Source organism: Ranitomeya variabilis, chromosome 1 (assembly GCF_051348905.1).
Source record: "Ranitomeya variabilis isolate aRanVar5 chromosome 1, aRanVar5.hap1, whole genome shotgun sequence".
NCBI lineage: Eukaryota > Metazoa > Chordata > Amphibia > Anura > Dendrobatidae > Ranitomeya > Ranitomeya variabilis.
The window spans coordinates 454,784,639-455,032,256 of NC_135232.1; the positions used below are offsets into that span (position 1 = coordinate 454,784,639).

General features: G+C 44.0%; 2 protein-coding genes across 3 annotated transcripts; one reads left to right on the forward strand and one right to left on the reverse strand.

Annotated features, from left to right (window-relative positions):
• Positions 1-70,607: 70,607 nt before the first annotated feature.
• On the reverse strand, positions 70,608-208,833 carry WDR64 (WD repeat domain 64). 2 transcript variants are annotated; one of them, XM_077250003.1, is made up of 30 exons: positions 208,684-208,833; positions 183,328-183,496; positions 179,906-180,036; positions 178,675-178,780; positions 174,624-174,733; positions 166,883-166,912; positions 166,612-166,722; positions 162,972-163,186; positions 162,445-162,579; positions 161,122-161,201; positions 140,757-140,896; positions 137,750-137,876; positions 132,645-132,793; positions 131,097-131,220; positions 129,941-130,113; positions 128,950-129,120; positions 128,704-128,733; positions 126,551-126,672; positions 123,992-124,111; positions 114,004-114,040; positions 110,512-110,542; positions 110,040-110,155; positions 109,011-109,116; positions 97,429-97,490; positions 95,321-95,430; positions 94,034-94,213; positions 87,757-87,832; positions 78,543-78,629; positions 73,902-74,003; positions 70,608-70,773 (listed from the first exon to the last, which is right to left on the reverse strand). In XM_077250003.1, the coding sequence occupies exons 2-30, from the start codon at positions 183,467-183,469 to the stop codon at positions 70,693-70,695; spliced, it is 3,204 nt and encodes a 1,067-aa protein (XP_077106118.1). In that variant the 5' UTR covers positions 183,470-183,496; positions 208,684-208,833; the 3' UTR covers positions 70,608-70,692. The 2 variants fall into 2 exon arrangements, with proteins under 2 accessions (XP_077106118.1, XP_077106111.1); XM_077249996.1 differs by having other exon boundaries at positions 110,040-110,152; positions 123,992-124,117.
• Positions 208,834-214,209: 5,376 nt separating this feature from the next.
• On the forward strand, positions 214,210-238,537 carry OPN3 (opsin 3). The gene is made up of 3 exons (XM_077281027.1): positions 214,210-214,525; positions 228,541-228,860; positions 238,271-238,537. Exons 1-3 carry the CDS (start codon positions 214,210-214,212, stop codon positions 238,535-238,537), a joined length of 903 nt encoding a protein of 300 aa, XP_077137142.1.
• The last annotated feature ends 9,081 nt before the right edge of the window (positions 238,538-247,618 follow it).

The window sequence follows — 247,618 nt, forward strand, 5'->3', positions numbered from 1 at the left end:
TTAAAAAACACTTAATGAGAGCCAGAAGGTTGAAGCTCAGCTTTATTCAGTTGAGGGCAACACCAGGCAGGGGCAGACACCGTTAGTAGGCCGGAACCACCATTTTGTTTAAAAACAGCAGTTAATCAGAGCCGGAAGGTAGAAGCTCAGCTTTATTCAGTTGAGGGCAACACCAGGAAGGGGCAGAAGCCGTTAGTAGGCCCTAACCACCATTTTGTTTTTTAAAAAACACTTAATGAGAGCCAGAAGGTTGAAGCTCAGCTTTAATCAGTTGAGGGCAACACCAGGCAGGGGCAGACACCGTTAGTAGGCCGGAACCACCATTTTGTTTTTTAAAAAACACTTATTGAGAGCCAGAAGGTTGAAGCTCAGCTTTATTCAGTTGAGGGCAACACCAGGCAGGGGCAGACACCGTTAGTAGGCCGGAACCAGCAATGTGTTTAAAAACAGCAGTTAATCAGAGCCGGAAGGTAGAAGCTCAGCTTTATTCAGTTGAGGGCAACGCCAGGGAGGGACAGAAGCCGTTAGTAGGCCCTAACCACCATTTTGTTTTTTAAAAAACACTTAATGAGAGCCAGAAGGTTGAAGCTCAGCTTTATTCAGTTGAGGGCAACACCAGGCAGGGGCAGACACCGTTAGTAGGCCGGAACCACCATTTTGTTTTTTAAAAAACACTTAATGAGAGCCAGAAGGTTGAAGCTCAGCTTTATTCAGTTGAGGGCAACACCAGGCAGGGGCAGACACCGTTAGTAGGCCGGAACCAGCAATGTGTTTAAAAACAGCAGTTAATCAGAGCCGGAAGGTAGAAGCTCAGCTTTATTCAGTTGAGGGCAACACCAGGGAGGGACAGAAGCCGTTAGTAGGCCCTAACCACCATTTTGATTTTTAAAAAACACTTAATGAGAGCCAGAAGGTTGAAGCTCAGCTTTATTCAGTTGAGGGCAACACCAGGCAGGGGCAGACACCGTTAGTAGGCCGGAACCAGCAATGTGTTTAAAAACAGCAGTTAATCAGAGCCGGAAGGTAGAAGCTCAGCTTTATTCAGTTGAGGGCAACACCAGGGAGGGACAGAAGCCGTTAGTAGGCCCTAACCACCATTTTGTTTTTTAAAAAACACTTAATGAGAGCCAGAAGGTTGAAGCTCAGCTTTATTCAGTTGAGGGCAACACCAGGCAGGGGCAGACACCGTTAGTAGGCCGGAACCACCATTTTGTTTTTTAAAAAACACTTAATGAGAGCCAGAAGGTTGAAGCTCAGCTTTATTCAGTTGAGGGCAACACCAGGCAGGGGCAGACACCGTTAGTAGGCCGGAACCACCATTTTGTTTTTTAAAAAACACTTAATGAGAGCCAGAAGGTTGAAGCTCAGCTTTATTCAGTTGAGCGCAACACCATGGAGGGACAGAAGCCGTTAGTAGGCCCTAACCACCATTTTGATTTTTAAAAAACACTTAATGAGAGCCAGAAGGTTGAAGCTCAGCTTTATTCAGTTGAGGGCAACACCAGGCAGGGGCAGACACCGTTAGTAGGCCGGAACCAGCAATGTGTTTAAAAACAGCAGTTAATCAGAGCCGGAAGGTAGAAGCTCAGCTTTATTCAGTTGAGGGCAACACCAGGGAGGGACAGAAGCCGTTAGTAGGCCCTAACCACCATTTTGTTTTTTAAAAAACACTTAATGAGAGCCAGAAGGTTGAAGCTCAGCTTTATTCAGTTGAGGGCAACACCAGGCAGGGGCAGACACCGTTAGTAGGCCGGAACCAGCAATGTGTTTAAAAACAGCAGTTAACCAGAGCCGGAAGGTAGAAGCTCAGCTTTATTCAGTTGAGGGCAACACCAGGGAGGGACAGAAGCCATTAGTAGGCCCTAACCACCATTTTGTTTTTTAAAAAACACTTAATGAGAGCCAGAAGGTTGAAGCTCAGCTTTATTCAGTTGAGGGCAACACCAGGCAGGGGCAGACACCGTTAGTAGGCCGGAACCACCATTTTGTTTTTTAAAAAACACTTAATGAGAGCCAGAAGGTTGAAGCTCAGCTTTATTCAGTTGAGGGCAACACCAGGCAGGGGCAGACACCGTTAGTAGGCCGGAACCACCATTTTGTTTTTTAAAAAACACTTAATGAGAGCCAGAAGGTTGAAGCTCAGCTTTATTCAGTTGAGGGCAACACCAGGCAGGGGCAGACACCGTTAGTAGGCCGGAACCACCATTTTGTTTTTTAAAAAACACTTAATGAGAGCCAGAAGGTTGAAGCTCAGCTTTATTCAGTTGAGGGCAACACCAGGCAGGGGCAGACACCGTTAGTAGGCCGGAACCAGCAATGTGTTTAAAAACAGCAGTTAATCAGAGCCGGAAGGTAGAAGCTCAGCTTTATTCAGTTGAGGGCAACACCAGGGAGGGGCAGAAGCCGTTAGTAGGCCCTAACCACCATTTTGTTTTTTAAAAAACACTTAATGAGAGCCAGAAGGTTGAAGCTCAGCTTTATTCAGTTGAGGGCAACACCAGGCAGGGGCAGACACCGTTAGTAGGCCGGAACCAGCAATGTGTTTAAAAACAGCAGTTAATCAGAGCCGGAAGGTAGAAGCTCAGCTTTATTCAGTTGAGGGCAACACCAGGGAGGGGCAGAAGCCGTTAGTAGGCCCTAACCACCATTTTGTTTTTTAAAAAACACTTAATGAGAGCCAGAAGGTTGAAGCTCAGCTTTATTCAGTTGAGGGCAACACCAGGCAGGGGCAGACACCGTTAGTAGGCCGGAACCAGCAGGAACCAGCAATGTGTTTAAAAACAGCAGTTAATCAGAGCCGGAAGGTAGAAGCTCAGCTTTATTCAGTTGAGGGCAACACCAGGGAGGGACAGAAGCCGTTAGTAGGCCCTAACCACCATTTTGTTTTTTAAAAAACACTTAATGAGAGCCAGAAGGTTGAAGCTCAGCTTTATTCAGTTGAGGGCAACACCAGGCAGGGGCAGACACCGTTAGTAGGCCGGAACCACCATTTTGTTTTTTAAAAAACACTTAATGAGAGCCAGAAGGTTGAAGCTCAGCTTTATTCAGTTGAGGGCAACACCAGGCAGGGGCAGACACCGTTAGCAGGCCGGAACCAGCAGGAACCAGCAATGTGTTTAAAAACAGCAGTTAATCAGAGCCGGAAGGTAGAAGCTCAGCTTTATTCAGTTGAGGGCAACACCAGGGAGGGACAGAAGCCGTTAGTAGGCCCTAACCACCATTTTGTTTTTTAAAAAACACTTAATGAGAGCCAGAAGGTTGAAGCTCAGCTTTATTCAGTTGAGGGCAACACCAGGCAGGGGCAGACACCGTTAGTAGGCCGGAACCACCATTTTGTTTTTTAAAAAACACTTAATGAGAGCCAGAAGGTTGAAGCTCAGCTTTATTCAGTTGAGGGCAACACCAGGCAGGGGCAGACACCGTTAGTAGGCCGGAACCACCATTTTGTTTTTTAAAAAACACTTAATGAGAGCCAGAAGGTTGAAGCTCAGCTTTATTCAGTTGAGGGCAACACCAGGCAGGGGCAGACACCGTTAGTAGGCCGGAACCACCATTTTGTTTTTTAAAAAACACTTAATGAGAGCCAGAAGGTTGAAGCTCAGCTTTATTCAGTTGAGGGCAACACCAGGCAGGGGCAGACACCGTTAGTAGGCCGGAACCACCATTTTGTTTTTTAAAAAACACTTAATGAGAGCCAGAAGGTTGAAGCTCAGCTTTATTCAGTTGAGGGCAACACCAGGCAGGGGCAGACACCGTTAGTAGGCCGGAACCACCATTTTGTTTTTTAAAAAACACTTAATGAGAGCCAGAAGGTTGAAGCTCAGCTTTATTCAGTTGAGGGCAACACCAGGCAGGGGCAGACACCGTTAGTAGGCCGGAACCAGCAATGTGTTTAAAAACAGCAGTTAATCAGAGCCGGAAGGTAGAAGCTCAGCTTTATTCAGTTGAGGGCAACACCAGGGAGGGGCAGAAGCCGTTAGTAGGCCCTAACCACCATTTTGTTTTTTAAAAAACACTTAATGAGAGCCAGAAGGTTGAAGCTCAGCTTTATTCAGTTGAGGGCAACACCAGGCAGGGGCAGACACCGTTAGTAGGCCGGAACCAGCAATGTGTTTAAAAACAGCAGTTAATCAGAGCCGGAAGGTAGAAGCTCAGCTTTATTCAGTTGAGGGCAACACCAGGGAGGGGCAGAAGCCGTTAGTAGGCCCTAACCACCATTTTGTTTTTTAAAAAACACTTAATGAGAGCCAGAAGGTTGAAGCTCAGCTTTATTCAGTTGAGGGCAACACCAGGCAGGGGCAGACACCGTTAGTAGGCCAGAACCAGCAGGAACCAGCAATGTGTTTAAAAACAGCAGTTAATCAGAGCCGGAAGGTAGAAGCTCAGCTTTATTCAGTTGAGGGCAACACCAGGGAGGGACAGAAGCCGTTAGTAGGCCCTAACCACCATTTTGTTTTTTAAAAAACACTTAATGAGAGCCAGAAGGTTGAAGCTCAGCTTTATTCAGTTGAGGGCAACACCAGGCAGGGGCAGACACCGTTAGTAGGCCGGAACCACCATTTTGTTTTTTAAAAAACACTTAATGAGAGCCAGAAGGTTGAAGCTCAGCTTTATTCAGTTGAGGGCAACACCAGGCAGGGGCAGACACCGTTAGTAGGCCGGAACCACCATTTTGTTTTTTAAAAAACACTTAATGAGAGCCAGAAGGTTGAAGCTCAGCTTTATTCAGTTGAGGGCAACACCAGGCAGGGGCAGACACCGTTAGTAGGCCGGAACCACCATTTTGTTTAAAAACAGCAGTTAATCAGAGCCGGAAGGTAGAAGCTCAGCTTTATTCAGTTGAGGGCAACACCAGGGAGGGGCAGAAGCCGTTAGTAGGCCCTAACCACCATTTTGTTTTTTAAAAAACACTTAATGAGAGCCAGAAGGTTGAAGCTCAGCTTTATTCAGTTGAGGGCAACACCAGGCAGGGGCAGACACCGTTAGTAGGCCGGAACCACCATTTTGTTTTTTAAAAAACACTTAATGAGAGCCAGAAGGTTGAAGCTCAGCTTTATTCAGTTGAGGGCAACACCAGGCAGGGGCAGACACCGTTAGTAGGCCGGAACCACCATTTTGTTTAAAAACAGCAGTTAATCAGAGCCGGAAGGTAGAAGCTCAGCTTTATTCAGTTGAGGGCAACACCAGGGAGGGGCAGAAGCCGTTAGTAGGCCCTAACCACCATTTTGTTTTTTAAAAAACACTTAATGAGAGCCAGAAGGTTGAAGCTCAGCTTTATTCAGTTGAGGGCAACACCAGGCAGGGGCAGACACCGTTAGTAGGCCGGAACCACCATTTTGTTTTTTAAAAAACACTTAATGAGAGCCAGAAGGTAGAAGCTCAGCTTTATTCAGTTGAGGACAACTTGAATTAGGGACTGCATACAGACTTACCAGGCTGTCCCCTGTGTGGACCATGCATCCAATACATTAACCCATTGAGCCACAAAGGACACGTAACCTTCCGTGGCCATGCCTACAGGTCCATGTGTCTGTTGTCAGGTGTACCTTTGTCAGTGTAGGCCTATTGGAAGGAGGGACCGCAGACAGGCTTCAAAGGCCTAACACAATAAAATGGGCTGGCTGTAGGCACTTTAAAATTGGTTCCAGGGGTACACGGGCAGCAGTGGTCTGGTCAGTGGAGGCCTAGTGGAAGGAGGGACCGCAGACAGGCTTCGAAGGCCTAACACAATAAAATGGGCTGGCTGTAGGCACTTTAAAATTGGTTCCAGGGGTACACGGGCAGCAGTGGTCTGGTCAGTGGAGGCCTAGTGGAAGGAGGGACCGCAGACAGGCTTCGAAGGCCTAACACAATAAAATGGGCTGGCTGTAGGCACTTTAAAATTGGTTCCAGGGGTACACGGGCAGCAGTGGTCTGGTCAGTGGAGGCCTAGTGGAAGGAGGGACCGCAGACAGGCTATCAAAGGCCTAAAATAACAAACAATAGGCTCATGGCAGTTTTACAGCGGTTACATGGATACACGGGCAGGCAGCTGGTGATGAGTGGAGGAGTATTTAAAGTAGGGACCGCAGACAGGCTATCAAAGGCCTAAAATAACAAACAATAGGCTCATGGCAGTTTTACAGCGGTTACATGGATACACAGGCAGCTTGGTGGTGAGTGGAGGAGTATTTAAAGTAGGGACCGCAGACAGGCTATCAAAGGCCTAAAATAACAAACAATAGGCTCATGGCAGTTTTACAGCGGTTACATGGATACACAGGCAGGCAGCTGGTGATGAGTGGAGGAGTATTTAAAGTAGGGACCGCAGACAGGCTATCAAAGGCCTAAAATAACAAACAATAGGCTCATGGCAGTTTTACAGCGGTTACATGGATACACAGGCAGCTTGGTGGTGAGTGGAGGAGTATTTAAAGTAGGGACCGCAGACAGGCTATCAAAGGCCTAAAATAACAAACAATAGGCTCATGGCAGTTTTACAGCGGTTACATGGATACACAGGCAGCTTGGTGGTGAGTGGAGGAGTATTTAAAGTAGGGACCGCAGACAGGCTATCAAAGGCCTAAAATAACAAACAATAGGCTCATGGCAGTTTTACAGCGGTTACATGGATACACAGGCAGCTTGGTGGTGAGTGGAGGAGTATTTAAAGTAGGGACCGCAGACAGGCTATCAAAGGCCTAAAATAACAAACAATAGGCTCATGGCAGTTTTACAGCGGTTACATGGATACACGGGCAGGCAGCTGGTGATGAGTGGAGGAGTATTTAAAGTAGGGACCGCAGACAGGCTATCAAAGGCCTAAAATAACAAACAATAGGCTCATGGCAGTTTTACAGCGGTTACATGGATACACAGGCAGCTTGGTGGTGAGTGGAGGAGTATTTAAAGTAGGGACCGCAGACAGGCTATCAAAGGCCTAAAATAACAAACAATAGGCTCATGGCAGTTTTACAGCGGTTACATGGATACACAGGCAGCTTGGTGGTGAGTGGAGGAGTATTTAAAGTAGGGACCGCAGACAGGCTATCAAAGGCCTAAAATAACAAACAATAGGCTCATGGCAGTTTTACAGCGGTTACATGGATACACAGGCAGCTTGGTGGTGAGTGGAGGAGTATTTAAAGTAGGGACCGCAGACAGGCTATCAAAGGCCTAAAATAACAAACAATAGGCTCATGGCAGTTTTACAGCGGTTACATGGATACACGGGCAGGCAGCTGGTGATGAGTGGAGGAGTATTTAAAGTAGGGACCGCAGACAGGCTATCAAAGGCCTAAAATAACAAACAATAGGCTCATGGCAGTTTTACAGCGGTTACATGGATACACAGGCAGCTTGGTGGTGAGTGGAGGAGTATTTAAAGTAGGGACCGCAGACAGGCTATCAAAGGCCTAAAATAACAAACAATAGGCTCATGGCAGTTTTACAGCGGTTACATGGATACACAGGCAGCTTGGTGGTGAGTGGAGGAGTATTTAAAGTAGGGACCGCAGACAGGCTATCAAAGGCCTAAAATAACAAACAATAGGCTCATGGCAGTTTTACAGCGGTTACATGGATACACGGGCAGGCAGCTGGTGATGAGTGGAGGAGTATTTAAAGTAGGGACCGCAGACAGGCTATCAAAGGCCTAAAATAACAAACAATAGGCTCATGGCAGCTTTACAGCGGTTACATGGATACACAGGCAGCTTGGTGGTGAGTGGAGGAGTAGTGCAAGGAGTGTCTGTCCCAGTACTCCCAAAATATAAATAGATGTTAATGTCTCGCAAAACAACCAAAACAAAAAAAAAGGTGGCATACTTAGGTACAGGGGTGGGCTCATCTACTGAGTTTCTGACATAGTAATTTGGCAGTAACTATTTAATGGTGCCAATATAGGACACAGACACAGACTACTTTAAGTTGCATCATAGATGTCTACAAATTTGTATTGTCAGTGCCAGACATTGAATGATGTCAGCGAATAGACTAAAGATTGGTGGAGCTGTGCGACATAATTTTGCACGTGGTAGAGCACATTTTGAGCTGGGGTAGGGGGGAACTCTCTTGAGGCCGGCGGGACCGCCCCAGGGCCCCTCATGTTACAACGGTGTGTCTGACGTTGGGAGCGCACCGCCACCGCCAGAGACACTACATTGTACTATGAGGGACCCAGTAGCAATGCCGTCAACCAAAAGCGAGCACACCCACCTCTTCAGACAAACAGCAGTCTCACGGGTGCTTGCGCCAAGTCGCGATACCATGGCCCCGTGTGGGGAGTTTTGCCATTTAGGGAGGTGTAAACATGTCGTATGCTGTACAATCAGCTGCAGCAAATTAGACATTAGAAAAGTAATTCACAGGCAAGAGCTTTTCATAGGAAAGCTAGGTGTCGGCCGGGCAAGGTGGGGCAAAAGATTTCGAAATCCAGTTGTGGTTCATTTTAATGAATGTTAGATCGTCAACATTTTGGGTAGCCAGACGAGTCCTTTTTTCGGTTAATATTGAACCTGCAGCACTGAATACTCTTTCTGATAGGACACTTGCTGCCGGGCAAGCAAGCTCCTGCAATGCATATTCTGCCAATTCTGGCCAGGTGTCTAATTTGGAGGCCCAGTAATCAAATGGGAATGACGGTTGAGGGAGAACATCGATAAGGGATGAAAAATAGTTAGTAACCATACTGGACAAATGTTGTCTCCTGTCACTTTCAATTGATGCAGCAGTACCTGTCCTGTCTGCGGTCATAGCAAAATCACTCCACAACCTGGTCAGAAAACCCCTCTGTCCAACGCCACTTCTGATGTGTGCACCCCTAACACTCCTAGTCTGCTGCCCCCTGGTGCTCGTCTGAGAACGATCACGTGCGCTGTGTGCTGGGAATGCCTGAAGCAAACGGTCAACAAGAGTTGATTGTTTGGTTGCTAATATTAGTTCCAAGTTCTCATGTGGCATAATATTTTGCAATTTGCCTTTATAGCGTGGATCAAGGAGGCAGGCCAACCAGTAATCGTCATCGTTCATCATTTTCGTAATGCGTGTGTCCCTTTTTAGGATACGTAAGGCATAATCCGCCATGTGGGCCAAAGTTCCAGTTGTCAAATCTCCGGTTGTGATTGGTTGAGGGGCAGTTGCAGGCAAATCTACGTCACTTGTGTCCCTCAAAAAACCAGAACCTGGCCGTGACACGCAACCAATTTCCTGTGCCCCCGGGAAAGGTTCGGCATTAAAAATATACTCATCCCCATCATCCTCCTCGTCCTCCACCTCCTCTTCGCCCGCTACCTCGTCCTGTACACTGCCCTGACCAGACAATGGCTGACTGTCATCAAGGCTTTCCTCTTCCTCTGGTGCAGACGCCTGCTCCTTTATGTGCGTCAAACTTTGCATCAGCAGACGCATTAGGGGGATGCTCATGCTTATTACGGCGTTGTCTGCACTAACCAGCCGTGTGCATTCCTCAAAACACTGAAGGACTTGACACATGTCTTGTATCTTAGACCACTGCACACCTGACAACTCCATGTCTGCCATCCTACTGCCTGCCCGTGTATCCTCCCACAAATAAATAACAGCACGCCTCTGTTCGCACAGTCTCTGAAGCATGTGCAGTGTTGAGTTCCACCTTGTTGCAACGTCTATGATGAGGCGATGCTGGGGAAGGTTCAAAGACCGCTGATAGGTCTGCATACGGCTGGCGTGTACAGGCGAACGTCGGATATGTGAGCAAAGTGCACGCACTTTGAGGAGCAGGTCGGAGAACCCAGGATAAGTTTTCAATAAGCACTGCACCACCAGGTTTAAGGTGTGAGCCAGGCAAGGAATGTGTTTCAGTTGGGAAAGGGAGATGGCAGCCATGAAATTCCTTCCGTTATCACTCACTACCTTGCCTGCCTCAAGATCTACTGTGCCCAGCCACGACTGCGTTTCTTGTTGCAAGAACTCGGACAGAACTTCCGCGGTGTGTCTGTTGTCGCCCAAACACTTCATAGCCAATACAGCCTGCTGACGCTTGGCAGTAGCTGGCCCATAATGGGACAACTGGTGTGCAACAGTGTCATCTGCCGATGGAGTGGTTGGCAGACTGCGTTCTGTGGAAGAGCTGTAGCTTCTGCAGGAGGACGAGGAGGAGGAGGAGGAGGGGGTGCGAACGCCTACAGCCAACTGTTTCCTAGACCGTGGGCTAGGCACAACTGTCCCTAAATTGATGTCGCCTGTGGACCCTGCATCCACCACATTCACCCAGTGTGCCGTGATGGACACATAACGTCCCTGGCCATGCCTACTGGTCCATGCATCTGTAGTCAGGTGCACCTTTGTACTCACAGATTGCCTGAGTGCATGGACGATGCGCTGTTTAACATGCTGGTGCAGGGCTGGGATGGCTTTTCTGGAAAAAAAGTGTCGACTGGGTAGCTCGTATCGTGGTTCAGCGTACTCCATCAGGGCTTTGAAAGCTTCGCTTTCAACTAACCGGTAGGGCATCATCTCTAACGAGATTAGTCTAGCTATGTGGGCGTTAAAACCCTGTGTACGCGGATGCGAGGATAAGTACTTCCTTTTTCTAACCAGAGTCTCATGTAGGGTGAGCTGGACTGGAGAGCTGGAGATCGTGGAACTTTCGGGTGTGCCGGTGTACATGGCAGACTGAGAGACGGTTGGAGACGGTATTGTTTCCGCCGGTGCCCTAGATGCAATATTTCCTCCTACAAAACTGGTGGTTCCCTGACCCTGACTGCTTTTGGCTGGCAAAGAAACCTGCACAGATACTGCCGGTGGTGCGGAAAATGGTGGCCTTACAGTGACGGAAGGGATGTTGCGTTGCTGACTAGCTTCATTGGCCGAGGGTGCTACAACCTTAAGGGACGTTTGGTAGTTAGTCCAGGCTTGAAAATGCATGGTGGTTAAGTGTCTATGCATGCAACTAGTATTTAGACTTTTCAGATTCTGACCTCTGCTTAAGCTAGTTGAACATTTTTGACAGATGACTTTGCGCTGATCAGTTGGATGTTGTTTAAAAAAATGCCAGACTGCACTCTTCCTAGACTCGGATCCCTTTTCAGGGATTGCAGACTGAGCTTTAACCGGATGGCCACGCTGTCCTCCAACAGGTTTTGGCTTTGACACGCGTTTTGGGCCAGATACGGGCCCGGCAGATGGAACCTGTTGCGATGTTGATGCCTGCTGCGGCCCCTCCTCCACCTCCGCTTCTGAACTACTGCCGCCTGCACCCTGTTCCCCCAATGGCTGCCAATCGGGGTCAATAACTGGGTCATCTATTACCTCCTCTTCGAGCTCGTGTGCAACTTCGTCTGTGTCACTGTGTCGGTCGGTGGTATAGGGTTCGTGGCGGGGCAACATAGTCTCATCAGGGTCTGATTGTGGATCTGTACCCTGAGAGGGCAATGTGGTGGTCTGAGTCAAAGGAGCAGCATAGTACTCTGGCTGTGGCTGTGCATCAGTGCACTCCATGTCAGAATATACTTGTAATGGGCATGGCCTGTTAAATGTTTCACTTTCTAAGCCAGGGACGGTATGTGTAAAGAGCTCCATGGAGTGACCCGTTGTGTCGCCTGCTGCATCCTTCTCTCTTGTTGTAGTTTTTGCTGAGGAGGACAAGGAAGCGACTTGTCCCTGACCGTGAACATCCACAAGCGACGCGCTGCTTTTACATTTACCAGTTTCGGAAGAGGAGGCAAAAGAGCTAGAGGCTGAGTCTGCAATGTAAGCCAAAACTTGCTGTTGCTGCTCCGCCTTTAAAAGCGGTTTTCCTACTCCCAGAAAAGAGAGCGTTCGAGGCCTTGTGTAGCCTGATGACGAAACTGGCTCCACAGCTCCAGACTTAGGTGGAATATTTGTATCCCCACGACCACCTGATGCTCCACTACCACTACCATCATTACCAGCTGACAATGAACGCCCACGACGACCTCTTGCACCAGACTTCCTCATTGTTTTAAAATCTTAACCAAAGTAACTTTATTTGTTGCTGTCAAACAACTTACACGGTGAGCTATAACTTCAGTATCATTTCAATATCCCTTAACAGGTTGGTGAGACCACAAGGAAAATCAGGCACAATGTTACACACTCTGTTTTCTGTGGCACAAAATCACAGAGATGACACACACGCAGGACTGTCACTCAAGCACTAATGTCAATATTAATCTCCCACCTAATTTATTTTTTTTTTTTTCTCAGGGAGACTTTAGAAACCAAATAATATTAAAAAAAAAACAAAAAAAAAACAACAAAAAAAAGGCTTTCTATGGCCCACAATTAGAGAGAGAGAGGTGGCACACCCAGGAGTCAAGACTGGCGCACAAGCTGAAAGGGCAATATTACTCTCCCACTGTTTTTTTAAGTTTTTTTTTTATTATTTTCAGGGAGACTTTAGAAACCCAATAATATTTAAAAAAAAAAAAAAAAAAAGGCTTTCTATGGCCCACAATTAGAGAGAGAGGTGGCACACCCAGGAGTCAAGACTGGCACACAAGCTGAAAGGGCAATATTACTCTCCCACTGTTTTTTTATGTATTTTTTGTTTTTTAAGGGAGACTTTAGAAACCAAATAATATTAAAAAAACAACAAAAAAAAAAAGGCTTTCTATGCCCCACAATTAGAGAGAGAGAGGTGGCACACCCAGGAGTCAAGACTGGCGCACAAGCTGAAAGGGCAATATTACTCTCCCACTGTTTTTTTAAGTTTTTTTTTTTTTATTTTCAGGGAGACTTTAGAAACCCAATAATATTTAAAAAAAAAAAAAAAAAAGGCTTTCTATGGCCCACTGAATGAGAGAGAGAGGTGGCACACCCAGGAGTCAAGACTGGGACACAAGCTGAAAGGGCAATATTACTCTCCCACTGTTTTTTTATGTTTTGTTTTTTTTCAGGGAGACTTTAGAAACCAAATAATATTAAAAAAACCAAAAAAATAAATAGCCTTTCTATGGCCCACTGAATGAGAGAGAGAGGTGGCACACCCAGGAGTCAAGACTGGCACACAAGCTGAAAGGGCAATATTACTCTCCCACTGTTTTTTTATGTATTTTTTGTTTTTTAAGGGAGACTTTAGAAACCCAATAATATTTAAAAAAAAAAAAAAAAAAAAGGCTTTCTATGGCCCACTGAATGAGAGAGAGAGGTGGCACACCCAGGAGTCAAGACTGGCGCACAAGCTGAAAGGGCAATATTACTCTCCCACTGTTTTTTTAAGTTTTTTATTTTTTATTTTCAGGGAGACTTTAGAAACCAAATAATATTAAAAAAACCAAAAAAATAAATAGCCTTTCTATGGCCCACTGAATGAGAGAGAGAGGTGGCACACCCAGGAGTCAAGACTGGCACACAAGCTGAAAGGGCAATATTACTCTCCCACTGTTTTTTTATGTATTTTTTGTTTTTTAAGGGAGACTTTAGAAACCAAATAATATTTAAAAAAAAAAAAAAAAAAAAAGGCTTTCTATGCCCCACAATTAGAGAGAGAGAGGTGGCACACCCAGGAGTCAAGACTGGCGCACAAGCTGAAAGGGCAATATTACTCTCCCACTGTTTTTTTAAGTTTTTTTTTTTTTTTTTCAGGGAGACTTTAGAAACCAAATAATATTAAAAAAACCAAAAAAATAAATAGCCTTTCTATGGCCCACTGAATGAGAGAGAGAGGTGGCACACCCAGGAGTCAAGACTGGCACACAAGCTGAAAGGGCAATATTACTCTCCCACTGTTTTTTTATGTTTTTTTTTTTTCAGGGAGACTTTAGAAACCAAATAATATTAAAAAAACCAAAAAAATAAATAGCCTTTCTATGGCCCACTGAATGAGAGAGAGAGGTGGCACACCCAGGAGTCAAGACTGGCACACAAGCTGAAAGGGCAATATTACTCTCCCACTGTTTTTTTATGTTTTTTTTTTTTTCAGGGAGACTTTAGAAACCAAATAATATTAAAAAAACCAAAAAAATAAATAGCCTTTCTATGGCCCACTGAATGAGAGAGAGAGGTGGCACACCCAGGAGTCAAGACTGGCACACAAGCTGAAAGGGCAATATTACTCTCCCACTGTTTTTTTAAGTTTTTTTTTTTTTATTTTCAGGGAGACTTTAGAAACCAAATAATATTAAAAAAACCAAAAAAATAAATAGCCTTTCTATGGCCCACTGAATGAGAGAGAGAGGTGGCACACCCAGGAGTCAAGACTGGCACACAAGCTGAAAGGGCAATATTACTCTCCCACTGTTTTTTTATGTATTTTTTGTTTTTTAAGGGAGACTTTAGAAACCCAATAATATTAAACAAAAAAAAAAAAAAGGCTTTCTATGGCCCACAATTAGAGAGAGAGGTGGCACACCCAGGAGTCAAGACTGGCGCACAAGCTGAAAGGGCAATATTACTCTCCCACTGTTTTTTTAAGTTTTTTTTTTTTTTTTTTTCAGGGAGACTTTAGAAACCAAATAATATTAAAAAAAACAAAAAAATAAATAGCCTTTCTATGGCCCACTGAATGAGAGAGAGAGGTGGCACACCCAGGAGTCAAGACTGGCACACAAGCTGAAAGGGCAATATTACTCTCCCACTGTTTTTTTAAGTTTTTTTTTTTTATTTTCAGGGAGACTTTAGAAACCAAATAATATTAAAAAAACCAAAAAAATAAATAGCCTTTCTATGGCCCACTGAATGAGAGAGAGAGGTGACACACCCAGGAGTCAAGACTGGCACACAAGCTGAAAGGGCAATATTACTCTCCCACTGTTTTTTTATGTATTTTTTGTTTTTTAAGGGAGACTTTAGAAACCCAATAATATTTAAAAAAAAAAAAAAAAAAAAGGCTTTCTATGGCCCACAATTAGAGAGAGAGGTGGCACACCCAGGAGTCAAGACTGGCACACAAGCTGAAAGGGCAATATTACTCTCCCACTGTTTTTTTATGTATTTTTTGTTTTTTAAGGGAGACTTTAGAAACCAAATAATATTAAAAAAAAAAAAAAAAAAAGGCTTTCTATGCCCCACAATTAGAGAGAGAGAGGTGGCACACCCAGGAGTCAAGACTGGCGCACAAGCTGAAAGGGCAATATTACTCTCCCACTGTTTTTTTAAGTTTTTTTTTTTTTTTTTTTCAGGGAGACTTTAGAAACCAAATAATATTAAAAAAACCAAAAAAATAAATAGCCTTTCTATGGCCCACTGAATGAGAGAGAGAGGTGGCACACCCAGGAGTCAAGACTGGCACACAAGCTGAAAGGGCAATATTACTCTCCCACTGTTTTTTTATGTTTGTTTTTTTTTCAGGGAGACTTTAGAAACCAAATAATATTAAAAAAAACAAAAAAATAAATAGCCTTTCTATGGCCCACTGAATGAGAGAGAGAGGTGGCACACCCAGGAGTCAAGACTGGCACACAAGCTGAAAGGGCAATATTACTCTCCCACTGTTTTTTTATGTTTTTTTTTTTTTCAGGGAGACTTTAGAAACCAAATAATATTAAAAAAACCAAAAAAATAAATAGCCTTTCTATGGCCCACTGAATGAGAGAGAGAGGTGGCACACCCAGGAGTCAAGACTGGCACACAAGCTGAAAGGGCAATATTACTCTCCCACTGTTTTTTTAAGTTTTTTTTTTTTTATTTTCAGGGAGACTTTAGAAACCAAATAATATTAAAAAAACCCAAAAAATAAATAGCCTTTCTATGGCCCACTGAATGAGAGAGAGAGGTGGCACACCCAGGAGTCAAGACTGGCACACAAGCTGAAAGGGCAATATTACTCTCCCACTGTTTTTTTATGTATTTTTTGTTTTTTAAGGGAGACTTTAGAAACCCAATAATATTTAAAAAAAAAAAAAAAAAAAAGGCTTTCTATGGCCCACTGAATGAGAGAGAGAGGTGGCACACCCAGGAGTCAAGACTGGCGCACAAGCTGAAAGGGCAATATTACTCTCCCACTGTTTTTTTAAGTTTTTTTTTTATTATTTTCAGGGAGACTTTAGAAACCAAATAATATTAAAAAAACCAAAAAAATAAATAGCCTTTCTATGGCCCACTGAATGAGAGAGAGAGGTGGCACACCCAGGAGTCAAGACTGGCACACAAGCTGAAAGGGCAATATTACTCTCCCACTGTTTTTTTATGTATTTTTTGTTTTTTAAGGGAGACTTTAGAAACCCAATAATATTTAAAAAAAAAAAAAAAAAAAAGGCTTTCTATGGCCCACTGAATGAGAGAGAGAGGTGGCACACCCAGGAGTCAAGACTGGCACACAAGCTGAAAGGGCAATATTACTCTCCCACTGTTTTTTTATGTATTTTTTGTTTTTTAAGGGAGACTTTAGAAACCCAATAATATTTAAAAAAAAAAAAAAAAAAAAAAGGCTTTCTATGGCCCACAATTAGAGAGAGAGGTGGCACACCCAGGAGTCAAGACTGGCACACAAGCTGAAAGGGCAATATTACTCTCCCACTGTTTTTTTATTTATTTATTTTTTTTCAGGGAGACTTTAGAAACCAAATAATAAGAAAATAAATAAATAGGCTTTCTATAGCCCACTGAATAAGAGATAGCACACACAGCAGTGGCACACAAGCCCTGACTGAGGCCAATATTTTTCTACCACTGATTGATGTAGTGTTTTTGTGTTGAGGTAGAATTTAGAACACAAATCACGGAAAAAATAAATAGGCTTTCTATGGCCCACTCAGTGAGAGATGGCACACACAGGGATGGCACTGTAGCAGAAATGCCAATCTTAATCTCCCACAAAAAAAAAAAAAAAAAAAACAGGGACTGTCCTACAATTACTATCTCCCTGCAGTAATCTAAGCCAGGTATGGCAGGCAGCAATAGGAGTGGACTGATGCACAAATTAAATAAAAAGTGTGGACAAACAAAAAAGATAGCTGTGCAGAAAGGAACAAGAGGATATGTGCTTTGAAAAAAGCAGTTGGTTTCCACAGTGGCGTACACACAGCAATACAGCTATCACGGAGCCTTCTAGGGCAGCCCAATGAGCTACAGCGCTGAGGAGAAAAAAAAAAAAATAGCTTCCACTGTTCCTGCACACCGAAGGTGGTGTTGGACAGTGGAAATCGCTACAGCACAAGCGGTTTGGTGGTTAGTGGACCCTGCCTAACGCTCTCCCTGCTTCTGACGAAGCGGCAGCAACCTCTCCCTAAGCTCAGATCAGCAGCAGTAAGATGGCGGTCGGCGGGAACGCCCCTTTATAGCCCCTGTGACGCCGCAGACAGCAAGCCAATCACTGCAATGCCCTTCTCTAAGATGGTGGGGACCAGGATCTATGTCATCACGCTGCCCACACTCTGCGTTCACCTTCATTGGCTGAGAAATGGCGCTTTTCGCGTCATTGAAACGCGACTTTGGCGCGAAAGTCGCGTACCGCATGGCCGACAAGCACAGGGGTCGGATCGGGTTTCATGAGACGCCGACTTAGCCAAAAGTCGGCGACTTTTGAAAATGATCGACCCGTTTCGCTCAACCCTACCGCCTAATAATCGACGTTGCAACAAGGTGGAACTCCATACTGTACATGATTCAGAGGCTGTGCGAACAGAGGCGTGCTGTAATTAATTTGTGGGAGGATACACGGGCAGGCACTTGGATGGCAGACATGGAGTTGTCTGGTGTGCAGTGGTCGATGCCATCATAAGCATTAACGTCCCACTTATGCGTCTGCTGATGCAAAGTTTGACGCACATTAAGGAGCAGGCATCTGCAGCCGAGGAGGAGGGAAGCCTTGACGACAGTCAGCCATTGTCTGCTCAGGGAACTGTCCAGGACGAATTGGCGGACGAAGAGGTTGAGGAGGAGGATGATGGGGATGAATATGTATGGGAGGAGGATGATTCTCAGGTGGCAATAGAAACTGGTGGCATTGCAAGGTCTGGTACAGGTTTATTGCGGGACACTTGTGATGTTGATTTGCAAGAAAGTGGTCCTCAACCCAGCAGAAACAGTTAATTGACACCTGGAACATTGGCCCACATGGCTGAGTATGCCTTGCGTATCCTAAAAAGGGACCCCCGCATTGTTAAAATGATGACCTGCCTCATGGATACAAGATATAAAGGAAAATTGCAAAATATCATGCCACATGAGAACCTAGGTCAAATATTTGCTACCAAACAAACAACTCTTGTAGACCGTTTGGTTCAGGCATTCCCAGCACACAGCGGCGGTGATGGTTCTCACACGAGCTGCAGGGGGCAACATGGCAGAGGTGCTAGAGGTGCAGAAATCCGAAGTGGCGTTGGACAGAGGGGTTTTATGACAAGGTTGTGGAATGATTTCGCAATGACCGCTGACACGACAGGGACAGCTGCATCGATTCAAAGTGACAGGAGACAGCATTTGTCCAGTATGGTTACAAACTACTTTTCCGCCCTTATCGATGTTCTCCCTCACAGGTCATTCCCCTTTGATTACTGGGCATCTATACTAGACACCTGGCCTGAATTGCCAGAATATGGATTACAGGACCTCGATTGCCCTGCTGTCAGTGTGCTTTCAGAAAGAGTGTTCAGTGCTGCTGGTTCAATACTGACCGAAAAAAGGACACGTCTGGCTACCAAAAATGTTGATTAGCTAACCTTCATTTAAATTAACCAATCATGGATTTCACATTCTTTTGCCCCACCTTCCCCTGCTGACACGTAGCTTGCCTGAAAGATGACTTGCTTTTGGGGGGAGACACTGAACCCCAACTCTGGCCCTGTGGTATAACACAACACTATGAATGTGGCAGAAAGTGGCTGCCTGATATACGACGCACTAGCAGTACAACTGAATATACACTGTGTGAGAATTTGAATCTCCATTTTTTGGGGGGAGACACTGAACCCTAACTCTGGCCCTGTGGTATAACACAACACTATGAACGTGGCAGAAAGTGGCTGCCTGATATACGACGCACTAGCAGTACAACTGAATATACACAGTGTGAGAATTTGAATCTCCATTTTTTGGGGGGAGACACTGAACCCTAACTCTGGCCCTGTGGTATAACACAACACTATGAACATGGCAGAAACTGGCTGCCTGATATACGACGCACTAGCAGTACAGCTGAATATAAACTGTGTGAGAAATACTATCTCACTTTTGGGGGGAGACACTGAACCACAACTCTGGCACAGTGGTATAACACAACACTATGAACGTGGCAGAAAGTGGCTGCCTGATATACGACACACTAGCAGTACTGCAGAATATAAACTGTGTGAGAAATACTATCTCACTTTTGGGGGGAGACACTGAACACCAGCTCTGGCCCAGTGGTATAACACAACACTATGAACGTGGCAGAAAGTGGCTGCCTGATATAAGACACACTAGCAGTACTGCAGAATATAAACTGTGTGAAAAATACTATCTCACTTTTGGGGGGAGACACTGAACCCCAACTCTGACCCTGTGGTATAACACAACACTATGAACGTGGCAGAAAGTGGCTGCCTGATATACGACGCACTAGCAGTACAACTGAATATACACTGTGTGAGAATTTGAATCTCTATTTTTTGGGGGAGACACTGAACCCTAACTCTGGCCCTGTGGTATAACACAACACTATGAACGTGGCAGAAAGTGGCTGCCTGATATACGACGCACTAGCAGTACAACTAAATATACACTGTGTGAGAATTTGAATCTCCATTTTTTGGGGGGAGACACTGAACCCTAACTCTGACCCTGTGGTATAACACAAACTATGAACGTGGCAGAAAGTGGCTGCCTGATATACGACGCACTAGCAGTACAGCTGAATATAAACTGTGTGAGAAATACTGTCTCACTTTTGGGGGGAGACACTGAACCACAACTCTGGCACAGTGGTATAACACAACACTATAAACGTGGCAGAAAGTGGCTGCCTGATACATGACACACTAGCAGTACTGCAGAATATAAACTGTGTGAGAAATACTATCTCACTTTTGGGGGGAGACACTGAACCACAGCTCTGGCCCAGTGGTATAACACAACACTATGAACGTGGCAGAAAGTGGCTGCCTGATATACGACACACTAGCAGTACTGCAGAATATAAACTGTGTGAGAAATACTATCTCACTTTTGGGGGGAGACACTGAACCACAACTGGGGCACAGTGGTATAACACAACACTATGAACGTGGCAGAAAGTGGCTGCCTGATATACGACACACTAGCAGTACTGCAGAATATAAACTGTGTGAGAAATACTATCTCACTTTTGGGGGGAGACACTAAACCACAACTCTGGCACAGTGGTATAACACAACACTATGAACGTGGCAGAAAGTGGCTGCCTGATATATGACACACTAGCAGTACAGCAGAATATAAACTGTGTGAGAATTACTATCTCGCTTTTGGGGGGAGAAACTGAACCACAACTCTGGCACAGTGGTATAACACAACACTATGAACGTGGCAGAAAGTGGCTGCCTGATATACGACACACTAGCAGTACAGCAGAATATAAACTGTGTGAGAATTACTATCTCACTTTTGGGGGGAGAAACTGAACCACAACTCTGGCCCAGTGGTATAACACAACACTATGAACGTGGCAGAAAGTGGCTGCCTGATATATGACACACTAGCAGTACAGCAGAATATAAACTGTGTGAGAATTACTATCTCACTTTTGGGGGGAGACACTGAACCACAACTCTGTCCCAGTGGTATAACACAACACTATGAACGTGGCAGAAAGTGGCTGTAATTATTTAAAAAAAAAAAAAATTACTGCTATAACACGCTCCCTAGTCCCTACAATGATCTCAGGACAAGTATGGCAACAATAAAAAGGACTTCAGAACAAAAAAGTGTGGACAAATAAACAAGACAGGTAACTGTGCAGAAAGGAGCAACAGGATTTTTGCTTTGAAAAAAGCAGTTGGTTTGCACAGCACCGTGCACACAGCTATGCAGCTGCTGCACTAAAATACGACCTCCACTGTCCCTGCACAAAGAGGTGGTGTGGGACAGTGAAAATTGCTCCAGCACAAGCGGTTTGGGGGTTTATATTTCCTCCCTAACTCTGTCCCTGCTTCTGACTAACTGCAGCAAACTCTCCCTATGCTCAGATCGGCAGAAGTAAGATGGCAGTCGGCGTGCACGCCCCTTTATAGCCCCTGTGACGCCGCAGACAGCAAGCCAATCACTGCCATGCCCTTGTCTAAGATGGTGGGGACAGAGACCTATGTCATCACGCTGCCCACACTCTGCATCCTCCTTCATTGGATGAAAAACAGCGGTAACAGCGTCATACGAAACACGACTTTGGCGCTCTGATCGTGTACCGCATGGCCGATCCCACACTAGGATCGGTTCGGGTTTCATGAAACCCGACTTTGCCTAAAAGTCAGCGATTTCTGAAAATGACCGATCCGTTTCGCTCAACCCTAGTTGTGAGGACTATCCCGTGGTGCTCAGCAGGGAGGTACTACAACACACAGGCGCTAGAAGGTAGGCACTGATTTCCACCTGCAAAGGAAACTCTGGATGTGCCTTCGGACCGGCCGGTCTCAGCCAGCCCTGTTAGCAGTACTCTGGATTGTGGATCCTGAAGCCTAACTTTTACACCACTGCCAGAGTAATCGTCAATGAGTGTTGTCAAAAACACTTGACCCAATATCATCTTAATATCAACCACATCCAAGCACGAATCAACCAACCATCTATCCCTCAGTCTGTGCCAGCTGTCCTTGGACCCAGTTCATAATACAATGTATGTTAAGAAGTTAAAATATGAATATCATGTTGAAAATAAAATCTGCAAAAAAGTGTAATATCTCAATAAATACATTAATAAAATATACATATGTAAATTGGCTTTAAGGAAAGATATCACCATTTTAACAAATTGTCACTAATTAAAAATAATATTTATGGGGTTTCTTCTAGTGAAAAAAAATGAAAGGGCTTACTAATGCTTACTCTCACCTATATCCAGAAAGTACTATTGTGATGCTTATTTGGTTCACACCAGTCTCTATTTCCTGGGTCACAACTGCAGCCAGTGATTAGCTGAGAAGGCATTTCCAGCCATTTCTGGTGTGCCAAGATGGGACCCTGAACTATGCAGTAGATTAGCAGGTAAGCATCAGAACCAAAGCTGCAGCAGGATCAGTGTGGTTGAATCTAAGCTCTTAAAAAGTACATATATATTTCTTGAAAGCTACTTATGATTGCTGACTTTCATATTTGGACTTTGGAAAACATCTGTGTTTCCCATACCTTCCTTCTTGGCCCAACATATCTTGATATAAATATTAATTTTGTGATATGCATCTGTGTGTTGTCAACCAGTGGTTGTCATGTCACTTGCAATTATTGTCTACCTGGCATCTTCGCAATAATGTTACAATCTTGGATACTTATTAAGATAGCTGTCTACAATTGGTAAGGTAAAAGAGGAGCAGAAAATCTTTATAAGTTCTTCGGTAATTGCTAACGCCCCCGCATGGTTCCCTTGCTCTCTCCATGTGGGGACACCAACGCATTTACCGCCTCAGCAGCAACAGCATCCTCGCGCTCCTCCTTCTCTTTCCATGCACACCTCAATGTCTTCCGGCGGTGTGTTTAGAGTGCGTGCACTCTCCCCTGCCCTTAAAGGGTCAGCAAGCACACCTGCAAAGATGCCCACAGCCAATAGCTGGTAGGCATCTTGTATATAAGGCACCCTCCCCAATAGGGAGGTGCCTAAGCAACCCCTATAGTTAGTTTACATAATAATACTTAATTATAATTAATACTTAATTAATTATAATTAATACTACAAGCTGTGGACTATATAAGGGAGGTCTTCCAGGTTCTATACCTTTTGGACGTGTCCCTGCCTAGCTGATCCCATATAACTTCACTAAGACCTCCAGGTCTGAGTAACACTAAGATTTGTGGGTAAAAGTCCCTTTTACTAAATGCCCCAACTGGCCTGCTAGAGGAGAACTGTCGTCACTGTTACTTGAAATTGAAGAATCATACTACCTTCTGTGAGTCTGCTCTTCTTGCACACACCCAAACCACTGACACTGCTGAGAGTTTCTTCCTTCTCTGCAGCTAAACTTGAGCTCACTAGATAACCAGGAACTAGCTCTAGCGCCCACTTACTCCTCCCCAAACCATGGGCTGGCCTTCAAGGGAAGGTGCCACCAGATTTTTGTAGTTTGTTTTTTTGTGAAATTAAGCTTAAAATAGTAATTAAAGTGTATTAATGCAATGTTTGCACTGTTTGCAAACATTTCGATATGAATGAAATGGCACTGCCATTTTGTGGGTGACTGCCCTGTGATCTGCTATCACCAGCAGTTACTGTCTCTCCCATCAGTCTCTTTCACCCAGATTACATGATTCTCTCACCCCCCTCCACAAGTTCACTGCAGACCCGCAGATCCTTATCTTATTTTATGAAGGGATTTATCACAGCTCATGCAGAGCAGCTGACAGCTCCTGCTACAATAATGCTTATGGTACTCTGTTCCTCCTTGATGTCTTTGCAGTCTCTGCTATTCTGCTGGTGCTTTTCTAATGCATTTCACTCCCCTCAGCCTTCAATCGAGGATCTGTTCTGCTGGAAGCAGTACTGCTTATGTTAGCAGATCCGAGGGCTCCCTGAATGTGGCAGCAGAACACTCCCACTACTGTGAATTGTGCAGCCCACAGAGAGGTGTCCATTTCACAGCAGTGACAGTTCTATTATAATAGATAGGGTTGATGTCCCTCTCTTATCTCCTATGACCATGGGGTGCCATATTAACACTGATAGTGTTGTGCTGCTACTGTGAATGCAAAATGTCAGCCTCCATTGCCTTCTTTAAACTCTTATAACACACAAAATATCTTTCAAATGCAATCAAAACTTGGCTATAACAGCATGTTATGCTAAATTACATTGATTTATTAATGATCTACAAACACGGTACCTTCCCTTTAAAGTTAACTCTGTCAACAATGAATACAGGAAAACTGCAGCCTACCTGATGATAACATACACAATAGTGTACAGGTCACAAAAGAAAATACATAAGTCTTCAGAGAGAGTGTTCGTCGTTTACTCCACCTTTACAGAAGCATCTTTCAGCCCACAGCTATCAAATGCATATTGCTGACTTTAGTCATCAACCTAACAAGAAATATCAAGTAAGAACTTCAAAATTTAGCAACTTTGACTTTCAATGTAAGAACACACCCACAAGGTATCTGTATCTTTGAAGTGTTTGTTTGCAATCAGTATACCAAAACTCTATTGGTTTGCTTCACTGATTGCCTTTGTTTAATCACACATAGGTTTTCCTTTGTCTAAATGTAATGAAATGAATGGCCACGAGAACAATATTTCCAGAACTTTAATTCCAGGTCAAGGCTAAAAATATAATTTTTGTCTAACAGTTTTGGCTAAATGAAAGGAACATATAATAAATATAGAACATCTGCAACTGATCTGATGTCCTGGACATTCATTATTTTTATGTACAGTATTTTGGCGTCTGGTGGAAATGACTGCTTGATCAGCACCATATACTTTAATATCACATCTTGGCAATGAGCTGCTTTAAGCTTTGTGACAGGCTGCAATGGGAACCATTTTCATTTTATTAACCATAATTATTCCAGCACTTTAAACATGTTAGTAGACAAAAAAAAATGCATCAAATACTTTATAGGACCATAGTGTACCTGCTAAGCATGGATTACATTTTGTAATTTTGCATTCTGTAGTCTACAACTCAGGGGCTGATATACCTGTGCAGCTCTGGAAATGCACAAGAGATAAAAAGACCAACTTACATCTCCAAAGCAGCAAAGATCTTCTTTCACAGACAGATTAAAGGACCTATATACTGTTTTTGCACAGGGGCCTTCTTAAGTCTATGTCCACCACTGCTTCACATAACATATATAGACATACTATATAATTCTAGTTATAAATAAGATATTACTTAGTAAATTTACTGTAATAGAAACTATGAACATTACTATGTAGGTTTGATTAGTCTTTCCTTTTATTTTGGATAACAGTGGCTGTCCTCACATTTAACGCATTGCTAACATGAAAAATGAAGCTATTGGGCACCATTCCTGTTAGTATATGTTAAGGTTCCCCAGGTGAGTTGGATCCTCTAAGCCTTTTGGTCCAGGTGGGCACAAGGACCCTGGATGTCGATACAGCAAGCAGGAATGGACAGTAAGGACTGTAAAGGTTCACCAGAAATCTCAGGATCATCAGGGTGAAAATATGCTGAACCCAGAAGGGATGATTGTTGGCGCAAACATAAAACACGAACAGCACAGATGGTGGAGCACACCTAACACTGGACAGGCAGTATCAATTTCAAGACACAGGTGTGTGTTTCAGTGGGCCTTAAACAGGTCTAGGGTAAATTAATAATAAACATTAGAATTATACTTACCTGTCCAGTGACGCATCCTCCCGTCCCACTGTCTCCTGGTCGCATCTGCTTTCGGGGCCACTCATTACCTTCTGCGGGTATTCTCTGCACTCGGCAGTCTTCGGCTTTTTCCGGCAGTGTTTGTGCGGTGACGTCACCGCATGAACACTTCCGGAAAAAGCCGAAGAATGCCGAGTCCAGTGAATACTGCCAGCAGTTAATGAGCAGCCCCGGAAGCAGATGCGGTCGGGAGACAGCGGGACGGGAGGACGTGTCGCTAGACAGGTAAGTATAATTCTAATGTTTATTATTAATTTGTTGCTTTTTTTACAGCTCCCCCTCACCATCCCATATATGTAAAGTCCGAGATCGGGGTTCGGACGCAAGTTCGTGTCATCTCCAGCCCCGAACTCGAACTTTACAAAAAACTCGGATGAACCCGCCAATCCCGAACATCGGGGGGTTCGCCCATCACTAGTCTAGGGAGGTTATGTCATTGATCCACACCAGGCAACTTTCAAAACCCGACATGGAACACAACAGAGGACAGCAGACCCATGGTAAGGAAGTGGTGACTGGGATACCTGGGATCATATACAGTGGGGGAAATAAGTATTTGATCCCTTGCTAATTTTGTAAGTTAGCCCACTGACAAAGACATGAACAGTCTATAATTTTAAGGGTAGGTTAATTTTAACATTGAGAGATAGAATATAAAAACTAAAATCCAGAAAATCACATTATATAAATTATATAAATTTATGTGCATTTTGCATTGAGAAATAAGTATTTGATCCCCTACCAACCATTAACCCCTTTCTGACATCCAAAGTACTATCTCGTCGAGGTGACCTAGGCCTGTCTGACCATCGAGGGATAGTACGTCATACGCGATCAGCCGCGCTCACAGGGGGAGCTCGGCCGATCGCGGCTGAGTATCAGCTGATTATCACAGCTGACACCCGGCACTATGTGCCAGGAGCGGTCACGTACCGCTGCAATCAAACATGATTGCAGCGTTCCGTTGGCATAGGGAAGCATCGTGCAGAGAGGGGGCTCCCTGCGTGCTTCCCTGAGACCCTCAGAACAATACGATGTGATCACATTGTTCCAAAGGTCTCCTCCCTGCAGACCCCCGGATCCAAGATGGCCACAGGGTCCTTCCGGGTCCTTCCGGGTCCTTCCAGGAGGTGGCTTGTCAGTTCCTGTGTGAGATCAGGTGCTGAGAAGTCTCCTACACTGCCTGTCAGATCACTGATCTGACACAGCGCTCTGCAAAGTGTCAGATCAGCGATCTGACACTATACAGTGATGTCCCACCCTGTGACAAAGCAAAAATGTTTAAAAAAAAATGAACATGTGTAAAGATTTTTTTTTTTTAAATTCCTAAATAAAGAAAAAAATATATATATATATTTTTCCCAAAAATACATTTATGTAAATAAAAAAATAAACAATACAAGTACACATATTTAGTATCGCCGTGTCTGTAGCGACCCAACCTGTAAAACTGTCCTCTTGAAAAAAATAAAAACAAGGCAAAAAAATGCTTTATCATCATACTGCCAAACAAAAAGTGGAATAACACGCGACCAAAAGATGAATATAAATAAACATGGTACCGCTGAAAACGACATCTTTTCCTGCAAAAAACAAGCTGCCATACAGCATCATCAGCAAAAGAATAAAAAAGTTATAGCTCGCAGAATAAAGCGATGCAAAAATAATTATTTTTTATATAAAATAGTTTTTATTGTATAAAAGCAGCAAAACATAAAAAAATATATAAATGAGGTATTGCTGTAATCGTACTAACCCGAAGATTAAAACTGCCTTATCAATTTTACCAAACGCTGAACGGTATAAAAGCCCTCCCCCAAACGAAATTCATGATTTGCTGGTTTTTGTTCATTCTGCCTCCCAAAAATCGTAATAAAAAGCGATCAAAAAATGTCATGTGCCCGAAAATGGTACCAATAAAAACATCAACTCGTCCTGCAAAAAATAAGACCCACATGACTCTGTGGGCCAAAATATGGAAAAATTATAGTTCTCAAAATGTGGTGATGCAAAAACTGTTTTTTGCAATAAAAAGCGTATTTTAGCGTGTGACAGCTGCCAGACATAAAAACTCGCTATAAATAGTAAATCAAACCCCCTTTACCACTTTCTTAGTTAGGGAAGAATAATAAAATTAAAAAAATGTATTTATTTCCATTTCCCATTAGGGTTATGGTTAAGGCTAAAGTTAGGGTTGGGGCTAAAGTTGGGGTTAGGGTTGGGGCTAAAGTTAGGGGTTGGGATGGGGCTAAAGTTAGGGTTGGGGCTAAAGTTAGGGTTAGGGTTGGGGCTAGGGTTAGGGTTGGGACTAAAGTTAGGTTTAGGGTTGGGGCTAAAGTTAGGGTTGGGGCTAAAGTTAGGGTTAGAATTAGGGCTAAAGTTAGGATTAGGGTTAGGGTTGGAATTGGGGTTAGGGGTGTGTTAGGGTTAGGTTTGTGGTTAGGGTTATGGTTAGGATTAGGGTTAGGGGTGTGTTGGGGATAGGGTTGGAGTTACAATTTGGTTGGAGGTTTCCACTGTTTAGGCACATCAGGGGCTGTCCAAATGCAACATAGTGTCTGATCTCAATTCCAGATGAGCTCTGCCATGCGCCCAAACAGTGGTTTACCCCCACATATGGGGTAACAGCTTACGCAGGACAACTTTTATAATAACTTTTGGGGTCCTGTTACCCTTTGAAAAATAAAAATTGGGGGTGAAAAGATAATTTTTGTGGAAAAAATTAGATATTTTTTATTTTATAGCTGTACATTATAAACTTCTGTGAAGCCCTTGGGGGTTCAAAGTTCTCACCACACATCTAGATAACTTCCCTGGGGGGTCTAGTTTCCAAAATGGGGTGACTGTGGGGGGTTTCCACTTTTCAGGCACATCCAAACACGACTTGGCGTCCGATCTCAATTCCAGCCAATTTTGCTTTGAAAATGTCAAACAGTGCTCCTTCCCTTCCGTGCTCTGCCATGCGCAAAAACTGTGGTTTACCCCCACATGTTCAGGTCCAATTTCTCCTGTTGCCCCTGGGAAAATAAAAAAAATTGGATCTGAAGTATTTTTTTGTGAAAAAAGTTAAATTTTCATTTTTTAAAACATTCAAAAACTTCCTGTGAAGCACCTGAAGGGTTAATAAACTTCATAAATGTGGTTTTGAGCACCTGGAGGGCTGCATTTTTTAGAATGGTGTCACTCTTGGGCATTTTCTATCATATAGACCCCTCAAAGTGACTTCAAATGTGATGTGGTCCCTAAAAAACAATGGTGTTGTAAAAATGAGAAATCGCTGGTCAACTTTTAACCCTTATATCTTTTTTAACAAAAAAATTTGGTTCCAAAATTGTGCTGATGTAAAGTAAACATGTGGGAAATGTAACTTATTAATTATTTTATGTGACATATCTCTGTGATTTAAAGGCATGAAAATTCAAAGTTAGAAAATTGCGAAATTTTCTACATTTTTCGCCAGATTTCCCTTTTTCACAAATAAACGCACGTCATATCAAAATTTTTTTACCACTTTCATGAAGTACAATATGTAACGAGAAAACAGTGTCAGAATCACCAGAATCCATCTAAGCGTTCCAGAGTTATTACCTTATAAATGGACAGTGGTCAGAATTGTAAAAATTGGCCCGGTCATTGACATGCAAACCACCATTGGAGATAAAGGGATTAAGAGTTCTGGCTCCTACAGACCAGTTAGACGCTCCTAATCAACTCGTTACCTGTATTAAAAACAACTACCTTACATAGTTACCTTTATAAAAGACTCTTGCCCACAGACTCAATTAATCCCTCAGACTCTAACTAGTGTACTCATTGCTCGGGTATTCCCGAGCACGCTCGGGTGACCTCTGAGTATTTGTTAGTGTTCTGAGATTTAGTTTTCACCACCTCAGCTGAATTATTTACAGCTACCCAGCTTGAGTACATGTGGGGGTTGCCTGGTTGTTAGGGAATTCCCACATGTAACCAAACTGTCTGACAGCCGCAAATCATCGCTCATCACTAACTCTAACCTCTACAACATAAGCAAGACCAAAGAGCTTCATAAGGATGTCAGGGACAAGATCATAGACCTGAACAAAACTGGAAAGGGCTGCAAAACCATAAGTAAGACGCTATGTGAGAAGGAGACAACGGTTGGTGCAATAGTAAGAAAATGGAAGAAATACAAAATGACTGTCAATCGACATCAATCTAAATCATCATGCAAAATCTCACCTCGTCGGGTATCCTTGATCATGAGGAATGTGAGAGATCAGCCTAAAACTACACAGGGGTATTTTGTTAATGATTTCAATGCAGCTGGGACCAAGTCACCAAGAAAACCATTGGTAGCACATTACGCCATAAAGGTTTAAAATCCTGTAGTACCCGCAAGGTCCCCCCTGCTCAAAAAGGCACATCTGCAGGCCCGTCTGAAGTTTGTCAATGAACACCTGGATGATTCTGTGAGTGATTGGGAGAAGGTGCTGTGGTCAGATAAGACAAAAATTGAGGTCTTTGGCATTAACTCAACTCGCTGTGTTTGGAGGAAGAGAAATGCTGCCTTTGACCCATGGAGGTGGAAACATTATGTTTTGGGGGTGTTTCTCTGCTAAGGGCACAGGACTACTTCACCGCATCAATGGGAGACTGGATGGAGCCATGTACCATAAAATCCTGAGTGACAACCTCCTTCTCTCTGCCAGGACATTAAAAAAAGGTCATGGCTGAGTCTTCCTGCAAGACAATGACCCAAAACATGCAGCTAAGGCAACAAAGGAGTGGCTCTAAAAGAAGGACATTAGGTCATGGAATTGCCTAGCCAGTCTCCAGACCTTAATCCCATAGAAAACTTATGGAGCACGTCGGACCTCCAAGTTGCCAAGCGACAGCCTCAAAATCTTAATGATTTTGAGATGATCTGCAAAGAGGAGTGGACCAAAATTCATCTTGACGTGCGCAAACCTCATCATCAACTACAAAAAAGTCTGACTGCTGTCCTTGCCAACAAGGGTTTTACCATCCCGTATTAAGTTTTGTTTGCCAGAGGGATGGAATACTTATTTCTCCCTGCAAAATACAAATAAATTTATATAATTTATACAGTGTGATTTTCTGGATTTTATTTTTGATATTCTATCTGTCAATGTTAAAATTAATCTACCGTTAAAATTATAGACTGTTCATGTCTTTGTCAGTGGACAAACTTACAAAATCAGCAAGGGATCAAATACTATACTATTTTATCCTCACCCAGCCATTGTAGATTGTGAGCCCTCACGGGCATGGTCCTCTCGCCACCTGTACCAGTCGCAGAGCCGTATTTAGAGTTTCTGCTGCCCTAGGCACTTTTAGTGCTGCCTCCCCCTTTGGTGAGTATGACACTATCGGCCGTGACTTTGGCAAAAATCGCTGATGTGAAAGTAGCCTTTTGCAGCAGATCCGGCAGTTTTTCTGCATCTGCCGCGTAAAGGATCACTTACGGCAACACTGCGTTCGGCCTCATTCATTCCTTGTGGGACTTGCAGACATGGGCGGCACTTGAGGTTTTGCCGTGATTCGGCAAATGCGGTACTTGCAGAAATAGAAAAAAAACACTGCTGGCAGTGTTTTTTTGTCTCACCGCAAGTGCAAAATTGCAAGTGCCGCACATGTCGGCAAGTAGCCATCACTACCTGTCCCTGCACCTTGCTAGCTCATCCCTAACCATCCCTCTGACCTAAAACTACACTATAAAGCATTAGAAAAACAATTTATTACCTGACATATTCCTACTATAATGAGGGCTCCAGGCTACGGCGTAGACAGGGACGGGCAGTCTCTGGGTCTCCTTTCTCTCTCAGTGCACACCCTCAGTCCCTGCCTCACTGCCTGTGCACAGACATCCCTTCACCAGACCCGGTAATCGCCACTCGCAGTAGCATACCGGCAGAGGTGTATGTAGGGTTTCTGGCACCAGGGGCAAGAATTCATTTTGGCACCCCCCCACCAAGGACATATGCGATTTGCACACTTAGTCATGTGCCCACAAGTTCGTCTCCCTAATGCTCTCAATGTTCAGTGAAAAACTGAGAAAAGCAGGAAGAGAAGGTCGTTGTCACAGGACCATAAGTATGAAAGTCACATATTAGTGACTTAGTGAGGTGTCCATGTGACGACTACTGGAACCTACAGAGCTGAATCCTGGCATCGCAGGCTTCTGAATTCTCACAACTCATGTACTGCACATTTTTAGGATTCTCCCTTGCCGGTGGACAGTCATGTCAGCACAAGCATGTGATTTGTACCTCTGGCTACATTCCAACTAGACGTGCCCTGCCTCACTCAGTTCATTATCATAGAGTGAGGCCACACGTCTAGTCAGCACGTGACCGCATGTATGTAAATCGCCAGCACAAGAGAATTCTGACAGCGTGCAGTGCGCACTGTGAGAACTCAGAAGTCTGCAGTCACATAGAATGACTGCAGACACATTGCAAACCTGGACATCCCCTTTAATGCTCCTAATATAAATAAAAACATGAGAGTTAGTCAGTATCACAAATAACATTTACATCCAGGTACCTTATAGATGACGTCGTCTCTGAAGTCATTCTCCTTCTTTTCTTCATCTTGTCCAGACCCAATGATGAGTTTTCTCATCCACAGCCGTCTCTGCAGACTTCCATCTTCTCCGCTCTATTCCAGAAAATCTCCACATGATGCCCTTAAAGATACAAGTGTCATTATTATGCTCCTGAATAAAAAATTGCCCCTCACTATATTGTCTGCACAAAATATGACCCCCGCACTGTTCCTCTTATGGTTCATGCTCTTTACACTGACCTCTCCTTTTTATACCGGCCCCCTCTTCACACTGTCCTCTCACGCTGTGTCCCCCCTGTATGGCCCAGTATTTATACTCTACTCTTTCATCACACTCAACCTCCTTGGTATACTGTCCCCTCCTGACTGTGCCCTTACACTGTCCCCCCATGCTACACCCCGACTACCCAGTTTCTATTCTGTGCCCACTCACTTTTCTCCCCCATACTGTCTCATCACACTATTCCCCTCCCTCCTCATACTGTCTCCTCTCACATCCCTCCTGTTCACCATACTGTCTCCTCATATATTTACCCCCTCACTTTCTATACTGCCTGCTCACCTGACTCTACATATTGTGTCTGCACTAGTGTTGAGCGATACCGTCCGATACTTGAAAGTATCGGTATCGGAAAGTATCGGCCGATACCGGCAAAGTATCGGATCCAATCCGATACCGATACCCGATACCAATACAAGTCAATGGGACTCAAGTATCGGACGGTATCCCTGATGGTTCCCAGGGTCTGAAGGAGAGGAAACTCTCCTTCAGGCCCTGGCATCCATATTAATGTGTAAAAGAAAGAATTAAAATAAAAAATATTGCTATACTCACCTCTCCGACGCAGCCTGGAACCTCACCGAGGGAACCGGCAGCGTTGTTTGCTTAAAATTCGCGGGTTTACTTCCTTACGTGAAGTCCCGGCTTGTGATTGGTCGCGTGCCGCCCATGTGGCCGCGACGCGACCAATCACAGCAAGCCGTGACGTAATTTCAGGTCCTTCAGGATTTTAAAATTACGTTCCGGCTTTGTGATTGGTCGCGTCGCGGTCACATGGGCGACGCAACCAATCACAAGCCGTGATGTCACGGGAGGCTGGACACGCGCGCATTTTAAAATGCGCGCTTGTCCTGCCTCCCGTGATGTCACGGCTTGTGATTGGTCGCGTCGCCCATGTGGCCGCGACGCGACCAATCACAGCAAGCCGTGACGTAATTTTAGGCCCTTCAGGATTTTAAAATTACGTTCTGGCTTGTGATTGGTCGCGTCGCGGCCACATGGGCGGCACGCGACCAATCACAAGCCGGGACTTCACGTAAGGAAGTAAACCCGCGAATTTTAAGCAAACAACGCTGCCGGTTCCCTCGGTGCGGTGAGGTCCAGGCTGCGTCGGAGAGGTGAGTATAGCAATAATTTTTATTTTAATTCTTTATTTTACACATTAATGTTGTTTCGATACCGATACCCGATACAACAAAAATATCGGATCTCGGTATCGGAATTCCGATACAGCAAATATCGGCCGATACCCGATACTTGCGGTATCGGAATGCTCAACACTAGTCTGCACACATCCCATCACTTTCACTCCCCATACTCTATCTACATACATTTTTCACATCTCTACTCATACTGTGTCCACATACACATTCCCCCGTTCGCTCCTGATACTGTCTGCACCCATCCCCCATACACTTTCCTCATACATGCCCCCCATTCCCCAGTACTGTTTCCTCTTACACACAAACAGGAAGTCGATATCACCAACCATTTCCATTTTATTTAGGTCTATCCATATACTGTAAATGGCCCACCCAATATATATATATATATCTATAATATAACGCTGGGAGCGTCACTCTGTCTGAAGCCTTTATAGACTGCGCAAGCGCAAGCGCCGGTGCAGTCTGGACACCACAGAGTGACGCTCCCAGGAGATCGCGGTATGCGTAAGCACTGAACGCACACCGCGATCTCCAACGGAGAAGCAGGGACGAGCCAGGAGGGTGAGTATGTTATATTCACCTGTCCCCCGTTCCACCGATGTGCGCTGCTCTGTCCTCCACATCCTCTGCCTGTGACGTTCAGGTCAGAGGGCGCGATGACACCAGTACTCGGCGCCCAGCACAGCCACACACAGCCGCCCGCACTCAGCACAGCCACGCACAGCCACCTGCACTCAGCATAGCCATGCACAGCCGCCTGCACTCAGCACAGCCATGCACAGCTGCCCGCACTCAGCACAGCCACGCACAGCCGCCTGCACTCAGCACAGCCACGCACAGCCGCCCGCACTCAGCACAGCCACGCACAGCCGCCCGCACTCAGCATAGCCACGCACAGCCGCCCGCACTCAGCACAGCCACGGACAGCCACCCGCACTCAGCACAGCCGCCCACACTCAGCACAGCCATGCACAGCCACCCGCCCTCAGCACAGCCGCCCGCACTCAGCACAGCCGCCCGCACTCAGCACAGCCGCCCGCACTCAGCACAGCCACGCACAGCCGCCCGCACTCAGCACAGCCTCCCGCACTCAGCACAGCCGCCCGCACTCAGCACAGCCACGCACAGCCGCCCACACTCAGCACAGCCTCACGCACTCAGCACAGCCACGCACAGCCGCCCGCACTCAGCACAGCCATCCGCACTCACCACAGCCATGCACAGCCGCCCGCACTCAGCACAGCCACGCACAGCCGCCCGCACTCAGCACAGCCACACACAGCTGCCCGCACTCAGCACAGCCACACACAGCTGCCCGCACTCAGCACAGCCGCCCGCACTCACCACAGCCACGCACAGCCGCCCACACTCAGCACAGCCACACACAGCCGCCCACACTCAGCACAGCCACGCACAGCCGCCCGCATTCAGCACTGCCACGCACAGCCGCCCACACTCAGCACAGCCATACACAGCCGCCCGCACTCAGCGCTGCCACGCACAGCCGCCCGCACTCACCACAGCCACGCACAGTCGCCCGCATTCAGCACAGCCACGCACAGCCGACCGCACTGACCACAGCCACGCACAGCCGCCCGCACTCAGCACAGCCACGCACAGCCGCCCTCACTCAGCACAGCCACGCACAGCCGCCCGCACTCAGCACAGCCACGCACAGCCGCCCGCACTCAGCACAGCCACCCGCACTCAGCACATCCACGCACAGCCGCCCGCACTCAGCACCACCACGCACAGCCGCCCGCACTCAGCACAGCCGCCCGCACTCAGCACAGCCGCCCGCACTCTGTCTGAAGCCTTTATAGACTGCGCAAGCGCAAGCGCCGGCGCAGTCTGGACACCACAGAGTGACGCTCCCAGGAGATCGCGGTATGCGTAAGCACTGAACGCACACCGCGATCTCCAACGGAGAAGCAGGGACGAGCCAGGAGGGTGAGTATGCTATATTCACCTGTCCCCCGTTCCACCGATGCGCGCTGCTCTGTCCTCCACATCCTCTGCCTGTGACGTTCAGGTCAGAGGGCGCGATGACACCAGCACTCGGCGCCCAGCACAGCCACACACAGCCGTCCGCACTCAGCACAGCCACGCACAGCCGCCCGCACTCAGCACAGCCACGCACAGCCACCCACACTCAGCATAGCCATGCACAGCCGCCTGCACTCAGCACAGCCACGCACAGCTGCCCGCACTCAGCACAGCCACGCACAGCCGCCTGCACTCAGCACAGCCGCCCGCACTCAGCACAGCCACGCACAGCCGCCCGCACTCAGCACAGCCACGCACAGCCGCCCGCACTCAGCACAGCCACGCACAGCCACCCGCACTCAGCACAGCCGCCCGCACTCAGCACAGCCGCCCGCACTCAGCACAGCCACGCACAGCCGCCCGCACTCAGCACAGCCTCCCACACTCAGCACAGCCGCCCGCACTCAGCACAGCCACGCACAGCCGCCTGCACTCAGCACAGCCTCACGCACTCAGCACAGCCACGCACAGCCGCCCGCACTCAGCACAGCCACCCGCACTCACCACAGCCATGCACAGCCGCCCGCACTCAGCACAGCCACGCACAGCCGCCCGCACTCAGCACAGCCACGCACAGCCGCCCGCACTCAGCACAGCCGCCCGCACTCACCACAGCCACGCACAGCCGCCAACACTCAGCACAGCCACGCACAGCCGCCCACACTCAGCACAGCCATGCACAGCCGCCCGCATTCAGCACTGCCACGCACAGCCGCCCACACTCAGCACAGCCATGCACAGCCGCCCGCACTCAGCGCTGCCACGCACAGCCGCCCGCACTCACCACAGCCACGCACAGCCGCCCGCATTCAGCACAGCCACGCACAGCCGACCGCACTCACCACAGCCACGCACAGCCGCCCGCACTCACCACAGCCACGCACAGCCGCCCGCACTCAGCACAGCCACGCACAGCTGCCCGCACTCAGCACAGCCGCCCGCACTCAGCACAGCCACGCACAGCCGCCCTCACTCAGCACAGCCATGCACAGCCGCCCGCACTCAGCACAGCCACGCACAGCCGCCCGCACTCAGCACAGCCACCCGCACTCAGCACATCCACGCACAGCCGCCCGCACTCAGCACCACCACGCACAGCCGCCCGCACTCAGCACAGCCGCCCGCACTCAGCACAGCCGCCCGCACTCAGCACAGTCGCACTCGGGCACTAGAGCTGGAGAGAGAAAGATGGGAGCAACATATGGCAGAATGGAAACAGGAACAGGCAGAATGGGTGCAGCACATTACAACAGAATGGGGGCACAGGATGGGAGCAGCACATGATAGAATGGGGGCACAGGATGGGAGCAGCACATGACAGAATGGGGGCGCAGGATGGGAGCAGCACATGACAAAATGATTGCGCACAATGGGAGCAGCACATGACAAAATGGGGGCGCACACATGACAGGATGGGGGTGCAGGATGGGAGCACATGACACGATGGGGCGCAGGATGGGAGCACATGACAGGATGGGAGCAGCACATGACAGAATGGGGGCACAGGATGGGAGCAGTACATGACAGAATGGGGGCGCACACATGACAGGATGGGGGTGTAGGATGGAGCAGCATATGACAGGATGGGGGCGCAGAATGGGAGCACATGACAGGATGGGGACGCAGGATGGAGCAGCACATGACAGGATGGGAGTGCAGGATGGAGCAGCACATGACAGGATGGGGGCGCAGGATGGAGCAGCACATGACAGGATGGGAGAGCAAGATGGGAGCAGCACATACCAGGATGGAGACCATATACCAATATAAATGCTCGCCACCTGGGCGTAGAACGGGTTCAATAGCTAGTATATATATATGTATATATATATATATATATATATATATATATATATATATATATATATATATAGAATGTGTAGGTGCACATTCACACTGTGGCCGTTAAAAAAGAAAAACTAAAATAAAAACAATAAATGGATATCCTGCAGAAAAAAATAGCATCAGTTCAGAGGGCTAACTTGTGGTCTTTAACACAGAGATACATAGGTCTGGTAAAAGCTGTAGATACAAAATATATGACATTTTTAATCAAGACATTTGTATATTGTTGCTTCACTTTTTTTTATTTACAATACATGGGGACACGAAAAAGTGATTGCTAAGTAATAGCAATTGATATTTTTTTTAAATTATCACTTGGTAGAGTAAGAGCATTTTAACAAGAGAAAGAGGGTAAGACGAAGGGTATTCAATAAACAAATTGGTGGTTTCATAGAGACAGCGCAAAGAAACAGTGTTTTAATGTCCAGCATAACCTGCCAAATTATTTAGATAGCTAGAACTCCAGTATATCCATATGTTCAAATAATGGATCATGGATGAACACGTTCATAATATGAACAATAGCTGAACAGGCTAACCAAATAAAAAAATAATTAAAAGGATAAAAATTAAATTTTTGTATAAGTAGCATAAGCATTTAAATGATCATAAATGCCACCAAGGACATCACCTGCAAAGAGTTTGTATGTTCTAGCCGTGTTTGCGTGGGTTTCCTCTGGGTTCTACTACTTACACCTACACTCCAAAGACATACTGATAGGGAAATTAGATTGTGAGCCACAATGGGGACAGTGATGATAATGTATGTAAAGCGCTGTGGAATTAATGGCGCTATATAAGTGAGTAAAATAAATGAACAAATTTATTAATTAATAAAATTAATTGTATATATTAAAGTCTACTAATTCTACAAGTCATGTCATTACTTTACTTAGGTTTATTCATTTTTATGTATAGAATATCATTGCAAAAAAGCCATCACTATACATCATTTTTTTTATTTTTGGTCTTCCATTTTAACAAAAGTCATAACAAATATCAATCTTGGTAGTTTAAACAAAGGTAAATGCTATAAAATAACACTTTTATGTAAGTAATTATATTAATGTTCCTATATAATTACAGACTGACCTAGCTTGACTTACATTATATTTCACTTGGATACAACTGAGACTATCACTTTCTTGAAACATACAATGAAGCCATGCAAGGAAAGCAAAAAGAAATGTAAAACAAAAGTATGACATGTTTATAAAAATCACATTTATCAAAAAACACATTTCGAGAATCCAGGGTATCTGCTCTGTAGATTTCACTATTTCAATGACTTCAAATGGGCCACTGAGCCTGATATCTCTTGGGATAACACTACACAGCCAAGCCTCAAACATTCTTGTTATAAAATATGAATGTACTTTCAATCCGGTGTAACTTATCTCATAAATTAGAATTGGATTTCCAAAGTTCCTAATGGCAAAGACAAGGCCAAAATGTTCTTAGAAATGTTTAAAGATATGAGACATTTCACATTTCCCATAGGTAAAGTTAATCAGTGAGGCCAGAATGTTATAGTAGCTTAAGAACCAGGTGCCAAAGCAAACAAGGACTTTTCAAAACCAATCTAGACGACAGGGCTGCAAGGACAATTTAGTGAAATCATAGCCATATTACTTCCAAAGTAGACTAGCAATATTGTACTGTATATCGTACACATAAGGCATTACATTAAGATACTAAAAATGACCCAAACAATAACATACAGAATTGCAGAATGACATTGTCTAAAAATTATACCAAAAAGTGTGATGTGCAATAACCGTTACACTAAATATCTTGTTAAGTCTTTAGTGTCCTACATGACCTTTATGAATCTACAACCTTACATGAGATGTAGAACTTGGCTTAGTCCCATGAAAACATCTGCTCCCTTTGCAGGTACATTGAGAAGACTTTTCTCTCTGTTGGATTCAATGTCTAACCTGTGTGCCCTTTCCTGATGGTTCTCCCAAATTATACAACTAGTAAATCAACGTATGGACTGACAACAGCAGGCCCTCTTCCCCTTAGCCTTTCCCGGGCAGTCAGCATAGTGGACTGCTGTGAGGACTACTTCAATCATGTCATCAAACGAGAATGTACAGGGAAAGTTCCTGAAGGAGACATCTGTATAATTCCCACAATGGAGTCATTTTATAACATTGACAGATGCATCTGTCACATTGCACTTTCAAGAAACCTGATATATAATGGCTTGATATGCGAAAGCTGATTTTCTGTGTCCATAGCAAAGTTATATTCATAAGCATCTTTTAATCAACACCGAATATGTTTTGAAATAATCTGAAATATGTATATAAAACATTCATTTGTTTTTCAGTAATATTTTTTATACCTTTAAAAGTGGATCTGTCACCTGAATGTGCTCTTTTATGTAAGGACAGCTTATCACAGGCACAGATGCATTACACTATTAGTCTAAACAAAAAAAACAAAAAAGGATTTTACTGTTTGTCTAGTAAAAAACATCCAATGGCTTAACAGTTTGTGTTTAACCTTCATTTTTCATCCTCTCTCAAGTGACTAGGGTTCAGACTGTAAAGGGAGTTAGAGGACAATATTCCGCGCTGCCGACAGATTGGAGACGTATATCCCAGTGTGGTACAGTAAGGTGATGGTTTATTTCAACGCTTTTCGAAGTATATAACTTATTCTTCAGGAAAAACCACATGTATCTAGGGTTGAAAGTGGTTCTGCCAAACTCTTAGAAAAATAAGGACTCATGCCACCTGGACCCTACTTTTATCTTCTAAACTATCCATGACTGATATATCCTGTGTTTATTGCAATAGGTTATTGTTGAACCTGAAAGGGGTGGAGATGCTATTAAATGATTTGGTAATGACAAGGCATCACATGATCAGCTCTATAAGGCTTTCCTTTCCACCAGTGGGGGGGGTCAAATGCACATAGATGGTGCAGAAAAAAGGAGAAGCTGTGAAGCAGACAGAAACAATTGCACAAAGACTAGCTAGCAAGTGGGTTGAGTTACCCAAGGCTTAGGCCAGTTTCACACTTGCATTTGGCTGGTTTGAGTATGGCTGGGTATGTCCTCCCTTAACCCCTTTCTGCCAGCTGACGGAATAGTACGTCAGCTGGCAGATCCCCTGCTTTAACGTGGGCTCCGGCGGTGAACCCACCTCAAAGCCGCGACATGTCAGCTGTTTTGCACGCGCCCATTAACTAGTTAAATGCCGCCGTCAAGCGCTGACAGCGGCATTTAACTAGCGCTCCTGGCCGCGCGGCCGGGAGTGCTCGCACCGCTGACCCTCGTCACATGATCGGGGGTCAGCGTTGCATTGCCATAACAACCAGAGGACTCCTTGAGACCTCTATGGTTGTTGATGGCCGATTGCTTTGAGCGCCACCCTGTGGTCGGCGTTCAAAGTACACCTGGATTTCTACTACATAGAGGTGATCTGTACTTCACCTCTATGTAGCAGAGCCGATTGAGTTGTGCTTGCTTCAAGCCTCCTATGGAGGCTATTGAAGCATGCCAAAAAATTTTAAAAAAGTGTTTAAAAATATAAAAAAAATAAAAAATATATAAAAGTTCAAATCACCCCCCTTTCGCCCCAATCAAAATAAAACAATTAAAATAAAATCAAACATACACATATTTGGTATCGCCGCATTCAGAATCGCCCGATCTATCAATAAAAACTAAGGATTAACCTGACCGCTAAATGGCGTAGCGAGAAAAAAATCAAAATGCCAAAATTACATTTTTTTGGTCGCCGCGACATTGCATTAAAATGCAATAACGGGCGATCAAAAGAACGTATCAACACCAAAATGGTATCATTAAAAACGCCAGATAGGCACGCAAAAAATAAGCCCTCACCTGACCCCAGATCACAAAAATTGGAGACGCTACGGGTATCGGAAAATCGCGCAATTTTTTTTTTAAGCAAACTTTGGAATTTTTTTCCACCACTTAGATAAAAAATAAGCTAGACATGTTTGGTGTCTATGAACTCGCAATGACCTGGAGAATCATAATGGCAGGTTAGTTTTAGCATTTGGTGAACCTAGCAAAAAAGCCAAACAAAAAACAAGTGTGAGATTGCACTTTTTTTGCAATTTCATCACACTTGGAATTTTTTTCCCGTTTTCTGTTACATGGCATGGTAAAACCAATGATGTCTTTCAAAAGTACATCTCGTCCCGCAAAAAATAAGCCCTCACATGGCCATATTGACGGAAAAATAAAAAAGTTATGGCTCTGGGAAGGAGGGGAACGAAAAACAAGAACGAAAAAACGGAAAAAGCTCCGGGGGTGAAGGGGTTAAGCTCCGCCTACGCTCTGCCTACTTCCGCATGCATCCTGTGTACCTATCTTTAACATTGGGTATGCAGGGACAAGCATTGTATGGGGATGCATCCGCATGTGGCACTTTGACGTGCCCACCAACCGCACGGGAGGGTGGATTACAGCGATCGAGGGGGGCTCATGGTATCAGACAAACCATTAGTGAAGGTGCAGGAGCCAAGGAACAAATGGAGGTGGACGTGAGGGAGGAAGAGGTGATGGGCGAGCAACAGTCATGAGAGGAAGAGGATAAAGATCCCCTCTCTGTTGTCCGTGATTGGCGGGAGGGGACGGAGGAAGCTAGCTTGAGTATTAACCTGCTACCAACACGCCTCGGGCTTGGACCTCATGAAAGAGCCCGCCACATGAGCGCCTTCTTGCTGCACTCTCTGCAACATGATGCAAGTATTCTTAGGATTATAAATAGTGCTGACTACTGGCATGCCACTCTGATAGATCCATGTTGCAAGAGTAAATTTTGACAGATGCTTCCCCTTGGAAATCTTGGTTTTCCCCAAGACAACAGTGAGGCACATAGTGTTCCTCGCAGTTATAGACTTCCAACCTCAGAAACGTAGAGACTTTAACTCAAAAACATTAGCAGCAGCAGCAGTGAAAGTAGCAGAAGCAGCCATTTTTATACCAGACTGTGCAGCAGCAGAACACAGTACAAGTCTGACATGTTGTGAATGACTGGAGAGCATGGTGCAGGAGAACCTCGAGCTCAATATCAATGTGATCAGGGGGAATTTGGACCTTTTGCATTTTGGTCTTCAAAAATGGAAGAGCGGCCCAAGCTTGCCTGTCACGCCTTGGAGGTTTTGTCATGCCAATCAGCCAGCGTCCTCTCAGAACGTGTTTTTAGTGCTGCTGGTGTTGTCCTTATGGATAATCGCATCCGGCTGTCCCCTGAAAGTGTAGACCACCTAACTTTCATCAAAACGAACAAGTCATTGATCTCCAAAGACTTTTGCACCCCAGTCACAAGACGCAGACTGGACAGACTATAAGATAGTGTAGTTTTTAGTGTGCTGCATTGATCTTGCATTATTGCAGTCTCTTTGTCGTGGCTTCTGTGCCTGCTGTTGCTACTGCTGCTGATGTTACAAACATTTGTTTTTAAATGTGGAGACTCCAAGTTGGGTCTCCATTTAGTGGGTAGCCTGCATCAGACCTGCACTTACTTTCAGTCAGCCAGTTGTGTTACTATCCTAAAATTTTTCTAACATTAGTGGTCTACCAAGCCGATATTTGTGCCACCTGAGTTTGGTTGAACAAAAAAGCAGTTTGAGCTGTTGCATGAGGTATCAGGGCTACCAGCTCAGCAGGCTTACACTGGTACCTCACTCCCCTTGTTTTAATTTGAAAATTGAAATTCAAAGCTGTAAATGCTGGGTCAGACCCTGATATCTCATGCATGGCCACCATGACTGACTGCTGCTGTGCCATTATCAAATTTCTACTGTGGGTCAATTAATGTCACTTTTCCTGGTGTCTGACCCTAGTTTTTGGAAATGTTTGGACTCCAAGTTGGGTCTCCTTCATGTGTGTCGCCAGAATTTGGCAGGGCTCTCAGAGCACCAGGCCTACACCTGTTGTGAATTCTGCTCTTGGGTTCCCTCCGGTGGTTGTTGGTAGTAATGCAGTTGTCCCTGGGTTGCAATCCTGGGCAGGTGTCCCTGCTGATTGCAGCTCTGACTGGGATATTTAGGTGTGCAGGATTCATTAGCCCTTGCCAGTTGTCCATTGTTCTTGGAGGTTTTGCATCTCTGTCTGGTTCCTCCTGCCCTGCTGCCAAATCAGCAAAGATAAGTGTCTGGTTTTGTTTCTTCAGCACACATGCTGTGTGCTTTACAATTCAGTACTATTCAATGTTTTTTCTTGTCCAGCTTAGACTGTGTTTGGATATTTCAGTCAAGTTGGATTCTCAGGAGATGCAGATATACATTCGTTGTCTTTAGTTAGATGGTGGAATTTTTGTATCATCTGCTGTGGATATTTTTAGGGTTTTAATACTGACCGCTTAGTATTCTGTCCTATCCTTTTCTATTTAGCTAGCGTGGCCTCTTTTGCTAAATCCTGATTTCTGCCTGCGTGTGTCTTTCCTCTAATACTCACAGTCAATATTTGTGGGGGGGCTGCCTATCCTTTGGGGTTCTGCTCTGAGGCAAGATAGAATTCCCATTTTCATCTATAGGGGTATTTAGTCATCCGGCTGTGTCGAGGTGTCTGGGATGTGTTACGTACACCCCACGGCTACTTCTAGTTGCGGTGACAGTTGAGGGTTTGCGGTCAGTACAGGTTCCACCTACTCCTGAGAAAGTCTCATGCGGCTCCAAGGTCACCGGATCATAACATACACCTGTCACTAATCCACCTGTTACTGATCAATCTTTAGGCTAGAAATGGTGGTCCAAGCCCTGTCCCAGGCCCTGTCCCATTTATCCATGCTATGCAATTATACTATTTGCACTCTGGGTCAACTGATGCCACTGTCCCTGGTGTCTGTCTTTATTTTGAGCTGTATTGGCAGCTTTTTGGCCCAACTTAAGGTGTTCTCTATGCGTTTGTTTTTGCCTCCTATTGAATTCAATGGGGTTTAGGTATGTTCGACGAGGAAAGGAGAGGAATAACGTACGTCTGAGGGTGATAAGTATGTTTCATGAACGATGAGTGCATATGAAGAGGCCTTTGAGAGATGAACGTATCTCCTTCAGAGTGCTCTATGTCTATATTAAAAAGGAAAATATGTTAGTCACAAAATTAGAATTTTTAAGAAACAGTTGTATAAAAAATTTTATTTAGACACTTCGGTTTTAGGGTTTGTACATGGTGGATCAAGGAGGCTTCTAGTTACTTTAATTGGGTTACCCTGTCCCTGCCATGTCAAGGGACAATCTCTCACACCGAGAGGACTTATATTGATAAATTCTGTAAAATTCACCAGGAAAAATGCAGTTGATATTCTGGCCAAAATACGAAAGCACTTTTTATCTTTTCAGGGTGCAGTTGGGCCCAGATGGCTCTGTCAGGATGCATTAGTTAGCACTGGTTAACCTATCATTAATAGGCTGTGAGCCAGATGCTCTGCATTTTCTGTGTGATCATTGCCACATACAGACTTTATTTTTTGTGCACTGGTGTTCCAAACGGCCAATCCCCTGATTGTAGGCTGGCAGTCTTATCGGTATTACTGCACCTGTGTAGCCGCCATCTTTAAATGGGTCCACTGCGCCCTGTTAGTGCATTTCTTTTGAGGCCTGGGCAGGTAAGGTCTCTGCCTTCTTCCTGGTGTTTATTACAGATTTTTGGAGGATTCTCACGTCCTCTTTTTGTGGTTTTGATGTTAGAGTAGGACTCACAAACGTGAGGATCCAAGACGTAGATTGTGAGCTTCCGTATTTTGGCCAGAATGTCAACTAATACCTCACATATATTGCTATGTGTTTTTTGCACTTTTTATCTTTTCAGGGAGCAGTTGGGCCCAGATGGCCCTGTAAACTGTGCCCTCTGTTCACACAGGATGCATTAGTTAGCACTGGTTAGCCCACTATATGACGTAATTAATAGGCTGTGAGCCAGATGCTCTGTATTTTTTGTGCACTGGTGTTCCAAACGGCCAATCCTCTGATTGTAGGCTGGCTGTCTTATCGGTATTACTGCACCTGTGTGGCCGCCATCTTTAAATGGGTCCACTGTGCCCTAGTGCATTTGTTTTGAGGCCTGGGCAGGTAAGCGTCTCTGCCTTTTTCCTGGTGTTTTTTACAGATTTTTGGAGGATTCTCACGTCCTCTTTTTGTAATTTCACTTCTGCCCTATGCCTGGTTTTGTGATTCCTTCCTTGTTGTAAAATCTTATCTGGAGATCCTTTTACTGAAAATTTTTGGGACATTTTATCTAGTTGTTGGTTTTGGTTTGTTTCACTTGAGAGCATTCTATTAACTCTTTGAAACTGGGAGGTGGGTGTCGCTTTTTTGGTGGCAACAGGTGGGCAGCTGGAAAAATGCGGTAGATTATTATGGTCTGTAACTTTGAAAAACAGATCAATGGGAGAATACCTTTCTAATCTTTCCTAACTGTTATGTCCAGGAAGTTATTTTCACTGTTGTAATAATGTACCTTGAATTTGGGGTCAGGCCAAAAACCATTGATGTAACAGTCAAAAGGTAAAGGAGTCCAATAGGCCCATCTAAATGCAGGAGATGTCGTCTATATAGTGACGCCATAACTTGGAGTGTGTACTAAAGAGTGGATGCGAATAAACAAACTGATCCTCAAAAGCATCCATGTATCAATTTGCATAAGGGGGATATTGGACCCAGTTGCCATGCCCTGAATCTGTAAATAGAAAGAATCCTGAAGAAGAAAAAAATTTCCTTAAGTGCAAAGGTTAGTAGGTCAATGCAAAAGCTAATGACATCATCAGACTTACCAGAGTGATTTGGAAGATTGTGAACTGTGGTAATGCCCTTTTGGTGTAATGGAGGTAGAAAGACTTGAGACATCACAAGTGACTAAGATGGCTTCCTTTGGTAATATGTCAAGATCTCTGATTTGAGAAAGAAAAGCACCTGTGTCGAGTAAGAATGAGGTGGCTTGTTTTGTCAGTGGTATGAGAACCTTTCATAAAGGTATTATAAGTGGTGGTCAGATACCGTGTGTGGAGAAGGGCTATCAGGGGGTTCATCTAGGCATTTCTGGATCTTCAGTAGAACATTGAAGACTGGAATAATGGGATTCTCTTTTTGTAAAAATGTAGCGCTTCTGATTTTTCAGGTGACATGGTCTTCAATGGAATGGATGTAGAGTGAGTATAACTGTGTTTCTTATTTTTAACCCCTTCCTGACGTCGGACGGGATAGTACGTCCGACGTCAGGTCCCCTGCTTTGATGCAGGGCTCCGCGGTGAGCCCGCATCAAAGCCGGGACATGTGAGCTGTTTTGAACAGCTGACATGTGCCCGCAATAGCGGCGGGTGAAATCGCGATTCACCCGCCGCTATTAACTAGTTAAATGCCGCTGTCAAACGCAGACAGCGGCATTTAACTGCCGGGTGGCCGGAAATGACGTCATCGCTGACCCCCGTCACATGATTGGGGGTCGGCGATGCTTCAGTATTGTAACCATAGAGGTCCTTGAGACCTCTATGGTTACTGATCGCCGGTAGCTGTGAGCGCCACCCTGTGGTCGGCGCTCACAGCACACCTGATTTTCTGCTGCATAGCAGCAATCTGATGAGGCGATCGAGTTGTGCCTGCTTCTAGCCTCCCATGGAGGCTATTGAAGCATGGCAAAAGTAAAAAAAAAAGTTTAAAAAAATGTGAAAAAAATTAAAAAACATAAAAGTTTAAATCCCCCCCCTTTCGCCCCAATCAAAATAAATCAATAAAAAAAATCAAACCTACACATATTTGGTATCGCCGCGTTCAGAATCGCCCGATCTATCAACAAAAAAGAGCATTAACCTGATCGCTAAACGGCTTAATGAGAAAAAATCCAAAACGCCAGAATTACGCTTTTTTGGTCGCCGTGACATTGCATTAAAATGCAATAACGGGCGATCAAAAGAACGTATCTGCACCAAAATGGTATCATTAAAAACGCCAGCTCGGCACGCAAAAAATAAGCCCTGAAACGACCCCAGATCATGAAAAATGGAGACGCTACGAGTATCGGAAAATGGCGCAATTTTTTTTTATTTTTTTTTTTTTTAGCAAAGTTTGGAATTTTTTTTCACCACTTAGGTAAAAAATAACCTAGTCATGTTAGGTGTCTATGAACTCGTAATGACCTGGAGAATCATAATGGCAGGTCAGTTTTAGCATATAGTGAACCTAGCAAAAAAGCCAAGCAAAAAAACAAGTGTGGGATTGCACTTTTTTTGCAATTTCACCGCACTTGGAATTTTTTTCCCGTTTTCTAGTACACGACATGGTAAAACCAATGGTGTCATTCAAAAGTACAGCAGGGGGCGCATCACCGCGAATGAAGGTAAATACAGGTCATTGACCTACATTACCTTCATTCGCGGTGATGCGCCCCCTGCTGGATGTCCTCATATGACCTCGAGCCTGGGAACTTTTCTGAATATTTTCCCACGTTCTAGGGACATGTCAATTATGACACCTATCCATTATTATTCCAATTGTATGAAAGGGTTAAAAAAACACACACACATTATTAAAAAGTATTTTAATGAAATAAACACACAGGTTGTTTTAATATTTTATTGCTCTCTCAATCCACCTGAAGACCCTCGCTCTGTAACAAAGGAAAAATAATAAACCAACAATATACATACCTTCCGATGATCTGTCACGTCCCACGAGGTAAATCCATCTGAAGGGGTTAAAATATTTTACAGGCAGGAGCTCTGCTAATGCAGCTGTGCTCGTGCCTGTAAAACCCCGGGGAATGAAAGTAATGTAGGTCAATGACCTGTATTTACCTTCATTTGCGGTGATGCGCCCCCTGCTGGATGTCCCTAAAACATGGGAAAATATTCAGAAAAGTTCCCAGGCTCGAGGTCATATGAGGACATCCAGCAGGGGGCGCATCACCGCGACTGAAGGTAATGTAGGTCAATGACCTGTATTTACCTTCATTCTCCGGGGTTTACAGGCACGAGCACAGCTGCATTATAGCAGAGCTCCTGCCTGTAAAATATTTTAACCCCTTCAGATGGATTTACCTTGTGGGACTTGACAGTTCATCGGAGGGTATGTATAGTGTTTGTTTATTATTTTGCCAAGCGAGGGTCTTCAGGTGGATTGAGAGAGCAATAAAATATTAAAACAACCTGTGTGTTTATTTCATTAAAATACTTTTTAATCATGTGTGTGTGTTTTTTTTAACCCTTTCATACAATTGGATTAATAATGGATAGGTGTCATAATTGACACCTCTCCATTATTAATCTGGCTTAATGTCACCTTACAATAGCAAGGGGGCATTAACCCTTCATCACCCCATATCCCACCGCTACACGGGAGTGGGAAGAGAGTGGCCAAGTGCCAGAATAGGTGCATCTTCCAGATGTGCCTTTTCTGGGGTGGCTGGAGGCAGATGTTTGTAGCCAGGGGGGGCCAATAACCATGGACCCTCTCTAGGCTATTAATATCTGCTCTCAGTCACTGGCTTTACCACTCTGGCAGAGAAAATTGCATGGGAGCCCACGCCAATTTTTTCCGCGATTTAACCCTTAAATTTAATAGCTACAGCGCCAAAATTTTGCACATACACACTACTAACATTAGTAGTGTGGAATATGCAAAAAAAAGGGGGATATGACATGGTTTACTGTATGTAAACCATGTCTCATATCATGTCGGGTTTAGGCAGGAGAAATGAAAAGCCGGCAATTGAATTACCGGCTTTTCACATATATCGCGCTGAAGTAAATATAAATATATACGTATATATGTGTCTCAATGACATATATACATATAAAAAACGAAACCCGACTTTGGAGCTAAGATCGCCGACGGCCGACCCGATCCCACAGTGAGATCGGGTCGGGTTTCACGAAACCCGACTTTCCCAAAAGTCGTCGACTTTTGAAATTGGCCGATCTGTTTCGCTCAACCCTAGTGTGGAATATGAAAAATAAAGGGGGATATGACATGGTTTACTGTATGGAAACCATGTCTCATATCATGTAGGGTTATGATATTAACATAATAGCTAGCACCTCTGCCTTTATCACCCACTCCTGGTTTTCGATTACAAAAAATGATATTAAAGACAGACCAAATACTGCCAGTTTTAGGACAACCTTGGTTTGGAGAGGAAATACACAGGAGACACGGTCAACACAACCAAAAATAAAGTTTATTAATTAGAAATATTATTATCATTGTAGAAAATTACTGGTACAGATATAATTACAACAGGACATTTACACAACATTGTCCTGCCATGACACACATCCAATATCTGAATCAAAAAAGGCAGCAAATTGGTCCTGCATGTGACCAACGGCTGCAGTTGACCGCAGCGGGTGATGCTGGAAATCGGGCAGTGGGTGTGCAACTGGTTCATCCAGTTCAATGTTGGGTCGCTCCTTAGTCATTATGTAATTGTGGAGAACCACACAGGCTTTGACCACCTCGTCGACTGTTTCCACTTTTAGATTTATGGCTGATGCAAGAATGCGCCATTTAGCGACCAGAATGCCAAAGGTACACTCTACAGTTCTTCGGGCCCTGGTCAGTCTGTAGTTAAAGATCCTTCTAGTGTGGTTCAAGTCCCGACTGGAATAGGGCTTCAGTAGGTTTTCACACATCTGGAAGGCCTCATCCCCAACCATAACGAATGGCATCGGTGGACCTTGAGTGTTGGGGAGAGGTTGTGGCGGAGGAAAATTGAAATTTTGGCCATACACACGCCGGCCCATATCTGAGTTCTTGAAAGTCTGGGAATCGTTGCCACGGCCAAAAGCTCCAATGTCCACAGCGATGAAGTGACATTCCGCATCAGCTATTGCCATGAGCACAACAGAAAAATATTTTTTATAGTTGAAGTACTCCGATCCTGTTCTGGCAGGTTTGATAATGCGGATGTGCTTTCCATCCACCGCTCCTAAACAGTGGGGGAAATCACACACACTCCAGAATTTTTCAGCTATTTCAAGCCACATGTCCGCGGTGGGTACGGGTATAAACTCATCCCGGAGTACATTCCACAAAGCCCGGCAGGTGTCCGCAACTATTCCGGAAAGGGTGGATATTCCAAGCCGGTATTGGAAGTGGAGGGATGATAAACTCTCTCCGGTTGCCAGAAATCTGTAAGAAAAACAGAAACAAAAAACATTACAATCTATTCTATTTATGGTGTGTTTACGCTAAAGAAAGATAGGTAAATAGCCAAAACATACATGTGTGAAAAAAAAAAATTTGGACTGTCATTGGGTTTAGATTTGTGACGTACCTTAATGTAACCAGCAGACGTTCCTCCGGTGGAATCGCTCTACGGAGCTGGGTGTCCTGTCTCCGTATGGTTCCTTGGACATGAGCAAGCAAATCCCGGAACGAGTCTTGCGACATCCTTGTATATTTGTGGAATTTCTCCGGGTTGTCATTAAGCTCGGCATAGAGCGTGTGATAGGCTCCACGGCTCTCACGTAGTTCGATAATGGGGTGCCTCCAAAAACGCCTACGTTGTCTCCTTCTCCATCTTTGGCAATTTCTGTCTTGCTCCCAAGCGAAAGCACAGGCAAGAAACATTTTGAAGCTGAAATCCAGGTTGAAATAAAAGCTCTCCATGCGAAGATCCATCATGACACAGGATACAGTAGCAAACTGTTAAAATTTCAGTAGCCCTAGGGTCTATATATAGAGATCACAACATATACGCCCTCTTTAGTCCCATTGGCGGTGTCTGGTTATCTTGATTTTTCTCTTGTGAAATTTCTCTTCATGAGAAAAAAAACGCAAACGCAGGAAAAAACGCATGTAAACGAGGCAAAATGCCGCATTTTTTTACCGCATGCGAAAACGCATGCGTCTAAAAAACACGGCATTTTGCCGCGTTTACATGCGTTTTTTCACCACCTGCATTTGCGTTTGAAACGCTGCATTTTTAAACGCAAATGTGAAACTAGCCATAGTCATAAAGAATTCATATGCATATAAAGTGTATAAATATGTAAGTCCAGTAGTGCAAAGAATAAAAATCTAACACACAATAGTTACATACAAGTTGGGATTAAATAATCTCATAGAAGTGCAAGAAATTTTAAAAAAGTGCATCATAGTGCATATGGGCAAGTAAGCCAAAAAATAATTTAAAAAAATGTTTAAATGAAGATTCACAGTAAGTTTGTCAACCAACATCTAAGCATTGTCTCAAAAAGTGGAAAATAGGTGCAAAAGGAAATAATTACATTATTCTGCAAGTGGGCAAATAGACAGAAACATGTTTTTTCCTTCTATTAAAATAATAGTATACAGTAGATTGGCAACCAACATTAAAAAATAATTCCTCCAAGAATTGCCATATAGTGACTATATGATAGATGGGTGACCACACAATGAAAATAGAGTCCGCAGAAAGATCATTGTTCTTCTGAAGTTGATTTCCTCAGCCTAGTAAATACCTCCACAAATATCTAAAAAAAATCACTCAAATAGGTAATCCAGCTCAGACAGTCCCATAAAAACTTTAACATTTTATTGAAATTTTTTATTTAAGATTAGTAATCAATTAGCGTAAAAATCACAACCCCCATATGGGAAGAATAGTGTGGGCAGATGCGTTTCAATCCTTGCGGTTCTTAGTCCTTGCATGTTGTTATGTACAAAGTATACCTTTATATACCACATCCTATCCCAGTCATGTGATTGTTTCAACACAATCACATATAACATTCCTCAGAATCCTCACCTGTTAAGAGGTATCAATTATCTTAACCCCTTAACGACCGCCGATACGCCTTTTAACGGCGGCCGCTAAGGGTACTTAATCCACAGCGCCGTTAATTAACGGCGCTGTGGAAAAAGTGAATAGCGCCCCCCAGAGTCGGATTTTCTCTGGGGTCTCGGTTGCCGAGGGTAGCCGAGACCCCAGAGAACATGATTCGGGGGGTTTTTACCGACCCCCGAGTTGCGATCGCCGGTAATTAACCGTTTACCGGCGGTCGCAACAAAAAAAAACAAAACGTGATTTGCCGTTTAATTTCTCTGTCCTCCGATGTGATCGCACATCAGAGGACAGAGAAATGTGGTCCCCGATGGCCCCCAATAGCCCCCCAATACTCACCTACCTCCCCCGGTGCTCCTCGTGTCTCCCCATGGGCGCCGCCATCTTTTTTCCGGGAAAAAATGGCGGGCGCACGCGCAGTGCGCCCGCCGCCCGGCACCCGGATGTTCTTTGGGGTCTCGGCTGCCGGGGGTAGCCGAGACCCCAAAGAACATGATCGGGGTCGGTTTGCACCGACCCCTGCTTTGCGATCGCCGGTAATTAACAGTTTACCGGCGACCGCAAAAAAAAAAAAAAAAGCGATCAGTTATTTCTCTGTCCTCTGATGTGATCGCACATCAGAGGACAGAGAAATAGGGGGATTCGGGGACCCTATCATACTCACCCGGGGTCCCTGGGTCCTCTTCTGTCTTCTCCTGCCAGCCGGCTTTTTCATCATGGCGGGCGCATGCGCAGTGCGCCCGCCATCTGCTGCCATCTGCCGGCCGGCAGGAGAAGACAAGTTGGGGCTAAAATTAGGGTTAGGGTTAGGGTTAGGGTTAGAGTTAGGGTTAGAGTTAGGGTTAGGGTTAGAGTTAGGGTTAGGGTTAGGGTTAGGGTTAGGGTTAGGGTTAGAGTTAGGGTTAGGGTTAGAGTTAGGGTTAGAGTTAGGGTTAGGGTTAGGGTTGGGGCTAAATTTAGGGTTAGGGTTAGGGCTAGGGTTAGAGTTAGGCTACTTTCACACTAGCGTTTTTTGGCTTCCGTCGCAATGCGTCGTTGGAGAAAAAACGCATCCTGCAAAAGTGCTTGCAGGATGCGTTTTTTCTCCATTGGCTTGCATTAGCAACGCATTGCGACGGATTGCCACATGTCGCATCCGTCGTGCGACGGATGCGTCGTGCTTCGGCGGACCGTCGACACAAAAAAACTGCATGTAACTTTTTTGTGCGACGTGTCCGCCATTTCCGACCGCGCATGCGTGGCTGGAACTCCGCCCCCGCCTCCCCGCACCTCACAATGGGGCAGCGGATGCGTTGAAAAAACAGCATCCGCTGCACCCGTTGTGCGGCGCTTACAACGCTAGCGTCGGTACGTCGGCCCGACACACTGCGATGGGCCGAGTACGACGCTAGTGTGAAAGTAGCCTTAGGCTTCTTTCACACTTGCGTCGGTACGGGGCGGTCGCAATGCGTCGGCCCGATGTACCGACGCACGTTGTGAAAATTGTGCACAACGTGGGCAGCGGATGCAGTTTTTCAACGCATCCGCTGCCCAGTCTATGTCCTGGGGAGGAGGGGGCAGAGTTACGGCCACGCATCCGCGGAAATGGCGGACGCGACGTACAAAAAAAAGGTTACATTGAACTTTTTTTGTGACGACGGGGGCTAAAGTTATGGTTAGGGTTGGGGCTAAAGTTAGGGTTGGGGCTAAAGTTAGGGTTAGAGTTGGGATTAGGGTTAGCGTTTGGATTAGGGTTGGGATTAGTGTTACGTTTGGGATTAGGGTTGGGATTAGGGTTAGGGTTGGGATTAGGGTTAGGGGTGTGTTGGATTTAGGGTTTTGATTAGGGTTATGGTTAGGGTTGAGATTAGGGCTGTTTTGGGGTTAGGGTTGTGATTATCGTTAGGGTTGTGATTAGGATTATGGATCGGGTTGAGATTAGGGTTAGGGCTGTGTTGGGGTTAGGGTTGGAGTTAGAATTGGGGGTTTTCCACTGTTTAGGTACATCAGGGGGTCTCCAAACACGACAGCCAATTTTGCGCTAAAAAAGTCAAATGGTACTCCCTCCCTTCTGAGCTCTGCCGTGCGCCCAAACAGTGGTTTACCCCCACATATGGGGCATCAGCGTACTCGGGATAAATTGGACAACAACTTTTGGGGTCCAATTTCTCCTGTTACCCTTGTGAAAATAAAAACTTGGGGGCTAAAAATCTTTTTTGTTGGAAAAAAATATATTTTTTTATTTTCACTACTCTGCATTATAAATTTCTGTGAAGCACTTGAGCTTTCAAAGTTCTCACCACATATCTAGATAAGTTCCTTACGGGGTCTAGTTTCCAAAATTTGGTCACTTGTGGGGGTTTCTACTGTTTAGGTACATTAGGGGTCTGCAAACGCAACATAACGCCCGCAGACAATTCTATCAAAGTCTGCATTCCAAAATGGCGCTCCTTCCCTTCCGAGCTCTGCCGTGCGCCCAAACAGTGGTTTACCCCCACATATGGGGTACCAGCATACTCAGGACAAATTGGACAACAACTTTTGGGGTCCAATTTCTCTTGTTACCCTTGTGAAAATAAAAATTTGGGGGCTAAAAAAATCTTTTTTGTGGGAAAAAAAATATTTTTTATTTTCACTACTCTGCATTATAAACTTCTGTGAAGCACTTGGGCATTCAAAGTTCTCACCACATATCTAGATAAGTTCCTTGGGGGGTCTATTTTCCAAAATGGGGTCACTTGTTGGGGGTTTCTACTGTTTAGGTACATTAGGGGTCTGCAAACGCAACATAACGCCCGCAGACAATTCTATCAAAGTCTGCATTCCAAAATGGCGCTCCTTCCCTTCCGAGCTCTGCCGTGCGCCCAAACAGTGGTTTACCCCCACATATGGGGTACCAGCATACTCAGGACAAATTGGACAACAACTTTTGGGGTCCAATTTCTCTTATTACCCTTGTGAAAATAAAAATTTGGGGGCTAAAAAAATCTTTTTTGTGGGAAAAAAATATTTTTTATTTTCACTACTCTGCATTATAAACTTCTGTGAAGCACTTGGGCATTCAAAGTTCTCACCACATATCTAGATAAGTTCCTTGGGGGGTCTATTTTCCAAAATGGGGTCACTTGTTGGGGGTTTCTACTGTTTAGGTACATTAGGGGTCTGCAAACGCAACATAACGCCCGCAGACAATTCTATCAAAGTCTGCATTCCAAAATGGCACTCCTTCCCTTCCGAGCTCTGCCGTGCGCCCAAACAGTGGTTTACCCCCACATATGGGGTACCAGCATACTCAGGACAAATTGGACAACAACTTTTGGGGTCCAATTTCTCTTGTTACCCTTGTGAAAATAAAAACTTGGGGGCTAAAAAATCTTTATTGTTAAAAAATATATATTTTTTATTTTCATGACTCTGCATTATAAACTTCTGTGATGCACTTGGGCATTCAAAGTTCTCACTACACATCTAGATAAGTTCCATGGGGGGTCTAGTTTCCAAAATGGGGTCACTTTTGGGGGGTTTCTGCTGTTTAGGCACATCAGGGGCTCTCCAAACGCGACATGGCGTCCGATCTCAATTCCAGTCAATTTTGCATTGAAAAGTCAAATGGCGCTCCTTTGCTTCCGAGCTCAGCCATGCGCCCAAACAGTGGTTTACCCCCACATATAGGGTGTCGGCGTACTCAAGACAAATTGTACAACAGCTTCTGGGGTCCATTTTCTCCTGTTACCCTTGGTAAAATAAAAATTTGGAGGCAAAAAGATCATTTTTGTAGAAAAAATGCGATTTTTTTATTTTCACGGCTCTACGTTATAAACTTCTGTGAAGCACCTGGGGGTTTAAAGTGCTCACCACACATCTAGATAAGTTCCTTAAGGGGTCTAGTTTCCAAAATGGTGTCATATGTGGGGGGTCTCTACTGTTTAGGCACATCAGCGGCTCTCCAAACGTGACATGGCGTCCGATCTCAATTCCAGCCAATTCTACATTGAAAAAGTAAAACGACACTCCTTCTCTTCCAAGCTCTGCGGTGCGCCCAAACAGTGGTTTACCCCCATATATGGGGTATCGACGTACTCAGGAGAAATTGCACAACAACTTTTGTGGTCTAATTTCTCCTGTTACCCTTGTGAAAATAAAAATTTGGGGGCAAAAAGATCATTTTTGTAGAAAAAATGAGATTTTTTATTTTCACGGCTCTACGTTATAAACTTCTGTGAAGCACTTGGGGGTTCAAAGTGCTCACCACACATCTAGATAAGTTCCTTAAGGGGTCTAGTTTCCAAAATGGTATCACTTGTGGGGGGTTTCCACTGTTTAGGCACATCAGGGACTCTCCAAACGCAACATGGCATCCGATCTCAATTCCAGCCAATTCTGCATTGAAAAAGTCAAACGGTGCTCCTTCACTTCCAAGCTCTGCGGTGCGCCCAAACAGTGGTTTACCTCCACATATGGGGTATCGACGTACTCAGGAGAAATTGCACAACAACTTTTGTGGTCTAATTTCTCCTGTTACCCTTGTGAAAATAAGAATTTGTGGGCGAAAAAATCATTTTTGTGAAAACAAATGCGATTTTTTATTTTCACGGCTCTACGTTATAAACTTCTGTGAAGCACTTGGGGGTTCAAAGTGCTCACCACACATCTAGATAAGTTCCTTGGGGGGTCTAGTTTCCAAAATGGTGTCACTTGTGGGGGGTTTCCACTGTTTAGGCACATTAGGGGCTCTCCAAACGCGACATGGCGTCCGATCTCAATTCCAGCCAATTCTGCATTGAAACAGTCAAACGGTGCTCCTTCACTTCCAAGCTCTGCGGTGCGCCCAAACAGTGGTTTACCTCCACATATGGGGTATCTGCGTACTCAGGAAAAATTGCAAAACAAAATTTGTGGTTAAATTTCTGTTTTTACACTTGTGAAAATTAACAAAAATGGTTCTGAAGTAAAATGTTTGCAAAAAAAAGTAAAATGTTCATTTTTTTCTTCCACATTGTTTTAGTTCCTGTGAAGTACGTAAAGGGTTAATAAACTTCTTGAATGTGGTTTTGAGCAGCTTGAGGGGTGCAGTTTTTAGAATGGTGTCACACTTGGTTATTTTCTATCATATAGACCCCTCAAAATCACTTCAAAGGTGATGTGGTCCCTAAAAAAAACATGGTGTTGTAAAAATGAGAAATTGCTGGTCAACTTTTAACCCTTATAACTCCCTAACAAAAAAAAAATTGTTTCCAAAATTGTGCTGATGTAAAGTAGACATGTGAGAAATGTTATTTATTAACTATTTTTTGTGACATATCTCTCTGATTTAAGGGCATAAAAATACAAAGTTTGAAAATTGCAAAATTTTAAAAATTTTCGCCATATTTCCATTTTTTTCATAAATAATCGCAAGTAATATCGAAGAAATGTTACCACTAACTTGAAGTACAACATGTCACGAAAAAACAATCTCAGAATCAGCGGGATCCGATAAAGCGTTCCAGAGTTATAACCTCATAAAGTGACACTGGTCAGAATTGTAAAAATTGGCTCGGTCATTAAGTACCAAATTGGCTCTGTCACTAAGGGGTTAAAAACATCAAAGATAACAAAAACAATAATAACAAAAAATTAAATTGGTACAAGACAGGGGTAAAATGGGAGCTTTAACAGAAAAATTGTCGGAAGATTTGATAGTCCAGTTTCCCGTAATACCCATATTACATTCCCTTCCAAAATCCATAAGGCTAAATTCCCTCCTCCCTTACGCCCTATGGCGGCAGGAATTGGTAATTTAGGTGAGAAACTCAGTTCATGGCTGATTTATATCTACAACCCCTGGTTAAAAAGATCCCCAGCTATTTGAGGGATACAAAACATGTTATATCCTCTTTTTATGGATGTATTTGACCAGAACACAGTTTATGGCTTTCTTGCGATGCAGTTGGACTATATCCTAGTATACAGTACAGACCAAAAGTTTGGACACACCTCATTTAAAGATTTTTCTGTATTTTTATGACTATGGAAATTGTACATTCACACTGAAGGCATCAAAACTATGAATTAACACATGTGGAATTATATACTTTCCAAAAAAATGTGAAACAACTGAAAATATGTCTTATATTCTAGGTTCTTCAAAGTAGCCACCTTTTGCTTTGATGACTGCTTTGCACACTCTTGGCATTCTCTTGATGAGCTTCAAGAGGTAGGCACCAGGAATGGTCTTCCAACAATCTTGAAGGAGTTTCCAGAGATGCTTAGCACTTGTTGGCCCTTTTGCCTTCACTCTGCGGTCCAGCTCACCCCAAACCTTCTCGATTGGGTTCAGGTCTGGTGACTGTGGAGACCAGGTCATCTGGCGTAGCACCCCATCACTCTCCTTCTTGGTCAAATAGCCCTTACACAGCCCGGAGGTGTGTTTGGGGTCATTGTCCTGTTGAAAAATAAATGATGGTCCAACTAAACGCAAACCGGATGGAATAGCATGCCGCTGCAAGATGCCGTGGTAGCCATGCTGGTTCAGTATGCCTTCAATTTTGAATAAATCCCCAACAGTGTCACCAGCAAAGCACCCCCACACCATCACACCTCCTCCTCCATGCTTCATGGTGGGAACCAGGCATGTAGAGTCCATCCGTTCACCTTTTCTGCGCTGCACAAAGACATGCTGGTTGGAACCAAAGATCTCAAATTTGGACTCATCAGACCAAAGCACAGATTTCCACTGGTCTAATGTCCATCCCGTGTGTTCTTTAGCCCAAACAAGTCTCTTCTGCGTGTTGCCTGTCCTTAGCAGTGGTTTCCTAGCAGCTATTTTACCATGAAGGCCTGCTGCTCAAAGTATCCTCTTAACAGTTGTTGCAGAGATGTGTCTACTGCTAGAACTCTGTGTGGCATTGACCTGGTCTCTAATTTGAGCTGCTGTTAACCTGCGATTTCTGAGGCTGGTGACTTGGATAGACTTATCCTCAGAAGCAGAGGTGACTCTTGGTCTTCCTTTCCTGGGGCTGTCCTCAAGTGAGCCAGTTTCTTTGTAGCGCTTGATGGTTTTTGCCATTGCACTTGGGGACACTTTAAAACTTTTCCCAATTTTTTGGACTGACTGACTTTCATTTCTTAAAGTAATGATGGCCACTCGTTTTTCTTTACTTAGCGGCTTTTTTCTTGCCATAATACAAATTCTAACAGCGTATTCAGTAGGACTATCAGCTGTGTATCCACCAGACTTCTGCACAACACAACTGATGGTCCAAACCCCATTTATAAGGCAATAAATCCCACTTCTTAAACCTGACAGGGCACACCTGTGAAGTGAAAAGCATTTCCGGTGACTACCTCTTGAAGCTCATCAAAAGAATGCCAAGAGTGTGCAAAGCAGTCATCCAAGCAAAAGGTGGCTAATTTGAAGAACCTAGAATATAAGACATAATTTCAATTGTTTCACACTTTTTTGTTAAGTATATAATTCCACATGTGTTAATTCACAGTTTTGATGCCTTCAGTGTGAATGTACAATTTTCATAGTCATGAAAATACAGAAAAATCTTTAAATGAGAAGGTGTGTCCAAACTTTTGGTCTGTACTGTACAACATAGGTTAGCCCTGACTATGCTAACAATTTATTTGAAAATACATAGTGAATATACACCAGAAATCAAAGAATTTATAACATTGGTGACATAATTTTTATTAGTTCACAACGACTTTTCGTTCAATTTACACTTATTCATACAAAGACAGTAACTATCCATAGCATTGTATGGCTGTGTGGGAGGAGCGGTATATTTTTTCAGCTGTGTCCAAACTCCTGTCCTATATCAGGTGGTATGGTCGTTATCTTGATGTCCTCCTCCTGATATGGGATGGGACTGATGGGGCAGCCGATGAGTTTGTTTTATTTATGAATCATAATTAGTTGAATTTAAAATTTACCCATACTGAGCAAAAAAATAAAATTGACTTTTTAGACATTTCCCTTGAGTTTTCACCAAAAGGATTAATTATCACCCCATTCAGAAAGGATACAGCGACAAATTCTACTCTCTATGCAACATCCTGCCACTCTAATAAAACAATTCAAAATATTCCTTTAGGAGAACGAACACGTGTTAGAAGGGATATCTCCTCAGATGTTACATTTAAGAAGGAACAATGCCAGGTTAATGAAAGATTAAAAAGATGTGGCTACTCTCAATGGATGTTGGATAGAGCGAATAATTTGATCGCTGGTAAGAATAGACAAGATATGATTAAAGAGAAAGAATCAAAAAAATTACGACAGGACTCCAATCAAATTACGGAGATTAAAAATATTATAAAAAAAATATTCCTATATTATATCAGAATGACATGTAGAACAATATATTAATTCATCCCGTAAGATTCTCCGCTAAAAGAGCACCATCTTTAGGAGATGTTTTGTCTCCAAGTCTATATAGTAACAACAATATAGCAAAACAGAAAACTTGGCTGCATTCAGTTGTTTTTTATAAATGTGGACACAGCACATGCACATGTTGCGATCATGTAGAGAGCGCCAGGGGATTTAATTCTATGGTAACTAACACATTTTGTAAAATAAAGTCATTTATAACTTGTAATAGCACATATGTAGTATATCTTGCTTATTGTGTCAAATTCAATATGTGGAACGTACAACTAACCAACTAAAAGTTAGGATTGGACGCCATCTATCCGATGTAGTCGGTAATAAGATGGTAAAGTGCTCGACGGCTTCAAAGCATTTTTCTCTGCGTCATAATGGGAATTCCACAATGTGTAGCGATATTGGAATAAAAAGAGTTTTCAAACCTTTTAGAGGAGGAGACCATCACAGAAAACTTTTAAATAGGGAATCGTAGTGGATTTATATGTTGCAAAGAAGAGTTCCTTCAGGAGTGAATATAAAGCACGATCTCATAGCTTTATATTATTGCACTATTCACTATGATATAATCTATAGTAGCCTGTCTGATTTATGATCAATATGTCTATTGTGTCCTTTTTCATTTTTTGTTATTATATTTTTTGTTATCTTTGATGTTTTAAGATTATCGATACCTCTTAACAGGTGAGGAATGTTATATGTGATTGTGTTGAAACAATCACATGACTGGGATAGGATGTGGTATATAAGGGTGTACTTTGTACAAAATGGCATGCAAGGACTAAGAATCGCAAGGTTCGAAGCGCGTCTGCCCACGCTATTCTTCCCATGTGGGGGTTGTGATATTTATGCTAATTGGACTACTAATCTTAAAAGAATTTTTTCAATAAAATGTAAAAGTTTTTATGGGACTGTCTGAGCTTGATTACCTATTTGATTGATTGCAGTTTCCATGCTCAGAGTCCTGAAAGACTTGATGGGTGAGCTAACTTTTTTATATTTTTTTTATACTACAAATGCCTAAAGGTGAATAAAAATGGATAAATACAATTAATTTAAAACAAGAATAAACAAAGAACAATCACAAAGAAAAACTATTAAAAAACAATAATATTCTCACAGAAATGGGCGTGAAACTCAGGATTTCATTTAGGCCATTCGGACGAATTCATCTGACTTTCATGATTCATCTTACTTCTAACTGGGATAAAACCCTATTTCAATCTCCACCACGTCTGTTGATATGTACATAATCAATACCAAATGCCTTGAGTAGATTTGCATCACAGTTACGACATTGTTTAAAATGACTCACCAAAGGCTTAAAGGCCCCGTCTCACATAGCGAGATCGCTAGCGAGATCGCTGCTGAGTCACAAGTTTTGTGACGCAACAGCGACCTCCATAGCGATCTCGCTATGTGTGACACGTACCAGCGATCAGGCCCCTGCTGCGAGATCGCTGGTCGTGTCGGAATGGCCTGGACCTTTTTTTGGTCGTTGAGGCCCCGCTGACATTGTTGAATCGGTGTGTGTGACACCGATCCAGCGATGTCTTCACTGGTAACCAGGGTAAACATCGGGTTACTAAGCGCAGGGCCGCGCTTAGTAACCCGATGTTTACCCTGGTTACCAGCGTAAATGTAAAAAAAAAAAAAACAGTACATACTCGCCTTCTGATGTCCGTCAGGTCCCTCGCCGTCTGCTTCCTGCTCTCACTGACTGCCGGCCGTACAGTGAGAAGTGAGAGCACAGCAGTGACGTCACCGCTGCGCTCTGCTCTCAGTGTACGGCGGCTCAGTCAGTCAGAGCAGGAAGCAGACGGCAAGGGACCTGGACACCGAAAGGCGAGTATGTACTGTTTGTTTTTTTTGGTAACCAGGGTAAACATCGGGTTACTAAGCGCGGCCCTGCGCTTAGTAACCCGATGTTTACCCTGGTTACCCGGGTGCTGCAGGGGGACTTCGGCATCGTTGAAGACAGTTTCAACGATGCCGAACTCGTTCCCCTGATCGTTGGTCGCTGGGGAGAGCGGTCTGTGTGACAGCTCCCCAGCGACCACACAGTGACTTACCAACGATCACGGCCAGGTCATATCGCTGGTCGTGATCGTTGGTAAATCGCTAAGAGACGGGGCCTTTAGTTGTAAGGGATCTTCTGCTTCCTTGGCATTGTTCATGTCCCTCTTGTGCTACCTGATCCGTACTTTAAGCTGCCGTGATATTAATCAATCCAACATAGACTAAATTACAGGGACAAGTTGCATAGTACACCACCCCAGCGGTATTGCACATAATATGTTGGGCGATACAAAATTTACGTGTGCCATCACTAGATGAAAACTCAGTGGCACATATCATATTCATGCATGCAATGCAATCTCTACAGGCATAGAAGCCCATTTTGGAACTTTAGACCCAAAAATATTAACCCCACTTGCCACCGCCACAGGGCAAATGGGAAGAGCCAGGCAAAGCGCCCCTTTGCTGGGATGGCTGCGGGCTGCTATTTTTAGGATGGGGGCAATATTCATGGCCCCTTAACAGCTAAAGCATGGCTGGTTGTCAAAAATAAGGGGAACCCTATGACATTTTTTTAATTATTTATTTAAATAATTAAAAAAAAAAAAACAGTTTGGGGACCCCTCTATTTGGGATAACCAGCCATGAAAAAAATGACAGCTGAGGGTTGCAGCCTGTAGCTGTCAGTTTTGCCATGCTGGTTATCAAAAATAGAACAGGCCCCACGTCATTTTTTTGCATTTAATTATTTATAGTGCAGGCGCCAGTTGATGAATCACCCATCAGTGGTGCCTTGTCTCGCTGTTATTAGTGGCAGTAGGTGTAGGCTGATGAGAGTAGTACTCTCATTATTCAATGCCTCTGTGATGCAGTGCCCCAGAGTCCTGGTCGTTGCAGTACTGGAGCTCCGCCGCTAAGGGGGGCTATGGTACGTCTGATGGCACTGGAGGAGTTCATCTGATCAGGTATCACAGACACCAATACACTTCACAGTCTGGCCTCCAGGGGGAGCTAAGGGTTCTATTCATTAGGCCACTCCTCACAATCTGGTAAAACTGGGGGTTAGGCAGGAAGTTAGATGAGAAAGCTGACTGGGTTGGAACCAGGCAACACCTTGTGGCAGAGGGTGTTGTAGGGGAAGATTCAGAGGGGTCCCTGTCAGGGGTGGGATCCTGACAGAGGCCTAGAAAACAGAAAGAACGTTACGCGACCGCGCCTGCACGATATAGCGACGGTACCCTAAGAAAGGACAAGAAGCGAGGTTTATTGTGCTGAGTGAGAAACGAGATCAACGCAACAAGGAGAATATCAGTAGGAGTCGTGCTGTAAGACGAGGCAACATCCTACTGAGGCGCATAACCGGTGGCCGGAACGCCGAGGAAGTATAGAGCTCCAAGCCAAACTTCAAACCTACGGCAGGACAGTCAGTTATAGGCGGGCTGTCTCACCCAATTGACCTAGGAAGACACAGGGGGGTAACAACAGGAGTGGGGCGACGCTAGAGTCCCGGAAGAGCTCCGAGCCTCCCCGTCATACGGGTGCGTCCTAACCATAAGATCTGGGGGACGTGGAAGAACATCAGAATCGAGTTGTGAGGGAACACGAGAAACAGACACAACAGTTGTGGGGTACTATCCCGTAAGCACAGCAGGGAAGGACCACAACACACAAGCGCTAGAAGGTAGGCACAGATTTTCACCTGCAAAGGGAATTCTGGAGGTGCGATCGGACCGGCCGGACTTGTGCAGCCTGGTTAACCGTATTCCGGACTGAGGACCCTGAAGCCTTCAGTAAAGAGGTAAAGAGACTGCAACCTGGTGTCCTCGTTATTTGCTGCGACCGGCACTTCACTGCACCGCACTACCACCACCATCCACATCTATTATTTGGGCGCCCCTCAGCAGGGTCACGGACCGGGTCTAGCCACCGTGACAACCCCAGAGCAGAGACTCAGAGGCCCGGTACCGGGTACCCCTCGGCCCTGCGGCAGTGGGGGTGCTGCAGTGACAGGAGGTAAATTTTTACAGCCAGTTACATCTGGTGGCGCTCTGACCAGTGATAATAATCTTACCGCCGATCAGAGCCGCTGGCTTTTCTCGTGCTGTCATGCAGATGACAACATGAGAAACACCCAATGTTCAGGTTCGGGTTCCGTGCCCAAACAGAAGGTGTCCGATACGAACCTCAAACTTTGCTGTTTGGGTTCGCCCATTACTACCTCTCTGTCAACTTTACTAAGGTTAGAGGAGCAGTGTAGTTTATTCAATTCTATGGATCTTCATAAATCTGACATGCCCCTATCAAGAAGGGCAATAGATGTTTCATCAGGATGAGTATTTTTCGGTGGCATGAATGTCCTACTTAGTCTTAGGCCCAAATTTTGGAGATTAATAAGTGTCACAGTTATCGGGGGTTCTGTCGTCCTACCTTCATGTGTGGAGAACAATGCTTTACGTCTCAGATTACGGTAAAATCTCTGAATGTCAATATCTAGTTGAAAGAAGTCAAATTTATGTTGCACAAAATGCATCTCTGTAGAAGAGCCAATTGTAAGGGACTGAGGTTCTTCAATGAGATGTTATCAGCTAGTGAGTCTGGGGGGGGTATCTGGGATCTTTTCATCCAGGATCGCCCGGTTCCTGTGGCACTAACCCCCGGGTCTCGGTTTCCTCTTCGTGGTGATCTGTATCACTGACCTAAAAAAAGGCCTCATCCCCTGGAATGGGCTCGACCTCCATACTCGATGTCCGAAAAGGAATAATCTGTTGAGCTTTGATACTGGCGAAAGGGTCGTCATTAAAAGGATTCTCACCATTTGTAGACTTTATTCTTTAGGCAGTCTTCAGTATACCATGTGAATTTTTGACATTTCTTCTTCTCTAGTTCTTGATGTTGTGTCCGTAATGAGTCTTGCGTCTTTTCCTTATGTTAAATTCCATTCAAAGCGGCATCCCATAATAGTCCATAAAGCTTCTCCTTTTTGCCAACCATAAGATGACCTCGCGCCATCTAGCCAGCCAGACTCACATCCCAAAAAGCTCCATGGCAAGTCACGTGACACTCATATGCATACAGAGGGTGGTCACATGCACATTTAAGCACCATTACAGCACCATGCCCTGCCCGATCTGTTTTCCTTAGTCACAGAAGATGCCATCCTGTGGGCAGTCATAAGCTCAGTTTCGGCAGTCACAGGTAAGTCTCTGTTATTGTAGTATGTTGGTGTAACTCTCCCTGACATATACTAGAGACCTTTGCACATTTGTGCCCATCATATGATTGCATGCCTATAACGGGCATTTATTAGCTGTCTTCTCCACATTGCCCCTCACAAACCACAACAGATATGTACTAATCTGAGCTATAGCATGGTGACACAGTGGTTAGCACTTAGGCTGACGTCACAGTAGCAGTATTTGGTCAGTATTTTACATCAGTATTTGTAAGCCAAAACCAGGAGTGGGTGATAAATGCAGAAATGGTGCATATGTTTCTATTATACTTTTCCTCTAATTGTTCCACTCCTGGTTTTGGCTTACAAATGCTGATGTAAAATACTGACCAAATACTGCTAGTGTGACAGCAGCCTTACATCTACAAGGAGTTTGTATGTTCTCCCAGAGTTTGCGTGGATTTCCTCCAGGTACTCTGGTTTACTCCCATATTACAAAGACATACTTATTATGTTCACCATACTGAATAAATAATTTGACAATTTAATAGCTCAGGTGATTCCAGATTCCGCAATACCAATTATGTGTACATTTTTTGTTTATATTTGTTTTAATGCAAACTACTGACACATGTACTATTGCTTGAGGCCAGAGAAACTACATTTCCCTCACTGCACACTGGATGAACCTAATGGAGGCTGGGACCAAGTCGCACCCTGGAACGGCACACGTGCTACCGACACCGAGGATTGAGGGCCCTATTTCTATCAGGGATTTCTCCACTTCCTACATCAGTTTCTGCATCCCCTCCTCCTCATCATCCATCTCCGAATCATCCATATCAGTCACAAGCTGGAAGCACTGCCTCGGTGAACAGGCTCTGCTGAAACCAATTTGTTTAGGTGACAAACAGCACACAGCCGCAGAGTTAATGAAAGATGTAACAGACCAGACAGATCTATGGCTATCACCACTGAACCTACAACCAGTCATGGTTGCGTGTGATACCATGCCTGGCCCACGTACTTAACTTAGTGGTTCAGCGGTTTCTGAAAACCTACCCAGGTTTGCTTGAGCTATTTGTGAAAGTACGCTACTTGTGTGCCCATTTCCATAAGTCAGCTACATCTGCTGCAGGTCTGTCAATGCTGCAGGAATGTTTGCATGTGCTAGCTCACGATTGGTGTGTGATGTAACCACGGGCTGGAATTCCACTTTAAGAATGTTGGTAAGGCTTTGTGAGCACCAGAGGGCAGTAGTTGAATACCAGCTACAACATGCTCGTCAGTATTCCGGTCAGCCTTCACACATAACATCCGACAAGTGAGCATGGATGTCTGACGTCTGTGAGGTTCTCCAAAACTTTGAGAAATCAACTAAGATGGTGAGCGGCGATGTCACCATAATCAGCATAATCATCCCACTTCTGTGTCTACTCAAACACATGCTGCTCACAATTAAAGAAGAAGCTTTGCATGTGGACCAAGTGGAGATGGAGGAACAAAGAACACAGGGTGATACTACCCAGCCCAGCCTCATATCATCTTCTCAATGGGGAATGTGGTATAATGAGGAGGAGGAACAGGAGATGGTTGCCTGCCCTACAGAGGGTACAACTCACACCAGCTTCATCTGGTCTGCTCAGCATGGATGGGCTGAAGAGAAGGAGATGGAAAGTCATCCTCCTGGTGAGGACAGGGAATTCTTGCCTGTTGGCAGTCTCTCACACATGGCTGAATTTATGTTACGCTGCCTTTCCCATGACCCTCACATTATACGCATTTTGGCCAACATTGATTGCTGGTTGTTCATCCTGCTCAACCCTTGCTACAAGGAGAACTTTCCATCTCTGCTTCCTGCAGCGGAGAAGGCTAATAAAAAGGTGCAATACCAGAAGGCCCTAGTCGAACAATTAATAAAAAAGTTCCCACCTCACAATGCTGGCAGCAGAGGTCATGGATTTTTGGGCAACCAAGGAGGAAAGATGAGGGAGACACACATCAGGTGGCTCTCACTCAAAATCTTTAGTTCATCAGGTGGTCCTCTCTCAAAATGAACAAGGCATTGATTGGCCCAGAATTCTCAACTGCATTATGCGGCCATCACTACAAATTTTTAGAGGGCATTTATGTGTCATTCTTTACAAAACTTTTAGAGGGTCATCATGCGGCACTTATCATTTTTGTCTTCCAGAGTGTATTGCAGTACCTCCAAATTTTTGGGCCGCTCTTGCACTTAGTGCATTGGCTATGAGTCCAGGAGTCCAACTACGTAAGAGTTTTAACAGAATGTGTATGAGACTTTCAGAGTCCCTCCTTCATAAATTAAACAGGATATGTCGGACCATGTCACACACCACATGCCCAGATAAGGTAGTAAAATGTTAAAACTACATTTACTGGTGACTACCAATGGTGTAGTTTTATTTCCCTATCTGTTATGTTATCTACAGTAGTTATACATGAAGGGGGAAATATGATGAGAGATGGCCCAGCTATTGAGTGGTGGAGGAGGTGTTTTTTTTTCTCTTTTTAATTTTGCCTTATATACAAGTCATTATACAGGAAAGAATGTTTTTTTGTCATAAGCACTCCTGTTAGGGTCTTACGGAAAAACGCTCAAGTTTTCCATTGACTTCCATTATACGCATCTGAGCCCATCTGACCTGCTCCCGAGCATTTTAGTGCTCGATCATCACTAATTATAACCTATTTGTTACCAGACAGTAGCTTGTTGTTTTGTTTTTTAGCTGCTATGAAATTGCACCAAGATCTGCCAAGCCTTTACAATGCTATCCACAGGGCCTATGACAGTCCAGACAAGTGTTAATGCCCATGTCTGCCATGTTTGTACTGCTATGAAGCCTCTAGTTTTACAATACACCGAATACAGAGCTAACCTCTCAATAGAGCAATGGAGCAGTATCATAAAAGCTTTATTGAAAAGAGGTGGGTTTTACAGAGGAAGCCACAAATTTACATCACATGGGGCAAAAAAAAAAACATTCTAATGATTATGTATCAGCTCCTGTACATCGGCAAACAACATGCGGTAAGTAAAGAGCCAAGATAAACAGTGGTTGGCTGCAGCAGTCTCACTTTGTCCCCCCTGGAAGAGGAAAGAAGGAGACCAGTGATGAACCTGGACAGCACTTAAAAAAAACCGTGAAGGGGATTAGTAAGTAAGCGCATTTTTTTTAATACTCCCTTAAAGGGATCTTGAGACTTCTGAAGATATAATCTAGCCATGGTTGAAAATTTTTTTTGTTTCTTTGTATCTTTCCTAATGGCATTTTGGTTTTTTTTGTACAGCATAATTTTACAAAGTCTGTTCTTGACAATAGCAAGCAATATTGTTGCTGCCCTCAAGTGAAAAACAACTATATGTGTTCTGGCTGTCTGTCATACATATATTTGTTATTAGTTTGTGTCCTTGGTTCTTCAACCTATGGGGTTTGTTCCCAAGTAAAACTACTGCTACTTATTTAGCACTCAAGGACTAGAGAACGTTGAATATTATGTATAAGTTCCATAAGGAATAGTTGGTATCAGGAGCAGACACAGACAGAAGGAGGCCTCTGTGAAAGGACAATATATGGACCCTTTGCAGTCCCCATAATGCACAATTCCACCTACTTTATTGGTGAAAATTCTGTGTTCATTTTCTGATACTACATTACACAAAAAAAGCTTGTCCTCACTTCTTCCTGATGTTTAGTAGCAGTCATATTCTTATAGGAAATCTTAGTTGCTGAGCAAATCTTTTCCAGTTTTGAACAGAATAAGCTCTTGGTGCACAAGTGGATTTTAAACAATATGAAAAGTACCTAATCAGCCTTAGCTGTTTTGTGTGAGACGAAAGGTAAATATAATATCCAATATAATAATGTTTCAGAAATTCAATACAATTATCATTGCAAAGGTTTAAAAGAATAATGCCAATTTAGTTATTGTTACCCTGCTCTAGTTTTCATTATTAATTTCAGGGATTTAAAATGTATTTCCTATATAAATCGGTCTCCATATAGAGCATACCTACCTCCACTCCACTCCTGAAAGAAGCTAATCATTGTTGCTTCCATAATCGGTGCCATAAATTGTCCCAGAAAGTTAGAATAAGCAGCATTGGCAGACTGTCCAGCCACCAAGCGGATCTTGTTGGATACAATCTCACATCCCTACAAATCTGGGGTATTAGATACCTCCCCTATGCTGAGCCACTCCCAGACAATCGAGAAGAGTAAAAAATGATGATGAGCATCTTTCCAAAGCCACAAAACCGATTGAGCTAAATTCATCTTTATTACAGAAGAAATACTATAGAAATATGTATGTGTGATTCTCATTTTGTTCTGTAACACAAAGAGTTCTGAATGATTCTATAAAAATCAATAAGAATAGAAATATTTGGCATTGCATATTACCAAGCATTGCTGTACCACATACTAGTATTGAAATACACATTGAGTTGTAATTTGTAAATATAGTAGTGGTGCTTGGAATTAATGTCTGCCACTGCTGTAATACTGCTAATCAACCACTAGATGGTGCTACCTGCATTTACTATACATTTAAAACAGAAAAATCTATCATTTTTCTGAATATTAAAATTTCAGAGTCCTTTTAACATGTTTCTATCTACTGGCTAACATGGTACAAAGATATATTTTTCATTTATCAAATAGTTTTTCTAAGACAAAGATATCCTAAGGATATATAAATGACATGCTGGTAACTAAAACTTCATCTGATCTGATCCCTCATTTTTAGCGAAGCGCTAATGATGTTAGAAAGCAAAACTTGAAAACTTTAAATGAAATAAAACTATACGGAAACAAAAAGAAATAACATAAAAAGTAAATAATAAAAAATAACATTACCATGAAAGTAAATCCCCTGAATAAGAATCTGGTGTCAGATCTGCTTTAACTTAATCTAATCAGAATTGGGTCAAATAAATAGCTGTAGCCTGAGGAACATTTTTTATAGCTATGTTTATATTGTCTTTTATGATGTTCAAAAAAACATAATCCCAAATGTTGCTGTTGGAGAATGCGTTTTATTAATTGTCTTGAGTTTGAGGAAAACGCGTTCTTGAGTTCTCCGTGGCATTGATACCGTCACATGAACGCGGAAATGTAACCTAAGACAGGAAATATGATTACAAATGTGTAATATGATTCGGACCCTACATTCTATATATGCTGAATAAAGACATTTCAATTACAATTTTTTGGAAAAGGACATGTCACTAGGTTAAAAGTAGCCAGAAGAAGAGATGAAGCTGTTCTATTTTGATCTTATGACCGGTCCTCTTTAAAAGGGGATATCTGGGACTTTAAAAAAAGGCATGTAGATCCTAACAGAGGCAACTACCTGCCTGCTGTACCCAGCGCCGGTCATTGACCTCTCCTGCGGGAGATTAAGCTGCTCCTTGTCAACAGAGCAGCAGTTTCTCGTTTCTCTTCTTGTTGACAGGGCGGGAGGACTGGCATCATGCGGATTGATAGCCAGCTTCCCCAAATTAGTCAGCAGAGAGCCGGCTCACAATCAGCATGACACCAGTAGTCCCATCCTGTCAGCAGGAAAAGAAGCCATTGCTCTGTTGACCAGAAATAAGCGTAAGTCTGTGACCTCCCATTGCTAGAAGAGTAACTTTTTTACATTGTCCCAGAGTGGGACATCACTATGTAGTGTCAGATCGCTGATCTGACACTTTGCAGAGCACTGTGTCAGATCTGCGATCTGACAGGCAGTGCAGGAGGGTTGCCGGCACCTGCTGACAAGCCACCTCCCTGCAGGACACGGAAGGACCTCCGCGGCCATCTTGGATCCGGGGCCTGCAGGGAGGAGAACGGCAGAGACCCTCGGAACAACGCAATCACATCACGTTGTTCTGAGGGTCTCAAGGAAGCATGCAGGGAGCCCTCTCCCTGAATGATGCTTCATTATGCCGCCGGAACACTGCGATCTTGTTTGATCGCAGTGTTCCAGGGGTTAATGTGCCGGGAGCGGTCCGTTACCGCTTCTGGCACATAGTGCTGGATGTCAGCTGTGATATTCAGCTGACACCCGGCCGCGATTGGCCGCGCTCTCCCTGTGAGCGCGGCTGATCTCACATGACATACTATCCCGTCCATGGGAATTAAGTCCCAGGTCACATGGACGGGATAGTACGTCCGATGGCAGAAAGGGGTTAATATATCAGGTTTCTCAAACTATACATTTGGTTGCAAGATACTCTTAAGGTCCTGTATATTAAATAGCAATATACAGTTGTGCTCAAAAGTTTACATACTCCGGCAGAATTTTTACTTTCTTGGTCTTTTTTCAGAGAATATGAATTATAACACAAAATATTTTTCTCCACTCATGGTTAATGGTTGGGTGAATCCATTTATTGTCAAACTATTGTGTTTTCTCTTTTTAAATCATAATGACAACCCAAAACATCTAAATGACCTTGATCAAAAGTGTACATAACCTGGTGATTTTGGCCTGATAACATGCACAGAAGATGACACAAATGGGTTTAAATGGCTACTAAAGGTAACATCCTCACCTGTGACCTGTTTGTAATCAGTGTGTGTGCATAAAATCTGAGTGAGTTTCTGGGATCCAGACAGACTCTTGCATCTTTCATACACCACTGACATTTCTGGATTGTGAGTCATGGGGAAAGCAAAAGAATTGTCAACGGATCTACGGGAAAAGGTAGTTGAACTGTATAAAACAGGAAAGGGATACAAAAATATATCAAAGGAATTGATAACGCTAGTCAGCAGCATTCAAACTGTGATTAACAAATGGAAAATTAGGGTCTCTGTAAAAAGAAAACCATGGCCAGGTAGACCAACACAAATTTTGTCCACAACTGCCAGGAAAATTGTTCAGAATGGAAAGAAAAAAACATAAATAACATTAGCTGAAATACTGGACTCTGAAAACTAGTGGTGTGGCTGTTTCAAGAAGCACAATAAGGAGACACTTGAAGAAAAATGGGCTGCACTGTCGAGTCGCCAGAAGAAAGCCATTACTGTGCAAATGCCACAAAGTATCTCACCTACAATACGCAAAACAGCACAGAGACAAGCCTCAAAACTTCTGTAACAAGGTAATTTGGAGTGATGAGATCAAAATTGAACTTCTTGGCCACAACCATAGACGTTACATTTGGAGAGAGGTAAACAAGCCCTATGATGAAAGGAACACCATTCCTACTGTAAAGCATGGAGGTGGACCGCTGATGTTTTGGGATGTGTGAGCTACAATGGCACAGGAAACTTGGCCAAAGTTGAAGGAAAGATGAATGCAGCACGTTATCAGCAAATACTGGAGGCAAATTTGTACTCATCAGCCCAGAAGCTGTGCAAGGGACATACATGGACGTTCCAACATGACAACAATCCAAAACACAAGGCCAAGTTGACCTGTCATTGGCTACAACAGAACAAAGTGAAGGTTCTGAAGTGGCCATCTACAGTAAGTCTCCTGACCTCAAGCATGCAGTTCATGATAGACAGACCAGGAATTTACAGGACCTTGGTACTTTTTGCCATGAGCAGCTTTACCATCTGAGAAAATAAAGAACCTCATCCACAACTACCACAATATACTTCAAGCTGTCATTGATGTTAGAGAGGGCAATACACGGTATTAAGCAATTGGGTACATAAACTTTTGATCAGGGTCATTTTGATGTTTTCGGTTGTCATTATGATTAAAAAAGAGAAAACACAATAAATGGCTTCACCCCACCACTAACCATGAGTGGAGAAAAAGTTTTGGTGTTATCATTCATATTCTCTGAAAAAAGCCAAGAAAGTAAAAATTCTGCCGGGGTATGTAAACTTTTGAGCACAACTGTATGAAGATGATTGGCACTAATTTACTTTCCTTTTAATGTACCAATGATCATGGGTGTCTTACTATCGGTCATTCATTTCCCCTTCCTGTCATGCACTTTACATTATACTCAGCCCGACATCCCATTTACACAGGTGGATGTGCGGCTGACAAATACTATTTTTATGCCAGCATTAAAGATGCCATTACTGACAAACTAGTATTTGTTGTTTGATCGCTGGGCCTGTTTACACGTTGCAAGGATTGGAAACAGACATTCATACGAACAATTCATCATCATCCCATGTAAAAAATCCTTTAGTAGTTTCCACAAATATATCTAGAATCCACACTTTGGAAATAAGCATGGGTCATCATAAGAGAAAGGGCTTTTTAGAGGAAATAGGTCTGTAGTAGTGCACTTACTTTTTTGTCTTTCGTTACTTCTTCAGTAATCCTTGGGTCCTCGTCTGTCTCGTGGTGTTGTTCCTCATATGTAGGTAACAATGGAAACTTGACACTATGAATCTGAAAATAACATATAATTTGGTTAAAAAAAATTGCACTTCTGCTGGTTAATATAAAAATATGTGCATTTATTGGTTTGTAAGTATCAGGACATCAATCGGTATACTCTATATGTATTTTATAAGGGACTCTCTGAAGCAGACATCTGTTTGTTAGATACAGCAACAGTTTATACTTTGAATACTTTTCTACCTTCATCTTTTAAAATAAAAGTTCTTGCTGTTTGTCCAAGTCTAATCCAAACTGCCTCTTCAACATCAACTTTTTTTACATGATAATTTTCCTTATTTAAAGGGTAAAAAAGTGTACAGGTTTGCACTTGTTCTATTCTCTCTGCTCCACTGAGTATTCCGTTTTTTGTATTTTCTATATCCCCCATACAGTTCCAAAAACATGAAACTTTTTAGTGCTAATTTTTATGGTCTTTATCAAGGGGCCGTGGCTCACAGGATTCTTGGGGGCTGTGGCTCACAGGATTCTTGGGGGCTGTGGCTCACAGGATTCTTGGGGGCTGTGGCTCACAGGATTCTCTGGGGCCATGGCTCACAGGATTCTCTGGGGGCCGTGGCTCACAGGATTCTCTGGGGCTGTGGCTCACAGGATTCTCGGGGGCCGTGGCTCACAGGATTCTGAGACCATGGCTCACAGGATTCTCTGGGAGACCATGGCTCACAGGATTCTCTGGGGCTGAGGCTCACAGGATTCTCAGGGGCTGTGGCTCACAGGATTCTCAGGGGCCATGGCTCCCAGGACTCTCTGGGGGCTGTTGCTCCCAGGATTCTCTGGGGCTGTGGCTCACAGGATTCTTGGGGGCTGTGGCTCACAGGATTCTCTGGGGCCATGGCTCACAGGATTCTCTGGGGGCCGTGGCTCACAGGATTCTCTGGGGGCATTGGCTCACAGGATTCTCTGGGGGCCGTGGCTCACAGGATTCTCTGGGGCTGTGGCTCACAGGATTCTTGGGGGCCGTGGCTCACAGGATTCTCTGAGACCATGGCTCACAGGATTCTCTGGGAGACCATGGCTCACAGGATTCTCTGGGGCTGAGGCTCACAGGATTCTCAGGGGCTGTGGCTCACAGGATTCTCTAGGGCCATGGCTCCCAGGATTCTCTGGGGCTGTGGCTCACAGGATTCTCGGGGCCGTGGCTCCCAGGATTCTTTGGGGCTGTGGCTCACAGGATTCTCTGGGGCCATGGCTCACAGGATTCTCTGGGGGGTGTGGCTCCCAGGATTCTCTGGGGCTGTGGCTCACAGGATTCTCGGGGGCTGTGGCTCACAGGATTCTCTGGGGGCATTGGCTCACAGAATTCTCTGGGGGCCGTGGCTCACAGGATTCTCTGGGGCTGTGGCTCACAGGATTCTCGGGGGCTGTGGCTCACAGGATTCTCTGGGGCCGTGGCTCACAGGATTCTCTGGGGCTGTGGCTCACAGGATTCTCAGGGACCATGGCTCACAGGATTCTCTGGGGCTGTGGCTCACAGGATTCTCTGGGGGCCGTGGCTCACAGGATTCTCTGGGGCTGTGGCTCACAGGATTCCTGGGGGGCTGTGGCTCACAGGATTCTCTGGGGCCATGGCTCACAGGATTCTCTGGAGGCTGTGGCTCACAGGATTCTCTGGGGCTGTGGCTCACAGGATTCTCGGAGGCTGTGGCTCACAGGATTCTCTGGGGGCATTGGCTCACAGAATTCTCTGGGGGCCGTGGCTCACAGGATTCTCTGGGGCTGTGGCTCACAGGATTCTTGGGGGCTGTGGCTCACAGGATTCTCGGGGGCCATGGCTCACAGGATTCTCTGGGGCCGTGGCTCACAGGATTCTCAGGGGCCGTGGCTCACAGGATTCTCTGGGGCTGGGGCTCACAGGATTCTCTGGGGGCCGTGGCTCACAGGATTCTCTGGGGCTGTGGCTCACCGGATTCTCGGGGGCCGTGGCTCACAGGATTCTCTGGGACCATGGCTCACAGGATTCTCTGGGGGTCATGGCTCACAGGATTCTCTGGGGGGAGTGTCTTTCAGCTGCTCTGTATTATTACCCTAAAGACCATGAAATTGAACACCAGATAAAAAGGCCCATATCTCTGAAACATGGAATATGGAATATTTTTTAAAAAAGCGCTTTACTTATGGGGAGCAGCGGGAATGCATTAAAGGGAATCTTTCAGCAGGTTTTTGCAACCTCACCTGAAAGCGGTCTGATTTAGGCAAAGTGAAGCTGAATCCAACAATGTATGACTTAGATTACTAGGTGCAGCTGTTCTGACATAATTTAAGTTTTTAGATTTAGCAATGAAGCAGAGCTGAGCAACCTAACCCCGCCCACACCAAGCTCTCCATGTACAAAATCCATAGGCCGCGAGGTGCCTGTCACAGGAGGGGGGGTGTCAGGCCAAGAGGTACCACCTACTAATCAAAGCAATGATAAGCGAACCTGCTGGGATAATGTGTTATCTGAGTATCTTGGGTGGGCTCAGATAATATATTCGAGTCCCTGCGGCTCCTTGTTTTGCAGCGGTAGACCGCCGCAAGACATGTGGGACTACCAAATAAACAGGCAATTCCTGCATGTGTTGAGGCTGTCTACCGCCGCAAAACATGCTGCCGCAGAGGCTCCAATAGTACGTTATCTGAGCACGTGTTCGCTCATCACAAGTGCTAAACAATCATTGTAAGCAAGCAAAACCTCAGAGCTTGATAAGAGAGGCATCCCTGAAATCTGTATTTTAACCCCTACAGCATGCTGTCCTCAGCTTATATAGCAAAAACCTTCCAATTCCTATGGTACTTTAACTTACTGTATTCTATACCTCTGGAATAATTATATAATGCTCTGACAATGCGGTATGCTGTGTGGTTCATTACACATTTTTCAAGAAAATGAGTCTAAAAATAATAGAAAATTACTCTCTGGCTCCTATCTGTATATTAAACCGAATACTAAACAGCTGTGTTATATGATTTCCTGATGTGAATCAATCGAAATTCTAACACCATTTACATTCAGGTGATTTTTGTGGCAATGTATAAATGAAATGCCGTTCAAGCATATGAACATGCAAGGAATGCTCATACAATGAACATGAAAAGGGGTTATCCCAGAAATCACATTTATCCATCTTTCCACAGGATACTCAAATGTATAATTGCTAGAGATCCCACTGCTGGGACCCCCCACTAGTCAGGAGAATGGGGGTCCAAAATTCCCCTGTGCAAATAGAGAGATTGTGAGTATGTGTGACCACTGCTCCATTCACTGATCTTTAGGATATGTGCACGCATTGAGTAAATGGATGTAGATATTTCTCTACCATTTCTGCACCTCTTGGCAGGAAAAACGCAGTAGCAAAAACACACAATGGTAAAAAAATTATGCTGTTAAAGAGGTGACGCATTCTTGCTACATCAATGCAGGGGGCTTTGGGCCTTCACTTCTCAGAATCAATGGGAACTTCAGCTACCAGACTGGCAGATCATACATTTATAAACTATCATGTTGATAAGTAATAAATGTTATTGATATCATATATGAAGAATAAATAAAAAATGTGGTTAGTTTTTATTAACATCCTTTTTTATGAAGATTTTCTTTCCATAGAAAACGTTTTCAACTTCTTCTATGTGAACGTTACCTGTATCTTACAGCAAAAGAGTAGTGGATAGAGATTAGTAAATAAATTTGAGGTAAATCAAATTTCACCAAAAATCCCAAATTTCTTGCATTTCAATTAGCTCAAATCAAGCAAAATGGCTGCTCGTAATCATTTTTCTTGATTCTAGTTAGGACTGAAAAGAGCTTAAAAAAGGAGCTTGATAGTCACCTCGCCCCTTACCTATCCTGGCAATGCAGCTCTCCACCTGTTCCTCCACTGGCATGCTTCCTACCTCCAAAGAAAAAAAGGGGGTTGGTACTGAGTAAGCCAGTTGAAAAAAGATTGCTATGAGTGAGGAAAACAAGATATCTGGTGCCCTAAATGTCTTTGGAGAAAATTCCTCAGATTCCTCAGATATGTTTTTTGTGCATATATTTGGGTTTGTTATTCCATGCCTGAGGAAGGGACCTAAGAAATCTCAAAAGCTTGCTTTGTAACATCATTTATTTCACTTTTGTTAGCCATTAAAAGGTATCATAATCTTATAGTTATCTCGTTTTTCCCACTGAGAGCATTCTTTTTTCTACCTCCAACACATGTATTGAAATCATGTGAGGCCTGGTAGTCAGGCCTTAAGGTGCCAAAAAGTGAACAAGACAGTGAAGATGAAAAAGATGATTGGACGTGGAGAGAGAAAATTAGCAAGTGGAGATCCTGATGGGAATTTACGGCACTCGGACAACTCCCTGCCACCTCCACTTATTATGCTCTGGGTCCTGAGAGTCCTCAGAGCAAAATGAATGGCATTTACCAGTACTTAATTTGATGTGAATCTAACAAATCGTATTTTGGCAAATTTGGTCTTCTATAGCAGTAGCTTTAATGCTTGTATGTTAGAGCTTTTCATTTTTACCAAAACTACATAAGAAACATATTTTCTTCTTTAGCTTGCCTTGTAGATGGGAATTGTTTTGAATAATGCACTAGATTCTTTTTCTCTTGATGCATGCATTTCCTTATCCATTGGTCTTCGTTTACACTGTTTACGAAAAAAAAAGTTTATTTTTAGTTCATCCTACATTCTATAGAATACTATCCTATAGAAACATCTCCAGTCTATTGTTTGCTTTGGTTATGTGCAGGAATGGACAACAACTGAAATTTAACATTAGCATTTAAAAGCACACAGGCCAATACAGTCACCCCACTACACATACATAGACACACACTTCCCTTCATGGAGGTCTCTATTACAAGTGTGACACTGTCTGACCCTTAAGAAAATAAAGATGTAATGCAAGACCATTAGTAGCAATAATACTGCTATATAAAATTAAGCTAAATAATACGACCCTGCAATGACCTTATTATACCACAAATGATGACGGAATATTGCCACCAGACTGATCGTTAACAAAACACCTCTGTACCAAAACGAATATCACCATCATACTTCATTGCCTTCAGCAAAGCATTTGGTAAAGTATCTTATACTATCCTTATTGAAAAAGTTACAAAGTATGGGATTAACAAGGCTATGGTTAGATTAATTCATAACTTGCTTAGTGATCGTACTCAAAGAGTGGTAATAAATGGTTGCACATCCAATTGGAAAAGTCTTTCAAGTGGGGTACCACAAGGCTCTGTCCTGGCCCCAGTGTCATTCCACATTTTAATAAATTATCTAGATAAGGGAACTAAAGGTAAACTAATCAAATTTGCAGATGGTGTGCAGCTAGGAGGGATAGCTGTTACTAGAGAAGATAGAGAAAGGATTCAGAAGGATCTAGATAAGCTTGAACAATGGGCAGCCACTAATAGAATGGTATTTAACAGGGAGAAATGCAAGATTCTACATCTGGGCAAGAAAAATGAAAATTACATCTATAGAATGGGAGGAATAGAACTAAGCAACAGCACGTGTGAAAAAGTCTTGGGTACACTAATAGATCTCAGACTGCACATGACTCAACAGTGTGATTCAGAAGCAAATAAGGCAAACACAGTTCTATGATGTATTAAGAGAAGCATTGCCTAGATCACGTGAAGTAATTATCCTACTGTACTCATCCTTGGTCAGGCCTTATCTGGAATACTGTGTCCAGTTCTGGGCACTACATATTAAAAAAGACATTGAAAAACTGGAGCAAGTTCAGAGAAGAGTGACCAGAATGGTGAGTGGACTGCAAAGTATGTCCTACGAGGAACTGCTAAGGGATCTGGGAATGTTTAGCTTTCAAAAAAAGAAGGCTATGAGGAGACTTAATAGCTGTCTACAAATATCTGAAGAGATGTCACAGTGTAGAGGCATCATCATTCTCATTTGCACATGGAAACACGAGAAGCAATGGAATGAAACTGAAAGGGCGAAGATATAGATTAGATATTAGAAAAAACTTTTTGACAGTGAGAGTGGTCAATTAGTGGAACAGGCTTTCCCGAGAGGTAATGAGTTCTCCTTCAATGAATGTCTTCAAGCAGAGGCTGGACAGACATCTGAGATGGTTTAGTGAATCCAACATAAAGCAGGGGGTTGGACACGATGACCCTTGAGGTCTCTTCCAACTCTAACATTCTATGATTTTATCAAATATGCAATATAACAAACAAATAATAATGTCCCTCTGTGCCTCCTAATAATAATAATTAAAATCTTCTTATTACTTATACTGCCTGTCCTCTTTTATGACCCCAGTGTCCCTCCCTCTATTAATTACCCAACTCAAGTTTTTCTCTTTTTGATAATAACCCCCAGTGTGTCCCTTTTGATGACTCCACAGTGTGTTTGCTTATGATAATAGCCCTCTTGGTGAATCTCTTTCCAATAATGCTCCCTCTCTGTGCCTCCCCTCCTTTTAATAAGACCTCCCCCAGGGAGTTTCCTTTTCGTAATGACTTTCTGTGTTCGACCCTGCCTATTAAAAATGATCATGTGTGCCTCCACTCCTTTTGATCATGGCTTCCCCAGTGTGCCTTCTTTTGATAATGACCCTCTGTGTGCCTCCCTCACCTTTGGATAAGCACCCATATGTAGCTCCCCACCATTTAATAATAACTAGTTATTGGTAAACCCCTGGATGTTCAGCCAACAGTTAGAAAAGGCCAGGCAAAGCTGTAATAGATGTGCCTTTTCGGAAGCGGCTGCTGGCTGCTATTGTTTGGCTGGGGGGCACCAATATCCTTGGTCCCTTACCTGCCTGAGAATACCAGCCCCAGCTGTCTGCTTTAGCTTGGCTGGTTGTCAAAAATGGGGTGAACCCCATGCTGTTTTTTTATTATTTATTTAAATAATTTAAAAAAATGGCATTGGGACCCCTCTATTCTTGATAACAAGCCTTGCTAAAGCTGGCAGATGAGGGTTGCAGCCCGCTACTGTGAGTTTTGCCTGGCTTGTTATCAAAAATACAGGGGAACCCATGCTGTTCTTTGTATTATTTATAGCACAGGGACTGGCTAATGATTACTCCCATCAGCCGACGCCTGCTCTCACTGTTATTAGCGGTAGCAGACATAAGTTGATGGGAGTAGTAGTGCCAGCAGCCGACGCCTGTGACTGTAGGTAAACATTTTACCTTCGATCACAGCTGTGGGCTCATGCTGTTATCTGACAGTGTGGGAGCCCCAGTGCTCTGTCCTGTGGTATTTTTTCTCAGCCATTTTCCGTATGCGAGTGAAATTGCAGCATGCTATGATTGTCACCGACACTTGGCCGAGTCTCGGCTCACTCTCACCCATATAAGTTTATGGGTGCAAGTGAGACAACGCACATCACATGGATATCATCCTAGTGATGTGTGTTATACGCTGACCCCGGCGATGGAGGAGATGGAGAAATTCATTTCTCCGCCTCCTCCACAGCTGTGCTTTGATCTTCTTTGTGCGAGAGGCTCGGAGCATAGATGCATGACACTCGACTCCCGCTCGCAGCAGAGCAGGAGCCAAGGGTCATTTGCATATCGCATCCGATGCTCTCGCATCGAGTGCCATACGTTAGAGTGACTCCAGCCTAACACAAACTTCCTGATGGTACGGATCCCAAACTTTACTGTTCGGATTTACCCATCTCTAATTATGATCCATCCAGTGTGTCTCTTTTGATAATGCACCCCTATGTGACTCCCTGCCTTTTGATAAATACCCCCCTATTGATAACAACTTTGCACATGTGGTTTCTTGTGATAATGACCTCTAGTAATCCACTTTTATAAATTATAAAGCCCCTCTGTGATTTCTTACAGAATAAAAATCAACTCAAACTAACCTAACCCTGCTCTCACCAAGTAGTCACATGCTCCTCCATTGCAGTCTATGGGCCAGCACAGGAGGTGCAATGTTATGCCATCGTGCCACCTGACGTCCTCTGTGTGTGGCGCCGGCCTCTTTCAAGCTACAGGCTGGAATTTTTCTTCGGCCTGCTTAACTAAGCAGGGTAGCAGTGAGTCAATGGCTCTCAGCTCCACCAAATTTTTTAACAGTTTCAACATACTGAGGACACCAATACTGATAAAAATGTAACTGGCCTATCTGGCATTTACGAGTCAGACCGTCCCATCTAGCATTTGCCAGAATTAGCAGATGGCATATCTGGCCTCATCCATGTGACTGTAAAAGTAGATCTTTGAATTTATGTTAACAGCTGCTCAAACAAGAGGACTACCACCATAATCATGTGCAGAAGGTAGAATAAAAAGTCTACAATCAGAAAATTTAAACCATTTAGAGAAAGTATGTGGATCGCCCCCATTGGGCCGTGGGGTACTTGGTACCGGGTCCTGCGGTTCAAAGGGGGATGTCACGGTGGCTGACCTGGTCTGTGGCCCTGGGACGTCCATGTAAAACGGAAAGGTCTTTAAAGGGATAAAGTTTATGATCGTGACGCCACCTGTGGTATTCGGTCAGGGTGACCTATGCTGCTTTAAGGGGTCCGCTGGGGTGATGTTATGGCAGCTAGATGGTATACCTTCCCACAGGTGAAGTATGTCCCCAGGGCTTCCCAGTGTGTAGATGGTGGATGGTGAGAGGCGCAGAGAAGAATGAGGACACAAGGTTGCAGTCTCTTTACCTTTACTGAAGACTTCAGCATCCACAGTCCAAGGCACCAGATCACAGGGCAGGCAGAGTCCGGCCGGTTTGGAGGCAAGTCCAGAGTCCCCTTGTCCAGGTGGAAATCAATAGCCTTCCTTTGCGCTGCAGTGGTGTAGTCCCTTACTGCCTATGGCTTCACATAAGGGTCTCACAGATGTGGTGTTTCTCTCTCTGTCCCCCGTATTCGGATAGGACAATACCCATATGACTGGTGGCTTGAGGCTGTTTATTGGGACCCTAACACGCCCCGGCCTCTGAGGGGTGCCACCGTGCCTCCTGGGTGTAGGTGCAGACAGGTAAGCTGCAAGTAGCTGTCCTGACGGTCTCTGAAGTAAAGCATAAAGGTCCTTACTCCCTCGGTGTTTTGGCTACGGGGATTCTGCGCCTCAGAAGGAGGCAGCCTGTGCAGGGCTGGTCCCCTTCTGGTATCCTCTCCTTTGCTTTGCTTTCCTTGCACGCTCACTGCAATACAGTTCTGCCTTCTGAATGTCTCTTACCAGGAGCTGCAGCACTTCAGGCTACACGGCTCCTCTGCTTCCTTTCCCTCTGTCTTTCTAACAGGAACTGACCCTTTCCCTCCAGATCAGGATGTTCTTATAGGGGAGTTCACCTAAAACAGGCTTAGAGCTCCCCCTTCTGGTCTGGAGTGTGAACATGTTGCATGTATTGTGTTACCTGAATGCAGTTACCCTTAATTGCCTCCAAACGTAGCATCACTCTCCCCGAGAGGAAAGCAATACCACTGCGACGACCAGGACCCTGGGGCGCCGCATATGCATCTTGCCTGGTTTTATTTATTAAAAAAATAAACAGTAGGTAATACATTTCATCTAAAGAAATTTTCAACTTTTTACTATCCTTTTTGTTGGAATTTGTTGTCCCTTGGCAACTAATCTGATCACATGGTGTCTAACTGCTCAAACCTTCTACAATTAGGCATAACATGAATTCTCAGACAAGTTGCAGGATCAAAAACACTTGTACAACTTTTCTTTGACTTTCTGCTGCATGACTGTAATTTTGCTGTTACATTGTCAAATCATAGATAAGTCACACTTAAGTTGCAGTGGCATTGCAATTAAGACTTTGGTAACTTAGTTGCATCTGACTTGCAACAGAAAATCCAACATATTTGTAAATATATGCTATTCTGAGCCACACTATAGGAAATCTTTTGTTGCAATGTCACAATGCGACACTGTGATGTCAGGATCACATGACACTTGTCCCAGTGTAGCCCCAGCCTTAGCGGTAATCATTTGATGAAACTAGAAGCATGTGATCATATAATGAGCAGTACTACTGCAGGGAAAATGAAGCATTACACATGTGTTTATTAAAATCAATGGGCTATCTATGTAATGCACATAGTTTTAAGTACTCCACAGCCACTACTCGTGGCCACTTTTTGGTTATTTGATTCTTGACAATCCAGAATAAAAAGTTGACCACTACTGGGGCAACCCCTTCTTAGTTACTGTATTCCCGAGTGTAAAATAAAAATAACAGATACTTATCTCCCACACTGGCACCCAGGGCTGTGACAAAGTATTTTGTTGCCCTAGGTAGATGAAGACAATGGTGCCACCCCAAAGCAAACGATTGGCTCAGAGACTAATATAACATGACCCCTAATGAACATCCCCTCTTCCCCTCAGATAGGCTAGCTAGCAAACACTGATGACCTCTTCCCCTAGAATTGTTACCTTTTCACAAAACGTTTTTATCAAAAAAACAAAACTGTTGCACTTTAGGAATGTGACTTAACAGATGGTGCAATTTTAAAGTTAAATTAAGAAAGAGTCATTTTTTGCTGACCATTTACACAATACAGAAGAAAAATAGCGATATTCATCCCTGACGTCCTATATTTTAAATGTAGAACCCAAGGATAGTTATGGAAGCTAACAAAGAGTGACTATAATCAAGGCCATTTGGTTTCAATTAACATGTCCAGCATTTGGCAAATACCCTAATGGAAAATAACCAGACCCTTTTTATAAATAAAGGGATATGTCTGATGGTTTTTGTGTCCATCATACAACAATTACAGCTTGCACAAAACTGATGGTGGTTCTAGTGATGTATTCCGGTTTTGGTGACATACTCATGTAGTGCTAGTTGTTCTGGTGCTGTATTCATGTAGCGATGATGATTCTGGTGATACATTCATCACCAGAACCATCATCCGTACATGAATACGAAGCCAAAATCATCATCAGTACATAATTAGAGCACCAGGGCCATCAATAGTACATGAATTTAGTACCAGAAACCAGGGCTATAGATGTGGAGTCGGTGTCCATTTTGGACCGACTCCGACTATTAAAATATATAATAAATTGGGTTCAGTTGTTCAGTGCAGAATGTCCTGTAAATGTTTTCAGAATAATATAGGAAAGTTATAAAATATCCTATAAATGTCTGTTCTATTCCTGATCTAAAGATCTAGGCTTTTAGTTGAGATGCATCTGTGCTGCACTTTATGTACATGTTCAGTAGTGAGGCAGTTTTGGGGCGGGCCTGTGTGTGGGGGGGTCTATTTTGATGCTCTGGCCTCATCTTAATACTTGTGGGCCTTCAGTGACTTGCCTTCTATTTTAAATACTAAGCTTGTGCAGTTAATATTGTGGTCTTTAAAAAAATGTAACTCCAAAATGGTGATGCGGCAGCGTGATAACATCTATCGCTTGCTGATAGATGTTACTGCACATGCGCCACCGCCCTTTTGCTGGTACAAATTTTTTCTTTTGCTCCAACAAAATGGCATTGGTGGTGGTGTAGCGCCCCCACTGCCACAGGGCCGAGGGGTACCCGGTACCGAGCCTCTGAGTCTCTGCTCTGGGGTTGTCACGGTGGCTAGACCCGGTCCGTGACCCTGCTGAGGGGCATACAATAATAGATGTGGATGGTGGTGGAGGTGCGGTGCAGTAAATAATGAAGACACCAGGTTGCAGTCTCTTTACCTCTTTACTGAAGGCTTCTGAGTCCTCAATCCGGAATACGGTTAACAGGGCTGCACAAGTCCGGCCGGTCCGATGGCACCTCCAGAGTTCCCTTTGCAGGTGGAAATCTGTGCCTACCTTCCTGCGCTTGTGTTGTGGTCCTCCCCTGCTGTGCTTACGGGATAGTACCCCACAACTGTTGTGTCTGTTTCTCGTGTTCCCTCACAACTCGATTCTGATGTTCTCCCTCTACGTCCCCCTGATCTTACGGTTAGGACGCACCCGTGTGACGGGAGGCTCGGAGCTCTTCCGGGACTCTTGTGTCGCCCCACTCCTGTTGTTACCCCCCTGTGTCTTCCTGGGTCTGGGTGAGACAGCCCACCTGTAACTGACTGTCCTGCCGTGGGTTTGAAGTTTGGCTTGGAGCACTATACTTCCTCGGCGTTCCGGCCACCGGTTATGCGCCTCAGTGGTATGTTGCCTCGTCTTACAGCACGACTCCTACTGGTATTCTCCTTGTTGCGTTGATCTCGTTTCTCACTCAGCACAATAAATCTCGCTTCTTATCCTTTCTTGGGGTACCCCCGCTATATCGTGCAGGCGCGGTCCCGTAACGTTCTCTCTGTTTGCTAGGCCTCTGTCAGGATCCCACCCCTGACAGGGACCCCTCTGAATCTTCCGCTACAACACCCTCTGCCACAAGGTGTTGCCTGGTTCCAACCCAGTCAGCTTTCTGTCTAACTTCCTGCCTAACCCCCAGTTTTACCAGACTGTGAGGAGTGGCCTAATAAATAGAACCCTTAGCTCCCCCTGGAGGCCAGACTGTGAAATGTATTGGTGTCTGTGATACCTGGTCAGATGAACTCCTTCAGTGCCATCAGACGTACCATAGCCCCCCTTAGCGGCGGAGCCACAGTACTGCAATGACCAGGACTCTGGGGTGCTGCAGTGGCGTATGAGCAGTAGCATCTACAGTATCTGCAAGCAATTCTCTTAATCCACGCAAGCCCTGCCCACTGACTGATAGCATCGCTTGCCAACAGATGCTACTGCGCAGGCGCCGCTGGTGCCATTTTGTTGGAGCAAAGACAATTGATCTCCAGCAAAATGGCGCCGGCAGTGGCGCATGTGCAGTATAATCTATCGTGAAGCTAAGGTCTAGTGACCTGTCATTTAAGCCCAGAAGGATAACGATGAGGTCAGAGCACCAAAAAAAGACCCGCCCACAGGCCCGCCCCAAAGCACCAGAATCTCATTAAAGGGAACCTGTCACCATGAAAAACATTGTTAACCTGCAGATATGGGGTTAAACTGCACATTAACAGTGTTATAATGCTGTCCGGCGCCAGCACATAGCAGAATGCAGCTGGGAGAAAATGAACTTCTTTCTCCCTGTCAGCATTCAGTATTCAACCGTAGGGACAGGGCGGTGCCAGTTCAGTCACTATCTGAGTATACAGAGCAGCCACTGTAACAACACCGCTGGTCTTGACTGACAGCTAAGCCAGTATCAGTCAGGGCCAGGTGCGCAGTTACAGCCGCCGCTCTGTATACCCAGAGAGTGAATGAACGAGCACTGACACAACCTCCTTTTCCCTTTAACTGAAAACTACAAACAAAGACTAAACAACAACCACAAGACTGATTTCTTCAACCTAGTTATCATTTTAATCAGTGTAACAGCGCCAACCTGACAATGCCGGTACTTTACATAGCAAAATTCTGATGGCAGGTTCACTTTAAGTTCAGTGAAGTCAAAATAGCAGAAAGTTTACAAAACAAAGCAGCGTAGAATAACACACCAAACCGCAATAAAAATACACGTTAAAAAAACGCACACAAAACACAATGAAAAAAACAAAAGTTACCCAATTTAAATAATATATGCAAAAATTCTGCAACAGGAAAAACTCACCAAAAGCTCATTGTGGGAACCTAGCTTAATTGTCCAAAAAATACAGGATATGGTTTGCACCAAATTTGCTATCAGTGTTTGACAGATTTATTAACTCAAACAACATTTATACAGTACTAAAGGATACAAAAAGGTACAGTTATATAGTACGTTCATCAAGTAATTTAAGTCAATCTTTTCACATAGTCAATATACTCCATATTTTAGGTTTTTACACCTACCTTGGGATGAGAAAGAGCTTCAAAATATTTCAAGTCCTTGTTCAGTACTGGATCAAATTTTCTTGTTGACTTGAATCTAAAAAATTTTTTTAAACAAATTGGTATATCTTTGAGATTTCTATTAAAAGACTGCCAGGCCACAAAATAATTAACCCCTTCTCGACATGCGCTGCACATATACTGCTCTGCGGGAGCTGCGTTTCTGCAAACAGCAGTACAGGTACGGCGCACCAACTACGTGGCCTCACGCTGAGCGCCCTGACGATCTGTTGCAGGTGTCAGCTCTGTGTGAGAGCTGACACCCCGCAGCAACATCCACTATCAATGCTAGCACCAATTGTGGGCATTTAACCCCTCCGATATCGCTGTCAGTGACAGCGGCATAGAGGAGCATTGCGCATGGAATCAGATCGCGATCATGTTGTCCTGATGGTCTCCACGGAGACCCCCTGTCGCAAGTTGGCCTGTCAGATGCTGATCTGTTACTCTGCAGTGCACATATGGCATATTTCTACATTCAGCACAAATTGTGTGACAAATTTTGGTGCCATTTTTACCGTTTTCCCAGGATGAAAATGTAAAATTTGGGGCTAACAAACAAATTTGGTGGTAAAAATGTAAATTATTCTTTCTTCACTGCCCAATGGTATAAAAGTCTGTGACACACCTGTGGTGTCAATATGATCACTGCACCCCATACATGAATTCGTTGAGAGATTTAGTTTGTAAAATGGGGTCATTTATGGGTGTACTACTGTCCTGGCACCTCAGGGGCTCTGCCAATGTGACATGGCAACCTCAAACCAGTGCAGCAAAACTTGCACTGTAATTTGGCGCTACTTCCCTTCTGAGCTTCGCACTGAGCCTCAAAAGTCGTTTTTGATCACATATGGGGTATCAGTGAACTTAGGAGAAATTGCAAAACAATTTTTAGGGTCGATGTTCATCTGTTACCCTTATGAAAATACAAAATGTAAAGCTAAAAAAAGATTTTTGCAAGAAAAATGTGATATTTCTATTTTCACTGCCTAACGTTACACACCTATGCTGTCAATATGATCACTGCACCCATACATGAATTCATTGAGAGATTTAGTTTGTAAAATGGGGTCATTTATGGGTGTACTACTGTCCTGGCACCTCAGGGGCTCTGCCAATGTGACATGGCACCCTCAAACCAGTGCAGCAAAATCTGCACTGTAATATGGCACTACTTCCCTTCTGAGCTTCGCACTGTGCCCCAAAAGTAATTTTCGACCACACATGGGGCATCAGTGAACTCAGGAGAAATTGCAAAACAATTTTTAGGGTCCACTTTCTCCTGTTACCCTTGTGAAAACACAAAATTTAGAGCTAAGAAAGATTTTTGCAAGAAAAATGTGATATTTTTATTTTCACGGCTTAACGTTATAAACTTCTGTGAAGCACCTGGGGGTTCAATATGCTCAATACACATCTAGATAAATTCCCAATGGGGTCTAGGTTCCACAATGGTTTACCACATACGGTACTGTCTGGATTCAGCATAGGGTTTAACCCCTTCGCCCTGAAGCCTGTTTTCATCTTCTTGACCAAGCCAATTTTTACAATTTTGACCACTGTCACTTTATGAGGTCATAACTCTGGAACTCTTCAATGGATCCTGGTGATTCTGAGAAAGTTTTCTTGTCATATATTGTACTTTATGATAGTGATAACATTTTTTTGATATAACTTGCATTTATTTGTGGAAAAACGGAAATTTGGCGAAAATTTTGAAAATTTAGCAATTTTCAAACTTTGAGATTTTATGCCCTTAAATCAGAGAGTCATATCGCACAAAATAGTTAATAAATAACACATGTCTACTTTACATCAGCACAATTTTGGAAACAATTTTTTTTGTTAGGAAGTTATAAGGGTTAAAAGTTGACCAGCGATTTCTCATATTTACAACAAAATGTGCAAAACCATTTTTTTAGGGACCACCTTACATTTGAAGTGACTTCGAAGTGGCCTATATGACAGAAAATACCCAAAAATGACAACATTCTAAAAACTGCACCCCTCAATGTACTTAAAACAACATTCAAGAAGTTTATTAACCCTTCTAGTGATTCATTCAGGAATTATTGGAATGTGGAAGTAAAAAATAAACATTTGCTTTTCTTTCACTAAAATTTTCCTTTAGACCTAATTTTTTTACTTTCACAAGGGTAACAGGAGAAAATGGACAATACATTTTGCTGTGCAATTTCTCCTGAGGGTTTCAATACCCCATATTTGGGGGAAATCTACTGTTTGGGCACACCGCAGGGCTCGGAAGGGAAGGAGCGCCATTTCACTTTTTGAATGTAAAATTTGCTGGCATAATTAGCGGCCGCCATGTCATGTTAGGAGAGTCCCTGACGTGCCTAAACAGTGAAAATCCCCAACAAGTGACACCATTTTGGAAACTAGACCCCCTTAGGGAACTTATCTAGATGTGTATCGAGCACCTTGAACCCACAGGTGCTTCACAGACGTTTATAACTTTAAGCCGTGAAAATAAAAAATAAAAAAATAAAATCACATTTTTCCTACATAAATCTTTTTTAGCTCCAAATTTTGCATTTTCATAAGGGTAACATGAGAAATTGCTCCATACAATTTGTTGTGCAATTTCTCCTGAGTGCGCAGATACTGAATATGTGGAGGAAATCAACTGTTTGGGTGCACGGCAGGGCTTGGAAGAAAAGGAGCTTCATTTGACTTTTTGAATGTAAAATATGCTGGAATAATTAGCAATGGAGACCATCGGGACATCACGATGCGATGGTCAGATAATTTTGTGACCATTGCAGATTTGATCATCTATACCTACAAGTTTATATTAGTGGAAAATCTGAATGTGTGATTCTCCAGCTGTGATCTGACTGTGAGATTGCACTGCGGAATAGATATTGATTCATTAGTGATAAAATCATCTATATATCACTAATGCCAGTGAGCTTATATGCGATTTAATCGGTCCAAGTTCGCTAAAATAGTAATCTGCTATATTTCAGGACATATTAAAACAGTGGACCCAAAGGTGGACCATAAGTTCTATTAAAACAAAGAAATTGATAGAGTGACCTATTGACGTGTTCTATATTAGTATAGGATAGTGAAATTATAGCTTTGGGTGAAGGGATGCTTCTGGGTGAAAATCACCTTGAATTGTAATACTGAAATTCCCTCTACAGCTAGAGCCAATAAGGGTAGTGCAATAAATTATAAAAATTGGACCTATGTGCACTCCCACTTTTCTCACTAAATCACTTTTGTGGTATACTCATACACACATTTGTTTTGTAATTTTAAATGTGTTTCCTTTGTCAAATAAAATAATTAAAAGTTATGTTTTACTTTAGGATCTGTAATAGGGATCTCTAGTTGCCTTAGCGAAATTGTGTGTTAGTTTCCAAAATGGTGTCACTTGTGGGAGGTTTCCACTATTTAGGCACATCAGGGAGTCTCCAAACGCGACATGGCAACCGCTAATGATTCCAGCAAATTTTACATTCAAAAAGTCAAATGGCGCTCCTTCCAAGCCCCGCCGTGCACCCAAACAGTTGGTTTTCTAAACATATTGGGTATCTGTGCACTCAGTAGAAATTGTACATCAAATTGTATGGTACATTTTCTCATGTTACCCTTGCAAAAGTAAAAAAAAAAATAGGTCTAAAGGAACATTTTTGTGAAAGGAAATTAAATGTTTATTTTTTCCTTCCACATTCCAAAAATTCCTGTGAAGCACCTGAAGGGTTAATAAACTTCTTGAATGTGGTTGAGCACCTTGAGGGGTGCAGTTTTTAGAACAGTGTCACTTTTGGGTATTTTCTATCATATAGGCCCCTCAAAGTCACTTCAAATGTGATGTGGCCCTAAAAAAATGGTTTTGCAAATTTTGTTATAAAAATGAGAAATTGCTGACCAAAGTTTAACCCTTATAACTTCCTAACAAAAAAACTATGTTTCAAAAATTGTGCTGATGTAAAGTAGACATGTGGGAAATGTTATTTATTAACTACTTTGTGTGATATGTCTCTCTGATTTAAGGGCATAAGAATTAAGCTTGAAAAGTGGGAAATTTTCTAAATTTTTGCCAAATTTTCACTTTTTTCACAAGTAAACGTAAGTCATGTCATAGAAATTTTACCACTATCATGAAGTACAGTATGTTAGGGGAAAACATTCTCAGAATTAGTGGGATCCGTTGAAGCGTTCCAGAGTTATAACCTGACAGTGACAGTGGTCAGAATTGTAAAAATCGGCCTGATTAGGAAGGTGAAAACAGGCTTCGGGGCAAAGGGGCTAAATAATTTTTTATTTCCCTTAGAACTAAACCTACCTATAAACTAATTTAGACCTGGGTTAGATGGACATATTTTTTTAAAAAAACAACAGTTACTTCCACAAACTGTGGACATGCCTGGTTCGATTTGCAGCTCACTGTGCTCATGTGCACTACGGACAGGTGTGGAGGTTGCCTTTGCATTGACTGAGCTGCAGTACTAACCAGAATAGTTCTGTAATATTTCCCATGCAGACCAACTGACCGTGAGGAAAATTGGCCATGCGCACTAGGACACTGGCTATAATGAATCCATGTGCTTTCCAAGTGTGGCCATTGCACCCATGAACTCATTATATGATTATATGCTCAATTAGGAGTCCTCTTACTCAGTCAGAGGGGCAAAACCCAAGAGAAATACATAAAAAGTAAATACCCCGCAGTAAATAAACAGTAATAGTGCATGAAAATAACATACTTACTTAGTACTTAGTTAACATAATTTTGATAAAAAAAAATGAAAAAGCCATCCCACCACGTCCCGGTGACCCTATTAGGGACAGTCCTAACCTCTAATATTAAAAAACATACCATTTGTCACGAGACACACATGTGGATAAGGGCCGAGAATCCCTGAGCCCCGATAATGGACACCGAGGCCTGGGAATCTTCATGAATTTAATGTCCAGCTCACAGAAAAGGGAAGCCACTCCTTTATTTGCACAAAATACAAAATCACTCATGAACTGGAATATAAGTTGGTGCGCATGCAGCACGTAAGCTCATGTTCACACTGGCCAATAAACAGACAAAACCCAAGATAAAAACATAGAAAGCAGATACTCTGCAGTAAATAAACAGCAATACTGCATGAAAATATTGAGTGCTTAGTCAACATAATTTTGATCTAAAAAATAAAAAAGCCATCCTACCACATCACGGTGACCCTATTCTGGACTGTCCTAACCTCTAATATTAAAACCTTACCATTTGTCACGTGACGTACATGTGGATAAGGGCCGAGAATGACTGAGCCCCGATAATGGACACCGAGGCATGGGAACTTCATGAATGTAATGTCCAGCTCAAAGAAAAGGGAGGCCGCTTTACCTGTTTATTTATTTACTGCAGGTTATTTGTTTTTTATGTTTTTATCTTGAGTTTTGTCTGTTTGGTGGCCAGTGGAAACGTGCTCATATGTGCTGCATGCACACCAACTTATATTCCAGTTCATCTCTTCAGGTGTTTTCATTTCAGATCCAGAGGCTCCACATAGATTCCACCAGATTTGGGACCCATGGTTAAATGTTCAAACTGCCATTGCATCATTGACTGCTTGAGTACTGCAGTATAAAGGGTATGGTCATGGGGGGCATGTGGTATCAGGTCGCATCTGATCGCCTAATAGTTACTTATTGTGTATTGTAACTTATGACATGTGCAATGTGTTCTAAAACAATTTTGTTTGAATCCATTTTGACTATTGTGGATATTGATTACCTGACACTTACATAATTGTATGCCTTTTTATTGCTAATAGTAAAACCAGAAAATAATTACTTAAAAAAAAAGAATGCTGGGAATTTGATTCTATTGTGTATGACTAGTATGCTTGAAAAATAGAAATAGCAATTAAGTTCATAAATTCATGGCAGGGGATTACATATATTTTAGAACTTAGTACTGCTGAACTAAAGAGTAAAAAAACATAATGTTCGCTAAAACCAAAAAAAAAAAAAACTCTCCTGGCCCCAAGATGTAATAATATTAAATCAACAGTTGACAGAGTTGTGTGCATTTTTAAACATACACACCCATAGCCATGAAAACCTATGATCTGGGGTCAGGTATGGCAAACTCTTAGTGAATGTTAGTTACAACATTTCAAGTATCATTTGTACAATACCATATGATCATATACCGTAGTTAATTATAAATGCAAGAAATTTTTTTTTTTCATATTACTTGCAAACAATGTACCTTTCATTGACAAAGACAAGTGGCAATTCATAGTTTTTCTTCTTAATTATTTCCGATTCACTCTGAGCAGGCATCTCATGTATATCGAATGGTAGAATAAATTCCTTGGGATCAGTTAACACATAAGCTCTTCTCTGCCCAAAGTATCCAATGTAATGCCCATTTGAAGCATGCCACAGTCTGCAGATAAAACATTTAGAGGTTTTGTAAGATATAGGTGTACAACTTAATAGTTAAAGGGGTTGTCCAGTATTATGATTAAAGTCTTCAGCCACTTTACGCGCCTGCAGAATTCTATAGGCAGCATGCTGTTATGATTCTCTAGTGTTCACATCAAAAGTAAGGGTTCACATGACTGAAAGTATACTATTTTCATATATGGGGTCACATGCCAACTAGATGTGCTCAGCCTTGCTCGGTCTTGCTCAATACAAGTGATTAGCGAGGCTGAGCATGTCTAGTCGGAATGTGGCCAGAAGTATGCAAATTGGGCAGCATGATGGCTCAGTGGTTAGCACTGTTGCTTTCCAGCGCTGAGGTCTTGGGTTCATAGTCCACCAAGGACAACATCTGTAAGGAGTTTGTATGTTCTCCCTGTGTTTGCGTGGGTTTCCTCCAGGTTCTCCAGTTTCCTCCCTCACTCCAAAGACATACTTATAGGAAATTCAGATTGTAAGCTCATATGGGGACAGTGAGGATGATGTCTGTAAAGCACTGCAGAAAATGTTGATGCTATAAGGTTCTGTTCACATGTTGTGTTTTTTTTCTGCAGGTAAAACCTGTTCTCTTAGCAGTAAAGAAGCTGGGATTAAAACTCAGGTCTTTCTGAGTTTTTGCTGCGTTTTTTTCTTACTTTTTATTGCTTACCCATTGCTTTCTATGGGTGAAAAATGCTGCAAAAATGCTGAAAGAATTGACATTCTGTAATTTGCAAAAGTGCAGCAGATTTCCAAATCAGTCAGGAAAAAAAAACAATGTGTATGCATGAGATTTCTGAAACCTGATAGCGTTTGCTGGTACTGTAAAATGCACATTAAAATTAACATAAAAATAATAAGAAAAAATGCAACGTGTGAACATAGCCAAAAAGTAAGCATTATAATAAATTGCATACTTGTATAGTCAAGTTATCACCAGCTCTTGCGGCCGCCACGTCTGACAGCATGCAATGTGCACACAATAAGAAGTCAAAAGTCTGCACTCACAAGGATTGACTGCAGATTTTTATCAAAAGATGAGACTACTCCTTTACGGAAAATGGTTCAGCTTTAAAATAAACTCAGCTACCTAATAGATCCATCATCAGATGCAGATATCACAATACTCGTGCTGTCCTCATAATATATGCTGGTTATTTTCAGCGTATGGGCCTTCCAGCAAAGCTGCTGCTTTAATGTCTGTAGGAAAAATATAATTTAGGTAGAAATCGCATATATAAACTGTCTAGCTTTAACTGCGCAATTCTTATACATAAAGTGTAAAATGAGAAAAAAAAAGCAGCTAGAATGGCTCATCACAATCTGATTGTGAGTTGCACTGAGCCATGCATTAGGCTAGGGTCACATTGCGTTAATGTGACCGCGTTAAACGGACTACGTTACACCGCGGCATAACGCGGGTTAACGTAGTCCGTTAACGCCGCCATTGCCCCTAATAGTGAACGCGTCGCTAGCGCCCGCCCACATTGGGCGTGCGCTAGCGATGTGCCGTCATTTGAGTGACGGACCTCGGACGCTGCTTGCAGCGTCCGCGGCGCGCCCGAGGTCCGTTCCTCGCTAGTGCAGATCGGGGATCTGCGCTAGCAGGGACGCCGAATGCGGACCCTTGAGAAGCATTGCGTTAGCGCAATCCTCTAGCGCTATGCGCTTAACGGATGGCCCTAACGCAATGTGACCCTAGCCTTACCATTTAGATAAAAAAAATTGTGGAATCTTATTTTCTGATTGGTTGTTTTCATTTGTAATAAAGAACGATTGGGAATCACTTCACAATGCATCAGATTTTCTACCAAAGAGTATTTTCAGCTATCATTGACAGTAATCTTTAGACAGTGCCATCTATGCGATGTGTACAGAAAGCTTTTTGTCCTACGCTTTTGGCACTGTATGACTAAAGCAATGAAGACTAAAGCTATCAAAGCCCTCATGTAGTCATTGTTCTTGAAGATGCAATCTGACTTGGAGGTCACTGTAGTGGTACCTCTAAATACGGTGGGGGTGCTACCATTTCTGGGAATTCTGGACAAAATATGTACATTGGGATGTAGATGATGATGAAATAACAACTATGGTCCAGCAGTGAATGCACCAAATCCCATACAATGTTCCCACTCACTCCGAGGAGTTTTATTCTATACTGCTTGTGAACAGATAGTCATGGGAGTCCATCTCTAGGTGATCAATGGGCAAATTATCATTATAATGTCAAAACTATTGCAAATTGTCTGAAAGCCCTTCAACACTATAGACATGTGCAAAATCGAAGTGTTAAATAAAATATTAGCACCCCAATATTAGCTTCTTCAGTATCCCCCATATAAAACACAAGGCCCTAAAACATCATAATCTCCACTATATCCACAGAAGTGCATTTAGCATAAGATAGGCATTTTTTAGCATTAAACTGGTGGCAGTGGGGTACCATGCGGCCTCTATGGGACCTGCGAGTCTGGGGGCTAGTGCCAGCACCCACCTCATATCGCACTTTCATCTGTATCGGCATCCAGGATGCCGATATAGTTTAAGGCAATGATGGAGGAGTGAGCATCAGGTGATTCTCCTACCTCCATCATTCTCCATTTTCATCTGACGGCTAAATGCAGCGAGAGCCTTGACGTCACTACAAGGTGCCTGCTGTGCCGAGACATGCTAAGCAGACCAGAGCAGCAAGGGACCAGGGAGAGGTGAGTACTTCATTTATTTTTTACATTAATGGGTGCCTGCGGGACCCATTATATTATGTTATCAATGTGGAAGGCCATGTGGAGCCATTATATTATATTGAGGGCTATGGTGGGGCCTTATATACTGTTTGCAAGGCTATGTGGGGGCTAATATACTGTTTGTAGTGCTATGTGAGGGCTGTTATACTGTTTGCAGGGCTATATGGGAGCCATTATACTGTTTGCAAGGCTATGGGGGGCCATTATACCCTTTTGCATTGTACTCTTTTTGCAGTGCTATGTAGGGGGTGTTATACTGTTTGCAGGGCTATGAGGGGGCCAATATACTGTTTACAGGGCTATGTGGGGGATGTTACACTATTTAGAGGGCTATGTGAGGGCCATTAAACTGTTTGTTGGCCGTTTCCTTATATGATTTACTTGAACATTCATTTGCAGGCAGACGTTCCCAATCAGAATGTATGCAAATTACAATACACGATTGCTGTCTTACCTCAGATCGTAGTTGATGGTAATCTTCACAGTTGATGAACCTCCATATTATAATGTAACCCTCTATTTATAAATGGAATACGCACAATGAGAAACATAATATAAATTACATTCTAAAAAATATTAAACATTGTATCTTATTGAAAAGGACAATAACTCCAGATTTATGTTATAGTGAATTGCTTATCTAACAAATCTATACATTTTCCACTATCATAACTGGACTATAATGAATATAGGTAATGAACCTGATACAATCAAAATTATTGAACCCCCATTGTATATGAGTTTTATTAGCAAAATTTACAAGCTTACTGTAATTTTCAAAAACCAATTAACCCCTTTAACCCCGAAGGTGGTTTGCAGGTTAATGACCAGGCCAATTTTTATCATGAAGTGCTGTAAAATTTCCTGGTAAACGGCTGCGCTGACTTTGGTCTTGATAAAACACAGTGGACCTACACCAGCAGATGACATGGCTCCCAAAACCATCATTGATTGTGGATTGGATTGGAAATCAAGGTCCTAGAGTCTGGAGGAAGAGTGTATGCAGCGCCCCAGAGTCCTGGTCGTTGCAGTACTGTGGCTCCGCCGCTAAGGGGGGCTATGGTACGTCTGATGGCACTGAAGGAGTTCATCTGACCAGGTATCACATACACCAATACATTTCACAGTCTGGCCTCCAGGGGGAGCTAAGGGTTCTATTCATTAGGCCACTCCTCACAATCTGGTAAAACTGGGGGTTAGGCAGGAAGTTAGAAGAGAAAGCTGACTGGGTTGGAACCAGGCAACACCTTGTGGCAGAGGGTGTTGTGGGGGAAGATTCGGTAGGGTCCCTGTCAGGTTTGGGACCCTGACAGAGGCCTGGCAACGAGAAAGAACGTCACGGGACCGTGCCCTAAGAAAGGATCAGAAGCGAGATATATTGTGCTGAGTGAGAAACGAGATCAAAGCAAGAAGGAGAATCCCAGTAGGAGTCGTGCTGTAAGACCGAGGCAACATCCTACTGAGGCGCACAGCCGGCGGCCGGAACGCCGAGGAAGTATTTATATATCCAGCTCCAAGCAATACTTCAAACCAACGGCAGGACAGTCAGTCACAGGCGGGCTGTCTCACCTAAATCACCTATGCAGACATAGGGGGCAACCTGTGGAGAGGGGCGACTCTAGGGTCCCGGAAGAGCTCCGAGCCTACCCGTCATACGGGTGCGTCCCAACCATAACACCGGGAGGGGCGGAGGATTAGCAGAACATCATCTAATCGAGTTGTTGTGAGGGAACACGAGAAACAGACACAACAGTTGTGGGGACTATCCGGTAAGCACAGCAGGGGAGGACCACAACACATAGCGCTAGCAGGAAGGCACAGATTTCCACCTGCAAAGAGAACTCTGGAGGTGCCATTGGACCGGCCGGACTTGCGCAGCCTGGTGAACCGTATTCCGGACTGAGGACCCAGAGACCTTCAGTAAAGAGGTAAAGAGACTGCAACCTGGTGTCCTCGTTATTTACTGCACCGCACCACCACCACTATCCACATCTATTACTGTACGCCCCTCAGCAGGGTCACGGACCAGGTCTAGCCACCGTGACAACCCCAGGACAGAGACTCAGAGGCCCGGTACCGGGTACCCCTCGGCCCTGCGGCAGTGGGGGCGCTACATGTAGAGACAGACAATCCAAGCTGCTTGAGGTCCAGTGTGAAGTTTGCACAATCAGAAATGGTTTGGGGGAGCCATGTCATCTGCTGGTGTAGGTCCACTGTGTATTATCAAGACCAAAGTCTTGTTTCTCATTACGCAGTTTTCCGGTCGGATTAATTGTTTTTATATTTTGATAGGCATTTCTAAGCACAGTGATTTGAGCTGTTATATATTTTTTTAATTTTAGAATATTTTTAAAAACATTTTTTTTCTACTTGCTTCAATCGTCCCCTTAGGAGACCTGAAGCTGGGATCTTCTGATCGCTTGTTCTATACATAGCAGGGCTAAAGTCCTGCTATGTGTAGTAGAGTTGCTCATCTAATATATAATTGCCTAGAATACTACTTCCTGCAATTTGTGCCAACTTCCGTGGCTTTGTCCGGAGCTAATGTCCGGAGCTAATGTCCGGAGCTATTGTCCGGAGCTATTGTCCGGAGCTAATGTCCGGAGCTAATGTCCGGAGATAAGTGACGTCACCAGTGTCCTACACCCAGGCAGAGCACAGTGGCCCCAGGCAGAGCACAGGGGCCCCAGGCAGAACATGGGGCCCCAGGCAGAGCACAGAGGCCCCAGGCAGCGCACAGGGGCCCCAGGCAGCATATGGGGCCCCAGGCAGAGCACAGGGGCCCCAGGCAGCATATGGGGCCCCAGGCAGAGCACAGTGGCCCCAGGCAGAGCACACACCAAATCGGAGGCCGAGGGGCCCCGCCAACCAAATCGGAGGCCGAGGAGCCCCGCCCACCAAATCGAAGGCCGAGCAGCCCCGCCCACCAAAGCGGAGGCCGAGGGGCCCGGCCCCGCCCACCAAAGCGGAGGCCGAGGGGCCCCGACCACCACATCGGAGGCCGAGTGGCCCCGCCCACCAAATCGGAGGCCGAGGGTCCCCGCCCACCAAATCGGAGGCCGAGGGTCCCCGCCCACCAAATCGGAGGCCGAGGGGCCCCGCCCACCAAAGCGGAGGCCGAGGGGCCCGGCCCCGCCCACCAAAGCGGAGGCCGAGGGGCCCCGACCACCACATCGGAGGCCGAGGGGCCCCGCCCACCAAATCGGAGGCCGAGGGTCCCCACCCACCAAATCGGAGGCCGAGGGTCCCCGCCCACCAAATCGGAGGCCGAGGGTCCCCGCCCACCAAATCGGAGGCCGAGGGTCCCCGCCCACCAAATCGGAGGCCGAGGGTCCCCGCCCACCAAATCGGAGGCCGAGGGTCCCCGCCCACCAAATCGGAGGCCGGGGGTCCCCGCCCACCAAATCGGAGGCCGGGGGTCCCCGCCCTCCAAATCAGAGGCCGAGGGGCCCCGCCCACCACATCGGAGGCCGAGGGTCCCCGCCCACCAAATCGGAGGCCGAGGGTCCCCGCCCACCAAATCGGAGGCCGAGGGTCCCCGCCCACCAAAGCGGAGGCCGAGGGGCCCGGCCCCGCCCACCAAAGCGGAGGCCGAGGGGCCCCGACCACCACATCGGAGGCCGAGGGGCCCCGCCCACCAAATCGGAGGCCGAGGGTCCCCACCCACCAAATCGGAGGCCGAGGGTCCCCGCCCACCAAATCGGAGGCCGAGGGTCCCCGCCCACCAAAGCGGAGGCCGAGGGGCCCGGCCCCGCCCACCAAAGCGGAGGCCGAGGGGCCCCGACCACCACATCGGAGGCCGAGGGGCCCCGCCCACCAAATCGGAGGCCGAGGGTCCCCACCCACCAAATCGGAGGCCGAGGGTCCCCGCCCACCAAATCGGAGGCCGAGGGTCCCCGCCCACCAAATCGGAGGCCGAGGGTCCCCGCCCACCAAATCGGAGGCCGAGGGTCCCCGCCCACCAAATCGGAGGCCGAGGGTCCCCGCCCACCAAATCGGAGGCCGGGGGTCCCCGCCCACCAAATCGGAGGCCGGGGGTCCCCGCCCTCCAAATCAGAGGCCGAGGGGCCCCGCCCACCACATCGGAGGCCGAGGGTCCCCGCCCACCAAATCGGAGGCCGAGGGTCCCCGCCCACCAAATCGGAGGCCGAGGGTCCCCGCCCACCAAAGCGGAGGCCGAGGGGCCCGGCCCCGCCCACCAAAGCGGAGGCCGAGGGGCCCCGACCACCACATCGGAGGCCGAGGGGCCCCGCCCACCAAATCGGAGGCCGAGGGGCCCCGCCCACCAAATCGGAGGCCGAGGGTCCCCACCCACCAAATCGGAGGCCGAGGGTCCCCGCCCACCAAATCGGAGGCCGAGGGTCCCCGCCCACCAAATCGGAGGCCGAGGGGCCCCGCCCACCAAATCGGAGGCCGACGGGCCCCACCCACCAAAGCGGAGGCCGAGGGTCCCCGCCCACCAAATCGGAGGCCGAGGGTCCCCGCCCACCAAATTGGAGGCCGAGGGGCCCCACCAACCAAATCGAAGGCCGAGGAGCCCCGCCCACCAAATCGGAGGCCGAGGGTCCCCGCCCACCAAATCGGAGGCCGAGGGTCCCCGCCCACCAAATCGGAGGCCGAGGGTCCCCGCCCACCAAATCGGAGGCCGAGGGTCCCCGCCCACCAAATCGGAGGCTGAGGGTCCCCGCCCACCAAATCGGAGGCCGAGGGTCCCCGCCCACCAAATCGGAGGCCGGTCCCCGCCCACCAAATCGGAGGCCGAGGGTCCCCACCCACCAAATCGGAGGACGAGAGGCCCCACCAACCAAATCGGAGGCCGAGGAGCCCCGCCCACCAAAAGTAAGTGCGGCCCCAAAAGTAAGTGCGCCCCCGGGTGCAAAAGTAAGTGCGCCCCGGGTGCAAAAGTAAGTGCGCCCCCGGGTGCAAAAGTAAGTGCGCCCCCGGGTGCAAAAGTAAGTGCGCCCCCGGGTGCAAAAGTAAGTGCGCCCCCGGGTGCAAAAGTAAGTGCGCCCCCGGGTGCAAAAGTAAGTGCGCCCCCGGGTGCAAACGTAAGTGCGCCTCCGGGTGCAAAAGTAAGTGCGCCCCCCGGTGCAAAAGTAAGCACGCCCCCGGCCCCGGGTGCAAAAGTAAGCGCGCCCCCCAGTCCCGTGTGTGAAAAGTGCTGCTGTAAAGCTGGTAGCGCTGTTCAAGCACCATGTATTTCCTTCAGGAAATGCCCATCTAATATATAATTGCCTAGAATACTACTTCCTGCAATTTGTGCCAACTTCCGTGGCTTTGTCCGGAGCTAATGTCCGGAGATAATGTCCGGAGCTAATGTCCGGAGATAATGTCCGGAGCTAATGTCCGGAGCTAATGTCCGGAGATAAGTGACGTCACCAGTGTCCTACACCCAGGCAGAGCACAGGGGCCCCAGGCAGCATATGGGGCCCCAGGCAGAGCACAGTGGCCCCAGGCAGAGCACAGGGGCCCCAGGCAGCATATGGGGCCACAGGCAGAGCACAGTAGTCCCAGGCAGAGCACAGGGGCCCCAGGAAGCCTATGGGGCCCCAGGCAGAGCACAGGGGCCCCAGGCAGCATATGGGGCCCCAGGCAGAGCACAGGGGCCCCAGGCAGCATATGGGGCCCCAGGCAGAGCAGTGGCCCCAGGCAGAGCACAGGGGCCCCAGGCAGAACATGGGGCCCCAGGCAGAGCACAGGGGCCCCAGGCAGCATATGGGGCCCCAGGCAGAGCACAGGGGCCCCAGGCAGAGCACAGGGGCCCCAGGCAGCATATGGGGCCCCAGGCAGAGCACAGGGGCCCCAGGCAGCATATGGGGCCCCAGGCAGAGCACAGTGGCCCCAGGCAAAGCACAGGGGCCCCAGGCAGAACATGGGGCCCCAGGCAGAGCACAGGGGCCCCAGGCAGAGCACAGGGGCCCCAGGCAGCATATGGGGCCCCAGGCAGAGCACAGGGGCCCCAGGCAGCATATGGGGCCCCAGGCAGAGCACAGTGGCCCCAGGCAGCATATGGGGCCCCAGGCAGAGCACAGTGGCCCCAGGCAGAGCACAGGGGCCCCAGGCAGCATATGGGGCCCCAGGCAGAGCACAGGGGCCCCAGGCAGCATATGGGGCCCCAGGCAGAGCACAGTGGCCCCAGGCAGCATATGGGGCCCCAGGCAGAGCACAGTGGCCCCAGGCAGAGCACAGGGGCCCCAGGCAGCATATGGGGCCCCAGGCAGAGCACAGTGGTCCCAGGCAGAGCACAGGGGCCCCAGGCAGCTTATGGGGCCCCAGGCAGAGCACAGTGGCCCCAGGCAGAACATGGGGCCCCAGGCAGAGCACAGTGGCCCCAGGCAGAGCACAGGGGCCCCAGGCAGAACATGGGGCCCCAGGCAGAGCACAGGGGCCCCAGGCAGAGCACAGGGGCCCCAGGCAGCATATGGGGCCCCAGGCAGAGCACAGGGGCCCCAGGCAGCATATGGGGCCCCAGGCAGAGCACAGTGGTCCCAGGCAGAGCACAGGGGCCCCAGGCAGCCTATGGGGCCCCAGGCAGAGCACAGTTGCCCCAGGCAGAACATAGGGCCCCAGGCAGAGCACAGGGGCCCCAGGCAGAGCACAGGGGCCCCAGGCAGCATATGGGGCCCCAGGCAGAGCACAGTGGTCCCAGGTAGAGCACAGGGGCCCCAGGCAGCCTATGGGGCCCCAGGCAGAGCACAGGGGCCCCAGGCAGCATATGGGGCCCCAGGCAGAGCACAGGGGCCCCAGGCAGCATATGGGGCCCCAGGCAGAGCACAGTGGCCCCAGGCAGAGCACAGGGGCCCCAGGCAGAACATGGGGCCCCAGGCAGAGCACAGGGGCCCCAGGCAGAGCACAGGGGCCCCAGGCAGCATATGGGGCCCCAGGCAGAGCACAGGGGCCCCAGGCAGCATATGGGGCCCCAGGCAGAGCACAGCGATATTTTGGACCACTGTGCGGTGTTTCAGACCCCCTGTGTGATGTCTGGGGCCCTGTTCTTAAGTATATTAAAGATTAAAGTAACGTATATTAAAGTATATTATAGATCAAATTTGACACGTTTATGAGCACCATTGAGTGATATACTCAAGAATGACATAATTTTTCAACATTTTATGGTTTCAAACTGTAAACACTCAGAGTTTTTTTTACTTCAACCAGAAAACCTTAACGGTTCATAAAAAACTTGACTGTTCAGGATATGATAAAAGTCATAGTATTCTGAATCTTTAACTTATAAAGATACCTTTACATGGGGTGATTATTGGTTCCAGAGAGGCTTTCGGCCGATAATCGTACACATGGCTGGTGACAGGACAATACAATATAAACGTTCAAAGGTAAACACTGATAACATTAAAATCTAATATATAATTGCCTAGAATACTACTTCCGGCAATTTGTGCCAACTTCCTTGGCTTTGTCCGGAGATAATGTCCGGAGATAAGTGACGTCACCAGCGTCCTACACCCGCTCAGGGTGGACAAAGATATATGCCTTCGTGGTGCGCGACACTTTTCTGATTGGTTGCCGCCTGCCGCGAGCGACCAATCAGAAATGTGCCGTACTGTCAAGAATTGTCAAGAGCTGGTGAGTGCAGCCATTTTTTGTTCTTTCTTACTATTATTTATTAATTGTATTATTCTTACATTTGAATAAATAAAGTATATATGGATTCTAGACTCCCGATTCTTTAGAATCGGGCTGCCATCTAGTTTGCTATAAGCACCTGACACGGGCCAGCATTCATAGTAGATCTGCAATTACAAGGGGGGTCTTCTGCAGACCCCCAGTTGTAATGCCAACCCATCGACGCACAGCAATCTTGTGTAAGTGGTGGCAATGGGCGGTGCTTGTGATGCGCTTCCTGTCAGTGCAAGTTAAATGACGCTGTTATTAATTGACAGCTTCATTTACCTTGCTAACAGCCATGGGTGGATAGCGATTCCACTCATCGCTGTCAGCGCCGGAGCCCGCAACAAATGCCAGGACACAACCTATGACGTACCTATATATCATAGGTCATGAAGAGGTTAAAGTGGATTCCTATGGTGGATAGATGCTTCAGAATCTATTCTGACAGTGCACCGTGATGGGAGCATACCTCCCGAGCGTATGCACCCAACAGTGTCCACAAGCGCATTTTAGACCTAGCCTTAGTTCAGGCAGGCACCGAAGCAGTTTCAGCTGTTCGTCAGAGTGTCGGACCCCCACCAACCTTGTAATGAGATGCATTGTTAATTGTTAAGTCTTGTAAAACATTGTTAACAATCTATGTCTCTGAAGCACAAGTACTATGTATTGGGCACTAAAATTACATATTTGGAATTTTTACTCTGCAAAAATCAATTTCTGATGAATACCAGTGGTGTCAAAATAGTCACTAAGTCCCTAGATTATGCAAATAGTGCACACAAACTACCCCAGTACACTTTGCTCCCTAAAAGACAAATGACGATCTCTCTTCTAAGCCCTGCCATACACTCAAACCAAAGAGTATGACCACATATAGGTTGTTACTGCATTCGGAAAATATTGCTTTATAAATGGCTGGGAACTTGGGACTATTTTCCCCTATTATTCTTTGTGAAAATTAAATATTTGGTTCTAAAACAACCTTTTCATATTAAAAAAAAACATATTTTCCAATTTTCACATCCCAATGTTATAAAATTCTGTGAAGTACCTGTGAGTTCAATATGCTCATCACACCCCTAGATAAATTCCCTGGGGGGAATACTTTCCAAAATGGGGTCACCTGTGGAGGATTTCCACTGTTTAGACACATCAGGGGCTCTTCAAACTCAACAACGAGTCTACTATCTATTTCAGCCGATTGTGCGTTCCAAAAGTTAATTGGTGCTCCTTCCCTTCCAAGGTCTGCTGTGCACCCAAACAGTAGTTTTCCACCACATATGGGGTATCAATGTACTCAGAAGATATTGGAAAACAAATTGGAAGGTCCATTTTTTCTTGTTACCCTTTTGAAAATCAAAGATTTGGTGCTAAAGCAACATTTTTGTGTTAAAAATTAAAAGTTTAATTTTTTCCTTCCACATTGGTTTAATCCTGTGAAGCATCTACAGGGTTAATAAACGTCTTGACTGTGGTTTTGAGTGGTGTCACTTTTGGGTATTTTCTGTCACATAAACCACTCAAAGACACTTCAAATGTTATGTGGTCCCTAAAAAATTATTTTGTAAATTTTGCTGGAAAAATGAAAAACTGCTGATAAACTTTTAATCCTTCTAAACAAAAAAATTATGTTTCAAAAGTGATGCTGATGTAAAGAAGACATGTGGGGAATGTTATTTACTATCGTACTATCTATTTTGTGTGGTATAACTATCTGATTTAAAGGCATAACATTTTTCAAAGCTAATTTTCAAATTTGTCACATTTGATATTTTCATAAACAGATGCAAATTATCGACCAAAATTTACAAATGACATGAAGTACAATGTGTCACAAGAAAAAGTCACAGAATCACTTCGCATTCCAGAGTTATTACCACATAAAGTGTCAATGACACTGGTCATAATTGTAAAATGTGGCCCAATCAGGAAGGTGAAAATAGGCTTTGGGGTAAATGGATTAAATAAAAAAATGCAAGTTTGGCATTGCTGTAATTGAAATTTTAGGGTAAATTATTTTGCCAAGTCATATTTGCCAGACAATGAACACTATAAAAACAAACTCCTCCAAAAATAATGGTAGAATTCTGTTTATTTCACCATTTTAGCCGATTTGGAATATGTTTCCCATTTGTCAGTAAATGTTAAATTAAATGATGCTATTCAAAAGTACAACTCAAACCTTGAATAAACAAGCCCTCATATGGCTATGTTGATGGAGAAATAAAAAGGTTATGGCTCTTAGTAGAAGGTAAGAAAAAAATAAAGAGTAATCAGAAATAATTGCCCAGAAAAAGTGTTGTGAATCAGTTAATAGAAAGTATCTGTACATGCCAAGATTCAAAGTGCCATAAAGTGCATGGCGTGTGTGGAAACATGTGATATAAGGGACCAGATTTCTGAGGAAAATGTAGTGTAGTATAGCTCAGCAGTGTTTGATTAGAAGCACCTACAATGTTTCTCTAAGAATCGGGAAGTAGGTTCATTGTGTGACAGACTTCTGAGGGAGTGTCAGTCTGCTGGCTGGAGCAGAGGCGAATGTATTCGCTGGTGAATGCACAGGCTGTGTGCACCAGACTGGATGTGTCTTGGAGCTGAAGAAAGCACCAGACTGGATGTGTCTTGGAGCTGAAGAGAACACCAGACTGGAAGTGTCTTGGAGCTGAAGAGAGCACCAGACTGGATGTGTCTTGGAGCTGAAGAGAGCACCAGACAGGATGTGTCTTGGAGCTGAAGAGAGCACCAGACTGGATGTGTCTTGGAGCTGAAGAGAGCACCAGACTGGATGTGTCTTGGAGCTGAAGAGAGACAGGCTTGAATCCCCCTCTGAGAACGTGTGCAGACAACCACAAGTATCAGTGGTTGCTATGGACAATAGCTGTTTTGTTTGACCAAGCTGAGGTTAGGTCAGCTGTGTATGAGTAGCCAGGGTCTGTTCTGTTTAGTTAGCACCTGAACAAGACTAGAGATTTATGTTTATGATTTTTGATTTGGTGCTGTGCAAACTGTGGAAAGGAATAAAAACTGCACAAGTTTCAACCAAAAATGCATTGCCTGTGTTAACATGACCTAAGGCCTAATGCCACCAGAGTGAACCCCTACAGTAGGAAGGGAGAAGAAAGCACACTTTGATTAGTGAAGTTGTAAGAGGGTGGTGCTGTTATGGACAGTAAGGAACAGGCTGTCACTTTAAGAGACTGCACCCCCTTGTCTGGTGTGAGATGGAATGTTCTGCTTTTCCCCTGCTTTACGCTGTGAAGATGAACTGCCCTAGCTTTAGGGGAGGAGTTGAGCCTGGACTGCGTGTGTGAGCAGAAGCTTCTAGAGACAGAGAACTGTGTGCTGTTTGCTACAAGTAAGATCCCAGGCTGGGACAGAGTTTACTTCTGAAATTTGCAAGACTTTTCCAGGTCGCAGCAAAGGTGGCTGTTCTGTGCTAGTTTGTGAAGCCACGAAGATACTGAGAAAGGGACTTGCAGTTTCCAGGAGCACCCCTAGGATCCAGAATCAAGGAGAAGACCACGCTTCACAGAGCTGACAGAAAGCCATGCACACCACCGTATAGACTGCTGGGGGCCCCCTTGGGACTGGACCTGAGTCCCCAACATCACCGTGAGTCTGTTCCTGTATGGTGCACCTGTTAGGGCCTAGTGTAGGCTTCAGTAGTCAGAACACGGGAGCCGTGTGGCCTGCATAGTAAAGGCCAGGGAGGTTATACACAGAGTAGCATCGTTATTGGTTGTATTGTTTAAAGTTGCTTGTGAGACAAATTCTGAGTCTGTAATTGTTGGAGCACCGTGCTATTTTACGGACAAGATTACTCATTTATATTGTCTTTTGCTATTGTTAACCCCTGTTTACATCTTCCTCATTCCCTTCATTCCTTGTCTCCCAATAAATCTACCCTTTGTTGTTTGCACCTCATCTTGTGTACAGTAGTCTTCCCGCACAGTGGTGGTCCCCCGGCCATCGCTTCAAAGTGATATTATGGAGTTGTCTAAATAGATGTGTTTTTTTGGGTAACCTAAATATACTTTTTACAAATTAGAATCTATGTGTTCTTTTTTTTTTACCCAGAGGAGCATTGTGGCTTTAAGTCTCCTCATCTCGGCATGCTTAGCATGTTGATCTCCGCAAGGAGAAACGATACTTCTTTTTTAATTCAGTCGTGTAACTAATGGGCCACATATATGTTGATTATAAATATGTCTAGGATTGCCTCAAACCTAGTCAGGGTCCTTATATAAATGCTATCATGCTACGGTTTTATACTGTTATCATTCCATAACAAGTTGCATAATGAAAGCTCAGTTCTGGGATTGAACTATGAAGTCTAGTTACAGACATACATGTAACATTTTTGGAATATATATTGCAACTTATAAAACCATAATATGCACTTACCCTTGTTACCAGCTATGATAATATTACTGGCTTTATTTGTACAGAGTACTGTCAGGGAAATAGGAGACTGCTTTGTATAAGGTAGCTCTTTGCGTATCAATTCTCCCTGCAAGAATAACTACTGTATGTTAGTCAACTTAAACATGCCAAAAAATGTTAGATAGATAGATAGATAGATTGCAACCTATCCATCTAAACTTTGTAAGCGTAGGTAGCACTTGTAAAATTGAAAGAAGTTTTAATCAGCCGATGCGTGCAATGCCAACATTTCAGCTCTATAGCTCTATAGAGCATTGACAAAGGCTATGTTTACTCGAAACTTTACCATCGCACACAGCGGCTCATTAAAATGTCTTTCAATTTTAAATACCCGAACTACTAAAGTACACTTACAAACTTTGGATACAACAACTAGTAAGCAAGAATACTAATATTAACTCAACATTGCCCTGAAGAAGAGAGCAAGATAGCTCTTGAAACGCGTAGGCTTCAATAAACCACCCTAAATCTACCTCGTGTGCGCGGTCTTCAGTTCGCCTAAGAATATTAACTCATTGGCAGCATTTATTCTGAATCATAAAATGATGATAATTGCAATCATAATATTTTATTCAAGCCTCTCCATCTTCCTAAAAATATTTTTAGAGATTGTCTAGAAATTGCCGACCATGCCTGCCATCTAGGCAAGTTATAACGGCGGCACTAATGGGCTGACAGAGGGAACAAACTTCCTTGATGTTGCATTTGTTATTGACCACAACATATAAAGGGTAAACCATTTGCAATCGCAGATAGCTCCAAACGTAGCAGATGTTACAGAGCAGGAGCAGGAGCCAAGCAAGGGTTGTGCATATAGGCTGGTTCATGTAATGTCTTCCAACCCAGGCCATGCATAGACCGTACAGGGATGTAAGAGTTCATGTTTGGTTGATTAGTGTAAACCAAGATTTCCACAAAATATTTATCAGGTATGTGTATATCAGGTAGTGAGATGAAATGTAAGACAACTTGAGAATAAAATACTATTACCTTAGCATTCCACAAACAGAGGTGTCCATTCTCATGACCTGAGACTATGAGCGAAGTCTCAAACTTGTCATTCAGTGAGTGAGAATCTTTGCCATGTGGTTGCTCAACATGTTCTGCTAATAAGTGATTGCAATTTAGTGGATACAATATTTATTGCAAAGCGGTTAGATACAACTCAACACATGCAAATATTGTAAAAATTGTATACATTAATTATATATATTAATTTAAAGAACGCTTTGCCTGTAAATGATCAAAGAAACTTTAGTCCATTAACAGTAACGAGTCAAGAGACAAGATTCCAATTTTTCCTTTGCAAGTAATTTGCCTTGAGCACCATAGTACAGAAGAAATATAAAACAGAATTAAGAAAAAGAACGTTTAAATAGAAATGAAAAAGTCAGAAATGATTGTATTTTATAAACCCAAACTTATAACCAGCAACTATTAATGTAAGAAAATGTTTAGTGACCTGATGGTATTTCTGAGTTCCTCTCATCCTTCTACAAGAAAATAAGAAGTATGGGTTATAGTTTAGCACTAAAGTAAGAACCACGGAAAGCAACCAAAGCAACAAACAGTGCAATATATTTCCACCATACAATAATGCTGTAAAATAAGGAAACATAAGTTAGTGTCTATAGTAAAGGAGTATTTTAACTCCTTCACGCCATTTTCCATTTTATTGTTTTTGCTTTTTCAATCTTCCAAAAACAATAACTTTTTTTTTATTTTTCTGTCAATATAGCTGTATGAAGGCTTGTTTTTTGCAGGAAAAGTTTTACTTTTGAAATACATCGTTCATTCTACCACATAGTGTACTGCAAAACAGTAAAAAATGTTCAAGTGTGTTGAAATGGCAAAAAAGTGTTTTTTTATTTACCATGTTCACTATATGGTAAATCTGACCTGGCAATATTATTCTCCAGGTCAGTACAAGTACGCAGATACTAAACATGTATAGTTTTTTTTATTTAAGTGGTGAAACAAAATCTGAAAATTTGTATGAAAAAAAAATTTTGCTTTTGCCCCCATATTCTGATTCTCATATTTCGGGATATGAGGCTGTGTGAGGGCTAGTTGTTTGCGCCCTGAGCCGAAATTTTTAATGACAACATTAGGGGTAGATACAATATTTTGATCACCTCTTATTTCATTTTGTTGCAATGTTGTGAGGGCCAAATAAACGTAATTCTGGCATTTTGATTTTTTTTTTTTTTCATTACGCCGTTTACAGATTGGATTAATATATTTTATATTTTGATATACCGGACATTTCTGAAAGCAGTGAGGCCAAATAAGTGTATTTTTAACAGTTTTTTTTTTAAATGGGGCAATAAGGGGGTGATTTGAACTTCTATGTTTGGGATTTTTTTGAAAACTTTTTTTTTCAAAGTTTATACTGTATTTAATAGCTCTGTCGGGGACATAAAGCTGCGATCGTCAACACTGCAATGTATAGAGAAAATCATGATCTTTTATGAACTCCAACCACAAACTGACTTTCACAGGAGGATCGTAATGACAGACACCAGGGTCTTCAGCAAACTCTCGGCTGTAATGGCAACCCATCTGGGCACCCCGATCACATCATGGGAGCGCCAATGGGAGCATGGACTGACGCATGCCCCTGTTGGCGCGTATTAAATTCCTCTATTAGAGATTGACAGTAAATCAATCATTATGTGTAGTAATGTTGCTGGCTCAGGCATGCCTCAAAGTCAGAGAACCGGCTTATGAGATACAGGTACGTCATATGTTGGTAAGGCAAAAGTTATTAGAGACGTTTTTTATTTGATCTGTCAGTGCAAAAGTCCTTAGGTTACAATAGATTATTTCACCATAAATCATTTAGTATTTAGCCAAAATAATAATTAATACCATACTTACCAAGCAACTAATTATTATATATACATGTGGTACATGAGCAAAAATATTCGGACACATTATACCTACAGAAGCTTTTAAGGTGAACCTGTCACTAGAGTCATGCTGCCCAAACCACAGACAGTAAGAATCAGAGCCAGGCTGTGCAATTGCAGCCAGATATATCTGTCTCTGAAGTGCTGTAGTGTTTTTCAGAAATTAGATTGCCAGGGAAATGGAAGGAATCTGCGCTTGCTGATGTCCTGAGGAAGGAGTCGGTGTGACTCTGAAACGCATTGACAATAATCCATCAGACTATATCCAAGTATGGATGTCATTCTTCCAGTTGGCGCAGATTGCTTCCATTTCCTTGGCAATCTAATTTCTGATATTTCAATGGAAGCTGCAGCATCTGGTTTCTCAGTGGTTGTGTCACACACAACCTTGGAAGGTGAGTGTATCTTATTCATACTTGTTCTTGGTTGTATTAGGATAAGACCATATTGTGATGTGTTTTAGAAAAAAACATAGTTTGAAAAAAACAAATGGGAGCTATAGGGAGATACCTGACTAGTCCGGCGCATCCCCCAGTTGGCCTTTCACTGCCCTGCTCAAGTTGATTGACAGACCTCTCACATGTACAGTATGTATGTAGGGAGAGATCTAGCAATCAGTTGGCGTGGGGCAGAGAAAAGCTAGATGGGGGGTCGCACAAGACTTCAAACAATCAGATAAAGATATACCTGGCTGCAGTTGCACAAACAAACTGTGATAAATCTAAAGACAAGTTCCTTTTACGACATCCCATTCTATATCCATCATTAATAAGGAATTGTTCCCCCTTTTTTAGTTACCATTCCGGGAAGGCTTTCTACAACATTTTGGAGTGTATCTGTGGAAGTTTTATCCATTCATCCAGAGCATTTGTGAGGTCAGACACTGAAGTTGGTTAAGACAATCTCCATTCTACTTCATGTCCAAGTATTCAATGTGTTAGAACTTAGCACTATGTATGGCCCATTTAAGTTTTTCCTCCCCAGCCGTACCCAACCATGCCTTTATGGACTTTGCTTTGTGCACTAGCGCCCTGTTATGCTGGAACTGAAAAAGCCCTTCCTCTCTCTTCTCACAAAGCTAGAATCATACAATTGCCTATATGTCTTGGTATACTAAAGAACTAAGATTTCCCTCCATAAGAACTAAGGTTAACCTCTTAAAAAAACAGTTGTGTGTCATGCCAAAAGTATAGGATTCTGAGACCATTAATGTGTGGGGTTGGTTTTAACCCAAAGGAGTGGGCTTACTGACAATTACTGACAATTTTGCCTAAGATCATGGTTATTAATAAAGAATGGCATTTAAACAGCCTTCAAGAGCAATTTCGTTAAATGATCCAGAAGCAATTTGGTGATGAATAATGTTTTTTCTAGCATGTTAGTGCACCATGTCACCAGGCAAAAGAAATAAATAACTAAGTGGCTCAGTGGACAAAATATTAACATTTTAGGTCCACGGCCAGGAAACTCCCCAGATCTCAATCCTATTGAAAATCTGTAGTCAATTCTCAAAAAGCAATTGTACAAACAATAACACAGACATTGTGTATATTCCACACATTGATAAGACAAGAATTTGTTGTTATCAACCATGATATGGCCTAGAAGCTGATATCCAGCATCATAGAGAGAATTACAGAAATCTTCCCAAATAAGTGCCAACACCGTAAATATTCCGTCATTACATAAACTTGATGTATTTGTCAAAAGTGTAAAAACTTAACACAAAAGCTTATAATTGTATTTTAGTAACCATAGAAATATCTAAAAGATCTAAAAACACAAAGCAGCAAACTTCATGAAAGTTGTGACCACAACTGTAGCCACGAGGAACAGTGATTTCCAACCTTTGGCTCTCCCGCTATTACACAACTACATCTATATGTAGCCTGTATCTGCCAATGCATGCTGGAAGTTGTAGTTTTGCAAAAACAGAAGAGTCACAGGTTTAAGATCTTTACTTCAAGGATTCAAAGCCAAAAATGAAAGCTAAAGATTTTTCTAATTACAGTTTAATGATATATTGTTAAATCCTTACTTACTTTCCATTTTGGAACATCTGGGATTTGAATATTTATACTGTAGATGAAACAAAGAAATTGAGAATAGACATCATTTATACATATGATTGATAACATTTCTGATAACCACTGTAATTAGAAACTATCAAATATATAAGCAGTATGTACTGAACATTTGATCTTGCCAATTAAGACGCCTCAAGCTATCATCCAATCACACAGTATTTATAGAGACAACTACAATCATATAAATAACCAAAATTAGAGACCATAAGAATAGTTCGGTACACTTCCTAAATAAGTAAGTTTACCCAAACAAAGGGAAGTACAAGACCTAAGGAAAAGCTAGAATATTTTATTCACAAATAGATAAAATCAAAAATCTTAAGTATAAATAAGGGAATTAAACAAGGCGGAGTGAGCTCCAAACAGCCCACACCATAATTGATAATATTAACAACCACATGCAGAGTAATAAAAATCAATGTGCCTCAAAGAGATCAAAGTATTTTGTGGTTTTAGTATATATTAAATACAGGTGCAACAGCAGGTTCTGGATTATTAGAATAACTAAATTTCGGAGATACCAGTATGGTAAATGTAAAGTCTGAAGAAATATATCCTATAGGGGCTAAAAGTGACTAGTACTAAAGTGCAAGTGCATAGCTTATAAGCATGTCTAAGTACATCAAAGTCTGAAGGAGTATTCTTGATTTTATCTATTTGTGAATAAAATATTCTAGTTTTACCTTAGGTCTTGTACTTCCCCTTTTTTGGGTAAACTTACAATCATATAAAATTGTAGGTGAAGGTTCTAAGTAATGGCTATTACTAGTTATGAGTGAGTGTGCTTGTTACTCAAGATTTCCGAGCATGCTCGGGTGTTCTCCGAGTATCTTGGGCGTGCTCGTAGATTATGTTTGTGTCTCCGCGAGTGCATGATTTGCGGCTGCTAGACAGCCTGAATACATGTGGGGGTTGCCTGTTTGTTGGGGAATCCAAACATGTATTCAGGGTATCTAGCAGCCACAAATCATGCAGCTGCGGCGACTCAAACATAATCTCCTAGCACGTCCAAAATACTCGGTGAACACCCAAGCATGGTCAGAAATCTCGAGTAACGAGCACACTCACTCATCACTAGCTATTACCCTTATATTTTCTTACATTATCTTTAAAAAAAATGCTTCTTTAATATTTTTTTAAAACCCACTAAAGCTAAGTGCATCAACATACAGAAGTTCTCATAATTAGCCCAGATAAAGCTTGGTGTGCACATGTACCCTAACCCCATATGGGGGAGCATTATACCCCTATGGCGGAGCATTGTATTATGGTGCTGCATTATACCCTATGGGGTACATTATACCCCTATGGGGGAGAATTATATTATGGAGGATCATTATACCCCTATCGGGGAGCATTATATTATGGGGGTGAATTATATTACGAGGTGCATTATACCCCTATGGGGTGCATTATACCCCTATGGGGAGCATTATATTATGGGGCTGCATTATACCCCTATGGGGGAGCATTATATTATGGGGATGCATGATACCCCTATGGGGGAGAATTACCCCTATGGGGGAGCATTATATTATGAGGTTGCATTATACCCTTATTGGGCTGCATTATACCCTATGGGGGAGCATTACTTTATGTAGATGCATTATACCCCTATGGGGCTGCATTATATCGCTATGAGGCTGCGCTATACTATGGGGCTGCATTATACCACTATGGTGGTGCATTATACTATGGGGTACATTATTCTGCTATGGAGCTGCATTACACTATGGGGGTGCATTATACCACTATGGGGCTGCATTATACCACTATTGGACTGCATTAAACCCCTATAGGGGTGTATTATACCACTATGGGGGTGCATTATATTATGGTGTGCATTATAGTACTATGGGGTGCATTATACCACTACGGGGCTACATTATACTATCGGGATGCATTATACCGCTATGGGGCTGCATTGTACTGCTATGTGTCTGCATGTGTCGTGACTGTCACACAGCCGCGACACATGCAGCTGTGGAGCCGAACAGCTGATCAGCTGGCGCAATCCAGGAAGCCGGTTTCCCTCTGCAGCTTATTCGGTAAGCGCCATAGCTTGCCGAATAAGCCCTGACCCTGATCAAATTCGCTCATTTCTATTTGTAATATGTGATATGGTCATGGTGTGGTGGTATTTTTTCCTTGCATGTGATATTATTGGTCATTTTAAAAATTGAAAAATAAATAATAATATACCTAAAATTGTATTGGATATTTTAACTAGTGTTTAATAAATTACAGTAGAGTAGATCCCAGCCAAAAGAGTCTACCTTGTCGTGGTGGAGGATGAAAAATCTTTTGACCAAAACGAAAACTGTTGGCTATGTATGTGATCTGGTAATGGGAACTGTTAATGTGTGATTGGTGAGGACATGGTGCAGAAGTGGAGTTTTTCCAAGAGAGGATGGTGGGACTGTGAACGGTTCGAGTGGAGGAGGCGGGGCTAGGGTGGAGCCTGGGCGGAGTTTCAAGGGGGCCCCGAAAATGTGCCAGTATGGGGCACCGAAATTCCTAGTGGCTGCCCTAGCTGCTTATGATGAGGGGAATCTGGCCATGGGAACCCTGGCGCCTCTGGCTCCAAGCAACAGGCCAGATTGCCCTCATTATCACCGCCCTGCAAACAGGGGAGTACATAGAAATCACAGGGCTCCATAGCAAAAGATCTAATTGGGCCACCACACCTCTAAATATACATATACAGTATATATATATATATATATATATATATATATATATATACACAGTGTACATATATGTATATATACACTGCTGAAAAAATAAAGGGAACACTTAAACAACAGAATATAGCTCCAAGTAACTCAAACTTCTGTGAAGTCAAACTGACAATCAATTTCACATGCTGTTGTGCAAGTGGAATAGACAACAGATGGAAATTATTGGCAATTATCAAGGCACACTCAATAAAGGAGTGTTTCTGCAGGTGGGGACCACAGACCACAGAACACATCTCAGTACCAATGCTTTCTGGCCGATGTTTTGGTCACTTTTGAATGTTGGTTGTGCTTTCACACTCGAGGTAGCATGAGACAGACTCTACAACCCACACAAGTGGCTCAGGTAGTGCAGCTCATCCAGGATGGCACATCAATGCGAGCTGTGGCAAGGAGGTTTGCTGTGTCTGTCAGCGTAGTGTTCAGAGGCTGGAGGCCCTACCAGGAGACAGGCCAGTACACGAGGAGATGTGGAGGGGGCCATAGGAGGGCAACAACCCAGCAGCAGGACCGCTACCTCAGCCTTTGTGCAAGGAGGAACAGGAGGAGCACTGCCAGAGCCCTGCAAAATGACCTCCAGCAGGCCACAAATGTGCATGTGTCTGCACAAACAGTTAGAAACCGACTCCATGAGGATGATCTGAGCGCCCGACGTCCACAGATGGGGGTTGTGCTCACCTCCCAACATCGTGCAGGATGCTTGGCATTTGCCACAGAACACCAGGATTGGCAAATTCACCACTGGTGCCCTGTGCTCTTCACAGATAAAAGCAGGTTCACACTGAGCACATGTGACAGAGTCTGGAGACGCCATGGAGAGCGATCTGCTGCCTGCAACATCCTTCAGCATGACCGGTTTGGCAATGGGTCAGTAATAGTGTGGTGGCATTTCTTTGGAGGGCCGCACAGCCCACCATGTGCTCGCCAGAGGTAGCCTGACTGCCATTGGGTACCGAGATGAGATCCTTAGACCCCTTGTGAGACCAGATGCTGGTGCGGTTGTCCCTGGGTTCCTCCTAATGCAGGACAATGCCAGACCTCATGTGGCTGGAGTGTGTCAGCAGTTCCTGCAAGATGAAGTCATTGAAGCTATGGACTGGCCCACCTATTCCCAAGACCTGAATCCGATTGAACACATCTGGGACATCATGTCTCCCACCTTTCACAGACTGTCCAGGAGTTGGCGGATGCTCTAAGGAAGGTGGGGTTTTCAATAAACCCGAAGAAGTGTGCCTTGGGGAAAGAAGAAGCCAGGTACCTGGGGTATGTACTGTGTCGAGGCGAGATAAAACCGCAGATCAGTAAAGTGGAGGCAATTCAAACATGGCCAAGACTGTTATCCAAGAAGCAAGCCTTCCTGGGATCGTGGGATACTACAGGAGGTTCATCACGAACTTCACCATGATAGTCATGCCCCTGACTGACCTCCTTAAGGGGACAGAATTGGTGATGGTCAAATGGTCTGAAAAGGCAGAGACGGCCTTTAAAAAAAAGGGGCTCTGTGTGAGCAAACAGTCCTGGTGGCCCCAGACTTTAGCAAAGAGTTTATTCTCCAAACAGACCCCTCAGATGTTGGGGTAGGAGCAGTCCTTTCCCAGGAGATACACGGGGGAGCACCCTGTTCTCTACCTGAGTAGGAAGCTATCCTCATGTGAGAGAAATTACTCTGTCGTAGAGGAGTGTTTGGCCATAAAGTGGGCAATGGACACATTACAGCACTATCTGGTAGAACGTAAGTTTAGGTTGTTATCCGACCATGCCCCACCCAGATGGTTGAGGGAAACAAATGGGAAAAATGCTAGGGTCACCCATTGGTTTTTAGCCCTACAAGATTTTAACTTCCATGTAGGGCATAGAGCAGGGAGGCTACATGGTAATGCTGATGCCCTCTTGAGAATCCCTTGTCTTGTAGGGGAAAGTGCCAAGCCCTATGGCTTTAGGCAGAGGGGGAGGTATGAAGTGTGACTAATGGTCGCATAGTCGATGTGAAGTATGTGCCACAGAGATGGCTTGTCTCTGTGATGTAACCTGGAGTATTTTCTCTAGTGCATGAAAGCATTAAGGGGTTCATTTGTTGCACCAGGGTCTGCGTTGCGAGTAGCTAAGAGAGATGGGCGGGTCTGGCTACCCACATCCCTCACCTCTGAGTGTGGTTATAGCCTATATAATGGAGACTGTTGTTTGGCACATGGTCTGTGTGCTGGGAGTGAAAAGGTCTCCTTTGTGTGTGGCTCCAGACTGAGCCTGAGTACTGGACATTACTCCAGCCTGTGTGCCCAAAGACCTGGCGGAGCAGATTCCTGCTAAGGACATTTGTACTTTGTTTTGACAGATCTAAAGGCTGCTTACTTTCTGTTTTTGCGTCTGGGTTTATGAAGCAATAAAACCACATGAACTTTTAAAGGAACAAGCCTCCTGTTTTCCTCTCACGGTACACAAGTGAGTACAACCCCTACAGTATGCATCATGGCGAATACGCTAAACAGAGGCCGTTTGGTCTTAAAGGGTTATTCCCCCGAAAAGTCAAGTTATCCCCGATCCCTATGATAGGGGATAACTTATTGACTTTTGGATGACTGACCATTGGGACCCCCAGCAATCCTGAGAACAGGGCTCTGCACCTCAGCCATGAATGAATTGGAGGGGTGCATGCTTGACTTCTACTCTTCACTGTCTATGGAACTAATGGAAATAGCTGAGTGCAGCGCGCAGCAGCTGTATAGATAATGAAGAGAGCAGAGGCCAAGCATACATTCAGGACGAGACTGCAGACCCCTGTTTCCAGAATCTCTGGGGAGCTCAGCAGTCGGATCCCCAGTTATCAGCAAGCTATCCACGATCGTGGGGATAACTTGATTATTTGGTGAATAAACCTTTATAGAACCAGGTTGATTCTCTTATTCTTTATAATTACAGAATCATACATGAATTGAAAACAAATATGTTCATACACATTCATATACATACACATATACATACACACACATAGATACACACACATATATTACATAAAGACACATACATACACCCACGTGCATAAATAAACACACACATAAGCATATACCCTATTTTGCGGAATATAAGATGCACTGGATTACAAGACACACCCCAAATTTTGAGCAGGAAAATAGGAAAAAAAACCTTTTATAATAAAATGGTGGTACTTCTTATAATCCATGCGTCTTATTGCTTACCGGGGGTGGTAGCTGTGGTGAAGCGGGGTCCCAGGGTCGCCGCTGGGAGTGGCAAGAATGGAGCGTTGCTGCAGGCCACAGGCTGGGATGAGGGGGTGTTCGGATGTGCGGTGTGGCACGATGCTGCATGTGTTCGGTGCTGCTGGTGTCCGGTGCTGCGGGGGCTCTGTCAACATCTTGTGAAAGCACAGAGCCCCTGCAGTCACATGTTTCCTATGCGGTGGATGGAGATCTTGGCACCAAGATCTCGGGAGATGAGATCTCAGCGCTGAGATCTCCTGAGATCTTGGTGCCGAGATCTCCATCTGCACATGCGCCGCCCCCAGCCGGCAGCCATTTTCCCGGAATCTAGTCCACCGCATAGGAAACCATGTCACTGCGGGGGCTCTGGGCTTTTACAAGATGTCGGCAGTGCCCCCGCAGCACTGGACACCCGCAGCAGCGCGCCGCACCACACTTCCAAACACCCCCTCATCCCAGCCTGTGACCAGTAAGGTATATCTGCATTATTAGACGCACCCCCATTTTCCCCCCAAATTTGGGGGGAAAAAAGTGTGTCTTATAATCTGAAAAATACGGTGCATACACACATACTGTACATTTATATACACACAGACACACATAGATAAAGACACATACAATACATACATACATACACATACATAAACACACGCATATATACACATATACATACACACACTGTACATTTACATACACACACACAGATACACATACATACATTACATACATACAGTACATACACACATACATACACACACACACATAGAGCCCATATAAACAAACACACAAATATATACATTGTCACAAAGTCACTGGCAAAATGATAGAGGAGAGATATGTTTCATTAAGGCTATTAGCTTCAGTGATTGGAAACTCAGAAGTTTACTCAAGCACACTTTGTTGAGAGGGGTTAATTGGCCATTTTAAGGGCTGGGTTTTGTGGACAAACCATAGAGCAGGTGGTAGGTTGTCTACCTTATCTTCATGGTGTGGTCTGGGGTTTAAATAGTTGGCCTTCAAAGGCTTTCAGTGTTCGGTAGGCCTGCAAAGTGGAACTCAAGTGCTAGGTATTCTGGCAATGGAGGTGAACCTGTGAATGTTGTTTTTTTCCCACAACCACACGGACTGTGCTGTATGTTTTGCTTTGTTTTTTTCTTTACTCTAGGAAGGCCTTGTTTTATTTTGATAACTCTGCACTGGCTTATGTGCAGCGCCCCAGAGTCCTGGTCGTGCAGTATTGTCGCTCTGCCGCTAAGGGGAGTGATGGTACGTCTGATGGCACTAAAGGAGTTCACCTGACCAGGTATCACAGTCACACATTACACTTCACACTCTGGCCACCAGGGGGAGCGAAAGGTTCTATTTACTAGTCCACTCCTCACACTCTGGTAAAACTGGGGGTTGGATAGAAAGTTAGAAAGAAGCTGACTGGGTTTTGCCCAGGCAACATCCAGTGAGAGAGGGTGTTGTGGGGAAAGATTCAGGGGGGGTCCCTGTCAGGGGTGGGATCCTGACAGAGGCCTAGCAAGAGACAGATCGTTACGGAGCCGCGCCTGCACTTCATTGCGGCGGCATCTTAAGAAAGGACAAGAAGCGAAGTATATTGTGGAGAAGTGAGAAACGAGATCACAGCAACAAAGGAGATAATACCGGGAGGAGTCGTGCCCTAAGATCGTGGCAACATCCTTCTGAGGCGTGTAGCCGGTGGCCGGAACACCGAGGGAGTACTGGCTCTACGCTTTACTTCAATCATGGCAGGGCAGTTGACTTTAGGTTTGCTGTCTCACCTTTTCACCTAAGCAGACAATGGAGGCAAATTGTGGAAGAGGGGCGTCTCTAGGGTCCCTATAAAATAACTCCAGGCCTACCCCGTCATATGGGTGCGTCCTATCCAAACTGGGGGACGGAGAGAGAGAACATCAGAAACAGACACAAGAGTTGTGAGGGCTATCCCGTGGTGCTCAGCAGGGAGGTACTACAACACACAGGCGCAAGTAGGAAGGCTACTGATTTCCACCAGCAAAGGGAACTCTGGATGTGCCTTCGGACTGGCCGGTCTCAGCAAGCCCTGTTAGCAGTGCTCTGGATTGTGGATGCCGAAGTCTACAGTAAAAGGTAAAGAGACTGCAACCTTGTGTCCTCGTTATTTACCACGACCTAAACCACCGCCACCTACACCTTTAATTGGACGCCCCTTAGCAGGGCCACGGACCGGGTCGGGCCACCGTGACATCCCCAGAACAGCGACAAAGGGACCTGGTACCGAGTACCCCATTGCCCTGCGTCTGGGGGCGCTCCATATGCAGCACTCCTAATAAACCAGTGAGAGTCTTAAAGAGACAGTGTTCAATTGTCTACCTTCGTGTGCAGCCGATTGAGTCAATCTACCATACTTGGTGCTAGAAGTTTGGATAATTTCCCCAGGAATTCAGACAGCATGGAGCGCCTGATTAAGCACTTTGTGCAAGCACAGCAGCAGCAATAGCTGGTGAAGCAGCAACAGCTGGAACATCAGGAGACAAGTAAGCAGCTTATGCAACAGATACAGCAACAGCAAGAGAGTCAGCACAAGCAGCAGGTGCAACAGCAGCATTAACAAGACCAGCTCTGACAACAGCAGGAGCAGACTGAATTTCTCACAGAGGCCGTTTGTGGGAGGCCAGCAGCCCTTCCACCAAGTCCAGGTGACAACACAAATGACTGGAAGGCGTAAGACAACAGATGCAAAAGATGACCCTAGGATATAATAATAATAATAATAATAATAAATCTTTTTTTTTATATAGCGCTAACATATTCCGCAGTGCTTTACAGTTTGCACACATTATCATGACTGTCCCCAATGGCGCTCACAATCTAAATTCCCTATCAGTATGTCTTTGGAATGTGGGAGGAAACTGGAGAACCCGGAGGAAACCCATACAAACACGGGGAGAACATACAAACTCCTTGCAGATGTTGTCCTTGGTGGGATTTGAACCCAGGACCCCAGCGCTGCAAGGCTGAGATACTGGCACGCTAGGGGTGACTATGTATGTATGAGCTCAAAGGGTCCACCACTGGGCACATTGCGGTGATAAACCCCCTCACTCCCAAATGTTCGATTTGCTGCATATGGTACAGAAGTGGTTGCAGCCGGAGTCATGCACCCCAGCCCAGATGGTAGAGTGGGTTGTAATGGACAGACTTATCCACTCCCTTCCCAAGCAGACAAGGGTTTCCTAGGGGGATCCCCAAAATGTGGATGAACAGGTTCACTTAGTATAAAGGTACCAGGTGGTCAAGAGCATTGCCAATGGCTACTGGTAAAGACTTGCTCTCCTGGAGATGTCACGGTCCTGGTTATATAGCCACCTGGTGTCCTATGCCCTACGAACAGATTGACTGTAGCATGGGGAGGCACTGTTCGTACTTTGCCTGCCCCTCCTGCAGTATGGACTATCAGCCTGGAGAGGGTCCGCAGGCATTTCCCATAACACTAAATGGGGTAATGGTGTCAGGACTGTTGGAATCAGGGAGTTTGGTGACCCTGGTAAGGGCCACACTCCCCCACCAGTTGATCCCCGGAAAACATGTGGGCATTTGCTGTATTTACGGGGACACAAAGTACGATGTGTCCCAAAAAAAAAGTCACAAAATCACTGGGATACACTGAAGCGTTATTACCACATAAAGTGACACTGGTCAGATTTAAAAAAATTTGACCTGCTCATTAAGATCAAAATTGGCTCAGTCACTATGGGGTTAAAGAGACTTTTGAGAGTGAATCTGATCAGCATCCTCAGCAAATTCTGAATTTGTAAATGGTCCATTTGATTCCTAAACAAGGGTTACCTGAAAGTGATCTAATGAATAATACACTGTGATGAAAGAATGAATATAGGAGAATGACTTATCTTGTATTTCTGTTATTATCAGGCCAGTGTTATATTAACATTGAAATGTACAGTATATACCGTACATTCATAGACTGATTAAAATGTAACTTACCATGTCATGTTTGAATTTTTAACGTTTACTGGTAAGAGAAGCAACACAGAATTTATCCTCTGTGCCTTTGTTTTGCCTGAAAATGTAATTGATGTAGTAGCATCATCCTCAAGATTTTGGCTGCAGCTAAAAAGAAAACGTACTGTATCACCTTTGCATTGCACTTTCTCTCTAGATGATGGAATTGATTTTAACATACCATTCAGACAATAGTGTTAGAATCTGTGCATTTTAAGACGTTTATATTACATTTATTCACACCGATGCCATAAAATAGCATGTTGTACAGTAATTATGGTAAAAAAAACTAAAACAATTCTGGGTAAAATTCTTTGCACAATGTGTTCCAGTGCAGTACAGCACCTTTTTGTGTTAATGATTCAATTTGCAAAGATAAACCTTAATATATAATATTCTACTGTACAAGAACATAGAGTGTTTTATACTTGTGTTTACATGTGTTTTTATGCCTTTTTGAAGCAAAATAAAACTGTTGCCATTGAAAAGCAATAAAAATCTAAACTCAGTGTAGTAAAGTGAATCTGGCAAGTGTAGCTACACTTTCAGTTGACTTAAGAATAATGCTGTGGTGAGAACATAAGAAATAACACTATTTCTGGCCATTGGGTTCACACTGTCATTATTTGGTCAGTATTTCACCTCAGTACGTGTAAGCCAAATCCAGGAGTGGAACAATCAGAGTAAAAGTATAATAGAAATACGTCACCACTTCTGTATTTATCACCCACTCCTGGTTTTGGCTTACAAACACTAAGGTAAAATACTGACCAAATACTGAACGTTTGAACATGGCCTATGTCTTATCTTCACTTGTATTGTTGATTTGAAAAAAATGGTGTTTAAGCTAGTCAAGTGAAATAAGGTACCCACTCAGTGACCCCTCACATTTATGTTTTGGAGCAACAGCATGCTTATGAGTGTGGCTGTGTAAAGTAATGGAGAAGCTGTCAACACTCTCCTTGAAGATCTTTTGGTTGCATAATGCATTGCAATGTTTTGAATGCTTTATTTATTTTGTGGCCTGTAGCACTTAGCTAACCATTGGACAGGGTTAACTGTTGGGGTCAGCACAAGAAGGGAGGAGTTATGTGGGCATAGGAAATGGTTTCCTGTGTGGGAGATAGATAGGGAAGAGTACTGAAAAGAGATTGACCTATAGTTCTAATTTTATCAGACCTGTATTGAAAAGAGTGTTGAGTGTAAAGAAGGGAGACCATACTTGGATAGGACGTTCAGAAGTAAACATTGATTAAGTGGCTGAAAGATTGTCTATCTTATCCAAGTGGGGGGCCTTCAACAAATATTTTCAATGCTAGATAAGAAGCGAAAGTGTACCAAGACCTGAGGGTCATAGAGTGGAAGATGGCCAGGCTGGGACACGTGTTCTTCTACAGGGAATTGAAGATACAGTGGCACGCCAAGAAGCGTGTGACCCACATCAATTGGACTTTGAGAATAATAGTGAGAAGTAAAAGTAGTGATGCACCTCAGCTAGTGAAGTCCTCACATGAAGGGAAGATGGAGGGTCCAATAGTGGTTTTCTGGTCTAGTGCAATATGTAACAGAAGTAAAGTACTACCTTGTGTAACCATGAAGTTCCTGTCTCTGGATTGTGCAGAAGATGTATTCTTTAGGTGTTTGCCTGCTATCTGATGTATATACTTCGTATCAGTTTATTCAGTAAAGGAAGTCTGCTTTTGAACTATGGTATCTTTCATCTGTCCCTACTTTGTTAGGTCCTGATCTGCCATGACAAGCAGAAGCATGCGGTCTGCAGTGGTGTATTGCTAAGGTTAAAGCACACACAGCCAGGATACCCTTTTTCTGTGGCATAGCAGGGCACAAATAAGACCCTCAGTCACGGTCTCCTTGCCAGATGCAGCTGCTTTTGGCTGATTTGCCAAAGAGAGATCGCGTGGCCTCATCCACAGTACCGTAGCAAGAAAGTAGTCATGGGCAATGTTATGTGATGCCTCTCAAACCATCAATTGCATCAGCACTTAGTGTGCACTCTCTTTAGAGACCCCCATGCATTTTGGGATATATTTTAATAACACCTAATTGTTTCTTTTAGCTAAAGAATTTAAAAACTTCTTATCCATGCATCCCAAGTGTAGTAAAGGTGACAGATTATAAACAGCATTCAATGTGTCCATGTCCTGTCTAAATCCCAAAGCTGAGGATTTTAAAAAAATATCTACGGTATATATTATATATATTGCAAGTGACAAATGGCAGGATACAAATCTAACAAAATACAGGTTACAGTTCATTTTCAAGAGAATAATGTAAGTGGTGGCTCAAATTTGCAAAAGGTTACACCATATGGAACTTCAGGTACGACATATACTAATGTGTATAATGCACTATTTATCCGGGTAAGGAATGGCATTATCTGGCACAGATTAGCCTTATTTGCTTTTATGTTGCCATAATTTGGTAGAATATGAATATATTATTCCAGCAAATAATCAGCCTCTAAGCTGTAAGATTTAATAAACACCCAGCACACTTCTAGGCAGCTGTTGAAGAACTTACCCAAGCTGAATAGTTGATGAATACATGTTTATTTCTCCATTTAGACTTCCGGTTACAATAATAAGATTATCCTCCATCTTGAGTGCATCAAAACATGTGATCATTCTTTGATGAGATTTAGTCTGAAAACATTGTTATGACATAACATGGTTTACTTGTGTTTTTTGCTTCTTTAAGCATTTAAAAAGAATCTGTCATTAAGATCAATATCCCCCCAACCCAAACAAAACACATGGGTCTGCAGGTCTGCAAATGCTAAATCTATCAACACCTTTATATCTTCTGTTTTTTTTGCAATCTCGAGAAATCAATATTTTGTTTCAAATGCAAATGAGGCATTTAGTGCTCTGGGCGTTATAGAGCACTTTCCGAGCAGATGCCTTCCAAACTTGTTTCTCTACTCCAGCACCAGCCTTTTTTGCTTGATTGATAGCTCATTGTCAGTGTGACGTTGCAATGAAATGAGCTATCAATCAAGCTAAAGAGGCTGGTGCTGGGCAGGGAAGCAACCCTGAAGGCCCGGAAAAGTCCTCTGTCACATTCAGAGCGCTTGGTTTTAATTCATATGTAAATGAGGTGCTATGGTATTCGAGCTTTGAAAAGACCAACATTTAATTTTCTCTCTCTGATGTTAGAAAAATTGAATAAGTTAAATTATGAATTTCATCTAGTCATTAGAGCATTACCCTTTCCCTCAGAGGAGACTTTTTTCTTATCGAAATGTATATGTTTTTGGCAAGAAATATATTTTTAGCACAGGGCTTAATTAAAAATGTGGCATCGTTTGCCGACTAAAGCCTCTGTGTGGCACAATTGTAGGCTGAAGAGTGAGTTAACTGACAATCCATCAGTAAACGCTTTCTGACGGTCCAATGAGAGAGTTTGTAACTTTTTTATGTATTTTTTTTACATCCTATCAGCTAACTTATAATCATAGACCACATTAAAGTTGAATGTCCATGGAAACAAAGATTTTGTAAGAGCAAAATATTGTAACCTTTTTAAAGAAACCAATGATTTTTTTATAGCACCAGATACATGCATATAAGGTTAAAAAAAATGTTCCCAGATGGACTAACCCTTTAAGACTGAATAAGAGGATAAGAGGGTAGTCTAGGATCTCCAGAGTCCAGACTGTAGGACCATTTATAAAAACTGGCTTAATGTCCCATTGCATGTTAATACACTGCTTTTATTGGGTATTATTCATTGACAAACAGTAACGAATATCTGACAGTACAGAAGAGATGATCTTGATACATATATATGAAATGGGATATGGTTGCAGATGGTGGAGCTATTTTACGGATGACAGTCCTGTATCATGCCAACAGTAAAGCATTCTGGAACCATTCATGTGTGTAGTTGCTTTTCATACAGGCGAGTTGGCTTGCTCACAATTTTGCCTAAGAATATGGCCATGAATAACGAATTGTATGTAAACATCCTACAGGATTAACTTCTCCCAATGATGCAATTTGGTGGTGAATAATGCTTTTTCCAGCAAAATGGAGACCATTTCACAAGACAAAAGTGATGACTAAGGCTACTTTCACACTAGCGTTTTTTGCAATCCGTCGCAATGCGTCGTTTGGCCGAAAAAACGCATCCTGCAAAAGTGCTTGCAGGATGTGTTTTTTCCCCATAGACTAACATTAAGCGACGTATTGCGACGGATTGACACACGTTGCAACCGTCGTGCGACGGTTGCGCCGTGTTGTGGCGGACCGTTGGCACAAAAAAAGCTACATGTCACGTTTTTTTCCGCCGACGGTCCGCTTTTTACGACCGCGCATGCGTGGCCGGAACTCCGCCCCCCACCTCCCCGCACTTCCCCGCACCTCACAATGGGGCAGCGGATGCACTGGAAAAATGCATCCGCTGCCCCCGTTGTGCGGCGTATACAACGCTAGCGTCGGTAACCTCGGCCCGACGCACTGCGATGGGCCGAGCCTGACGCTAGTGTGAAAGTAGCCTTAGTGAATCATTGCATAAAACCTTAATATTTTGAGTCAATGGCCAGAAAACTCTGCAGATCTCAATCCATTGAGAACATGTAGCCAATCCTGAAAAAGTGAGTGGACTAACAACATTTCAGAAATTGTGATAAACTCCAAGCACTGATTAGACAAGAATGGGTTGTCATCACTCACGATTTGGCCTAGAAGCTGATATCCAGCATCCTGGGGAGAATTGAAAAAGTCTTGAAAAATCAGTGTTAACTCTGTAAATAATTTAGACTTTGTCAATAAAAGTCTAGTATTTCAACAATTATAGAAACATCTAACTAAAATATCTAAAAACACTGAAGCAGCAAACTTAGTGAAATCCAAGATATATGTCTATCTCAAAGCTTTGGGCCACAAATGTACCATAGATTTGACCAATACTGCAAATACCTGTTGCTCATTATATCCAGAGATCTTTGCACAAAATGGGATTTTGATGGCTGGTAAATATTTGGTACCCCCCATGGGTTTGTTGTGCGCTGGTTCGAATATCTTAAACCAAAGGCCATTATCTTCATTAAATTCCATGGTTACAAATAAGGCAGGATCATCCTCCCTTCCCTTAGAAAAATAAATCATTGTGTTACTCATCTGGCTTGATGCTGTCATTGAATCAAATACTGGTAAACCATCCACTAAGTTATATCATTATATATATTTCTTAATCACTCATGTTAATCCATCTGTAAAAAAAACAATTCGGAGACCTCTTTTTGATCAGCATTTTGTCATTCCTCCTTTATTTTCCAGTGTTAAGCCCCCGTCTCACTAAGCGAGATCGCTAGCGAGATCGCTGCTGAGTCACAACTTTCGTGACGCAACAGCGACCTCAATAGCGATCTCGCTATGTGTGACACGTAGCAGCGACCAGGCCCCTGCTGTGAGATCGCTGGTCGTGTCGGAATGGCCTGGACCTTTTTTTGATCGTTGAGGTCCCGCTGGGTGGCACACATCGCTGTGTTTGACACCTTACCAACGACCTCGTTGACGACTCAGACACTGAATCGTCATAATAGCTCCCATGTGACATCGTTGTACAGGTCGCTACAGGTCGCTGGTGAGATGTCAAACAGTGAGATCGCAGCAGCGATCGTTGGAAGATCTCACTGTTTGACATCTCACCAGCGACCACATAGCGACGCAGCAACGATCCCTGACAGGTCGTATCGTTGTCGGGATCGCTTTAGCGTCGCTAAGTGAGACGGGGCCTTTAGACTATATACAATCATACTGTGGCCAAGCCAAAAATGTCAAAGAAATTCTACATATCCAGGAGAAATGGCAGAGGAAGGACACAGCAATGTAAGGAAAGGTGCCCCAGAATTGTTACACGGGGTATAATGTCCTACAGTCATTTAGAGACAGTAAAAGTATTAAAAACCTGAATCATTTTTATATTCCCGCTGACATCCAGTGCAATAACTGCATGCTGATTATCATCGCATCTCAGGAAACTTAGCTGACAGAAGCCTTGATCTTCATATTTATATCTTCTATTGGGATGCAGAGCCTTGATTTCATAGCCATTTCCAAAATCCCAGATCTTCAATGACCCTACATAAGAATAAACAGTTCTCTGTAGTTGATTTTATATTTGTGCTTTGTTAAATATTTCTAACTACATATACTGTAACTGCAATGGACCCTTTTTAAAGAAGACCACTTTAAGCTTCTGTAGCAGTTAGGTTATAACTTCAATTTCCAGACTTTGGAATTATGTAATGTATGTACATATAAAAACCAATACCATCTATGTGGTCATATTATTGGGTGGATTCATTCTGTTACTCCCTTCTTCTGAATCCAGCACCAAGTGCTTCATCATCCTTCTGCAGCAGCCAGCTTCTTTGGCTCTTCTACAGATAGGTTGCTATTGCAACCCCATGTACTCTGGTGTCATCCCTCTCATGGGCCATGTAACCAAGTGTTTAGATGCCACCCGAGAATTCCGTTAGTTGACATACATGCTTCTACAGTGCAAAATTGCTCTACGAGTTCTGATAAAGGACTCTCTGCCAAACTTTGCTCTGCAGCTCAGTCTACTTTGCTTTTCCAGTCTGCCAGCTCTGCTTAAAGACATTCTGACAAACTCAGCTCTGCCACTGAGTCAACTTTCCTATACTGCTGTATATGATCTGCATTGGATTCTGCTGCAGAGCTCAACCACATCACTGGGTATGCACTACTTCCTCCTGGATACAACTTTGCTATGTCTGTTGCTTCAACTCTATCATCGGTTTCCATAATTCCAGTAAGGCTCCTAGTGTTGCAACTAGAGTCTCTATAGTTCAATTTCTGTTGCCCTGCTGCACCAACGTCACCTGTCCACGTTGCATATTAGCTACCAATCCAGACCTAGGGTTCTTGAGGATCCACCTCACCAAGTTAGATGAACTAGTGAATCTACTTTATTTAATTAAAAGGTTTATTTAATTTTTGGACCTACAGTGTCATTGTTTTCATCAATCCCCTCTTCCCTTAATAATACAGGTGGTAAATCTACATTTTGCTAGTTATTTTTTAAAACAAAAACAAACCATTATAAGCTCCGGTAGCAAAATGGAATCCATTTATATGAATATCAGCAGAAGTCACTTCAATTGTTGCTCCATGAGCCTCTTTAATTTCATATATTTGAAGACCTGTCTCCATTTCCCAAACCTACAATAAATAGAAGAATCATCAAAGTTAGTTGTAAACTTATCTCTCTACTTCCAGAAATATACAAAAAATGTTTGTGAACTACTTTCCATTATATTCCCCCCAGTTGTTAGGATGTTAGGATGGTCAACTGTTGTTCACTGACCTGGGGGGTATATTTTGGTTTGGTGGGGAAATGTAAAAGTAGCAGCACCAGGACTTTAGAGATAAAGGTCTACTAATTTATTTTCCACCACATATGCATGACATTTTGTTTTTGCTTTGATTCTCTTTCTAGGGGCCCTTTGAAACTGCTTTCTTTCCCACGTTCCGTTCAGTGGTCCCATTGAGGTTTTTGTCTGAACCTCCCTCTCAAAACTAGATTTGGGCATATGCACCAATAGGGTCATTGACTATAATGGTGCAGACGGAGTTACTGTGTGCTTTGTCGTGCATCATTTTCGGGCATGTATGCTTACAGGAGGTAGATATCCAGATGCAGTCCTTCAGTAAGTGTATATGCCCAACAAACCATGCAAGACAGAGCACACAGTTACTCTGTTCACAGCATTTTAGTCAATGGCCCCATCGGAGCATATGCCCGAATATCATTTTGTGGGCGATTCTTATGTGAGCCACGACAGGACCACTAAACATGGAAGAGAACGCAGTGTGAGCACCCGCTAAGCAATCTTTATTGCCATGTTCCAATAGGACGGTCTATTCCAGGCCAACAGAGGTAAGATAGTGGAGCACCTCAACGAACACTGTTTGTAGATGGTAAGGTATTACCACATTGTGAGCCCTACAGACCCTCCTACTGAGTGTGGGAGCACATAACTTTACCCTGCGTCAGCCGCTCCCAGGCCCACGAGACAGTTGTCAATTCTGGGATCTAGCAGGTGGTGATTATTGGAACAAAGACTGTTTTTCATTTGTCAGCTGCCATTAAGTCTGTGCCTCTGCCTTAGTATCATTACCAACCTTTGCATCTCATAATAAGCCGAAACTAGAAAGAGTCATACCTACTCAACAGTGAATTAAAAAAAGACATAAAACATCCATGACACATGTTTACTACCACTATCCCCATCCACAATTTACAGCAGCTGTAGTCTCTGTTAATCCTTTGCAGGAGATTAGGGCAGTGGAATCTTTGCAAAGCTCGTTGAGAGCAAATTGTTTGACTTTACCAGTGAATGGAGAGGACAATAATCGGGGATGGACTCCACACTTCATAGACGCCATAGCAATGCGTAGGCTATCTGCATTATATATATATATGCATTTGTATAGTTATTTACAGTACGTCTCATTTTTACCTTCAACAGCTGCCCTAGTGTGTGCTTGTCTTGTTAGAAATTCAGTCTAATGACATACACATTATTATTGATACATTTACAGTATATTTTAGATGTTAATAAATTCTTTCCATTCAGAGTTACCTTTAAAATTGATTCTGAACAGATACTGAAAACTTGATGAAAGACCTTGTTATATACAACAACATTTATTGACTGATCATGAGTATGCGGGATTTGTCTTGTATCCTGAATCATTCGTGTTAGGGGCCAAACATCTAACGTGCATGAACCTGAAAAAATAGGAATGCATGACAAAAGAACATTATTCATCAATATCTAAGACCTGAATAACGCCTTTAAGGAATGAATTGTATGTACACCGTGTGCCAAATTATTATGCAAATTGGATATGTGTCATAAATATGTACGGTAATTTTTGGTTTGTCAAATAAACTCATGGATGCTATTGTGTGTTTGGATCAATTAAATCAATCTCAGTCACCTGTGATAATTAGTTTGCCAAATGAGCCCAATTAAAGAAAAACTGCTTAAGAAGAATATTCCACATTAATAAGTAGGCCGCAGGTTTCAAGCAATACGGGAAAGAAAAAGGATTTCTGCTTCCCAAAAATGTCAAATAGTGCAATGCTTTGGACAAGGTATGAAATCATTAGAAACTTCACGTAAACTTAAGCGTGAGACAAACTCATTTTGGTGACCACCATCCTCCCCTGACCTCAAACCATATTGATAACCTTTGGAGTATTCTCAAGCAAGAGTTTTTTTAGTTTTGAAAAAAAAACTTATCATTGGGAGATTTGTCCAATAAAATTTGATTTATACTCTAACACAGTGTTCCCCAAGTCTGGTCCTCAAGAGCCACCAACAGGTCATGTTTTCAGGATTTCCTTAGTATTGCACAGGTGATAATTGCATCACCTGCACAGGCAATAATTCCATCACCTGTGTAATACTAAGGAAATCCTCAAAACATGACCTGTTGGTGGCTCTTGAGGACCGGACTTGGGGAACACTGCTCTAACAGTTAATGACTTGAACATTATACGGACTGATTTGCATCAAACATTTAGGGAAATCAGAGAAAAATAGAAATTGCATAATAATTTGTAATGTAGTGTATATATTTTTTTCTTTACTGACATAGAACCTTACAAAAAAATCAGTTCCATCAAGTTCATCTTTCCTTGACCAGATATACATTTATAAGCCACAATGCCACTTGTTGTGAAAAAAGCATTTAGCCTTTTTTTACATGCTGTTATAGTGTCTGCCATTACTACCTCTTGTGGTCGGCATTCCACAGTCTGACTGCTCTAACTGTAAAGAACCCTTTTCTATTTAGCTGCCAGAATCGCCTTTCTTCCATATGTAATCAGTGGTCTTTTGAAAGGTCCTTAGAATGAATAGGTCATGTGCCAGTGCTTTGTATTGATCACACATGTATTTACACATAAGAATAAGCTAAGCCAGTCCAAATTTTCCAACCTCTCATTATTGGAGAAGCCTCCCGTCACATACAATGATCTAGTTGTCTGTCATTGAACCAACACCAGATTTCCAATACACTTTTTAAAATGTGGAACCCAAACTGGATCCCATATTTAAGACGTGGCCTTGCAAATAGTTTATAGAGGGGTAATAGTACAAGATTTTAGCTCTTTTTTTATACATCCTAAAATCCTGTTTGCTTTTGCAGCTGCTGCTTGACATTGAGTGCTGTTGCTCAGCTTACTTGTAACCAGAATACCCAAGTCCTTCTCCATTTATGTACTTCCTACTATATTTCCATTTAATGTATGTGCAGTAATAGGATTACTCCAGCCTAGATGCATTACTCTATATTTGTCTACATTAACCCCTTTTCCCCCAAGGGTGGTTTGCACGTTAATGACCGGGCCAATTATTACAATTCTGACAACTGTCCCTTTATGAGGTTATAACTCTGGAACTATTCAACGGATCCTGATGATTGTGACACTGTTTTCTCGTAACATATTGTACTTCATGACAGTGGTAAAATTTCTTTGATATTATCTGCATTTATTTGTGAAAAAATGGAAATTTGGCAAAAATGTGGAAAAGTTCGCAATTTTCCAAATTTTAATTGTTATGCCCTTAAATCACAGAGATATGTCACACAAAATACTTAATAAGTAACATTTCCCACATGTCTACTTTACATCAGCACAATTTTGGAACCAATATTTTTTTTTGTTAGAGAGTTATAAGGGTTAAAAGTTGACCAGCAATTTCTCATTTTTACAACACCATTTTTTAGGGACCACATCACATTTGAAGTCACTTTGAGGTATCTTTATGATAGAAAATACCCAAGTGTGACAGCATTCTAAGAACTGCACCCCTCAAGGTGCTCAAAACCACATTCAAGAAGTTTATTAACCCTTCAGGTGCTTCACAGGAATTTTATTTTTGGAATGTTTAAAAAAAAATGAACATTTAACTTTTGTTCACAAATAATTTACTTCAGCTCCAATTTGTTTTATTTTACCAAGGGTAACAGAAGAAATTGGACCCCAAAAGTTGTTGTAAAATTTGTCCTGAGTACACTGATGCTCCATATGTGGGGGTAAACCACTGGGCGTATGGCAGAGCTCGGAAAGGAAGATAGGACGCCATGTCGGATTTGGAGAGCCCCAGATGTGCCTAAACATTGAAAACCCCCACAAGTGACACCATTTTGGAAAGTAGACCCCCTAAGGAACTTATCTAGATGTGTGGTGAGCACTTTGACCCACCAAGTGCTTCACAGAAGTTTATAATGTAGAGCCATAAAAATAAAAAATCATATTTTTTCACAAAAATGATCTTTTCGCTTCCAATTTGTTATTTTCCCAAGGGGAACAGGACAAATTGCACAACAACTTTTGGGGTCCAATTTATTCTGAGTACGCTGATACCCCATATGTGGGTTAAACCCCTGTTTGAGTGCACGGGAGAGCTCAGAAGGGAAGGAGCACTGTTTTACTTTTTCAATGCAGAACTTGCTGGAATTGAGATCGGACACCATGTCGCATTTGGAGAGTCCCTGATGTGCCTAAACAGTGGAAACCCCCCAATTCTAACTGAAACCCTAACCCAAACACACCCCTAAACCTAATCCCAACCCTAACCATAACCCTAACCACACCCCTAACCCAAACACGCCCCTAACCCTAATCCCAACCATAACCCTAACCACACCCCTAACCCTAACCCTAATCCCAACAGTAAATGTAATCCAAACCCTAACCCTAACTTTAGCCCCAACCCTAACTTTAGCCCCAACCCCAACCCTAACTTTAGCCCCAATCCTAACCCTATCTTTAGCCCCAACCCTAACTCTAACCCTAACCCTAATGGGAAAATGGAAATAAATACATTTTTTAATTTTATTATTTTTCCCTAACTAAGGGGGTGATGAAGGGGGTTTGATTTACTATTTATAGTGGGGGGGGTAGCGGATTTTCATGATTGGCAGCTATCACACACTAAAAGACGCTTTTTTTTTTGCAAAAAATAGTTTTTGCGTCTCTCCACATTTTGAGAGCTATAATTTTTCCATATTTTGGTCCACAAAGTTATATGAGGTCTTGTTTTTTTGCGGGACAAGTTGACGTTTTTATTTGAACCATTTTCAGGCACGTGACATCTTTTGATCACTTTTTACTCCGATTTTTGTGAGGAAAAATAACCAAAAACCAGCTATCCGTGAATTTCTTTAGGGGGGGGGGCATTTATACCATTCCACGTTTGGTAAAATTGATAAAGCAGTTTTATTCCTTGGGTCAGTACGATTACAGCGATACCTCATTTATATCATTTTTTTATGTTTTGGCGCTTTTATACGATAAAAACTATTTTATACAAAAATTAATTATTTTTGCATCGCTTTATTCTGAGGACTATAACTTTTTTACTTTTTCTCTCATGATGCTGTTTGGTGGCTCATTTTTTGCGGGACAAGATGACGCTTTCTGCGGTACCATGTTTTTTAATATTCGTCTTTTTTATCGCGTTATTCCACTTTTTGTTCGGCGGTATGATAATAAAGCGTTGTTTTTTGCCTCTTTTTTTTTTTACGGTGTTCACTGAAGGGATTAACTAGTGGGACAGTTTTATAGGTCGGGTCATTACGGACCCGGCGATACTAAAAATGTGTACTTTTATTTATTTTTTTAATTTAGATAAACAAATGTATTTATTGGAACAATATTTTTTTTTTCTTTATTTAGGAATTCTTTTTTTTTTTTTTTTTTTTTTAACACATATAAATATTTTTTTTTTTACTTTTTTACTTTGTCCCGGGGGGACATGACTATATAGTGACTTTGCAAAGCACTGTGTCAGATCAGCGATCTGACAGGCAGTGCAGGAAGCTTGCCGGCGCCTGCTCTCAGAAGGAGCCCCGTGGCCATTTTGGATCTGGGGCCTGCAGGGAGGAGACGCTTGGAACAATGCAATCACATCGTTCCAAGGGTCTCAGGGAAGCATGCAGGGAGCCCCCTCCGATGCGATGAGACCCTATGCCGCCGGAACACTGCGATCATGTTTGAATGCAGTGTTACGGGGGTTAATGTGCTGGGAGCGGTCCATGACCGCTCCTGGCACATAGTGCCGGATGTCAGCTGTAATAATAAGCTGACACCCGGCGGCGATCGGCGTGCTCCCCCCGTGAGCGCGGATGATAGCCCCTGACATACTATCCCGTCAATGGGAATTAAGTCCAAGGTCCCCTCGACGGGATAGTATGTCATATGGCAGAAAGGGGTTAAACCTCACCGGCCAAGTGTTTGCCCATGTAAACATCTTATCCAGATAGTTTTGTAATTATACGAGGTGTTACCCCCAAAAAACGGGAATTACTTATTTAAATTTTTTTAATTCAATATAACATATTGAAAACATTAATCCCCTTCAAAATACTGTCCATTAGATGATATACACTTGTGCTAAAGGGGATTAATGTTTTCAAGATGTTAGCTTGAATTAAAAAAAATTAAATAAGTAATTCTGTTTTTTTTAGGTACCTCCTTCATATTGCTATGCTCCGTTTTTAATATCCTACATAGTTTTGTGTCATCAGCAAAGACTGATACTTGACCATCAATCCCATCCACAAGGTTATTAATAAAGGGATTAAAAAGAGTTAGGCTTTACACAGTCTTATGGTCTCTACTGCTGATACTTATTTCCATCAATCCATTGACTTAATATAAATCTCTTACCGGTGATAAGTCTAAGATGCTTATTATCAAATATCATGGAGTTTATTCGCATGTCACAAGGTCCCTGTTGGGTATCAGAGAAAACTTGCAGTAATGAAAGTGTGTATATATCCCATACTCTGAATCCCTGCAGTGCAAAAAAGTATAAATATATTTGCTCTAGATTATTCAATTTCAACCTTGAACAACACTTTGGTTTGTATATAGGTACATTTACCTAGTGTATATAGCCATACATTCATTTGCTTTTTCACCTCTGTACAGATTATGGTGTAGAGTCTGCTGCAGGGGTGTAACTACAGTGGGTGCAGAAGTTGCAGTCACACTCAGGTCCTGGAGCCTAGGGGACTAAAAGGTTCCTTTGGCCATAATATGTAGACCAATACTATTAAAGATTCATGATAGTTGGGAGCCCTGCATATCATCCAAGCTGGCTATGCAGACAGTTGAGTGTCTTAGGATATTTTGGTTCTGAGGCCTGCAAAATTGTGAATGCAGCCCTGGCTATTTAACAACCAGGACTCTAGGTTTCACAAATACTGCATACTTGAAAAGCAAATTACACAAATTTTCTTTTCTCAGGCCATTAAAGCAGCCCTTTTTAGGAAGCTTTTTTGTTCGCTTCCTTGCACCACTGTCAAGATGTGTCGGTCTGAAGTAAGTGACAGGGGGCATGCAACTGTCCCTGGAGCCCTCACTATCACTGTCCCAGGGGTACTCTTGAAAATAGAGAGGCCTGGGTCTCCAACTTTACGATGCTGCTAAATGCACACTGAAACTATCCCATGGAGGTATGGGACTGACGTGAACAGATAGCACAAACCGGACAGACAGAGGAAACAGATTGGGATTAAAAGAAACTGCAATCATACAAAAACGCTCATGAAACAGCAAAGTAGAAAACAAGGGAATGGTAGGAGTGACCAACCAAATGGTAGAGAATAAGGAAATACACACACTACCAAAACTACTCAGTTATCTTCTAGAGAAAGCACTAACTAATTGTCACAAATAAGAACTACTCCTTCACCAGCAAACTGGGTAGTAAGCTATCACCAGCAGGAAACAGAGGTAACAGTTAGGTTTAAATAGAAGGCCCTGCAGAGTGATATGGTTTGCTATTTGGCCTATGTTAAACACCAGCTGTAAGAAAGGAGTGGATAAAAAGGCAAAAGGTCAGCGGACAGCAACCGGATCTCCAGTGGCTCATTGGATAGGAACGCTGTCAGACAAACACAAGACTGCCAGATCAAATTATGAGGCATGACAATACCTACTTCTACCAGGGGCCACTGGACCCAAAGAAATCACAAACTACTGATGCCGCTGACAGAACTCCCTCACTAGACAGTCTGCATGCAAATCTTTTGCATCAACTTCGGCAATAGCCTCCGGACCAACACCCTTCCCTTTAATGTGATGTTGTCGTTCATGTCTGATACGTCTGGAGCCCAACATCCGCTCCCCCTCACTCTTCTTGTCAAGCAAATTCTTTGCCCCAACATTCTTAGTATCAGGTACATATGCCAACAACAAACCAACATTGGATTGACTGAGGACAGGGGCTTTAGAAAATGCTGTTTGAGGGCAGCAAAAGCATCCAAGACCTCCGTAGTCCAAGAGGAAAAATCAGTACCCTTCTTGGTCCTTAATGAACTTACGATAGCAATAGACAACCTCTAAGAACCTCTTTACGGTTAGTTGATTGTACCCAATCCAGGATGGCCTGTACCTTGGCGAAGTGCATCTGAGCAGCATCACTGTTTCAGTTCAGTCATCGAATCCTAATTCAAAACGGAAGGAGGAGATCTCATAGATTACAGGGATTTGGATAAGCAATTGGAAAAACAGTTATTCCCCCAAGACATAACCTCACAAATCTTCCAATTTTAGCTGGGAAGGAAGGTAGAACCATAAAGCACACCCACATTCATCCATACATGCTCAACCTTAGAAGTGACAGGAGTCTGGATAAGGCGTGGACTATCAATTGCAGCTACTTGAACAGGATGACCAAGAGTTTTAACAGTATAACCACATTTGCCTGCAAATTCACTGTCAATGAGATCTAAGGCGAAACCCGAGTCAACAAATCCAGAGGAAACAATGACTCCAGATTTGGTAGCCAAAGACACCTGTAAAAAATAACCCCTAGTCTGCATCTGAGACAGATTCAAACATCCAGAAACAGTGCTCTTACAAACTAGTGACTCTTTTTATTCTCTTTCCTTAGCCTTAAGAAACTCTTTATTGTATCTGAGACACTGAATCATCACTTGACCAATTCCACTGCAGTACAGACAGAAACAAGCAGGAGTTTCAAATTTTGCTCACTCCATGGAAGCTCTGCAAGCCCAAATCTTCATCGGACTGAAACCGGAACCCCAGAAGTTCACTGGATAGAGACGACGGCAGACAAACACAAGACTTCCTGATCGAAAGCTGAGGCATGACAATCACTGATTTAGCATTGTGCCCCCTCTGTTCACTGTTTTTCCATGCAAGGCAGTGCTTCTGGTCACCCGCTCTGCTCACCAACTATCACTTGAATAAGGTTGTACTTCAGTTCCCTGCACAGCCAGAAGGCCAGGGTTCATTGGGAAGGGGAAAAAGAGAAGATGCAGTTCTAAACAACTGCTGTGTTGCCCTTACTCTTAGGATTGGTGAGAGTCTGGGAGGTTAAACCAACCCAATAATACAATTATGGCATATCCTACAGAGACATGGTACATTAAGAGGTTAAGTAACCTATTTTGGTATAAACCACATTATAATGCTTAGTTTTCCCTGTAAAGCAGGAACAATGAGGCTGACAATAGTGGGGCTCCTTATCTCCTCATGATACCTTTATGCTTATCTCAGAACTGCATGATGGAAGGAATTGACTTCTCCATTATAACTCTATGGTGTCCATATGAAATGCTCTAACATATAATTTGAATAGTTATGACTTTCAATGTAGAAGCTATATTAGCAGAAACATTTCATCTAATATAGAATTAATTACCCTTGCAGTTGACAAACTAATAATGTGCTGGTCTTTTTCATTGACTGAGATGTCTGCAATTGAGTACAAATGGCCAACTAATTTTTCCATAGGTTTCTTCATAAAATTTGGATGCCACAAGCGTATAACTTTATCAGCTCCTGTAATAAAGTAAATTTACAAGAATACTTTTTATTCACAATTACATAGGTTGAAAAAAGATTAACCTTTCTCCACCAATTATACATTTTGTCACTAAATTAAATATTATCCACAATGTTATATGTACTGAAGAAATTATTCAGTTGTTTTTTAAAAGCTGTTATAGTGATTTGTGCAAACTAGCAAGAACATCAAAAAGATACATGTTGCATTTACATTCCCTGACAGAAGTTATGTCGCTTTTCCATGTTATGTAAATAAAAGCTTGTAACCTGATGTTAAATTCATCCATTGGTTGTATAAATTATTCTTTTGAAAGCTGAAACCCTCCAAAGTGTGGTTTAGGTTAAGAAAATAAATTGGCATCAATGCAGAAATATTGATCAGTTAATGGACACAGAATGGTCAGATTTTGGCAAGACAAAAGTTTTGCCGCCCACAGAAAGTAATGTGATATTCAAACAAATAATTAACTTAACCCCTTTCTGACATATGACGTACTATCCCGTTGAGGTGGGGTGGGCCCGTATGACCATCGATGGGATAGTACGTCATATGCAATCGGCCGCGCTCAAGGGGGGAGCGCGGCCGATCGCGGCTGGGTGTCAGCTGACTATCGCAGCTGACATCCGGTACTATGAGCCAGGAGCGGTCACGGACCGCCCCCAGCACATTAACCCCCGGCACACTGCGATCAAACATGATCGCAGTGTTCTGGCGGTATATGGAAGCATTGCGCAGGGAGGGGGCTCCCTGCAGGCTTCCCTGAGACCCCCAGAGCAACGCGATGTGATCGCACTGCTCCGAGGGTCTCCTACCTCCTCCTTCCTGCAGGCCCCGGATCCAAAATGGCTGCGGGGCTGCATCCGGGTCCTGCAGGGAGGTGGCTTACCAAGCGCCTGCTCAGTGCAGGCGGTGGTAAGCCTGCAGCACTGTAAGTCAGATCGCTGATCTGACACAGTGCACAGCAAAGTGTCAGATCAGCGATCTTACACTATAACATGATGCCCCCCCAGGGCAATGTTATAGTGTAAAAAAAAAATATTCACATGTGTAAAAAAAAAAATAAAAAAAATTCCTAAAAAAAAATTTTAAAAATAAAAATATATTGTTCCCATAAATACATTTCTTTATCTAAATAAAATAAAAAACAATAAAAGTACACATATTTAGTATCGCCGTGTCCGTAACGACCCGACCTATAAAACTGTCCCACTAGTTAACCCCTTCAGTGAACACCGTAAAAAAAAAGGAGGCAAAAACAACGCTTTATTATCATACCGCCAAACAAAAAGTGGAATAACACGCGATCAAAACGACGGATATAAATAACCATGGTACCGCTGAAAACGTCATCTTGTCCCGCAAAAAAAGAGCCACCACACAGCATCATCAGTGAAAAAATAAAAAAGTTATAGTCCTCAGGATAAAGCGATGGAAAAATAGTTATTTTTTCTATAAAATAGTTTTTATCGTTTAAAAGCGCCAAAACATAAAAAAAAATAAATGAGGTATCGCTGTAATCGTACTGACCCGAAGAATAAAACTGCTTTATCCATTTTACCAAACGCGCAACGGTATAAATGCCCCCACCCAAAAGAAATTCATGAATAGCTGGTTTTTGGTAATTCTGCCTCACAAAAATCGGAATAAAAAGCGATCAAAAAATGTCACGTTCCCGAAAATGTTACCAATAAAAACGTCAACTCGTCCCGCAAAAAAACAAGACCTCACATGACTCTGTGGACCAAAATATGGAAAAATTATAGCTCTCAAAATGTGGTAATGCAAAAAATATTTTTTGCAATAAAAAGCGTCTTTTAGTGTGTGACGGCTGCCAATCATAAAAATCCGCTAAAAAACCAGCCGTAAAAGTAAATTAAACCCCCCTTCATCACCCCCTTAGTTAGGGAAAAATTAAAAAAATTTATTTATTTCCATTTTCCATTAGGGTTAGGGCTAGGGTTAGGGTTAGGGTTAGGGCTAGGGTTAGGGTTAGGGCTAGGGTTAGGGCTAGGGTTAGGGCTAGGGTTAGGGCTAGGGTTAGGGCTAGGGTTGGGGCTAGGGTTAAGGCTACAGTTAGGGTTGGGGCTAAAGTTAGGGTTAGGATTTGGATTACATTTATGGTTGGGAATACGGTTGGAATTAGGGTTAGGGGTGTGTCAGGGTTAGGAGTGTGGTTAGGGTTACCATTGGGATTAGAGTTAGGAGTGTGTTTGGATTAGGGTTTCAGTTATATTTGGGGGGTTTCCACTGTTTAGGCACATCAGGGGCTCTCCAAACGCAACATGGAGTCCCATCTCAATTCCAGTCAATTTTGCATTGAATTGTCAAATGGCGCTCCTTCCCTTCCGAGCTCTGCCATGCGCCCAAACAGTGGTTAACCCCCACATATGGTGTATCAGCGTACTCAGGACAAATTGTACAACAACTTTTGGGGTCCAATTTCTTTTTTACCCTTGGGAAAATAAAAAATTGGGGGCGAAAAGATAATTTTTGTGAAAAAATATGATTTTTTATTTTTACGGCTCTGCATTATAAACTTCTGTGAAGCACTTGGTGGGTCAAAGTGCTCACCACACATCTAGATAAGTTCCTTAGGGGGTCTACTTTCCAAAATGGTGTTACTTGTGGGGGGTTTCAAAGTTTAGGCACATCAGTGGCTCTCCAAATGCAACATGGCGTCCCATCTCAATTTCAGTCAATTTTGCATTGAAAAGTCAAATGGCGCTCCTTCGCTTCCGAGCTGTGCCATGCGCCCAAACAGTGGTTAACCCCCACATATGGGGTATCAGCGTACTCAGGACAAATTGTACAACACCTTTTGCAGGCTATTTTCTCCTCTTACCCAGGAAAAATAAAACAAATTGGAGCTGAAGTACATTTTTTGAGAAAAAAAGTTAAATGTTCATTTTTATTTAAACATTCCAAAAATTCCTGTGAAACACCTGAAGGGTTAATAAACTTCTTGAATGTGGTTTTGAGCACCTTGAGGGGTGCAGTTTTTAGAATGGTGTCACACTTGGTTATTTTCTATCATATAGACCCCTCAAAATGACTTCAAATGAGATGTGGTCCCTAAAAAAAAAATGGTGTTGTAAAAATGAGAAATTGCTGGTCAACTTTTAACCCTTATAACTCCTGTTATGACCCCAATGGCGAGGGTCTCAGAGGAACGTGGAAGTCTGCAGAATACAAAAATCCAGCTCATAGGGCAGTGGTAACTGGGTTGACCATATATCTACTCCTAACGCCAACACTAGAAGTAGCCGGGGATCATTCCTACGTTGATTCTAGATGACACGCGCCAGCCGGAGAATCTAGCTACCCCTAGTAGAGGAAAACAAAGACCTTTCTTGCCTCCAGAGAAGGGGACCCCAAAGCTGGATAGAAGCCCCCCACAAATAATGACGGTGAGGTAAGAGGAAATGACAAACACAGAAATGAATCAGGTTTAGCACAGAGAGGCCCGCTTACTGATAGCAGAATAAAGAAAGGTAACTTATATGGTCAACAAAAACCCTATCAAAATCCACACTGGAAATTCAAGAACCCCCGAACCGTCTAACGGTCCGGGGGGAGAACACCAGCCCCCTAGAGCTTCCAGCAAAGGTCAGGATATAGATTTGGAACAAGCTGGACAAAAATACAAAACCAAAACAAATAGCAAAAAGCAAAAGGCAGACTTAGCTGATATAACTGGAACCAGGATCAGTAGACAAGAGCACAGCAGACTAGCTCTGATAACTACGTTGCCAGGTATTGAACTGAAGGTCCAGGGAGCTTATATAGCAACACCCCTAACTAACGACCCAGGTGCGGATAAAAGGAATGACAGAAAAACCAGAGTCAAAAAACTAGTAACCACTAGAGGGAGCAAAAAGCAAATTCACAACAGTACCCCCCCCTTAGTGAGGGGTCACCGAACCCTCACCACGACCACCAGGGCGATCAGGATGAGCGGCATGAAAGGCACGAACCAAATCGGCCGCATGAACATCAGAGGCGACCACCCAGGAATTATCCTCCTGACCATAGCCCTTCCACTTGACCAGGTACTGAAGCCTCCGCCTGGAGAGGCGAGAATCCAAGATCTTCTCCACCACGTACTCCAACTCGCCCTCAACCAACACCGGAGCAGGAGGCTCAGCAGAAGGAACTACAGGCACAATGTACCGCCGCAACAAGGACCTATGAAATACATTGTGAATAGCAAACGACACAGGAAGATCCAGACGAAAAGATACAGGATTAAGGATTTCCAATATCTTGTAAGGCCCAATAAAACGAGGTTTAAATTTGGGAGAGGAGACCTTCATAGGAACAAAGCGGGAAGAAAGCCATACCAAATCCCCAACACGTAGTCGGGGACCCACACCGCGGCGGCGGTTGGCAAAGCGCTGAGCCTTCTCCTGTGACAACTTCAAGTTGTCCACCACATGATTCCAGATCTGCTGCAACCTATCCACCACAGAATCCACCCCAGGACAGTCAGAAGGCTCCACATGACCCGAAGAAAAGCGAGGATGGAAACCAGAGTTGCAGAAAAAAGGCGAAACCAAGGTGGCGGAACTAGCCCGATTATTAAGGGCAAACTCAGCCAACGGCAAGAATGTCACCCAATCGTCCTGATCAGCAGAGACAAAACACCTCAAATAAGCCTCCAAAGTCTGATTGGTTCGCTCCGTCTGTCCATTAGTCTGAGGATGGAAAGCAGACGAAAACGACAAATCAATGCCCATCCTACTACAAAAGGATCGCCAGAACCTGGAAATGAACTGGGATCCTCTGTCTGACACAATATTCTCAGGGATGCCGTGCAAACGAACCACGTTCTGGAAAAACACAGGAACCAGATCGGAAGAGGAAGGCAGCTTAGGCAAAGGAACCAAATGGACCATCTTGGAGAAGCGATCACATATCACCCAGATAACGGACATGCCCTGAGATAGCGGAAGATCAGAAATGAAATCCATGGAGATATGTGTCCAAGGTCTCTTCGGGACAGGCAAGGGCAAGAGCAAACCGCTGGCACGAGAACAGCAAGGCTTAGCTCGAGCACAAGTCCCACAGGACTGCACAAATGACCGCACATCCCTTGACAAGGAAGGCCACCAAAAGGACCTGGCCACCAGATCTCTGGTGCCAAAAATTCCCGGGTGACCTGCCAACACCGAGGAATGAACCTCGGAAATGACTCTGCTGGTCCACTTATCCGGGACAAACAGTCTGTCAGGTGGACAAGACTCAGGCCTATCAGCCTGAAATCTCTGCAACACACGTCGCAGATCCGGAGAAATAGCTGACAAGATAACTCCATCTTTAAGAATACCAACAGGATCAGCGACTCCAGGAGCATCAGGCACAAAGCTCCTAGAAAGAGCATCGGCCTTCACATTCTTTGAACCTGGTAAATACGAGACAACAAAATCAAAGCGGGAGAAAAACAATGACCAGCGGGCCTGTCTCGGATTAAGGCGTTTAGCAGACTCGAGATACATCAGATTTTTGTGATCAGTCAAGACCACCACACGATGCTTAGCACCCTCGAGCCAATGACGCCACTCCTCAAATGCCCATTTCATGGCCAACAACTCCCGATTGCCCACATCATAATTTCGCTCGGCAGGCGAAAACTTCCTAGAGAAAAAGGCACAAGGTTTCATAACAGAGCAACCAGGGCCTCTCTGCGACAAAACGGCCCCTGCCCCAATCTCCGAAGCATCCACCTCAACCTGAAAGGGAAGTGAGACGTCAGGCTGGCACAAAACAGGCGCCGAAGTAAACCGGCGTTTCAACTCCTGGAAAGCCTCCACGGCAGCAGGAGCCCAGTTAGCTACATCGGAGCCCTTCTTGGTCATATCCGTCAAAGGTTTCACAATGCTAGAAAAATTAGCAATAAAACGACGGTAGAAGTTAGCGAAGCCCAAGAACTTCTGAAGACTCTTAACTGACGAGGGCTGAGTCCAATCAAGAATAGCTCGGACCTTGACTGGGTCCATCTCCACAGCAGAAGGGGAAAAAATGAACCCCAAAAAGGGAACCTTCTGTACACCAAAGAGACACTTTGAGCCCTTGACAAACAAAGAATTTTCACGCAAAATTTTAAAGACCAACCTGACCTGCTCCACATGCGAATCCCAATTATCAGAAAAAAACAAAATATCATCCAGATAAACAATCAAAAATTTATCCAGATACTTCCGGAAAATGTCATGCATAAAGGACTGAAAAACTGAAGGCGCATTGGAGAGCCCAAAAGGCATCACCAAGTACTCAAAATGACCTTCGGGCGTATTGAATGCGGTTTTCCATTCATCACCTTGCTTAATGCGCACAAGGTTGTACGCACCACGAAGGTCTATCTTGGTGAACCACTTGGCACCCTTAATCCGGGCAAACAAGTCAGACAACAGCGGTAAAGGATACTGAAATTTGACAGTGATCTTATTTAAAAGCCGATAATCAATACAAGGTCTCAAAGATCCGTCCTTTTTTGCCACAAAAAAGAATCCCGCACCAAGAGGGGAAGAAGACGGACGAATATGTCCTTTCTCCAGAGACTCCTTGATATATGAACGCATAGCGGTATGTTCAGGTACCGACAGATTAAACAGTCTTCCCTTAGGAAACTTACTGCCTGGGATCAAATCTATAGCACAGTCACAGTCCCTATGAGGAGGCAGTGCACTGGACTCAGACTCACTGAAGACATCCTGATAATCAGACAAATACTCCGGAACTTCCGAAGGCGTAGAAGAAGCAATAGACACAGGCAGGGAATCCCCATGAATACCACGACAGCCCCAACTTGAGACTGACATAGCCTTCCAGTCCAGGACTGGATTATGGGTCTGTAACCATGGCAGCCCTAAAACAACCAAATCATGCATTTTATGTAAAACCAGGAAACGTATCACCTCGCGGTGTTCAGGAGTCATGCACATGGTAACCTGTGTCCAATACTGCGGTTTATTTGCTGCCAATGGTGTAGCATCAATACCCCTAAGAGGAATAGGATTTTCTAATGGTTCAAGAGTAAAACCACAGCGCTTAGCAAATGAGAGATCCATGAGACTCAGGGCAGCACCTGAATCTACAAACGCCATGACAGGATAAGATGACAGTGAGCAAATCAAAGTTACAGACAGAATAAATTTAGGTTGCAAATTACCAACGGTGACAGGACTAACAACCTTAGCTATACGTTTAGAGCATGCTGAGATAACATGTGTAGAATCACCACAGTAGTAGCACAAGCCATTCCGGCGTCTATGAATTTTCCGCTCATTTCTAGTCAGGATTCTATCACATTGCATCAAATCAGGTGTCTGTTCAGACAACACCATGAGGGAATTTGCGGTTTTTCTATCACATTGCACCGAATTAGGTGTCTGTTCAGACAACACCATGAGGGAATTTGCGGTTTTGCGCTCCCGCAACCACCGGTCAATTTGAATAGCCAGTGCCATAGTATCATTCAGACCTGTGGGAATGGGAAAACCCACCATAACATTCTTAATGGCTTCAGAAAGGACATTTCTAAAATTAGCGGCCAGTGCACACTCGTTCCAATGTGTCAGCACGGACCATTTCCGAAATTTTTGGCAATACACTTCAGCCTCGTCCTGCCCCTGAGACATAGCCAGCAAGGCCTTTTCTGCCTGAATCTCAAGATTGGGTTCCTCATAAAGTAAACCGAGCGCCAGAAAAAACGCATCAAGATCAGCCAATGCCGGATCTCCTGGCGCCAGCGAAAAAGCCCAATCCTGAGGGTCGCCCCGTAAGAACGAAATAACAATTTTTACTTGCTGAGCAGAATCTCCAGATGAACAGGGTCTCAGGGACAAAAATAATTTACAATTATTCACGAAATTCCTAAACTTAAACCTGTCTCCGGAAAACAGTTCAGGAATCGGTATTTTAGGTTCTGACCTAGGATTTCTGATAACATAGTCTTGTATGCCCTGCACACGAGTAGCCAGCTGGTCCACACTTGTAATCAAGGTCTGGACATTCATGTCTGCAGCAAGCATAGCCACTCTGAGGTAAAGGGGAAGAAGAAAGAAAAAAAACTCAGAATCTTCTTTCTTATAATCCCTCTTCTGCAATGCATTAAACATTTAATACTGGCCTGGCAAACTGTTATGACCCCAATGGCGAGGGTCTCAGAGGAACGTGGAAGTCTGCAGAATACAAAAATCCAGCTCATAGGGCAGTGGTAACTGGGTTGACCATATATCTACTCCTAACGCCAACACTAGAAGTAGCCGGGGATCATTCCTACGTTGATTCTAGATGACACGCGCCAGCCGGAGAATCTAGCTACCCCTAGTAGAGGAAAACAAAGACCTTTCTTGCCTCCAGAGAAGGGGACCCCAAAGCTGGATAGAAGCCCCCCACAAATAATGACGGTGAGGTAAGAGGAAATGACAAACACAGAAATGAATCAGGTTTAGCACAGAGAGGCCCGCTTACTGATAGCAGAATAAAGAAAGGTAACTTATATGGTCAACAAAAACCCTATCAAAATCCACACTGGAAATTCAAGAACCCCCGAACCGTCTAACGGTCCGGGGGGAGAACACCAGCCCCCTAGAGCTTCCAGCAAAGGTCAGGATATAGATTTGGAACAAGCTGGACAAAAATACAAAACCAAAACAAATAGCAAAAAGCAAAAGGCAGACTTAGCTGATATAACTGGAACCAGGATCAGTAGACAAGAGCACAGCAGACTAGCTCTGATAACTACGTTGCCAGGCATTGAACTGAAGGTCCAGGGAGCTTATATAGCAACACCCCTAACTAACGACCCAGGTGCGGATAAAAGGAATGACAGAAAAACCAGAGTCAAAAAACTAGTAACCACTAGAGGGAGCAAAAAGCAAATTCACAACAAACTCCCTAACAAAAAAAAATTTTGGTTCAAAAATTGTGCTGATATAAAGTAGACATGTGGGAAATGTTACTTATTAAGTATTTTGTGTGACATATCTCTGTGATTTAATTGCATAAAAATTCAAATTTGGAAAATTGTGGAATTTTCGCCAAATTTCCGTTTTTTTCACAAATAAACGCAGGTAATATCAAAGAAATTTTACCGCTATCATGAAGTACAATATGTCACAATGTCAGAATCACTGGGATCCGCTGAAGCATTCCAGAGTTATAACCTCATAAAGGGACAGTGGTCAGAATTGTAAAAATTGGCCCGGTCATTAACGTGCAAACCACCCTTGGGGGTAAAGGGGTTAAAATACATATACCGTATATGTTGCATAACATTGGTGAATGAAGTTGTGGTGATATTAGAGTCATATTTAATATTTTGTGTGACTTCCAGGAGCTTGAAGGACTGCATCCATTTGGTTCAACAATGATTCAAACAATTTATTAATGAAGTCATCAGGAATAGCAAAGAATGCAGTCTTAGGGAGTGTACTGCATAAAACGTATTAGTGGAAATTGTGTTTTATATTGAGCAGTATTACATCCTGTGGAGACAACATAATGGGCTGAAGGAAAAAGGTTTCAAACAGGAACATTAGCTGAATAAATCCACAATTCAATGTTAATTAATTTATTTAATTTGATATATTTAACAGAGTTTTGTGTTCCCTTTTTCTGTCTGTTGACAAAGAAGTTGCGCTAAATTGCAGATCTGGGTGGCATTTGACTACACCTCATATTTTTTAGGCCTTTTCAACTGCATAAGGCCTCCTTCACATTTCCTGATGTTTTCGGTACTGGAAAAAGCAGTGAGATCTGTGGTCCTTGACTGTGTGCAATCCATGTGTATGTGTGTGCTATCCGTGTGACATCCGTGTGTCTGTGTGCTGTCCGTATCCGTGTGCTGTCAGTATTGTGTGAGACATATGGAATGAAATGCAGCACAGAAATTAAAGAGTTATGTACTAAACATGTGCAAAGATAGAGATAGCGATGAGGAATATAGATGATAGAGAGAGGGAGAGCGTTAGAGAGCTGGATATACACTGTTTTATGTGGGGGTTTTTACGTATTAAATACAAAAAAAATAAGTTAAAAAATGGCATGGGGTCCCCCCTATATTTTGAAACTAGAGCACATAAAGCAGGCAGCTGAGGGATTCTATTATCAGGCTGGGACGTTCCATTTTTATTGGACCTTTCCCAGCTAAAAAATAAAAGTCCGCACATACCTCAGAATTGGAGTATCATATTAGATGCGCCAATTCTGGCACTTTACCCAGCTCATCCCGATTATCCTGGTGCGGTGGCAATCAGGGTAGTATATCGGTTTGATGACAGCTGTGATTTGTCAAAAAGCACATTTGGTCAGGATTTTATGCAGGTAAAATCCTGACCAAATCTGCACCTGAGGTCACTGGCAGGTCACCTGCGTTGTTCTTGCGTTGTTTCAGCACTGTAAGGACATGCTGCGTTCTTAAAAGACGCGCCGCATGTCCATTTCCGCGGGACTGCCGCATGCGTCTTTTAATGCATAGTGGAGATGGGATTTCTTGAAATCCCCTCCACTATGCTGTAACATCTGGACGCTGCGTGTTTGAACGTGGAAACATACCCTTACTAACCCTGTAAGTAAACATCAATAAATACACACACAAAAGTCCTTTATTGAAAAATAAAACCCTTTTTCACTCATTTATTTCTCAAAAAAACAGTCCCGCAGGTCCACTTTAATCCACATCAATATCCCACGATGATCCCCGACACTGCTTCATCTGAAGGCTGTGATGAATGGTGACATCGGTAACATTACCTCTCAACACGGCCGCCGGAACTCACTGACAGTGATATTGTGAAGGAAGAAATTAAGAAAGATTCTCCATTTTGTGCTTTTCGACTCCATTTTTTTGTTTTGATATAAATTTTGTTAGTAGGCTAAAGTTTACAGCTGTTATGAGACCTTGATTGTTGCAATCTAAATAGAACATGAGACTGAGGGTGTATTGTTCTACAAAACTTTGACGCACAGACTGTTCCTGTATTCTTATAGGTTAAGAACTGTGAGCGTGTTCTTATGCTGATTGGTTGAAGGGTAATTTCTATGACTATGATAAGTCATACACAATAAACGGGGGCCAGAGAGATCTGCTCGATCCCCCATACAGAGGCACACGTCTCCGTCTGGTCATTTTCAGTTGCCGGCAACACCTTGTAGATTAATTTGGAAATCACTGAGTTAACCGTGAAGGATCAATTTAGATCCTCCCTCAACAGTTGGCGCCCAACGTGGGGCCCCAAGCAGGAACGCCTCTGCCCTCCGGAGGACAACAAGACAAAGGACCCTCGGACTGGATGCAGGCTGTTGTGAATTCTGTTCTTGAACTCCCTCCTGTGGTCATGAATGTTACTTCGGCGAGTTCTGTCCATGGACTCCCTCTGGTGGCTGTGAGTGGAACTGCTGGTTCTGAGGTTGCTTCCTCAGCTGCCCTCGTTTGCAGCTGGGTTGGCTTCTCTATTTAACTCCACTCAGATCGTTACTCCATGCCAGCTGTCAATGTATTAGCACTGGTTCAGATCTCTCTCGGATCTTTCTGATGACCTGTCTACTCCAGCAGAAGCTAAGTCCCTACTAGTTCATTTGTTTTTTCATTGTGTACTGAATATATTTCTTAGTACTTGCTAAGTTCTAGTCCAGCTTTCTAACATGATATTGCCTTGCTAGCTGGAAGCTCTGGGTTGCAGAGTGGCACCTCCGCACCGTGAGTCGGTGTGGGGGTCTTTTTGCACACTCTGCGTGGCTTTTTGTAGCTTTTTGTGCTGACCACAAAGATCCCTTTCCTATCCTCAGTCTATCTAGTAAGTCTGGCCGCCTTTGCTGAAACCTCTTTCATCCCTGTGTTTGTGACTTTCCTCTTAACTCACAGTTAATATATGTGGGGGGCTGCCTTTACCTTTGGGGAATTTTCTCTGAGGCAAGGTAAGGCTTATTTTCCTATCTTTAGGGGTAGTTAGCTCTTAGGCTGTGAAGAGGCATCTAGGGAGAGTTAGGTACGCTCCACAGCTATTTCTAGTGTGTGTGTTATAGGATTAGGATTTGCAGTGAGCAGAGTTCCCACTTCCCAGAGCTCATCCTGTCTTCTAGTTTAACCATCAGGTCATTCCAGGTGCACCTAACCACCAGGTCCATAACAGCAGGCACTGGAAAATTGGGACTGATCATCCCCCACAACAACCACGGTAAGTTGGCAGTTATACTGTCCAGACTGACCGTTTGGTGTGGTTTTCCTGTGTTTGTTGCTGCAAAGAGGATCTGAGGTTTGTCCCCGATGGTGGGATGATTCTTAGGTGGAATCATATAGAGGTGTAGTTCCGTTGGGAGCCCAGTGCTCGAACCATACGTCATAAGGGACGGACACCCCGGATTGACCAGTGATGTAATTCTCTTTATAGTCAAAATATCCTGAATTCCTGATCACTGTTAGAATCAGGCGCGGTGAGGTGATCGAAGATTGGGTAGGATGCGTAACTCAGGAATATATAGGTATACAGTATATATCCCCAGAGGTGTCCGGAGGGAAAGTTTGAGACGCCCTCCTCCTTTCGCTGAGTACCGCGATTTTGGGTTGTCCCAGCGGGGGACAGGTAAACCCTAGTGGAATAGACTATACGGCCGCTCTAGTACTATACACGACTAAGTAAGGGTATTTAGCTTTAAAGGAGAATCAGTTTCCGTGGAAGAAGAAGAAGACTTTGAATTTGTGTGATGAATTTGATATTGTTAGTCCAAAGATAGGGAAAGAAATCTGTCAGGAATGCAGGGAAAATATTCTCAATCTGGCATGTGAATTGTGTGATGAAGATTTTGTAGAAATTAATTAAGTCTGAGAACTGCTGTATTCCGTTTCTGTGTGAGATTTCTGAGATATCCGATGGGAGGGGTTACACAGCTGCGCTATTGCTTTCTTCTGTGTTGAGGAATGCTGTGATTTTCTTATCTCTGTTATGTCTCTGGTGTGGAGGAGGCATGTGGCTGCGCTCTTGAGTTTCACTGATTTTGTTTGGTGTAGTATGTGCTGGTAGATCTGTGTTTTGTTTAAAGCGACAATATTGTTTTGAAGTACAAAGAAATGTTGTAAATTGAAAGTGAAATCTAGTGCCTAGTTTTAGAAGGAAACTTGTAAGTGATTGTTTGATTATCAGTGTAATTGAGAGATTGGTAAAAGATTCACCTGCTTCAAGTTGAGTGGTTGATATATAGCAAATTGAGGATCAACAGAGGATGTGAATTCTGATTGTTTTTGGGATGTTGAAAAAGGAAAGTTGTCTATTACTATGACAAAAAAAAAACTGGATGTTTTGTGGTGCAGGAAGGAATTGAGAAAGTGATTTAGGGTAATGTGTTAGAAAGACAAATAATTAAAAATAATAATCTGAAACAGGGGGGCTCCCTGTTAGATGATATGGTCCCTCCCCAGGAAATAAAGCCTCTCCTCCCGACTGTAAGCTCCGTGCCCCTCAATCCCAAAGATCCAATATATTCTGGGTTGCCAAAACTTAGTGCGCCCCCACCCTATGATCCTGCCGGGTGGATTTGTGATGTATGCGGAGTTACTAATTCTCAGTGTAGAGAGGTCTGTCACAATTGTGGAGCGAGGAGACCCGGTGTTGCAGCCCCCACCTTTCCCTTGCTAAACGCTGATGGCATCTATTATCGGCCACCGCCAGCACCAGCTCCTGTTATGCCTAGTATTGCTAGTGGTTATGAGTATCCGCCCCCACCTACCTTAGCCACTCGGTCAGAGACAGGATATACAGAGGAGATAGAAAATTTCCAGGAAATGTATTCTAATGTTATTCTTGGACCCCACCGTCATGATGTGCTCTTTAGGATAGGGTCAGGGGATCTCACAAAACAACATGTTGGGGCCATAGTAAATGCCGCAAATAATCAACTCCACCATGCTGGAGGACTGGCTGCAGTGACTTCACAGAAAGGTGGACCCATGATACAGGAAGAATCTAATTTATATATACAAACTTATGGCCAGGTAGAAACAGGACAGGTCGCAGCAACCAAAGCAGGACAGCTTCCGTGTCAATATGTAATACATGCAGTGGGGCCACCGTATGATTCTAGCAACATTCCCAAGTCCCAACAGTTGCTTACTGAGGCTGTCCAGAACGCAATCCTGTATGCCTCCTCCGTTCCTCCCAGTACGATGCCTCAACGTACAATGGTCATACCATTAATCTCTGCCGGTATCTTCCAATATCCCAGGAAGGATGCCGCCATGGTTATAGTATCAGCAATAGAGCGCTGTATACAGGAAAACCCCATAAAATTGGAGGAGGTCCAATTTGTCCTTGATAGCCGCCTAACGCCCCATCAGGCAATACAATCTCTAACTGTAACAGAGCCTCCTGCCCCGCTTCCGCAGCAGATGCCTCTTGTGCCCGTACTACCACCACCTCCTCCCGCCCCCGAGTCAGTAATATCAGAATTTGAAGAAGATGATGTGAAAGCTACTCCTGACAGGCCAAAGTATACCCCCTTTTCTCCATCGCAGATAGACACCCTTTGTAACCAATTTCCCGATCCAGAAACATCCCCCATGGCCTTTTATAGACAAATAGCAGCAAATCGAGAGATTTATTCCACTCCCCGGAGAGGTCTGTTACACTTACTCCAAGTGAAGGCTGGGGAGGGGTATTTTCCAATTATTGAGGGTGGCATAATGTATAATGTGAACCTGGATGGGGGAACATATGAGAGTGGTGTTGATTTCTATAATGCTTTAAAAGTTTGGGCACAAGATAGATTAGCGGACCAAGCTAAAGGCAAGGGTTAAACCAGTAGCCACAGCAATTCCCCGCTCCAAATACAGCCCCCCCTCACAGCTGCAAGGACGCAGCTCCATTCCTTATCAGTGGCCCATGTAACAGACTTCAGCTCCTGCCCTCCTCCCACCGTACACAAATTCAGTTCTCCAATACGCCTTTTAACCCTGTCTGGGAATCTCCCTCCCAAGCTCCGCCATGTCAATTCTCAGATCAAGAGCTTGTTTTAATTGGAGTAGATGGCAGGCCCAATAAATATACTCTTATAAAACCCTGTGGGTCCTTACCTTGAGGTTGCTGTTCAGTTCCTAATCTCTCCCTCATGTCCGGTAAATTTACTGGGGGCAGATTTATTATCACAGTTCTGCTCCAGAATACAATTCCAAGATGATGGTCAGCTGATACTTACGTTATATAACCCTTATGCAGATGAATATAATGTGGCTGATCTTTTGTTGTGTGCACAAACAGAGCAGGAAGCCATTGCTGCCACTGTTGGACTCCTCAAGTATCTGGCAGATCTGAACTGTCGGGTTTCGACCTCGAAACTTCAGTTCTGCCTTGGTCAAGTGATATTTTTGGGTCACTGTCTCCTTCAGGGTGTCAGACACCTCACAAAAGAAAGAAAAATAGCCGTCAGTTCCCTTCATTTTCCGAAAGATGAGATTGAACTCCAGCGTTTTCTTGGACTATGTACCTATTGTTGTCAGTGGATACCGGACGCATCCCGCATAATGCAACCTCTCTACAATGCCCTGAAAGACGGTTTAAGATATGCTGAGGAGTTTGGCAGATTCCACACCGGATACGTTGTTACTGTGGAAGATACTGTAGTGCACGGAGCTGCACTCCCTCCCTCCCTCACTGTCAGCACAAGAAGCAGAACTTCAGGCTCTGTCTACTGCATGTGTTCTGGCCAAAGACAGGCAGGCTAATATATACACGGACTCACAGTATGCATTTGGTATTGCTTATGATTTCAGAGCCCAATGGGCCAATCGAGGGTTTATTACCACCGCCGGGACTCCAGTGAAGAATGCTGAAGCTGTTAAAACCCTCATGGACTCAATCAAATTACCTACCCAGGTGGCCATTATCAAAGTTAAGGCGCATGGTCCTAAGAACAGTCCACAGACTGTTGGTGACGCCTTTGCGGATTTGGAAGAAAAAGCTGCTGCTCTCCTACCTATTGAACCGATCATACCAACTATGGTGACCACACGCTCTCAGCGTAAACAGTTACAAGAAACACTGACTCTACCGGAACCTGATGATCTACGCCAGACTGAGGTTTTCTGTCGGACCCCGTGGGACCGCTTAATGACGATGCAGAGAATGTCCCCAAAGGAAGAAGTGAAGCAGTGGACGGCAGATGGAGCATGTATGGACAATGGTCTCTGGAAAAAGGACAAACTTGTGTGTCTCCCTAAGCGGATGTACCCTGCTATTGCCATGTGGGCACATGGGTCCACACATCGAGGAAAAAACCAGGCCATAGCCCTGGTACAAAAATTCTACTGGGCTCCAGGTATTTCTCCAGTCCTGACAGCACTCAACCGTGCATGTAATATCTGTCAGACCTGCAATCCCGGTCAACTTCAACATATACCCCTGAAGCACCTTACTAAGCCCAACTATCCTTTCCAAAGGCTCCAGGTGGACTATATCACGTTGCCTAAGTTTGGAAGGTATGAATATTGTCTGGTGGTTGTCAACATGTTCTCCAGTTGGCCTGAAGCATTCCCCGTTACCGATATTACTGCAAAGACTACAGCGAAGAAACTGGTGATGGAAGTTATATGCAGATATGGTGTTCCAGAAGTCGTCGAAAGTGACCAAGTTCCGGCCTTTTCTTCTCATGTGTATCAGGAGATTCTGACAAGGTTTGGATCCACTGTAGCCCTCCATACTCTATACTATCCACAATCTAGTGGGAGAGTTGAGAGGCTGAACGGCACACTGAAGGGACAATTGACCAAAATGATGCAGGAGACTACGGCTCCATGGCCAGAGCTCCTACCCATTGTACTGTACCATATTCGTACTACCCCTGAGGCAAAATATGGCCTGTTCCCATATGAGATATTGTTTGATTCTAGGCCCCCAGTTGCAAATTTCCAGTCTCAGTAGTTATCAGAAGAAACAGACCGTGTTGTTCAATGTTATTTAGCTTAGTAAAAATCTTGCTAACACCCATGTTTTAGTTTCTTCTTCCCTTCCAGATTCAGCAGAAACCGATATTTGTTACAACTTAAAGTTTAGTGGTTTCGTGGTTGTGAAAAGCCATGTCAGAAAACACGGACTAGAACCCTTGTATGACGGTCCCTACCAAGTCCTCAGTATCACTCCTATGTCAGTAAAGCTGGAAGGAAGGCCGACGTGGATCCACGTATCGCACTGGAAGCTGGTCAAACAGACTAGTAGCAAATAAGGGGACATAATGTTTTGGTTTTCGCATTTTCTATATTATTATTGGTAACCACATGGGACAGCCTAAATTCCCCAATATCCTTGAATAATAAGTTTGTCCAATATCATGAAAGATTAGTACTACAGATGGGTATAGCCAATAAAATTGTCAGTTCTATTTTCATTTACCCTATGATTACACAAATGTGGGATACATTGCTTAGGGCCACAGATTATCTAGATGATCAAATTTGGGATATATTGGATATATTTAATACTACTGTTGCTCTCCAAAACCAACTTTTCATAGTCACTAATCAATATACTGTAGTACTGGATTACTTAACAGCAGCACAGGGTGGTACGTGTCAGGTTATTGGACCCGCATGCTGTCATTATATAGATCCCAATAGTACTATGAAGTTAAAGTTAAAGTTAGAGGATATTCAAAGACTCAGAGCTCAATATAATAAAGACAATGACCGTAATAAGGACAGTTGGTGGGCAGACACCTTCTCCTTTCTTAATCCAGCCAATTGGTTTGAGGGACCTGGGGGCTGGATAGCTGGAATCTTGCAAAGTTTGTTATATATTGTTGCCTTTATCCTTGTTATGTATGTAATACTAAAACTTGTTCTTTGGTGTATTTCTGTGTGTATTAGGAAATTCTGCACTAGGACAACTAATGATGAAACTAAAAGCGTTGCCACCCCTGCTCTTCTCTACACCAATTTTATAAAGTTATCTGACGAAGATGTTGAAGCCAAGCGCATGGCTATCTTCAAAAGATCCCCACTACTGTTATCAATAATTGTTATTCATAAATTCTAGTATACAGGGGGGACGGGTACGCCGCAACAGCCATGGCTGGTAACAAGGCACCAGCCATGTGAAGACCAGTACCCCTCGAGCTTATAGCTTGGGATAGTACCTCTGATGCTGGACATTAATTAACAAAATTTATCTAGGGGGGAATGTGAAGGAAGAAATTAAGAAAGATTCTCCATTTTGTGCTTTTCGACTCCATTTTTTTGTTTTGATATAAATTTTGTTAGTAGGCTAAAGTTTACAGCTGTTATGAGACCTTGATTGTTGCAATCTAAATAGAACATGAGACTGAGGGTGTATTGTTCTACAAAACTTTGACGCACAGACTGTTCCTGTATTCTTATAGGTTAAGAACTGTGAGCGTGTTCTTATGCTGATTGGTTGAAGGGTAATTTCTATGACTATGATAAGTCATACACAATAAACGGGGGCCAGAGAGATCTGCTCGATCCCCCATACAGAGGCACACGTCTCTGTCTGGTCATTTTCAGTTGCCGGCAACACCTTTTAGATTAATTTGGAAATCACTGAGTTAACCGTGAAGGATCGATTTAGATCCTCCCTCAACAATATGATGTGATGCGCCAATTCTGGGGTGCCTACGGACTTCTACTTTTTGGCTGGGAAGGGCCCAATAACCATGGACCGTGCCAGTCTGATTATAGAAGCCCGCAGCTGTCTGCATTATCTGTGCTGGTTTTAAAATATAGGGGAGACCCCAAGCCATTTTTTAAATTGAATTATTTATTTAATGCACCACTGTGAAAAGCAGAAAACTTCCAACTACTCCAGGCTGACTACAACTGTCATCAGTGTCGCCTTGTGAAATAAATGGGTGAAAGAGGGCATCTGAGGTTTTTATTTTTTTTAATAAAGGACTTTTCTGTGTGTGTTTATTAATTTTTAATTACATGGTTAGTAATGGGGTGTATGACTGACACGTCTCCATTACTAACACCAGGGCTTGATGACAACTGTGATTTTTGACAAATCACAATTGTCATCTATCCCATATATCCCCCGATTGTCACCGCACCAGGGCAATTGGAATGAGCTGAGTAGAGTGCCAGAATTGGTGCATCTAATGTGATGCGCCAATTCTGGGGTGGATACGGGCTTCTATTTTTTGGCAGGGAATGGCCCAATAACCATGGACCATGCCAGCCTGATAATAGAAGGCTGCAGCTGTCTGCTTTAACAATGCTGGTTTTAAAATATACACCATTTTTTTAATTTATTTATTTATTTATCGAACCACTGTGGAAAGCAGAAAACGTTTAAGAATGAAGACCCAAAAGTCATTAATAATAATAATGTGACGTTTCCGCAAACATTGATGGTTTGGGGAGCCATGTCAACTGCTGGTGTAGGTCCACTATGTTTTATCAAGACCAAAGTCAGTGCAGCCGTCTACCAGGAAATGTTAGAGCACTTCATGCTTCCCTCTGCCGACAAGCTTTTTGGAGATGGAAATGTTATTCTCCAGCAGGACTTGGCACCTGTCTACAATGCTAAAAGTACCAATACCTGGTTTACAAACAACAGTATAACTGTGCTTGATTGGCCAGCAAACTCGCATGACCTTAACCCCATAGAGAATCTATGGTGTATTGTCAAGAGGATGATGAGAGACACCAGACCCCACAATGCAGATGATCTGAAGGCTTCTATCAAAGCAACCTGGGCTTCCATAACACCTCAGCAGTGCTACAGGCTGATGGCATCTATGCCATGATGCATTGATTCAGTAATTGATGCAAAAGGAGCCCCTACCAAGTAATGAGTGCATTTACTAAACATACATTTCAGTCGGCCAACATTTCAGATTTTAAAATCATTTTTCAAGCTGGTGATATAAAATATTCCAATTTACTGAGATAATGACTTTTGGGTTTTCATTGGCTGTAAGCCATAATCATCAACATTAACTGAAATAAACACTTGAAATAGATCACTCTGTTTGTAATGACTCTATATAATATATGAGCTTCACTTTTTGTGTTGAAGAACTGAAATAAATTAACTTTTTGATGATATTCTACTTTTTTGAGAAGCACCTGTACTTTGTGTATTTATGTAATACTCTCCAGGTAGTTGCCTTCTGTATTATTATAACATAAGTCGAGATGTATCTAAATGATTTACATCACCAATAGGTTCCACCTTTTGCTTTTCAGAGGCCTTATTGAGAATAGTCTTACCTCCCGTTGCGATAATATTTGCTTTCACGCAGTAGGCAAACGTAGTGACCCCTTCAGGAACCGAGAATACATTAACTGATCTGTGTATTAAAAAAACCACAGTACATTATATTTTGCTTTTCTGATAGGGGCAGTAAGACCTCACTGTTTTGACACTTCCATGGCCCTCAACTATACAATTGTTTTGAGTCACCATTTAGTCTTTTAGGAAAGGCACGTTCAGCAGATGTTCCACCTTCAGTTCTAACTATGCTGTTTAACAATCTATTCTTTGAAGTGACATTACATATGACCTTTTTAAAAACATATTTGATGTTATGCATCACTGTGAGATCATTGGTAGTTTAAAGAGTAACTAAATCAAGTAGATTTGGTAGGAGTTTGTTTCCTGAGACCTCACTGATTGCTCAAATGACAGCTTGGCAAACACTGGATGTTCGGACCCCCCATTCAAGTGAATGGGGTCCGGGTTCGGGTACTGTTCTGGTACCAGAATCCGAACTTTTTGCAACTCTTCAGCCAAGCCCAAACATCCAGGTCTCCAGCCATCTTTAGTTGGTATCAGTGAAGCTAGCACCCTTAGTGAAACATACCTCCCCTCCAGTACTTTGCCAGTGACTTTGTCAAATCATGCAGAGCTCTTCCAGGTCAGGGCACATACCATTGCTCCAGGGGAAAGCATAAGTCACTTATAATAAGTGAGTATACAGACGAAAAAGCCAAGGCCAACAGCTACTGTTTTGTGTGGTAAAAAGTTCCCTGTTTGTTTTATCACAGGAGTGAGTTTTGCTGCCACGTCCTCAGCCCTCTGAGCTTATCATTAATCAAGTCAGTGATGTAGAAGCTCCAGTGGCCACTGAGCTTATATGTCACAGACTTGATTTATGATTAGCTCAGAGGGCTGTGCTGTGTATGCGGCAGCAAATCTCACTGCTGTGATAAAACTGGCAGGCAGGGAATTATGTTTCCTCATGCAAACAACTGTGAGCCCCTTTATGCTCTGATCTAAGTTAAACAGTACACAGTGCTCCCCAAACTGCTGCAATGTTTTTGACTTTCCATACTGTACTTAAATGATATCTGTTCATTTATTAGCTGAATGTATGCTACAATCATCATACACTTTCCATTCAGGCAATCTTAGCTTTCACATTTTATATTTTATGGAATTATTTAATCAATGTAAGGGATTTCAGAGACGATAGGAAGTCATCTGAATTAGAACAATGAGAGAATAACAAAGTTTCAAAGTAACAAAATATTGTTTTAATATTTTCAAACTGAATTTGTCATAATGATAGGAAAATATAATAATGAACATACCCATCATCTTTTATCCTATTGATGTGATCTAGAACCAAGGAATGAATGCTGTCTGGAGAGGATGAAGCAAAGAGGTTTATCTCTGGGAAATACTTTATTTTAACAACCCAATCATGGTGCAGCTTTCTTCTGAACCTAAAAATGCAAACAAAATCATTGCTGTCTAATCTTTTGAAACAATTTTATACATTTACTAAATTCTCAGCTATTTCATTTTGGATGGGTGAGTGCAAAACCAATACTCCCAATGGCTTCTATCTAATGCTTTCAACCATCCTGGAGCCAGCGGGTCCTTCATAGATTTTGGAAACTGTGCCATGAGGGTGCGGCATGTCTCAATTTCAACTGTATCTTTGCCCCCAAAGCGTAGAGACAGATGAATACAATCGTGGAGCAGGAAGCCTTCAGTATGTAGGTAGATATTTTTATCATTTATGAAAAACAGATCAATGACCTCACAAGAATGCAGCATATTTACTTTCTTACCCTGATAACTACAGATTTATGTTATAAAGCAACTGCCTCACCTCCTGAATCTTCTGGCATCTAAGACACCTGGATGAGACATCTTTGTGGACTTTAGATCTTCTACTTTTAGTTCATCATTTGAAATAGAATACAGACTTACAAATCCAGCATCATCTCCTATCAATATATCATCCTGCAAGTACTGGCCTTGTGAAACCACAGTGCAAACGCAAAGAAGGTAGTGCTCCATTGGCTTAATGCAGACATAGTTATCCTTAGAGAGTAAAAACAGTTACAAAAAATTAACTAAAAAAGTCCATTTGCATGTTCAGTATCATGTTTTATGGTGTTATATACCAAGCTATAATAAAGTTTTTAAGCATGCAATGGCTATCCCTATATACTACATAACCACAGAGGACTAATTGTCATTTTAGGTAACTTTTCAGTATCAATTGTTATGTGTATATGTCTATTTCTGGCTTTTATATGTCTTACATGCTACACTTTTCAGCAGTTTCCTCATGTGCATGCTCAGTCTCTTATTTGCAGCTGAGCTAGTGGGTGGAGACTAGCTGCTATGATGTCTCCCATTTTCAGTCACATGAGGGATTCCTCTCCCTCTCAGGAGCAGTAGTCACCTGGAGGATATTATACAAAGGGGCAACCTAAAAATTTGCTAGAAAGCAGTAGCACCATTTAAGTGTGCCTGTGTGCCTTTTATTTATATTCTGCTTCTCACCCTGTTACCTGTTCCTCCTCCCCTTCCCTCTCCATAGACTTAAATAGGCAGCTGTACCATGATACTTGTACTATTCATCTAGGCAAAGTTTCCTAAAAAGACAAAGACCATTTTCCCCCCATTAAAAATAAAGCTAATAAAAAAAATACACATATGTGGTATCGCCATGTCATGTCCAGAAATATCTGCAAAAATGATGTTTTGCCCCACAAAAAATAAGCCATCACACAGCCCTGTTGACCCAAAAATGAAAACGTTACAGGTATTGGAAAGTAGTGACACAACTCAAAGTTTTTTGCAAGCTTCTAATTTTTTTGTCACTAAAATAATTAAAAAAAATGGACGTTTGGTATCGCCATAATCATATTGATAAGTGGAATCATACTGTGAAATCATTGTTACCGCAAAATGTACACCGTAAAAACAATTCCCAAAGCCATAATGCCAGAATTGTGTTTTTTCACAATTTCTCCTCACTTGGAAATTGTTTCCCGTTTTCCAGTACACCATGTGGTAAAATGAAGGATGTAATTCAAAACCACAAATCATCCTGCAAAAATCAAGCTCTCGTAATTCTTTAACAGAAGAATTAAAGAGTTGTTACTCTGGGAAGAAGGGGAGGGAAAAAAACGAAAATGCAAAAATGGAAATTGGCCCCGTTGTGAAGGGGTTAAGTGAAAACTGCAGCTTCAACCACAATAACTCCAGAATTTTTTTTTTCCTGTAAAGAAAATGAGCTGCTATATGTTCACATGTAAATATCAATTTTACCTCCTCAAGGCTGTGTTGCTGAATTTTGTCATAGATTTTTATAGCAGTTGGAGGTTTATTTTTGCATGACCATTTAGTTAAAGGGAACCTGTCAGTAGCATCAAACCTCTTACGCCATCTCTATTGGCATCCAGGTCATAGGAAGCTGAATAAAATGATACTTTGATATTTGAAATCTGATGTCTTATTCCAGAGAAATCCATGTTTTTCTTACAAGTAATTGAGCAGTTCAGGACTCTGACAGGACGCTGACCTGAATGAGAATCTATCATCTTTGCTTTTTTAATTGAAAGATGTGTTTGTAACGAGAAAAACCTCAGCTCTGCCATAGTGTGTTAGTTGTACTCACAGACAACTCTGTAGTGAGATCGGTGGAGCAGACTGTCAGTCATTACATGTCTCACATTGCTTACGCCCACTTTCATTTACAATAAGCTCTGGAGGCAGATTCTTATGCAGAGCAGTGTCCTGCCCATAGATCTTAACAGCTTATTTACATATTAAGAAAAACATACATTTGTTTGGCGTAAGACATTGGATCGCAGATAGGGATGGGCGAACCCGAATAGTAAAGTTCGTGACTCGTACCGAACATATAGCATTCGGTCACAAGGTCAGGTCCAGTTTGGGTCCAGGGCCTGTAAAAGAAAGCATAAAATTAATAATAAGCATTATAAATATTATACTTACCTGTCCAGCAAAGTGTACTCCCGTCCTGCTGTCTCACGGCCGCTTCTGCTTCTGTGACTGCTCATTACCACCGCATGAACTCTGCCGGAAAAAGCCGAAGACTGCCAAGTGCAGTGAATACCGCTAGAAGGTAATGAGCAGCTCCGGAAGTATATGCGGCCGGGAGACAGTGGGACGGGAGGACGCGTCGCTGGACAGGTAAGTATAATTATAATGTTTATTATTCATTTTATGCTTTCTTTTACAGCCCCGCCCCATCCCATATCTGTAAAGTCCAAGCTCATGGTTCAGACGCAAGTTTGCATCATCTCCGGCCCGAACTCAAACTTTACAGAAAAACTCAGGCGAACCCACCTATCCCAATCATTGGGGGGTTCGCCCATCACTAATCGCAGATATCTTGGTATTATTTTATAAAACTTTCAATTACCTACATGCCCATATAGACGGCTTAGGAGGGTTGGTCCTATTGACAGATTCTATTTAAAAGATATAATTCCAGTAACCTACAGCCACCACAAGAAAGACCTTAGGCACTTACAATATGCTAATATCTTATTGAGGTTAATTCTTAAAGACCATGCTGAATGTTCCTAAGCTCCCTCTTATGGTGACTGTTGTAAATACTGGAGGAAAGTGATTTAAAGCCAGACACCAATGCTGAGCAGGAGACAAGATCAGTAGAAACTTTTTACTAAAAAATAACCTAGGGTGGATTATGTACAGTAAATAGCGAGGACACAACTTTATGAACGGTTCCTTCACAACACGGAGCATTTTCCACACACAGTTCCAATTCTTTCCTCTTTACTTGTTCTTTATCTTCTTTGTTCTAGTCTACTTCACTACAACCCTACTTAGAACTACAATCCAGTTAGCAAGAATCCTATTCTCAACCCTCAGTTCTGTATCTTCTTTCCCCTCTAGGGAACTATATTGCCAGTATGGCCAGTACCTAACTTCTCTGTACCTGATGCTCTGGCTCTCCCACCTGGGGCACTCTTTTTGTCTCACGTACTCTGTCCCGTCTTGGCCCGTTACCTCTCTGAGTTATAAACTCTGGGCAGTACTACTAGGCGTCCTTTCCCTGGACCCGTCTTAGATTGACCACTCTGCCTTTAGGTCACTTATCTCCTTCTTTCCGCTAGGATCTCACTATCCTCTGTCACAGACTCCTCTCATGTTAGGGTCACCCAAATGATACAGCATTACAACTGTCTAGACCTTACAAACGCTGCGCCCTGTCTGACGTCCTGACAAGAACCTGTCTCTGTCCCTTCACCTTAGCCCCTCCCACTCTAGTCTAGTCCCAATCGTTAACTCTAACTCTCCCTACCATCAGGCAGCACACAATACCAACATTATTAACACATGTCACAGTTCTCATTACCCAATATAATAATACACTTTTCCTTCATGGGGGAACGTGGTAAATATGTCCATCTCCTTAAGCTTAGTGCATTAACCGTAACTAATATCAAGCCAAAGTGCACTACCTCATTCTTTCCATGACACTTGTAATCCCATATAACAATGCTGCTCTCTGTCACAGCGACCACTTTATTAAGCTGATTCAGGAAGTCACATCCAGAAAACCAGGAACTCTCCTAAGACAGAAAAAGATGAAATTAACTGCCAAAAACAATCTTATCCACAAAAATGTGATAATTATAAAAGTACAATATTCCATGTTTCCTCTATACATAATTAAATATGTTACAACAAGAAAACGAATACAAGAATAACATTGTAAAATATTGTACTTACAGCGGCATGTATACAGGAATATTGCCTCATCTGTAAAGAAACATAGATATTAATGCTTATAAAGAATATCTGTGCTGGATGTAATTTAAGGAAAACACAATTCATAATGTGATTTCCTTTATAATGTGAGTATAAGTGTTTTCATTTTGACGAGGCCAAACATGATGAACACAAAGGAGTTGTCCTAGTAGGGAGCAACTCCTTTAAGGCTTCTTTCACACTTCAGTCGTTTGGCATCAGTCACTTCCGACAAAGTGACGGATCGACGGATCCGTCACAATTGTTGAAAAAACGGATGTAACGGATCCGTTTTTTTGACGGATCCGTTACTCGGGGGTTGTATATACTTTTTGGAGCATGCGCAATTGAAAAAAATTGAAAAAACGGATTGGGGCGACGGATCCATCGAAATAACGGTCGCGACGGATCCGTCGCCCATAGGTGGCCATTCTATGGAATGACGGACGCAACGGATCCGTCGCGATCCGTCATTTCAACGGAGACAAAAAACGTTGCAATGACCGTCAATGTCTAGATGACGTCCGCTAAATTTTGACGGATCCGTCGCATGACGGATGGAACGGACGACTATCCGTCACAATCCGTCGTTAATGCAAGTCTATGGGGGAAAAAAACGGATCCGTCGAAAAAAAAAACGGATCCGTTTTTTGAGGAAAATGACGGTTTTAGACTGACGCCAAACAACTGAAGTGTGAAAGAGGCCTAACCTGACCATACACATAAGATAACTGTCGGCTGAACGATCAATCTGCTGACGTCTGTCTATCCCGACACGCCAATACACAAGAAAGCCCAGCTTGGCCGAGCATTCCTGTGTTCTCTATGGGAATAGTGGATTAATCCAATGCCAGAACTGTGCCTGCCTGCAGAAAAGAGGGATCAGGCAACTGAATTCCATCTACCTGTCTGGGAGGAGTCAGGAGACCCACAGACAGCCATATAGTTTACATGGCTTTTTATCTAATATGTATGGGTGTTTTAAAGTGGTGGTCCAGCACAAAAAAAGTTCAGGTATGCTTGCTTGAAGCCTGTTACTTGCTACAGTAGTCAGGTCAGAAGAAAAGCGCAACATCGGATATTTCATTGATGACTTGGTCTTCTAGTCACCTAACCTCTAAAGCCGATCACAGGCATTGCTGATCCTGTCACTTCTGAACAGAGTGGTCTGCACTGGATCTGTGGGCCTGCAGGAAGGTGAGTATGCCTCTGTATATTATTTTAAAAGCATCCACATAAAAAAACATTTCTTTAAAACCTTTAAGACCTGTGATGAGGTCAAAACTGGCCAGTGTTTGCTCTTATTTTATTAACACTGATGCCCTGAATATTATGTTTTTTGTTTGTTTGTTTGTTTGTTTTTTTAAATCCGCTATATGATTTTAGAGATATGGGACTTTTTATGCAGTGCTAATTTTTCTGGTCTTTACTAATGGGGTGTTGCGTACAGGGGACGTGTATTCAGGTTGCTCTACAATATTACCCTGTAAACATTATCCAGGGCCGACGTCAGCACTCGGCACACCCAGGCATGTGGACCATCTGGGAAACCGGCGCGCTATGGGTGCCCGGTGCCTGTACCAGTGCCGAGACTTGCGAGTGGGCCGTCCCCCAGCTTGCTCAGGGCCCCGGCACCTGCAATACTTACCTCCCCTGTTCCTCTGTTGCGGCCTCCTCTGCGTCTTATGACTGTGACGTTCAGGTCAGGGGACGCGATGATGTCACTACTGTACACCCTCTGCCTGAACAGTTGTAATAGAGTGCAGGGTTGCGTATGTCACCACGGAACAGACAGACCAACTGTTGAAGGGGATTTATTAACAGGGGTAAAATTCTCCTCGCAGGGAGTAAACGGGGTTAATAGTCAAGTAAAACAGTAAACAGTTAAGCGGAATCAAAGGGTTAACGAGTGTTCTTGTAACTTATCAGCACAGGGAGGTCCTGACTGGAGGGTCCTTTTCCCAATGTGGATACAGTCACCAGCAGGGCTTGGGATCCTGAAGACTCTTCTGTGTCTCCTGGAAGGTCCGGGGTTAAGTCTCTCTGCAATCTGTTCTTCGCAAAGTGAAAGTGAAACCAGGAAATAGCACAGTCTCGTCGCTTCTGCAAGAGCCTCTATGCACCAGGCTGACAGTCTCCCTGTATTAACGCTGTCACACACACTCTGGGTAGTTACTTATCACACTCAGGGATTCTTTGCTTGTCACTGCGGTCACCAGGGCTGCACAGTCACTGTCTCTGATTCTGGAGGCTTCCAAATCTACACCCTCACATCCAGCCGTCACTCTGGTGGGTATCTCAGCCTCAGTGCCCTCACAGGGAGCACTCTGTCATGGGGAGCGCGGCGCTGCAGCCTGCTTTCTCTCTGGCATGCTGTCCCCTCTCTGGCGCGCTCTCTCTCCCGCACTTTTCTGACCACTCCCCTCTCTTTTCCCAGCAGTCAACCTGTCCCCTCTGTCCAGGGCAGAAAGTCTTCCCCCCAACAACCCAGCTGTCTGGCTAAGTGGTTCCAGGCAAGGAGCAGGGAAAGCAACCTCCTTACATTCCCCCTCTCTTAAAGCTCGCCATTCCACGGGCGAGGACTCTTCGTGCTTCTCTTTGTTCTTCGGAGGGGAGTCAGATACCTGCGATTCTCGCATCTCCTTCTGCCTTTCTTCTTGTAGATACTCCAAGACTAAATGGTTTAAGAGCTGCTCATCAGTCAGGTTGAGATATGCTTTCTCTGCGTCATCAACAACTGCTGTCTTCTTCTTTTTCTTCTTCTTCTTCTTAGCTTTGCCGCTAGCAGATGTCTGCGTAGATGATTCATCCTCCTCCTTGTCGTTATCGGAAACTTTAGGGACTTCTTGTTCAGGCTCCTCAGTTTGGGGGCTTAGTACATGCAATTCTTCTTCATAGCTCCCCCTCTCTTTGACAGGAGCATTCTTGTCAAACCTTGAGTCAGATGAATTAAGACCATGCAGGCCGGACTCTTTGTCATCTGCGCCGGGCTCTGCGGGCATCACTTCCCAGGTATTCTCAGCCACACGCCCTGTCTCACACAGCTGCTCCATTTCCCTTGTCCGATCAGGAACTGGTGAGCTGACAGCCAGCACATTCTTCACCTCAGGGGACGACATCAGTGGTTCCTCCTCCTCATCGGCTCGGACATTGAAAACGAGTGTCGCAGGAACACTTGGCACTTTCTCTCCTTCTTCAGGAACTCATGCTGGACAGGGTAGTAAAGCACTTTGGTGGTCTTCTCGAGAGAACGTCACTTTCTTCCTGCCGGACTGAGTCTCACCAGAGATGCTTGACACCTTCTCCACCTCTCCTTGGCGTCTGACATTGTGGTACTGTCTTGTCCTAGGTGGAACTCTTCTCTTCCTGCCGTACCATTCCCTCCAGGGGCGACATTCCCTTCAGTTAGCAGGACCCTCAGAGGGGTGAGCGGATCTCTGCCACCGCTCTTCTCGGGTAGGGCAATTTCTGGACATGTGTCCCACCTTTCTGCACGTCCAGCACTCACGTCTACGTCTGTCTGGAGGGCGCTTCAGTTTGGATCGTCGACCTCGGCAGGGGACATCTCTCATCTGCGGTTGCTCTTCATCCCAGGATACGGAGTTACACTCTGGGGCCGCCACCGAAGCCTTCTTTATGTGGCGCATCTCTCCTATATCTCTTTCTGGCGGCTTCCGCACGTTACCTCGGGATATGCCGCTGGTCCCCAAAACAGCAGTAAGGGCTTTCCCCAGACTCTCAATCTCCTCCCAGATTCTTCTTATCTTCAGCTGGGAATCCCGGGTCCACATTGCCTCCTCTTCATTTTGACTGGATGCTCCGCAGTTGTAGCATCTAGGCAGTCTTCTTCGCCGAACGGCACTAGTCTCACTTTGGAGGGCGGTTTCTGCAGCAGGGATCTTCTTATATTCAGCCACCTCCTCACGGACTCGCTTAAGCTCCTTCTTCAAGTCTTCTACCCATTGAGGGGCTGTTACCTCCCTGCTCCATACCTTTCCCACTGGCACTACCACCCCTTGCTCTTGCTCGCGTGTGCGTGCCTCACTCCCGACCTCAGGGAAAGTCATATCTAGCTTTACACGCATGCGCTCTCGCAGGGCCTGTTTCATCAATACATCTCACAAGCCTGTCACCAGTTGGTCTCGCAGTACAACGTCAATTGACCCCACACCTATGCCGTCCTTCCGTATAATGGCAGTATGAAGCTCCTGCAGTGCGTTCATATATTGCGTCACGGTCTCCCCCTCTCTTTGTACCCGGCGGAACAGTCGCATGCGCAGCTCCCCTACGTCAGTGGGGTCTCCATGCGTCTCCTCAAGTATACGTAATACTTTGTCCAGGGTATCTCTCGCCTGGGGGGGTCTTAGCATAACAGAGTCCCGTGCATCCCCCTCTAGGGCCATCACAGCTATTTCCGCCTGCAGTGCCGGTGTCATAGGATGTATCCGCATCATCCCTCGGATGCGCTCCGTCCAACCCCACAACATGACATTACTCCCTGAAAATTTTGGTAGGTTAGCTAACATGGCTCCCAGGGAGATGCTAGACCTGGGGCCTCCCTCAACTGCTTGGTCTGCCCCTTCCGTGCTACCGTGTGACATCCTGCCAACTACGCCAAGTGTAATAGAGTGCAGGGTTGCGTATGTCACCACGGAACAGACAGACCAACTGTTGAAGGGGATTTATTAACAGGGGTAAAATTCTCCTCGCAGGGAGTAAACGGGGTTAATAGTCAAGTAAAACAGTAAACAGTTAAGCGGAATCAAAGGGTTAACGAGTGTTCTTGTAACTTATCAGCCCAGGGAGGTCCTGACTGGAGGGTCCTTTTCCCAATGTGGATACAGTCACCAGCAGGGCTTGGGATCCTGAAGTCTCTTCTGTGTCTCCTGGAAGGTCCGGGGTTAAGTCTCTCTGCAATCTGTTCTTCGCAAAGTGAAAGTGAAACCAGGAAATAGCACAGTCTCGTCGCTTCTGCAAGAGCCTCTATGCACCAGGCTGACAGTCTCCCTGTATTAACGCTGTCACACACACTCTGGGTAGTTACTTATCACACTCAGGGATTCTTTGCTTGTCACTGCGGTCACCAGGGATTCTTTGCTTGTCACTGCGGTCACCAGGGCTGCACAGTCACTGTCTCTGATTCTGGAGGCTTCCAAATCTACACCCTCACATCCAGCCGTCACTCTGGTGGGGATCTCAGCCTCAGTGCCCTCACGGGGAGCACTCTGTCATGGGGAGCGCGGCGCTGCAGCCTGCTTTCTCTCTGGCACGCTGTCCCCTCTCTGGCGCTCTCTCCCGCACTTTTCTGACCACTCCCCTCTCTTTTCCCAGCAGTCAACCTGTCCCCTCTGTCCAGGGCAGAAAGTCTTCCCCCCAACAACCCAGCTGTCTGGCTAAGTGGTTCCAGGCAAGGAGCAGGGAAAGCAACCTCCTTACATTGTCACAGTGCAGAGAGCCAGAAGACGCCGATGCTGAGGAGTCCGGAGCAGAGCAGCAGCCAGCAACAACAGATGAGTATTTAATTTTTGTAATGTTTGGAGCATTATATATGGGGCCCATAATCCACTGGAGCAATCATATATAGGTCCCATTATACACTGGAGCATCATATATGGGGCCCAATATGTATGGAGCATTATATGAGGCCCATTACATACTGGAGCATTATATGGGGTCCATCATACACTGGAGCATCATATATGGGGCCCATTATATATGGAGCATCATATGGGGCCCACAATATATGGAGCTTCATATGGGGCCCATTATATATGGAGCATCATATGGGATCCATTATATATGGAGCATTATATGGGGACTATACTGTATGGAGCATTATATGGGGCCCATTATATATGGAGCAATACATGGGGCCCATCATATACTGGATAATTATATGGAACCCATCATATACTGTGTGGAACAGTATATGGGAGCCATTATGTATGGAGCAATATATGGGGCTCATTATTCTGTATGGAGCAATATATGGGGCCTATTAAATACTGTATGGAGCAATATATGGGGCTCATTATACAGTATGGAGCAATACCGTATATGGGGCACATTATTCTCTACAGAGCACTATGTGGTGCCCACAATACTGTATGGAGGACTATGTGGTGCCCAAAATATTGTATGGAGGACTATACTGTCCGGTTTCTGACCTATTGTAGAATTTACAATAGATATCACTCATGCAATGTAAGAAGTAAGTGAAATCTTTGCCATTGTACTACACCTATATTTTTCTACCGTATCTGTGCATCATGAATCATGGTACGTTTTAAATAATAATAATAATTTTATTTATATAGCGCCAACATATTCCGCAGCACTTTACATTATAGAGGGGACTTGTACAGACAGTAGACATTACAGCATAACAGAAATCACAGTTCAAAACAGATACCAAGAGGAGTGAGGGCCCTGCTCGCAAGCTTACAAACTATGAGGAAAAAGGTGGAGACACGAGAGGTGGATGGTAACAATTGTTTTAGTTATTTGGACCAGCCATAGTGTAAGAATCAGGTGTTCATATTCATTTAAAGGGGCCCACTGAGACTCTTTCGCTCAGGGCACATGAAAACCTGGAGCCGGCCCTGACATTACCCCCTTGGTAAAGACCAAAAAAAACAACACCATTCTTAATGGAGCAGTGGTAATAAAAGAGTAACAAATGGTCACTGCTTTAAGTCAGCTTAAATTTAAATTGTTATGTGTCAGTCTCGGATAGATTTCACAGGAGGCACATAGTGCCAGTCAAGAACATAGGATAAATGTCCAGCAGAAGACAGTCAAATTTGGGACTGACTCTGAAGGCAATTACTTGGCATACTAGGGTATGTTTCTTTTGAGCTGATTTGCAAATTACTTTTTAGACCTTATTGATGATATTGTGCCTTGTGCACACAATGATAAGACAGATAAAAAGAACACAATGGAATTAAAAGTTAATGTGTTTACCTGTATGACAAGATACAGACAGACAGACAGTGTGAGGCAGTGACGAGTATTATATGAGAGGAACGCTATGTGTCCCCCAGGATGTGCATAAAAGTATTTTAAGGCTGCTGGAGTGCATTGCAGTCACAGGTATAGCTGCGGTTGCAATGCAGAATAAGTAAGTTTGGTCCTGGACAAGTTATATGCCCAAGGCAGATTTTAGAAAACCTGGAATGGGCTTTTATTTTTGGAGCGAACTACAGGATGGTAGTTTTGCGGTTCGCTCTCTTGAGCCGGGTCCTATAAGTAGCCTATGGCCACAGATTCCAGTTAAAAACCCTGCAGTAAAGAGTTTGGGTGTATCAGTGTTTGTTTGCAAGTGACAGAGCAGGTGGCTCAGCAACAGCCGGCTTGTGTGAGCTAATACAGAGCCAAGAGCAGCGAATGCCTGGCATCCCACAGCGTGATACGGTGGGCAGTCGCCATCGACAACATCGGCTGTGATCCAGAGGAAACCATGTGCTGTTCACTGCGTGAGTTATTTGGACATTAAATACATTTGCTGTGAACTTTCCTAGGTCACTGCCTCATTATTGCATGGTGGGAACACCACGGCACTAAGATAGATAGATAGATAGATAGATAGATAGATAGATAGATAGATAGATAGATAGATAGATAGATAGATAGATAGATAGATAGATAGATAGATAAAAAAAGGAATGGATGGCTTGGCTTGAGTAACGTTCAGTGTGAGACAGATAGATAGATAGTATACCTTGCTGTTAAAAAGCGAAATGGTTCCATGTTGTGAAACGGTCAAGACAGCATCCAATAATGGCACTTTCACAACACATTGGATAGTATCTCTCTTCTTTTTCCCTGCTCCTGTTAGTATGAAAGCTGAACTTTAGTGTAAGAGCATATGTATTCCTTCATGGTTGTGCTGCCTTCCATCTGAATGTACTATATGCCCATTCCAATAAGAACAAGGAAAACCACTACACAAAGATGTGTCCAAACTTTTGAGCGATTCTATATACTGAGCGTTGTTTTGCTGTTTAAATAAAATGAGTGTTTTATCAGCAGTAGAGTATCATGAGAGGACTAGGTGTCTCAGGCTTCCCATTTCAACCATGCCCCACCATTAATTAGCAGTTTTCTGGCAATATACAATGTGCAAAGAAACCTGCTAATCGGTGGTGTGAGTGACACTATACAAAGCTCAGCATTGCAAGGTCTGCTAAATCTACTGCAAAGAAAACTATATGTGATTTGATCACAATTGCTACCCCAGGAAATTAACAGATACATCACTGAAATAAGGGTATCTGTCCCTACATCATGCTGCTGTCAGATTACATAGGAAAAACTGCTAATAGATTCCCTTTAAAGAAAACAAAACAATTATTGATTAGTGTAAATTATATACTGTATGATACGTGTCCATTCCACTATAAACTGCATATGTTCCACGTTCATTCTCCACCACAATTGTTTATTTAGATATGTGTTTATTCCACTATAATCTGCACAGAGTACATGAAATTCAATATACACCTGTTTGTTTGGGGAATGTGCTCATTCCCCTATTATCTACAGGTGCTTTTCACAAAATAAGAATATCATCAAAAAGTTAATTTATTTAAGTTTTTCAATACAAAAAGTGAAACTTGCATATTATATAGAGTCATTACAAACAGAGTGATCTATTTCACATGTTTATTTCTGTTAATGTTGATGATTATGGCTTACAGCCAATGAAAACCAAAAAGTCATTATCTCAGTAAATAAGAATACTTTATAACACCAGCTTGAAAAATTATTTTAGAATCCAAAATGTTGGCCTACTGAAATGTATGTTCAGGAAATGCACTCAATACTTGGTCAATACTTGGTCAGGTCTCCTTTTGCATCAATTACTGCATCAATGCGGTGTGGCATGGAGGCGATCAGCCTGTGGCACTGCTGAGGTGTTATGGAAGGCCAGGTTGCTTTGATAGCAGCCTTCAGCTCATCTGCATTGTTGGGTCTAGTGTCTCATCTTCCTCTTGACAATACCCCATAGATTCTCTATGGGGTTAAGGTCAGGTGAGTTTGCTGGCCAATCAAGCACAGTGATACTGTTGTTTTTTAAACCAGGTATTGGTACGTTTGGCAGTGTGGACAGGTGCCAAGTCCTGCTGGAGAATGAAATGTCCATCTCCAAAAAGAGGGAAGCATGAAGTGCTCTAAAATTTCATTGTAGATGGCTGCGCTGACTATGGTCTTGATAAAACACAGTGGACCTACACTAGCAGATGACATGGCTCCCCAAACCATCAATGATTGTAGAAACTTCACAGTAGATCTCAAGCAGCTTGGATTGTGTGCCTCTCCACTCTTCCTCCAGACTCTGGGATCTTGATTTCCAAATGAAATGCAAAATTTACTTTCATCTGAAAACAACACCTTGGACCACTGAGCAAAAGTCTAGTTCTTTTTCGCCTTGGCCCAGGTAAGACACTTCTGGCGTTGTCTATTGGTCATGAGTGGCTTGACACAAGGAATGCGACACTTGTAGCCCATGTCCTGGAAATATCTGTGTTTGGTGGCTCTTAAAGCAATGACTCCAGCAGCAGTCCACACCTTTTGAATCTCCCCCAAATTTTTGAATGGCCTTTTCTTAACAATCCTTTCAAGGCTGCGGTTATCCCAGTTGCTTGCGCACCTTTTTCTACCACACTTTTTGCTTCCACTCAACTTTCCATTAATATGCAATGACCTTTTGTGGCTTACCCTCCTTGTGGAGTGTGTCAATGACTTCCTTCTGGACATCTATCAAGTCAGCAGTCTTCCCCATGATTGTGGAGCTTACTGAAACAGACTAAGGGACCTTTTTAAACACTTAGGAAGCCTTTGCAGGTGTTTTTCATTAATTATTCTAATTTACTGAGATAATGACTTTTGGATTTTCATTGGCTGTAAGCCATAATCATCAACATTAGCAGAAATAAACACTTGAAATAGATCACTCTGTTTGTAATGATTGTATATAATATATGAGTTTCACTTTTTGTATTGAAGAACTGAAATAAATTTACTTTTTGATGATATTCTAATTTTGTGAGAAGCACCTGTATATATATTTAAAATTAACCTGACAGCTGTTGTCAACATGTATCAGGCACTGGCTTAAACATTGGGGCGTTTCAGAAAAAGATATACTTTAAAAGCCGCCAGAAACCAGGCTGTTGTGAAAACTAGTTGACAGGCAGGTCCCTGACCGTTGCCCGAGATTGACAGGTCTCTGTCTACGTGTGCTTATAGGGAAAGACCTGTCACTTTAGTGCAGAGGGCGTAGAGAAGCCGCTAGGTGCCTGCCTGTCCGACTAGTCTACAGCTCGGTCCCCCGCTACTTTTAAAGTATATTTTCCTCTGAAACGATGCCACATTTAAGAGTCAAAAAAATAGCAAAAATTCACCGCACACTCTAATGGAATGATTTGCAACCATCTGTGGAATTTTATTTTAGACAAAGAAACTAAGTGCCAAGTTACAAAAATTACAAAAATTGGTCCAAAACCCAGTAAAGTAGAGACACCCGACGTTTCGACCCTCCCAGGTCTTAATCATATATATTTTCCGTATCTGTTATGGCAAGATATACGTGTTGCTTCGTACTTATAGTCAGAATAGTGCCAATCATTGGGCACCAATGGTGGTAACTGCGTCCTGGGGCTGTCCATTTATTTACAGCCTACCATTATCTGATACATGCCTTACTACATAGTCAACCCCATGATTAAGACCCGGGAGGGTCAAAACGTCGGGTGTCTCTACTTTACTGGGTTTTGGACCAATTTTTGTAACTTGGCACTTAGTTTCATTGTCTAAAATAAAATTCCACAGATGATTACAAATCATTCCATTAGAGTATGCGGTGAATTTTTGCTATTTATTTCAGGGACCACCACGGTCCATTCTACCACCACCTCGCTTTTACAGTGACCTTGAGTGCACACCAATACTTACTCTAGTCACATTTAAGAGTCAAACATAATTGGCTGTGTTCATACAGCCAGTGCCTCATAGATGCTTCCCCTGGATCGGCAGCATGGAGCAGCTGTCAGGTTCACTTTTATGTTCTTTCCCAACCAAATAAGTACTGGGAATAAAATATATACACCTGTTTTATATGATATATATGTAAATTCCCTTGTAATCTGCCCACATTCCATGTACATTCCCCACCTAAGGGTGCTGTTCAGTGGCCCTGTTGGTGTTTATGTCCAAACCCCCCGCAAAACGGAATTCATGTGTATGCGCCAATGGCGCTATAAGGGTACCCGCAGAGTAAACGTGTGCTCTCACGTACATCATTTTTGGGGTGGGTACTTTGGAGAGAGGCACCCAGATGCAGTTTACTACGTACGAGGGGATGCCTACAGTAGGCGCACCCACCCAAAAATGATGCACGTCAGAACCCACGTTCACTCTTATGGTACTATATATATATAGTCTATGGCCCCATCAGCGCATATCCCGTTTTGAGGGTGTTTCGGACGCAAGCTCTGAACAGGTGCCTGAACGCAGTGGGAAAGCACCCTTAGGTAGAGAATACAATATATCGTACATCTGTTTATTTGAGATTTGTGTTCATTACACAATAAACTACACATATTCCATCATATAAAATTTGCAGTACAACTTATTTCACAAATGCCCTAGACTTTATCTTCCCTGTATTCCATCCACATGAACTAACAAGCCATGTGGCCAGGGAGTGCAGCACTTTTGCAGTGACATTTTATGGCAGGGGCACATTTCACTACTGATCATTTTATTACCTGTTGCATTTTTAAATGTTTCTCTTTTGGACAGAAAAAAGATTGTATTCTCTGGGTCCAAATATGTCCCAATGATGTCCTCATCTCTCTGCAAACAGCCAAAAAGCTAAAAAGACATAGAAGAAATGTCAGATTCTTTTTGTAGGTAAAAAAATAATTCATTTCTCCTCCCCTCTGCTTTGTTTCATAGGCCTCTTTCACACTTCCGTCTTGGGCAACGCCATAACAGGAGAGCTGGGGAGGCCGGAACTCGCCCATCGAATTCATCCATAGTGGCAGCATTTCTTACACCAGGAATATTACTCCAGCCCGTTACTAGAGTAACATTTCTGGTGAGGAGCACAGAGGCATAAAATGTGCTGAATTCGTTAAGTGTTGTGCTCATCTTAATGAATTCGGTACATTTAATTCCTGCACGTCCTTCATTAGGACTGGCGTAAAAATGCCAGTCTTAATGAATCAGGGCCTATATGTTGAAACATGTCCCTACCATTGTAGAGGATGCGGTGTCTCATCACATTGCCCTTGCTCAAGTAAACTACTCCTATCTAATGGAAGCAAGTAGGATATCAGTGAGACAGAAGTGCTGTCTCCTGGCTCTCACTGCAGAGTCTCAGTGTTTTCTATATGATAGTTATTTTTCCATCAGCTTCTACAAGCAGAAGGCAGGGGAGGCTAAGGCTGAACTAAATGGACCCCAAATCTGTTGTGCAATTTCTACTGAGTACGCAGATACCTCATCATACCCCTTTTTTTTATACTTTTACATTTTTTTTTAACTTTTTTTTTCTTGCTTTTTTACTTAGTCGCCCTATGGCACTTTCACTTTGACAGCTCTGATTGTTAATGGCACTTTCACTTTGACAGCTTTGATAGCTCTGAGCATGGTGACCCAGATGTCATCATGACAACATTAGGTCATCATGTCAACGATTGGGGGAGTCAATTGGAAAGCAGAGGGGGCCCTTTTCCCTCTGCCTGCCTTCTAAATGCTGCGATAGCTATCAATCGCAGCATTTAGCGGGTTAAACTGTCCGCACCACTCCTGGTAGTGAGTAAAGGGTGTTAGCTGTCATATCAGCTGAACACCCAGCGGCGATGTCCCGTGCACAGCTCCTGTGTGCAGGAAATCGCCATGAAGCACTTCTCAACCAAAACGTACATTTACTGCAAATGTCGGGAAAGGGGTTAAGATAGCTTTTTTTCAGAATAAAGAAATGTATTTAATCACCTCAGTCCAGTCAATTGGAGCATCTGGATGATTAGTAATCCTCCTGTAAAATTCTTTGATGTCTGGAGTTTTCAAGCTATGTCCAAAAAGTCTTTTAACAATATTATAAAACTGGCTATAGTTGATGTTTTCTACGAAAAGTAAATAAAAATCGAAGCGCGTAATGATGTACAACAAAAACATGGATTAAAGAAAGGAATTATCTATCATCTTTGTAATGTTCTGTTAAGTCTCATAGTTTTGCTATTATATGTGATCTATACATACAGAACGGGAGAGGAGTACATAAGGGGGTATGTTTATCTGGTTTTAGCACCACTCCAGTGTTTTTTTTTCAGCACTGGAGCGACGCTTTAAATGCAAGCCCCCTTCCTTCCCTCATACCAGCTCTGGCAAAAATTAAGAGACCACCACATCAAAACCCTGTCATGGGCAGCCCAATCTCCAGACCTGAACCCCATTGAGGTCTGAAAGCACTGGGTTTTTTAAAAATTTTTTACCATCTTTCTTTGTCAGAAAAAAATACTAAATTTATTGACTTGACCGGAAGTCAGAAGCTACGACTTTATCTCTCAGTACAAGCCTATAAGAGCCAGAACGAGGCCAGAACAAGGCTGTCATACTTGTATTGAAAAGTAACCTCTGCGCCGCTCCACTAAACACTGGAGCTGCAGGCAAGTCATTTTTTGCTGAAGACCGATGGGAGCAATGGCGAAAACAGATGAAAATGCTAGAAGGTGAGTATCAGACAGGGAGCAGGGGGGGCTTACATTTTAAGCACCACTCTAGTGTTGTTTTTTTATTGCAGTTCTGTAATGCTGCTACTAAGCTAAGATCCCTGGCCCTAGTACTATAGTCACCAGCCGCTGTCTTCAGGTCTTCCCAGCAACACTTCCATCCCACGCCGCCATTTTGTGAAGGTAACTTCTGGCTGACCGGAAGTCAGAAGTAACCATCACAAGATCTCATTGTAAGTGTGAGAACCTCATTCTAAATCATGGATTTTGTTGAAGCTGTCAGGAACATTTATGATTCATATCCACATACCTTGTGCAAACAGTATGTGAAGCTGCACTAATGTCTTCGATCTGCAAATCGGCGGTGATCACACAGCAAGAAGGGGCCTTGCAACAAATGATCCAAATTTCAGACCTTCAAGACTTCCCTCAAAACTAATGTAATACATTTAGCTAAGGCTCTGTTCACTTTGCATTTTTATCTTTCACTGGAGCTATATTCAGCCATCCTGACATATATCTTTAATGGGAGGCTCTGACCTATAGGTATATGGTGTCATACATTGCCTATATGTCCCCATGTTAAAAAAAGAAAGATACAGGTGATTGTCACAAGATTAGAATATCATCAAAAAGTTAATTTATTTCACTTCTTCAATACAAAAAGTTAAACTCCTATATTATAGTCATTACAAACAGAGTGATCTATTTCAAGTGTTTATTTCTGTTAATGTTGATGATTATGGCTTACAGCCAATGAAAACCCAAAAGTCATTATCTCAGTGAAATACCTTAGTCTGTTTAAGTAGGCTCCACAATCATGGGGAAGACTGATGACTTGACAGATGTTCAGAAGGCAGTCATTGACACTCTACAAGGAGGGTAAGCCACAAAGGGTCATTGCTAAAGAAGCTGGCTGTTCACAGAGTGCTGTATACAAGCATATTAATGGAAAGTCGAGTGGAAGGAAATAGTGTGGTAGAAAAAGGTGCACAACCAACCGGGATAACCGCAGCCTTGGAGGGATTTTAAGAAAAGGCCATTCAACAATTTGGGGGAGATTCACAAGGAGTGGACTGCTGCTGGAGTCATTGTTTCAAAAGCCACCACACACAGACATTTTCAGAACATGAGCTACAAGTGTCGCATTCCTTGTGTCAAGTCACTCATAACAAATAGACAACATCAGAAGCATCTTACCTGGGCAAAGGAGAAAAGGAACTGGACTGTTGCTCAATAGTCCAAGGTATTGTTTTCAGATGAAAGTAAATTTAGAACTTTATTTGGAAATCAAGTTCCCAGAGTCTGGAGGAAGAGTTGAGAGGCACACAATCCAAGCTGCTTGAGATCTACTGTGAAGTTTCCACAATCAGTAATGGTTTGGGGAGCCATGTCATCTGCTAGTGTAGGTCCACTGTGTTTTATCAAGACCATAGTCAGTGCAGCCATCTACCAGGAAATTTTACAGAACTTCATGCTTCCCTCTGATGACAAGCTTTTTGGAGATGGAAATTTCATTCTCCAGCAGGACTTGGCACCTGACCACATTGCCAAAAGTACCAATACCTGATATAAAAACAACAGTATCACTGTGCTTGTTTGGCCAGCAAACTCGCCTGACCTTAACCCCATAGAGAATTTATGGGTTATTGTCTAGAGGAAGATGAGAAACACCAAGCCCAACACTGAAGATGTGCTGAAGGCTGCTAGCAAAGCAACCTGGGCTTCCATAACACCTCAGCAGTGCCACAGGCTGATCGCCTCCATGCCACACTGCATTGATGCAATAATTGATGCAAAAGGAGCTCCGACCAAGTATTGAGTGCGTTTACTGAATATATATTTCAGTAGGCCAACATTTCGGATTTTAAAATCATTTTTCAAGCTATTGATATAAAGCATTCTAATTTACTGAGACATTTGATTTTTCACTGGCTGTAAGCCTTAATCATCAACAGTAACAGAAATAAACACTTGAAATTGATCACTCTGTTTGTAATGACTATATAAAATATGAGTTTCACTTTTTGTATTGAAGAACTGAAATAAATTAACTTTTTGATAATATTCTAATTTTGTGAGAAGCAACTGTATATTACTGAACACGGTATACATTTTGTTTTCAAAAAACCTTTGTATAAAAAGGGACAGTCAACTTTGATTTTCTATACAATTAAGGAAAGTGTATACATAGTGGATCAGTGGTTAGCACTGTTGTTATTGCAGCATTGGCACCCCGAGTTCAAATCCCACCAAGTACAACATAGGCAAGGAGTTTGCATGTTCTTCCCCTGTTTCTAAGGGTTTCCTTCCACACAACAAAAACATACTGATGGGCAAATTTGATTATGAGCCCCAATTGGGACAGTGATGGCAACGTCTGTAAAGTGCTGAGGAATTAATTACACTATGTAAGTGAATAAAATATGCAGATGCCAAAAGGATGCTTTAGTGACTGGACGTATATTGGGTGAGTGAAGCCCTCTGCATTTGTTTCTGTGGGCTTGAGGAGTCTTTCCAGGCCTTTCAGAAGACTTTTTCAGTAACAGCCTTATTTTTGTCTTTGAGCTTTGTCTGGTATAGCAGCTCATTCACTTGCATGGTAATAACTTGCCGTACTAGCACAGTCCATACACAAGAGAAGATCCTGTTTTCTAATCCTTGACAATCACTTGAAGAACTTACCTTCTTGTGTATTACCATTTTCAGAATTATTCAGTTTATTTTGAGCAATGATTGATCTTACTAAACGCTTGAAAACTTCCAAAGAAGATTTGAAGTTGGGTCTGTCAAGGAGCTGAGATGGACCATCTACCTCAGATGCCATTCTGTCAGTTTGCAGTTAGAATGTCACCTGTGGGTTTAGAATCAAGTAAGATTTCACACACATTGTGACCTCAGCATGCTCATAATGATGCTTAGTCATACCCAGGACTGCCAGGACAATTTATTCAAAAATCAAGGAGAGCCAACATATTTCACGGACACATTGGAAAACCATAATAAATCATTATGATTTTAAGGGATGTGTCTACAGCCCATAATTCTGATATAAACACATTGGCAGTATTCACTGTAAGCGGTAGAATTATAATTATAGAGATAATACCTGTATAGGATCCTCCTACTAGCATATAAATCACCAACACATCATTTATTTATTTATTATTGAGATGGGGAAAAAAGAGCCCTATTTTTACATACTTTACAGTACTTTTTGGAAGGTTGGAACCTTGTTCATACCATGCACAGTAGATTATTATTGGACAATGTTTTTTTCTCAACTGCCTGTAATTGATTTAAAAATAATTGTTCCACATAGAACCGACATACAGTAGTCAACATACATTTGTAGCATTTCTTACACAGCTCTTAATCACTGGTTTCAGTTTAGGTGTATCCATAAAGGGATAGATACAGTAGATAGATAGATAGATAGATAGATAGATAGATAGATAGATAGATAGATAGATAGATAGATAGATAGATAGATAAGAGATAGATAGATAGATAGATAGATACTGTAGATAGATAAGAGATAGATAGATAGATAGATAGATAGATACGAGTGATTGTACACACAGTTGACAGTAAACCATTTGTCAACGTTAGGAATAAGTTTACCTTGCTTCTGTGTCTCAAATATATTGACCCTTATTTGTTGGCTTTCCTTCCCCTGGAGAAAGCCACATATAACTGCCTGTTTGAAAACACTGGGAGAGGCAAATAAATTCCTACAATATCCAATGACTGTCCCTGAGATTTATTAACGGTCATTGCAAAAGCCAACATGACAGGAAACTGACGCTGTCGCATCTGGACTGGCAAGTTTTTATCTTTGGAAATCAGGTCAATTCTTGGAATAAGAACTGTCTGACCCTTTGCTTTTCCAGTTAAAGCAATGGCATGAATAACGTTTGCGTTTAAGCTTTTCACATAAAGCCTTGTGCCATTACAAAGGCCATGCTTTCTGTTAAGATTTATTACAGCTCCTGGTTTCAGCTTTAGTTCATGAGGAAGCATCTCAGTGGGATTCAAAGAGTTAAGAAACTCTACAGGGTAATCTGTGAGAATCACACCCTCCTCTTCCGCAATTGTGTTGAGGAGCGATATGTTGAGTGTTCACCTTGAACTTGACCAGGGGCGGAACTACCGGGGTCGCAGAGGTCGCGGCTGCACCAGGGCCCGGGCCCAAAAGAGGGCCCGGTGCCGCCGCGACCTCTGCGACCTCGGTAGTCCGCCGTGGGCGCAGCTTACCGGGCCGCCGCCAGGATGAATTGCAGGCTGAGCGGCCGGTCACTGTGGGGGCAGGCCGTGCGGCGTCACGTTCCTCGGCTCCTCCTCCTCCTTTTCGCGGGGCTGCCAGGCGCGCGCGCGCTGCCTGGGGGACTTCGAGCGGTGAAGGTACGTGCAGCAACAGGACATGTGGGGGGTGCGACATGTGGGTGCGCCATGCTCTTCCCAGGTCCCGGGCTGCCTGGCGATGCCGATCGCCGGGCCCACGGCCCAGGTATGTCCGGGCGGCAGGAGCCGGTGCCATTATCGTTTAGCTGGGGGGGGGTGCCCTGCAATCCCCCCTACAAGTGCTCAAACCGCCCTGTGAAACTGTATTGGGGAGCCATGGGATGCATTCCCCCCCCCCCCACCACATACATTGGTTTTGTGTATCTGCAATTCTTTTAAATGTAATGGCTGCAGTTATTGCGTGGTATATACAATTGCTCTGTTTGAACTTTCTTTGTGTCTATATTTAGGGTTTAACACCTGGATTTATTTTTCAAATTTCATTTTCAGATTGTTTAACTTTTATAACAGTTTATATCCACCATGTCCTCTTACTCTTTCTGCAAACCTGCAGAAAACTACTAAATAGCTGTTCATTGAAAATTCAAAGAATATGCAAAGTGTAGTTAAAAACAGAGGCAGGAACAGCCATCACCCCACAGACACATTGAATGCTTTGTCCCATACAGTGTGATGCAGGAGGGCTGGCATTTCAGCAAGCATCAATCTATTTAATAAAGCATTTAAGCTTGTTAATAAAAAAAAAAATACCTTTACCATTTGAGAATGGTACCACAAAAGCATCATACAAAGAAGGCAGGCAATCAACAATTGCAAAAAGCATTTAAATTAATAAATGTTCCCATTTCCTTTTCTACAGTGACAAGAATATTCATATTGCGTTTTATTACGTTCCTGTTTGAACACAGTTTGCCGTTTTAAGCATTTGTTCGAGTTGATTCTTTGAAACCGTTTTTATGTTGTTCCGCTTTGGTTAAGAAGCATGACCAGCACTGACTGAAAAACCAATTTCTGTAGGTAAAAATTCTTAACATGTAAACTTAATTTCCAGGTAATGTATTAGACTGTCAGCTAATTTTCCTTACAATCTTTTCTTTTTAGGGGATGCAACATGAAAGTTCATCTTTTGAGGGTAAGCTGTTGTTTACAACACTTTTTTCTTATCTTTCGGAAATGTTTTTTTTGCAATAGATATTTACTTCTTAGTTTAACATTGTATGCGTGTGTCTGTATATCATTTTTTTTTTTTTGGGGGGGGGGGGCCCCATTCAAAAGTTCGCACCGGGGCCCGCAGGACTGTTGTTACGCCCCTGAACTTGACTAAGAATTTTGGCGTTCAAGGTGTGAACGTCATCATTCAATGGCATAAGAATTACTTTATTGGCAATTGCTTCTACCGTTGCATCGGTAATATCATTTGAGTCGCCAAAAATAGCTGTAATTAAATCACCCTCTTCAATAAAAGAATTCGGGATTTCAATTGTGTCTTCTGGTAGACCATATACATTTGACAACTTTCCATTGCCAAGTTTCAGTAACCATGAGTTGTACCCAACTTCATCCTGAGACGTTCTCATATTCTGTTGTAACAGGAACCGTGAAAACTGATTCCAGGATTTTGAGTATTTAATGGTAGACTATACAATTTGTGTTCTTTTTCCACCTTCCACTATTAGTAGGGTTTGACGAAAGTCACCACCGTTTCTGAAAAATTTTCCACCAAATGGTCTTTTTTTTCCTCATATGTCCTGGAACAAATTATCCACAACGTTCATATTAAAACAGAGAGTCATTGTTACTTCGTCCCAAAAAACAACAGATGACTCCCTAAGCTCCTTTGCTTGAAGGGAGGTTGGCTTAATTTTTTACATTGTGGTCTCATTTGTTGTAATTCCAAGGCCAAACTTGGAATGGTAGGTGCTACCATTTTGTAGTAATGTAGCCGCCAATCCAGTGGAGACTACTGAGCAAATAGACTTCTTTTCCACTTGTAGTGTCTTGTGCAAGCAGTTGTACAAAAATGTCTTCCCACTGCCTCCTGGGCCATCCAGAAAAAAACAGTGTGAGCTAGTGTCGTCTGGCTGTGATGCAGCATTGACTGCTTGCATATTTGCTTTGAAAGCTGATTTCTGATACTGTCTTCCCATTGGGAATCGTCTTCCAAAACATGAAGATCAATGCACACATTTTTATACGTGTCATGTACGACTCCATTGACAGTCCTTAAGTCAGCATAAAGGTACCGTCACACTAAACGATATCGCTAGCGATCCGTGACGTTGCAGCGTCCTGGATAGCGATATCGTTGTGTTTGACACGCAGCAGCGATCAGGATCCTGCTGTGATATCGCTGGTCGTTGATTAAAGTTCAGAACTTTATTTGGTCGTCAGATCGTCGTGTATCGTTGTGTTTGACAGCAAAAGCAACGATTCCAGCGATGTTTTACAACGGTAACCAGGGTAAATATCGGGTTACTAAGCGCAGGGCCGCGCTTAGTAACCCCATGTTTACCCTGGTTACCAGTGTAAAATGTAAAAAAACAAACAGTACATACTCACCTTCGCGTCCCCCGCTGTCCGCTTCCTGCACTGACTGAGCGCCGGACGTAAAGTGAAAGCACAGCACAGCGGTGACGTCACCGCTCTGCTGTTAGGGCCGACACTCAGTCAGTGCAGGAAGCGGACGCCGGGGGACGCGAAGGTGAGTATGTAGTGTTTGTTTTTTTTACATTTTACACTGGTAACCAGGGTAAACATCGGGTTACTAAGCGCGGCCCTGCGCTTAGCAACCCGATGTTTACCCTGGTTACCCAGGGACCTCGGCATCGTTGGTCGCTGGAGAGCGGTCTGTGTGACAGCTCTCCAGCGACCAAACAGCGACGCTGCAGCGATCGGCATCATTGTCTGTATCGCTGCAGCGTCGCTTAGTGTGACGGTACCTAAGACTTTGCTCCTCTTACGTGAAATAAAAGGAGTCTAAGGTAATACAGCTCACCATCTGTTAAAGAGACTGTATACATTCTGGCAATTGTTTTGCCAAATTGAACCCGTCCTTTTTTCGATCCTTCTGGTACAGCTTTTCTATCCCAGACATAGTGTTCAGGGATTTCACTGTACAAATACTGACTGGCGGAAGTGTCAACTCTGCTTAGCTCAAAATAAGCCTGCAGAGTAGAGGCTTTGAATCCGAAATAACCATATCCACAATCTTCAAAAAACACTTACTGCATGTTTTCAAGGTGAACAGCAAGCCTTTTAATGCTATGTGAAGCATCATGCATTTTATTTTTTCTGATTCTCCACATGCCCTCAGGGGCGATTGTATACCGGGAATTTAGGTACATGGCTGGTTCATTCCAGTTTAATGTATCAAGCTTGATATTGGCACAGTCATGTCCTATGTATACATATTTGAAAAGATATTTAACAGTGTTTATTGAAGCACATATCTCAACATTGATATGGCAATTGTACTTGAGTAATAAATAAGGGTTGTGTGGAACTACCCATATATTGTCAATTTCTCGCGTTCCTCGTCTGGTTTTCCCAGTATTGCATTGACGGTACTGTGGGTAACCATCAACATTGGGGTTTGTCTCTGTATTAAATTCCTTTGGGAATTTTTTTGCGCATTGACCATCTGTCATGCATATAGCACCAGGTTGATCTTCGCCACATGGGCCATGAATCATGTGCTTCATCACTGCCTCATGCAGTTTTGGATTTCAGCAGAGACCAATTCATCAATTATTTCTTTATCCCTTGGTTTATCTTCCTCTCCGAGGAAAAAGAGCATGTGAGCGTGTGGTAGTCCATGCTTTTGAAATTCTTTTACATGCACATAGGCAACTACACTGCCAAAAATGTGTATTTTCAAAATCTCATTAAGCACGGCTTGGAGTTTGATTTTAAATACTCATGTAACCAAATCTGGTCTGAACTCTGGCCTTTGCCATGGTTCTAAGTCTTCAGTAATTTCTTTCCACTTTGGATTACAGGTCATCGTAACAAAAAGATCTGGCTTTCTGAATAGATATGAGATAGATAGATAGATAGATAGATAGATAGATAGATAGATAGATAGATAGATAGATAGATAGATAGATAGATACAGATAGATATGAGATAGATAGACACAGATAGATAGAGACACATAGAGACAGTAGATAGATCGATAGACAGACCGATAGATATGAGATAGATAGATAGATAGATAGATAGATAGATAGATAGATAGATAGATAGATAGATGTACACAGATATATACAGTAGATAGATAGATGCTGTAGATAATAGATAGAAATATATGAGCAGAGAGCAGCACTTGAACAATAGCAGTAGTTGGATGCAGGGCTTCACAGGTACATGCCAGTCCTTGTATTAGAAAATTCAAAGAAGCAGCACACCATCATTTTGATGGTGTGCTGCTTCTTTGATTTTTCTATATAGATTGAAGGATAAATAGATGGAAGATAAATAGATAGATAGATAGATAGATAGATAGATAGATAGATAGATAGATATGATAGATCAGGGCCATATTTAGAGTTTATGCTGTCCTAAGCACTTTTAGTGTTACCTCCCCCATTAGTGAGTATGACTAATGCAGACACTGTCGGCAGTGACTTAGGCTACTTTCACATCAGCGATTTTTGCCATTCGCGACAGATCTGTCGGCTTTTCCGCATCCGCATAAAAGAAAAAAAACCTTGCCCAGTTGCCGCCTCCCCGCATCCTGATGTCCTAAGCACATGCCCTCAAGTGCCTAGTGGCAAATATGGCCCTGCTGCCAGGTTACACTCAGCAGGCATGTGGAACTTAGAGGGCCACAGACACCAGGGAGGCATGGGTTGCCTGACCATTGGGGCAGGGGCAAGTAAAATTCGACCCTCCAGCCATTGCCAAACTACAGCTCCTCAGAAGCCCCAACATGCAACAGCTGGACTGCTGCAGGTTGTTGATCCCTGTATAAGGCTATGTGCACACGTTTAGGAATTTTCACGTTTTTTTCAAGTTTTTTCGCTATAAAGAGACAATAAAGCCACGAAAAAAATGCATACATTAAGCATCCTATTATTAGAATGCAATCCGCATTTTTTGTGCACATGCTGCATTTTTTTTCATGGCGGAATCGCATTCCGGAAAAAATCGCAGCATATTCATTAAAGTGCGGAATCACAGCGATTCTGCACACATAGGAATGCATTGATCTGCTTACTTCCCGCATGTGGCATTCTGCCTGCGTGTGTCTTTTCCTCTAATACTCACAGTCAATATTTGTGGGGGCTGCCTATCCTTTGGGGTTCTGCTCTGAGGCAAGATAGAATTCCCATTTCCATATATAGGGGTATTTAATCCTCCGGCTGTGTCGAGGTGTCTAGGATGTGTTAGGTACACCCCACGGGTACTTCTAGTTGCGGTGTCAGTTTAGGGTTTGCGGTCAGTACAGGTTCCACCTTCTCCTGAGAAAGTCCCATGCGGCTCCAAGGTCACCAGATCATAACAGTACAACTGGCCAACAATGAGTTAAATGCATCTCAGAAGAAGGGAAGAAAGGTGTTGAGCCATTTTTTTTTTTCTGTAGCCTGCTTTGTCTTTTCTTCCCTCTTTTTCTCTGGGTGACTGAGGAGTCTTGTGCTAGCATGGATGTTCAGGGATTAGCTTCTCGTGTAGACCAGCTTGCTGCTAGGGTACAGAGTATTTCTGATTATATTGTTCAGACTCCAGTTTTAGAGCCTAAGATTCCTACTCCTGATTTGTTTTTTGGGTACAGGTCCAAATTTTTGAGTTTTAAAAACAACTGTAAACTGTTTTTTGCTCTGAGACCTCGATCCTCTGGTGATTCCATTCAGCAGGTTAAAATTGTCATCTCCCTGCTGCGTGGCGATCCTCAGGATTGGGCATTTTCCCTGGAATCTGGGAATCTGGCCTTGCTTAATGTAGACGCCTTTTTTCAGGCTTTAGGATTATTATATGATGAACCTAATTCTGTGGATCAAGCGGAGAAGACCTTGTTGGCCCTGTCTCAGGGTCAAGAAGCGGCAGAATTGTATTGTCAGAAATTTAGAAAGTGGTCTGTGTTGACCAAATGGAATGATGATGCTTTGGCGGCAATTTTCAGAAAGGGTCTTTCTGAATCCGTTAAAGATGTTATGGTGGGGTTTCCCACGCCTTTCGGTCTGAGTGATTCTATGTCTCTGGCCATTCAGATTGATCGGCGCTTGCGGGAGCGCAGAACTGTGCGCGCTGTGGCGTTGTCCTCACACTGCATAGGCTCAGGCATCTGCTCTGATAGGATTCTGTCTAGAATGGAACAACGGGGATTCAGACATCAGAATAGGTTGTGTTTTTATTGTGGCGATGCTTCTCATGTCATTTCAGTCTGCCCTATGCGTACCAAGAGGATCGCTAGTTCATTTACCATCAGTACCGTACAACCTAAATTTCTGTTATCTGTGTCCTTGATTTGCTCATTGTCATCATTTTCTGTCATGGCGTTTGTGGATTCAGGCGCCGCTTTGAACTTAATGGACTTTGAGTTTGCCAGGCGTTGTGGTTTTCCCTTACAGTCTTTGCAGAACCCTATTCCTTTAAGGGGCATCGATGCTACACCTTTGGCTAAAAATAAGCCCCAGTTCTGGACACAGGTGACCATGTGCATGGCGCCAGCCCATCAGGAAGATTGTCGATTTCTGGTGTTGCATAATTTGCATGATGCTATCGTGCTGGGTTTTCCGTGGCTGCAGGTACATAATCCTGTGTTTGATTGGAAGTCTATGTCTGTGACTAGTTGGGGATGTCAGGGGGTTCATAATGATGTTCCTTTGATGTCAGTCTCCTCTTCTTCCTCTTCTGAAATTCCAGAGTTTTTGTCTGATTTTCAGGATGTATTCGATGAGCCCAAGTCCAGTTCCCTTCCACCGCATAGGGACTGTGATTGTGCTATTGACTTGATTCCAGGCTGTAAGTTTCCTAAGGGCCGACTTTTCAACCTGTCTGTGCCTGAACATACCGCCATGCGGAGTTATGTTAAGGAGTCTTTGGAGAAAGGGCATATTCGGCCATCTTCTTCACCGTTGGGAGCAGGATTTTTTTTTGTTGCTAAGAAGGATGGTTCCTTGAGCCCCTGTATTGATTATCGCCTCTTGAATAAGATCACGGTCAAGTTTCAATACCCTTTACCTCTGCTTTCCGATTTGTTTGCTAGGATTAAGGGGGCTAGTTGGTTTACGAAGATTGACCTTCGGGGGGCATATAATCTTGTTCGTATTAAGCAGGGTGATGAATGGAAAACTGCGTTTAATACGCCCGAAGGCCATTTTGAATACCTTGTGATGCCATTCGGGCTCTCTAATGCTCCATCTGTTTTTCAGTCCTTCATGCACGATATCTTCCAGACTTACCTTGATAAATTCATGATTGTATATTTGGATGACATTTTAATTATTTCCGATGATTGGGAGTCTCATGTGAAACAGGTCAGGATGGTATTTCAGATCCTTCGTGATAATGCTCTGTTTGTGAAGGGGTCTAAGTGTCTCTTTGGAGTGCAGAAGGTTTCTTTTTTGGGCTTCATTTTTTCTCCCTCATCTATAGAGATGGATCCGGTTAAGGTTCAGGCCATTCATGATTGGATTCAACCAACATCCGTGAAGAGCCTTCAGAAATTTTTGGGCTTTGCTAATTTTTATCGCCGTTTCATTGCTAACTTCTCCAGTGTGGTTAAACCCTTGACCGATTTGACGAAGAAAGGCGCTGATGTGACAAATTGGTCCTCTGCGGCTGTCTCTGCCTTTCAGGAGCTTAAACGCCGATTTACTTCTGCCCCGGTGTTGCGTCAACCGGATGTTTCTCTTCCGTTTCAGGTTGAGGTTGACGCTTCTGAGATTGGGGCGGGGGCCGTTTTGTCTCAGAGGGATCCTGTTGGTTCCTTGATGAAACCGTGTGCCTTCTTTTCCCGTAAGTTTTCGCCTGCTGAACGCAATTATGATATCGGCAATCGGGAGTTGTTGGCTATGAAGTGGGCGTTTGAGGAGTGGCGACATTGGCTTGAGGGAGCTAAGCACCGTATTGTGGTCTTGACCGATCATAAAAATCTGATTTACCTCGAGTCTGCCAGACGGCAGAATCCTAGACAGGCTCGATGGTCCTTGTTTTTTTCCCGTTTTGATTTCGTGGTCTCGTATCTTCCGGGTTCTAAGAATGTTAAGGCTAATGCCCTCTCTAGGAGTTTTTTGCCTGATTCTCCTGAGGTCCTTGAACCGGTCGGCAGTCTGAAAGAAGGGGTGGTCCTTTCTGCCATTTCCCCTGATTTACGACGGGTTCTTCAGGAATTTCAGGCTGACAAACCTGATCGCTGTCCAGTGGGGAAACTGTTTGTTCCTGATAGATGGACTAGTAGAGTGATTTCTGAGGTTCATTGTTCTGTGTTGGCTGGCCATCCTGGTATTTTTGGTACCAGAGAATTGGTTGGTAGGTCCTTTTGGTGGCCTTCTTTGTCACGTGATGTGCGTTCTTTTGTGCAGTCCTGTGGGACTTGTGCGCGGGCCAAGTCTTGTTGTTCCCGTGCTAGTGGTTTGCTTTTGCCTTTGCCGGTCCCTGAGAGGCCCTGGACGCATATTTCTATGGATTTTATTTCTGATCTTCCGGTTTCCCAGAAGATGTCGGTCATCTGGGTTGTTTGTGACCGGTTCTCTAAGATGGTCCATTTGGTGCCTTTGCCGAAATTGCCTTCCTCTTCTGATTTGGTTCCGTTGTTTTTTCAGCATGTGGTTCGTTTGCATGGTATTCCAGAGAATACTGTGTCCGACAGAGGTTCCCAGTTTGTTTCTAGGTTTTGGCGGGCCTTTTGTGCTAGGCTGGGCATTGATTTGTCTTTTTCTTCCGCATATCATCCTCAGACAAATGGCCAGACCGAGCGAACTAATCAGACTTTAGAAACTTATCTGAGATGCATTGTGTCTGCTGATCAGGATGATTGGGTGGCTTTCTTGCCCTTGGCCGAGTTTGCCCTTAATAATCGGGCTAGTTCGGCTACCTTGGTTTCGCCCTTCTTGTGTAATTTTGCTTTTCATCCTCGTTTTTCTTCGGGGCAGGTTGAGCCTCCTGACTGTCCTGGTGTGGATTCTGTGGTTGACAGGTTGCAGCAGATTTGGGCTCATGTGGTGGACAATTTGGTATTGTCTCAGGAGGAGGCTCAATGTTTTGCTAACCGTCGTCGGTGTGTTGGTTCCCGGCTTCGGGTTGGGGATTTGGTCTGGTTGTCTTCCCGTCATGTTCCTATGAAGGTTTCTTCCCCTAAGTTTAAGCCTCGCTTTATTGGTCCTTATAGGATTTCTGAGATTATTAATCCGGTGTCTTTTCGATTGGCCCTTCCAGCCTCTTTTGCTATCCATAATGTCTTCCATAGACCTTTATTGTGGAAATATGTGGTGCCCGTTGTTCCCTCTTTTGATCCTCCGGCCCCTGTGTTGGTTGATGGGGAGTTGGAGTATGTGGTTGAGAAGATTTTGGATTCTCGCTTTTCGAGGCGGAGGCTTCAGTAACTTGTCAAATGGAAGGGTTATGGCCAGGAGGATAATTCTTGGGTTTTTGCCTCTGATGTCCATGCTGCTGATTAGGTCCGTGCCTTTCATCTGGCTCGTCTTGATCGGCCTGGGGGCTCTGGTGAGGGTTCGGTGACCCCTCCTGAAGGGGGAGGTACTGTTGTGAATTCTGCTTTTGGGTTCCCTCCGGTGGTTGTTGATAGTAATGCAGTTGTCCCTGGGTTGCAATCCTGGGCAGGTGTTCCTGCTGATTGCAGCTCTGACTGGGATATTTAGGTGTGCAGGATTCATTAGCCCTTGCCAGTTGTCCATTGTTCTTGGAGGTTTTGATCTCTGTCTGGTTCCTCCTGCCCTGCTGCCAATTCAGCAAAGATAAGTGTCTGGTTTTTGTTACTACAGCACACATGCTGTGTGCTTTACAATTCAGTGCTATTCATGGTTTTTTCTTGTCCAGCTTAGACTGTGTTTGGATATTTCAGTCAAGTTGGATTCTCAGGAGAAGCAGATATACATTCCATGTCTTTAGTTAGATGGTGGAATTTTTGTATTATCTGCTGTGGATATTTTTTAGGGTTTTAATACTGACCGCTTAGTATTCTGTCCCATCCTTTCCTATTTAGCTAGCATGGCCTCCTTTGCTAAATCCTGATTTCTGCCTGCGTGTGTCTTTTCCTCTAATACTCACAGTCAATATTTGTGGGGGGCTGCCTATCCTTTGGGGTTCTGCTCTGAGGCAAGATAGAATTCCCATTTCCATCTATAGGGGTATTTAGTCGTCTGGCTGTGTCGAGGTGTCTAGGATGTGTTAGGTACACCCCACGGCTACTTCTAGTTGCGGTGTCAGTTTAGGGTTTGCGGTCAGTACAGGTTCCACCTTCTCCTGAGAAAGTCCCATGCGGCTCCAAGGTCACCAGATCATAACACAGCACGTGTTCTCGAACCCGTATCCTTAATTCCCTGGTGGTAAGGCCAATGTATACCTTTCCACACGGGCAGGTCGAGTTATAAATCACCCCCTTTGACGTGCATGAAATAAACTTTCTAAACTCATATACTCTAGATCCATCAAAATTGGAATTTTTTTTCGTTCTAACACAATTTGCACAGGCCTTGCATCGGCCACACGGAAAGAAGCCCACCAAATCTTTATCCAAACCATTCTTCTTTTCAGGCTCATAGTGACTGTGTACTAAAATGTCACAAATATTTCTTGACCTCTTTGCCACTATAGCAGGTTTTGGGGGTAAGATTTGCTTTAAAACAGGGTCAGTATGAAGAACCGCCCAGTGTTTCTCCACAATCTGCCTAAACTCATACCATTTATTGTGGTATCCAGTGATCAGGTGTACCTGATCCTTACTACCCGTGGTTGATCCCCTATTATCGTTATAGAGCAAGGCATCTCTGGGTGTATTCTTAGCTCTCATCAACCCCCTCCTTATAGTTTTCTGACCATATCCTCGCTGTGAAAACCTATCGGCTAGCTCTTCTGATTGGGTAACAAAATCAGCCTCACTTGAGCAAATGCGGCGAGCTCGCAAAAATTGCCCAATTGGGATACCCCTGATTGTAGACGGTAGATGTGCAGATCGGGCATGTAAGAGCGAGTTGGTAGCTGTACTTTTACGGAATACCAAACCATTTGGTCAGGAAATCAAGGAAATTTCCTGCTTTAAATGTCTGCTCGGCAGTAGAGGTATTTACGAGGTTGGTAACTGGAGAAATTGAGAAGCTTGCTGAAGAGGGGTTTGGTTACTCTAATATTGGCCAGTCAGATAGAAGAGCTTTGGATATCCTCAAAGGGTGGGGGACGTGGTATTCAAACCCGCCATTAAAGGCGGGAACTTGGTGATATGGCCCCATACCCAATATGAGAAGCAAGCCTACAAACTTTTGGATAACAGAGATTGTTATATGAAATTGGCCAGTAATCCCATGATGGCGTTTCAGGACCAGCTAAGCGATATTTTGGAGAGGGCATTTCAGGAGGGCACAATCCCTAAAAGACTATGGGAATTAATTAGAAATATGCACCCAAGAATGCCTACATTATATCTGTTACCCAAAATACACAAAGACCCCATCGACCCTCCGGGAAGACCTATTGTGTCGGGTAATGGAGGTCTTTGTGAACTTATCACTCAAGTCCTTGATTATTATCTTAAACCTTTGGTGAGTCAACTGCCATCATTTATTAAGGACACTACTGCAGCTCTGCGCAAACTGGACAATCTCCAGTTGGGTCCTAATAGTGTTATGGTCACCGCAGACGTGGAGGCACTTTATACCTCAATTAGACATGCAGACAGGATTAGAGCGGGGGCTTGGTATTTGGAAACAAGTAATTTAGACAAAAAGTTAGTACAGCTGTTGCTGGAATTACTTGAATTTGTGCTTTCACACAATGTCTTTGTCTTTGGGCGTGGCACGTATCTCCAGCTACAGGGTACTGCGATGGGGGCATGCTGCGCACCTTCCTATGCAAATCTGTTTCTGGGAGCTTGGGAAAGGGACATCTTTATGAGTAATCCCATCCCCCAGAGTCATCTCATCCAGGAATGGATGAGATATATTGATGACATTTGGTTTGTATGGGAGGGGAGCATTGCAGAACTTAATGCCCTAATGATGAATCTGAATCACAACAATTTGAATATCAAACTCACCTATAAATACGAGAGGTCAGTTGACTTCCTAGATCTGCAGATACGTGCCCGCCCGGAGGGAGACATTGTTACTGATGTATTCCGTAAAAGTACAGCTACCAACTCGCTCTTACATGCCCGATCTGCACATCTACCGTCTACAATCAGGGGTATCCCAATTGGGCAATTTTTGCGGGTTCACCGCATTTGCTCAAGTGAGGCTGATTTTGTTACCCAATCAGAAGAGCTAGCCGATAGGTTTTCACAGCGAGGATATGGTCAGAAAACTATAAGGAGGGGGTTGATGAGAGCTAAGAATACACCCAGAGATGCCTTGCTCTATAACAATAATAGGGGATCAACCATGGGTAGTAAGGATCAGGTACGCCTGATCACTGGATACCACAATAAATGGTATGAGTTTAGGCAGATTGTGGAGAAACACTGGGCGGTTCTTCATACTGACCCTGTTTTAAAGCAAATCTTACCCCCAAAACCTGCTACAGTGGCAAAGAGGTCAAGAAATATTTGTGACATTTTAGTACACAGTCACTATGAGCCTGAAAAGAAGAATGGTTCGGATAAAGATTTGGTGGGCTTCTTTCCGTGTGGCCAATGCAAGGCCTGTGCAAATTGCGTTAGAACGAAAAAAACATTTCCAATTTTGATGGATCCAGAGTATATGAGATTAGAAAGTTTATTTCATGCACGTCAAAGGGGGTGATTTATCACTCTACCTGCCCGTGTGGAAACGTATACATTGGCCTTACCACCAGGGAATTAAGGATACGGGTTCGAGAACACGTGCTGGATATCGAACGAGCCAAAACAGTGGAGGATCTCTCCAGTCTGAAGACAATTCCGAGACATTATAAAAAATTCCACGATTGCAATCCCTGCTTCATGAGAGTAAAAGGCATAGACCTTGTTAGCATGGGCCCCAGAGGAGGAGATCTGGGGAAAGCCCTGGCTCAAGTTGAGAGCCGATGAATTTACCGGCTGGGTACTGTTGTGAATCCGCTTTTTGGGCTCCCCTGGTGGTTGCTGGTGGTACTGGTGACTTGTGTGTGCTTTGCTGTCTCAGGTCACCTGCTCCCATCAGTGTTTGGGAGTTTCCTATTTAGCCTTGCTCTCCAGTCATTTTCTTGCCGGTCATCATTGTAACCAGAGCCTTCGGTTGCATGTTCCTGCTACTAGTCTGCTGATCAGCTAAGTGGACTTTGTCCTTTTGTTTTGTATCTTTTGTCCAGTTTGCAGTTTTTGTTATTCTCTGTAGCTGGAAGCTCTTGCGGGCTGAAATTGCCACTCCTGTGTCATGAGTTGACACAGGAGTCTTAAAGTAATTTCAGGATGGTTTTTTGAAAGGGTTTTCAGTTGACCGTGAAGTCCTCTTTTGTATCCTTCTGCTATCTAGTAAGTGGACCTCTCTTTGCTAAATCTACTTTCATACTGTGTATGTCTTTTCCTCTTAACTCACCGTTATTACATGTGGGGGGCTGCTATCATCTTTTGGGGTATTTCCCTAGAGGTAAGCCAGGTCTGTTCCTTCCTCTACCAGGCGTAGTTAGTCCTCCGGCTGGCGCGTGGCATCTAGGAAGTCGTAGGTATGCTCCCTGGCTACTATTAGTTGTGTGGTAGATTTAGCGCACGGTCAGCTCGAGATTCCATCACCCAGAGCTCGTCCGTTATTTTTGTGTTCTGATGTTTCCCTGCCATTGGGAATCATGACAGGGTACCCTGGCTCCGCAGGGACTGAATGAGACTTTGGGTTTTGGGTCCTTCTTATGATGTCTTTTTGTGTACATACCCAGTGTTTAGTAGTTTGTTCGGTCATTTTAAGTGTTTTATTTGTTGTGTGTTTGGTGTGGGCTATGGTTTTATTTGTTTTAGATTGGTTTTAATTTTTCTATCATTTTTCAGATTTTCACTTTGCCATTACGGGGTTTGAGGAGCAACTAACTGGTGATGGGATGTTGGGAGGTTGCATTGATCAAAAGGCTCTTTGATACCTGTCCTATAATCCCACTGCAAAGACATGGTACCTGTCTCTATAAGAACTACGGATGGATATGTGTTCCAATGAACCAATGGAAACCAGCAATCGGCTGGCTTGGACTTTGTTGGATTCCGGATATTGTATTGACTATATGATTATTTGGATAATTAGTGGATTTTTGTCCTTATATTCTGTTCTAACAATTAGTGGACTTTGTCCTATTATATTTTTTATGCCAGCCTTTTTGTTGGGAATATGATGGTTGGCAAGGGGCAACTATTGATTTCCAGGTCTCCATTTCTGCACCCCGATACATTTGGGGGTTGCAGGATCTGCCATGAATGTCGGTTCCAGCTAGCAGTACTGCACAATGTTTATAATATGGATTAATTAAGTGGTTGCTTTGGGACGGCACAGTGGGGTTTGGGTGGGTGACCATGATGGATTCAACAATGGATTTATGTTGTTGGCGTGATTGTTGCTTCTGGGCACTTACCTGGTTGATGAATGTCCTTTTGTGGGGATCGCACTAGGGCAATGGTACTTGCTGGTACCTCTTCCTGCAGGGGGGGTCCCAGGTGTTCCTCGTCATCCATTGTGTGGTCCCTAGTGTTTGTGTGCCTCCCATTTCTTTCCTTTGGTGATGGCTTGTACACCCAACCATCTATAACCTGTGTCATGCGCAGTGTCTTACTCCATATTTTGCTGACGCCACGGCCTCCTTTAGCCGGACGCGGCAGGGCTCTGAGATGTACCTAGGGGAGGAGGGGTCGTTATGACATAATGCTTCGGGGTTGGGATTGGGGTCGTAATGACCGTTCACTCTGGGGTGGGATCCCCTTACCTGGTGCCGCTGGATGGAGCTTGCCTGTGCTGACGGATGGAAATGGGCTGTGGGTGTGGTTGTGTCATGACGCACCAAAAGTGGGAGTGTTTAGGTCAACGAACAGGCGCGGCCTTTGGGTGACACGCCAGGGTAGCCCCATGTCCGATTGGTTGGTGGGAGGGTGCTGTCAATATGTGACATACCGGTGGAATCCCTGGGTGGATAATCTGATTGGTCTCTTTACACTTTAAGAACGCTATGATGCCCAGCCTTAGACACGCCCCCAGGAGGAAGCAGATGCGAATTGCGCGTCGGGGTAGCTGAGGTCTAGCATGCCACGAGGCAGGGGAACGGCAGTAGAAGTCAGGTAATATGTACCGAGCGGTTTATATACAGCATTCATGCCTTGCATAGTTATATGGTTTATGTGGCGTCCATGTGGCCAACGGGAGGTGCAATAGTCCCATGGGTTGTAACCTGGGGCAGTGTGTGTTTCTGGGGTTCGGGTAATTACACCCATGATAATAATACCTAGCAAGCCAGTAAAACCCTGAGGTTTACCGATCACAGGGAGGTTGCAGGACATATGGGCTTTTTATGCCTAGTGGTTCTGCTTTTAGTATCCAGTAGTGGGCGAATTGCCTTACACAGGTGAGGAATACGGATTTCCTCTGGTTTTGGATACTTGTGGCTTTATAATAATATTTATTTGGGAATAGCATATATTTGCACCTTTTTTGTGGTATGGCCTGTTATTCACTATTGTTGCACTGTCACTTTAAAATCTGGATTCTTTATTGTGAAAAGCAAAAGGATTGCCTCTAGTAATTAAATATAGCATTGATTAATGTACAGCTGAAAAAGTAACTGACTTTGCATGACTATCTATTGTTCTTTCTGCTGGCCTCTATAATGTGATTTTGCTCTGATTTTGAGGCACTGATTTTAATTGTGTGTATTGTTTGTGTTAATAAAGGTTTTCTTAAATTTACAAAACGCTTCATGACTGAGTATAGTCTAATAACTTTACAGTCAGTATGTTTATAGTAATTTTGGAGTGTTGCCTATCCTTAGTTTTAAGGAAATGGGCTGGTGCGTTGTGTTTATCATAAGCAGGATCAATAGTAAAATGTTGGTCACACTTGTCAAACACAATGTTTGACAAGTGTGACCAACCTGTCAATCAGTTTTCAAAGCGATGCTACAGATCGCTTGGAAAACGCTAGCATTCTGCAAGCTAATTACGCTTGCAAAACGCTAGTGTTTAGCGGGAATACGCGTGCCAATTCCGCATACGATATACCCGCGGCAGGACTTGCGGAATTGCCGCGGAAATTTCCGCTGCATTCTGTAACGTGTGCACTTAGCCTTAGAGTTTGTACACACAGAGCGGATATTGGCCACAGTATATTATGATGCCATCATGGATAGGACTTTCCTAAACTGAGGTGTGCTTTCTCACTGTGGAATTCACTGTTTGCCCTGCACAGAGTAAAATCTGCAACAAATATGAATGTAAATAACGTGGATTTTGCTACAGATTCATTGTGGATTTTGAAGTTTAAGTACCATACATCACAATCCATCAGAGGTGTATCTAGGTTTTCTGGCACCCGGGGCAAGAGTTCATTTTGGTGCCCCCCCCCACCAAGGACTTATGCGATTTGCACACTTAGTCATGTACCCACGAGCTCCTCTCCCTAATGCTCTCAATGTTCAGTGAAAAACAGAGAGAAGCAGTAAGAGAAGCTCGTTGTCACAGGACCACAAGTATGAAAGTCGCATATGAGTGAAGTGTCCATGTGATGACTACTGGAACCTGCAGAGCTGAATCCTGACATCGCAGGCTTCTGAATTCTCACAACTAATGCACTGCACACTTTTAGGATTCTCCCTTGGCGGTGGACAGTCATGTCAGCACAAGCATGTGATTTGTATACCTCTGACCACATTCCGACTAGATGTGCCCGGCCTCATTTTCATTGACTGAGGCCACACATGTCTAGTCAGCACATGACCGCATGTATGTAAATCGCCAGCAAGAGAGAATCCTGACAGCGTGCAGTACGCACTGTGAGAAGTCAGAAGTCTGCAGTCACAAAGAATGACTGCAGACTCATTAAAAACCTGGACATTCCTTTAATGCTCCTAACATAAATAAAAACATGAGAATTAGTCAGTATCACAAATAACATTTACATCCAGGTACCTTATAGATGACATCGTCTCTGGAGTCATTCTCCTTCTTTTCTTCATCTTGTCCAGACCCCATGATGAGTTTTCTCATCCGCAGCTCGTCTCTGCAGACTTCCATATTCTCCGGTCTTCTGCAGTAAATCTCCACATGATGCCCTTAAAGATAGACGTGTCATTATAATGCTCCTGAATAAAAAATTGCCACCACTATATTGTCTGCCCAAAATATGACACCCTCACTGTCCCTCTTATGGTATATGCTCTTCACACTAACCTCTCCTTTCCATACCGGCTCCCCCTCTTCACACTGTCCTCTCATACTGTGTCCCTCCCTAGAGGGCACAGTGTTTATACTGTACAATCATCACACTCCCCCCATCCTTGGTATACTGTCCCCTCCTGGCTGTGAGCTTACACTGTCCCTCCATGCTACGCCCCCACTACTCAGTTTCTATTCTGTGCCCACTCACTTTTCTCCCCCATACTGTCTTCCACACTATTCCCCTCCATCTTCATACTGTCTCCTTCACATCCCCGTGTTCACCATACTGTCTCATCATATATTTAGCCCCTCACTTTCTATACTGCCTGCTCACCTGACTCCCCATACTGTGTCTGCAAACATCCCATCATCCTCACTCCCCATACTCTGTCCACATACATTTTTCAAATCGCTACTCATACTGTGTCTGCATACATTCCCCCGTTCGTTCCCCATACTGTCTGCACCCATCCCCCCATACTGTTTCCTCATATATGCCCCCCATTCCCCCATACCTCCATCATTGCCTTCTCCACCACCACTATCATTGCTTTCTCCTCCATCACCCTATATCATTGCCCATTCCACCACCTCCATCATTTCCTCCTCCCCCACCATTGTCTTTTCCCCCCCACTGCCATCATTACCCATTCCACCACCTCCACCATTTCCTCCTCCCCCACCACACCCATTATTGCCCTTTCCACCACCACTATCATTGTCCTTTCCACCACCGCCATCATTACATTCTTCCCCACCACCCTATCATTGTTCTTTCCACCACCTCCATCATTGCTTTTTTCCCCCACCACACCATCATTGCCCTTTCCATCACCTCCATCATTGTTTTCTCCCCTACCACCCCATCATTGCCCTCTCCATCACCCCATCATTGCCCTTTCCACCACCTCTATCACAGCCTTCTCCTCCACCACCCTATCATTGCCTCCTTCCCCACTATTCCAATCATTGTCTTTTCCACTACCATCATCACTGCCTTCTCCCCCACCTCCATCATTTCCTCCTCCCCCACCATCCCCATCATTGCCCTTTCCACCACATCCATCATTTCCTCCTCTCCCACCATCCCCATCATTGCCCTTTCCACCACCACCATCACCATCATTGTCCTTTCCACCAGCACCATCCTTGCCCATTCCACCACCTCCATTATTTTCTCCTCACCTCCACCATCATAATTGTCTTTTCCACCACCACCATCTTGCCCATTCCATCACCTCCATCATTTCCTTCCCCCTCCACCCACCATTATTACCCTTTCCATAACCTCCATCATTTCCTCCTCCCCCACCACCATCATTGCTTTCTCTCCCCACCACCACCATTGCCCATTCCACCACCTCCATCACTACCTTCTCCTCCCACCCAATCATTGCCCATTCCACCACCTCCAACATTTCCTCCTCCCCCACCACCCCCATCATTGCCCTTTCCACCATATCCATCATTTCCTTCTCCCCCACCATCCCCATCCTTGCCCATTCTACCACTTCCATCATTTCCTCCACCCCCACCACCCCCATCATTGCCCTTTCCCCATCAGCCTATCATTGCCCTCTCTTCCCCTACACACAACACCATTTACCTCACTGCACATTCTCCCACAGTGCTACGCATGCACGCATACACACACAACACACACAACACGTATACTCTCACACACACACACACAGACACACAGCACCTCTCACCTGTCCGCATGCTCTCCCGCAACTGAAGCATCACCATCGACAGCTTCCTCTCTATGGCACAGCCGGCCGCTGAATGATGATGTCATCCAGTGGTGCTGCTGTTTGTGTGAGAAAGAGGAAGCGCGGGTAGGAAGCAGGACAGATTGCTGCACATGCGGTATGTCCACCCGTGTCCCTGCGAGTCAGTGTGCTGCAGCTTCTCTGTGCGGGCTGTCAGCTTGAGAGAACGGCACAGAGAACGGCTGACTCTCAGTCCAGGGGGTGCCAGAATGCAGCCGCTGGGGGAGATACTGCGGACCGCTGCATTGGGCAGACTGACTGCGCCCCCCTGCTGGCTGCGCCCTGGGCACATGCCCCGGCTGTTCCCCCTACATAAGCCTCTGCAATCCATACATGGTCTTTTCTGCTGAAAGTACATCAAGCTGTCCACAGACACCGCATCAGTGATGGCCAATCTCAGCAGGATCCGCCAATGAAGAGAGGTGTCCGGAGAGGTCACGATAATGTAAATATGCCAGGTTTGAGTATCTATCTAACATTACAAGACACGCTGTGGGCCATTCCGACCCCCCCCTTCTCTCTGCCTGCTGCTTGTATGTGTGTAATTCAAAACCCTCACTAGAATCACTGAAGTTGTATGGTTAGCTGCAAATACCACGCTCTGTGAAAACTACTCAATCCCTCCTCCCAACCAATACCAGCCAAAACTGGTAATTTCATTGTTGAGATTCTTTGTTCTATTAATGTGACATATATGTGCACCAATCCGAGCTAGAAATATAAGAATTATATATTCCAGATGTCCATCGATAGATCTATCACTCACTGCAAGCGCTAGCAGCTAAATGCAACAAGTGCAAAGCATGGATTTCTCCTTAAGCGGTTCATGTAAGTAAGCCGTGCTTTACACTTAAAAGAATCACCCCGATGTGGTGCACCTCGGGAACCTGGTGTATTTCGTATACGAGATTCATACAGCGAGATATGCGTAAAAAAATAGTTTTCATATTCTAAGTAAAGGGGAGGTTTCAGCCCCTAAGTGATGTCACCACAGAGGGAGTGCCTGGGCTTGAGGCTGGGAATAACTGTGTGAAGCAGGAGTTTTCAGTGTCTTTTGTGTCCTGGTGTCCTGCAGCTATACAGATGCGTTATGCATCTAGATGTGTGTATCCTCCTCAGCCAACGGCCAGCCATGATGATATGAAATGATCTGAACACTATGTAAGTGTTTTTTCAATTTGAATCCCTGTTTAATTGTAATTGCATTGTACACATGATTTTGTCTTCTTTATAATATCTTTTTATACCTTGAAAACACTGCCTACCTTTTTTTTGGAGTAAAATATATAATTTACTAGCTTGACTCACCCTGCTCTATAAACGACCTGTCGCGTCCTCTGATGTGAATTACGCTACTGATTTGAGTTGGCTCCGGACCCGTTAATCCTAAGAGAATCGGAGATGGTGGCAGCATACTTTGTTCTGTGCATTTGGGAGGCTTTGTAGCGATGGCGGCGTTGATAATTATTGTTCCCGCCCGAGTGGGAGTAGTTATATTGCCCTCGCCGCAGCGAGCCCTGTAGCCAGTACATAGCCTTTCTGGCAACTAATTACCCTAGGTGCAGTACCCTGACCGACCTGAGTGTAAGGGGGCACCAGAGAGCTGCAAGTTCCAAACAGGAACTGGGAAGTTTGATATAGATAAATCCCCTTCAGAAGGAACCAGGGGCAACCAAACAACCCCGGTCAAATTGGTGTGAGTGGTGGGAGTGATAAAGGTATCTTCTTCATGAATCATGACATATTGGTGGCAGCATGGTCTGATTCCAGACATATTGGTGGCAGCACGGTGGGATTCCTGAAAGGAGGCTGCATATCTCACGCCATATTCACAGCAATCATACAGTCCAAGACCTGTCCACTCTTGGGTATGACATATGACTCTATTGATAAATTATTTGATGTCCCACAGATGAAACTAGGGATTTCCTGACTTAGCAAGTAATGATTTGGAATCAGTGCTGATGACATGTAACAGAGGCTAGAAAGACATCTGTCTGGGATGATTTAGTGATTCCTGCATTGAGCAAGGGGTTGGACCAGATGACCCAGGATGTCCCTTCCAACTCTACTATTCTATAATTCTATGATTCTAAGTGGGTACACCGAGCAGAGGAGCGATGGAATAGTGAGAAGAGCAGTAATAATATTACTATACATCGCTTTATGCTATAGTGAGACAAGAGCACGAGGCACAGCAGTCAAGGAGGCACAGGGCACCACAATACATGGGGCACAGCAGTGTAGGAGGCACAGGGCACCACAATACACAGGCCACAGCAGCGCAGGAGGAAATGGGCACCACAACACAAGGAGCACAGCAGTGCAGGAGGCACAGGGCACCACAATACACAGGGCACAGCAGTGCAGGAGGCACAGGACACCACAATACACGGGGCACAGCAGTGCAGGAGGCACAGGGCACCACAATACACAGGGCACAGGAGTGCAGGAGGCACAAGGCACCACAACACATGGGGCACAGCAGTGCAGGAGGAACAGGGCACCACAACACATAGGGCACAGCAGTGCAGGAGGCACAGTGCACTACAATATACGGGGCACAGTAGTGCAGGAGGCACAGGGCACCACAATACATGGAGCACAGCAGTGCAGGAGGCACAGGGCATCACAATACACGGGGCACAGCAGTGCAGGAGGCACAGGGCACTGCAACACATGGGGCACAGCAGTGCAGGAGGAACAGGGCACCACAACACATGGGGCACAGCAGTGCAGGAGGCACAGGGCACCACAACACATGGAGCACAGCAGTGCAGGAGGCACAGGGCACGACAACACATGGGGCACAGCAGTGCATGAGGCACAGGGCACCACAATACACAGGGCACAGCAGTGCAGGAGGCACAGGGCACCACAACACATGGGGCACAGCAGTGCATGAGGCACAGGGCACCACAATACACATGGGGCACAGCAGTGCAGGAGGCACAGGGCACCACAACACATGGGGCACAGCAGCGCAGGAGGAAATGGGCACCACAACACAAGGAGCACAGCAGTGCAGGAGGCACAGGGCACCACAATACACAGGGCACAGCAGTGCAGGAGGCACAGGACACCACAATACACGGGGCACAGCAGTGCAGGAGGCACAGGGCACCACAATACACAGGGCACAGGAGTGCAGGAGGCACAAGGCACCACAACACATGGGGCACAGCAGTGCAGGAGGAACAGGGCACCACAACACATAGGGCACAGCAGTGCAGGAGGCACAGTGCACTACAATACACGGGGCACAGTAGTGCAGGAGGCACAGGGCACCACAATACATGGAGCACAGCAGTGCAGGAGGCACAGGGCATCACAATACACAGGGCACAGCAGTGCAGGAGGCACAGGGCACTGCAACACATGGGGCACAGCAGTGCAGGAGGAACAGGGCACCACAACACATGGGGCACAGCAGTGCAGGAGGCACAGGGCACCACAACACATGGAGCACAGCAGTGCAGGAGGCACAGGGCACGACAACACATGGGGCACAGCAGTGCATGAGGCACAGGGCACCACAATACACAGGGCACAGCAGTGCAGGAGGCACAGGGCACCACAACACATGGGGCACAGCAGTGCATGAGGCACAGGGCACCACAATACACATGGGGCACAGCAGTGCAGGAGGCACAGGGCACCACAACACATGGGGCACAGCAGTGCAGGAGGCACAGGGCACCACAATACACAGGGCACAGCAGTGCAGGAGGCACAGGGCACCACAACACATGGGGCACAGCAGTGCAGGAGGCACAGGGCACCACAATACACAGGGCACAGCAGTGCAGGAGGCACAGGGCACCACAACACATGGGGCACAGCAGTGCAGGAGGCACAGGGCACCACAACACATGGGGCACAGCAGTAATGTAGGCACAGGGCACCACAATATAAGGGGTACAGGAGGCACAGGGCACCGAAATACCCAGGGTACAGCAGTACAGGAGGCACATGGCACTGCAGTGCAAAAGGCAAAGCATTACATGGGGCACAGCAGTGCAGGAAGAAGAGGATAGAGCAGTGCATGGGATAGAGGGCACCACAATACACAGGACACAGTAGTGCATGGAGCAGAAGGCACAGAGGTTCATGGGAAGAGGATACAGCACATGGAGCACAGTACTGTAGGGGCACAGTAGCACAAGGTACAGTAGCATAGGGGGCACAGGGCACAGCAGCACTTGCCCCCTGGTCACTACACAGATCGGAGCAGGGTGCTCAATACTCACGGTGCCACCTCCCCCTCCCCAGTGTCCGATTCCTTTGTGCGACCGGTGTCCGGAGCTGACAGGGAGATACCACGAGAGCTGCGAATTTCCGTACTGGGGGCAATCAGGAGGGGAGAAACTGAGGTGTTGCCATAGCAACAAGTAACTGCTGGCCATGGAGGGGGCATTTCTATAGCAACCCCAAGGGATGGAGGGAGTGAGTACTGAGAAAGGTATTCAAACGTCTCCTGTGTCATCTACTTACTGGCAGTGGGAGAGGTGGCAGATGCTGGGACACCGCCACCATTTTTCTCTTCCTCCTCCGCAACCTCCTCTCATCACGTAAGTCCTCCGAGCAGCAGAGAGCGTCGCCCCTGGCACAGCCGCTCTATCCCTGCAGCCACCAGTGAGAGGAGCCCATTCCTCCAGCACCACTGAGATGAGGGCGGAGCGTCCTGCTTCCGGGGCTGCTCTTTCCATGGCAACAATGACATTAATAGAAAAAAAAACAACCATGCTCAGGTGCTGCTCCCCCCCCCCCCGCATCCTGGCACCCTAGGCATGTGCCCTCAAGTGCCTGGTGGCAAATACGGCCCTGTGATAGATAGATAGATAGATAGATAGATAGATAGATAGATAGATAGATAGATAGATAGTAATGTTAGGGATTTTAGCATTAAATGCTTGTTTTATAGGAGAAAATACTTTCTGAAAACGATTATTTTATCTAAATAAATCTTAATATATACATAATCAAATGTTATGCAAATATTGAAAAGACCAAAAACTTATACAAAACACCCTTAATACAATGGTACAATAGCCACAGCTGCCAGAGGCTGAGGGGTCCCTATCTAGGTGAAAGATAAAATATTGCTTTTGAAGGGGGAATACTATCTAGGCTTATACTGTATATCACACTTATTTGGTTCTTCCTTTATAGATAACATCTGCATTATGGCACTATTGCTCATTCCTTACTTGCAAGTCAAGTAAAAGCATTAGAGACTACTGATATCAGCAGTAGCAGTTAGCTCAGGGTAGGAGACCTGAGGGTGGAGATGGCTTCTCCTAAGCGTGAATGGTGCGTGTTTCGCAAATGAGTGAAACCAACCTTAGGCCAGGGTCACACTACAGCGTAATACGAGTGCTAAGCGATAAAAAAATCGCATAGCACTCGGCCCAATGTTAATCTATGGGGCAGCTCCCATCATCTGTTTTTTTCTCGTCCGTATTACACTTGCGAGTGAAATCGCAGCATGCTGCAATTGTCCGCGTATCTCAGCTGAGAAACGCCAAAGCAAGTCTATGGGTGCGAGAAAACATCGCACAGCACACGGACCATCAGTGTGACTTGCGAGAAATTCCAGGCATTGGGCAGGTGACAGGAAAGGCTCAGCCATTATTTGCCTATTTTGCAAGTGTGTGAGAAAATCTCACCATACGGATGACATACGGATACTTTTCTGAGAAAAAAAACGCATCCTGGCAGTGCACACGGATGACATATGGATCACCATACGGAGAACATTTGTGCGATTCTCGGCAGCCAAAATCGGACAGATTTTTTATACATTGTGTGTGACTCCAGCCTTACAGTAGACTGATTATTTTAAACAGTATTTACCTGCAGATTACCACTATGTCTGTAAGTAAATGCTGTTTTTAGAGCCTACCATACACCAATTATAACGATGGTGTCTTATATGGTGGATATAAGTAGAGGTAGAAAGAGAAGGTAGAAATGGACCCCTTATCCAGGGCCGGACTTAGCCCAAAAGGCGCCCTGTGCGAGACTGCAGGACGGCGCCCCCCCCCCCCTCCAAACTTTGAAAGAAAACAATAACTCTTTAATATTCACAACAACACGTTTACTTAGAAAACTTGTGTTTCCCTGCAAAACACTTGAAGAAACACTAATATTGCAATAACGGGAATTATAAAGTGCTTTAAAGCGGACCAAAAGGAAAAAATTACGCTTGGTCCAAAGCCATATGGGCTGACAGCCAATCAGAGTGCAGAGCGGCGGCCTGCAAGGCCAAACACCGCCACACCATGACCAGATGACATATTACCACCACAGTGATCGAATAATATCAAATACAAGGAACGAATACCACAACATCTTGACCAGACCACATATTACCACCACATAGTGACTGAATACTACAATACTGATCAATAATAAAAAAAACCACAATACTATCACCATAAGTGCCATTATACACAGGAGATCTGTACTTAGTATGCAGCGTCTGTTTATAGGTAATACAGTGATCACCGGTGACATACACAGGACCTCAGTATATAGTATACAGTGTATAGTGTCAGTGTATAGGTAACACACTGACTCACCAGTGACATCTCTAGGTGAAGTCCTTCATCTTTCATCCCGCACAGACCGCCATCACTTCATCCAGCCAGGACTCGTCTCTGCAGGAAATAACACAGTTATCTCGAGTTCCACTTGCAGAACACATTACTTAATTTTCCCAACTTCTACATTACACCACATGAAGAAGGCGACATAGTGTCACTCTACACAGTAATAGGACCGCCCCTCCATTTAAAACAGTATACTCAAAAAATAAAATAAATACATCACTGCAGTAATAATATCCCTTAATTAGCCCCTATGGTAATAATATTCGCCATCCTGGCCCCCGTGTGTCTCATTCCTGGCGTCAGCCATATATTCTCCCATCTTGCCCTAATGAGTATCTATCCTGCCCCATATGATCTTCCCATCCTGCCCCATCTGTCTCCATCGTATCCATCCTGCCCCATCTGTCTCCAATCCTGCCTCCAGTGTCTCCAGTCATGACGCCATGTCTGTCATCCTGCCCCGTGTCTCCATTCTGCCCGTGTCAAGCATTCTGCCCGTGTCCAGCATTCTGCACCAGTGTCCAGCATTCTGCACCAGTGTCCAGCATTCTGCACCAGTGTCCAGCTTTCTGCCCCTGTGTCCAGCTTTCTGCCCCCTGTGTCCAGCTTTCTGCCCCAGTGTCCAGCTTTCTGCCCCAGTGTCCAGCTTTCTGCCCCAGTGTCCAGCGTTCTGCCCCAGTGTCCAGCTTTCTGCCCCAGTGTCCAGCGTTCTGCATCAGTGTCCAGCGTTCTGCTCCAATGTCCAGCTTTCTGCCCCAGTGTCCAGCGTTCTGCCCCCGTGTCCAGCGTTCTGCCCCCGTGTCCAGCGTTCTGCCCCAGTGTCCAGTGTTCTGCCCCAGTGTCCAGCGTTCTGCCCCAGTGTCCAGCGTTCTGCCCCCGTGTCCAGCGTTCTGCCCCCGTGTCCAGCGTTCTGCCTCCGTGTCCAGCGTTCTGCCCCAGTGTCCAGCGTTCTGCCCCAGTGTCCAGCGTTCTGCCCCTGTGTCCAGCGTTCTGCCCCCGTGTCCAGCGTTCTGCCCCAGTGTCCAGCGTTCTGCATCAGTGTCCAGCGTTCTGCCCCAATGTCCAGCGTTCTGCCCCCGTGTCCAGCTTTCTGCCCCAGTGTCCAGCTTTCTGCCCCAGTGTCCAGCTTTCTGCCCCAGTGTCCAGCTTTCTGCCCCAGTGTCCAGCTTTCTGCCCCAGTGTCCAGCGTTCTGCCCCAGTGTCCAGCGTTCTGCCCCCGTGTCCAGCGTTCTGCCCCCGTGTCCAGCGTTCTGCCCCCGTGTCCAGCGTTCTGCCCCAGTGTCCAGCGTTCTGCCCCAGTGTCTAGCGTTCTGCCCCCGTGTCCAGCGTTCTGCCCCCGTGTCCAGCGTTCTGCCCCAGTGTCCAGCGTTCTGCCCCAGTGTCCAGCGTTCTGCCCCAGTGTCCAGCGTTCTGCCCCAGTGTCCAGCGTTCTGCCCCAGTGTCCAGCGTTCTGCCCCAGTGTCCAGCGTTCTGCCCCAGTGTCCAGCGCTCTGCCCCAGTGTCCAGCGTTCTGCCCCAGTGTCCAGCGTTCTGCCCCAGTGTCCAGCGTTCTGCCCCAGTGTCCAGCGCTCTGCCCCCCCTGTGTCCAGCTTTCTGCCCCGTCTCCAGCTTTCTGCCCCAGTGTCCAGCTTTCTGCCCCAGTGTCCAGCTTTCTGCCCCAGTGTCCAGCTTTCTGCCCCAGTGTCCAGCGTTCTGCCTCCCTGTGTCCAGCTTTCTGCCCTGCCCCCCCCCCCCCGATCGCCGCTCTCAATAATAATTAAAAAAAAACAACAAGTTCTTCTTACCTGACCGCGATCCTGCTCTATCTGCTTATCGGTGGGGGCGGCCATCTTCCTGAGGCCGCGCGTGCGCAGGTGGAGTGCTCTGCTGCCCGGGGCTTCAGGAAAATGGCCGCGGGATGCCGCGCATGCGCAGATGGAGATCGCGGCGGCCATTTTTCTGAAGCCGAGAAGCGAACAGCCAGGTAAATTCTGCGCCGCCGGCGACCCGCCCCCCCGCATTGTGCCGCCCCCCGCATTGTGCCGCCCCCTTCCTACGCCACTGCCAGGGGGGGCCCGATGACCGGGGGCGTGGTAACCGGAATGCTGGCAGATGGAAATTTTAGAAAACGGCTGCCCCGTACCGGGTCGTACCGGCTGAATCCCACCCCTGATTGTGATGTAATGTGACATTAATCTGCTGAGCTCAATAAATGCGCCCCTTGTATGCTAACGAGCCTTGGCGCCATGTGCGGCCGCACAGGTCGCACAGGGCAAAGGCCGGCCCTGCCCTTATCTCGGGGCGCTGTGTGACAATGTGGCAGCCTTTTAGACCCCCTCGGTCACAAGAACCTTGGTGTAACCACTATCTCTGTATCCTCTGAGAATATGCATCTGCCATTCGCTGATCGTAAGCTGAAATCTTGCATTATAAAAAAAAAGCACAATGCATTTTCTCATTCTTACCACAGCATCTATCAGTCTACTTCTAAGGGTACCGTCACACATTGAAATTTTCATCGCTGCGACGGCACGATCCGTGACGTCGCAGCGATCGTATGAATATCGCTCCAGCGTCGTAGACTGCGGTCACACGTTGCAATCACGGCGCTGGAGCGATGCCGAAGTCCCCGGGTAACCAGGGTAAACATCGGGTAACTAAGCGCAGGGCCGCGCTTAGTAACCCGATGTTTACCCTGGTTACCAGCGTAAACGTAAAAAAACAAACAGTACATACTCACCCGTCGGTGTCCTTCAGGTCCCTTGCCGTCTGCTTTCTGCTCTGAGTGCAGCCGTACAGTGAGCAGAGCGCAGCACCGCTGTGATCTGCTCTCACTTTCCGGCCGGCACTCAGAGCAGGAAGCAGACGGCAAGGGACCTGAAGGACACCGACGGGTGAGCATGTACGGTTTGTTTTTTTACGTTTACGCTTGTAACCAGGGTAAACATCGGGTTACTAAGCGCGGCCCTGCGCTTAGTTACCCGATGTTTACCCTGGTTACAAGCGAAGACATCGCTGGATCGCTGTCACACACAACGATCCAGCGATGTCAGCGGGTGATCAAGCGACGAAAGAAAGTTCCAAACGATCTGCTACGACGTACGATTCTCAGCAGGATCCCTGATCGCTGCTGCGTGTCAGACACTGCGCTATCGTAACGATATCGCTAGAACGTCACGAATCGTAACGTCGTAGCGATGGAAATTTCAATGTGTGACGGTACCCTAAGCAGGAAGCATCTATACTTTGGTGGGGATTACTTATCCAGCTCTAATCCTAATTTTTGTAATTATTCTTGTGCTCTAATCTTAGCTAATCCACTTCTGATAAAGGCTTAAGACTAGATTAGATGGAAAGTAAAGTGTGTCCTTTTTCCTAAGGAAATATTCATTAGAGGTATAAGATGTGCGGTATGGCCAACTACAACATGTCGAATGTCACCAAGGATGGGCTCTTGGTGCACCGTGAGGAGGTCTTTACCGGAGATGCTTATGACTTGCTGGCTCTGATTCTAGCTACTCTAGGTGTCTGGGGACTGAGTAGTAACCTGCTGATATTAATTCTTTACTTTAAGTTTAGGCCTTTTAGAACACCTACCAATCTTCTCCTGGTTCATATCAGTTTCAGTGACCTATTGTTATCGATTTTTGGGATTAGTTTTCACTTTGCCTCCTGTGTAGGCAGAAAGTGGATTTGGAACGAGGCAGGATGTGTTTTTGTTGGATTCTGCAAAAACCTCCTTGGTAAGTAAATTGAAACATATTTCCTATTACCTTTCTGGATGGCAGAAAAGGACAGTGAGTCAGAAAATGTATGTACATTGTACAGTCTTTTATGCTATCAGTGCAGCTTGCTTATCTGCAGTTATGGAAAGTCATATAACATATACTATTAACAGATTCAAAATGCAGAAATATGTGATGTCCGTAGTGAAAAAGAGCATAAGGAAAAGTTCATTACTAAACAATAGTTTACAGTTTACAGACATTAACCCTTTCATGACCAGAGGTATTTATGGTTTTGCATTTTCATTTTTTGCTCCCCTTCTTCCCAGAGCCATAACTTTTTTATTTTTCCGTCAATATGGCCATGGGAGGGCTTGTATTTTATAGGACAAGTTGTACTTTTGAACGACACCATTAGTTTTAACATGTCGTGTCCTGGAAAACGGGAAAAAAAATTCAAAGTGTGGTGAAATTGCAAAAATAGTGCAATCCCACAGTTGTTTTTTGTTTTGCTTTTTTACTATGTTCACTAACTGACCTGCCATTATGATTCTCCACTACTACTTTGTTTAAAAATATATATATATTTTCAGATACCCTTAGTTTCTCTATTTTTCGTGATCTCGGGTTGGGTGAGGGCTTTTTTTTTGCGCCGAGCTAACGTTTGTAATGATACCATTTTGGTGTAGATATGATCTTTTGATCACCCGTTATTGCATTTTAATGCAATGTCGCGGGTACCAAAAAATCGTAATTCTGGTGTTTTGACTTTTTTTCTCACTACGCCTTTTAGCAATCAGGTTAATCCTTTTTTTTATTGATGGATCGGGTGATTTTGAACACGGCAATACCAAATATGTGTATGTTTAATTATTTTTATTATTATTGTTTTATTTTGAATGGGGTGAAAGGGGGGTGATTTGAACTTTTGTATTTTTGTTTATTTTTAAAAAAAAACACCTTTTTTTTTCACTTTTGGCATGCTTCAATAGTCTCCATGGGAGACTAGAAGCTGCCATAACCCGATACCTCTACTACATGCAGGCAATGATCAGATCGCCTACATTTAGCAGAATACCTCACTTGGTATGAGCGCCGACCACCGAGCGGGTGGCGGAGCGTGAGAAGCTACCACAAGAGAAGTGGGCAGAGTTGCTGACTCCCTGTTTGACTGGTGAGCTCCAGAAGGCCTATTATGATTTGGCTATACAGGACGAGCAAGAGTATGCCAAGTTAAAAATGGAAATTTTGGCACTCGTGGGAGTGACTTTGTCAGTAACAGCGCAAAGGGTTCACCACTAGGCATATTGTGGGAATAAACGGCCTCATTCCCAGTTGTTTGACCTTCTGCATCTGGTGCAAAAATGGCTGCAGCCAGAATCCTCCACTCCAGCCCAGATGGTCGAGCGGGTGGTCATGGACAGATTTGTGCACTCACTTCCTAGGCCAGTACAGACCTAGGTTGCCCAGGGAGATCCCTGAAATGCAGAAGAACTAGTGGGCTGGGCCTAGTGGAATGGTTTCAGGTGGTCAAGAGGTTCCTAAGGAAACCAGGGGGTGGTGCATCTCCATACTGGGGTACCCAGCGGGAACCTGAGCACCAAAAGAGGGGTAGTAGAGCCATTACCGACAGGAGTCCAAGATCCCAAGGGGTCAATGAGGGGTTGTCAAAGGCAAAGGGGAGAGACTTGCATTGCTGGAGATGTCGCGGTCCAGGACATATAGCCCCCCCCCCGTTGTCCATTGTCCTCCAAAGAGAAGGACTGCAGCCTATGGAGGCGCTGCTCTTAATATGCTTATCTCGCCTGCAGTGTGGACTACCAGCCCAGACAGGAGCCGTAGTCATGTCCTGTGACTATAAATGGAGTGCTAGTTTCAGGACTGTTAGATTCAGGGAGCTTGGTGACTCTGATAAGGGCCACGCTCCCCCACAAGTTGGTCCCAGGGAAAAACGTGGGTGTCCTCTATATCCACAGGGACACCAAGGACTATTCAGTTGCCAGAATGACTATAAAAACTAACTGTGGGGTTGAGTTGCATGAGGTCGGGGTGGTTAAGGACTTGCTACACCCGGTGTTAATAGGGCAGCACTTTACACAATTCTGGGACTTGTGGGGGAAGTCAGGGATACCAAATGTCTCAGACAGGAGCCTGTCCAACCCTGAGGATACTCCATTGCAGTTGGAAGTGGATGAACTCCCTTTGTGTGTCCTAGCTGGTGACCAAGAAGAGATGGTGACCAGCGAGGCTGAGATTCCAGAACTGGGGGTTTCTGGGGGAAATTTTGGGATGGCTCAAATGCGGGATCTTACCCTAAAAGGGGTATTGGAAAATGTGACCGTGATAAATGGGGTTGCCCAAGATTCGGGGGCTGACACCATGACACCACGTATCCACATTTTGCATTAAATGAAGAGATAGTGTATCAGGTCACTAAGCTGAGAGATGAAGTAGTAGAGCAGTTGTTAGTACCGGGCCCCTATAGGCGTAGAGTCTTAGACCTGGCCCATTTCCATATCTAGGGTGGACATCTGGGAGTAGACAAAACACAAGGAGGTTCTACTGGCCTGGGTGTCACTTGGAGATTAACTATTGCCAATCCTGCCCTGCTTGTCAGCTTACCGTATCGCAAGGGTGATGCCGATTGTGAAGGAGAGCACAAGAAAGCCAGACGAGGGTCTACAATTGAGCCACAAGGCTGAGACAGTTCAACCCTGGAGACCGGGTGTTGGTGTTCATTCCCATCGTGGAAAGTAAATTCCTGGCCAAGTGGCAAGGGTCATACGAGGTGGTTGAGAAGTTGAGTGACGTCAACTACAAGGTCCACCAACCAGGGAGAAGGAAGCCATACCAAGTGTACCACATCAACCTGCTGAAACCATGGCGAGACAGGAATCTGGTAGAAGCACCAGAGGAGAATGTTGAGTCTGGGCATTATCAAGGATTCAAAAAGTGGTTGGTCCAGCCCTACTGTCCTCATGCTGAAGCCCAATGGAGAGTGTCGCTTCTGTAATGATTGCAGCAAGCTGAATGAGGTGTCTAAGCTTAACGCCTATCCAATGCCCCGGGTGGATGGGCTCTTTGAGAGGCTAGGGTCAGCCAGATACATCACCATCCTGGACCTAACGATGGGGTACTGGCAGATCCTCCTGTCCCCAAGTGCCAAGGAGAAGACAGCCTTTTCTACATTTGATGGATGCTTCCATTATACCAGGATGCCGTTCGGCCTACAAGGAGCTCCAGCCACCTTCAAGAGGGCTATGGATCGGATTCTAGCCCCTCACAAGAAGTACGCGGCCGCTTATTTTGATGACATTGTGATTTTCAGCAAGGAGGGGGAAGCCACCTGCAGAAGGTTCAGGTGGTACTGGATGTACTGAGGAAGGCAGAGTTTACCATAAACCCAAAGAAATGCGCCATCGGGAAAGAGGAGGCAAAATACTTGGGCTACATTGTCAGAAGGGGTGAAATAAAACCGCAAATAGACAAAGTGGAGGCAATCCAAAAGTGGCCACAGCCGGTCTCCAAAAAGCAGGTTAGAGCATTCCTGGGTATTGTGGGATATTACCGCCGGTTTATCTCGAATTTTGCAACGGTAGCCGCCTCTCTGATGGACCTCCTTAAAGGGACAAAATCGACGATCAAATGGCCCTCTGAAGCTGAGATGGCATTCCAGGAGTTGAAGCTCGTCCTGTGCAGACAGCCAATCTTGGTCTCACCAGATTTCATTAAGGAGTTTGTGATCCAAACAGACGCCACTGAAGTCAGTTTAGGAGCTGTGCTGTTCCAGGAGATAGATGGCGACAAACATCCAGTCCTATACATGAGTAGGAAACTCTTCTCCTTTGAAAGGAACTATGTCATCATGAAGAAAGAGTGCTTGGCTATCAAAAGGGCGATTTACAGCCTGAGGAACTACCTGCTAGGCTGGAAGTTCAGGCTAGTATCAGATCATGCGCCCCTGAGATGGTTGAGGGAAAGGAAGGGGAAGAATTCTCCGGGTGCCTAGATGGTTTGTAGCACTGTAGGATTTTAATTTTCATGTCGAGCACAGGTCAGGGAAGCTGCATGGGAATGCAGATGCCCTGTGCAGACTCCCCTGCTTAGCCAGTGAAGGTGCCAAAACCCCTGACTTTGGGCAGAGGGGGGTAATATGTGACAAAGTCACTGGTAATGTAATGGGGTGAAATGTTTCACTATGCCTAATGGCATCAGTGTTATAAAATCCAGAGTTGTATTTCATCCAGCACAGTAAGTGTTGCAAGGGTTAAGTAATGTTAAGGGCTGGCTTTTAGGGGGGACATTCATAGAACGGGTGGGAGAGTGTCCCCCCATATCTCCCCTTACAGAGCTAGCACACATAGCTCACAGTCATGTGGTGGAGGAGTCACATAGTCCGGGCTTAAATGACTGAAAGAAAGAACTTTCAGTGTTCAGCATGTGGCCTGGAGAAGGAGAGCTACAGGAGAGTGATCCATTGACTAGAGAACCTGAGTCGTGTGTGTGTTCTGTCAACCGTGAGTGTGAGGGACCCCGCTCAAAGAAAGACTGTGTTTGTTCTGCCACCATTTTGTTTTGTTTCTTGTTTTGCCCAGTGGGCTGTATTTTCTTTACTACCCCCTGGGTTTATGCTGTCTGTAATAAATCAAAGGAAGTTCTTAAAGCCGCAGTGTATCCATGTCTTCCTCTGTGTGCAGCCGAGAAAGCCGCTCTACCACAGTATGTACAGGTGCTTCTCACAAAATTAGAATATCATCAAAAAGTTAATTTATTTCAGTTCTTCAATACAAAAAGTGAAGTTCATACATTATATAGAGTCATTACAAATAAAGTGATCTATTTCAAGTGTTTATTTCTATTAATGTTGATGATTATGGCTTACAGCCAATGAACACCCAAAAGTCATTATTTCAGTAAATTAGAATAATTAACAAAAAACACCTGCAAAGGCTTCCTAAGCATTTAAATAGGTCCCTTAGTCTGTTTCAGTAGGCTCCACAATCATGGGGAAGACTGCTCAATTGACAGATGTCCAGAAGGCAGTGGTTAACACACTCCACAAAAGGTCATTGCTAAAGAAGCTGGCTGTTCACAGAGTGCTGTACCCAATATAAATGCAAAGTTGAGTGGAAGAAAAAAGTGTGGTAGAAAAAGGTGCACAAGCAATCGGGATAAACGCAGCCTTCAAAGGATTGTAAAGAAAAAGCCATTCAAAAAATTTGGGGGAGATTCACAGAGGGGACTGCTGCTGGAGTCATTGCCTCAAGAGCCACCACACACTAGTATATAGGACATGGGCTACAAGTGTCGCATTCCTTGTGTCAAGCCACTCATGACCAATAGACAACGCCAGAAGCATCTTACTTGGGCCAAAGAGAAAAAGAACTGCACTTTTGCTCTGTGGTCCAAGGTGTTGTTTTCACATGAAAGTAAATTTTGCATTTCATCTGGAAATCAAGGTTCTAGAGTCTGGAGAAAGAGTGGAGAGGCACACAGTCCACACTGCTTGAGGTCTAGTGTGAAGTTTCCACAATCAATGATGGTTTGGGGAGCCATGTCATCTGCTAGTGTAGGTCTACTGTGTTTTATCAAGACCAAAGTCAGTGCAGCTGTCTACCAGGAAATTTTAGAGCACTTAATGCTTCCCTCTGCCGACAAGCTTTTTTGGAGATGGAAATTTTATTCTCCAGCAGGACTTGGCACCTGTCCACCTGCTAAAAGTATCAATACCTGGTTTAAAAACAACAGAATAACTGTGCTTGATTGACCAGCAATCTTGCCTGACCATAACTCCTTAGATAATCAATGGAGTATTGCCAAGAGGAAGCTGAGAGACACCAGACCCAACAAAGATGATGAGCTGAAGGCTGCTATCAAAGCAACCTGGGCTTCCAAAACACCTCAGCAGTGCCTCAGGCTGATCGCCTCCATGCCATGCAGCATTGATGCAGTAATTGATGCAAAAGGAGCCCCGACCAAGTATTGAGTGCATTTACTGAACATACATCTCAGTAAGGTCAACATTTCATGATTTTAAAATAATTTTTCAAGCTGGTGTTATAAAGTATTCTAATTTACTGAGATAATGACTTTTGGATTTTCATTGGCTGAAAGCCATAATCGTCAACAGAAACTAAATAAACACTTGAAATACATTACTCTGTTTGTAATGACTCTGTAATACATGAGATTTGCTTTTTGCGTTGAAGAACTGAAATAAATTAACTTTTTGATGATATTCCAATTTTGTGAGAAGCAGGGCAGGAGCAGTATTGTGCAGTGTCAGTGTGTGTGTGTGTGTGTGCGTGTGTGTGTGTGTGTGTGTGTATATATATATATATATATATATATATATATATATATATATATATATACAGTTAGGTCCATATATATTTGGACAGAGACAACATTTTTCTAATTTTGGTTACAGACATTACCACAATGAATTTTAAACAAAACAATTCAGATGCAGTTGAAGTTCAGACTTTCAGCTTTCATTTGAGGGTATCCACATTAAAATCGGATGAAGGGTTTAGGAGTTTCAACTCCTTAACATGTGCCACCCTGTTTTTAAAGGGACCAAAAGTAATTGGACAATTGACTCCAAGGCTATTTCATGGGCAGGTGTGGGCAATCCCTTCGTTATGTCATTCTCAATTAAGCAGATAAAGGGCCTGGAGTTGATTTGAGGTGTGGTGTTTGCATTTGGAAGGTTTTGCTGTGAAGTAAACATGCGGTCAAAGGAGCTCTCCTTGCAGGTGAATCAAGCCATCCTTAAGCTGCGAAAACAGAAAAAACCCATCCGAGAAATTGCTACAAGATTAGGAGTGGCAAAATCTACAGTTTGGTACATCCTGAGAAAGAAAGAAAGCACTGGTGAACTCATCAATGCAAAAAGACCTGGGCGCCCACGGAAGACAACAGTGGTGGATGATCGCAGAATAATCTCCATGGTGAGGAGAAATCCATTCACAACAGCCAACCAAGTGAACAACACCCTCCAGGAGGTAGGCGTATCAATATCCAAATCTACCATAAAGAGAAGACTGCATGAAAGTAAATACAGAGGGTTCACTGCACGGTGCAAGCCACTCATAAGCATCAAGAATAAAAAGGCTAGACTGAACTTTGCTAAAAAACATCTAAAAAAGCCAGCACAGTTCTGGAAGAACATTCTTTGGACAGATGAAACCAAGATCAACCTCTACCAGAATGATGGAAAGAGAAAAGCATGGCAAAGGCGTGGTACAGCTCATGACCCAAAGCATACCACATCATCTGTAAAACCCGGCGGAGGCAGTGTGATGGCTTGGGCATGCATGGCTGCCAGTGGCACTGGGTCACTAGTGTTTATTGATGATGTGACACAGGACAGAAGCAGCCGAATGAATTCTGAGGTATTCCGAGACATACTGTGTGCTCAGATCCAGCCAAATGCAGCCAAACTGATTGGTCGTCGTTTCATACTACAGATGGACAATGACCCAAAACATAAAGCCAAAGCAACCCAGGAGTTTATTAAATCAAAGAAGTGGAATATTCTTGAATGGCCAAGTCAGTCACCTGATCTCAACCCAATTGAGCATGCATTTCACTTGTTAAAGACTAAACTTCAGACAGAAAGGCCCACAAACAAACAGCAACTGAAAACCACCGCAGTGAAGGCCTGGCAGAGCATCAAAAAGGAGGAAACACAGCATCTGGTGATGTCCATGAGTTCAAGACTTCAGGCAGTCATTGCCAACAAAGGGTTTTCAACCAAGTACTAGAAATGAACATTTTATTTAAAATTATTGAATCTGTCCAATTACTTTTGGTCCCTTTAAAAACAGGGTGGCACATGTTAAGGAGTTGAAACTCCTAAACTCTTCATCCAATTTTAATGTGGATACCCTCAAATGAAAGCTGTAAGTCTGAACTTCAACTGCATCTGAATTGTTTTGTTTAAAATTCATTGTGGTAATGTTTATAACCAAAATTGGAAAAATGTTGTCTCTGTCCAAATATATATGGACCTAACTGTATGTATAAGGAGTGGTACTGTGCAGTATACATATACAGGACAGGTGAAGTGGTACAGTGCAGTGTATATACAGGACAGCAGAAGTGGTACTCTGCAGTGTATACACACAGGACAGGAGAAGTGGTACTGTGCAGTGAATATATGCAGAAGGAGTGGTACTGTGCAGTGTATATTTACAGAACAGGACGAGTGGTACTGTGCAGTGCAAATATACAGATACTTAGATTTACACCACACAGGCAATATACAGTATATACAGGGGCTGGCTGGCATTTTTCAGCCTGGGGGGCAATCACAAAGCAGTGGCCCTTCAGTTGCGGTGGCCCTACTTTTCCCTAATAATCTCTGGCCACTGCATAAAAGTAGCAGAGATAACAGGCTTTAAAAACAGACTGGTTCATAGATATGGGAACAGAACGGAGCTTGCTGCATAGATATGGTAGCAGAACCAAGCTTGCTCCAGAGATATGGGAGCAGAACCGAGCTTACTCCAGAGATATGGGAGCAGAACCGAGCTTACTACTGAGATGTGGGAGCAGAAACGAGCTTGCTCCAGAGATATGGGAGCAGAACCGAGCTTATTCCGGAGATATAGGAGCAGAACCGAGCTTACTACAGAGATATGGGTGCAAAACAGAGCTTACTACAGAAATATGGGAGCAGAATGGAGCTTACTACAGCAGTATGGGAGCAGAACCGAGCTTACTACAGAGATATGGGAGCAGAACGGAGCTTTCTACAGAGATATGGGAGCAGAGCAGAGCTTACTGCAGAGATATGGGAGCAAAACAGAGCTTACTACAGAGATATGGGAGCAGAGTGGAGCTTACTGCAGAGATATGGGAGCAGAACTGAGCTTACTACAGAGATAATGGAGCAGAACCGAGCTTACTGCAGAGATATGGGAGCAGAACGGAGCTTACTACAGAGATATGGGAGCAGAACCGAGCTTACTACAGAAATAAGGGAGCAGAACCGAGTTTAATAAGTCTACTACATGGAACCAAGCCTGCTACATCGAAACTGGAGCAGAACCGAGATTATGGCATACATACGGTACCATAATCTAGATTACTACATTGATACAGTTCTAGAACCAAGTTTACTGCTTAGATATGGTGCCATAACGGAGCTTACTTACAAACATACATACAATACGGCTACACAGTGCCTACTACTATCACCACTACACAGCGAATACATAATATTATAATATCACCATTACCTCTATATGAAACTACATTCTATACAAAGACCAATGATCCCACCATACACCCTTTACTATGACTGAATCACATTTAGCTGCTACTAAATAAAAAAAAAAAGTTACCTAAAAAGAGCAATATTACAACCTAACAGTAACCGTATATTGGTAGATACCAGTTCCGCAGAACAAGTGATTACAGTACAGTTATATACAGTATATAGTAACTTACACATGACGTTCTTTCTGATTCAGATCGTTCACTTTTCTATCTGGCCCAGACCGACATGACAACTTCTCCAGCCAGGACTCGTCTGCACAGATTACTATAAAGGCACATTTGACTTCTCACATTTCTAGCGCTGTCCCCATCTATTCCCTACCTACAAAAACTCCCCACTCTGTGTGCACCTGCAGTGTGGACCACTGACCCCAATATTTAATCAATTGTGTCATTGCTAGGATTACTCCCACCCCCCAAAATCCCACAGAAAGTAGTAATGCCCCTACTGTGCAACGACATGTATGGGCCTTTGAAGGATATAAATATATAAATACAATTGTAAATGCATTAATTAAAAAAAAAACCCACAATACTAAGTGCTATTTACATGAACTCTGTATTTACTGTCAGTGTATATGTAACACAGTGATCACTGGTGACATTATACACAGGAGCTCTGTATATAGTGTCAGTGTACAGGTAATGCAGGGATCACCAGTGACATTATACACAGGAGCTCTGTAAAAAGTGCCAGTGTACAGGTAATACAGTGATCACCACTGCCAGTGACATTATATACAGGAGCTCTGTATATAGTATACAGTGTATAGTGTCAGTGCACAGGTAATACACTGACTCACCAGTGATGTCTCTAGCTGAAGTCCTTCATCTTTGCTTTTCTCATTCATGCAGCACAGACCGCCATCGCTTCTTCCAGCCAGGACTCGCCTCTGCATAAAAAAACACAGTTATCTAGAGCACATTCCCCACTTTTTCCCTTTCTTCTACACTACACATCTGAATACAGAGGTCCACCCACAATCAATATATAATTGGTTATTATGCAACCTCATAGATTGCAAGCTTACGAGTCCCCCATCATGTGCAGTCCCCCTTACCTCCCACTTCATGTGCAGTCCTCCTTACTCCCACTTCATCATGTTCAGCCCAACTCCCCCACTTCATCATGTGCAGCCTAACTCCTCCTTCATCATGTGCAGTCCTCCTTAACCCCCAAATTCCATCATGTGCAGCCTCCTTTAACCCCCTAATTCCATCATGTGCAGCCTCCTTTAACCCCCTAATTCCATCATGTGCAGCCTCCTTTACCCCCCCAAATTCCATCATGTGAAGCCTCCTTTACCCCCCAAATTCCTTCATGTGCAGCCTCCTTTATCCCCCCAAATTCCATCATGTGCAGCCTCCTTTAACCCCCCAAATTCCATCATGTGCAGCCTCCTTTAACCCCCCCAAATTCCGTCATGTGCAGCCTCCTTTAACCCCCAAAATTCCATCATGTGCAGCCTCCTTTCACCCCTCCCCACTTCTTCATTTGCAGTTACCCACCATTTAATTTAAAAAAAAAAAAAAAAAAAAAAGAGTTTTTTATACTTACATCACCACTCGCTCCCTTGCAGCGCCTCTCTGCTAGCGTCCTGGCCGGGACATGTCGGCACATGCGCGATGACGTCATCGCGCACGCCCGACACCTGACCCGGAAGCATAGAGAGATATCATGGAGGGAGCAGGAGCTGTGCAGCCCTCAAGCTGACAGCCGCGCACAAAGCTCCCAGACCCGGCGCGGACGTGTGCGCAGACTGTGACTGCTGCCGGCCGCTTCACAGTGCAGCGGCCGCGTCACAGTGCAGCGCACACGGCCGCGCACAATTTGATGTGCAGCTTTACAGCCACCACCAGGCGGCCGGCCCTGATCAGCTGCAGGGGGAGCGGCCCGGGGGGCATTTGCATCTTTGCAACCCGGCCCAGTCCGCCCCTGAGTATATATCATAACTAACCAAATCTTTAAGGGTTTGTCCACTACTAGGACAACCCCTTAAATGTTCGACCCCAATAAAATAATAAAGCCCATACTCACCTCCCATACAGACGCCGTTCCCACAGTGGCAGTGATGACTCCCTAGGACTGTGATGTGGTGTTGTGACTTGTGATGCCTGGCACCAATCACTGCTGGTGTCATGGTCTCCATCTTCGGACAAACTGAATATGAAGAGTAAGTCCAGGATCAAGCATCTCATCCCGGACTTCATCTTCATGTTCAGTTTGTCCGAAGGCTGAGACAGTGACACCATCGCTAATTGGTACCAGGCATCACGTGTCACAACACCACCTCACAGCTCTAGGGTTTCATCTCAGCCACTGTGGGAATGGTGCCGGCACAGGAGGCGAGTATAGGCTTTATTATTTTATAGAGGCTGAACATTTAGTTTAAGACGAGGTTGTCCTAGTGGGAGACAATACATTCAAGCAGTGGACACTTTATTAGCCCATGTGGCAACATTTCAGTTCCATATCAGAGACATGTTCTGTTATTGATCCGAAACGTTGCCACTTGGGCTGATAAAGAGTCCTCCACTTTTTTCACAAATAATCAGAGTGCTGTGTGTGTATTATGTATATACAGCAGTTGCAGCATCACCTATATAATGTACTGTAAGTAATACATTGATAGTAGTTTGTTGCCTGGTAGCACCAATGGGGCATGTGTCATCAGGTCTTGGGGATGGCATCCACGCCATAGTCTCATCAGTGATGCCACTGCTCTCCATGCCGGCCGGCTCACTCTAAAACAGGAGCTCTTACGGTGCGTAGCGCTGACGTGAGAAAGATCACCGGAGTTCATAGCTGATGAACCCTGGTTACCTCATTTATGGCATGGCTTTCATTGTGGGAAAATTCTCACGCATCGTTTCCTCACCTATGAACTCTGGTGACATTTCTTACGTCAGAGCTACACACTGCAGGAATGTTCTCATGCTCCTGTGTCAGTGTGTTGTGGCTGGCTTGCTGAGAGCATGCATCATGCCAGCCCTTCATATACCACCCAGATGTAGCAGAGCTGGACTTGAGGGAAAGATATGGATTATCTTCTCGTCTAACTTTGCTTTTTTTTTTTTAATATATGGATAGTTATTTCAAATGAAAGGACTTCTGCTGTGTTTCTATTACAATAAGACTATGGGGTTAGTAATAAAGGGCATCTTATAGATGGCTCTCCATTACTAACCTCTGGGCTTGATGTCAGCTGACAATACAAAGGTGACATCAACCCCACAACTATTACCCCACTTGCCACCACACCAGGGCAAGTGGGAAGAGCGAGGCTAAGCACCAGAATTGGCGCATCTTATAGATGAGCCATTTCTGGGCTGGCTGACAGCTGATGTTTTTAGTCTGGGACGACGCCAATAACTGATGCAATGCTATGTATTTGATCGAAGATTCAAATCCTCTAAGAGGACTATTAAATACAGTAAAAAGTGAAAAAAAATTGAAAAAGATAAAAAAACACAAGTTGAAATTAAAACAAAAAATACATATATTTGGTATCACTGCATTTGTAAAAGTTTGATCTATCAAAATATGAAAAAATTAATCCAATCTATAAATGGTGCAACGATAAAAAAATGCCAAAATTAAGTTTTTTGGGCAGCCGTAAAATGCAATAAGAGGCAATCAAAACATTGTATCTACCCCAAAATGGTACCAGAAAAAATGACAGCTTAGGGCAGAAAAAATTAGTCCTTACCTAGCCTCATAACCTGAAAATGAAAATGCTACGGGTCTTGGAATATATATGATGACAAAAGCAAAAAAAAAAATTTTATTATTTTTTTTTTTTTTACAAATTTCCAATTTCTTTCAACACTTCACAAAAAAAACTATACCTGTTTGGTATCTGCGTACTGACCTGGAGAATCATATTTCCAGATAATTTTTTCCATATGGTGAACATGGTTAATAAAAACCACAAAAAACAATTGTGAAATTGCATTTTTTTGGCAATTTCAACGCGCTTGGATTTTTTTCCCCATTTTCCAGGACACTATGTGGTAGAATGAATGGTGTCATTCAAAAGTACAATTCGTCCCGCAAGAAAACAAGCCCTCATACAGCTATATTGAAGGTAAAATAAAAAATTTGGGCTCCGGGGAAAAGGTGAAGGAAGAGTGGAAAATCACTATGTCATGAAGTTGTATAGTATGTGTTCCCTATATTATGGTATATACCGTATACATCAACCATAGAGTCCCCAAAGGATGATAAACATGACAAAAAAGTCTAATTTTGCTGCATTTTCCATTTGTAATTCATACATCCTATTGCGCTACTAATAACGATTATCCCTGTTATTTGGAACCAGACTGCATTGATTCATAATTTAGAATGCACAATGTGTCATTGTTATAAAAACCAGGTATTTTCACGTAAGGATGTATTTTCCGTGCAAAGTAAGACAATCTACTGCGGTGAAATAGTGATGGCAGTCACAGTTTATTTCTTCTTGCTTCATATAACAGCACATTGAGTCTTCCCTCTGCTAAAGATGAACATTAGCTAACAGGAGGGCTGTCAGATCTGCAAATGAGCAGATCGGTAAAAAAGACATGTAGTTTCCCATTTCTGTGTAGAAGAGCAAGGATGTTGCCTAACATTTACTGGTCCTTGCTCTGTGATCTATCGGTGGATCGTGACCTCCTGTTTTGCCACTTCTGTCCTAATATTTGTGTATCCACATAATTTATAATATTAATTACCGTACTATATATTACTTGCTTTACAGGTAATGTGTCAATTGGTACTGTTACTGTGATTGCCTATGGGAGATATATTCAAGTGACATGTGACAAAGTCATCGACTTCCCATGGTCCTGTAAGGCAATATCTTACATCTGGATATATTCCGTAGCCTGGAGTTCAGCTCCACTCCTTGGCTGGAACAGATATTCGCTGGAACTCCATGGTCTAGATTGCTCTTTAGATCAAATATCAGAAGATTCCCGCTGGGTGTTTTTTGGTTTACTCATTTTCTTAGCTTTTCTAGTAGCCCCAGTAAGCATTATGGCATTTTGCTATGGGCATATATTGCACTCTATCAGAATGGTGAGTATAATTCGTGGGAACCTGTCTTCAGATATAAATCGAAGGACGCAAGAGGTAGCACTCTCACTGGCAAAGTTAGATACTATTTTGAAAAATCATTGTTTTTAAACTATATATCTATATATAATTGTCTAAGGGGTACTTCCGTCTTTCTGTCTGTCTTTTTGTCGGCAACTTCCGTCACGGAAATCGGGCCACCATCTAGTGTCCAGATGTCGCAATTAACCCTTTAAGGTCAAACTGCCACAACTGCCACCACTAAAGGCAGTAACACCTCAGTCCTGGTTATTATCCTGCACATATTAGTTTGCCTGTATTAAAACAAAGTAATTTTTCAAAGTTTGTTTATATATATATTCTTTAATTTGTTTTTGATTAATCAGTAATCCATTCACATGCGGAAAAATTAATTAGGTAGTATATGTATATATATCTAATAAATATCTATATTTTTAATTCTTAATCACTTAAGGAGAGCTTTTATTTTCAATGAGTAAAGAAAATTTTTTTTTGAATTTTTTCGTCCTCCACATATCCATGCTTCACCAGGGTTAGTGACTTCAAGCAATAGTATAGCAGTGGATCTAAAAAAAAAAAGAAAAAAGTAAACAAAATATAATATTTAAAATTAGAAATACATTCTAATACAAAAAGTAGCTCTAATCCACTATTGTTATCAACGGATCTTCAATACTTCCTGTTTGACTAGGTACGCATATATTATTCTAGATAACAGTATGTATTTTAAAATCTACATTTAATCCCCTAGGTTTAAAGGGAAGGTGCCACCAGTTTTCTTGTAGTTTGTTTTTTTGTGAAATTAAGCTTAAAATAGTAAATAAAATGTACTAATGCAATGTTTGCACTGTTTGCAAACATTTCTATATGAAAAATATTATATATTTTCTTACAAATATATATATTGACCACTAGGGGGAGCATTTTCCGTTTTAGACCTCAAGCAGCTATAGTGAGACTTACCAGCTTTACTGTTAGCTGGAAAATTGGGGCAGTAACTGCTGACATCAGCATTTCCCTCCCCTTTTGGGTGGTCTAATATCCCTGGGGCAGAATGAAGAGCAGCATCACAGGGCAGAGCCATTTTGTGTGTGACTGACCTGTGATCTGCTATCACCAACAGTTACTGCATCAGAAGCACAGTTAGTTTATGTGGTGTGTATGGAGCAGCATTGTCTGTGCAGAGCTGTCTGTGACTCATCCCTCAGTAAGATAAGCAGGAGCTCCAGGTCTGCAGTGAATGGCCAGGCATTGTGGGGGGAGGGGAGAGATACATTGTATGGCAGAGAGAGGTGTCAGGTGTCACCTCTCTCTGCTGGCTGGGAATGCAGCTTAATGGAGTGAATGGAGCTCCTGTGATAGAGAGTAAGTGGAGCTGGGCAGAGAGCACTGGGCTATAGTAAAATGGCTGCTAGTCACACCTACAGCAGTGAGTTGTGCAGCCCACAGAGGCGTGCCCAGCTCACTGCTAACACCTCTCCAATGTTAAAGATAGGGTCAGCGCCGGTCTATTATCTCCTATGTCCATGGGGTGCTGTAAAATGACACTGTTAGTGCCCTGCTGCAAAACCAAGATGTCAGCCCCCAGTTCCTTCTTTAAACACATATAACACACGAAATCTGTTTCACATGCATTTAAAACTTGGTTATAGCAGCATGTTATGCTACATTACAGTGATTTATTAATGATCTACAAACGCGGTACCTTACCTTTAAGGGTATTAAGCTCGTAGATTCACATAAGTTCTTTCTTCTTTAAGATCTGTTCCCTATTTCCTCCTCTCCTCTGAATAGGAACTACATCAATTATTTTACATTTGAGGTCTTTTTCAGAGTGGTTGCATTCTGTAAAATGTTTGGGGACTGGTAGGTCCATTCTTTTTTTCCTTATGGTATATCGGTGGTGATTTATCCTAACTTTAAATTCACATGTTGTTTCACCGATATACCATAAGTTACATGGACACATAAGTAGATAAATGACGTGATCCGAATTACATGTTAGATATTGTTTAATCTCATATGTTTTTTTCGTTTCGGGGTGCTGAAATGTGGGTGCCTTGATCATATGTGCACAGTTAACACAACTCAAGCACGGAAAACATCCTTTTTTAGTCTTACCCGTCAATGTTACTTGGGTGCTTTTTTCATTGGTCCTATGTCAGATTTAATCAGGTAATCTCTAATATTTTTATTCTTCCTGTATGAGTATAATGGTGGCATCTTAAATTCCTTTATCCCTGGGAGACATCTTCCCAGCATACCCCAATGTTTCTTTATGATATTGCCTACCTCCCTGCTTTCTTCAACATATGTTGTTACCAATGGTATCCGGCATAGCTGTTTCATCTTATTATATCTTGTTTTTTTACTAATCAATTCACTCCTTTCCTGACTTAAGACCCTTTCTTTAGTATTTACCAGTAGGTATTTTGGAATTTCTTTATTAGGGAATCCATCACTATATCAACCTCTTCTCCATCTTGGACTATTCGTCGAACTCTAAGCAACTGGCTCAGTGGTATGGATCTCACCATACTACGTGGATGTTGGCTATCATATACCAGTAGGTTGTTTTTATCCGTTTTTTTCACAAAGTGGGTTGTATCCAACCTACCCTTTTTTTGTCTAACCAACTCATCCAAAAATTGTATTTCCATTCTAGATGACACTAGCGTGAACTTTATTGTCATATCAATAGTATTGAGAAAGCAAAGGAAGTTATCTAATTCACTTTGAGACCCTGTCCAGAGGAGGAAAATATCATCCACATACCTCCACCACACCAGCACATGCTGGAAGTGGCGCGAGATACGTAGATGCAATCCTCCTCCAGGACCTCCATCACTACATTTGCATACGAGGGGGCCATATTGGCCCCCATTGCTGTTCCCTGTTTTTTTGTGTAAAAAACATCACCAAATAAAAATAATTCCGTTTAAGTATGTGGATGATATTTTCCTCCTCTGGGCAGGGTCTCAAAGTGAATTAGATAACTTCCCTTTTTTTTCTTAATACTATTGATATGACAATAAAGTTCACGCTAGTGTCATCTAGAACGGAAATACAATTTTTGGATGTGTTGGTTAGACAAAAAGAGGGCAGGTTGGATACAACCCACTTTGTGAAAAAAACGGATAAAAACAACCTACTGGTATATGATAGCCAACATCCACGTAGTATGGTGAGATCCATACCACTGAGCCAGTTGCTTAGAGTTCGGCGAATAGTCCAAGAAACAAAAACAGCTGTGCTAGATGGCCTAGTGTCACCTAAAAAACATTGCGTGAATATCGCCGATGGAGAGAACGGAGCATAAGTGAAATGCCCCAACAAATATGGCGATTCAAAGAGGATGCGCGCAAGCGCTGTCATAGAATGCCACGCAGTAAAGTTGATTGGCTGGTAAACTACTTCATGGCGGTGACACTCTTGGACATGCGCAGTAGGTTAGGCAAACCGCTGAATAATTAAGATGGCGTCCTCCATGTTTAACATGCGTCCTCCAGGGTGAGTAGAAAAATAAATTATTAATATAGTAATCTATTATGCAGTGCAAGATGCAATCTGAGGAAACATTAAGAATCATAACAAGTTTTATGTAAGCAGATGAGTAATAAGCACGTTTGCACTGATGCACTTTATGTCAATATGAATTGATGGCAATATGTAATTTTTAAAGAAAATAATATGTAATGCACCTTATAATGTATACATAACCACAATTAAGGATTGTTAAGACGTATAAATACACAGTATATGGATACACCCACTGCTTGAGAAAGGCTCATTTTGAGCTGAAACGTTGCCTAGACATGTGGGTAGATTAAACCCTGCACGTTTTATATTGGAACAATGGAGTGCTGCCTCTTTTTTTTGAATTTTATGAAGTCTGGATCATCAGTGGACAGATTGTCTGGGGGCCTTGCACCCGAAGATAAGTATACTGTGCTGTTCCTTCTTTTTTCTATATATAGATAGATAAATATGAGAGAGATAGATAGATAGATAGATAGATAGATAGATAGATAGATAGATAGATAGATAGATAGATAGATAGATAGATAGATAGATAGATAGATATGAGAGAGATAGGTCGGTCGATAGATAGATAGATAGAGTCACCAGCATATAACTACTGGTATCATAGAGCAAAAATAGAAGGTGGAACCACAACACACATCACTGCTCTGAATATTTAAAGAGGACATTTCAGCAAAGTTATCATGTTGAGCTGGACAAATAATAATGGCTGCAGAGAGGAATAAAACATTTTTGTGTTTATTTTAATTTCCCCTCTCTGTTGCAGTAGTATGAACAATCAAAGTATTTGGCACCAAATGAGTTAACACTTACTTGGATGCAACAAAAGTTAACTCATTAGGTGCAAAATACCTAACTACGGGGAGGCAAAACTAAAAATTAAAATAAAAAAAATTAAAAATTTTTAATCTACTCTGCAGCCACTATTACATCCTATGTCCAGTCCAGCCCAACATGAACCATTTGATGAAAGGTCTTCTCCCCTTCATGACCTTGCCGTTTTTTGCAATTCTGACCAGTGTCCCTTTATGAGGTAATAACTCAGGAACGCTTCAACGGATCCTAGCGATTCTGAGATTGTTTTTTCGTGACATATTGGGCTTCATGTTAGTGGTAAATTTAGGTCGATAATTTATGAGTTTTTTTGTGAAAAAAAACGGAAATTTGGCAAAAATTTTGAAAATTTCGCAATTTTCACATTTTGAATTTTTATTCTGTTAAACCAGAGAGTTATGTGACACAAAATAGTTAATAAATAACATTTCCCACATGTCTACTTTACATCAGCACAATTTTGGAAACAAATTTTTTTTTTGCTAGGAAGTTATAAGGGTTAAAATTTGACCAGTGATTTCTCATTTTTACAACAAAATTTACAAAACCATTTTTTTTAGGGACCACCTCACATTTTAAGTCAGTTTGAGGGTTCTATATGGATGAAAATACCCAAAAGTGACACCATTCTAAAAACTGCACCCCTCAAGGTGCTCAAAACCACATTCAAGAAGTTTATTAACCCTTCAGGTTTTTCACAGCAGCAGAAGCAACATGGAAGGAAAAAATGAACATTTAACTTTTTAGTCACAAAAATGATCTTTTAGCAACAATTTTTTATTTTCCCAAGGGTAAAAGGAGAAACTGGACCATGGACGTTGTTGTCCAATTTGTCCTGAGTACGCTGATACCTGATATGTGGGGGTAAACCACTGTTTGGGCGCACGGCAGGGCTCGGAAGGGAAGGAGCGCCATTTGACTTTTTGAATGAAAAATTGGCTCCAATCTTTAGCGGACACCATGTCGCGTTTGGAGAGCCCCCGTGTGCCTAAACATTGGAGCTCCCCCACAAGTGACCACATTTTGGAAACTAGACCCCCCAAGGAACTTATCTAGAAGCATAGTGAGCACTTTAAACCCCCAGGTGCTTCACAAATTGATCCGTAAAAATGAAAAAGTACTTTTTTTTCACAAAAAAATTATTTTAGCCTCAATTTTTTCATTTTCACATGGGCAACAGGATAAAATGGATCCTAAAATTTGTTGGGCAATTTCTCCTGAGTATGCCGATACCTCATATGTGGGGGTAAACCACTGTTTGGGTGCACGGCAAGGCTCGGAAAGGGGAGGTGTGCCATTTGACTTTTTGAACGGAAAATTAGCTCCAATCGTTAGCGGACACCATGTCGCGTTTGGAGAGCCCCTGTGTGCCTAAACATTGGAGCTCCCCTACAAGTGACCCCATTTTGGAAACTAGACCCCCCAAGGAACTTATCTAGATGCATAGTGAGCACTTATAACCCCCAGGTGCTTCACAGAAGTTTATAACGCAGAGCCGTGAAAATAAAAAAATAATTTTTCTTTCCTCAAAAATGATTTTTAGCCCATAATTTTTTATTTTCCCAAGGGTAATAGGAGAAATTGGACCCCAAATGTTGTTGTCCAGTTTGTCCTGAGTACGATGATACCCCATATGTGGGGGTAAACCACTGTTTGGGCGCACGGCAGGGCTCGGAAGGGAAGGCACGCCATTTGGCTTTTTGAATGGAAAATTAGCTCCAATCATTAGCGGACACCATGTCGCGTTTGGAGAGCCCCTGTGTGCCTAAACATTGGAGCTCCCGCACAAGTGACCCCATTTTGGAAACTAGACCTCCCAAGGAACTAATCTAGATGTGTGGTGAGCACTTTGAACCCCCAAGTGCTTCACAGAAGTTTATAACGCAGAGCCATGAAAATAAAAAATAATTTTTCTTTTCTCAAAAATGATTTTTTAGCCCACAATTTTTTATTTTCCCAAGGGTAACAGGAGAAATTGGACCCCAAAAGTTGTTGTCCAGTTTCTCCTGAGTACGCTGATACCCCATATGTGGGGGTAAACCACTGTTTGGGCACATGCCGGGGCTCGGAAGGGAAGTAGTGACGTTTTGGAATGCAGACTTTGATGGAATGGTCTGCGGGCATCATGTTACGTTTGCAGAGCCCCTGATATGCCTAAACAGTAGAAACCCCCCACAAGTGACCCCATTTTGGAAACTAGACCCCCCAAGGAACTTATCTAGATGTGTGGTGAGCACGTTCAACCCCCAAGTGCTTCACAGAAGTTTACAACGCAGAGCCGTGAAAATAAAAAATCATTTTTGTTGCCTCAAAAAAGATGTTTTAGCAAGCAATTTTTTATTTTCACAAGGGTAACAGGACAATTTGGACCCCAATATTTGTTGCCCAGTTTGTTGTGAGTACGCTGATACCCCATATGTGGGGGTAAACCACTGTTTGGGCACACGTCAGGGCTCGGAAGGGAAGTAGTGACATTTGAAATGCAGACTTTGATGGAATGGTCTGCGGGCGTCACATTGCATTTGCAGAGCCCTTGATGTGCCTAAACAGTAGAAACACCCCACAAGTGACCCCATTTTGGAAACTAGACCCCCGAAGGAACTTATCTAGATGTGTGGTGAGCACTTTCAACCCCCAAGTGCTTCACAGAAGTTTATAACGCAGAGCCGTGAAAATAAAAAATAATTGTTCTTTCCTCAAAAATTATGTTTTAGCAAGTAATTTTTTATTTTTGCAAGGGTAACAGGAGAAATTGGACCCCAACAGTTGTTGCCCAGTTTGTCCTGAGTACGCTGGTACCCCAAATGTGGGGGTAAACCACTGTTTGGGCACACGTCGGGGCTTGGAAGGGAGGGAGCACCATTTGACTTTTTGAATGCAAGATTGGCTGGAATCAATGGTGGCGCCATGTTGCGTTTGGAGACCCCTGATGTGCCTAAACAGTGGAAACCCCTCATTTCTAACTTCAACACTAACCCCAACACACCCCTAATCCTAATCCCAACTGTAGCCATAACCCTAATCCCAACCCTAACCCCAACACACCCCTAACCACAACCCTAACCCCAACACAGCCGTAACCCTAATTCCAACCCTAACCCTAATCCTAACCCTAATCCCAACCCTAACCCTAATCCCAACCCTAACCACAACTGTAACCCCAACACACCCCTAACCCTATCCGTAACCCTAACCACAAGCCTAATCTTAACCCTATTTCCAACCCTAGCCCTAATTCCAACCCTAACCCTAAGGGTATGTGCCCACGTAGCGGATTCGTGTGAGATTTTTCCGCACGACTTTTGAAAAATCTGCAAGTAAAAGGCACTGCGTTTTACCTGCGGATTTACAGCAGATTTCCAGTGTTTTTTTGTGCGGATTTCACCTGCGGATTCCTATTGAGGAACAGGTGTAAAACGCTGCGGAATCCGCACAAAGAATTGACATGCTGCGGAAAATACAACGCAGCGTTTCTGCACGGAATTTTCCGCACCATGGGCACAGCGGATTTGGTTTTCCAAAGGTGTACACGGTACTGTAAACCTGATGGAAAACTGCTACGAATTCGCAGCGGCCAATCCGCTGCGGATCCGCGGCCAATCCGCTGCAGATCCGCATCCAATCCGCTGCGGATCCGCAGCCAAATCCGCACATGCCATAACCCTAACCCTACCCCTAACCCTAACCCTACCCCTAACCCTAACCCTACCCGTAACCCTAACCCTAGTTCTAACCCTAACCCTAGTTCTAACCCTAACCCTAGTGGAAAAAAAAATATATATATATTTTCTTTATTTTATTATTATCCCTATCTATGGGGGTGATAAAGGGGGGGGTTTATTTATTATTTTTTTTATTTTGATCGCTGTGGTAGAACCTACCACAGCGATCAAAATGTACTTGAATGGAATCTGCCGGCGGGCGTACTGAGCATGCGCCCGCCATTTTGGAAGATGGCGGCGCCCAGCGAGGAGACGGCCGGACACCGGGAGGATCGGTAAGTATGAAGGGGTGGTGGGGGGGTGGATTGGAGCACAGGGGGGGTGATCGGACCACAGGGGGGAGCGGACAGCAGGACGGGGGAGCGGGCAGGAGCACGGGGCAGCGCAGCACAGGACGGAGGGGACCGGACCCCATAACGGAGGACTGGGGGGGCGATCGGTGGGGTGGGGGGGGCTCACATCAGTATTTCCAGCCATGGCCGATGATATTGCAGCATCGGCCATGGCTGGATTGTAATATTTCACCTGTTTTTTAGGTGAAATATTACAAATCGCTCTGATTGGCAGTTTCACTTTCAACAGCCAATCAGAGCGATCGTAGCCACGGGGGGGTGTAGCCACCCCCCCTGGGCTGAAGCACCACTCCCCCTGTCTCTGCAGATCGGGTGAGATTGGAGTTAACCCTTTCACCCGATCTGCAGGAGCGCGATCATTCCATGACGCATACGCTGCGTCAAAGGTCGTGAAGGGGTTAAAGGGTATATCTGGGACTTTATAAAAAAACAAAAATGTGCCTAATCAGTAACAGCCTGTTATTGCAGCTTACCTGACTGTTGTTCCCAGCGCCGTTCATCCCTGGCACAGAGCGGTCACAGACTGCTCATGCCGGGGATTCAGCTGCCTCTGCTGATGTTAAATCTACAGAGCGGAGGCTTCTTTTCCGTTACACTCTGTCAACAGGGCGGGACTTCCGACGTCATTCTGATTGATAGCCGGATCCTCGTTTCCTTACTGGGGGAGCTGGCTGTTAATCAGAATAATGTCAGAAGTACTGCCCCGTCATGTCAGCAGAGGCAGCTGAATCCCTGGCCGGAGCAGTGTGTAACTGCTCTACGCCGGGAAAACACAGCGTCATGCACAACAGGCAGATAAGTTGCAATTATCTGCCTGTCAGTGCTTTTGTACATTTTTTGCTTTTCCATAAAGTTCCAGATATACCTTTTAACTACAATGATGAACATGGAGACAGAGAATTTTGAAACACAGTCATTCTAATACTATTCTTTTTTTCAGCTGAGAAGGCTACAAGGACATCAAAGTGGCTGTGATCTTAAATTGCAGAAGTATGAAATTAAAGTGGCTGCAATGTGCACCTTGATGATAATGGCATTTATTATCCTTTGGATCCCTTCCTACATAGTGTCTCTGATGGTGATGTTTGGTTACAAGGACCTAATGACTCCTGCAGGAGCCATTGTATCTTCTGTCTTATCAAAACTAAATCCAGCAGTAAACCCACTCATCTATATATTAACGAGCAAGAAGGTACCAGTTTTATAATATAGTATATGTCATGTTGTGTCATTTATAAAAGGGTTAATTCTTTAGTACATACTTTTAGGATATGTACAAGTAGGATGTAGAAAAAGCTCTCTGTCACAGCCAGGCCAGAAGTGGAGGAACATGGGTGCCAAGCTAGGTAGACCTCTTATTGATAGATTATATTAGTACATTGTATTTATTAAATTGTTAAAAACACGTTTAGGTCCGTTTTGTATTCTGCAGGACAAACCCTTTAAATGCAGATGTATAAAGCATTTCAGGCTCAGTGCCTTATTATGCGTCATTTTGCAGTTGTAGCAGACTATTAAATACACTAGATGGTGGCCCGATTGTAACGCATCGGGTATTCTAGAATATGTATGTTGTTTATTTATGAAGATTTCAGAATAATGCAATGAATACACAGGATTCGGCCGGGCGCGACCTATTAGCGAAGCGTGGTTCAAATCCCGCGCCAATTTGCGGCCGGACTGCGCCTGTCGCTGATTGTTCGTGGCCGGCCACGTAGTATATAGCATAGCTACATAGTATATAGCACAATCATGTAGTATATAGCACAGGCCACGTAGTATATAGCACCGCGTACGCAGTATATAACACAGCCCACGCAGTATATTACACAGCCCACGTAGTATAGAGCACAGCCCATGTAGTATATAGCACAGCCCACACAGTATATAGCACAGCCCACGCAGTATATAACACAGGCCAAGTAGTATATAACACAGCCTACGCAGTATATAGCAATGCGGGCACCATATACCTGTTAAAAAAAAGAATTAAAATAAAAATTAGTTATATACTCACCTTCTGGCGGCCCCCGGATCTAGCCCAGGCCTTTAGTGATGCTCGTCGCGACGCTCCGTTCCCAGTAATGCCTTGTGGCAATAACCCGTGATCATGTAGCGGTCTCGCGAGACCGCTACATCATCACGGGTCGTTGCCGCAATGCATTCTTGGGACCGGAGCGTTGCGAGAAGCGGGAAAGTCTGGGGCGGACGACGGAAGGTGAGAATATAATTATTTTTTTTATTATTTTTAACATTATATGTTTTTACTATTGATGCTGCCTATGCAGCATCAATAGTAAAACGTTGGTCACACTTACAGGGTTAATGGCACCCTTAACAGACTGCGTTACACCGCGTTATGCCGCGGTGTAACGCTGTCCATATAACAGACTTCTGAAACGCTATGTGGGCGCTGAGTGGAGGGGAGTATGGATGGGGCACTGACTGGAGGGGAGTGGGGAGGAGTCAATTCTCAGCCGGACTGTGCCTGTTGCTGAATGGTCGCGCCCAGCCGGCTGCGACCAATCAGCGACGTGGGATTTCCGTTACAGACAAACAGACGGAAGTGAAAAACAGACAAACAGATGGAAGTGGACCTTAGACAATTATATAGATAGATGAGTAAATTAAAAGAATTGTCAGGGCATGGATATTGATGAACTACTTACAGGATTGATAATAACAGTTCAGTACCCCACCAATCAACTGCTATTTGCTCAGTTGGTGTCCAAATATAAACACAATGAATGGACCTCTACTGATCTGCTATTGATGACCTATCTGGTAGCCAGATCTTAAATACCTATAACTTAAAATGACTATCAATTAACAAGTCGATTGTCACACATTTATGACCCATTCACACTGGTCCATACAAGTTTTATGGGGACAGAACGAATGTTTATATGATCATTCTGTCCCTACATAGATTCATATTATCAGCAGTACACCATGTTTTCATGGTTTATGAGTTGTTGGTAATGATGATTTATTGTTCAGCAAAAACAAGGATTGTAACCTAGAGTATCTCAATAAGAATGGCCTTCTGACCCAGTAATAACATGAGTTTATAAGGGACCAGTCCTGTCAAACTAATCTGGTCAGCTTCTATGAGAGGTACTGTAAGATCCAGACTGGGCCAGAGAAGCACAGTGGATATTGTTCATATGGACTTTTCAATGGTGCTTGATACAGTGCCACACAAAATGTCGGTACATAAAATGAGAGTAATGGGACTAGAGGAAGATATGAGTAACTTGGTTAACAATTGGTTCAGAGATAGGAAACAAAGGGTGGTTATTAGTGATGAGCGAATATATTCGTCACTATTCGTTACTCGCACAAATAGTACATTATTCGGGCTAATCATTACTCGGTGAGTAATTTGCTATTCGATTTGGTATATTCGAGTGACCCGCTCAGTATGTTTGGCACTTTATTTGTTACCTCAATGACATTACTGCTGATCTCTGAGGTTGTGCTTGCAGCAGTTCAGTCACCAGTGGTTCTCAGTGAGTCTCCCAGCCAGGCAGTGGGGTCATCCGTACAGGGTCCGGACAGCTATTGAAGGGGGATGTCACAGTGGCTGCGACCCGGTCCGTGGCCCTGGGGCTCATCGTTAAAGGGGAACGGTCTTTAAAGGGGAAAATGTTCAAAGTCTGTCATGATGCCACCTGTGGTGTTCGGTAAGTAGTCGGACTGACACTGCGTTGAAGGGGTCCACTGGGGGATGTTGTGGCAGCACAGGTGTTACACTTCCCACAGGTGAAGCGGGGTCCCCATGGGTCCTATGGTGTGTGACTAAGATGATATGTGCCGGTGAATAAATGAAGGAGACAAGTTGTAAGTCTTTACCTGGTTTACTGTAGGCTGCTGGCCACAGTCCAGGGTACCAGGCACAGATGGTGGTGTTCCGGCCAGCTTAGAGGCAATGGAGGGTCCCCCTCTCCAGGTGAGGTCTGTCAGCCTTTCCTCTAGCGCTGTTAAAGGTGAAGTCCCTGCTGCCTGATGCTTCCTACAGTGTCCTCCAGTTCCCCCTGTCCTGGGACAGGTACCTGCATGACGGGCAGCTTGAGCTGTTTTACAGGGACTCTAACATGCCCCGGGCTACTTAGTTGCTGCTGCATCTCAGGCATGGTGTGGGCTAATTACATACAGTTCCTAGCCCTCCGGTTCTGCTCTGTGTCCTAGAGTCCCACACAAGCCTCGGGCTCCCTGTTCCTGGTACTGCGCTTCAGCTCTGAGGGTGCCCAGACACAGTTCGCCTCTGAGCCCTGTTCCTCTCCTTTGCTCCTTTCCTCTCTAGGCACTCCACATCCAACCCTTCCAGGTTATCTGTACTTTCCCAGAGGTTGCAGCTCCTTCGTGGCTGCCAGGCCTCTCACGTCTCCTCCAGACGTCCTTCCACTTCAGTGTCTCGCCCACACTACACTAGCTCCTCCTCCAGATCAGGATACATATAGCTTAGGGAAGCTCCCCTGAATCTGGGTCCTGAGCTCCCCCTCCTGGCCTGGATTTGGAATATGTGTGTGGGTGCCTTACCTGGTGAAGAGAACTGCATTGCCTCTGAGCATGACATTATCTTCCCCGAAGGAAAAGCAACATCACTGCAGCAACCGGTCATCTGTGGTGCTGCATCAGCCTGGACTACGGAGTGGGACAGAACAATGGATAAGTGAGGGATATTGTTTTTTTTGTTTGTTTTATTACAGGAGACAAGGGATTCAGTGGAATTAGGCATTAGGTGAGTATAACTGTGTTTGTTATTTTTAAATAAAAATGAAAAACTGTGTTTTGTTTTATTTCTAATAAAAGACTTTATTCTGGCTGTGTGTTTACTTACAATATAACTATAGGATTAGTAATGGATGGGTGTCTTACAGACGCCTCTCCATTAGTAATCCGTGGGCTTGAGGTCACCCCACAAATATGAACCCCACTTGCCACCGCTACAGGGCAAGTGGAAAGAGCTGGGCAAAGCACCAGAATTGGCGCATCTAATAGATGCGCCTTTTCTGGGCAGCTGGGGGCTGCTATTTTTAGGCTGGGGCCAATATCCATAGCCTCTTACCAGCCTGAGAATACCAGCCCCCAGCTGTCAGCTTTAGAAATGCTGGTTGTCAAAATTGGGGGGGACCCCACGCCGTTTTTTAATTTATTATTTAAATAATTAAAAAATACGGCATGGGGCCCCTCTATTCTTGATAACCAGCCTTGCTAACACTGACAGCTGAGGGTTGCAGCCCCCAGCTGTCAGTTTGCCTGGCTGGCTATAGAAGATACAGAGGGACACACATTTTTTTCATTTATTTATAGCGCAGGCAGCGGGTGAGGATTACTCCCATCAGCCGCTCTTGCTCTCACTGTTATCAGTGGCAGCAGGTGTAGGCTGATGGGAGTAATAGTTCCAAAAGCTGCCGTCTGCTGTCATTGTTCTCACTTGAATACAACTCACATGAGAGTAGGAGAATGATGGGAGTCATCTACAGCAACAGGCGCAAGGGAACAGCGCTTACTGTACCACTGCTTTGATAGCACCCGCTGTGTGGCACTGATGTGGCACACGGTTTCCACACGTATTACTCACACGGTTTTCATTTTTTTCTGTTAGCGTAAGTACCATGGTAAAATTTCTAATGACGCTCACGCTAACGTCAAAAAGGTGAAGTGAATTTATTTGCTGTGAACTCCCAGGACCTTTCTGATGGCACCGGGAGCGTGTGGTTGTGGTAACGTCAGACAGGTCTTACCAGTTCAGTGCAAGACACTGAGCAGCAGTAGCAGACGCTGCTCAGTGTCTGTGCTGGATGACAGGCTGTATGGTTGCATCATGCAACCATGCAGCCTACCATCTAGATGTAGCAGAGCTAGACCCTACCTTTGGACAAATGGATTAGCAGCATCTCTGCGAAAAGGTGAGGATTGGAATATTGTTTATTTTTTTATCTCTTTTGGTGAAAACAATGGTGTCAGTGGAATGGGCGATGTCATAAGTATGGTTTAATTTAGATTTATTAAAGGTGTCTGTGTCATTATTTCAAATAAAGGACTTTATTCTGGTTGTCTGTGTTTTCATACAATGTAAATATGGGGTTAGTAATGGGGGCGTCTTATTAACGCCTTTCCATTACTAACCTCGGGACTTGATGTCACCTGACAATACAAAGGTGACATTAACTCCCCCCAACTATCACCCCACTTGTCACTACTACAAGGTAAGTGGAAAAAGCGAACCTAAGTTCCAGAATTGGCACATCTTAGAGATTTTCTGGGGTGGCTGAGAGCTGATGTATTTATCCTGGGGGGCAGTATCTATGGCACCATTCATTATTTTTACTTAACTAAGGGAGTGACAAAAGGAGGTTTGATTTACCATTTTTTTCTATTTTGATCACAGTGATAGGGTCTTTCACAGTGATCAAAATTAAAATCTATTGTTCTGGGTACCAGTTGGCACTGCGCATGCGACCGCCATTTTCTGCCAGGAAGAAGATGCGGAGGGCCGGGGGACCCCATTTCTCTCTCCTCTGGTATGCTAGATCATATCTGACGAGATAGAAATGAATGGGAAATCGAACTTATTTTATTGTGTGATCATAAGACTGAGGATGGTTAAAAACCGACCCAAATCATGTTCTCCTGGGGCTCAGGTACCCCCGGTAACCAAGACCCCAGAGATTTTCCAACACTGGGGGGTGCTATTCCCTTATTTCTCAGCTCCGTTAAAAAGCGGCGCTGAGGAATAAGGCCCCTTAACAGCCGTCGTTAAAAGGCGTATCGGCAGTCGTTAAGGGGTTAAAAACAGGCAGGGAAATGTTTTACGTCACAGAAAGAATCAGCTGTGATCCCATGCTGTAATATCTGTATAGTCTTTTGCTTCCTCCCCTGCTCAGGAGATGTGGCATGATCAGACCATGTCCATGCACGGTCAGACATGGCCATTACACAGCACAGAAATTTTTTTTAAACAAAGCCAATTGTGGAAATTATTATTATTCCAAGATGCATTTATTAAAATCTACTTTAACCCCTTAACATCCAATGATGGATATATCTGACATTGGACGCCTCCCCATTTGGTGCGGGCTCCGGGGATGAGCCCGCACCTTTTCCAGCACATGACAGCTGAGTAGATCAGCTGTCATGTGTCCCTAACAGCGGCGGGTGGAATCATGATCTACCCATTGCTGTTAACATGGTAAATGCCGCTGTCAAACTCTGACAGCAGCATTTAACATGCACGCACAGGAAACACGTCATTAAACCCGCCCATCGGCGCCTGTGTCACGTGACCGCAGGTCGCCGATGTGTTGGCATGACAACCCGGGGTCTGCAGGAGACAGTTATGAGCGCCACCCAGCGGTCGGTGCTCATAGCCAGTGAGCATTTCTGCTACATAAAGCAGGGCTGTAGTACAAGCGATCGGATGATCGCAGCTTCTAGTCTCCCATTGAGACTATAGAAGCAAGTAAAAAGTTTAAAAAAAGTTTAAAAATTTGGTATCACCGCATTCAGAATCGTCCGATCTAGCAAAATATAAAAAGAATAAATCAGAATTACCTTGTTTTGGTCGCTGCAACATTGCAATAAAATGCAATAACGGACGATCAAAAGATCATATACACACTAAAATTGTATAAAAAAAACATCAGATCGGCGTGCAAAAAATAAGCTCTCACCTGGCCCCAGATCCCAAAAAATGGAGATGCTATGGGTCTTGGAAAATGGCAACATTTTTTATTTATTTTTTTTACAAACTTTGTATTTTTTTTTCACCACTTAAATAAAAAAGAACCTAGACATGTTTGGTGTCTGTGAACTCGTAATGACCTGGAGAGTCATATTCTCCAAAAAAACAATTGTGGAATTGCACTTTTCTTTGCAATTTCACCTCATTTGGAATTTTGTTCCCATTTTCCAGTACAAGATATGACAATGTGATATTTCAGTTTTTCTTGTTTTAATAAATATTCAAAAATTTATACATTTCAGTCAAGATGGGGTGCAGAATGTACATTAATGTGAAAAAATGAACTTTTCAAATGGCTACAATGAAACAAAGAGTGAAAAATTTAAAGGGGTATGAATACTTTACATACCCACTGTATACGCAGAAGTAGGATTACTCCATCTCAGGTGCATTACTCTACATTTACTTACATTAAACCTCATTTACCAAATGTTTGCCCATTCGGTCATCTTTTTCAGATCATTTTGCAATATTGTAATGTCAAGGTCAGATTTTAATATCCTACATAGTTTGGTGTCATCAGCAAAGACTAACACTTTACTCTCAATCCCATCCACAAGGTCATTAATAAATAGGTTAAATAGAATCAGTCCTAGCACAGATCTCTGCGGTACCCCACTGCTGACTATATCCCATTTAGAGAACGTACCATTCATGATGACTGTTTGTTTCTAGTCATTTAGTCAATTCTTTACCCAGCGGCATATAGTTCCCCCAGTCCTTGCTTCTGTAGCTTCAGTATAAGACTGTTATGTGGAACAGTATCAAATGCCTTTGCAAAGCTCAGATAAATCACATCAGTCGCATTACCAACTTCCAACTTTGCTCTTACCTCCTCATAGAAACCCAAGACGTTAGTCAGGCATGACTTATTCTTCATGAATCCATGATGGTTGTCAGTTTTTATATTATTATCAGCAATATATTTCTGCTGGTCATCTCTTATAATGCCCTCAAAAACTTTGCACACTACTGATGTCAGGCTTACCGGACGGTAATTGCCTACATCCCCCTTCTTACCTTTCTTAAATATCAGTACCACGTGACCCATCCTCCAATCTCGTGGCACCACCCCTGTTACATGGAGAGTCTAAAAATATGAGATACGGTGGTCTGTCAATTATTGAGCTCAATTCCCTCAGTATCCATGGATGAATACTATCTGGACAGCGGATTTGTCAATGTTCAAATTGCTCAGACGTAGGTGTACTTCTTTTTGTGTTAAACTAGTTTATCAGGTTGTGAACTTTGATTTTTGCCTTGTTGAATGATCCCTGTAATGGACAGTTCATTGGTGAACACGGATGAAAAGTGTTGGTTTCATATCTCAGCCTTTTCTTTGTCCTCTATAATTATCTTGTTATTGTCGTCTTTTAAGGGGCCTATACTGTTTTTTTCTTTTTGGCATTGATCTATTTATAACATTTTGGGGGAATTTTAATGTTTTTGTGATTTGTGTTTCTATAGATAACTTTGCTAGCTTGATTTCTTTTTTACATTTCTTAATTAGATCTTTATCCTTCTGAAATGCTATTTCAGTATTCTCGGCTTTCAAGATTTTGCATGCCGTTTGTTTTTGTCTTATTAAATTTTGTACTGTCTTATTTATACATAATGGTTCATTTTTATTCCTTGACATTTTATTACCAGAGGGTAGGTTTTCTGCAGGATTCTAGTAGTATTTCCATAAAAAGGCCCCATTTATGTTCTGTATCCTGAGTTTCCATGATGTGGTCCCAGTCTACATGATTAAGCTCTTCCCTTACTTTGTCTTCATTGAGCACATGTTTTCACTTGGATTTGACGAAGATGCACACCCCTCCACCTTTATTATCTTTCCTGTCCTTTCTAAATGTAGTGTAACTCTCTACATTTGTTACCCAGTCATGGCTTTCGTCAAGCCAGATTTCTGTAATGCCCACCGCATCCTATTCTGTGACCGACATAAGAGTCTCCAGTTCATTCATTTTTTTTGAGAGTCTTGTTGCATTTACTAGCAGACATATATTATTAGCATATTTGTTACTCCTACTCTGCTCCATGCTTTCCTTGAATATCCCAGCCCCCCCAATTCCTCATTTACCCCTACTGCCTCACTCTCTCTGTCTACTCTATCCCCTCATTAGCACAACTACCCTCCCTCCCCCAGATCCTAGTTTAAAATCTCCTCCATCAGTCTTAAAATTTTCCCCAAGCACAGCTGCACCCTCCCCATTGAGGAGCAGCCCATCCCTACCATAGCACCTGTAGCTGACAGAAGTCAGCCCAGTTCTCCAGGAATCCAAATCCTTACTGCGCCAATTTCTTAGCCTCTGATTTATCTCCCTAAGCTCCCGCTGTGATTCTAGTGACACTTGTGGCACTGGCAGCTTCTCTGAAAATACCACCTTGGTTGATTCACTGCTAAAATTCAAGGAGGGCCTGGACACCTTTCTTGAAAAATATAACATTTCAGATTTTGGTATTAGATTTTGTAATCAAGGAAACTAGTCTGATTGCCGTTGTGGAGTCAGGAAGGAATTTTTCCTCTAATGTGGA

Bases quoted from the DNA above. Each gene is read 5' to 3' on its own strand.
- WDR64 (XM_077249996.1), bottom strand. From the start codon at position 183,469: ATGGCATCTGAGGTAGATGGTCCATCTCAGCTCCTTGACAGACCCAAC. The intron at 163,187-166,611 runs GTAGTGCACTTT...TTACTCTCTAAG, and splicing joins AGTGTCATGGAAAGAATGAG to GATAACTATGTCTGCATTAA. The intron at 97,491-109,010 runs GTAAGTGCATAT...ATTTATAAATAG, and splicing joins TATCATAGCTGGTAACAAGG to AGGGTTACATTATAATATGG.
- OPN3 (XM_077281027.1), top strand. From the start codon at position 214,210: ATGTCGAATGTCACCAAGGATGGGCTCTTGGTGCACCGTGAGGAGGTC. The intron at 214,526-228,540 runs GTAAGTAAATTG...CTTGCTTTACAG, and splicing joins ATTCTGCAAAAACCTCCTTG to GTAATGTGTCAATTGGTACT. The intron at 228,861-238,270 runs GTGAGTATAATT...TCTTTTTTTCAG, and splicing joins TATTGCACTCTATCAGAATG to CTGAGAAGGCTACAAGGACA.